General features: G+C 40.1%; 7 protein-coding genes and 2 long non-coding RNA genes across 13 annotated transcripts; 5 read left to right on the plus strand and 4 right to left on the minus strand.

The window, feature by feature from the left end:
* Nucleotides 1-2209: 2209 nt before the first annotated feature.
* LOC145426002 (uncharacterized) lies at nt 2210-2753 on the plus strand. The gene is made up of 2 exons (XR_013906768.1): nt 2210-2332; nt 2650-2753. It is a non-coding gene; the product is annotated as an uncharacterized LOC145426002 (long non-coding RNA).
* A 2182-nt stretch (nt 2754-4935) lies between these two features.
* Nucleotides 4936-40823, minus strand: itsn2b (intersectin 2b). Of its 2 annotated transcripts, none has more exons than XM_026171056.2 (40): nt 40599-40823; nt 32472-32530; nt 30935-31027; nt 30257-30320; nt 29976-30151; nt 29437-29667; nt 28274-28376; nt 27695-27831; nt 26950-27013; nt 26232-26369; nt 26000-26076; nt 25069-25331; nt 24838-24987; nt 24582-24722; nt 24235-24322; nt 23846-23985; nt 22568-22752; nt 17930-18705; nt 17710-17831; nt 17320-17577; nt 17030-17133; nt 15794-15846; nt 15176-15342; nt 14971-15001; nt 14763-14884; nt 13708-13804; nt 13374-13568; nt 9938-10059; nt 9667-9773; nt 9350-9533; nt 9108-9206; nt 8544-8627; nt 8343-8426; nt 8197-8259; nt 7805-7954; nt 7595-7713; nt 7425-7507; nt 7250-7333; nt 6849-7022; nt 4936-5556 (listed from the first exon to the last, which is right to left on the minus strand). In XM_026171056.2, exons 2-40 carry the CDS (start codon nt 32476-32478, stop codon nt 5408-5410), a joined length of 5484 nt encoding a protein of 1827 aa, XP_026026841.2. In that variant the 5' UTR covers nt 32479-32530; nt 40599-40823; the 3' UTR covers nt 4936-5407. The 2 variants fall into 2 exon arrangements, with proteins under 2 accessions (XP_026026841.2, XP_026026833.2); XM_026171048.2 differs by having other exon boundaries at nt 17030-17226.
* A 1582-nt stretch (nt 40824-42405) lies between these two features.
* gcfc2 (GC-rich sequence DNA-binding factor 2) lies at nt 42406-50487 on the plus strand. The gene is made up of 18 exons (XM_026171070.2): nt 42406-42801; nt 43366-43467; nt 43936-44145; nt 44272-44520; nt 44743-44843; nt 45024-45175; nt 45424-45607; nt 45809-45932; nt 46039-46090; nt 46260-46357; nt 46629-46828; nt 47053-47197; nt 47714-47835; nt 47968-48044; nt 48281-48347; nt 48436-48582; nt 48670-48806; nt 49047-50487. Exons 1-18 carry the CDS (start codon nt 42474-42476, stop codon nt 49183-49185), a joined length of 2634 nt encoding a protein of 877 aa, XP_026026855.2. The 5' UTR covers nt 42406-42473; the 3' UTR covers nt 49186-50487.
* Nucleotides 50217-59160, minus strand: LOC113024225 (saccharopine dehydrogenase-like oxidoreductase). The gene is made up of 12 exons (XM_026171108.2): nt 58708-59160; nt 56752-56864; nt 55825-55905; nt 54564-54693; nt 54376-54425; nt 54099-54229; nt 53226-53343; nt 52882-53001; nt 52698-52754; nt 52477-52588; nt 52192-52273; nt 50217-51517 (listed from the first exon to the last, which is right to left on the minus strand). Exons 1-12 carry the CDS (start codon nt 58904-58906, stop codon nt 51427-51429), a joined length of 1284 nt encoding a protein of 427 aa, XP_026026893.2. The 5' UTR covers nt 58907-59160; the 3' UTR covers nt 50217-51426.
* A 124-nt stretch (nt 59161-59284) lies between these two features.
* On the plus strand, nt 59285-66456 carry tfb2m (transcription factor B2, mitochondrial). Its single transcript, XM_026171096.2, has 10 exons — nt 59285-59460; nt 60513-60822; nt 61269-61458; nt 61629-61720; nt 61870-62023; nt 62288-62436; nt 62733-62822; nt 62926-62985; nt 64602-64750; nt 65392-66456. Exons 2-10 carry the CDS (start codon nt 60535-60537, stop codon nt 65579-65581), a joined length of 1362 nt encoding a protein of 453 aa, XP_026026881.1. The 5' UTR covers nt 59285-59460; nt 60513-60534; the 3' UTR covers nt 65582-66456.
* A 142-nt stretch (nt 66457-66598) lies between these two features.
* cnsta (consortin, connexin sorting protein a) lies at nt 66599-88171 on the plus strand. 2 transcript variants are annotated; one of them, XM_026171082.2, is made up of 13 exons: nt 66599-66922; nt 71213-71308; nt 71444-71845; nt 73904-74610; nt 77222-77252; nt 79083-79169; nt 79945-80026; nt 81137-81158; nt 81396-81462; nt 82273-82829; nt 83342-83527; nt 84743-84896; nt 85130-88171. In XM_026171082.2, exons 2-13 carry the CDS (start codon nt 71290-71292, stop codon nt 85336-85338), a joined length of 2523 nt encoding a protein of 840 aa, XP_026026867.2. In that variant the 5' UTR covers nt 66599-66922; nt 71213-71289; the 3' UTR covers nt 85339-88171. The 2 variants fall into 2 exon arrangements, with proteins under 2 accessions (XP_026026867.2, XP_026026873.2); XM_026171088.2 differs by having other exon boundaries at nt 81396-81453.
* LOC145429615 (uncharacterized) lies at nt 72056-74605 on the minus strand. The gene is made up of 2 exons (XR_013909877.1): nt 74475-74605; nt 72056-74093 (listed from the first exon to the last, which is right to left on the minus strand). It is a non-coding gene; the product is annotated as an uncharacterized LOC145429615 (long non-coding RNA).
* A 306-nt stretch (nt 88172-88477) lies between the features above and the next one.
* LOC113024268 (sentrin-specific protease 2-like) lies at nt 88478-97153 on the minus strand. 3 transcript variants are annotated; one of them, XR_013909875.1, is made up of 9 exons: nt 96648-97153; nt 93954-96304; nt 93743-93865; nt 93016-93081; nt 92806-92894; nt 92030-92135; nt 91727-91832; nt 91517-91578; nt 88478-91423 (listed from the first exon to the last, which is right to left on the minus strand). XR_013909875.1 is itself a non-coding variant. In XM_080303281.1 (9 exons), exons 2-9 carry the CDS (start codon nt 94065-94067, stop codon nt 91331-91333), a joined length of 759 nt encoding a protein of 252 aa, XP_080159407.1. In that variant the 5' UTR covers nt 94068-96304; nt 96648-96780; the 3' UTR covers nt 88478-91330. The 3 variants fall into 3 exon arrangements, 1 of the variants encoding a protein (XP_080159407.1); XM_080303281.1 differs by having other exon boundaries at nt 96648-96780; XR_013909873.1 differs by having other exon boundaries at nt 92030-92894.
* A 14418-nt stretch (nt 97154-111571) lies between these two features.
* Nucleotides 111572-228772, plus strand: smyd3 (SET and MYND domain containing 3). Its single transcript, XM_026171213.2, has 12 exons — nt 111572-111800; nt 144371-144434; nt 144608-144715; nt 144987-145044; nt 147351-147505; nt 199111-199178; nt 208787-208889; nt 209416-209526; nt 211597-211684; nt 212234-212408; nt 228012-228120; nt 228557-228772. Exons 1-12 carry the CDS (start codon nt 111637-111639, stop codon nt 228671-228673), a joined length of 1320 nt encoding a protein of 439 aa, XP_026026998.2. The 5' UTR covers nt 111572-111636; the 3' UTR covers nt 228674-228772.
* The last annotated feature ends 4092 nt before the right edge of the window (nt 228773-232864 follow it).

A 232864-nucleotide genomic window follows, 5' to 3' on the forward strand; every position in this document is an offset into this window, starting at 1 on the left:
AATAACCTGCCGTGAAGTAAAGTTTGCTTATCGTTTTTTATGCGTTTCTGTGGGTGTGCCACTGATTTTGGGCCCACTGTGATGGAAAAATGACAACTTTTGCGAGGCTTGTTGTTCAAATTTGGTAATGATTGAAAAAAATAATAATAACAATCACGACCTTAATTCAGTTCAACATCAGTTCATCGACAGCGTTTAGGTGAGTCCTCAATTTATTTATTTATTTTATTTTTAGCTAGGCGTCATGTTCTGATGAACATGATCAGAAATCAACACAATAGCAAAAAGCTGATTTGTGCTTGTTTTGGTGGAGAGTTTCAGTGTTTTAATGTCTAGGAAAAGACCTGTATGACGTGGACGTGGTCTTTCTCTTTCACCCTCTTGTCTGTCTGCTGCTTCAGGGCACCTTTACTCAGTGTAGGTTTTTGGTCAGGACACAAATCCCTCATTATTTCTGTGTTTTCTTTGTGAGGGTATTTGCGTGTATGTGTGTGTTACATAAGACAACTGTTCATGTGGTGATAATCAAATCATTCCCATGACTAACTCAAGTGGAACTGAGGGCCTCTCAGACTCATCCTGTATGCAGATGTCACTCTCTCCCTCCACGCTCTCTTTCTGTCTCCATGTGTGTTTATTCTCCTCTGTCTCTGTTTTTCTCCTCCCACCTCTAAACTGTTCTTTTCTTCTGCTTTGCTGCACTTTTCCTTTTCACTTTGTCTCATGCACACTCTCTCCCTCTGGCTCTTCATTTGCCATTTCTATTTCTGTCTGCCTCTGAACCTTTACTATACCTTTTTCTATAAGGAAAAAATCCTTTAAGAGTATCTTGAAGTCAAACCAGCCTCATGACTGACCTTTTTCTCATAGCTGACATACACTCACTACTCACTTGTGCCCCATTTTTCCTTTTAAATTGCCTTCCTTCTTCATGCAGTAGTTTCAGCACGGTTCTGAAAACATTCCTCTGAGATTTTGGTCCATATTGACATGGCTGCATCTCACAGTTGTTGCACATTTGTCAGCTGCACACCCATAATGACAAACTCCTGTTCCACCATGTCCCTGTGGTCATAGAGATGGAAATGGGAAGCATAAAAAGCAGCCTGAACGTTTAATACAAGGCAGGAGCCATGCTTGTGTGTTTTTTCGCCAAATTCTGACCTGACCATGCAAATGTCACAGCAGAAATTGAGACTCCTCAGATCAGGAAGCGGCCTCCTAATTTTCCATTGTTCAGTTTTGGTGTTCCTGCATGAACTTACAGGTGTGGTTGTCTGCTGCTGTAGCCGATCTGCTTCAAGGTTTAAAGTGTTGTGTGTTCAGAGGTGCGATATTTGAGTTACTGTTGCCTTTCTATCAGCTTCATGCAGGCTGTGACCTCTGGCACCAAAACAAAATGCTGCTCACTGGATATTTTCTTGTTTCTAGAGATGGTTTTGTGGAAAAATTCCAGTAGATCATCTGAAGTACTCAGAACAGCCTGTTTGGCACCAACAAACATCCAATATTCAAATTCACTTAACTTGCTGCCATGTGATTTATATGTTAACAAGCAGCTGATGAGGTGTAACTAATGAGGTGACCTGTGAGTGCATATATTTAGAAATTTAAGTAAACATTAAAAAAAAAAATTGTTTATTGTAAACGTCTTCTTTTGGCCAACCTGCAGTACCTACACAGGCTGTGGCAGGACTTTTTTCTCTGGCATGTTTCTTGTCTTCAAATCCATACAAAGTTGTTTTGAATGATTGTATACATTATTATGGGGAGCACCGAATGGTTTGATTAGTGTGACTCATCGATGACCTTCAGAAGAATGCCAGCGGGAGATTTTGGACTGATTGACAGCATTCATTCCCATCACAATGAAAACACAGAATAAGACTTGTGGAATCAATACCAAGGCCCACTGCAACTGTTCTGGCACCATGTTGTAGCCCAAAGCCTCCTTTAAGAGACTTAAGGGAAGAGAAAAAAACAACATAACATGTTTTTTCAGTGAATCTGTTTGGACAGAAACTATTTTATCCACTATTGTTTTCACTCTTAGTCTGTGCCATCATGGCAAGAATGAGGACCTGGAGATACCCACGACAGCAAGAACCACCACAAACGTCAGTGTATGCATTTTGGCAAGCTATTACAGCTTCTTTTATTTTACTGAATATGTGAATTTTAAATTGGGTCACCTTCACTAAACACATTCCGTCTATTGTCTTCTGCTTATCTGAGGTTGGACCGTGCTGGAAGCATGCTAAGGCAAGGAATTCCAGACATCCTTAACCCCAGCCACACTCTCCAGTTGGGAGAAGTACACAGGGCAGTCAATGTACGTGTCCATTGAGTTCTGGGTCTCCTCTGGGATTTCCACCGTTAGGTGTTCCAAGGTTTTTAAGATGTGGAACGCCACTGTCACAAAATGCAAACATTTGACTGATTTTTCAAGTGAATCGTATTTGTATTTAAAAATAAATAAATAAAAATCTTCAGGCAATGCTATGACACTCAAATAAGTATAAATTACATTTAATCCCTTTAGTTATATCATCACATATCCCGCTGCATTAAATGCATTAGTAGGTAGAGTTCAGCTGACTTTCTCGACCCAGTCACGCAGCCGTGTGTGTTGCTGTCATCTCTTCACAGACCCACTCAGTGTGGTTACATAATGGCTGCTGCTCCTGTGGCCCCAGAGCCAGTGGAGGGTGAAGAAGGACTTAATGAGAGCTATTGGTGCGCACTGACAACTCTGCACTGAACTCTACGGACTCTGTGGCCGGACACTACGAGAAACCAGGCAAACCAAGAGTTAACTACCACCCAAAAATATATATTTCACTTGTTCAAACATGAGAATTTATCTTCAAATCACGTCCGGCTTTATGAAAACTGTAAAATCTGTTGTAGTTTAGTAAAAAATGCTGCACATAACACTGTAGTTGGAAAAAGCACAACAGCAGGATGGTGTGCTCAACTGCATAGTCTGCAGGAGGATGTTCGCTCACAGTTTAGTTATTTTAATTGGTCCTTTTTGTTTGACCGGACAATTAAATTGACAGTTTGATCACTTTTAATATCTTTAATTTGCTTTAAGAAACCCTGATACAGCGAGTGCCATATAAAGGCCAAGGTGAGTACAAACAGCAGGTTACAGAATCCGGTCAGCTGTGAACAGGCAAGTCAGGGTTAGAGAGGTCATAAACTCAGCAGTCAGTGCAGGAGGCTGAAAATGAAAGAGGAAAACAAGCTTTCACAGCCCTACGCAGACGAGGAAGTCTCACACCTTCCACAAATTAAAAAAGAAAAAGAAAAAAAAGAACAGGAGTTAACAACAAGACTTAAAAACAACCTCGTTGATTAAAAAAAAAAAAAGGGCAACTCAGTGGAGTACAAGAGCACAAAATATCAGACCTAAGAAAACAATGAACAACTTCGTCTCCTTACAGTAAAACTCAATCAAGGGGGAAAAAAAATGTATATGAATCCATTTCCACACATGCACTTCAGCGCTGGACGTCTAGACATCACCCAGCAGAGGTGAATGAACAACACAAATATCTGATGCAGTCGGATCAGACGTTAGCTCGTCTTTACTTTTCTTGTGTGCTCCCAAGTAAAAAGTCTATGTGACGCTGGACTGAAGTTTGCACCTCTGACCCAAAAGGAACATTTCCACATTTCCAGTAGTGCGAATGAATCTGAAGCAGACCATTTCCTGCTGTGTGCTACATGTGAGAAAGGAAGTCTGTGGAAAATATTCTACTGGACTCAGAAGTTCATGTGTGGAAAGTCTTAAGATACTGAGCCGGCTTTCTCACAAAACAAACTCAGCGATTACCGACCGATTCTCCACGATGAAACAGAAAGGCGCTCTAAACTTTGGATAGTCACACGCATAAATTAAGAAATAAATACAACACATTTCGTTTAAATGCAGAGTTAGAAAATAATCTGAGCACACTGAGTAAGAGTAAAAACAACAACAACACAAATACGCAGCTTTTACACCCTTTATCTTTGTAGCGTCTTCATGGCTGACGTTCGTACGCGCCAACTTTAACTTTTTGAGGTCACAATATTACTGTAAGCAGGCAGGGACGAGAGGGGTGAGCCTTAAAATGTGTCGGCAGTTTGAAAAAGCATAAAAAAATACAAGTGGGAAAATACTGTTTGTTATTGCTCTCGATCTGAGTTACTTCAAAAAGTTAACGCCATCAAAACTGTTTGCATAAAAACACAAAACTCTCACCTTAATCATCTTAAACTCACTTGAAATTACTCGGCCGTAGCTGATTTCACACGTTAAAGAAAAAGCAAAAATAGTCTACAGTCAAGCCCAGCATCATCCCAATGAAGAGTAAATTATTTTAATCATATATTTAAAAAAAAAAAAAAAGGTCAAAAATGACTTTTATTAAGGCAAGAAGTTGTATCCTCCCAAAGTTGCAGGATCTGTTCGCTTCTCTATCGTTATACTTCTATTCTCCAAAGATATGTACTCACGAATCCCAACATACACACAAAACAACAAAACGAGTGTTCAGTGTTGCTACAGTGACACAGACTCAACCCAGAACAACGTATCCTGAGATCTACAGTAGTAAACTGACTTCAGACCAGCTCTACAGACTTATTCTCCAAGCTGTCACTGTCCATCATTTGCCATCTACTGTCTCTGATGTCACTGTGAGAAGTGAGCCCAGACAGTTTATGATTGGCGACAGCCACAAAGCAGGCCAGCAAAGTCTCTAAAAAGCAGTCAGTCATGATCTCCTCAGAAAAAAAGAAGAAGAAAATAATATAAAGAGTCAACTTGTATCTCTTGACAGTTAAGATAAAACACTAGTTAGTTCAGTGTCTCGTTTAATGGCCTCGGCTGAGCAGACTTGGCAAAGTGAATACTTAATAAAAACCGACTGAGATACAGAGCTCTGAGAGTCTAAAGGAGAGCACATGTAGTTTTATTGCTTTGAATTATCTGCTTCTCAGCAGCTTTTGTCTGGTCCTAACTCCATCTGAAGGTTGTAAATTTTACATAGGACTCGCATTCAACTGTGGGACACACCAAGTCTCCATACTGAGCAGGTGAACAAGTTTCCCTTTCCATCTAAAGTCATCCCGAGGAACAAAAGATGAGCTCCAATTCCTATTTCGTGGCTTGAATTGTCGAAAGGCCATCTCTACTGCAGGACTTGGATGACATCAGAAGAGGTATTATTACTGCTGGTTAATATTAAATTAATTAAGGCTTGATGAATGAGACCGTCTCTCCTTACAGCTTAGAGGAGAAACCATCTTAGTTTGTTAATGTGAAAACAAGCAGCCTTTTAAAATTTGGTTAACTGTTCTTATTTGAAAGTCTCTACAGAGGATGTAGTTTCTTGTTTCAGTTCTTCCTTTGCGGCTACTTGTGTCCATAGAGCTGTAGGTCGAGCAGGACCCACACTTCCCCTGTTGGGACCTCGTGCAGCAGAAGCCGACGCGTCGCTGGTCCCTTGTTCTCGAACTCTTTCTTTATGGTCGCCACTGGAACCTCGGTCCGGCCCAGGAACTCTGACACGAGAAAACAGAACAGCACATGAGTTCGGAGGAAGTTATATTTATTTATTTTTCTGTTTTTAAAGAAGAAAACCATGTTTAACTTTTTATACTTTTTGTAATTATCCTGTGTACAGTTTAACTAAAATATTCACCAACAACAGCCAACGTTTAACCAGTGGGGGTGTTGAGACAGTTTCAGTGACACATGGGATGCTCTTTTAATACTTCTTTTAAACCCCACAGCAGTGTGTTCAACTAATTTCACACAGTCCCCCCGATTGATCCATGTGCTGGTGTGGACCTCTGACCTCGTGTTTGACACTCCCACCCTACACCCATGTCTTAAGAGGATTTGTCATTCTGCCACTGAATAAAATAACCATTTATCTATTTTCTACAGCTTATTCGTGTCATGGGGGCAGGAGGCACACCTAGCCCCCCCTGTCTCTAGCTACCTCCTCAAGCTTATGTGAGGCATTCCCAAGCCAGAGCAGAGAAATAATCTGTCAGCTGTGTCCTTGGTTTGTCCTGGGGCTACGTCCTGGTAGTTCACTGTGGCGGGGTGTGGTTTGTGGCTTAGCTGCAGGGAGGGGTGGAGCAGTGGGCTCAGAGAGTGTCAGGGGAGGCTGGGAACAGCCAGTAATCGTCATCTAATCATGCCTCCTCTATTTCAGGAGGATGCCGTGACCCGGAGAAGAGGGCAGTCCAGACAGGAAGCTAATGCTAACAAGCGTGCCGACCCAGCTCAGAGGGGAGAGTTGCTGGAAAGTGACTCAGTTGTAGATGAATTTATAGAGAAAATTGCCGTAAATAAATACTTAGCTTGCTCCATGACATGTGTTGGGTTCTCAATTTCATAGTTTGTGTTCGGGAGGCAACTTAATCAGACGACTTAACCAGCTCCAGCTATCCACAACCTTAAACTTTCAGTCGTGACTCCGAGATAGTGACCGTAGGTGAAGGTGGGAATGTAGACTGAAGTGTAAAACAGCAGCATTACTTTCACAGCCAGTTCTCTCTTCACCACAACAGACCGGTACAGCATCCACACTAATCTCCCACTCCACCCTCTCCTCACTCAAAGACAAGACCCCCAAGATACTTTTCTGCACTTTTCTGCAGCAGCTCATTCCCAACCTGGAGTGGGAACTCCACTGTTTTCTTACAAACAAGTGTTAATAATAATTTAATTTGTATACATTTACACCATAATCTAACTATTTTATGGGCTTTTAAGGAAAGAGTTCTGAACAAACTTTAGCAATATTAATAAAATGAAATAATGTAATTAGCCGGTAGCTAACCGTCTGGTGAAAACTGGTCTTTTTCGTTGATGGCAATGCAGAGGACGTCCTGGTAGATGTCTTTGATGTGAAACTGACAGTTGAAGTTCCATTTGGGGTTCAGGGTGTCGTTGATTACTCTGGATGTGAAGATCTGAGCTCCCATGGTCACTTCACAGTAAGGGTTACTTTTACCTGCAGGAGGGAAAGACAGCAGACAGGCATGAGGAGGATGTAAGAGCAGGTAAAGAGAAAGCAAGTTGAGGATTGATTCAGATAATCAAAAAAAAAAAAAAAAAGGAAAAAGGAGAGTCAAGGAAAAAAAGGAAGAAGTAAAAATAAAAGTGTAAAAGTATAAAACAAAGAAACAAAAAGAAAAGAAAAAAAAGCTGATGATTTGTTTTTAGTGCATTCATGCTCACCGTTGGGTTTTGCTGCCTTGAGTTCAGTGGCTTCTAGGATGGTGACGAGCAGTCTGCCGATTCCACTGCCTTTCATAGAGCGTGCTGTAAACACGTGCACAGAAAGCTTAAATGATTGTTTGAGATTATCGCGTTTAGGTGACATGAATGTGGCTCTTGGAGTGTAGACACAAACCTTGATAAACCTTGTCCCTTTTTTTCTTTTCAGTCTCAATAAATTCCTCAGACGCCACCTTAATCTTCTGAACCCACGCCGTCCTGAAAAAACACAAACACGCAGGAATTCGTACAAGCCACTGATTCACTGGCACATTTCTCTGTGCGTACGCCGACGTGTGCACATACCGTTCATTAATGTTGTCTGTTCTGAGCATGTAGACTTTGTCAATGTGTGAGATGTGGAAGATGGGCTCATCGCTGGAAGGATCTGGAAGCTTGACCAGAGCTTCGTTCAGGAGGACGGGCTACAGGAAACACAAGATGAAACACGGTCGGGCACAAACACAAAGTCTAACGTTGCCTCAAAGGAGATTTCCACTCGTGTGCATCTCTTACTGGTTTGTAGATCTTTAGCTGTACGTTATTCTTGTTGCTGAACAGTTTATCAGGTCCAGATGAGGTGAACTGTTTAGCCGCGTACGTTAAAAGCAGGAAGTCGTTGAAGAGGAAAGCCCAGAGTTCCTTGCTGCTCTTTGCCTTGTACAACTGTGACGATAGAGTGATACAACCGCACATGTATGATTAAACACTTAAAAAACTAACAACATTAACTGATTTACTTTCGCAAATCTTCAGCAAAACACGACTTTAAATTATTTAAAGCTTACTGGTGTCTGAAGATTTTACTTTGTGGTATGAGGCTAGTGTTACTGGTTACAAGTTCCAAATTTCATCATCCGTTATGCCCCATCCTGCCAGCCAATATGAGAACCTGCAGTGAAACTCACCTTGCCGCTGTGGAGCAGTTTTCTGGGGCCCAAACAGTTGGTAAGGGAATTAAAGACCAAATGCTGTAAAAAGCGAGAAAGTTTAAAACAACGTTTCAATGTTTTCACACAAAGATCCATGAAGGAAAAACCGTAAATCTCAATACCTCGACAGGACCGTCACAATTAACGTGGCTCTGAATCCACTCCAGTCTGTCGGAGTTCTCCTTCTCTCTTACACCCTCGTTCACCTGCACAAGGTAATCGCCCAGAAACACCACATCAGATTCTTTCAACCACAACACAGAGACTTTCTAATTAAGCGACTCACTGGGTTCATTAATAAAGGAAATGATGATCATAAAAACCTGTTTACAGAGCTCCTCCGCCCTCTCCAGCGCCTCTTTCAAAGGACCTCGGTCAGCATGACCCTCTGCAGTGCACTCCAGGATCTGCACAAGTAAATACACTAATAAGCTAATCGTGCTCACATTTGACGTTAATTTTATTAACAACTATTTTCCGTCACTGAAGAGTGTCTTTCATTGGATACTCTGTCGATGAACATGCACTGCAAAGATATTGGAGCGTAATTTTGACTACTTCTGGCAGTGGAAGCTGATACCTGGTGCAGAATGAGAGCTTACCGTGATAACTTCTGATCACGTCCCTGAATGTAAAGCTCTGGCTGAAAATACTCTCCAGGGAGAACATTCATACTTAAAGTAAAAGTATCGTAGAACTGGAAAAAAGCGCTTGCATAGTCCGTCACTCTCCACACCCTTATAAATTCTGTTTTTGTATATTAATGTGAGTCTAAATATTTAAAACAGCTAACAATAAAATAATAGATACAATTATGACAGAATTTATAAAACAACCAGAAAGTCAAATGCAGCCAGTTAAGGCCACACTTGAAAACGATGGCCTACGTTTTTGATGTGCAGTGGGTAGCGAGTGATCCTCTGCATTGGTTTCAGCAGGAAGCTGGACAGCGGCATTCCTTTACACCTGTAGTCTGTGGCGATTTTCTAAGAGAAAAAAGACAACATTAAAAGATTAACAGATACATTCTTGTCTTTCAACAAAACCGGAACCCCTAAAATTCCCAAACTCTAAATGGAAAACATGAAGCTCTCATTGGAAGCGGACAGGATGTGGGAATCCCTCCTACCCTCATGAAGTCCTTAAAGTCTGAATCATTGTCAGTGCGAGTCTGCAGCAGTGTGGCGCCGTTGAACTGGGATGAGCAGAAACGGATGTAGGGCTGCATGTGGGACAGCTCGGCAGCCAGGATATCTCCAATCATCCCCACTGGATTGTTCTCTCCACCCGTCTTCTTACGAACGCGGAGCGCCCTGCACACATACACAAGACAAACCCCCAACATGCTTTTTTACACTGAAAAGAAATCTGCACAAACACTCTTCACAGCATTTCCTCACGCTATCAGAAACACTGTCGCCTCTTCTCTGCCCACAAGGTATTTACTTGACAAATTTTGAGTTGCAGGCCAGCAGTTCCTTCCAGTTGACAAAAATCATGCTCATCTCTGACTCATTCAGCCGGCCCGACGCAGACATGGGCTTGCAGAAAACCTACACAAGCAGAGGAAAAAGCCACAAATATTACAAAACACACCAAGTCCCAACTCACACACAACACCGTAAGAACTGCAGCGTGTAACTTTTCTTGGTGTGATTTTTGAGAACGCTACTTTTTGCTTTTACATGTATTATTCAGCAGATTTGTGTGAAATTACCTCCAGCACTATCTGCAAATCTTCCACATATTTTTCCTCAGTTTCTATCAGCTCATGGATGTAACCTTGCCTCTTCTTCTCTTGAGGGCTCAGTGAATCCAGGCTGTTCAAGTCCGCACACCCTGCAAAACAGGAGCAACACCCAGAGGAGAGGTTTGCATGAAAAAGAAAACCAACCAACCAGTCCATCCACTTCAACAAAACCCACAAATGACTGCTTGTACCGATAGCCCAGGTTTGCGTTTACTGCCTCCTGCTGGAAGTGTCTGCACAGGAAAACAAAAATGATTCCTCCTCTGTACCCTCTCATACATTACTTTCAGAAAGGTTTAAAAAAAAAGCAGGTGGCAGACGACAACCGTCTAACACACACTTACCTGATACAGGGCGCCCATTCATCCACTGTGAGGATCCCATGCAAACTGACTGCTCATCCCCTATAAACTCCTTTCTTTCCTCTCCCTCTCTTGTTTCACTCTCATCTGCTGTGTCATCCCAAAGGTTTAGAAAGTGAAATCTGTTCTGTGAATCCATTGCTACGACTGATTGTAGCTGTCTGGCTGTTCGCTCAGTGTGATTGTACTCTGTCTCTCCTGTCAAGTTTGGCTCTTTCTGTGCCGTTATCTTCTTGCTGGGATAAATCCGTTTGTACCAAAACAGGAAAGGGAGTCCTTTTTTTTTTTCTTTCCCAACCTTGAATTGAAGGGGGGGGGGAGAAGGTGGATAAACCTGACCTTCTCCTATTTTTCTGCACCTTCATCCATTAATAAGTCTATAAAACTGTGGATATTCACATGTTTTTAGATAAGGTAGCCCAGTACAGGTTGGCCAAAGTCACATAGATAACATTAAACAAAAGCAGAGAAACAAATCCCAACTATTCAAGAAGCAATTCTTTGGGACTAAATTACAAATCAGATCCATGCATGTAAACAGAGAAAAAAAAAAAAAAAAAAAAAAAATCACAAAAACAAGGTGAGATGGTTTTCATCTATTCGGTCATCTTAATCGTGTGGATTTTATTGAACATGTAAACACTGAGCACAACTCACACAATCTTTATTTTATTTATTTTATTTCAGATTCAGAAAATATACCACACAGATCTTCCATCACCTTTGTAGCACAAATGTTTGGTATATCTTTAAAGTCAGTTGTGCAAACACTGTTAGTGTTGTTCTCTATGGCAGCCTTTCACCTGAAATCCCAACAAATAAACTGTGATAAAACAAATACAGGCTCTCCCCACTCCCAAAAACGTAAAAAACCCTTTAACAATGATTAGCTCTTCTTGCATTACAGGTCATCAAACTCTTTTGTACCATTTCTAATTTCTCCCTGGAGTCAGTGCACCAAGAGAGCATCCACAGGATATAAAGTCTTTCACCCATTGATCTGAATTTATCCCCAATCCCAACATTAACCAGTACCTCTTTATTTATTTTAATATGTAACCTGTGGTTAACACTATCAGCAGACATGCATTCACTCCCTTCCACAATAAAATCACCCTGAGCAGCAGCAGAAAAGCAGCATTCATTAATTATAAAGTGCAGCACTCATCTTTAAATATCACCTCTAAAAACAAGGCTTACTGTAACACCCTTTTTACACATGCACCGCAGTCCTGAACCTTTCTAGACCTTAACTATGTGAAAATGCAAAATCCAAATGCAGCTGGATTGAACATAAACTGGTCTTTAACCAGATGGTTGTACCATCAACTGAAACAAAACACCTGTAACACCTTAAATGCAAATGAATCATCAGGTTGTTATGACACTGAAACTTTGAATCAATAAAGTGGAAAAAGTATTGACAAAAAACATCTAAAGATGAAGTTGTGGCCATTGAAAGGATTAAACTGACACTAGTTAACTCTGAGAAAACAAAAGAAAACATGAAATTATTGCTTTTAGATATATGGACTTATTAGTTTCACACTTTGGTTAAGTTTAGGATAAACAAACCGGTTTAGCATTGTAAAACCAAAAACAAACAAACAAATGAAACCCATAAAAAACAAACAAACAAAAAAACTTTTTCCCCAGTTACAAGACCGAGACATCACAAAAATGTGATTGGACACTTGATGTTTGTAGGAATAACACCAGCAGAGAGATAACAGACAGTGCAAACACATCTGAAGGAAACATTTTCTGTTGTGTGCTACAAGAAAGAAAGAAAACTTCAAGGGACAACATTTCAATCTGGAGTTCATGCGTGACAACAGGCCATGTCTTTAATGGTTTACTCACTCTAAAGCTGTTTTCCCACATGAACTTTGGGAAATTTAGCAAGAATTAAGTCAGAATATTTTCCTTTCTCACATATGGCACACTCCAGGAAATATTTTTCTTCAGATGAGTCCATATTTGGTGTGATTTAAGTGAGTGAACTGCCTGTAAAAAGCATGCAGGAGGTAGAAACATGACACCCACCATCAGCTTTGCAGTTTGCACCATCTAATGCACCTCGGTGAGGCAAGTCCTAGAAACGTTTGCTGCTGTAGTCTAAGTTTGATGCAGATATGCTCATACTGGATTCTTTGTTCCCTTTTTGAATCACTTTCATTAAGACAGCAGGTCAGACTTTATAACATTTCACTGGAAGGACAGCAGTCGGACCTTTTCAATCCTCCTCAAAATTATTCACATTTTTGAGGTTTATCATGATCTCAATCTTTAGTATGAAACAAGAGTTAAGGCAGCTGCAGTAACACTTTACCATCATGTCTGATTAAAGACACATCTCTGAGGAACAGTTAGGTTTGTGTGAGCAGAACTCCAGAAACTGGAGAGCCAATAACGGAAAAGAGAAACATATGACAGAGACAGGTTTGGGCTGAATGAGGGAGGAAATGTGTCTACCGAAGGAAGAAGAAGCCACAGAGAAACCCACTATCACTCAGCGTCAACTTTTACAATAAAAAAACAAAAAACAAAAACCGAAGGAATCAAAAAGTCACAGAATCACCACAAAGAGTCATGAAAAACTAGCTTCACTCCCAAGTTAATTTACTCAAGCCCCCCTCATTTTTAATTTTTCACCTGCTGCTTGAGGTTGTCTTAAATATAGTGAACAAAATGAAATTTGCTTAATGGGAGAAGTTAGAAGATAAGTGTCCAATCACTTCAGCCCGTCAGAGCAGAGTGTGATAGTGGGTCTCTCTGAAGTCGGGAGGTGAAGAGGGAGAAGAGGTGGAGGAGGAAGAGTCTTTCTACCACCCTAAAAAGAGAAACAAACGAAGAACAAGAGAGAGGGAGAAATACAGATTGGGAGGGGGGGAAGACGGTCAGTGTGAAGAAAAGTGTGACAGACGAGCTGATAATAAACTATCAAGGATCGCAGATAGGCAGGTACGGGTAAATGAACAAACACTTAAGAATAGTTAGTCATACAGGTTTGAAGCAACATGGAAGAGAGATTTACATACACTGCTGACTGGGGTCAACGTCCGCCGTGGTCATCTGAACATAATTGGTGGGGAACAATCCAGTAACCCCGTTGGATTCTCCTTTCCACCAGTCAGGGTTACTCTTGTCTAAAACGTTGATCAGTTGCCCTTTAGAGAAGCTCATCTCTTCCCCATTGGCGGCTGTGTAATCATATATGGCGATCACCTGGCAGACTGAATATGAAGAGGACAGTGAGGTTATTATTTTTGCCTAGTCCACGCTGGTATTTTATTAATGCTGTAAAATGCATGCTGCTTTGACTTTTGCCCTCCCCCAGTGACTTAAAGTGGTGTCTGTGTGTGTCTGCGTTACCTGGTTGAGGTGCTGGTGTGGACTTGCCACTGCTGGATTCCAGTACTTTAACATGAGTAGCAGGGAACCAGCCCTTCTGACGCTTTTTACCACGAGCCTGGAGTCAGAAAATACAAACAGTCACTGGCTTTCAGTGAGGTTTTAATCAGACTCACAATTTTTTTTCCAAAGTTCATGATTGCTTGAGTGTTATGCCAAAACAAAAGGAATGTTTATGTCCGAGCAAATAATCATTTCATTTTTCTCCCAAAGAAAAAAACACCTCTGCTAGTCAGAGTCAATAAAACAGACCTCTCAGTCTGCTTTTCACTGCTGGTACCTTTTAGAAGCTTTTGGTTAAATTATCTGACAAATAATGTGATTTGCTGCACAGTTCATTTTACTAACACAACATCCAGCGACTAGTTGTGTACAATACTGCAAAACTTGGTACTGATTTGAACCAAGTAAATAGGCCCAGTATCACAGATACCAAGTATCTTTGAACAAGGCAGATGGGCATGCTGGGAATTCTAATGTGCAGGAATGTGGAAAATGTGCAGGAACCTGTTGAAGTCAACAGTGCAACAGCTTGTGTGATCATTGTGTGTTTGTTGTCCAGCAGTATAATAAATTATGTTTAGCAAAGAAAAAGATAAAAGTGGTTCTCTAAGGAGGAAGGAGAAACGTAGCCAGAATGAGTACAGCCACAACTTTGGAGATGAGTGCTGTCAATGACTTTGTTGAGTGCAAGGCCTGAAAGAGGAAGATGAGTGACTGAAACACTTCTTATATGTTGGAAATATGTACTCATAGTGGAATATGTGTGTGTGAAATATCTATAAGCTAAATAATGAGGAATTTTATAAATGAGTGTGCTTGTTATACGGTGACCAATCCACTCAGTCTGTGAGGACCTGTGGTTAATGGGCTTCTCACCGTTGTTCGTGCTTATAGACATTCGAGTTGTCTTTGTGCCTTTGTGTCAGCAAGGATGAATCTGTTTTGGGCTTGTGGTAGCCTAGTTAAAAAAAAGAAAAAAAAGACTATAACTTTAAAAACCCCTAAACGCTGACCTGCAGTTCACCAAGCCACCAGCCTGAGACATCCTTGCTGAGGATGAGGATGAGCTGGCCATTTTCCAGATTCAGCTGCTCAGGACCAGTAGAAGCGTGAGGTCTAGTAACCTGAGCGACCTCTGTGGACATAAAACACAAACAACTTATTTCAGAAAAATGTACAATCAGGACTTCAACAAAACATGTTTGAAATTTAGAACGTTACCTTGCTTTTTCTTTCCAGATGTGCTCGATGTCTGAAAATAAAAGATGGGTTTATATTTTAGTATGTGTTCTTTTATAACCCTTTATGTTATAATGCAATCTATTATGAAATTGTCACAAACTGAAGTCTTAAATAAGACCTTCCCAAATTATTTATTGCAGCAGACCAGTTCATGCCCCGTGTGTGTTATGTTGAGTGTTCTTACATCTGTCTCTTTAGGTTTGACGTAGTTGCTGGGGAAGACGCCCGTGCGGTTTCCTATCGAGCCGTTCCACCACTCTCCATCTCTCTTGCTCACCAGGATCACATCTCCCTCTTTGAATGTCAGATCACCGGACTGTGGAGACTCGTAGGTGTACAAGGCCACAAATTCTGGAAAAGAAAAAGAATCAAAAAGACTAAAACACAACAATACAGCTATAGGCCCACGTGTTGTTTACATCGATAAACTAACCTCCATCATAGTCCAATTAAAAGAGTCAACAAATCCTGAATGATAGCAGATGAACAGTAATGTTGAATTTTGAATGAAGCATATATTATCTAAATAAATGTGAAAAGCTAAACAAATCGACATCAAGGAGGGAAAATTTGTGTAGTTTAGGCTGTTCAATCATTTAATCTTTATAAAATGTTAAAATATGATCCCAAAAAGTTGATTCTGTTCATCTGGACGTTGAGTTTTCAGTGGGAGAAACGTTTCTTTGCTTATCCAAGTGACTTCCTCAAACAGACTGTCAAACAGACTGCATACAGTTTGGACTCTTAGTTGTATTCAATATCAGGAAGCGCAGTTTACATTTCACAAGACTTTTTACTTTACCTTCAAGCTGCAGGCTATCCCCATCAGGAGCATCAGCAGAGGAGCTCTTCACACTGTAAAGACAGAGACAATATTACAGTACATACATGCATAGTAGTCTGGCAATCCACCCATGCATCTCCCAAAACTTATGACGCCACACGCAAAGTTTAACTAAAGAAATGCAAACCTTTCTAGTCATTGGGGAATCTGCTCAGGCCTTCGTAAACCTGCTGTCTCATTGTTTTGGTCACCAGCCAAATGTCACAAACACAGATGAACCTGCACTTGACTGACTAGTAAATCAAGAGCTTAAACTTCAGGCTCAGTTTCCTACAATACCAGCTGGAATCAAAGTGCATATCCTGCTGCACCTGTGAATGTAGGTGACTGGTCATGTTATCATGCGGCTTGACTTGACTGATTTAGTTTGAGATAATGGCACCAAAGTTTACATATGGAAGGCACACAGGATTACAGAGTTTATGCAAATTAATGGAGATTAATTAATTAAACAAAAGACAATGAAGTATGTTTTTCTGTTTTACTGATTTTACATAAGTACACAAAGCCAACGTTCCCACCATACAACAGACTGTCTAAATCAGGCTGGCCAACCCTTGAAAACATATCTCCTTATGTTTACATTTGATTGAACGTGAAAGGTGAAAAACTGTATTTTTCACATGATCACTAAGACTTGAATTCAGCCGTGTGTCAGTAGTGAATAATGTTCATCCACACAGGAATTTTCTGCTTATTAGTGGTCTAAAAGAGGTCTAAATTATACAAAGTGTACAACCTCAGATTGTCATGAAGGCTGAAGTTCAGATTAAATCTGCTTCAAAACTAAAAGTTAAAATGCTAAAATGATTAATGTTAAACAAGAAGAGATGTGTTTTCCCCTTTTATACATATATATAGTGATGGTAATAAGAGTGATATAGTAATAAGAGTCATTTTTAAAGAGTAAACCATAATAAACCAAATATTAACATTTTTGCAGCCTGAATTACTCTTTAAGCTGCGTATTTCATTACAGTAAAGTTTCAGGAAGAAAGTGTCTCCTAAAAGGAAAGGGAAAAAAAAAATCATTCTCAATGAGGCTTGTTAGTATTATCAGAAACTAAAATAACAGTAAGCGTTTCCATTTCCAAGGCTATAAAAGACTGTTGAGATTTTGAATCCAAATCCAAGAAGGAAAAAGCTGCTGATGTCTTAGAAAAAGTAAAGATCCACACATAAGCAAGTACTTACTTTGAACCCTCATCTTCTCCAATAGGTTTCACATATGTTTTGGGGAACCAGCCCTGTTCGTCGTTCAGTTTTCCCAGCCACCAGTTCTCCTGCTGCTCCAATACCTGAATCACATCGTCCTTATTAAAGTTCAGATGACTATCTGTCTTTGCTGTCCAGGAACAGAGCGCCTGGGCTAACAGGGTACCCACCACCCGCTGATGAAAAGATAACAGCACAGAGAGGTTGAACCTATCCACATAATAATTATACAGTTGTAAGGAGCAGTAAGTGCTGTGTGAAGCCCTCACCTGTTCCTGACTCTCAGAAGTTGCAGGGTTTGGAGAATGTGTTGGTGTGAAGGCGGATTTTGTCCCGGACACTTTGGCAGCCTTAAGAGCATTACTAAGCTGTGACTGCAGCGGTAGTTTAGCAGGAGGAGCAGGAGCAGTGCTATCAGCTGTATTCGATGGGCCCACTCTCTCGACGTAGCTCTCTGGGAACCAGCCCATCGTCCCCTGCTTGCTGCCATACAGCCAGCCTTCCTCTCGCTCTGTCGTCTCATCAACCTGAGCAGAGGAGAGAAGGTTTGAGACAGGAAAGTTAAAAGCTGAGGGTCAAAAAAACAACAACAACAAGAAAAAAAAAAAGAAAGAAAAAAAAAAGAAAAGAAAAGAGTGAACCCCTGATTTTATTCCTACCTCGATGATGTCATCTGTTTCCAGGCTGAGCTCTTCGTTGTTTCGTGCAGTAAATGGGTAGACTGCTTTGAAGGATGTGAGCGATGCTGACTTCCTGTGCTGCTTGGCCCTCGGCTGCCCGCCTGTAGCACCAAATCAGACATCATAAAGTGAAGTGATCTATAAAACAAAGACAACAGAAGCTGATAAAGGTTTCAAAACATGCAACTGTCCCTCACACCTTTCCGCTCCTCCAGCCCTCTCAGCAGAGCTTGAATATCAATCTTCCCTCCTGTTTTAGGTGGTTGCTGCTGCTGCTTCTGCTGACGAGACGCCTCCTCCTTCCGCTTTCTCTCCTCTTCAGCTTTCCTCCTCTTTTCTTCCTCCTCCTTTCTCTTCCTCTCCTCTTCTGCCCTTTTTCTCTCCTCCTCACGCCTCTTCCTCTCCTCCTCGTGCTGCTGATGAAGCCTTCTCCTCTCTTCTTCCCGCTTCCTCTTCTCCTCCTCCTCCTGCTTTCGCCTTTCCTCTGCGTCTCGGAAAGCTGCTTCAGCAGCCCTCTGTCTTCTCCTCTCCTCCTCCTCTCTCTCCCTTCGGCGCTCCTCTTCCCTTTGCACCTCTTCTAACCTTTTCCGCTCCTCCTCTAACCTCTTCCTCTCCTCCTCCTCCCTTCTGCGTCGTTCCTCCTCTTCTCTCCTTCTCTTCTCCTCTTGCCTCCTCTCCTCCTCCAGTTTTCTCCTCTCTTCTTCTAGCTTCCTCTTCTCCTCCTCCAGCTTTCGCCTCTCCTCCTCCTGCCTCCGCCTCTCTGCTTGGCGCTGGCGCTCTTCTTCTTCTCTTTTCCTTCTCTCCTCTTCCTCTCGTTTTCTCCGCTCTGCCTCCTCCCTTGCTCTGAGCTCTCGTTCTGCCTGCTCCTTGGCAGCCTGGATGAGAGCCTGTCTCTGTCTCTCCTCCTCTTCCCTCTGTTTGGCCTCCCTCTCTTCCTGAAGCTTTCTCTGACGCTCCCTTTCCATCCTAATACGCCTGTAAGTGAGAAAAAAAAAACAAGCTTTAAAAGTCTGAACATTAAAATGAAAAAGTTATTTGTGATGATGTGAGAAAATATTCAAAACAACCAATATATCAGGGTGCACCACACCTTCCACCCCAGCCCAGAAGAATTTGATCAGAGGACTGGAAAGTTGAGTTTATAAGGCATACACACCTCAAATTAATGCACTATTAACTGGTCATTATTTGTTTATTTGTTTATTTGTTTATTTATAAGGAACCCCATTAGCTTCCACAACAGTGGTTGCTAGTCTTCCTGGGGCCCAAGCCATCAAATATCTCCAAATAAAATGTTACAACAATTAGATCTACAGTAAAGTTTTACAATACTGAAATGTAAACATGTGAATATTAAAAATTATATAAAAGCAGAAAACCAAAACAAAACACTCAAACAAAATACACAATTTCCATTACAAGTGATATTACCCTCTACAATTTTTACAAATACATTAAAAACTGCCTAAATAGGCTTTTAGGTGATTTTTAAAATTATGAATTGAAGCCAATTCTCTTATTGCCTCAGGCAACTTATTCCACTGAAACGATGCTCTGAATATAACAGAGTTTTTCAAAAAGTTACTTTTAACACGAGGAATTACTAAATTGTGGTTGGTTGAGAATCGTGTGGCATGATTATGAATTTCATCTGGATACTGCAACTGAGCACAAAAAAAGTGTGGTGTGTTTAACAGTATTGTTTTCTTTAAAAATACAAGTAAGCCATAGTATAATTTAGCTTGTACAGAAAGCCAAGAAAGTTTATCATGCATTTTGTCAATACTTGTATAGTATGAACACCTTAACACTAATCTGGTCGCCCTATTTTGGACTAACTGAAGTCTATTCAGATCTGTCTTATTAGCTGCAGACCAGATGATTGAGCAGTACTCTAGATGAGATAATACTAATGCGTTAATGACATCTTTCATAACTGAAGTAGTAATATAAAAGGAGCATTTCCTAGCTATAGCTATGCCCTGTCCCATTTTCTTAATAACAGAATTGATGTGCTGAGACCATGAAAGGTGGTGGTTTATGGTAACACCAAGTAATTTAATCTGGGTGACCTGTTCTAATACCGATCCAGCTATGGAAAGATTTAGTTGTGGACTGTTGATTAAACGTGCTCTACTTCCTATTAACATGGATTTGGATTTAGTCACATTTATAATCATGTTGTTTTTACTTATCCAATCAAACACATTCAGCAAATCTAGTTGTAATACGCTTGTCAATTCAGAGTGGCTACTGGCTGAATAAAACATGGTGGAATCATCAGCGTACATTACAAGATGAGATTTATCCAGGACATACGGCAAATCATTTGTAAAAACTGAGTAGAGAAGTGGACCGAGGCAGCTGCCTTGGGGTAGACCACAGTTCATTTCGCGGCCCTCCGAGAAATAACCATTATAATAAACCTTTTGCCTTCTTCCAGACAAATAACTTTCCATCCAGCACAAAGCAGCTGGTGAAAATCCATAACATTTTAGTTTATCTATCAGTAGATCATGATTTATTAAATCAAATGCAGCACTAAAATCCAGAAATACCACCCCGGCCAAATTCCCTTTATCTAGGTATTTGTACCAGTTATCTGTCATGTGAATGAGAGCTGAACTGGTGGAATAACCAGGTTTGTAGGCATGTTGAAACTGAGTGAGTAACTGATTTTCTATTAGATAATGTTGAATTTGTTCGTAGACAATCCTTTCCATAATTTTACTTAAAATGGGTAGCAGACTGATAGGTCTGCTGTTGACACCATTAAAAATGTCATTCTTGTTTTTAGGAATCGGAATTATTTTCGATTCTTTCCACTGCGATGGAAATAAGCTGCATGCCAGAGATTTATTAAATATGTGACATATAGGAAGGGACACAAACTTGGCTGCAACTTTGAGCAGTTTACTGTCTATGTTATCAGAACCGGAGGATGTATCATCAGGAAGTGATGTCAATAAGCGCTCTACCATCTGCACGTTCACTGCCTCAAACTTAAATTGGCATGGTTTATTATTCATGATAACATCCTGTATAAGACGACAGGATAAGGTGGGATCGCCTTTGCTCATATTAGATTTTAAATTTGTTATTTTATTGCTGTAATAATTCACAAAATAATTGGCAATATCCTTGGCTTTACTTATAAACGTACCACCCGTGTGGATGTGAGGCATCACCGGAGCAAGATCTCTACCCATTATATTATTTAAAACTTTCCACACCTTTTTGCTGTCCTTATTGGCCTCTTTCAGCTTAAGTTGATAATATTCTTTCTTTTTACGCCTATTCAATTTAGTTACTTGATTTCTTAACTCGCGATATCTTGCCCACTCTTGTGGACTGATAGACTTATGTGCTTTTGCTTTTGCTATATCCCTCTCTGACATTGCAACCTTAAGTTCGTTATCTAACCAAGGTGCATAGTTCTTTTTAACAGTAAATCTTTTTAAGGGGGCATGTTTATCAGCCAGGTAGCAAAAGTTTTCAATAAACATAGATAATGCCCTATCAGGGTCATTCTCGAGGCAGATGTCAGTCCAGTGAATTTCTTTTACGTCATTAATATACTTATCTGCATTGAAATTTTTGTAAGATCTATGAAAAATAATCTTTTGTGCAGTTTTCAGTGGTTTCATTTTCTTAGTCAAACCTACAAGATTATGGTCACTATAGCCAACTGGAATAGAAACAATATTAGAGCAATGCTCAGGAACATTTGTATATATATGATCAATACATGATGATGACCTATGACCTCCTGCGTTGACCGTGACCCGGGTGGGAATAGTGATCATCTGAGACAGGCAACAAGCCGACGCTGATGAACTTATCTTTTTCTTTAAAAGACAAGAAGGAGCCGACCAATTAATATTAAAGTCTCCTAATAAAAACATGTCTTTGTTTTCCTCAGTTACTCTTTCTAGCATTTCACAGATTCGTTTTACATACAACATATGTATTTAACTATTACTAAGTTAAACTGATATAAAGATAACTGAAGAAAAGGCAGAAAGATTTAAATGTTTTGAGAAGAGGCCATGTAGGAAAAATATCTCAAAAATTAATCCAAAGCTATTTCAACTGGTTTGAAGAACATAATTGCAAAAAACGTCTGAGGACAAACAGAAGACGCTGGCCATGGCACGGGAACCTTTTCTAGGCTAAAAGTTTTGGATCTACTAAAGCAGCGGTCCCCAACTCCCGGGCCTCGGACCGGTACCGGGCCGCGAGAGTTGGGGCTCGGGTGTGAAATGTATGGTTTTCAGGGTTTTTATCGGTTTTCAGCATTATTTTGTTATCGTTTTTATCATTAACTCGGTTTTCCTGGGTCTTTTCATGTGTGTTATGAATAAATCTTCTTTTTTTGGTACCGGTACTAGTTTTATTTTGTTGTATTTATCCGCGACACCTTAAAGGCCGGTCCGTGAAAATATTGTCAGGCATAAACCGGTCCGTGGCGCAAAAAAGGTTGGGGACCGCTGTACTAAAGTGTCAATCTCAGCGTAAATTGTTCGATATGGATCCTGCCTATTTTGGGGTTTTGTTTTTTGAACTGATGACATTATTTTCATCTCGGAATTGTGTGAATTATCAGTATATGGAGTTGTTACATTTTTTTCTATTGGTCTCTTTATCTTTTTGATCATGACAAAAAAGGTTATTTTTTAAGTAAACAACATCATCAAACTTGACTGAATAACAAATTATATCCAGTATTCAATAACATCTTAATACGTTTTGTGTTGGTTGGAAAAAGAGCATATGGCATCTGCTGTATAACTGATGACTAATATTTATAACACACAAATGTAAATTCAAAGTGTACCTCTGAGCTTCTTCCTCTTCCTCCCTGCGCCTCCTTTCCTCCTCTTGTCGTTTCCTCTCTTCTTCCTTCCTCCTCATCTCCTCTTCTTGCTCCTTCTTTCGCATGAGTTCACGCTGTTTGTCTTCTTTTATGCTGCGCAGTTTCTCCAGTGCAGCCTGCTGATTTCTTTGGCTCTCTCTCAGTTCCTGGTGTAAACAAAGATAGTTCACATAATTACTAGCAGTCTGAAAGATAAATGGCTGAATTAAAGGATGCAAGACGGACATGGGCACAGTCTAAGGCCTATAAACAAACAGCATCCAACACCTGACTAAATATTATGAAAAAGTAGAAAAGAAAGAGATAAATTAGGGGACCAAAACACAAGATACAACAAGGCAAGAACAATAATGAGACCTAAAGCAAAAACCTTTAGTAGGTAGAAGAGGTTACGGAGGCAGGCCAGCAGAGAGAGGAGAGCCTGGAGTATTGACTCCTCAGCACCCACACACTGAAAAGGGGAATGAAATGGGCGAATGGGAAGAGAGGAAAGGATCCAGTGTAGGGAAGAGCAGAAATGTCCAGAAGACGAGGAAAAAGAGGAATCAAAGTTTAAGATGTCGTATCAGATGCCAAAGTAGGAAGTATGGCAGGGAAGGAGAAAGACAAAAAAGGCCTCAAGGGCCAGGAAGCAATATTAGTGATCAGCTGTAAAGGACACAGTCTAATATTCAATTTGATAAATCACTGCTTTTAAATTTATATTAGGAAAACAGTCTCCTTAAAAATTAAAATAAATATGTTTCAAGGAAGTCGATCCAAACTAGCAGCCCCTTTTTATCAAAGCTTTACAGTTCTACGATTTTGCACTGCTGAGAATAAGTGCAAAAAAATAATATAATCCACAGAGCTTGAGATTCTGGCCCTTAACTGATCAAGGATGGAAACCATCCTACACATTCCAGAAGAACTGCAAGAAGACATTAACTATTGTTCCCTGACACGGCTGCCATGAACCTCAACGACTGCAAAAACAAGCATTCAACATTTTCTCATGAGAGTATTCTAAGGCTGTTTTCACACCTGCAGTGTTTAGTCCGTTTAAATCCAACATAACTCGGTACCACACACATGCAAAGAACACAAACTGTACCTACTAGCTGTAAAATAAACTAAGGGCTTGCTTAGTTTATTAGCCACAAGACGAGAACACAGCACCTTCTACCTGTATTTACTGTGTTGCTGCTGCTCCACACGCATCTGGCCAAAAAGCAGACTGAAGTAGTGACAGATTCCTACCTGCATGTCTTTGTTATACTGGTCCATTTCTGCTAGTTTGGCAGCCGTCTCTTTCTCCAGAACTTCAAGCTGTTCTCGCAGTTTCATACACGTCCCTTTTTTCTCCGTCATGCTCACTTTTAGGGTGGACACTGTCGATGCTACAAGCAGATAAAATACAGTCACTGCGGTAACTGGTGGTACATCTATCAGACAACAATCCATAAATTGTTTGCATTTACTTCTTCTGGTTGCATGTATTAAGTAATTATAATTACAACAGGTATAATGAAAACCGTGATAATTAAAATGAGTCAATTTGCCATATAAGAGGTATTCTTTTCATTTTATTTTCCATTTTTTTATGATTGATGGTCCAAAGCTTGGCATGTTAATTTTTCACTACTAACCAGGCAGGTTATTCAGAGACATATTTTTCAGCTTTTCAGTCAGTCTTTTCTGCTCCGGAGTCAAGTGGGACAACTTTCTCTGGAACTCCTAATGGATAAAAAAAAAAGAAAAGAAAAGAAAAAAAAATGCATCACTGGAGGGGGGCGGAGTTTCAAAAAAAGATTAACAGACACACACCCTCTCAATAAAGCAATACTCATATACATAGGTAAACTACTAAACAACTATCCTTGCTACTTTCAGCACTAAATGTCATAATATTAGGATATTATAGAAATACACAAGGAACTGAATGAAACTCAGAAATGATCTCAGAAAAAAAATGGGGAAGAAAAAAAGCACAGACCTCAATTTGTTTCTGCAGATTGTTAATATCCTGCTGACGTGCCTCCTTCCTTTGATTGTTAAGATCAAGCTCAGTCTTCTGAAGTTTTTTCTTGTTCTGAAAGTCACGCAGGCGGTCCGAGATCTGACGGTGCTTGTCACCCTAAAAGAGGTAGAGACAGAAGAACAGAGATGAGATAGCTTAAAAAACCTCCACAACATGTAGACAGAAAGTATTTTTGCTCTATGTTGGACTGAAATGTCTCTTCAGCACTCACCACTGCCTCCAACTCCAACTCCAGGCTCCTCTTCTTAGCTTTCAGTTTGGTGATTTCATCCTGCTCTTGTTCCTTCTTTAACTGGAGCTCTCCTTTCCTCCTCCTCTCCCACTCCTCTTTTCTCTGACGCTCGAGCTCCCGCTGTGCAGCCTAGAATAAACGGACACACAGAAGTAAGTACACCACGCATCACTGCGAACAAACCAACTCATTCAGAGACGTTCACCTCACCTCTTTTCTCTCTATCTCCCTCTGCCGTTCTTCCTCTTTCTGTCTCTCCAGCTCTCTTTGGAGCTCGAGCCTCCTCTCCTCCTCTTTCCTCCTTCTCTCCTCAGCCTCCCAAGCCTCTTTCTCTCTCTTCTCTCGCTCTTCTTTCTCTTTCTGAGCACGCCGCTCCTGCTCCCTCCTCTCAGCGTCCAGTAGGGCCTGTCGTCTTTTCTCCAACTCTGCATTCCCTCGTTCCAAGTTTGCTTTGAATTTATCTTCAAATGATACTAAAAATAAAGTAGGAAGACATGACAGATCACTGTACTTTTCATGTAACATTAAGAAAAGAATTGTGAACATGTATGTGACTAAATACTGATTATTTATTTGAGATCATGTCTTAAAAAAAAAAAAATTGTGAATGATTTTTATAAGATTTGGAGGATTAGCATTTAACAACGTCCAAACATTCCAGCTGCTACTTGTAGCCTAAGTCACCAATACGTGCACCACATTCCAGATGCTGTTCTTTAAAGACTCAGACTTATTACTAGAGTTTGACCGACTGTTTCCATTTTACTATGCGCAGCTTCTCTCATATTTATGATAAAATCATTTTAATCTGTGCATCATTTTCTTTTGTATTTTTGGTAGTCAAATCTATGCACTACATGGGAAACACACAGATGAGCTGCAAGTTTTGTAACTCATCTTATTTGAAGTCCATAGTAGTGAACCAAGGAAACAGAGAGAAAAAAAGAGGGTTAAAGCTGAGATGTGAAATGCAGTTACAAGAAGAGGGGAAACTCAAACTACACCCATTATATTAGTATTTCTCAGTGTTCAAAAAAATAAAATAAATATTTATGATCCATAGCTGCTGGCTGCACATGAACCCTCAGTTTAAAAAGGCTGCTGCCTGTGTGAGTTGGTTGTGTTTATTGGTAGTACTGACTGTTCATTTTTGGTTTCTGTGGCGGTTCAATTTCCAAGTTATCAATCAGGGAAGAGCTGAGGCCATTCGTGGCACTCCTGCAATACAGATTTCAATCAGTTTCTTTGAAAATACAGCATGCAACATCACTCACATAATAACAAGGTTTTGTGCAAAAAACGTTACGTCACGCATTTATATATAGAGAATGTTGGAGAGGTTTTGGTCAAGCAGAACATGTGTGTCCACATACCTCTGTGAGGGTGGTACCAGCTCAGTTGGCAGTGTTAATGGCAGTGGTTGACCACTCTTTGCCAAATCCACGAGGTGCATTGCCAGAATAAACTCCTCCGCTTGTAGCTTGCCATCTTTATCCACATCTGCTAAATTCCTGCAGGAAATTTGCAAGTTGGACTTTTATAGAACATAATGTACACTTATCATACTTAAATTCAGCAGAATAATATTCATGGGAAATAAATATTGTCACTCAGGAATATTTGGACCTCATATTTACAATTACAACATCAATATTACAGCTATTGGACTTGCTGCTCTGACATAACCAGACTAGGTGTTGAAGCACAAGATGCATGATCATATAAAACTAACTCAACCAAATTCAATAAAAACAATTAACAGTTATAGCATTAAGTAGCTAACTGTAGAAAACATGTCCATTTGATTTGATAAATCCTGCTGTATTCAGTTGCGTAAAAAATATTGTAGAACAAAAGAAAAACAAAGAAAAAAAACCAGCAAATCTATTGTCAGATTTTTTAACCCATTTTAACAAGTAATAGATACTGGGAACAGCATTCTTAAAACAAAAAACAATTACTTCCTTAATAATGAAAGCGGTATTGTGATAATGATACAACTGCATGACCTTTCATACTTCTGGCTGCCAAACCTGACTGTAGTAATCAAAAGACATGTTCAGACACACCAAAATACACACATAATCCTACCAGATGGAGGCCAGTTGTATTTTTGTCAGCATCGTACTTTCCATCACACCCTTCACCTGCAGACCTGGTAAGAAGAGGAACAAATGTCAGAGCTGTGGAGCACAGAGGTGTGGGGGTGTGGAAGAAGAAAGGAGTGGTGTGTGTGAAATAGTACAGTGGCTGATGATATATGAATTAATCTACATATAACGTGTGGTGAAGACAGGAAGCAGTTGCAACACCATAACCAATTTTTCCTAGAGTGACATTGTACAAAGTTTCAAAATTCTAAAAAGCAGATGATGGTAAACAGTCTGTGACAGCATGAAAACACTCAGCTTTTTACAAAGGTCTACAAGGACACAAAATTTGAAGGAATAAAAGAAGCCCTTTGTGTAATTTTGTTACCATACAGACTGCGTAATAACAGTCAAGTTGCATTACTAAGAAAATTGGGGGGAAAAAATCTGACCTTCATTGTCATTTCAATAAATCTTTGTTTTTTCATAAGAACAGGTTTTACAAGGTTTGCAGAACAAAAGGACAAACAAATACTTGACTGTGTGCATGTGTGTGTTGAGAAACACTGTGACTGAACACACCCGCTACTATAGCCTCCACTACTTAAAGCTAACTAAAGGTTGATACAGGGGAAAAAAAGAGGGAGGAAAATGAAGTCATCAGTGACTGTCTCCACACCTAAATTCCATAAATAGTTTGGTTTTATATAACCTATACAGTGAGCATACACATAAATGCATTATACCAGTGAGGTATCCAATCATCTGTTTATCCAAGCTGTTGAACTGCTGTCTGTATTTAAGTCTGGAAGCATGTGGCACAGCCCAGTCACTGGGAACAGCATTCATGGGGGACATCACAGATGGGGTTGAAGAACCGGAGCTGAAAAACAATACACCAAATGTTTATGTTTGTACAGATAATAGCCCTTTCCCATTAATACCTACTCAGCTTGACTCAACTCAATTTCTGAAATTTTATTTTTCTGACATATAGCAATGCAGCCAGAAGTCCTGTAATGTCATTTGTATGCATCACGGAGTGGATTTTTGTGAGTAGTCGCTTTTGACACCATTGAATCGGCAGTCAGTGGCAGGCAGTCTGTTGCTGTTGTTGTCACATTTTTCGTGTCGACTCAGATCACTTGGGACCCTGGTTGAGTAGTTACTAAAAAAGTACCTAGAACCGAGTTCTAACACTTAATGGAAACCCTACAGACCCAGTCGAGATGAGCAGGTACTAGTTGAAAAGGGCTAAAAGAAACTGACAAGGTAAACAAGTCAGAGGTTGCCCAGACATGCTTACGTATATGTGCAGGTCTTACCTGCCAGATCCCAGGTCTAGCAGTGTTGGGGCCATGTTTATACCAGCAGGCGAAGAGGCGCGTCCAAGCGGAGAGGCGTAAGAGGTCGCAGATAGAGGTAGGCCTGAAGCAGAGACACACATGCGCGTTAATCATATTTCAACAATAGGGCACAAAATGTTATTCACACACTTAACCACAATTACAAAATGTGATGTTCTTTTTTTCACTTGGTGGAAAAGTTGAGGGTTCTGTCTTTACAGTTTTCTTAAATGGCAGATGCCTGTACTGTGATCACTGTTGTAACCTTGTCAAGGACAGGGAGGCCATTTGTATGGAGATGAGACAGAAACCTGACTCTGCAAAACAGGACAGGAGCCATTCCATTTTCCTGGTTTTCCCTTAAAATACCCAGAACTGCTTCATTGTCAGCAAATATACAGTATTTAATATGAGAGAACAGCCAGCATTTCTCCTCAGCAGTTTTCATACTACAACAAACAGCAGATAAGCATCAAGAAAGCAATAACCAAAAAGACAAACAAGAGCTGTCTAACAGATCACACACAAAGATGAACATTCCCTCCATAACATGCATTATTCGAGTCCCCCAACCAATATCTAGTTTCTGATTAGTTTGAGGTATTTTCTTAAGAGCATCGACGTGATGCAAAATTTGTGGATCTAGATCTAGTTTTAAGTGGACTCCAAAACTTAAGCACTACCAAGCTGCTTGGGCCAAACTCCAATCCAGGTCAAGTTTGCATACAAATCCTGCTCACTATTAGCTAATGCAAGTTTATCATGTTCAAAAGCTGACAGAATATTTAATACACTTTTTTCCAAATGTACTAATCTTTTAAAAAAAATAAACAAAACCAAAGTTGTTCAAGTTGTTGGACAAAACCTTCTCTTAAAACAGAAAAACTTTGAAAATCTTCAGAACAAAGTTCTGCTGCTTCATGGACTTGCTTCTTTAGTTAGTTTTCAGCCGTGACAACCTGATCAACTAGCATGATAAACATTGATCAGATAACACAAAGCGCTATGATAACCTGGAATATTTAAAGTGTAGCATATTTAATAATATCCTAATAGATTTCCTGTTAGAAGTCTCTCAGATACAAGATGAAAAAGACAAAAATGACAGCTAACTGATTAATGGATAAGAGAATTACACATACCAGTATTCAAACCTCCAGAAGAAATTGGCTGGAGGAGACCCATGGTGCCATTTGGTACTGTGGTATTTCCCATAATTGGAACCAGGGGCGTGGGGGCAGTGGACATCATTAGTGGGTTCATTCCTGATGATGAAGGAACCATTGGGCTGAGGCCCGTCATTGGTGTCATAGGTGACACGGCCATAGGAGTCAACATGGCAAGGTTTGTTCCATGCACCATAGAGCCAATTCCTATGACACAATTAGATACACCATTTTTGATCACAGTGACTAAATGCATGCATGGAAACAATCAGTCAGACACAGTTTAGATTAGTCTAAGTGCTCCGAAATCTTTGAATGGAGGATCTTCATTTAAACATTTTTTTTTTTTTAAAAATCATATTTTCGCTTCTACCTAGGAGCCATAGCAGCTCGTTCTTTCCCGTTTTTGTGGGCCATGTCCATTAAAGGAAAACTCCACATATTTGCCAATAGTAAAATGTTAATTTTCTAACAAATTCACTGCTATAGTGTACGATATAATAATAATATCGTACCATAGGCAGGGTTGGTGGGGTTGTTCATGGTGGGAGCACGCACTGGAGGCTGCTTCATGATGATTGGAAGCGATGAGGGAAGTGGTGTACCCGTAAGTTTTAGCTTTATAAGCTTCATAGCAACAGAAAACTCCAGCCGGTCCATCTTTCCATCTTTATTCATATCGGCCAGGCTCCTGGGAGACAGAACACAAAACATAAGCAAGGAAACGGTGATGGGTTCTCAGGAAGATCTTCTCAAGCACAGCATCTTATCCACTGTGAGTCTGTGTTTCTCTCACCATATATCAGCCAACACTGATGCAGGCAGCCCTGACTGAAGGAAAAACCTCTTTGCCTGGTCTCCTATAAAAAGACAGAGAGGGAAGAAAACAAAAAAGTGTCAGTTTACAAGTATGAGGTTGTACATCACTATCTGGACTTTAATACATATGTTATATTGGTTATATTTACATGTGCCTCGTCGCGTCTGTATTTGTACGTGTCTGTTTATTACTGTAAATCACAGGTGGGTAACATTTTCTCCAGCAGGCCACCCTCGTTTAGACACTCACTAAAATTCCATCCAAATATTTCATCAAAATTTATATGCATCTTGCCACCTGTTTTTTTCCTTTTAGGATGTTGCAGGGCAAACTGAGATGGCTCACAGGCCGGTTCTGGTCCTCGGACCACATGTTTTCATTAATAAAGCACTTTTCAACTTTATTGGTGCTACAAAGCGCTTTACAATGTTTTCTACTTCCATACACAGGCACTGGCATGCCATCTGAAGGAACCTAGTATTCAATGTCTTGCACCAGGACACTTCAGCATGGGGAGGGGCTGGGGATTAGGGATACCAACTGAGTCACAGCCATTTGCAATTTCCAGTTTCATCATGATAAAATAGCACTCTGAAAACCAGCATCCAGTCACTGTGTGAATCATGGACAAACAGCATGTTTAAATGTCTGTACCTGTGACGTAGCCCATCGTTGGGGAGAGGGAGTCAAACATCTGATCATGTTTGTCCCTCTCCTCTGGGGAGATTGCCCACACACTTGGACCACCTGAGGGGGGCAAGGAAATGTAAAGTTTCAGTCATAGCCAGTGAGATTAAATAATACCAGGCAAATAGACCCCAAGAAGTAGCAGGCTTAATTTTTCTAATTAATGTCAGCTAATTTATCAGATATTCAGTTCACTTCACAAGATTACACAGGCGTAAAAAAAAAGGAAACAGGAAGACAGGTGCACACACACAGACCAACTGACACAGATAAAGAGTACCCTGACGTCAGCCTCAGCAGCAGTCAGACACTGGGAATCCACCAGTATTGACAAAGTGATAATGAAGCTCAAATTTCACTTTGTTAAGTGCAAAACAAGACACTTTTACTGCTCTTCACCAAGGCTGTTTACTCCACGATATATCAACAACACCAACATATTAGGGCTGTTCGATATAACGATATATATCGGATGACGATATAAAAACGTCTATCGTTTCATTTGACGCTATCGTTTGTTTCGTGATGTTGCAAAATAAACTGTTTACCGCAATATTTTTTCATCGTTTTGATGGTCACTGTAGTGGCTATATTAATTTCTTAAAGTTCTCTCTTTCTCTTATATTTAATATAACCACACTACAGACGGACAAGCGCCTGTTTTTATGCCTTGTGGTTAGCAACAAGGACGGTAACACCATCGCGTGTCCGCTTGTTTATGTTCCACATAAACCTTTCACAATAAAGCTCAAGATCCTGTTGAGACTTTTCAAAATAAACTGAATCACGTGAAAGAGCAGATTATTTACGGAAGAGAAGTAAAAAAGAGCCGCCAGGTGTTAAAAAATAAACCTTAGACTCAAACGTTAGAACAGGCTTTTCCCCGCAGCACGCTGTGTAATAAATACTCACAAAGAAAACAGCGGCCGTTACAACTTATATCTAAAAATGTATAGTTTCATGCATCTATTAAAACACTCGACTCCAGCTACATGACGCGCAGCTGGAAACACTTCCCGCAAGTCGAGCTGCCCGAGATTCACAGAATTTACAGAAAATGTTACATTTTTGTGATTTATATCGTTATCGGGACGATAGAATTCTTATATCGGGATATGAGATTTTGGTCATATCGCACAGCCCTACAACATATATAACCTGCACCAACACCAAAAATATACTAATCTGGGTACTTTAATCCTGTCACTGAAGCTATCAGTAAACCTGGTGGGTTTAAAAAAAAAAAAAAAAAAAAGAAAGAAAGAAAGAAAAGAAAATATATGGACCAGACTTCAAAATTAGCACAACTGTGTCAAACTATAAAGAAGCTGGTCAAGAATATGTACACAAACGTAGGCCAAACACAACCCAGCAATTATCACTAAAACTAGCCTTATGTTGGCCTCAGCAGCTCTGCAGAGCCACATTCACACACCCCTCTTTCTTTCATTCTCCACACAGATTTAACACTGTCCTTTATACACACAAAACGCAGTGATCTTACCATTCATTTTCGCAGGTGGAGAACTCCCAGTGACGTCCTCAGCTACTGTTCACAGCCATCTGCAAAACACACATAAGCACGGTCCAGTAATCAGTCAATACTGTAGCTAAGAGAGGACAGTACTGTCATAGAGAGCAGGAAGATAAAAAGGCAGAGAGAGGTACAGAGACAGACCAGGCAGAGAGAGAGAGAGCGATTCTGGTCGGTCAGCAGAGTCAAACAGGGCTTCTCCTGTTCACTTTGGCCGCATCCCAAATCTTTTCAACCACATGGACTTTTTTCACTACTATCAACACTGACGTCGTAGCGGCCAGAGTGCAATCCATGCTACTACTAAAGCTAAACCGACACGCACTTATTAACATTTACTGTGTCCAGGAATACAAACCCTTGTTCAGTTCTGTTTGATCAGCTAATGTAGACTGAACAAAGGATCTACAGCCCTTTGGTGTTAAACAGACACCACTTCTTCAAAAAACTGCCCACGTTTGATGTACCGATGTTATACTTTGTTCATGTTTATTCCCCAGTGTGATGCAAACACCATCAAGTTATTATTATAGACACAAAGTTTTTGTTCAACTGCAGTCCATGATAGGACTACTTAATTATAGCAAATGTTAAACTTACAACCATTTACATTTTTTTCCTAAGAGCAATAGAAGAAAGGTTTTTGTAGACTCTTGAAAAATCTATAAGTTTCACAATACAAGAATCAATCCTGTTAGGATATTTCCAGCTCTCTATTTTCTAAAGCTTATGTGGGTCCAGGTCATGAAGGCAACAGTCTAATCAAAGAATAGCATTAGTTGAAATACGACAGTGAAAGACACCTTAGCACAGGGGTGGGTAATTAATTTTTAAAGTTAATATCCACCAGGAATGAGTTTATCCTCTACAATGGTGCAAGCTTCTTGTGTGACCCCTGGGGAAAATGACCCAGTCCTGCCTTCGAGCTTTACCTAGACAACCACAAAACGAACTCCACTGGTTACCAATATTCAGCAACAAACCAACGCTCAACAAGCACACTGTTTCCTGTGTGAACGCCCTTTAAGACTAAGCCCAGATGTTGTTTTGCTGCTTATACACTTTCAGTCTTTGTCCACAATTTGTAGCTATAGATACGATTACAATATGTCCATCTAGAGTAAAGTTGTAGCTCAACATTCAACTGTTGAAAATGAGTAAAGACAAGCTACTACACTAAAGCGACAAACCAATACTCTCAATGACTTTAAACCTGCCTTCCTGTTAGCAGTGACTATGACTCTTTCTCTATCTCATCAGGCTTTGAAACCGCTCTTGTTGAGTCATGCACTTGCAAACAAAGTGTGGGAATTGGCCTATTGTTGCATAAACCTGTTTTATGTAGTAGGAGGCTCAGCTTCTTCTTGAAGGTTGGGGTTTATAAGTTTCAAGTAATTGCATGTGATTGTGTGATCAGGCAGGTCTGTCCCAGTACTTTGGTCCAGACTAAAATATTATTATATAGGGACAGTCCACAGGGGTTGATTGTAATGTAAATAACAGGGTAAATGTAGCAGACTCTGTCTCATGTATCACATATGAACTCCTTGTTGACAGAAGGCGGTAAGTAGCTTTATGCTGGGTTGGAGAAATAGTTATAGGTCTTATCTGTGGCTGCTGTAGCACTCTTCCTGTTAAATGATCATTACAACATGCACAACAGAACAGAATTGTTTAGATCTGAGACAGTTATGAATGTCGTGTGAACTTATTTATAGAACCATTAATAACAGTAGTAATGCAACACTGAATACAGATGTAATCTTTAACTGTCCGACTGGTACGTCAACTATTTTCTTCACATTTTCTCTTTTCATTTCATATTCGCATCTTTAGAATGACAACTTTCCCTGTTATCATCACACTGCCATCGGCCGCTCAGATTCACATGATGAAGGTGGAGGAGGAAAAGCAGGAGAGAAATTCTAATCATTCCGCTCAGCACTTCCTGCCTAACCTACGAACAGAAGCATTTCCTTAATCAACATCAGTTGACAGGAAGTGATCACAGATCTTGGCGAGAGAGAGGCAGCTTTTAATGTCCTAAAAAATAAGCGTGAGAGCTGTGGTTGAAACTGACACAGTATTCCAGATTAAAGAGTCATTTATAGGTGATTACTGACATATCTGGTGACAAGAAGCCTGTGCATGAGAATATGAATGAGGGAGAGAAAAAAAACAGAAAGAAAGTGCCTGGCTGACACTCTTACAAGGGCAGAGAATAACAAGAGAGGGCTAATCTACTGCCTGCCATCTGTCACTCTCCCTCTCTCCTTCCTTTCCCGAGTCAGACCATACTCTTATTCGATATCTCTGATCATCCATTCTTTCCTCTGCTTCTCCCATCTATTTTCCTAGCTGTTTAGATGGAGAGCATCAAATACAATCGTACTAGTTTTAAATGAATTTAGAGCATATCATTGTACTCTCTATATTGCCATCAGCAGTGACAATGGATGGTTTGGTTGTTCCTTTCAAGAAATGTACTTACTTATGGAGGTATTTGAAAGCCACTGACACTGAAGTCATGGAATCTAATGTCTGGTAACCCAACACTACAGGAATCTGAATGAATAAGTGAAAGAAAGCAGCAGACTGTTGGCTTTAAGGTTTACTGTTTCCACAGTAAGCAAGCAGTCTAACTTTCCTCACAGGGCGGCTGCCTGACCAACTGACCGACTGAACGTCGGACTTGGCTAGCACAAAGGAGTGACCTCAGTGGCAGAGTCAGCTTTGCAAACTTCATGCAAATACCTTCTGGAGTCGCCCTCCACATAAATACACACTGCCTCAGTAGAAGCCTTGTGCTGCTAAATGAATACCTCTGCTCCACCATTTGCATAGACTCCCCGAAGGTAAAATCAGAGTGAAGATCAACAACCAGAGCTCCACCTAACTTAAAAACTAACCTCATCTATACTTAACCAGTGATACAGAACCTTTTAAAAACATCTAAAAACAAGTAGGAAAAGGAAAAGCAAAAACAGATTCTAAGCTAGATGCACTGTTTTGACACAACTGAATCGCTCTATCAAGGAGACAGCTGCCTTGTAGATGGAATGTGCCATTACTGCAAGCAGGCGAAATAACTCACCTAGAAGCCATGTGCTGATAGTTATCAAATACGAAAGCAGAAAAATGCACCTCTAACTACATTTAGGAGACAGGCAGGCAGATACAATTTGTGAAAGGTGGTGAGCTTAGTACCAGACAAACAAGAGAAACTCGCAAAGCTGAAAAAAAGTCTTGTGAAACCAAAAGAAAAAAAGATCCAATGGAAACCGTGACAAGTTAAGTGAGCTATATATTATTCTACTTATGTTTGTTGAATTTAACTCAGAGAGCATAAAGAGGATGGACATAGCTTCCTTGTTACAAAAATAAGAAGCCCCTAAAAAAAAATGTGGATTTTACCTAGTGGCCACCAGATGGCGATAGCTGTAGTTGCAAAAAACTTCTAATCCTATAAAAGTCTATTACATAGGTGTCAAACTCTGGCCCGCAGCCTAATTACATTTGGCCCGCGAAGCCATACCAAATTACTATTAGAGCTGGCCTACTGGTATTATACAGCTAATATATACATTGTTTAGTATTAAGCTTTGCTTGTTCCACATTCAGTTTTTCAGCAAAACTTGTTTGAGTCCATAAGAAGAGATTCATTCTTAAATCTGGAGGAAGATATTTTTCAATAAATATTAATGTTAGCCCGCGACCTTGTTCTAGTTTTGAATTTTGGCCCACTGTGTATTTGAGTTTGACACCCCTGGTCTATTAGGAAAACAGCTACCTTTATTGACGTTCATCTCAAGGCTTCAAAACAAAACTTCAAAAGGTGACATCCTGGTAGGTCTTTTATACTGTCTATGGTTTGAAATATGAACTTTTGAATAAAGCCACAGTTCCCAACAGCATTTGCAGGAGACACCAGGCAGAGACTGGGCGCTCAGGATCTGTGGTTTTCAACAAGACAACAACCTTAAGGATCCTGCCAAGAAAACACAGGGTGGCTCCCCACTGACAATCTTGAACTGACCCTGCCACAATCTGGGCACAAACCCAACAAAGCTCTCAGACTGTGAATTTACTGTGGACCAACACTCCTTATGAGTTGTGTTGAGTTTGAAAAACGATAGAAAACGTAGAAACGTCCAAAAGAAAGGTGTGTCAAACATATGTGATAATTCCCACAAAGGACTGAGGCTGTTACTGCTGCTATAATCAACATATAAATGAAAAAGAAAATTTGATATTTTCATTGATTTACCAAAGTTTACAATAAGTGTGGCGTAATGTACATAGTTCTGTAAAAAAACTGAAATAAAAACTTGAATGTCTAAAAACCTCTGAATGCACTACAGTAGTAGTGAACAGAAGCTCTCTGTAATGACAATAGAGCAGCAACCGCAATGCATGTCTTCAAATCTGAATAACAGCAAGAATCCAAGCTACTGATGTTCCTATGCCCAACACTTTGACTTCCTCCTAATTCTAGCTCTATTTGTGTGTGATGCTGTTTTTGAGTTACAGTGTGTGCATGAACAATATTTTTTAAAAACCTTGTGTAGTTCTGGATTTAAAAATAAAACAACCCAAAAAAGAACAGCTGTTATACAGCTTGTCTGTATAACTAGAATTCTGAGAAGTGGAAAATATGATAAACCCCTGGGTAGCAAAACACATAAGTCTGCCTAATGTGTCCACTCATCTTGGTGTGAACACACATGCAATAGCCATTGCTTTTGTCATAGTTCGGTACATAAATAGACATGTGACTCAGTGTCCCAACCTGCAGTTCATGAAACAGCTCTTTCACAATGGTGGAGAGGTGTTGAAACACTGTAGTATACTTGCTAACAGCCAGCAAAACAGTAACACTGATGTCCATAACACCACATAACCACTGTATACTGAAAGAAATAATCAAAATGAACAGTGGGACATTAGATCTTATTTTTCTTCGACCATAACAGTCTAAATTCCATTGCGGAAAGAGCTTTTCTTTACAAACTACAATCAAGAGGTTTTGTGTTTATATGCATATCAATTTGCTCTTTGGAGTTCTGCTGTGGACCTGCTTGTCTATCAGTTAGCATACACAACAGTGAAACCTGTTGGATAAATGGCATGACTGTTTCTGACCTTAGCTTCTTCAGTAGACACTTTGAACCATATGTGCCTTTCTTTCTGTCTGTTTATACCTTTTGCTTTGTGCTACTGTGTACCTCACTGCCATTCCACCCTTGCTTAGAGTGAATCAAGAAATAACAAACATGACGTAACACTGTCAGGGATAGGGATGAGACTGAGAACAGAAACATATTCTCCTTGCTCAAGTTCCTCATTCGTGACCATCTTTTGAGCAACCCCCCCCCCCCCCCCCCCCCCAACTTTCTCACCAACTCTCATAACTTTGCATGTAAAACTGCACCCTGCCAGTCCTGTCATCATCACTGCTCTTTTCAGGGTCAAACACTGCGTGAATGCCGTTCTAAGGAATGATTGATTTTCTGCCGCCTCGCTCACTGACCTCACACCAATGACATCAACTCCATCCACAGTTCTGTTTCTGCCCGATGACACCCTTTCTTCCCCTCTGTGTCCTCCTTTGTGTACAGTAAAATTACCCAAGCTTTCTCTTCAGCTGTTTTTAATGTGTATTTTCAATTCCTTCCCACAATACAGAGACAACTAACGGGTAGTTTTATTAAAGTGATACTTCAGCATCCACCCGCTCTGCAGTAAACACCCATCTACCACGCTCAGGGCTGCAAAGCAAACCAGCAGCGTTTCAGATTGGGTTTGATTAACTATGTTTGCAATGCCAGATTTTGTTTTCTTAAGAGGCATGGCACACCTCTCCCTCTTTTAGCCTGGGTTTGACTCACCTTGATTTGTCCATCTATCTGAATATGACAGGGCTGGAGAACGTACACTTCTAAATTTGTTGTTTGGCTTGTGCATGTGGCTCAGTGGGAACATGGCAATGCTTCACCACTGCCAACTTAAAAAAGACTGCGAGTCTGGTTTGACTGACAAGTTAATGTCGGACCAATATTTATATAATAAATGGAAGTTGGATGAGGAAAACGGTAGGCTGCTGCTTAGTGTCCAGTATTAAAATGACAAGCATCAAGTTAGGATTGGACACAAAGAGCTGCAGCTTGGTAAGACTCCTCCCTGTACTAACTCAGCATGTTAACCACTTTAATATTTTGCTGATTTCAGGGTTTTAATAGCCTACAACAGAACTCTGGTAGGTGATGATGTACGCAAACATGATGTGCCCACATATATTAAAGGCCATAAGTCTTTGTTACCTTATTAGAGAGACATTTGTGCATTTTCCTGTCAATTTAGGGGAACAAAATGACTACCCAGTGCTGGTAGGATAAACGCTACACTGGTGGAATATTGCTTTTCTCAAAAGAAAAGAACAGCAGATACACTCAGCATGCACTTCATTCCAGACCTTTCAAGCATTTTCTCTAAATCTCTGTCACTTATTTTTTTTCCAAGCAACTCTCTAATAAGGTTGGCCTTCGGGTAAAAGACTCTTTAAAAAAAAAAAAAAAAAAAAGCTAAAAGAACTATCTCTCAACTTATCAGTGTTATGCAATAACAAAATATTTGCACTGAAATAGACAGCACCGGAGCAAATGATGATAATTTTTTGTGCTGATGTGGTTTTTAAACAACATCCTGCCAAGTTAGAAAGATAAATGCTGCAATATGTTATCCTGCATTTCCCCCCCCAAGTTTTTTAATTAAACTTATTTGCAATCATCACTCACAGTAGTTCATATTATTTGTAGATTGTATCATGTTTCCAGATTAATTTTTATTTCAGTTCAGTTACTTTCCACATTGTGTTCCCTTATTTCAATTAAGTTTTTATTACCTTCACTTTAGTTATAGTTGATCATATGCACAAATACTTCCTGGTTTAAGTTTTGTTGACCCAGTTTGACCAGACTTATAAAAACTAAAAGAATTTTCCCTCATTATATTTTAATTTTTAATAATTTTTATTATTAGTGAGCGGCATAGTAGTGCAGTGATTAGCACTTCCCAGCAAGAAGGAATGGGATTACCCTCCAGGCTTGGGACCCTTCTGCGTGAGTTTTCTCTCACAGCCCAAGGACTTGTATGTTAGGTTAATTGTTGATTGTAAACTGGCTGTAGGTGTTAATGTTAGCCCTGTGGTAGACTGGCGACCTGTCCAGGGTGCACCCCACCGCTGATCTTATTACAGCTGGGACATGCTCCAGGACCCCCACGATCCTGAATTGGATAAGCAATTCAGAAAATGCATAGATGTGTGGATAATAGTTTTCTACAATCCCAATACTATTTCAGTTAGCTCCCCCCAAGCTCACTGTTCATGGTCTTAATTAATTGTAAAAACAGAGATTTCGCAGGGAAGAACGATTGGGTGCAGCAGCACCAATCTACAGTAGCCTATAATAAATATGGTGAAGTAACCCTGTCAGCTCATTAAATATATTTGTGTGGGCCTCGGCTTTCACCAATTAGGTCACTTTGCACAATTGAGACCGAGCAGGCCAATAATTCATACAAACATTTCCACTTGGGGACGGTAACGTCATTTACAACCTTCATCTCTGTTTATGTGTCTCTAGATAAACCGAAAGAGTCGCATTCCCTGATCACTTGTCACCAGTCATTGAGACCTGCCTGCAACCTGCTCAACTAGTTTGAACCAAAAGGAATTTAGGAGACTTTCCTGCAAATCTGCTCTCACAAACCTCCCAGATACACTTTCGCCATAAAATAAGCGCCAACAAACACTCCTCATCTGATTGTCCACAAAAAACATTTAATGAAAACACACAACTTAGCAAGCTAACCCAACTCTGACGGTCCCAGGTTGTTTGGCACCCACGGTGAAGCATCACCTCTGAACACTTTTTCCTTTCATATTTTCAAATTTTCAAATTAAACAAGGTACACAAGGAAACACGAACACGGAAAAGTCATTAAAAATATCGAAAAGTCAACAGGGAGTCTATAAAGGATTATTATGAGAACATCAAACTTACGGCCATGCTTAGATAAGCAGTTTCGCTTGCCTACCTCTCTCACCGCTACGGTTCAAAAACATCAACTTCTGAGCTTTCGAGAGGCCGCAAATGACGAGCCACCACTTCTGGACGGTTTCCCACACACGCTCTCAAAGTTTAGTATCCGCGGAGAGCTGCCGTTTTCAGGAGATATGTTAAGTTTGTTAACGTTTCTGCTCAAGAGAACCTGTTGCTGACAGCTCGGTGTGTCACACCAACAACATGGCTGACGACGAGTGATTGGAGCCTGTGAGGCGCTGCTAACGTCCGGCAAGTGGGAGGAGAGAGAAAGGGAGGAATAAAAGTGGAACAGATGGAGAAGGAGAACAATCGATGGGATGGGAGGCAGATAAGAGACAAGTGAGGGTAATATTATACAATATGGAGCCAGACTAGGAGAATAATGGAGAAGAGATTAAAATCCTTGTATGACTTGGAGATTATTCATGACAAATTATGAGATAAGGATATTCTGACAGTATACAGTCATATATATTGAAATTATATAGGTACACGTTCTGTGATTATACAGTCATGTGTTCTGAGATTATACAGCCATACACTCTGAGATTATATAGTCATATATTCTGAGATTACACAATTGCACATTTGCAAGAAACAATTCAGAAATCCTCTGCGATTAAAGTCACAAAGAGTAGCTCACTTTGGAAATTTGGATCAGCCTATATAGCCAACTAATAATGTACTGTATTAGATCGGTAAATCAAATCATTGCCTGTTTTTAACCGGGTTTAGCTGTGTAAATTTCCAAAGCTCAGAATTGGGATAACACCCAAATAATCCAGACTTTGAAGGGACACTGTTGCCTTAAATTAGACATCTTGTTTAATGTGGGTGGCAGTTGGGTGTCCAGCAATCAGTCATTTCCAAAACTGGTTGGAAATTTCTTAGTAACTTACCTGGACTGTAATTTGGCCAGATTTGGCTGCTTCAGTGGGACGAGATCACAAGCTCTGAGGGAATGCATGATGGCTGCAAAGAGATTTTTTTTAAATTATAGAAAATTCAGTGGATGATAATTTTAATGTTAACAGATCTCCTGCCTCCATGAACACTCATTACGTACCATACATGCCCACTACTGATATAGCAGTTGCATTTAAAAACACGATTTAATCCCAGTAACTAAGTAACTAAGACAATGAATTATAGTCTGGTCTTTTGTATATCGTTTGCAAAATATGGGGAATAATAGGCAGTGGACCACTGTGAAGGACATAAGGAGTCTATCTTCTAAAACCTACAAACATATATTTTTCCACCTACAGTTAAACCAATAGTTTTTACTTCATGTGATGTTCTTTAACATTAATTCATGTAATGTTATTTAAAACTGCTTCAGTGGATATACGCAAGAACATGACTGGTTACTGTGGTCATGGAAAACTCAGCTAAGAAGTACAACGAATTTTTATTTAACTGATATCTAAAAAAAACTTAATAAATAATACAAAACTATAATAGCGATGCTGTGTATATCATTCACTGCTACACATTGTCAATAGTTTGTGTTTTTCTGTTTGTGTCCGTGTGGTTCCTCTAACCTAGTAAAGTTTTAAAAAAGTGCTATTTTCATCCCAGGTTCTGTTTTGACTCCAGTTTATTCCCACAGAGCGCTGCTTTATGTAGTAATTTTAATGAGATGACTAACTATTGTTAATTATTATTATTTATTTCTGTGGAATATCATCGTTTGTGTTTAGTTTACTATAATGTGCAAGCGTTTTTCTTCTGAAAAACTAAACATGTACTCTATTACCCATATTCCCTTGAGGCGTACTTGCGGCAGCTTTGCGACATTTCCAAACGATTTTCGCGGTTTACGGCTAGTTTACAACTTCGCTACCTCCATGGTGAGTGGAGCAAAATGTTCAACAAGAAACCCCGGAGAAACTTTCGGCAAAGAAAAGACTGCTCCAGCGACGATGAGGACCAGCCAAAGAAGAGCGAAGAAGGAGAGGAAAACCCGGAGAAAACCGCTCCAGCTGTGGTAAATAAGCCCCTTAAAGCCGCGCAGAGCCGCGGCATCACTTGCAGCTCCAAGCGGGAAGCGACGCCTCCGAAGCCGGATTCCAGTGACGGAGAAGACGGGGAGAGCGTGGAAATGACAGAAGAAAGAGAAGAGAGAAAGAAAGACCAGGAGGGGACCAAAAAGAAAGAAACCTCTGTTTTGAGTTTCTCCGATGATAAGGAAGGTAAGTAAATGTAAACGAGGCGCTTTAAGGTAAATATCTTTGACTCCTCAGCTCACTGACAACTTTAGAGCAACGTTAGGAATTTGGAAATATTAATCTCCTGTTATCTGTTGGTAAAAGAGGTGAAGAACCTAAACCTCAAAGATACAGTGACAGTTCATAGAGTTCCTAAATGATTTTATCCACTGTCAGTGCTTTCCCTGTCATCTGTCCACATCATCTGCCCAGATGCCTCTTGAACCCCATGTGTTTTACTTTATTGGACCCGAAGGTGACAATAGACACCATTTCCCACATATTGAGACAATGTCACACATTTTGTGTGGCTCTACTTTGCAAAAGTAAAAACATACGATTCCCCCCTAAAAACGTGTGACTTATGAAGAAAAGCTGATCTATGGGGGAATCCATATTGAAACCCAGTGAGGATTATCTAACAGAGCTGCAGCTGGAATACCCAACATTTAGTTTGTAGTGGTCTGATCATCCTAACAGAGGATGGCGGTTGGCGGTGATTGCCCAATGTAACGGCATATAATTCTGGTTTGTTTCACCTTCTCATAGCTGAGGAGTCTACGTTTAAATTGAAGAAGTCATCTGAGAAAACAGTTCTGTTCCAAATTAGGAAGAAGGAGGCTCCGCCTGCCAAGACCATCGTCAGCACAGGTAGGTCCATGATGGGAACAAGAACTCTTAGAAACAGATCTTGAATACAGTATATGTGCATTAAATACACTCACTGGACAGGTGTGATATGTGTATCCAAAAGAATGCATCCATTCCATAGGAGGTGATGAGTAGGGAAGTGACAGCAACAGATCCATGTGTTCACAGGTTTTTTCCTGGTTTAGTCTCTGCAGTTTAGAGATGATTTTGGTAGAGGCAATGAGGCTGTGGTAACTTATTTGACAGAAATTGATGTGTTTTCAAATCCCTTTTGGTCATAAATAAACCAAAATGACTATTTTTCTAATCCTTTCTAATCTTAAGATTATACTGTTAAGGGTTTACATATATAGATTCTTTGCAATATCTAATGTATACCAGAACACATTTTTGGTGAGTAGACGGAATAAACATTTTTATGCCTTTTAGCTAAAATCAATGGCTTCCTGTTCTCTCTTCCACCTTCAGGGGCTGGTGGTGCTGTCTCATCATCTGCTTCACCCAGGCAAGATTATAGCAGTCAGGCGTCACCACATTCTGTGGATGATGACGACGAAGATGATGATGATGATGACAAGGATAATGGGAGCAATGATGACAGTGATAGCGATGAACGTGGAGTGGGATCTCCTTCAGCCAGCTCAGCCTCAGACTCTAGCAGTTCTTCTTATACGCCTGGTATGTTTTGTCAAAGAGAAGGACTCTCAGATTGTTAGGACTACATGATATGATTAAAATCATCAGTTGTTAATCTGGATTCATGGCTGTGTTTTTAAATTTCTTCTGCTTTGTTTGTGCCTGCAGTAAATATCCCCAATGCTAGAGAGATCGAGGCAGCCAAGAGACGGCGTCGTGCCAATCGAACCCAGAAAGAATTCATTCCCCTCAGTAGAGATGGCCAGAGTTCAGCTGGCAGCACACCAGATCACTACAGCAGGGAGGATGAAGATGACAGAGTCAATGATGATGATAATGAGCTGGATGATCATGAGAGGAGAATCGAGTTTGCCCCACGGATGAGGAGCATCAGGGAAAGAATTGCTGAGAAACTTGGTATGAGAGGGCGGGATACAGAAAAAATAGTATGAGGAGGTGAGAAAGAGAGAGAGAAATGGCAGGTGTAGAGAGAAGAAGAACGGTGGGGAAGCATGAAAATGTGAAAGCTGTTTAAGTTAAAAAAGAAAGGTGAAATTTGTCATAATAGGCCTGTCTGAATAGTTCGTATGGATTTTAACCAAACCGTGAATTTTAATTGTCCTATTCTGTGTGTTTTAGGAGAAAGTGATGGCAGTCGGTCAGGGACTGATGGGGAGGAGCAGGAACTCTGGGAAGAGACACAAATTGGGAAGGGAGTCAAAAGACGACCAGGGGAGCAGGTATGAGGGCCAATTAACATCTTGTTTTTGATTCTCATTATTCTGTTAGCACATATCTATAAATGCTGTTACTGTAAGTTATGCACCTGTTTTATACCTTTATGCGTGTCTTTTTGCATTGTTCTGCTGTCATTGCTTTTTGTCTTTTTATCCTCCTTTTATCCTGATATTTTTCATTAGAGCCCATCTGGCAGTGAGTCCAGCAGCTACAGCAGCAGTAGCATAAGCAGGCGAGATAGAGGAAGACAGAAGAAGAAATCTGCAGGAGTCAAAGTTCCAAAGATGCTTCCCCCTGTCACTGTCTCAACGGTCAAGAGAAGGATCGCTGGAAAGTTAGTTTGCTCTTTATTCCACACACTATAACGATTTAAAATATTAATGACAGAACAGATTAGGATTAAATGTTTAAATGATACACTGTACAGCAGTAGTAATTCCTATTAGCATGATTCCAGAGGCCAATAAACATTACATTTATACACTGTGCTTTTATTACTGCATGCTGCCAAAACATGCAACACACATTTCCCCCCATTGTACACTTAACTCCTCCACTTTGTAATATTTTTTTTCTTCCTAGACTTGATTCGTTGAAGGAGGTGTACAGAGCACGCCAGGCAGAGCTCAGAAGGATGGAGGGCGATGTTGAGGGTGCTAAAACCTCGTTGGAGAATCTGGAGGAAAGCTCCTCAGAGAAGCAGCTTAAGTTTTACAGGACCATGACGACTTATGCCCACAACATGGTGGAGTGTTTGCAGGAGAAGGTCAGAAAAGAAAAGTTAACATTTAAAGCAACAACTGAAAAAAAGAGTAGTTTATCTTTAAGCTTTAAATTGTTCTACTGTGTATTCATATGATATAAACCAGTACAGCATTATCTGTTTTTTTTTCTCAATACTTGACTAAATTATCCCAGATAAATAATCCCACAATAATTTAGGTGACTCTCCTTTTATTTGCTGAAGGTTGTTGAGATAAACTCTCTGGAGCTGGAGTTGCACACTCTGCTGTCTGACCAGATGGAGGCGCTGTTGGCTCAGAGACGAGAGAAGATTAAGGAGCAGGCAGACCACCTGCAGCAGCTTAGCTGTGAGTGAAGTGTGTGTGTGTGTGTGTGTCTCTCCACGTATATTAAAACCTACTGTGCAGTGTGTCTCAGGATGTAATATTTAAATTAACTGGATGTAATTTGTAGATAACATAGCAGAGCAGAGTGCAAGTTCAGCCAATGGATCAGAAACTCAGTGGTGAGTGTAATGAAATACCTTTCAAGATTACATTTCCTGGTTTGCTTTGTTACTTTTCTAATTTATTCTGTTCATGTATTAGAAAAAGGAAGTATATGCATGCATTTGAGCAGGTACTCCATTCTAGTCTTGCACAGATATGGGTTTAATATTTGTCTCTGTGTTCCAGTGAGGTAAACGTCGGTGTTAAAACTGAGGAAGACTTTGATATGGCTGAAGACACACAACCTTCAGCAGAAGAGCAGGAGCAGCTGCAGAAGAACATAGGTGAGGCGTGGTTGTTCAGCTCTCTGTATGAGCATCAATTTGTAGGCGAAGGCTTTGCTAAAATGGTGTACCTTAAACACAGTGAAGTATAATACAATTAAATTCTGCAAGACTGCAATATAAATATTTTCTATTTATTACGGCAACTCTCTTCTCTCTTTGTGGCTTTCTCTTTTAGTTTCTAGGCTATAAACTTGAGAAAATCCTGATTTGCTTGATGCCTGTGTATTTATCTGTCTCTCTTTTCTTCCCCTTTCTGTGTCTGCTCCAGCTGACATACTGTTGAGGTCTAAGGCAGTATTTTCTGATGTCCAAGAAGACTTCTGCAGTGTTAAAAAGATTCTGTCTCGCTTTGAAGAATGGAGGGAATGCTACTCGGAGTCCTACCACAATGCTTATATCTCTCTGTGTCTGCCCAAGTTGCTGAACCCCATCATCAGGCATCAGCTGCTGGCGTGGAACCCTTTAAAAGTACTTGAACTTGTGTACGCATACAGAGGGTTTGAGGTTTTAGACATGGATTAACGCTACTCCCAGACTAAGACCTGCATTTAAAAAAAGAAAGAAAAAAAAAAAGTTTGTGGTCCAGGACTAGGCTTAATCCATGTCTGGGGAATTGAACTGTAAACACAGCTGCCATTAGTTATGATGTTATAATATGCAGCAATAACCATAGATTTATTGTTGTGTCTCAGGATACCAGTGGAGACTTTGAAAACCTCCCATGGTTCACAGCAGTGGAGACCTTTTGTCATGGACATGGCCACGAAGAGCTGGAGCACACAGACAGACAGACGCTGTCCAGCGTCATAGAGAGGACCGTCGTACCCAAAATGACTGGTACTGTGGACTCAATGATCTGTGCTCCCCATAATTTAAGAAGCAAAAACATCCAAGTACAGGACTGCATAGGGGTCGTTGCTTTTTCATTTTTAAACTAAAATCCATTTCATGATTTAATCTGAGGCAGTATTATCTGAGCATTTTTTTTCTTTTACTTTGCTTTTTGGTTCAGCTTTTCAGGTGCTGTGGATAATCAAATCTAAATCATTTTTTAGGTCCAGAATGTATGAATCGTCTTAGGGATTTAGAATAGCTTTATGCAGCAAAATTAACAGTCCATACCAAATGAATTACCAAGTCACTCTGCCTATAACTAATATTTTACAGTGGTCTCCCTTGCCTGGTATAGTTATATTGGAACGAAGGTTTGCCTTGAATTCCTCTTAGCCTTTTATATTGATTGCTCTCTGCTGGTCTTTGAAAAATCCATATGCACATTATAATGACCTCAACTACAGACACGAGATGTGTCAAATACTGACCCTGCCTGTCTTTGTGTGTCTTTGTTTCCAGCTTATGTGGAGCTGGTGTGGGATCCCATGTCCCACCAACAGTCTGTCTGTCTGACTGATGTGTGCCACAGTCTGAAGGAGGACTATTCTGTCTTTGAAGGAGAGCATAGCAAGCCAGTCAAGGTAAAGCCAACACTTACACATTTTTCAAAACAAAACTCACCTTTGCTGTTGTCTTTTACCATTTAAAACGTGCCTATTATTTACTGGGTCGTACTTTCAGATACATATTTTGTGTATTTGTCTCCCACTCAGGCATTCACAGAGGCTCTGGTTCGCAGGCTGAGAAGCTGTGTAGATGACGATGTCTTTATTCCCCTGTACCCCAAAAAGTGAGTTTCTGTTTGATGTGTTTAAAAATGAATATCAGGTGTTGAGTACAACACCTGCATTTTGTATCCTTTTGTTCCTTATTTGATACAAAGTATAGTACTTCCTTGTATTAAATAAGGAAATGTATCTAAAACTCTCTTCAGTCATTAGATAAAATTGTCAGATAATAGTCAGATATGGTCATTTAAACCTGTTGTATTTGCACTTTATTTATACTGTCTGATCTTCTATTCAGGTTTCTTGAAGAGGCGTCTTCACCTCAGCGTCACTTCAGAGATCAGCGGTTCTGGACAGCTGTAAAAGTACTGCTCAGACATTTGTGTTGTGTCAGATTTTGACTGTATTTTGAAACTTCTCAAGCTAATATCAATTGCATTGCTTTTCATTTAGCTCTTAGGCAATATGGGGAAGTGGGATTTACTGCTCCCCGAGTCTGTATTGAAGGAACTGATGCTGGACAAGCTGTTGAACCGATACCTCATGACCACACTGTGCAGTCACACGTTGTCCAACAATGCTGTTTATGCATGCAAAAAGGTATTTGAATGCATCACAGTTGTTGGTGTTCTACATATTAGTTTGACGTTGATAATGATGCTTTATCACTCCTCGCTCCCTCCTCAGATAGCAGATGGTTTACCCCCGTCTTGGTTTAAAGGGGAGAGCACCTGTTTGCCTCAGCTCCACAATTTCAGAAACCACATAGTTCAGAAAGTTCATGCCATCTGTAAACAGCAGCCTCCCACAGATCCCAACACCAGGTAATAAAGCATGTTTTTGTAGAAAACAGTAAGATAAGTCAACATCAAATAGATGCCCTTTTTAAATTAATTTTATATTGCTAGATTTTTTTTGTTTCACTTGATACACAAGCTATTGGAGACTTTCCTGCAGTGTGACAGCAATATTTCTATAAAGTCATTATCTTCATACGTTTGTGCAGATGTTCCCCACCCCCACCCAACAAATGTTGTAATCAGAATCATGTGTTTCTGCTATAGGGCTGCTGTGGTTGACCTACTAAAGGTTTTGAGTACAATCAGATGCCACGACTCCATCATGGCCATAGCAGAAAAATACCACTATGAAGATGCCATCTACTCTCATCAGCTGCTGAACCCAGAGACTGCATGGGTCTGAAAAAGATCAAGGGAAGACGGCTCAAACTGAAATACCAACCGCCTAATGTGAGGTGGCGTGTACAAAACTGTATGCTCCACCTTGACTGAAGCAATAGTTGAGATGAACACATGTTTGTAAAATAATTCACATTCCTACAATTTGGAATTGTGAATATGTCGCTGTTTAAACAGGATAATTGGATTTTTTTTATGAATAAATGCCTTTTGTGATTGTTTGTTTAAACCTTTTGCCGTTTAAGGTGTTTGAAATCGCACAAACTTCTTTTCTCTTTAATCCCACTCCACATTAGATTTTTATCACTGACATCACTACACAAGCTACAGTCCTGTTGAGGTTTTCTTATTAAATTGTCCGGTTTCTTATGAACAGATGCTGACAAGACAGACATCTGAAGCAAGGACAGAAAGAAAGGAGATGAGCTTTGTCATCTCCTTTCCCCTGTCAGGGGTGTTTTTCTTTAGTTAATACCAATATCATCTGTCAGATCACATTAAATACAGTACGCAGCACTGAGCTCAGGTCTTGCTTAAATTAAAAAAAAAAAAAAGTTAACCACATGAGGTTTACTGCATGAAAACTTTGCTTTTCTAACAATCATAATACATCAGAATCACCTGCATTATTTCAGGTTTTTGAGGGATGTTTGTGTACTAGAAGACCGCTGTAATAAAACTGATCACTTTGTATGTAACTAAACCTCCAGATACACAAGAGAGACAGTGAACTTGTGTGGCAAAGATAGTCTATGAGAGAACTCTCCAAAGTGTGGTGGTATCAGTTCAGTTTTTTTAAAATCAGGATTCACTTGTGATTCCAGTCTCTGAAGTTAAATGTAATTTAGAAAATACTTAACTGCCCAAATAGGCATCTCAAGACATTTCACGATAGTTGCCAAGTGGCAGGACTTGCTCGTAGAAGAGCTCTTAAACTTTCTTGTACTACTAGTGCATACTCTACAATGTAAACTGACTTCACAGGAAATGCAGATGATGTTTCTGTGACGCATGAAAAAGATACAAGACTTGTAATTATTTGCGGAGTTGGCTTTATTTCTGAGCAAAGCACACCAAAACAACCCCAAAACAGCTTGCCACGTGCACATAACGCCCAAACATGAAAAACAAGTCTACGCTGACAAAAATCATCACTGCAGGTGAAACTAATCCAGTCAAAGGAGCAAGGAAAAGATGTTTACAAGCCCTGTTTGGTTTCATGGAGTAACTCATGCTGTTTGATGCACAGGCAGCTGGATTCATTATTCTGACAATGCTCAAAGGTAACCGTTTTGAAGGTGAACCCCTGGAAATTCAGGCTAAAAGGAACTAGCCTTTTAAAAAAATAAAACAAGCAATTAGTCCAACAAGCAAGGAAGATTTTATCTACAGTGACAGGCCAGGAAAGGCAGGCGTGTACATAAACACACAGCAGGTCTCTGTCCTCTACTATTGGCTTTACTTCACACAACCAGAGCAAAATATGTACAGCTATCATGTTAATGCTACTTAGTATTACTGCTGTACATATAAAGCTACTGTATGCTACAACGCTTAGAGTGCAGAAGTTGACTTTCCAAGAAAGAGGTGTTTCATGAAGTTCACAACAGCTGCAGTCCTTGAAAATCATTACAAATCTACTGCAAATAGTAATACTTTGTTTTAAACTGAAGGGAGCATGCAGTTTTCCCCCTTTCCTCGTGTCCAATTAGTCCCATTCTGTTTAAAGTGAATCCCAGTTGTGTGGCAACTTAAACAAGACTCTTTTTATTCCATTTGTTGCACATAGAAAATGTGTCTAACCAATTTCTCTTAGTCTGATTATAATTTAACATGCTTTCTTTACCATTTGTGTTTAAAGATGTGAAGTAAATCCGGTTCTTCCCAGAATTCCTTTTTCAAGTCGCCAGAAATTGTGTTAGTGGAGGACCATGCGAAACCCATTTGTTTTACTGCCCTTGGCTAGAAAACACTGCCACAGTTGTGCTTTTTTGTTTTGCAAGCAGAACTTTAATACATTCAAGCTGAAAAGAGACAGGCAAGTTTCTGACTAAGTGAAAAGAATAAATGTCAAAAATAACACTAGAAAAAACCCCCAAAAAACAATACCAGGACTTCATCTGAAACTCATCTGTCTTGTGATTAAACAGCTCTCTTCCAATGTTGGAAACTTTTTACTTCCTGTTATGCATATTAGTAAGTGCTCACAAAAACCTGGAGAACGGCAGCAGGGAGAGAACAAACTTTAGATGACAGAGAACTGGATGCCGTGCTTGTTGAGGCGGTCGACTAGTGTGGTCTTCGCAAACGCAGCTCCTGGAGTATATACTCCTCCCCTGGAGAATGTACAAAATTAACTGTATTAGACCAAGTCCCAGAAATGTCACCAAGTGAGATTCACTTATACATAAAACCACTACGCTTGTGCATTGACTAATATTGAATCATGACAGTGACTCAAATGGTGAAGCAATATATGACGTTTTTCACATTCTCACGCACACATTTTGAACTTTGAAGCCGTTTTACACTAATACACACTCACATTTCACAGCATCATTTAACAGCATGCAGACTTCCATCTGGTTTATGAGTAAATTCAGTCATCCATTTTATTTGGGAGTGAGTTTAAATTATTATTTACATAGACTGGTAAGATATACTTGATGTTTTGTCATGTGATAAAGGCAGAGTACATCCTGGAGAGATCGCCAGTCTATTGCAGGGCTATCACAGAGAGTGAGCAGCACAGTGATGCTGCACTGCTTCCTGTGCGAAGTTTGCATGTTCCCCATGTGCTCTAAATTGACCTTACATGTGAATATGACTATTAATGGTTGTCTGTCTCTCTTAGTTATCCTATGCCAGGTGGTATAGGCTTAAGCCCCTCCCTGTGACCCTGAATTTTATAAGCTGGAGAGGGAGGTTGGGTGGATGAATGTTGTGCTTTGTAATTGAGTGTGAAGTCACATCCAGGTCAGGCGGTAGATGTGGGGGAGTGTTGACTCACTTTTTAGGCAAGGCTGCAGCTTCGTTGAGAAGGGTTAGAGCAGCCTGAACCATGGCGATGGGCGTGGCCACGTATCCAGCCTCTGAATAACAGAAAGAAAAATTACTTGGATTAGACTTGGATTGCAAAGAAAGGCCAGGCTGGCTACCTGGGCTAATTTGTATTCCTTTCACTCCAGAGAAACGGTGCCATGTTTCCTGTTTTCAAGGACTTTTAAGAGTCTGCTGCATGGTGATTGCATCAAAGACAAAATCTTGTCTTTGATGACCCTTAATTTCAGATTACCTGGTCCTTGAACCCGTGTGCGGATTTTGGCGCTAGGTTTTTCTTGGGAGGTGTCCTGTTCCTCAGTGTAGCCCTCTCCATAGAAGGTGAACTGGAAGGATGAAGCCTCCATCTAAAACATGCCAGAAAACAGAACACTTTCTTTAGCAGACATAACCTTTTTTGTTCTGTTTTTATTTTCACATGGATTTAAGATTAACTGTAGACTGTTTGTGCTTTACCTGCTTCCTAGTTGGTCCAGCCTTCGAAAACATTCCAAAGGAGAAGAACTCCGGGTACTAAAGGCAAAGATTAAAAACAGATGAGTGTCACAGCATTTCCAAACACCCATGATGTATTTTATACTGTACAGTTACAGTCGACTGATATTATAAATGCAGTAAACCACATTTTGTGTTAGCTTACTTTGATGAGCAGATTCCGTCCAAAACTGAACTTGACCAAGAACAAGAACATCATGCCAGCAAACAACATTTTGATGATGTTTCCGATACCTCCTATTCCTGCATACGCGCCATACTGGACCTGCAGTTTATGATGAGAGGCAGTGAAATACAAGCGGCACAAATGTGAAAAAACAAAGTTGTTGTGTCCTGGACACCACGTCGTCACATGAGATTTTACAAGTGAATCAGCAGACATTTAACACAAGTACAATGTGTGTAAAGCGGTCCCCGGATGTTAAATTTAATAAAAAAAAAAAAAAGATATTAAAGAGAAACTAGCTAGTAAATAAATAAAAGACTGACCGGAGTGGCTTGACATTCCTCTGTCAGGAAGCGCTGAGTTCTCTTCACAACAGAGGGATCTGAGCCCATGAAGGGCACAGAGTACTGCTGGAGCTCATTACAGTAGAACAGCGCTCCCCTACAAATACAAGCATTTCAGGGATTACACAAAATTATGTGTGGGGCAAGGTGTAATACATGCATTTGTGCACTATGGGACTGTAGAATCTAACAGAAATGATCTTTCTGTTATATCAAACACACGCTCATATATGCATCTACACATCAGTTTACATCCTATCAGTGGGATCATTACATCTGTGTTATTAGCTGCTTGCATGCACACAGTGGCTCATAACTGCTGCCAGCTATGCTCTTGAAATGGGACAGGTAACAAATTAATACTGGTATATACTAATCAGTACCAAAGTATTGCTAATCCCTTATCCAAATGGTGTTGCTAAAGATTTATATGTAATGTTAATTCATTTAACATGGTTATGATATGGTTGAGCGATAACATTTAAAGATGCTGTGCGGCAGACAGAAGTATTTAGTATCCTCTGTGAAAAAATGTAGTTGCACACAATAAATGTAGAAACACCACAAGTACTGCATTTTTTTAATATCTGAACATGGATGCTGTACCGGCATCTTCCATGCAGCCTCATACCTCCACATGAAGCCATCTCAGCCTCAAGTCAAGGTAACACATACTGCTGAATAGTATCAGCTTCGGAGTACTGGTATTGACATAAGAATGAATAAAATTCTAACAACCATCCTTCATACTGTCTCCAGACTGTTTTTTTTATGTTCATCCACTGCAATATTTACTCTGAGGCAGGCAATTTGATGCAAATCAAAAAAATACTTTAAATTAGCTTTGTGTACCTGCGTTTAAGCTTTGTGCCAACCGTGGGGAGAGGTTTGTGATTAAACTTTCTCCTAAGATTCTGAAGCTTCTGGCTGTCAGCAAATCCATAGATGGCTGACTGCCATGTGCCATCATGGATACACCCACCCTGTCAGAAGAAAACAGAAACACGCGCACACACACACACACGTGAAATAAGAAAATATGGAGACCATACGTAAGAATTACTGAGCACAAGTACAGAAGAACGTGTGTAATGAAGCTTAAACAACAAGCTGGTTCACAGATTCATACCTCAGCTCCTGCACTGACAGTCAGGAAGCTCTCCACGGCAGTCAGTGTGCCTGTGGATAAACAAATACACAAGTTTATATCATTAAATCATTAACTCCATAGCCCTGTCAAAGAGAGCTTAAATTTGAATAATATTGTGTATATGAACATGTATACTGAATGTGTAGACTATGTCACTATTTGCATACCCTTGAACTGGTCTCTGGTGTAGAGGACCCCCATGTCTGCAGGAATGGAGTCAAATCCACAGCTCCCAATGATGTACACACCTTTTTCAGCTGCCTGGCTGCTGTAGTTCAATTGCATGCCCTCCAGAAACTAGATAACAGCAGAAAGAAACTCAAGTTAAGGCGCACGCAGACACGCGCACGCATGCACATGCACGCACGCACAAAAAGTCTTACATTTCTACGATTTTTTTTAAAAACCTTTTTGCATTTTCTTAATTAAAGCATGAACAAGACAATTTGCCAAAAACACCTAAATATACTGTCACTGGAGGAAAGATTTTTTTATTTTTACAAATGCAAAAAACACCATGTTCTCAATTCTTAAGGAGGGTTATATTTCATGTAGCTTTCATGCAACCTTTTGGAAATGATAAATAGTCAGGGAATACACATAAACCTAATAAAAACTAAATTCGGATCACCAAAGCGTCTGCATCTGTGTTGCAGTAGGACTTATTGCGTCACACATGAGCACCTGACAGTAAGGCAGCTGTTGCTGTCATGGGACCCAGTGAGAAATAATTTTGTCTAACTAGCTGCAGCATCAAACTCAGCACATCTCCCATTTATTTCTAAACAAGAGCTGAATGTTAGCTTTGTGCACAGTAGAGGTGGGAATCACCATACATCCCACGATACGATATTATCACAATACTTAACGCACGATACAATATTATTGCAATTTTATTTTTTTATTATTATTATTATTATTATTATTATTATTATTATTATTATTATTTAATATATTATATTATTATTATTTATTTATGAAAACTGCAGCCCATTCAGCAACTGAAGAATTTGAAAGTAAATTAAAACAAAATATAATTTTACATTAAATAAAAAAGTTTTAAACTTAATTAAAATAAAACATGTCTTAATTTAAAATAAGTAAACTGTCATGTTTATTGCTGCCAAAAAAAAGTTAAACACATTTGGACAGTGAAGGAATGTCAGGATTCTTGCTCAGAAAAAGGATCAACATGCTCTGAAGTCAGAGCACAAAAACCTTTTTTGTAACAAAATATCGATTTCTGCTGTCCCTGTATCGATACATTATTAGCAAACAAAATATCACGATACTACACAGTATCGATTTTTTCCCCCACCCCTAGTGCACAGTTCTAAATCATGTTTACCAGTGTGTGTGTGTGTGTGTCTGTGTTTTCCTCAAGCCAACATCAAACCCGAGGAAACCTTCATACATTACAGTACAAACCTGAGGCTCCCCACTGATGTCAATATGGTGTGCTCCATTTTCCACGCAGGCTTTGACCACTGGCTCCCCATAGAATCTGTACTATAAACACAGACAGAAACTAATTGAATTACTTAATTTTCACAATTTTAAAAATTGGCCATTTTCCCCACTGCGAAATCCTTGTGCTACACAGGTGAAAATCCATCTTCTCCAACACACATCACGTAGCATTTGCTCTCAGGTACCAGTGTCTTTGCTCCCCTTAATTGTTCAACATGAAACGATCCCTCCCTGGCTTTCCACACAAAAACAATTTGCAGCAAATCCTGTTGAACGTGTTCACTTCATTGCCAGGTGTTAACACACTGGTTTATTTTAGATACGCAAGCAAAACCTAATATAAAAACAACAGGCTTCTGTGTCTGAGTTTGAAGAAAGCTGGCAGGGTGCTGCTGTGCATTACAATTGTGGTTACTGTAGTCAAAGAATTTGATTAAATAATACAAACAAACCTGAATGATGCACAGGATGCAATTCAGTGGTGCTGGAAACCCACTCTTCATTCCAACTTTAACATAATGCTAGCTATTGTGTGCTACACGTCAGTAGCCTTCATTGTGTGAATGTAAGCTGAAGTGAACGCTGCTCTGAGTGAGTGAGTGAGTGAGTGAGTGAGTGAGTGAGTGTGTGTGTGTGTGTGTGTGTGTGTGTGTGTGTGTGTGTGTGTGTGTGTGTGTGTGTGAGAGAGAGAGAGAAAGAGAAAGAAAGACAGAGATTCAAAGAAGGAGAAAGAGAAAGAGATGGGGGTGATAACTTATTCTTATGCCAAAGCAGGATGCCATCACACTAATCTTGGCAGTTTGTGTGAGAGAAAACTAGTTTATGTCATGACATGGAGCAAGTAATAATACACAAACACAAGCTTCTGTGGAACTGTCAACTTACAGGCCCGACGCAGTTGAGAACAATCACAGCCTGTTTGCACATGGCTGAAAGGGAGTCTGGTTCCCCGACATCTGCGACGATGATGTCCACCTCCGCCCTCAGCTCAGGCTTACCTACACACACACAAAGTCACATAAGTAACAGCATTTTCATTCGTTTCATATAAACCAATGAAAGTCCAGTTCACTGGAAGTCCAATGAATATGTCTGGCAGCATATTCACAGGCAGTGCTATTACACCCCAGCTATCACACTACTATCCGAGCAAATATGCAAAGTCGGTCACTTATTTTTGTCTGTGTAAACATTTTCTGTCATACTGTTAAAATTACAAGGAGCTATGATGATTGTTTCAAACTGGATGAAATGAGGGACTGCATAAAGGTCCAGAACATGAACTGTGTTAACTGGGAATCAGGAAAAAGCTACTAAAGTCTATGAATAAAAACATGAACTTGTAAATGATTATAACAGGTAAAAAAAATGAAGCCAGCCTCCTAAAGGAATATTAAAAGTTTTGCCCTGATGAGATTAGCCTAGTTTAGTCAAATGAATATAAAAAGCCCCAAGTCATTTTACAGTCTGACAGAAGAGCAAGTGGTCACAGACACACATCTGTGGAGAATGAAGATGAAAAATATTACTTCTGTGTAAAATATACTGTTTTGTTATTCCTGAGTTTGAGTTTTAACCAATAGACGTGCAAATGTGTGAGAACTCTGTACAGCATTCGAGTGAAAACGAGGACAACATAGTGTAAAAGAATGCAGATGCTGCACAGGCTGGAAGAAATATCTTGAATAACTAAGACATTAAACAGCATGAGTAATTATAAAATGTGCCACTGTAACTATAGAAAGCCTCTAGAAGACAAACAAACACATAAGCCATCTTCAGTGCTCACTGAGAGGCTGGACTAGAGTGCTGTCATGGACGGGGATAGTACAGCGAACTGGTATGTTCCATCAGCTGTTGCACACTCCCTGAAGAGAAAGCCGAAGAGGATTGGACAATAGAATAACAATCTAATCCTTTGGAAACTTGAATCACTATAACAACAACAGAATAGCTCCCTGATCTTCAGCTAGTGATGGACTCAATTATCCATGTTTAGCGTGTTGCATAGATACAAATCATCAACCTGGAAACTTACTGCCATTCTAAATATGTTTAGTATATATCTGTTATTCCACACCACATTTTTGAATATATTCCTGTGAATAGTATTTCTATTTCTGCTCTGTGACTGCAGCAGCAATGGCAGAATTCCACGTGCTAATGATTATTTGACATATAAACTGATGATATTTTACTTGGATTTTCTGTTTGGGAAAATAAGACATTCTGTTAGATAAGAAAATGATCATGCGATGCATTCCTAGTTTCTTCCTCTGAAGGAATTAAACTGCACTATTTTGTTTGAAATGTTAATTAAAATAATGTTTATTTAGTTGATCAAACAATAAGAGGCTGAGATAAGAACAATTTACAGCTTATCTTATCTATAGTAGAAGAAGAATTATTAAGGATTAACCTTTGGTTGCAACATCAGCTTTACTGTACTTTGAGTTGAGGGTCAAAGTCACAGCAAATTCAATGTAACCCTGGCAATGTAACCATGTTTTAAGAAAACAATAACTGTAGCCCTGCATTTTTTATTATTATTTTTAAATTGCAAACAACACAAACAACCCTTTGTGAAGACATTCCAGCGTCAATAAGCATATGCGCTCATTTCTCCTCCTCAGGCTTCTTGCGGTAACAAATTGAAGTAGTGCATGCATTTCATCTATATCTTTATTTTATTATGTAAACAGTCTGTAAGTACGGATTTGTGTTTTTCCAGTTTTAATTTTCATTTCATTTAATTAAAATGTTTAAGTCAACAAGAATACCCTTATTTTAGTGACTATTTGCTTGTATATGCACAGCTTATGGGATCAATCGGATACATACTGAGTGCTCCGGCGGCCTGCTCCAGAACTTTTTCCAGCTTCTGTTTGCTCCTACCGGCCACGGCCCACTTCAAGCTCCCCTTTGGACCCTCGGACGCCGTCCGGGCTACCTCTTCCACCACAAACTGGCCCGTGAACCCGGAGGCTCCGAAGATAACCAGATGGTACGGCCTGCTTGAAGATGTTTCTACACGCGCCATAGTGACAGCAGACAAGCTCGCACAGACACCTGCAGCCCTTGCACCAGGATCCTGGATCCAGTCTGACAGCCTGGCAGACTGCGTGCGTTTTTACGGCGCTCCTTGGTCTACTTCCGTAGCAGGATAATATGCTAATATGCTAGTAGATATTGACAGCAGTGGGAGTTTTTAGCTGTTTAAACAATTTCTTCCAAAGGAACTGGAGTTATTATATTATATTTAGGACAAAATTCTATGTATTGTTTAGTTTTCTGCGAAATATGTGTAACTTCTATTGATTTATTCCTGTTTTTGAAAGTGTTTCTACGCTAGCCATATTAGGCCGACTACTTCCGCGAGTGTTCTGATTGGCCTACGCAGTAGTCGCCTGTCAGTGACGAAAGCAGCTGCGTCTTTAACACCACGAGTGTTGCAAAAACAAGGCACGCAGGGTTAGGTCAGGATGCGGTGGGCTCAATGTCACAGAGTTTTTCCAGCGAGCAGATAGACGAGAGTAAACGTTAAAGTCTGGATGTCTTCAGATTTGAAGCAACTGCTGGATAATCTGCAGTGAGGTATGCTCGCGTTTTTCACTATTACATAACCGTTTGATATGATAGCTTTAAGAGAGGTAGCTAGCGCACTGCTAGCCTCTCGGCTAACAACTTTAGGTTTTAAAAATGTCTCTCGGGTTCAGGTTGTTTTGCGCCCTTTTGACAATTAAACAATATGTGTGAGCTCCACTGTAAACTCTACTGTGATGTTGATAAGGTTAAGTAATAGTCAGCACATGTGCTTGCTTATGAAAACCCACCCACGTGCTATCAGATGGGATTGTTCTGACTAGGGTGCACCGGTGTTTGCCAGTGCAATCGTGAAATTGTCTATGCTAGCGGTCGATTATTTTATTATACACTCTTGAAATTGGGTATTTGACCACCAAGCTGAGCAAGAGTAGGTAAAAGAAGAATGTGTGAGAAATGACATTTAGTCTTACAACGTATTCGTGTTTGTACGTATGTTTTTTGTTTTCTTCTCCCCTTATTGTCTCATCTTCCCTAAACTTAATATCAATTTCCATAGTTATGTTTCTGACAAAGCTCTAACGGTCTACCAAACCTCCCACCGGTCTCTCACCCACGCCCCAGTGTATTTGCCTTCAGGAAATCTAATCCTTGTTCTCCAGCGTCTTTGAGAGGTTCCCCTCATAGGCACCAAATCCGACTTTTTTCCAAATGTTACACTTTTTCCCTCCCCTTTGAAAACTTCTCAGTTCCTTCATCCCTGTGGGGTTAAGAGCCTGAGTGTTCACACCTTGGAAACGTCTGGCATCGATTACTGCAACTCATTACTTTGGTTTTCCTCTGAAGTCCATCCATGCCATTCCCTTTCCTGTCTGAAAATGCACCTGTTTAAACGAGCATATTTACTCTTAATGTCTTCCACCTTTTTATATGTTAACTTGTTTTATTGATTTGATATTTTCTTTTTTTTTATACTTATGTGTTTAACTCTTCTGCATAAGGTGACCTTGAGTGTGCCCTAAAATCAAATGTGTTATTGCCTTTAATAATATTTCATGTCATTATAGTTATTGTGATTCTTCTTTTCTCCTTCTGTGCTGTAGCCTCTCATAAAGGTCATCCACCATGTCCACCCAGATTTGCAGAGTGGTGGAGCTACTGCTCCGCTCTGCTTGCTGCCATACTGTCAGAGGTCAATCTTGTTTGAGCAAGGCAGTGTGGACCCCTGTGGGTCCCTCTAGCCTCTGTGCCTCTGGTGTGTCTGTGCTTCAAAGGAGGGCCTACAGTCTGGACTCCCTGTCTTTGGGTCCTGGTCGGCCCTCACTTGGTCCAAACTCTCAACAGCCCCGTTCAGAAAGGACGTCCCCTTCTTCTGCACTCGCACACAGGAACCTGTCTGCTGTAGCTGTACAGGTAGATAATTTATTTCGGCTCTGATTGAAGACGATAGCCGTATACTGCATTTATATTGGTTGTAATTGTATGTTTCACTTTCATACTTGTATCTATTATACTTATATGTAGCATTGTAGTCTATGATCAACTTTATTTTTTTACTGCTATTATCTGACAGTATCTGCATTCCTGTAGGTACAATACAATCTGCACAAAATCAGCATATTTTGCTGGATTTGAGGTTGTTGTAGCTTTTTAAGGCTATTTGATCCACTCAATGTGTACAAAAAAGTATGCGTTCCTGGAAAATGCATGCATACATCAGTTGCTTTTTGTTTTGTTTTTTTCATAAAATAATGAAAAACAACTCAGCCCTGAAAACAACTCAAGTTTTTTAGTATAACTTGAGCTCTTTATACTGACAGTGCTGTTCACCCACTGTGTGCATTTGTGTGTTCTTACAGGGCCAGTGTCGTCCTCTGTGCCAGTATGATTTCCTGGACCTTGGGGAGGTAGAGGAGAATGTACGACGGGCTCAGGGCTGCAAAAAAATCAGACATTTCATAGTGGACCCGGACCTGGCTAATCTGGTAGCACAGCATCTAGGACCTGATCTACAAGATGCTAAAACTGTTATCTTTGAATGTAATCCAGGTATGGGTTTATCTCTACAGTGTTGTGCAGCATTCTTCCATCTCTGCACAGATGATGACGACAAACTTAGTGTTTTTTGTTTGTTTGTTTTTGTAATTTTTTTAAACGCATTGATATATTCAAATGTTATACTTTCTTATTATTGATGCATTTGTGCTTGTCTTTTTCAGGTCCTGGGGTATTGACTAGGACTCTGTTAAATGCTGGAGCTCAGAGAGTTGTTGCTCTTGAAGGTGATAGGTCTTTTCTACATGACCTGCAGGTAACTTTAACATCTCCATCTCATAATACTGGTTTTTGTATCTTTACAAAGTCCCTTGTATTAACCTAAAAATTGTAAAGTGTCATATGTCAACAGTTAATATTTCTCGTTGATGTATAATCCACACAAATAAATGTTCCCCTTTCTAGGAGCTAGAAGGCCGGCTTGATGGTCAGCTGGAAGTAGTTCACTGTGACTACTTTAAACTAGACCCCATTGGTCTTGGCAATGTGAAACCCCCAGCTATGTTCACCGATAAACTCTTCACTGACCTGGGAATCTCAGAATCTGCTTGGACTGATGGTGAGGAAAAACATAAAGGATTTTTATCCCTCCCCCTCTCACTGCAAACTACTTACTTTTGTGCTCAATAGTGCCTTGAATCCTAATTGGAGCAGACAAAATTTAAAAATTTCATAACAGGAACTTTTTCAGTCTTGAAATATATATTTTTAAAAAAGGAATAAGCTCATACTTTGTTTACAGCTTTTAACACATTTTACAGCATTGCATGAGTTTTGTACCAGCCCATTAAAGTGTGTCTTTTGGTAAAATGCCTTTGTCTAGACATCCCAGTGAAGGTGGTGGGTATCCTGCCGCAGCGTAATGAGCGTGGCATGCTGCTGAAGATGGTTTATGCTTTGTTTGAGCGGCTGTCTGTCTACAGATATGGAAGAATAGAGCTCAACCTCTTCGTAAGCGAGAAGGAATACCTGGTAATTGAACAACAGTATTTTAAGCTGTGTAGAAATGACTGTTAGAGTACAAATTAGCCTGTATTTTTGTGTTAATTGGATGGATGATGTAGATTAAACATATTCTTGTACTTCCTGATGTTTTTCAGGGGCAGCTTTAAGCTAAGTTGCATCTGTACTAGTCTTCCCTGCATTATCATATTTATGCTGATAACACAACCTGTAGTTGCGACGAGTGTCTGCTCACTCATTAATCATTAATCTGACTTTCTTTAATCCTTGTGTAAAATATCCAACAACGGTTATCTCTCCATCAGAAACTGGTGGCACGCCCTGGTGAAATGATGTACTACAGAGCCTTTGGCGTCCTCTGGCAGATGGCCTGTGAGATTGAGCTACTGCATAAGGTACAGTATGAGGCAGAGCACTTTCTGTTAATGCAGTTGGGCAAAAACCAGTGATTTAAACAGATGTTTTATAGAAATGTTTGTTATTTTTGTCTCTGTGTAGGTGCCGTGGGAGTCATTTGTGGTGTCATCAAAGCAAGGCGTACCTAGCTCTAAAGGCAAGGTAAGGAAGGGAATAGGCTCAATAACTGTAATTGGGTAACCTTGATTGTATTTTATATTTATGGTAAATGGCCTGTATTTGTATAGCCCTTTAATTAATTCCTATGGACCCCAAAGCGCTTTACACTACATTCAGTCATCCATCCATTCACACACTGGTGATGGCAAGCGACATTGTAGCCACAGCTGCCCTGGGGCTAGGGCTGAACGATTATGGAAAATAATCTAATTGCGATTTTTTTGGCCCCAATATTGCGATGCGATATGCGATTATTTTTTAAGGTCTTTGTCTTCTGTATTATTAAACAAAGACAAGCAATACATCATATAGTATGGCCAATACTATATTACATTAATTTTAAACTGTTCTTTCCTGGAAGACAGACCTCTGTTATGATGACATGAGGTGATGCATGAATTGATGACTGACATTTTTATTTAACTTCTTCAATCACAACAGTATATTTGAACATACACAATAGTTTATTTTTAGCTTACAAACATCTGAGCATAAAGTGCTGACAAGGAACCCTGGTGTAAACATTAAAATGAAAGTCAGTACAATGTGCAGATTGCAGAAATATACATAAACAAAATCAGTGGCTTTACCACACTCAGTTTTTCGACATCTGTGAACTACTAGACAGTCATTCAATTAAAAAATAATATTAAATAAATAAAACTAATAAATAAAAAATACACACATCTTACTGATCTCTGCAGTCAGTAACATTACACATAAAGTGCAAACATAATAGCAATTGTATAAAAACCCACACAAACACGCCTTTAAAATTTAAAGGCGTGAAATTGGACGGTCTAGTTCTGATTAGCGTCACCGCTGTCTCGGTGGAGTTTAATAAACTCGGCCGTCTGCTTCTTGCTATCTAAAATATAACCAGACACTGGTGTAAATTCTCGACTGTCTCATACTTCTGTTTAATAAGTTTTCTGTTTGACGTTTAGTCAGCTGTGTGAAAACCAAGGAGGAACCCACCCGGGGGATTAATAAAGTTTTATTTTATCTAATCTAATAACTTTAATCTCAGCCAAACCGATTTACTCACGAACAAACAAAACACTGAAAAAAGCCCAACAATAACATTTTTAGGTTGTCTAAGTGACTTATATATTACGTTTAACCCGAGCAGTGAAACTCCGCGGTGATCTGAAAATGATGTGCCGGGAGTTGTGCCGTTCTCGGCCGCATCAGTAATCCTCGAGCTCCCGGCTAGCTGTCGAGCTGGTGGGTAGCAGACGCCTCTGAAAACGCCGAAGCACTTTTGCAAATATGGGATATCTTGATAAACTGAGCAGATATTTGATGTTTACACAACTACTTTCTCGCCTGAAAATATGTTAAAAGGTTATTTTGTGACCCAGAAAGATTAGTATGAGTAATTTTAAAACTTAGTAGCGGCCGCCATTGCTGGAAACTGGAGTTTGGCTGGGCCGCGCTATGAATTCTGGGATATGGTAGTAATTTGGACAGCCTTATAATCGCAGCCTTTGCGGTTAGAAAATTGCACTTGATCATGTCGCGATATTATCGCAAATGCGATATATCGTTCAGCCCTACCTGGGGCGCACTGACATTTCCCCTCGTCCTCTCCTCAGCTTCCAAATGATCACCTGTGCCTGGTGCGCCTGCGCCCACGGGCAGATCTGTTCTCTGCAGGACTGACTCCCTCCAACGCATCAACTCTACTGATGATGATCAAACAGTGTCTGGCAAAGAGGAAGGTCAAGCTCATTGACAGGCTCAAGTAAGCAGTGCACACACTGAATTGTCTAGATTAAATAGCCAAAATATTGCACATGTATTAGAGATGTGCTCTTACTGTAACAACTGTACACACACCAGTTTAACACCGGTCTAGTTACTTTGAAAAAAAACCCTACATTTCCACATATTTGAGAGCTTTTGTTTTTTTGTTTGTTTTTTTTGTTGTTGCCAACGTTCTTTCCAATTCAACAAAACAAGCCTTTGTGCTATTAATAACATAAACCAAAGTGTACTGATTATTTGATTATTCCAGGGTGGATGCTCTTACCTTAGAAAAGTACCATAATTTAATCCAGAGATATCCGTTTCTGCAGAATCTTTGTCAAAGTCTTAAATGTCTTTGAACGTTTCAAATATTTGGGCAGTTCCAGGATTTATAAGCTACACAGGATGGTTTTTGTCTTGAGAGGGGAAACATTTAGGACAGTTTGAGCAAGTATTATCTGTGCAGTCTCTTCAACTGTAATACACCATGCCTTTAGTGCTTCTTACAGAAGTTAGGACCATTTCCATTTAAAGAAAACAACAGTGGACAGAATCTGTTAGTTGCCAATCATTGGTGAGTGGTTTTAAGCTTCTTTTGCTATTCCTTACTGTGTCTCTTATTTTTTTGTTTTCTAGTCTCTGGTCACCAGACAGTGGCAGTAAACTGTTATCAGAGATGGGCATGTCGGAGGACATACTGACAGGCCACGTTTTTCCAGAGGAGTATCTTAGACTGTTCCAGCTGATGGACAAGAGCCAGGAATTCACACAGAGCTGGCTTTACGAAGAAATCTTGGAGAACACACAGAGGGAGGGTTGGGGCTAAAACCTAGACAAACAGACCATATATGTATAGATTTACAGTGTGCATACAAACACGTGTGCTATACTGATTATGTAATATAGATGATGATAATAATATAATATGTGGCAGAACTTGGAGATGCAGTTGTGATGTTATCACAGTTGTATTTGTTACTGAAATGATTTAAACGTGACTGTGACAAACTCCACAAACTTCAGGGCCGCAGAGGAAGGACGTCAAATGTTTCGATAAAGTGAGATTCTCAAGAGGGGCGATTTCAGAGAAACGCACTTAAATATGACACTTGGTCTTTAGCAATGAGAGAAGGGGAAAAATGCTACTGTAATTAAAGTTAAAAAAAAAAACGGTCTTAACAGTTACGTTTCTGCGTTATCACCAGAATCTCTGTTAACACCCAAATGGGTTCGTTCAAAAGAGGATACAAAATTTCTTAATTTTGCATGTGCTGTAATCGACGACTAGTACCGCTGCAGTTTTACTGAACAAAACCCCCAAGGTTTTGATACATAATCAAGGAGTGCTGAGTGGCGTCTGTCTTGTATATTTTTGTGTAATCAGTTGCAAGTCCATAAGCTAAAATGTGTGTAATGCCATGTTTTCAGGACTGTGTGAGCTGTGAATGTGATGATTTCTAAACTGATCATTAAATCAGAATTTTCACATGTGGAGGAAAAAAAAATAGCTTAAGTGTTGTTTTATTTTTGGACCAGTGTAGATGCTTTGGACTGACTAAATTAATTACTTTGCTATCCTGATCATTGAAAACCTGTTGATTTTAGTTTTGTTTATACAATAATGTGCTAATACCTCATACAAGTGTCTGGTTTTATGTAATACATCTGTAGCAAAAAAATGAAATAAATAATTTTACAGTATTTTTTTTTTCCCAACTGATGAGCATGAATTGAAGCTAAAATTGTTTTGTTTTTTGTTTTTTATGGCAAAAAGCGTCAGTCTTTGTGCACATACTTTTTCATCTATCACAATAACATAAAAATGTTAGGTGCTATTTCAGATGACATTTTCAGCTTTTTGAGACAGAAAAGGGAGGGGGGGATTTTTCTCATTGTGTAGGACGAGGTACAAGAGATTTTATTTTATTACCGAGTCTACAGTTCGATGCAGTCAGGTAGCTGTGGATGAAAACAAGAGCAGAAGATAGTGGACAGAACTGTGCTAACAGTGAAAAGACACGAGATGGCGACAATGCAGCACAGGCCCGACGATGACAGCGTTAGCAACGACCCCTGGCTGCTGCTGCCTGTGGGTGACACAGTCTTCACAACATCTCCGGCAAGGTGTCAGATGTTAGTTTTTATCGTTCGGCCACCCTTTTCAGCCGTAAGTGTCATGTCTCTCTTCTGTGCCGTCGCTGTTTCTAATGTCAGCTGATTTACAAGCTAGCTCCTTTATGTAACGTCAACGTATGTGTGCGTTTCAAAGGTGATCTAATGTACTCTGCTTGCGCTAGCTGACGTTAGCTTAATAGCAACATGTACGAAAACCAATCTGTCACATCAGCATCAAGTATCGATAGCAAACGGGTCTAACTAGTTACTGCATATTAACAGTCTGTGGGTCTAACACAAACAGTTGGTTATAAGCTGTTCTCATTTTCGAGCAGTTTGGCGAAGCGGCACTAGTCCGCAATGAAGCGTAACGTTAACATCAAATCAAGTGTAACCATTGCCACCGAGCTAATTTACATTTAACGTGTGCTAGCCTGTCATCTAACCCATCTAATATTCGGTTAAATAACCAACTTACAATTGCTAATCAGCTAATTTTTACGAAGTCCGTGTCAAAACGGGAAGTGACTGTTCCTGTCTGCTGGCAGTTCATGTGCTCCACGTTATTTTATGTCTTGCCTGGATAACATTAGCTTAAATATCTGGGGGTATAATATTAACCAACTTGTCGAGCTAGGTTTAATTAGGTTAGCTGCTAACAACACATTGGTTAAAGCAGGCTCGTCCAACTCATTTTCACCTATAGGGCCACATATATACATATACACATCGCTAAGGCGACCCAGACCTGCTTTCCCCCCATGTAATCCGATGAAAAACATATATTAAAAAACAAACAAACGAATAATTGATCAATAGGATGCGATACCTTTAAAAAGTAAATGCATTGCAGACCAAAGTTTATCTAAAAAATAAAAAAGGAACAAAACACTCACATGTAAAGTTTTGTATTTAGAACTATTTTATTGTGCTGTTTATATTTCAAACAATTCATAAAAAAAAACTCTGGAAATACTTTTAACTTTCTATTTAGAAATAATACTAAGTAATAATTGCATCTTGATAAGCATATTGTCTTTATTTAGCACCTTCAAAAATAAAAAGGTTTACAGGACAAGCTAGGAAACAAACGACAAATAAAACACTTAAGAAAAGATAAAAGGGAAACGTGCAGCACAAACCTAAAGGGGAAATAGATGCAATTACAAATGAATAATAGGTAAAAAGCAAGTAGGTTTAAAAGCAAATAAATAAATAAATTAAAAATGATAACTCATAGTGGGAAAAGCTTGTTTATAAAAAGATGTCATTTAGAGGAATTTAAAAGATGACAGTGAGCTCGACAAACAGTGAGGTTCTTCTAAAGAATAGTTGTTCAAACAGAAAAATCTCTATTACCCTTGTTGATCTCAGCCGAAATTGTGGGATGGCCAGAATGGAGGTTATGATGAGGGGTGTGTAGTGTCAGAAGATCTGAAATATACTTCTGTACAAGCTCGGACCGGGCCTTCTTAAAAAAAAACTTAAAGTCCATTCTAAAATTATTAACCAACAGGTAACCAATGAACGAAACGAAATTATTACAATTCCATTGCAAATCTATCCAGTGGCCTGGGCTGGTCCCTAAAGTGTTTCAGTCGCAGGTCAAAGAGACTGCTCTGAACTGGAAAAGTGGCCAGCACTAATCCCCAACTTTTGGTGACTAGATGCATTTAGCTACATTGTATACAAAACCTATAGGTCAACATAATTGGCCATCTGCCTCCCCTGTCTCTATCACTGCTGCAGGTCTCATGTCTTTGCAGTGGTCCTTTCACAGGACAGGGTCTGTGTCTTCTTACACCTTTGTGTTTGTCCTTTTGGCTGAATTCCCTTTTCCGTTTGTCTTTCATAATTCATGGTCCCCCTGTGGAGTAAGGCCCAAACAAAGGAGGAGAGGATGGATGGTTTTATGGCTAAATGACTCAGTGGGAGAGGTGCATTAACAGATAGTGATTAAAAAAAAAGGCAACTCTTGTTTTTTTAAACATCATCAGCTATCCATGTTTCTCTCTAGGCTGGTGATTGTTTTATCTTTTAATGCCTCAGATGTTTGTTTGAAGCATGAAAACATTAAGACCGTACATGGGCATTAACGCTGTATACCAAAGGGACATTCAGAGCTTTCAACAATTATGTAACAGCGCTGTTTGTGTCTCAGTGTGATTTTAAGGAGTTTTATTATTTTTAGAGATATTAAAGCACACTTTGTTTCCCATACAGAAGGTTTCTTTTCTTGATTAAATATACAGAGCGGATGCAACATAAAGACAGGGTGGTGCAGCATCCCATAGGATTTCACCTCTATCTGTAGAAAGCACATCGCGGTGCTGATTGGTTCACTCATGCTTCTTCTTTGTTACCATATTTTACACACACGTCCATGAGGAATTTCATGGAAGAAGGGAATCAGAGTTATGTTTGGTGTGTCTATCCACGCATTCCCTTTTAACTCTCTAAATGTTTGGTCTTTGCCAGAGTAATGCAGAATTACAGGAAGAATAATTAGTGCTGCAGGAAACCAGGACAGCCTTATTCCACTGAGATAGGCTTTTATTAGCCATTTTGTTGAGGTTTGAGATTTTATCTTTCTGCTGAGTCAAAAAATGGTGAAAAATGTTGGTTGGTGACCAGAGGCAAAGTTGCTGCCCATCCAGTAATGCCTTAAGGGGCGCCATTTTTTTTTTCAATTTATATGAAAATAATAAGAAATATGTGCTGAAAATTTCTTTTTGCTAGTCAGACTTTTTCTCTCGTAGTCAGTTTTTGCTCCTTATTCACACTTCCTGACTCTAGATCATCTAATAATGTCAATTTATCAGTACTTTTGCTCTGTGTGAGCTGTTTTCTCACAGTATTTGAATGCTGACCTCTTATGTTGACATTAGAGAGTATAGATAATATCCAGAGATTGGTTGCATTGAGCTTGTAGTTGAAACGCGTACCAAACAGGAAGGGTACGAAACAAGTATTAGTGGCTGTTTTGTTTGCAGACAATACTGTTATTTGTGGTCAAAACATGGCAAAGTAACAACAAATATACGAGTCACACATGCCTGTTTGTCTTGTTCCCGTCTAAACATGCATAAGCTAGTAAAACTAAGTCGCCTGCCACTGTACATCGATTCAGAAGTGCATACAACAATAAACCAGAAATCTGTAAAACGCTGTCAGAAAGGGGTCATTCTTTTGGGCCATTTGTAGTGTTACTATTCTTTGGATTTCTCTGCAGCTTGATTTGCCTCATATAGACCTTATATATGTTATGGGATTGGGATATTTATCCTTTATTCCATTTGTTCCGGCTCTTGTGTAAATGTTATTGTGTCTTTTCTATTCTCTTTTTCTAGTCTGCACTTGGTGTCTCAGTTGTTGTCCAATTTTAATTGGTATTTGAAGAACTGTCAGATTGTGAGATTTTTACACCTTAATCCTAATAATTTAGCATTTAAATCCCTAGTTGGGCATTTTTTTCTTTCTAGAGTTTTCTCATAGCTGAAACCCAGATGTCGTGTTGTGGATCAAAACTGGTCACAGCACAAGGGCAATAAATGAACCATAGACAAACAAATTTGTAGTTTCCACATAGAGACCTAGAGGCTGTGTCTTACGAAGTGTGCGGTGTAGATCAGATTATTGTAATGAAGGAATTAAATGCAGCTGTATTTGTTTGGATGTCTTAATAACCAAATTATGTCATATTGTGAATGGACAGCAATGCGTCTTCTCTACGAACACACATTAGTGTTACCAGCTTTTTCATTAATTCATTTGAAAAATATATATATAAACAACAACTTTAAGCTGCATTTATCCAGGTCTTCGTTCATCTGTTGCATGGCAAAAATAATTTGTCAGGCTGTTAACAGGCACCCTAAGTCTGCTCCTCATGTCAGCATTATAAACCCAGTGATACATGAAGTCTGTTACCTCAGCAGGACGAGAAGCAGGCCCTGGAAGAGATCTTGAGTTCAAGCCACCCAGTGGCAGGACACATTTTTGTTTCTCTATTTAAGTTTTCAGCTTTTTCTGTCAGGTTTTTGTCTCTTAAAGGGAAAAGGGAGCAGTCTTCCAACTCATATCGTGTAATCGCTATGTAAATGAATGTATTTGTTTGTACGCATCTAATCTACCACCGTACACGTAGGTGTACACAGGAGTGTTGCATCTGACGCATTCCTGTTTAAGCCGTATGGCTTGTTTGAATCTTTGGGAATGATGACAAACTTGTTTGTGTCTATCCCTTTGCCGTTCCTCGCTTTCACTGTCAGTGGAGTTTAACATGGTCTCTGCTTCTTTAACTTTATGCCTATTCTCTGTCTTATCTCCTTTATCTCTGCAGGCTTGAAGAAGGGCTTGTTCCAAAAGGTGGCACTGGCCCTCAAACTCAAAGGTCAAGCATTGTTTGGGTGGAGCTCAATGGATCATGGTGATGAAGGTTAAAATTCTTTTCTTGTCCAACAAGTTCAACAAATTGGATGTGATGAACCAGTGTAGAGGTTCATACTGTGCAGAATTCAGTTGTTTTGTGTAAGAATTTCAGCTGATTTTTGATTTATCTTTATCCTCTTAGATCAGTTTGAGAGGGAGGGTGGAGCAATGTCACAGATTCAGGGGGGCGGGGTGGACCTCTGTGATAACCTACCCAACTCTGAAGCCCTCACTGCTCAAACCCGAAACCTCAATGAGACAAACACACTCACGCCAACTCAAAGTGTCTCTCTTTCACAAAATGGGGATGAGGGAAGATGTGGTTCCATCCAAAAAATCGGTCTTAACAACAATGAGAAGGAAGAGGAAATGGGACTGGGAAAGGAGGGATGCATAGGAAGAAACCAAGAGAAGGAAGAGGAAGATGATATTGATGAAGCGATGAAGGAAGACGATGACGAGGAGGAATCGGCGGAGTCGAGCTGTTTAAATCGCTGCCAGTCTCCAGACACTCCCATGACAGACTCTTCATATTCAGAAACTGGTAGGAGACTCAATGAGCTGCACACATAATCACAGAATCTTATTTCTGTTCCTGAGAACAGTGTCCTCAGCCTTCACCAGGAAGGCACTTCAGGTCTAAACAGGATTCATCACCGTGGAGGCATCACTCAAGTAAAATTGGTAACGCAGCTGCTGGAAGCAAGACTGTAGGCAGAGGGAGTGACTAAATGAAAAATCAGAACAAAGAGGATACATTTTATTTATATTTTTATTTATGATTTTGCTGACATTAGTCTATTTTTACAGAATTTTTTTCTATTTACTGTTAAAAATTATTATTAAACTTTAAAACCTGGCCACACTAATGTAAGTCAATGTCTACTCCCAAAAGGTCAACTCACAGCCACTAGTATATCCTTCAGTTTGTTTAAAGAAGCTACTTAACAAATAATGAAAAAAATACAGAAATTCCAACATGTTAACAATCCAGGAATATCTTTTTTTTAAAGTTATGCACGTAATTGATTAAAAAAAAATTCCAGTTTACAGTGTGACACACAAATTAAGTATTATAAAAAGTAGTTATTTAATTAGAAGTGTAATCTAGTTTGTTAAATGTTTTCCTGCCTACAATCTCAGCATGTAAATGCTAGGTGTGCAACACTTCTTCACAAATGCTAACTAAACACTCAGTAATATTAGTGTGTAGAGGCTGTGTTTGAAGTATTACTGCGTAACAATTCAAGAAGAATCCAGCGTTCTGCTCAGGATCAGGCTTACTGTTTAAATGCCTTTGGTGTAATGCATTAAGTGGTCAGCATATTGGATTGAGGTCAGTCTGTCTGGGGGTGATGATGTCATCGATCATGTAACTAGAAAAAGTGACTCAAGAAAGTGAACCTGAACAAATCTAATTGAGGGCGGCTGCATGTAGAGCGAGGAGGGTATCTGAGTAGAGGAATAAGTTAAGAGAAAGACAAAAGAAGTAGAAGACAAAATATTGAATCCCAAAATTGCTTAAATACAATAGAATAGATCAAATAAATAATGTTAAAAAATAGTATAATATATAAAATAAAACATGGCAATAAGGGTAACGCTACACAACAAGAGTTCAATTAAATAGAAAAATTAAAGGCAAGTAAAAGTAAAATATTAAATAAAATACAAAACTTGTGTGAAAAGTGTAGTCGAATACAGTAAAGTGAAATAAATCAAATGGCTCACATTAAACAAAAGGAAATAAGAACTCTGACATGTAAAAAACAAGCAAACAAAAAAACAAGCATATCAAATGGAAGATGACCTTAAAGTGGCTCAGAAAAACAAACTGAAGTGTAGTAGACAGTGCCTTGGCCTTAACATTAGAGAATAGATGATCCTCTTCCAAATAGAGAGTAAGGCATAAGCACACTTAAAGTTTCTGCCACTGTCTGTGTCAAAACAGAGTAACACCACTTGATAGCTCACAAGTTCACTCCTGTTCACTCCTGCATTGGCGTACACACACATGCTGCAAACACACAAACAGCTGTGTCGGCAAGCCACTGCAAAACTGTGAGCTTAGCACAGCTCCCATATTTACATTTGTGTGTTTATTGGTTGTAAGCCTTAAGGCCTGCTAGCAGCCAGCATTGACTTATCTACAACTGTGTGTGTGTGCGTGCGTGTGTGTGTGTGTGTTCATGCACTGATGGAATAATAACAGGGATAATATATTGCCATAATGTATTTGTATTATGTAAATTGTGGGGAAACAGTCTGTTTATATAGTTGCTTTGTAAGGATATAACAGTTCCTATAATGTCAATCATTAAATTTTAAGATGAAGACTCAGTAAATAAGATAATATGGTTGTCTTTAGAGTTAGAATTAAGATTAGGGAAGAAGTCATTAGGGTAAGTCTCAAGGAACTTAATGTCTTCTGAAGTGATTAAAATATGACTGTGGTTATATACTCATAATCAGTTTGCTTCTCTGGAAGAACGTGTTGATTTTAAAATTTTTTACACACTGGCATATTTGCAGTTCCTCAGTAATTGTCTGTTTTCCTCTTATCTTTCTTCCTGTTTGCTAATTTCTTTATTTACATCCACAGGGAGCCTGTTGGAGAATCCTTATCCTTTTAGTCCTGGAACCAGTCCAGAGCCTACATCCCCAGTCATTCCAGCGGGCAGTCCAGAAACCGTATATCCCATCGGTTCAGTGGAATCGATCCAGAATGATGCTGAAATGGACACTCGTATGTCAAAAACTGGATCAGGTGCCTACTCCACGGCGTCTATCACCTGCACACATGGATCTGCTTTCAGTACGGGGCCGATGGATTGTACATCGCAAATATTAACCTCAGGCACTGAGCCTACATGTGTCACAGCAACTACTAAAATAATAGCAAAAAATACAAACTTCACTACAGAACAACTTACCTCATCCACGGAGCCTGCCTTAAACTGTGGGCCAAAAGGTGCTAGAGGGTCTACCGGTTCACATGCAGGATATAACACCTCAGCTACAGAGACATTTACGTTAACTGAGTTAGCAAAGTTTAACACTTCCGCTGTGAGTGCATCCCAAGAGCCCCTCAACTTCACCATGGGGATTACAACTACTGGAACAGACTCCACCTCCATCACAGGACCTTCATTATCAAATCAGGAATACATTACCTCCACTCCAGTGGCCACTTGTTTCTCAGTTCCCGCTTGTGCCTCAGGATCTATTCCAGGCTGTGCTCTGTTGGAGTCCCTTGAGCAGTTGGCACAAAGAGGAGATGACAGCCACCTTCCACAGTCCCTTCACCAGGTACTGCAAACACTACTGCCACTTACCATCACTGATTGCGTCTCATTTGAACTCACTGCTCTTAAATACTTTGTTGCTTTCTCTCATTCGAGTCTCTCTAAACTTTTGCTCTCACAGTTGTTAATAAATCACTCAACCTCATAATTGCAGTGGCACTTTGTACCCTAAAGCAGGGGTGTGTTCAGTGACACACAAACTAAAATTCAGGTATGCATTTAAGTACACTAAAAAGCTTCATGCACACTAGATAAACACACAAATCCTGAGTGTTTCTATCTTCATAGATGCTCCCTCACAGACCTGCATGATTGAACATGCGGCTCCTGAGGGTGTGTGAATGTTTGAATATTTCTGTCAGTTTGATTATTAAATATCTCTAAAAGGCACACCCAGCCTATTTTTACTTCCAGGCAAACAGGTGTCTACATCTGCGTTCACACATTCACTGGAGCCTCAAACTTTTTTAGACATCACTTCTTGGCAGTTGCAGTGAAGAAGCAGGTGGATCAAACATTAAGTGGCCTTTACCCTGCTAGTTACATAGTCCAAAGTTTGAGACTGATCACGCCCGTGTACGAATGGATCAGGTAAAGGTCAAAACCATTCACAGTGAGTAAGTGGGGACCATTTGTTTTGCTTCCTATGAACAAAACAAACAAAAGCAGGTGCAGCAGATTTATATAGCAAAACAAATATCAGCTACTTACATCACCCGTATGTTTCTTACTTCTCCAGATATCGGGGCATCTGGTGAAGTGATAAACTCGGTTTTTGTCATTTTCATCACTACTGCTTTGATCTGTTGCTCGTGCTGAGGCTGCTGGCTTGTGGCTGTTTCTGAGCTTTGGATAGCTTTCCTTTGATAGCCTCTTTAGTCTGATTAGGTTTGTTGGTACGAACGTTATTGTGGTGGTTGCCCTACACCTTAGTTTCGTGAACTTTGTGTCTTCGCTTACAGTGAAGAGCTTCCACAACATGTTAGTAGATGAGTGTGAGTGTGTACACGACAATCACACATAAATGAAAGGGACTAGCATGCCATTGGACACGTGAGGCTGACTGGCCGATCAGCAGTCAGGTCTGAGAATGCTCAGAATCTGCAAATTCAGGTCATTTGTTGGTCAATCAGGGCATCGCTACCCCTTTGGACTTGCTATGGAAAAGTTCTTAGGCTTTTCATGGGCGAGCTCACACTTAATGTCACTTCATTCATGAGCACACACCTTTTGTCTACATTACAAAAATAACACCCACTGGGAAAATGATTATAGAAGTTACTATTTTAAACATCTTAAATTTGTCTTTGTTCAATTTATAAACTATAAAGCCGCTCAAAGTTTTAGCTGCTGATTAAGATAAAACTGGATTGGCAAACTGAAAGGGCGCTTGAAGAGTGCAGTACTCCATTAAGTCATTTACCCTATCCCATAATTCTAAAGAGCAATATCTAGTGTTGCCACAATGGTCATGCGCCACTTTATTGGTTTTTGTGTTGCCCTGCTGACAGATCAACAGAATTACTAAAGGGGAACATACTCTGGCTTTGTTGGGGAGGGACAAATGGAGGAATGGCATAGCAAACATGCCTCTGTAGTGGGAGATTTACATCATTGGTGGTGTAAAAATGAGGGAGGGAGAGAAAGGCTGGGGTCATGAATGACTGCCAGCTTTGAAACCAGTGTCATTAGCATAAATATGAATTGTAGGACAACAAACAGAAAAGGAAAGCAGCGAGCAATGAGGAGAAACAAATGAGGCTCAAAGTCTAAAGATGACTGTGTGTGTGTTAACCACAGAGAAACATCCTTGGAGTAATTTCTAGACAGTCCAGTATATGTATAATCTTTAAACGCTCTTTGTTTGCTCACGAAGTAGAACAATGAAAACTTAAGGAGAAGTATATTTTAATTATTTATGTCAGTGAATATGTTATATATTAGTCATAATTGATGCGGGGACAAATAAATCCATTTTAAATTGATCCGTATTTTTGGTGCAACGGATGGTTATTTGCAGAAGAGACTGGAAACAGCTTTAAGCTCCTCTTGTATCTAAACCATCCCGGCACAGTTACCTAGAAAAGGTCACTGAGTCGTCACCACCCCGCACTTCATTAGAAATGCGAGAGCTTTTTGTGCCCTCCTTTCCTCCTCCTCCTCTCGCGCTCTCTCTTTCTCTTACACACTTCTCCTGTTCTGTTATCAGCTGAACAAGAGACACTGAAAAGAGGTAGAGTGTCGACCATGGTCTCTCGTTTTTTCTCCCTTGCTGTTTTTCTTTTCTCTCTCATTTTCACTCACTTGTGTGACTGACCTAACAGCTTACTTTGTTGTGTGTCACAAAGAGCAGATTATATGTTTTTCTTCAATGGCATGGTTAATGATTATAGAATTTATTGCTGCAGTAGAAGGACAGCTCTGTACTGTATTGTGTTTCTAAATTACATATTTGTATAATTTTTTTCTAGTTTTCTATATGGAAATTTTTGACACTTGTGTCATGTTGAGGAATCCCTCTACGTGAGGATTAGTTTCAGTCTGGTTTTAAACCTTAATTTAACCTGTTTCCTCAACATGCACTTTATTAAAAGCTCTAATCTCTCTCTCTACAGATTGCTGAGGCCTTTGTCCTTCATGGAGATTGTATCCTTGTGGTCCTGTTGGTGTGTTGATGGGGTGGCCAGGTTTTATTTTGACTTGTGCAAAATGTTTCTCACACTTTTCTCCTGTGTGCTTCTTGCCTGCTTGTCCGGGCAGATGTGACTCAACAGTAAGAAGGAAGGAAGAGACAGATTAAATGAGGCAAAAATGAAAAGAGGAAGTGTGGAGGAATCAGAGTGAAATCGTGCTTAAATCTGAGCTGGCTTTCAAAGAAAGCCTCAAGGTTTACGAGGTAGATAAACACAAAGAAAGATTAGCTCTAAATTTTAAACTTCAGTCGCCTTTCATGACATGACAAGAAAAATGTAATGCTGGAAGAATATTCTTTTCAGAGAAGGACAGGTGAGTTTTTACTAGTTTCCATTTTTGCATTGTTTTTTATTTATGAATAAATGGGAAGTCTTTCACCATCTTTCAGTCTTTCATTTAGTAATTATTTTTTATTGACCTCAGTCTGCTGCACATGCAGCTCACACATTTGAAGTGGGAAATCCCAAATTCTGAGTCATAATTTTCAATGGGAACACCCACTCGGGTCAAATTTCCCACTCATGAAGTTATAGCATCTCTACCAGCCTCCCAACTTCACAATTTAAGAACAGCATGGACAGTAGTAAAACTTGTCATCTGGGCTACCATTGCTGTGTATTTGTGCCTCTTCAAAGAAACCGTATACAGAGCACTGACCAGGCTCTACCTGTCAATGTGCTGCATCCAAGTTTCTAAGCACAAACATACGATAGAGTTAGAAAAACTATAGCATTGTAAGTTTTCTAATTGGCTGATCATTTTTACGCTAGTGCATGACGCCATAAGATTTTTGAGGGATAAGTTTTAGTTTAAAAAAAAAAAAGAAGAAGAAGAAGAAGAAAGAAGCAAGTTTCGCCACGTGTCAGCCATTTTTATGCTTTTTTCTAGTTATTGAAGCATTTGTGAAATGACTTTAATTTCAATGGTCGCTGTGATATAAAACAGCATATTCAGAATTCAGAATCATTCAAACCTGATTAAAAACCACTTAAATTTTTTTTTGCTAATTTTGCAGCAGTGGAACTTCTACTATTACTACAGTTTAATTTCAGGATTGTTTGAGTGTCAAGTCTGTATTTTATAATTATGTTTTCTTCATTTTCTTGTCTTTTTTTTTTTTTTGCTTACTCATTGAAAATACTCGTTATGGTTGCTTATTATTGTAGTGGTTCATTGTGCAGACAGTTGGCCTGTTTTTCAAGACGTGGACTGAATAAGTTCCATATAGCACATATACACAGGGAATACTTCACCGACAGAAAACTCAAAAATGCACTTGGAGTCAATGACGATTGAGTGTCAAACAGTAAGAGGAAGATGAAAGGCAGAAGAGCATGACTGAGAAAGAACTGGAGGTTTAATCTGATGAAAGATACACAGTGGGAGGGAAAACCAGAAAGTGTCAAAGAGTAGGGAAGCCAGCTTAGCTATGTCATGGATGTATAGAGGGTTAGTTAGAAAGAGAGAGAGAGAAAGCATTGAGCCACGTCAAAGAAGGATTGTGTTTTCGCTGCTCATATCCATAAACATGAGACAGAATCGTGCACTGCGTTCCCCCTCTGTCTCTCGTGGCCTTCCTCTCCGTCCTCGTCTCTCTGTCTCTCTGTCGTCCTTTTTTTCCCCCAGAAATACCCTTTTGTCAACTCTAATGGTTTTCAAACAGATAGCCACAAGAGTTTAAAAGTTACTGCAATTTTCAGCGTTCCCAGTGTGGTGTGATGATGTGCATGTGCGGAATTTTGATTTACTTATTTTTTACATTTCTTAACCTGTGGTGTTCAGACCAGCGGGCGTTATGGTGCATCCAGCTAGAGAGAGACTATCACCAGAGAGTATTGGATAACCTGAATGCACTTCAGCAGCAGTGGGGTAACACACAACGCACACACCTGTTGACCTGTAGGGTCATGCTAGTAATAAACACTTTCTTCAATCCTAAGCATCAGGGAAGAAGCTGTAATAAAGTAGTGCTCATAATGTTTAAAAATGAACACGGAGACATGCAAGGTTGCTGTATTACTGAATATTGTGTTTGTCACTGCATGCATCAACACGCATGCTTAAAACAGCCTCACAGTATGATTTAAAGTCCTCATAAGAACAGGTCTTGCCACTCAGGAGCCATGTTGGTAATGCCTCTGAGCAGTGCTTTAGGCAGACTCATCTAAAAAAAAATGGGAAGAGAGCTGTAATTTAAATTGCCGTCTTTTTAAATTTAAATCTGTCTCATTTCACTAAAGTATTTAACCTTTTCGAAAGACTTAGCTTCTCTAACGTGTAAGTACACTTATCTGCATATTTAATACAATATGGTGGATTGTACAGAAGTGAAGAAGGTTCTTGAAAGGGAAGCAAAACATCTTCATGAACATTTTAAAAAAAAGTCCAGTTGCCCTCAACCTAAGCACTGAAGAGTAGGCACACATGTGTCCTGGTTGAGCTGAGCAGGAGCATTGTCTGTACTGTCATGAAATCCAGGAAACTTCAGTCATATACAGTAATACATATTTAATATAGATTCAGTCACCATAATATCAAGTCACATGTAGAGTTATAAGCCGGTTTTTATTTGTTTTCTTACATAGCATATATTGCTAGTAACACGCTGGTACTAACTCTATCTCTGTGTGTTCTTCCATCTTAGAGAGTCAGTTTAAAACGACGCCCTCTGACCTGGCAGCTCAACATCTGGACAGTCTTAAACACATTTGCCAGACACACAATCGGTCAGTATGCACTTCTTTTCATGATATTTGTATTTTTAGCTTCGTCTTTGATGTCATCTAAACTAGGTGTTCTGTTTAGAACTACATCAGCCCTGATTGATCTAGTCAGCTAAGTCTAGACGATGCAATGATGTCACAAAAACTCAATAACAACACAGCCAGTACACGCAGTACAATTCACAATACAATTATCAGTTGATTCCAAATCAAATTCCAAATCAGAGGCGCAGACATTATTATCGTCTGCGCCTCTGTGATAATGAGTGTGTGTTTTGTTTGAGTTCTTTTTTTATTAGCGGAGGACTGTGTAAAATATGTCCTGCAGTGCTATTGGCTCATGTAAGTGTCCCTCACCAGAGAAATGAAACCCCTTCTTGCTGTTTAGTTTTTTACTCAGAGTAGAATGCTTGCAGGACACACAGCCTTTTACATTATATGACTGTGTATATACGTGTCTGCTTGAATCACTATGAGCATGAATATGTTAGTGTGTGATGTGCACTGCAGTGATAGATAAAACATATGGCCCCTGTCCGCTGCTGCTGCTGCACTTTCAGACATTTGAGCCATCACACTGCTAGGGTTTCACTCTGCTTAACACACACACACACACACACACACACACACACACACACACACACACACACACACATGCACACACACACACACACACACACACACACACATGCACACACACATGCACACACACACGCACACATGCACACACACACACACACACACACACACACACACACACATGCACACACACACACACACACACACACACACACACACACACACACATGCACACACACATGCACACACACACACACACACACGCACACACACATGCACACACACATGCACACACACACACACACATGCACACACACACACACACACACACACACACACACACACACACACATACACACACACACACAGAAGAACATGCAGTATTACTAACACACGTTGTAATAGCAAGGGAAATGTGTCCAGGCTAATATTAGACTGAGAGTAGAGAAGGGTCATCCGTATTTTGCGTTTTCATTTACTAAAAACAAGAACTAATCGTCAGTGCTCCTTTGTTTCTCTCCTTTTTTTTAATAGACCAAGGAGTAGAGATGCTGAGGTAAGACGTGTAATTTTTGGTATGTGTGTCAGTGACAGGTAGTGAATGTGCAAGTTATGTATATTTTGCACAGACTGAGCGATATCAGTGAAATATCCATTTTATGTATTTAGGGCGCACATTGTCGTGTTCTGTGTTTAATTTGTAAAATTGATAAAGAATACAATGTTAAATAAAGTTACAAATTACACGTGTATTATTTTTTTAATAAGAATTTGTGTATGCGGTTTCAAATAGTGTGCTTCTCTGAACTTCGTGAGAGCTGAATTTGAGGAAGTTGGTGCTCTGCATTCATGTACGTCAGGTCAGTGACTATTAGCTGCATGGTTATAATTTAACTTGAATGCTGTTTGGTATTAAGCTATGATATGAATAACCACTGTTATGTTGCTAGTGGCTCTCTTTAAATTCTCTTTAAAGTATTATTCTCAACTTACTGTTGTGTTACTAATAAGACATTAGGGTAAAGTTTGGCCTAGTTTTAATTTTTTACTGTGTGAATTTCAAAAAGTGTGTGTGTGTGTGTGTGTGTGTGTGTGTGTGTGTGTGTGTGTGTGTGTGTGTGTGTGTGTGTGTGTGTGTGTGTGTGTGTGTGTGTGTGTGTGTGTGTGACATACAAGTGTTTCTATCATACAAGTGTTCCCATTGTTAGGATTTCCTTTCTTCCTCAAACATTATGAAAGCAGATTAAATTGTAGAAGCAGAAATCTCTATTCTGCTTCTACTGTGTTTCAAAAGGTCCTAGGAATTAATTTAAATTTAAAAACCGTCATTTCCAAAGTATTGACATCATCCTATTGAAAAGAGAGAAACTGGACATAGTTGCGATTGTGACACACTCAAACAGGAGATACAATGCAAGGATGAAAATGTTGTTATCAGATCAAGAAAACCTGTTTAGCTGTTGTTGAATTCTTATTGAAGAAACAATTACTCTAAGGTAAAAAGTCAGATACAAGGAGCTTCCACTTCAGTATACACTTAAAGTCTATTCTTATTTATGAGTATTTATATTAGTTTATTAGAGGCTTTGGGTTGGTCTTAAGTTGGTTTTAAGTGTGTTACTGATGCCTGGTTTTATTCATTTCTGTTAAAACTGTGTTCTCTGATGCAGACCATCAGGTTGAAGGAGGGATGGAGCAAAGAGCTGAAGACACCTCTTGTTCAGTCATGCCCTCCGTTAATTTGACTGATGGTCTCAGTTCCCCTGAGATCTCCGGCAAGGACAGGGAACACCCACCAATGGAGTCAGAGGGGAGAAATGGTTTCCATGGATCTCAGCTCACTGATGAGCAAGGCAATGACAGAGAGGGAAGAGAGGCAGAAGGAGGGGCAGGATGCACCATTTCAGGAAACGGGCTGCACCCCTCTACAGCTGAAGAGTTGGATCAGTCCAAACCTGCAGAGCAGCAGGGACAAGATTTAGGTCCAGCACAGGAAACAGAGGCAGAAGAGCAAGAAGAGGGGGGTGACGTGGAAGAGGCAACGGAGGCTTTGGAAATGGAAGATGAGGGAGAGGAGGAAGAAGGGGAAGAGAAGAAAAGGGAAGGGGTGTCCTCCGTGAGTCAGAAAACTCTCCCAGTAGAGACTGTGTGCAGCGGGGCAGAGGTGGAGATACAACAGCTGTATCAGGATGCCCGAGCTCAGGAGAGGCTACATGTGGAGACGCAGGTATATATGATTTTGGCTACTTAAGACTCACTTCATTTAGCTTTAACATATTTTTATTACATATATTTAAAGAAACAGTTAAAGGAACTACACAGTTCAGTCAGTATCTGTTATTAATATTATCTAGGAGTTCCTTCTTTGGTTGCTAAAATGTATCACTGTTAAAAGGCCCAGTCAGTACCTGTTTTCTTCCGTTGATGAAGTTTGCATTGCTTTTGGTACTTTGTGTTGGCCAATTCAGTTTCAATAAGATCAAACATAAAAAAAAACATAAACAAACAAAAAAACCCCATAAAAACCTGTTTTAAAGCAAATGCAGCCTCCTTTGTCTTTGTTTATGGGGACAATAGTATTCAAAAACGAAAGCAAATGGAACAGTTTTCACTGCTTTCATAGGACTCAGTCAGTGTTACAGCAGAGTGTGTTACACCAGAGAGCAGAGCAACAAAATGGATTACAGCTTCATAACTGTATATTGACATTTAAGTTATATCTGTATCCTATTACTGCAGGAGAGCACTAAAGCCTCCCTGCACCACGAGGTAACCCTTCCTCACGAGGCTCACATGAAGCAGCCGGAACCACATGCAGAGATGAAGGAAGTGGAAGAGGAGGAGGACTATGATCTAGACCAAGCTGACATCATTAGAGAAGCTCCCTCTTTGGATGCAATGGCAAAACTCATCACTGTAGAGGAGGTGAGTACATGTTGTTAGTAGATTCACTATTTCCTTATGTCTTCAGTGACTGTGCATGGACTGTATATTAAAGATGGACATGGCGAACATCAAATCACCCCCTGCTTTTTGAAATCTTGATTTGATGAAACCAGCGCTGAGCAAATTTGGATAACAGTGTGGTGTATTATAAGCATCAGTTAATGCGCGCAAGTTTAGTTTGATAGAATGTACAGATGCATTGCACACATACAGATGCCTTTGTACATTAGGTTATGTAGTATACAAATGTAATGTTGGCATTTAACTTAAATTGGATAATTCTTGGACACTCTGTTAGTCCAATAGGATGAAAAGAAAGGCATGTTATTGTCATGTAATTCCTATCATTCAAATCAGCAACTTAACTTCTCCCTAAAGGCTGAATTTAAAAAATGCATCTGTGTTCAGTCTTATTAAAGGTTAAATTAGGTGGAAACACCAGGCTGTAAACAGATTTTGTCTGCTGGACATTTTACATTCTCGTCTGTGTGGATTGACTCAGTTTGTGTTTGCCCTTCTAGGCCCTCCATTGTCAGAGGCATGTTGCTATGTTGAAACAAAGCTAATGCCATTGCCTAACCATTACTGATACCCGTGATGGATTTATTTTGTTGATGTGAAACCCAGTTTGACATTTAACTACTCTCCACCAAGAAAAAAACAGAGGCAGTAGTGAGGGCAACACCTTGTTATGTTTTTTTAGTTTGATTTAATACAATGTCTTTTTGTTCCAGCGCCAAAAATAATGCATATAAAAATAAAAACTGCTTATCTGTGGGGGTGATATGAAATGAGACATTTATCATTCATGGCAGAATTGTAACATTTGACCTACATGAACCACACCCTTTTGGATGATATAATTATTACCTCGTCGATAAGCACAACTGCTGGATGAAAATTAATTTGCCACTGTAATCTGTATTTGAACAGCTTTTGCACTGTACTTGGCAACATCTAAGCTCTAATGTGCTTAACTTCTGTCACAAGGAAGCACTGACAAAAAGGTTCAAAACTCAGCACTGCTGATTGTGTGGTGTGCTGCCACCTGGTGGACATGGCTGGTGTGGTGCACGCTCTGTAAGACTCAGTCTGAGAGTATGAAAAGATTTAATGATGTAAATATAAGTTGTGCTTATACTGATTGATGTGTCTACCCAGGCTAACATTTCTGGTTGTTCTTATGTTTCTCAGGTATCACCCGCCTCTGGCCTTGTCTCCATATTAAAGAAGCGAAAGGTCTGCGTAGACGACGTGAGTGCTTCTTCTAGCTCAGACCCTCGACCTGAGAAGCCCACTGCCAAACGACGTGTCCGCTTTAAAGTTCCTGATGACCACTATGAGCCTGGTATGTTTTTTGTCTTTTATTGTTGACGGTTAAAGTTTCGTATCGCTCTATAAACACAGAAATAGTGTAAGAGAGCAGTGGCTGCATTTCTAATACTGGACAGGTTAAATTACACCAGCTGTGGCAGTCCATTGTGAGAGTGTTTAAAATAGTTGACGAATTCCAGCAAATTTCCAGCACACATTAATCCTGTGTATTTATCTCTATAACTCTCTGTATCTCTTTCTCTGTAGATGTCGGCAGTGGCGACTCCTGCCTGCTCCTCTTCCTGCTTTGCCTGGTTACTGTTTTTATCAGTGTGGGGGGCACCGCCCTTTACTGTGCTTTGGGCGATGCCCAGTCTTCGGTCTGTCAGGACTTCTCCAGAAATGCAGACTTCTACATTAACCAGATACAGCGTGGGATAGCTCAGATCCAACACTGGTTTGCTCCTGGGTCATAGCAGAAAATGTGGAGCCACTGACCTTAGTGTTTGTCACTGTAGGTTCAATGTAGTCTCTGCTACTTCCTAAAACAATGTTTTTGTGGTCATGGTGCCAGGCAGTCACTATTTATCTGTTATTTATCTGCGGAAAGTGACTGTTATTGTCTGAACATCTATATCAGATACAGCTGGCGTTTCTAAGCCTGCTCCACTGCATTTTTAATGCTCTGTGACTACAGATCCAGAGTTCACTCAGTCATAGGTCGAATGTCTCTTTAAAACACTAGATTGAAAAGGTGATCAGACAGAGTGAGACTGCAAAATAAAGTTGTCAGTTTTATTTCTGAACAGAAAAATAACTGAACTGCAGCCCTTCACAATCTTTTCCAAATTAAATATGAACTAATTTATCAAGCTAAAAATAAAATTGCAGAGAGCTAGAATACTTCCATTTAAAAATTACTGACAGATAATCAACCATGACTGGATACAAACTTGCTCACACTGCTCTCCCAAAATCAGTTCCCTGAGACACGTAACACATGTAAATGTAAATATTGCATAGACACACATGCAGTTTGTTAACTAGGGAGCACATAGATGCCCTCGACACACTGCACAAATGGGAAGAGGCCCAGTGGGTATTTTTAATAACATTGCAACCACTGCTGTTGCTTTTATTCTTTTATTCTTTCTTTCTTTCTTTTTTAAAATTTTATCAAGAACAAATTTTTCTGTGGTCTCCTACTTGGAATGAAATCTTTACGTCTTAATTATGTCTTAAAGTTTTGAATGAATGTATAGATATTTGAATATTGTCAGAAAATATGCTGAGAGGAAGGGGTATTTTGGTATTTGTCATAACTGAGCTGCTAATGGGAAACAGTCACATCAACTATGTTCTATTAGGAAAATGGCATAAATCAGTCAAAAAAATGACCCTCCTGACTCCCTCCGACCCCCCTCACATGTCCTTTTTATTGCATTGACTTTAGTGTATTTAAATGAAGGGTAAGCAAAATGTTTGCCTTCATGCTATGAATGAAAAATGTAGATATATATTTTCATGGGTTGAGTCCTGCATCTTTGTTAGCTGTGCAGCTTTCTATTTCTCCCTGTACATATTTGATGTGGTTGTCCTGTTGCCACCCTCTTCTGTGTAAAATACCAACAGCGGGTTAACAGTGAGCAGACATCAGTTTGCGGACTTAATTGAGGCAGATCTGTCACTGTGTAGCACATGTACAGAAACACAGTGCGCCTCTGTACATATTGTTGAATGGATGTCTAACTTGTTGCACATAAGATCGGTACAATTTTTTTTTTAAGATATTGCAATATTTCTACAGGCATTATTCTCTCAGTTCTAAATGCAGACTTGATTTAATAAAACAAAATATCCACTAAATATTTGCACAGACCACTTGAACAGAAAACACTCGACTGCTAAGTGGGTGTGGAAATATTTAAGTAAACAAGGAGACCTTTTTATAATTATGTGGAAAACAATAATTGCTCAGTGTATGTAATTTGTTCAGGCCTTGGTTTTGATGGGATCATATGAAGCACTGTCTGCCTGTGTGTTTTTAGGGATTCTGGGCATCACGCTCTGTTATTTTTTCAGGGTTTTTTTCCCCTTATCTTCCAAAATAACTTAACTACTCTCAGTCTTCCGTAATAGTCCACTAGATAACATTTTTGCCATTTCATTTGATGACTTTGAGTCCTGGTTTGACATGGAGAGAAATTTGTGAATGAAACCAACCCTTTATTCTCACACCAGTGCTTTAACTCTTATGTTCTGCTCATTGTAAAGCACATTTTAGTCTTACTGAAATCAGTTTTACAGCTTAATTTCAATTTTGCCTTGTTATTTCAATGTGTACATGCAATGTTTGGTGTTTTGTTTATTGGCTGTTTTTCTTTTTGGTTATTGTAGTAGTGGATGCCATAAAAGTCCTGGAAAAACCACATATCCTAAAATCTTTTCAGGAAGTGAAGAAAGCAAATCTCTGTTTAAGGCGGACAATTCGATTCCTACCTTACCTATGCATCCCTAATAGACAAAACAATATTCTCTGTCCTTTATGTCACTCACAAAACCCTGATGATTGATTTTTAAGGATATGGGGATATTTTTCCAGGACACAGGGGGTAGCAGACTCACTCTTGTTTTTATTTGCACATGTCATCTGGCTGGTTCAGATGATGATCACTCAGAAATCATCTTATTTAATCTTTCAGATGAGTTTAATTATTTATAATTAAAATAAAATTAGGGATTTCATGTGTAAGTGGCTAAGAGAAACAAATGCATCTTTTTCCCCTCCATGTTGTCAGCTTGCATCAGATTACCTGATTCCACAGAAAAATGTATTCCCAAATGCTTCTGAACACCATCATCTAGGCCGAAGATTGTTTCTGTTTTTATTATTTTGCCCCGCAGTTTGTCCTACTGCTGTCAGTATCACCTTTTTGATGCAACGATTGGTACAGATGTTTCATCTGTAAGCATGATATGAATAATCATGTCTTTTTTTCCCTGTTGGTTTTGCAGAAAAATCTTATAAAACAGATGAATGAAATTCCACAGTTCTGTGCATGAATTTTGTCCCACTAAAAACATTTTTATGGATCATTTGAGTCTCTTATTTTATTCTCACAGATTTTTGTTTTTGTTTAAAAACAAAGAACATCTCTTCCTTGTTAGCCCACATGTTATATTCATTTAAAAGAGTTTTTATGAGAGCTTCCATTTTTGGCTTCTTTTTTAAGGAGAACAACAAAATGCTAGTGTGCCAGATGTGGTGAAAGTTTCTCCATTTCAGTAAAATAACTAAACAAATAATAACAATAAGTGTTTATCTCTGTGTTGTAACAATAGTTAATTTTTTATTTTATTTTAAAGCATTATTATAAATTCATTAAAGTTTTTATGGTCCCAAATTGCACATAGAAGCAATATGTATAGAGACACCAGTCAAACCAAAAGGTGTTTTTCTTTTTAAAAATATGCACACACACACACACCGGTTGCTTATTTTCATGCAACTTACTGCTTATTTAAAACTACATTAACATAAAGCTAAAGGCATCACGCTCTTTGGCCGTTAAAGGACAAATTAGATCAACCGTTTTCATAGTTTGCTAATCCTTCTTTTAGGTTCAAGGTTCTTTATTTGTCACATGCATAGTTATACAGGTATAACACAGTGAAATGTAGCCTGACACACTCCTCGACATGTGCAAAAATTGGGGGGGGGGGGGGGGGGGGCTGTAGAGGAGGAACATTATATATATATATATATATAACATCCAGCACGCCCCTGCGGGCGGTTTATCCTTCAAGCTCGGGTCCTCTACCAGAGGCCTGGGAGCTTGAGGGTCCTGCGCAGTATCTTAGCTGTTCCCAGGACTGCGCTCTTCTGGACAGAGATCTCCGATGTTGTTCCCGGGATCTGCTGGAGCCACTCGCCTAGCTTGGGAGTCACCGCACCTAGTGCTCCGATTACCACGGGGACCACCGTTACCTTCACCCTCCACATCCTCTCGAGCTCTTCTCTGAGCCCTTGGTATTTCTCCAGCTTCTCGTGTTCCTTCTTCCTGATATTGCTGTCATTCGGAACCGCTACATCGATCACTACGGCCGTCTTCTTCTGTTTGTCTACCACCACTATGTCCGGTTGGTTAGCCACCACCATTTTGTCCGTCTGTATCTGGAAGTCCCACAGGATCTTAGCTCGGTCATTCTCCACCACCCTTGGGGGCATCTCCCATTTTGACCTCGGGACTTCCAGGTTATACTCGGCACAGATGTTCCTGTACACTATGCCGGCCACTTGGTTATGGCGTTCCATGTATGCCTTGCCTGCTAGCGTCTTGCACCCTGCTGTTATGTGCTGGATTGTCTCTGGGGCATCTTTACACAGCCTGCACCTGGGGTCTTGCCTGGTGTGATAGACCCCAGCCTCTATGGATGTTGTGCTCAGAGCTTGTTCTTGTGCTGCCATGATTAGTGCCTCTGTGCTGTCTTTCAGTCCAGCTTTGTCCAGCCACTGGTAGGATTTCTGGATATCAGCCACCTCCTCTATCTGCCGGTGGTACATACCGTGCAGGGGCCTGTCCTTCCATATATATATATATATGTATATACACACACACACACACACACACACACACACACACACACACACACACACACACACACACACACACACACACACACACATTGGGTGAATGTGCAGTAGTAGCAGCAAGCAGGTGAATTCTGTACATTAATATGAATAGACATCTGACTATTTTACTGGATAGACAATATAAACATGTTTAAAATTAAAGGAATTTGAAATGTACATTGTTCCTTGGTTTAGTGTCTGGAAGAGAGTCCTGTCTCAGTCAATTATAGATGATGTGAGATGATGTGAGCGGGCGGGTGTGTGTGTTTAGGGCACGGATGGCTTGGGGATAGAAGCTCCTCTTGAGTCTCTCTGTCCTTGCCCGGAAGATGCGGAACCTTCTACCAGAATGCAGAAGTTGGAACTGTTTGTTGCCAGGATGGGACGGGTCCTTCAGTATCTGCGCTGCTCTAGTCCGGTGTTGTGCCAAAGTAGTTACCCCCGTCAAAAATTGTTTCCCCATTCACGGGAGCGCGCAAAGTAGGAGGAGCCACTTGCCCAGCTCCGTTCTGTACGCTACTTGTCACTGATCTGCAGTCGACGCGATAAAGAGTAAAAGCTGGAAAACAGCAGACTCGATGAATTTAATATTAGTTTCGTGATATTGTAATGTGCCGTGTGGAAGACAGTTTACCTTATAATGTACACTGAAATAACCTGCTGGGAATACTTTGTCTAGAAAACGACTTTGATACTATAATACTGTAAAACCAGATGCGATCATGGAAACACGTCGCTCTCCAGTGAATTTACACTCGGTTTACACTTTGTAGCGAAGCTATCACGAATGAGTTTATTTGCAAAATCAATCTCAGTATAACCAATAAGTACAGTAACTTTGGAGAAGATGTCTCATTCACAGCAAAAGTTATGGAGGGATACAGATTTTATCAGGCTGTGTGGCATCGGCTGCCAAAATGTGTGCCCCCCCCATCTGTAATCCATATTGCCTTTGCCATCACAAAGGGTATATTTGCCAAATAAGTCACAGTATAACCAATAAGTACAGTAACTTTGGAGAAGATGTCTCATTCACAGCAAAAGTTATGGAGGGATACAGATTTTATCAGGCTGTATGGCATCGGCTGCCAAAATGTGTGCCCCCCCCATCTGTAATCCATATTGCCTTTGCCATCACAGAGGGTATATTTGCCAAATAGGTCACAGTATAACCAATAAGTACAGTAACTTTGGAGAAGATGTCTCATTCACAGCAAAAGTTATGGAGGGATACAGATTTTATCAGGCTGTGTGGCATCGGCTGCCAAAATGTGTGCCCCCCCCATCTGTAATCCATATTGCCTTTGCCATCACAGAGGGTATATTTGCCAAATAGGTCACAGTATAACCAATAAGTACAGTAACTTTGGAGAAGATGTCTCATTCACAGCAAAAGTTATGGAGGGATACAGATTTTATCAGGCTGTGTGGCATCGGCTGCCAAAATGTGTGCCCCCCCCATCTGTAATCCATATTGCCTTTGCCATCACAAAGGGTATATTTGCCAAATAAGTCACAGTATAACCAATAAGTACAGTAACTTTGGAGACCATGTCTCATTCACAGCAAAAGTTATGGAGGGATACAGATTTTATCAGGCTGTTTGGCATCGGCTGCCAAAATGTGTGCCCCCCCCATCAATAATGCACCTTGGCGTTGCTATCACGAAAGAGTTTATTTGGAAAATAAATAACAGTATAACTAATAACTACAGTAACTTTGGAGACCATTTGGTTTTTTAGACTTTTTAATTTAACATCTACATCTATATATGTAGATATGTGTTCTCGACAATGTGTGCCATAAGAACACTAGCTGTGGACCTTTAGTGTCAACTATGTACAAGCGAGACAAATAAACACATCTTCTGGTGGTGGGCTTTTCACGCAGAGCTGGTGGAACCACCGCAAACACATCTCACACTGAATCTGTAAAAAAATAAATAATTACAAATCCCAATGTTAAAATTTCATTTATGGGAATTGATCATAACATTTAGCAGTCTTTCTTGATGTCATTACCCATTTGTTGTCAGTTTCATGCTCTTCTTCCCCGCAGAAATGACAGATGTTTGTCAAGTCATCTGTTTTAAAAAGTGAAAAAATAGCACATAGAGTATACTACCTACTGCACTTATTACTTCATTCAAACAACTATATGGTTTGTTTCTACAGCCATCATGATGAAAATATTCATGATGTGAGAACACTGAATGGTGGAAAATGAGTTACCTGTCTCTAGGAGAAGAGTGGTGGCAATTTGCAGCCTGTGTGTGTTTATGGCCTTTTTTGTAGACAGAAAGTCTATTGACTCTTTTCGCAAGATCTTTTCAGCAAACTGAACAAGAGATTCGAAGATGACTAAATAGGCTAATATCGTAAATGTTATTTTATAGTAATTTGTTTCCTGTGAATCAATTTCTTTCTTTTATTGTGTAATTATCTTATATTCCTTTTCCTGTCATTAACATTTATTACAACACAACATTTCCAATATTCTCGTATATATGTATGTATTACGGTTAAGACTCGTACTTTCAATGCAAAGACTCCACATGAGGTAGCGTCCACTTGTTTTGGGTGTTTGACTGTGTCACAAGTCCATCTTGAGACGTTGCATCCTTTTTTTCGCATGAATGCCCTGAAAGACAAGTACAATAAAAACAAATAACATGTTTTAAAATTTTGGTGACACAAGAAGGTGAACAGTATGGAGAGCTTAAGTGTCTGTTGAACATCAAGTTAAGAACTGACCACATGTTTTGTTAAAATCATTACTTTTTAAAAGTCTACAACGCATTTCCGTGGACAATTACTTCTGCTTTTTTTCCCGTTTCCGCCCATGATATAGAAATCAATCACTTACACAGTACACTTTGAAGAGATGTGGAGGAGGAGCAAAGATGAAATTCACACATGTATAACCTATGTGAAATTATTTTAGACATTTGTCTGATGTTTTAGTGCTAAACCTCCGCAACACTTTATGCAACTACTAAACATTATTCTCCCCATGCTATATTTTCTAATGTAAAAACATCATCTCATACAGACATCAGGTCCTCAAATAAACATTGAAACATGGGGAGACTTCTCTTTAAAGGCAAAATTAACCCATAACACCACAATATCAGAAGGCTAACACAAAAATTCAAACCTGTTGCTGCTATTTTTTTAATTTTGAGTGCCAATTTTTTTTTAATTTTTTTTGATTGACATCATACTTATAATTGTCATAATAAACACATAAATAACAACAGCAACAAAGCGTTTAATAAAGGGTCAAAATAAATTTCAACATTTATCCTTACCTTGTTGATTCCAAACAATTTTGGATACCTTGTTTAGTTTCTCCGAGTGGATCAAGATACAGTGACTTCTTTTCTTGTGGGTAAATGACCTACAGTAAAATTATGTGGAGAATTACATGTAATAATTCAAGAGTTAAGATTATCTGCATGCCATGCATTTGTCTTATAAAACTGATTTGATGAATATTGTAAAAGCAATTATTTTTTTACCACTAATGTCCAGTGATGATGTTCATTTACAATTCCCAGAATGACTTCATGCTCCATGGGTTTGATCTTAAATTGAAACAAAACAATAAAAATATTCACTTCAGAAAGAAATGCAATAACATGTTGTTTAGAGTCCTTTCTTATTAAAGCAATTTATGATATATTATATATCATCCACTTATAAAGTACTGTGCGAAAGCCATGATTCACCCCTCATTTCTTTAACCTGTGCAAGAAGCTGGACTATCTTATATTTTTTATAAGTGGTTTTGCACATTACTTCCTCCAAGACTAATAAAGGTCTTTCTAAGGATTTTTTTTGGACATGGAGTTCATTTTCAATCATTTTCAATGCGATCCTTTTACCATCTGCAGAATAATGTTTAATGCTTTCTTAAGCCTCTTTAACAGTGACGTAAGAATCACTTGATAATAAAAAGGTACCTATTAAAGAGATGAAGCAGTGTTGATGATTTCAAAAGAGATATTAGCCCAAATGTTTGAAAATTTCAAATCAAGCATTGATTGGAGTGTGTACAAAAAGAGGAGGAAACCAGACAAGCAGAGAACAAAAGAGAACTGTCAAGTCTGATAAACTATCCACATCTACTAACCCCAGTCTCAATTTATTCTTTCAGCATAAGCTGTTATCCAATCTAAATCTGGATGTGGATATGATCAGAGGTACTTAAACAATACACACAAGATTCTTTCTAGAGATACCTACCTTGAGTCTTGGAGCTTTTCTCTTCCAAATGGCAGTCATTGAAAATGAATCAATGAATGCTGCTTTTGCTGAATTATGACGATTGCATTGTCTCACCATGATCTCAAGATATGCATTAATAGACTGCGAATACAAAATGTAAACATTTGTTAACTGTTGTCAATGAATAAAACACTGATAGTTGCATTGTTGTCAGTAAAGATCAATGTACCTCACTTTCCAACTCCATGTCTGGACCAATTTGTTGGATATCCCAGTAGAATAATTTGTAAGCACCAATTCTGGAGAGTAGAATGTGAGGACTCTTTCCAGCCCAGGCATCCATTATATCTACAAAAAGTAATGAGAAAAAGAGATAAGTCAGCAGGACTAAATGTAAATCAAAATTTCAAATGCATAATTTCTTATGTAGTTGTCTGACAAAAGACGTGTTTCAGGGTAAATACTTACTGTTTCAGGGTAAAGACGCTGATAAAATGGGCACATGGTTTAACATTGTATTTTGTTAAAAAAAAAAAGGAGAACTTAAATTTGCTTTTATTTGGGGGTAAAGTTACACTTACAATGTTCTACAAAGAAATTTAAATAAATTCATATTAATAAAAGAAAAGAAATTTAAATACATAGCAATAGAAATGCTCTTGCCCCCTATCATATCTTTTTCCAGCAAAAACACCTATTACAACAATTTTTTAAAATTATGTTTAGTTGCAGCTACATGACTATATTTTAAAATACTCAGGCTCAAGGCTTGCACCTGTGGCCTTTACTATTACATAACCTTTTCTGGAAAAATGTTATTTTTCTCCTCCAAAACTAGTTTTATTATCTGTAAAATAGAGTGTCAATTTTTGGGCTGTTAAAAGCAGCGTCTTAAAGAGTATTTGATCTTTCGAACTGTTGCTGGCAGGCAGTCATCATCACAACATTAATATACTTCTTGTAGTGGGCATTCTATGTCACTAGCAGCATATATGACAGCAATTTTGGAAAAGAAGAAAATGAAGAACATACACTACTAGTCAAAATTTGGGACACACCTTCCCATTCAGTGTTTTTCTGTGTGTTCATGCTTTTCATGCAGTGACAATCATCTTAGGTGACTACCCCATGAAGCTCACTGACAGAAGGCCTAGAGTGTGCAAAGCAGTGATCAAAGCAAAGGGTGGCTAATTTGAAGAATCTAATATATAAAATATATTTTTGGTTCTTTCATACTTTTTGGTTTACTACATCATTTGTGTTAGGGTTAGTGCTCCATATGTGTCCATTCATAGTTTTGATGCCTCGAGTTCTAATCAACAATGAATCTACAAAATAGACAAGGAAATTAAGAAGCAACATTAAAATGAAGGTGTGTCCAAACTTTTCACTCTTAGTGTACATCAGATGTACAATATCAATCATGAACATTCTGGGTTACACAACAACAAAAGAAAGATTCACAGTTTTGAAGGACTCACTTTTTCATTTGTGTAATTTTACACATGTGGCTTACATCCTTTTACAAGTTTTCTATAATGTTTTGCCCCATGAATGTTTTTTTAAAGCATTAACATATTGTTAAATTTAAATATTCTGTTAGGAAATATACCTAACAAAATCTTTTTAAAGGTGTAAAATTTCCTATGCCATGATCTACAGAGTAATGAAACAAACACTGTCATAGGAACAAAAGTCCTTTTTTAAAAAAATAAAAAAATATTATATTTATTTACATTTCTCTGCAACTGTTGGTTCTATGGTTTGTGCTGTAGATTGCTGGGCTGTAATCTGTGGAGCTGAGGCTTGTGTGGTTGTAGCATTTGGAGCTGTGGTCTGTGAGGCCTGGTCTGCTGTTATGGTCTTTGAGGCTGGGTCGGCTGCTGTTTTGGATTCGGTTTGTAGAGCTGTAGCGTGTTCTGGTGCTGTAGCACTTGTGGCTGGTTCTGGTGGTTCGTTGTCTTTCTGTGCTGTTGCTCCTGACTCTGGTTCTGATACCGTTATTGGTATACCTTGTGGAACTGGAAATGGATGTTTAGTTTGAACTGGTAGTGATGTAAGTGATGCCATTGGTGCTGTAGCCTGTGTAGCTCTAGGAGGAGGTGCTGGTGCTACCGCCACTGGTGCTGCTGTAGCCTGTGAAGCTAGAGCAGATGCTGGTGCTGCTTGACCTGGTTGTGCTGTTAGTAATGTGGCTGCTGTTTTCTTTAAACCCCGGTGTGGCACTCTTGGCATGCGGTCTTTGCTTAACTTTAGTTGGTCAATATTTACTTTTGGAATGATTGTCCCATTGGAATCCTGAAGATCTGCACTTTTACCTTGGATTGCTGTAATAATGTAAGGGCCTAAAAAGTTTGCTTCAAGTTTCCCCCCTTTCCTCTGCTGGCTTCTTATGTTAGCTCTTAAAACTTTGTCACCAACTTTGAAGACGACATCTCTCTTCATCATTTTTATTTTGCCCTTTGTTTTTTCCTGAGCTTTGACCACGTTGTCCTTCACCAGTTCCAACAGTTTTTGATGCTTTTGAATGTCTTCCGACACCTCCTCCTGCCCCACAATGTCTTCCACAGTCTCATCAACCTTTGAATCAAAAGACATGTCTATCATTACTATAATTTGTGTAAGATACACAGATAATACATAAAAGAACTGAGAAATACAGTGAAAATTTACATTAAGTGTCTTTGGTAAGGTTTTAAGACACAATGTATTTCTGGCAAAGCTTCAGTGTATCCTGGGATTGATTGGACATGAAGAAAACTGTTATTGAGGGGTGGAACAATCCATAGAAATATTCAGTGTTGTTGTCCTTTTATGGCAGTGACATAGCATCCATTGAAACTGATCTGCCTGCGCCTCAAAAACTAAAAAAGTTTCATTGTGTGGGATTTCCGTGTAGTTTGTCACAGACAAAAAGACATACCATGAACTCTTCTGGGATTTCGGAAGGATAGCGAGCCTCTCTGCCGAACATTAGGTAGTAAGGCGAGTATTTGGTGGTCACTTGTTTTTTAGTTCTGAGTCCAAACATTACAGCATCCAGGTACTCATCCCACATTTGTGGTTGGTTGCCAATGACTTTACACAGGGCTCTGACAATGAAAGCACATAGAAGACATTCATATGAAAGATCATTTACAGTTTTTAATAGTTTAATGTCATGCATTAATGTTTTGTTTGAAGGGAACCCCCATAAATGTATAACATGTACTCCAAGAATTTACCTCTGGATGGTGCCATTCATTTTCTCCACCAGCCCATTCGTTTGAGGGTGATAGGGGGAGCAGAGGCTTCTTTTAATTTTTAACAGTCCACAAACCCTTTTGTTGAGCTGCAAAATAAAGTTATATACACTGGCTATAAGCACATTACAATAAGAATTTAAATAAACAGCTGTCATACTAATATCTCAACAACAGATTTATAAAGACCAGAAAATTAACCATTTTCAAAAAATTATTCAAATATGAGTTCACATATTTTTGCCAAAGACTAAAGTACTTACAGAATTGACAAATTCTTTGCCTTGGTCAGTAAGAATCCTTTTCGGGGCTTCGAACTGGTGGACGAATTTTATGAGACAGTTTGTCACTTCCACGGCTGATTTTGACTTTAAAGGGTATGCTTGTGGCCATTTTGTAAAATAATCAATAAAAACACATATGTATTGATGTCCATTGTTGGTTTCAGTAAGTTTTCCAATGAGGTCCATCCCAACCAGTTCAAATGGCTGAGAGACCTTAAAAAGAAAATCATAGTTAAGTTAATAATACTGAAATTACACAGAATGCTAGTCTACTGTTATAATTTTTTCAAGTATATAATCAGTAGGTTTCTAAGCAATGAAAACATTGTGTGATTAAATGTGATTATTTGCTATGGTCGATGACTAACCTTTATCGGAATGTATTCTGCTGGTTTTTTAATTGTTGCAGCACTTGCCTGGCAAAGTGCGCACTGTGAAACCTAATCAAAAATAAAAGCAATTCAATAACAAACACAATAGTTGATGATCAAGGTTTACATAACTTATTTTGAGAGATACAGAAACATTGCTGTGTTCCTCTTAAAATAATTTAGCTGTAGTTGAATTACATAGAGTTTGTTTTGGAGTACCCACCCAATTATTGATGTCGACTGACATCCCTGGCCAGTAGAACCGCTTTGAAATGGCTTCTCTTGTTTTTGTTTGCCCGCAATGGGCCCCAGTAGGACTGGCATGAAAATCTGAAAAAATTGTGTTTGCCTCATCAGCCCCACAGACTACCGTTGTCTTTATGGTTTTGTCTGTGCCTTTGTAGCGCCAGTAAAACAGCTGCTCCCCTAAACATAAACAAGAAAATAGAAAAGTTTATTATAGCTGTTTAAACCACGACAGGTCTATATGTGGTAAAAGTCATGACAATACATCTTGAATGTAATGAATCAATTATTTATGTGATATAATTTGGGGGTGACTATTGGACTGGTTCTCTATATTTATGACAGTATGACTACTTCAGAAACCAAAAAGATTATGCCACACACAAGACTGTATTACTGATACTAAAAAAAGTGATGGGTGTGTAAAGTAATTATGACTAATGGCCTTCAGATATCATGGATTTATTTTTAATACAAATATCAATTCGAAGTAGTTTAATTCCAAATTTCCTGCTGTCAGTAATTTTCCACATATGTAATTTAAAGACATAAAGACATAACAGTGGGTACACCTGCGTAAATGGGTGTGGCACATACCACTCCAAAAGTAATTACGACGTAATATATTGTAGTTAAGCTATAAAAGGACAAAAACAGTTCTTAGTTAACGCTGTCTACTTAATAGCAAACCTTAAAACTTTTACTTTAATAAACGCACATGTGCCTATTAACCGGGGTTAACTAGGTCAAAGAAAGGTCAAGCTAATTAAATCGGTTAGTGCAAATTAAGACTACACATTATGCCATTGTATATGTATTAATATATATGTATTGATGACATTTATAAACGCTACAAAGTTGCAGTTATTACCTTCAATGTCGTAAATAGCAGCTTTTCTTCGGAGAAGAAATTTCTCTTTCTTCGTGAAAAGCGCTGGATACTCGCCTTTCAGTTTATATGCAACCAAAATCTTGTACTCGTCTGGTTCCATCCTCTTGTGGTGTTTGTTATTTTCGAAAACAAATTGTAATGTAATCTTTTAGTTAGCTCAGAGGCACTCTGGTTTTCGGTTCGTGCGCACAATGTGAGCTAATTTGCATAATTGATTAGGAAAACCCACGTGACCGGAGATTTTGGAAAAATTTGACAATGTCGGAGTCGAGTAGGCCTACGAAAGGTTGGCCAAAACTAACTTGCCAACTTTTGAAAAGCCCTGTTACTTACAAAGACGATAAATATATATATTTAAATGTTGTTTTAAATTTTATTTATTTACAAAGAAAAACTCTGCCAATGTGCATCATCATAGAAAGGGGGGGGGGCACACATTTTGGCAGCCGATGCCAAACAGCCTGATAAAATCTGTATCCCTCCATAACTTTTGCTGTGAATGAGACATGGTCTCCAAAGTTACTGTACTTATTGGTTATACTGTGACTTATTTGGCAAATATACCCTTTGTGATGGCAAAGGCAATATGGATTACAGATGGGGGGGGCACACATTTTGGCAGCCGATGCCACACAGCCTGATAAAATCTGTATCCCTCCATAACTTTTGCTGTGAATGAGACATGGTCTCCAAAGTTACTGTACTTATTGGTTATACTGTGACCTATTTGGCAAATATACCCTCTGTGATGGCAAAGGCAATATGGATTACAGATGGGGGGGGCACACATTTTGGCAGCCGATGCCATACAGCCTGATAAAATCTGTATCCCTCCATAACTTTTGCTGTGAATGAGACATCTTCTCCAAAGTTACTGTACTTATTGGTTATACTGTGACTTATTTGGCAAATATACCCTTTGTGATGGCAAAGGCAATATGGATTACAGATGGGGGGGGGCACACATTTTGGCAGCCGATGCCACACAGCCTGATAAAATCTGTATCCCTCCATAACTTTTGCTGTGAATGAGACATGGTCTCCAAAGTTACTGTACTTATTGGTTATACTGTGACTTATTTGGCAAATATACCCTTTGTGATGGCAAAGGCAATATGGATTACAAATGGGGGGGGCACACATTTTGGCAGCCGATGCCATACAGCCTGATAAAATCTGTATCCCTCCATAACTTTTGCTGTGAATGAGACATCTTCTCCAAAGTTACTGTACTTATTGGTTATACTGTGACCTATTTGGCAAATATACCCTCTGTGATGGCAAAGGCAATATGGATTACAGATGGGGGGGGCACACATTTTGGCAGCCGATGCCACACAGCCTGATAAAATCTGTATCCCTCCATAACTTTTGCTGTGAATGAGACATCTTCTCCAAAGTTACTGTACTTATTGGTTATACTGTGACCTGTTTGGCAAATATACCCTCTGTGATGGCAAAGGCAATATGGATTACAGATGGGGGGGGGCACACATTTTGGCAGCCGATGCCACACAGCCTGATAAAATCTGTATCCCTCCATAACTTTTGCTGTGAATGAGACATCTTCTCCAAAGTTACTGTACTTATTGGTTATACTGAGATTGATTTTGCAAATAAACTCATTCGTGATAGCTTCGCTACAAAGTGTAAACCGAGTGTAAATTCACTGGAGAGCGACGTGTTTCCATGATCGCATCTGGTTTTACAGTATTATAGTATCAAAGTCGTTTTCTAGACAAAGTATTCCCAGCAGGTTATTTCAGTGTACATTATAAGGTAAACTGTCTTCCACACGGCACATTACAATATCACGAAACTAATATTAAATTCATCGAGTCTGCTGTTTTCCAGCTTTTACTCTTTATCGCGTCGACTGCAGATCAGTGACAAGTAGCGTACAGAACGGAGCTGGGCAAGTGGCTCCTCCTACTTTGCGCGCTCCCGTGAATGGGGAAACAATTTTTGACGGGGGTAACTACTTTGGCACAACACCGGCATCTCCTGGTGTAGGTGTCCTGAAGCGGGGGGAGAGCAATCCTGCAGCAGCGTTCTGCTGTACGGATCACCAGAGGTGTGGACTCGAGTCACATGACTTGGACTCGAGTCAGACTCGAGTCATTAATTTTATGACTTTAGACTTGACTTGAAAAAATGTTCTAAGACTTGTGACTTGACTTGGACTTTTACACCAATGACTTGGGACTTGAATTGGACTTGAACCGGTTTACTTGAAAAGACTTGATATTTCACCCCAAATATAAAATTTAACATGCATATTATATAGAGATTGAAAATGTGAGGTCATTCACGGGTAGAACCGCAAAGGATTCTGGGAACTCGTGGCAAGCGGTACTAGCGCACGCAGGCTTTCAATTAAAATCAGTTATACAGCGATAAAAAGAAACACAAAAATGTCAAGAAGCCGTTGTATTATTAACTGCAAATAGCCGGTCGCATGACAGCCACGGGAAGCCGACGGGTAAAGAGATCGGTTGTTATCGGATTACGTCGTTGAAGAGAAATTGTTCGAACCATGTTTCCGAAGTAACAAAGACGAGACTGGATTGCAGCCATTCAAAGATCAAATATAACGTCCCAGAACCCTCCAGCTCACAGGTTAGTCTGCTCCAAGCATTTACACGAAGGTCAGTGTTTTTTAGTAGTTAATACTCATTTTCATAACATAATTAGTGATATAGGTCAGTGGCGGAGCGGGGGGGGGGGGGTGGCTTACTGGGCTTAAGCCCGGGTTGTTTTTTCAGAAGCCCGGGGTCTTTTGGAGTGTAATTTTTTCATAGTTAGATGCCTGGCTGACAACTGTATAAAACAAAAACTACACACAATATTCGAAGCACATAGTGCACACTGTGGGAATTTATGACTGTGCGTAAATCCCCCCTAATATTGGTATGATCCGAGCTCAGACACTAAGCGACTGAGCGAGGGGGCGGGGCAGCTGCTGCCTGCGCGTGCGCTGTTGGAGAAGCGCAGCCAGGCAGACAGAGGAGAGCTGAAGTTTGAGCAGGTACCAAAGCAAATCATTCGTACTGTACCAATAATGTAAATATGACGGTGTATCACAAAAGATTGATATCAAACTGATCATTTGACCCATGTTAAGTTACTTGCTCTTCAAGTGAATCAACAAATGGCGACATGAAAAGCTGAACAACAACACTGCTGTTTTTTTAGAGAGTCTTAGCTTACATGTGTGTTTATTTCATATTTTCAGTTGTTACCCTCCACGGCTAAATAAATCGGTTTCAGTAATGCACTGATATACAAGAATGGACATAAGGAGCTTCTTTCAAAGAAAAAACTCAGGTAGATGTTATTTTATATATTGTACTTTGTATGTTGTTCAGTATATTCCTATGCAAAACAAAAATTTCAACACACAGCAGTATATTGACAGTTGAAACCAGATATTTACATACACTTTATGGAAAACACAAGAACATCTTTTTACTGCACAACATCAGTTTAGAGTAAACTTGTTTTGTTTTGGATAAATAAATATTGAAATATCTTTTGAATTAGTTAAATGTCAGAATAAAGAGAGACAGAGCTTTCTATTTTTTTATCTCTTTCATCAAATTTAGGAGTACATATACACTAAGTTTATTGTTAATTAATAAGAAAACTCCAGACGATTCCATTCTGAGCTGAAGAAGCTTCTGATAGGTTAGTAGAGTCCATGTGAGTAAATTGGTGGCACAGCTGTGGATGTGGATATAAGGCAAAACACAGAGCCTGTTTCTTTGACATGGGAAAATCCAGAGATATCAACCAAAACACCTGGAAAAGAATTGTGGAGCTCCATAAGTGTGGCTCAGTTTGAATACAATTTGGTGCCATTTGCAATTAAGAAATACAGAAAGTTTCTCTCTTTACTCTTAAAGTTAACAAATATGTTTTTATATTTATCAATCTAAAAAAATAAACATTTAGTCTGATTTGATGTTACAATTAAAAAAGTGTTTTTATCTGAAGAGTCTGTAAATATCTGGTTTCAACTGTATATTTGATGATGTTGGTGTTTGGCTTGATTGTCAGCACAAAGAGGGAGAGAGAGGAGCAGAGAGAGAGAGAGGAGAATGAGGACAGAACAGAGATGAACATAAGCAGGTGAGACACACATGTTAGTCAAATGGTTGTTTACCAAAAGTATCACCGTATCATAGGTCCTCATGTATCTCGTACCTAATGTTTCTTTTTAGGTTTGTTATTTTTCAAATTCTACATTTATTAAGTTATGCAGGCTTGTTTTCACAGCAAGGCTAAATAATTATATGAACCTTTCTGAATCTAAATAGTGGACTTCGGTAGAATTAAAAAATAAGTGTAGTGCAGGTTTTAGTGCTACTATCATCTAGTTCTGATTCTGGTTCTGTCTTGGTTAAGTCCTCAGTAGTCCTGATTTTGAACTGTTGTAGTCCTGTTTTAATTCCGAATCAGTTCTGGGTCTGGTTGAATTGGGGTTTAGCCCCGACTTTGTTCTTGCTGCTTAATTTAAAACCTATATGAAGTCCTGCTTTTTTGAACAAAACTCAAAACAGAGCCTATAACCCCCCGCCCCCATCCCACATGCATACTACCCTTTAGGGCTAAGCCCTGGGTGTATCAAATGTCTGCCTCCGCCTCTGATATAGGTTACAAGCAAGTCTGGCGCTGAACAGAAATTGTCGCGCTATGCTCCTTTATTTATTGTGCATAAATAGTGAATTGTCCTGACACAATATTGCGTTTCGCTTCTGTTATTATGGTACATTGACAAAAACATATACTTTTATTCACAGGATAAAACAGGTTTTTTGTATCACTAATTGCCCAGTGCGATTACAGACTGCGGTAAAGTGAGCCGTCATTTGTGAGCCGCGGTCAAGCCAGCCGCCTCCTATCCGCGCGGTGATTACAGCATACAATATTGTTGTCACTGCTACATTTCTGTAACGCTACCAGAAATTATTTCCACTACTAATTAATTACCGTTGAGCTCAAAGGTCCTATTAATAAACGGTTAAGGAATATGTATTTATGACGACAATTTGTGAGACTGGTAAACTTATGATACGTACGATGGTCTTTCGTTCTACACGGTGCATTTCAAGGTCCTGCACCCATCCGGCGGTAAACTGTACCTGGGCTTGTTGCAGTGACCTGAAGTTACTAAACTTCATGAGTGTATGCACTCACTCCAAGAACCGTATAATTATAAATATGCATATAAATATGCTACGATGAGATAGCTGACTTCATCTAACTAGCAAATGTTGTCCAGGCTACGTTGGTGATACAGTTTTTTTTAATGTGTATGATATTTTTGTCATGCGATTTTAAAGCTGGTCCTACAACCGCATCCAAGAATAACATGCAGCTTATCTCAGAACTGTCGGTGAAAATTATTCTTGGAGCTAAGTTTAATTGAGCTGCATTTTAAAGAGGTGCAATTTCACAATTTGTGTATATTTTCTAAGTTCACTATTTTGTCATGTGTTGAGAAAAACACAGATTTTAAAATTACATGGTCTAATATTTACATTTAGCATAACTGCAACATTATTTTTTCGTTTTTTTTTTTAAAGACTCGAAATTCAAAGTTTCAGACTTGTGACTTTACTCGGACTTTTACACCAGTGACTTGAGACTCGACTCTGACTTGCCTGACATTACTTGAGACTTGACTTGAGACTTGAGGATAAAGACTTGAGACTTACTTGAGACTTGCAAAACAATGACTTGGTCCCACCTCTGCGGATCACTCTCTGGAGAGCTTTTTGGTCCTTCACACAGCTGTTCCCAAACCACGATGTCATGTTCTGTGTGAGGATGCTCTCCACAGCGCCTGTATAGAAAATCCTGAGGATCTTTGGAGAGACCCTGAACTTCCTCAGTTGTCGTAGGTGATACAGGCGCTGCCTAGCCTTTTTGGTCTGGACCTGAATGTGGGCAGCCCATGTCAGGTCTGAGGAGATGTGGACACCAAGATACTTGAAGGACTGCACCCTCTCCACTGGAGCTCCATTGATGATAATGGGCTTGTAGTCTCTGTGCTGACCCCTTCTGAAGTCCACCACCAGCTCCTTGGTCTTGCTGACGTTCAGCTGGAGGTGGTTGTCCTGGAGGGGGTTGTTTTAGCTAGTTGAGCTCAACAAAAATGGAGGAAACTCGGGAAGAGGTTAACGTCAGAAACTTTTGCAGAAACTGGAGGAACTGCTGCAACTATGTTTTCCAGAACAAATTTATGTTTGCGAGCTTGGCGGCTGTTGTCCTCGGTGAGTTACACTTGATTTGAGACTGTTAACATGCTCTAGCTAACTTTCTTTAAAACAATATGGTAGTTAATTAGGACTTGTGGAACACAGTTAACAAAACAACCACAAAGTCATTTTTAATATTTGTGCTTTAACAACATTAATTTATTAAACCGATTTTCTAATACAAAATGAAGATTGTTTATACAGGTAACCTCAACAACTAAACAGGCCTTTTTGCTGCCTACACCTTTGGTTGCTGGGCTAATCAAGCCTCCCTGTGTTAGCTGGGCCTCCTAGCACTGCTATTTCTGATATATTATTATTATTATTATTATTATTATTATTATTATTTGCACCCCCAGAGTTTAAAGGGTGCCTTGAGATTTTTTTCCAGTTTTGTAACATGCTTATAACAAACTATGGTAACTGCTAGCAGTGCTGAGAGTTAGCCATAAAATAACTGTGGGTGTAACAGCACCATCCACTGGACCTGATCTATGTGACCCCAGATCTTATCAACAGGCATGGACACTGAACAGATCCTCCACACACATGAGATGGTTTTTTTTTTTTTGTCATCAACAATTTTTATTTATTTCATTTTAAACTTCAATAACAGAATTTAAGAATAACTACATAAATAAATAGTTTAAAAAAAACATGGGATGTTTTTTATCTCTTTATTTATGAAGTATACACAGAAGTACAACAACAATATAACAATCCAAAACAGATCTACACTACAGACATATCTAAAGTTTACTAGGCATAATCATCTTTACCTTAAATAAAATATTGGAGGTTGAAGAAATGGGTTAAAAAAAATACAAATGAGAAAATAAGAGTAAAATTTGGTAAATAAAGCTTGAACACTAACAAGATGTAGAAAACAAAGGCTGGTTCATTCTTTTAAAAAAGTTTTATAGTAGTGGAATGGACAGTGTCATATAATCTGCTCCTCCTGTTGAGCACAGTGTATCAGCAGCAGGTTAATTCAGTGGAGAATATTCATCTTCAACTAGTATGTAGGAAACAGATAAATGACAACACACATCCCCTACAAGGTGTCTTTTTAACCAACAATTATGAATTGTATTATGTAAGTCATGTATAAGTATGTATAAGTCATTAGTACATTTTTCAGTAAAGAAGTAAATGTTTGTAATCAAAAAAACCCCAACAAATGTTGGCAATGTGTTTGATTTATATTCCATATTCTATGGTATTGTTATGTTTTTGGCTCTTGTTTTGGCTTCACTATTCAACTTTCTCCAGTTTTTCTCAGATTTTTCCTCTTTCTCTGATTTCTGCCTCCTCTCTCATGGTCCTCCTGCCCCCATCTGTCCACTTATCCATCTGTTTTCTGTTGCTCATTGAGGTCTGGGTTCCTCTCCAAAGCCAGCTCCTCCAGCTCTTTTGGATGGACACCAATCCATTTCCTATCCAGCTGGGAGACTTAATCCCTCCAGTGGGGGGGCATCTGACTTCAACCACTGCTCAATCCACAAAGCAACAAAACCCTATGGCTCCTCCTGTAGGTGGTGGGCCCCCACGAGAACGTATGTGGCTAATTCAGGCTGAACCTGACTGGGTCCCATTGGTTCCCCGGCACCATGTCCTCCAATGGAGAGCCTGATTACCGCCACAGAAGAGGCAACAATCTGGCAGAAAAGACTGGAAAACCTGCCAATGGGTGGGCAAACCAAAAGGCTGCCCCACTTCTCTACCTGAGAGACAACAGAGAGCGAGAAAGAGAAGAAAAGGGGAAAACAAGCCCAAGCACGAATTATATTTAGAAGAAATGGTACAATAGCTTATTAAACACTAATCCAAAAGCAAAATAATATTTGTTAATGATTAATCTTTAACTTGGCATCTGTACATGTTTGAGAAATTAGGTTGTTTATTTTGTTATTGAGAATAAATAAAATTGTCATATTTTGTTTTAACTGGTCAGTGTTTTGTTGTGTTTAAATTCACATTTTCTTTTTAAATCAAAGTAAAAAAGAAGAATTTCAAATAAGAAATTTTTAAAAAGATGTCCTTGATCATTTTTCACTATACGATTTTTTTATAAGATGAAATTATACTCTTTTTTTCTCTTTCATAAAAAAATATTAAAGTTGTGTTTTTGCATGGCTTTTGTATTATTCCTGCACTCATTCATTTTCAAAACATTCATGAGCTGTTTATGTATTACTTTTATGCAGGACTTGCTGTTGGCTTGGTCATCAGGAGTGTCAACACTCTTGCAGAGGTAGAAAAAACTACCTCGGCTTTCCAGGAGAAATACTCATGCAGATGCTTCAGTTCATTACTGGTCCTCTTATTGTGACCTCTGTGATAATAAGTAAGATAGTGGATCATTTCTCACCAAATTAACTGATATATTCTGGATATCTAAAGTGCTGTGCAGACGTCTTGAGCCACATCTCATTTTTCAGATATAGTTTCCAAGGAGCCAGACTTGCTTGTAATTTTAAAGTGGTCTTGAGCAGTAGTTCTCTCTGCTTTCGGAGGATTTCTTTGGACATTGGTGGCTTTTTCACTCATTTTCAGTCCAGTGATCAGTACTATTTTCAGAGGAATGGTTTTTTGTTTGCTCAGCCACGTAAACACTGTATAACACACACACACACACACACACACACACACACACACACACACACACACACACACACACACACATACACATATATGAGAAACAGTCCTGGCCCTTCAGCTGAGCTATCTAGTTTCTAAAGTCTCAGTGGAAAGGTGGATGTCAAGAAGCTGCCTTTCTTAAGCAAGAGAAATGAATGAATTCAAATTTGATATTTTGTGCAGCATGGTGGAGGCTCTGTCACAGTTTTCAGCTGCTTTTTAGCCAGTGATGTCAAAATTGATGGAAGATTTAATGATGTGATCTCAAGCACACTGCCAGTACAGTAAAACCATACCTGGATAGGACAACGCATAATGGAAAACTGTCTGTCATGGCTTGGCCTCCCCAGAGTCTAGAGCTCAACATTATTGAGGCAGTGTGAGATCATCTGAACAGAGAACAGAATAAACGGGCGCCGACATCCACAGAAGGCCTGTGTGATGTCCAGCAAGAAGCCTGGAGAACTACTCCTGAAAACTACTTTGAGTTAAAGAAATTACAAGAAAGCTTCCTATGAGAGTTCAGGTTGTGCTGAAGAATAAAAAAATAAATCTTGACTTTCAAGCTCATTAAAATTTCCCCCTTATTTACTTTCAACACATTTGCATAGTACTGTACTGTCCTATACACAAAGTCCTAATAAAACATAAAATTATAATTACAAAGGCAGTTTCTTGAAAATAGTCGCAGTGGTGACTGCTGATTATTTAGAGTATCTTGAATACTGTGTCTGCATAAGCCTCACTAGCACATAACTCAATATCGCTAAATGCACTGATATATATCTAAAAATAAATGTTAAAAATTATTTTTTTTGCAATTTAAAAGAACTGACACTTTCAATGGATGTAATATATACAAAAGTAGTGATTACAAAATAGTTGCGAAGCATTTATAACTCACATTTATTTGTCTAAAGCTATATTTACAAAAGACGTCACTTCATCAATATCACTTTCAATAAACAGCATTATCATTTTTAGTCACATTACAAACTTAATTTAGTCACATTTGAATTACATACAAATAAAAAAAATAAAAAGGTATTTGGACAGCATTATAAATATTACTCATGTACGTTGTAAAACCTGTTTTATGCCATTTTAACATTCAAACTAAATTACCATCAGGTATTGAATATCTGGATTTTAATTATGGCTGCTTAAATGTAGTATCTCTAATCTGGGTATGGTTTGTTTGAAAGTCTGCTGTGTCTATCTGCTGATTACTGTATTGTCTTGTGTTTTATACTTTTACAGGAGTTGCTGGTTTGACTGCTTCTGCCTCCAGAAAAAGAAGTATACGTGCAGCAGTATACTATAGCTTGACATCAATTGTGGCTGTGATTACGGGTAAAAGACAAAACTATAAAACAAGAAGCCAGTTACTTTCAGATTTTTTGTGGACATAATTGAAAATAGGAATGTCTGTATATCTGTGACTGTTGTAGTAAGTAGATATAATCTAATCTGAAGCTTGAAGCATCTTTCCAGCACCTTACTGAATTTATGCCACCAAGAATTAATGCAATTCTGGAAGCAAAAGAAAGTCAGATTTAAATATATGTAGTTTTATTACTGTGTAAATTAATGTTAATTCACAAAATGCTTCAAAATGACCAATAAGGACGTGCCCAGAAGTTGGGTGTGTTTAGCAAGACTTACTTTCGCGTCTTATTTGTGGTTCTGTATCTCTGTGTATGTCTTGCAGGATTAGCTCTGGTGCTGATAATCAAGCAAGGAGCTACTTACAACACTCAAGATATCAAAGAAGGAGATGAAGAAAATTTCTCCACTATTGATGCTTTGTTGGATTTAATAAGGTGACTGTATATACAAGCAACAACAAATTGCAGTAAAGACTGCCATGAGTTTTGTAGATGGTCAGCATGAGGAAATGAAAATATTTATGAAGGTTAATTCGTTTCTTAACAGAAACATGGTGCCACAGAATTTGTTTCGGGCCTGTGTCCAGCAGGTATTTTACCTTTCCTCATGCTATGCACACACCACTCCCTTGTTTGTTTTCAATAAAGGGTGAAATGTAATATTTATGCGATCTATGCGATTTTGTGAGCTTACTTTTTCAAATAATAATACATCAAATAACTGTCAGGCCACTTCTCTTACTGTGCTCCCCCTCTTGCTTCAGAATACCGCTGAAATTCATTTGGTGGCTCACTACGTTGATGATGTCAACACGCTTGGCCTGATTTTCTGCTCCTTTTTTCTTGGACTGACACTCAAGCTGATGGGGGAAAGAGGGGAGATCGCAGTTGAAGTTGTTACCATACTCCATGGGACCATAAAATATGTTATTAACTTAATGTTAAGGTACAGTGGAACCGTATAATCTGTGGTGAAATAGAAGTAAAAATATATGCTGCCTGGAGGTTTTCTCTCACTGTCACTGTCTAATGATCCATTTTTTGTTTCTTCCAAGTTTGAGAAAATTCAGGAGTCAAATGAGCTTATTTCACCAGAGTTGAATGAAGTTTTGTGTTCTGTAACTAAGACTGGAGTTTCTGGATGTAACTCTGAAAAAACTGGAGTTTCTGTTTTCACTTCTCAGCCAAGTTATGTTGATCCCGAGCCACCTGTTTTTGGATCAGTTAATAGTACAGGGAAGGCTTCGGTAGTACTAATTAATAGTGAGCTTTCAGATGTAGATTACATGTGTGAATCTGTTATGAAATTTTCTGACTTGGACAATCATAATCTCACTCAAGACATTAAAAATGCTGTTCAAAAGACTATTTGCTGCTCTGCTCAAAAGACAATTTCTCCTACTGCTGAACTAAACAGGGACAGTTCAATTTCCCAGCCAGATACTGTTCAGGCTACACCTCATGAGACTGTTGTTGGTGTTGCTTCACCCATGTGTTACGCGGCTCACCAGCCAGTTCATTCTGAGGCTGCCTGTGATAAACCTCATGTTTCCATTATCTCCTGAGTTAAATTTCACAAGCCCAGAGTATGCTCATTCAAAGACTGTTTGCGTTGCTCATTGTGAACTCTTCAAGACTGTGCGTTCTGTGATTGTCCAGGTTAAGAGCAGCAAGGTGTCATCTGCTGTTAACAAGCTGGCAAAAATACTTGGTTTGAACACTGCAGAGTTGGTTGCTCAAGTTAAAGTTTTAGTTCCACGATCATGTCTGTATAAATCTGTGCTCCATGCTTTTCAGCCAGTAGTCCTGGGAACTGTGTGTGCAACTTCCCAGGCTGCATTTTGTAAGACTGTGTTTAATGTTGCTTCACACCCAGTTTATTCAGACACCGCTTGTATGAATTCTCCAGCACCTGTGACTGCACCTGAACTCACCTTTCCTAAGACTGCTAATGTCAGCCTGGACAACTTAAGAGTAGCAGTTTTACCAAGGTCAGCCAGCCGGCTCGGTCACTCAGGCACAGCTGGCTGCCGGCGGAGCTCACGGGCGCGTCACTGAAACCCCCCCTGGCTTCTGCTCCGCGGCTGCTGAGTGACCCTTCATCTGGGACTCTCCAAAGTTTTGCTAAAAGTGCGCAAATATTACACAATAGAGAATTCAGAAATCACATTTGATAGTGCATACTTCATTAGTTCATATTAATAAATCTAATAACAACCATACACAGCATTACCTAAAACCAAACTAAAATTAAAAGGGAAGGCATTGGTTTATTATATTAGTGATATTAACATATTATTATTAATAATGTTTATTGACATTTCTATGCCATTTACAAATACCGTCTGTGTTATATCTAAAGAAAAGCAAAAACACTAAATAAAAACCAAGTGTTCAAAATAATAAACTGTGAGGTGCACATACAGTTTGGAAAGAAATAGTAATAAAAAAAGAAATACAAAAAATACGAAACAATCGTTTTGCATTTATATGTAGTAAAAGCGTGTGTACGTTCATGTGACGTCATGACGCAGCGTTTATCGCGGATGTAAACACGGAAGTTTGTTTCACGTGGAGGGAAAATCAATGATGGCACCGATTCTCGAGCGTTTCGTCAGCCCCGGGAAAGGTAACGGTCTCCGGGCAACGGGCAGGATACGCAAAGGAGAGCTGGTGATCTCTGCCGAGCCGCTGGCCTGCTGCGTGTCCAACAGACTGGCCAAAGAGGTCTGCCACCACTGCTTCACTCGGTAAGAAGACCGGGTGTGCTCGCTCTGTCAGTGTGCGAACAGCCTTTTGTGGAAAGGAAACGCTGCTGGGTGGTTAGTAGTGTGTTTAGTTAAAGTGGAGGCAGTGTGATGGTTGAGGACTCGCTCTGTGCTTGTGAGAAGATTAAATAGGTAAATGATTCCCATCTATGTTAGTTTGAGTTTACCGAAGGTGGTCTATACGGTCTACTGTATATCATAGACTGTATAGTCTTTATATATAAGTGGGTGCATGGGTACTATGGATATTTCTTGTTCATAATAGCTGCTAAATGATAACATTAGTAGATGTAGTTCTTCAACCGGCCACGAGATGGTAGCAAGGCTCCTTCATGGAGGAGGCAGACTTCAGTTATGATAATCTGACAGTGAAATTTATAACAGGAAAAAATCTTTATAAGTGCTGTAAAAACAATAATATCAACAATATCAACAACCATGAACCCCTTCTTTGTTAATGGGGGAACGAATATCAAACCAAGCACTTCATGGTTTAGACGGACTTTCTGATCCAAAGTTCAGCTTCACTTTCAATATATGTAAATTTTTCTAGTGAAATGTTTAACATCATTTGTCCCATCCACGACACAACATTTGGTCTATAAGATCTTTATGATAGATCAATATTGATTTGTTTTGACTGTGACTTTCTTCTTACGAATACAGTCCAAGTAAATGGAGTTCTGGAATTACTTTTGAGATAATTTTCTCATGTCACTCTGACCTCAGCCCATAGTGTTATTAATCTTTTAGTGTCTGCATATTTGGAGCATATTTCTGATTTAACTTGGCATAATGTATAAAGGGTTGCACTAAAAAAAAATTACAGTGAATTTGTCTAAGGCGTGCAATAACTGACTTAGTATAGAGTTACAAGTTTTCACAGGACTATATGCAATCCTGGGGAAAATTAAGTGCACCCCTACTGCTACGATAGGAATTAAATATAGGTGCACAGGTGTGCTTATCAAAAAAATGTATATGATTGAGGTCAGCCTCTGTTTTAAGCACTTTTATAAAAGCAGACATTTAGACAGTTTCCTAGTCTGGAGCATTCAAGTCTGTGTTGACACAATGCCGCAGTTTCCCAAGAGTGGACTTCCCAGCAAATTCACAGTAAGTGCACAGAGTAAGTGCAAAAAAACCAAAGAGCCATGCCTCAGACTCTACAGGCCTCACTTAGCATGTTAAATGTTGAAGTTCAGTTAGAGAAAGGCTGAATATGTGTGACTTTTTTGGAAGGGGTTATGGTAGAAAGTCTCCTCTCTCTATATAAAAGTACACGGCAGTATGGCTTAGGATTGCAACGCTGCATCTGACTAAATGACAAGACTTCTGGAATAATGACCTTTGGAGAGAGGATGAACCATATTGTGTTAGAAAACTTGGAAATGTTATTATCTTTGCGTTCATGACCAAGGACTCAAAGCCAGTAATACCTGTTGTGGCTTTTGTTGGTTGTATGATCTAAACATGTACTCTTGTTTAGATATAGAATATGCATTAAGAGTTAGTATGCACTATCAGTTGATATGGGGCCTCATGTTGGGTCCTTTATTACTGCCTGATTCTGAAGCTCTGTCCTTTATGCTGCTAAATTAATTTGTCATTGGGATACCAAGCAGCAAACTTACTGCGGTGTGATGTTTGTCCACATGTATACAGCACTAAATTAGCCTCAGATTGTTTTTTGTACTGACCAAGTTATTCTCTTGAAATTATAAATAGTTTCTCATATCAAATTCATAATTTTTTTTCCATTTTTCCTGATTATATGTGGGAAGGTACACATTATCCTTTATTTGCATCAATCTGATGACTTGTCCTTGGTTTCATCTCATTTGCTGCTGTTATTTTTTTTTTTTTCAGTTTGATGCTTAATGATAGCACTGTGGTTTTCTCTACTGTTGCCAAACCTACTTAATCAGGCTAAATGGACGTATGTGAATTTAATGAGGCTGCTAAGGAGAGAAACAAGTGTGCTAATTTCTGGTGCAAAGTGATAGGTTAATTACTGTGGGCTATAAACAGTACATATATGAGCCTAGGAAACAAATGAATAGAGACAGTCTAGCAACGGGATCACATCAGCCGTGATGCCAGTGACTCTCATCAGTGGACAGCACTCGCGTTCAGCCTGGGCCTCTGTTTTTGTGTTGTATTGTGTTGACAGACTTGTCCAAAACTAGCCTTCCTGTCATGGCTGGTTGCAATGATCAACACAAGAAGTTATTGCAGACATCTTTTGAGAGAATATTAAAATACACATGTTTAAACAAGAAAGTAATGCTTTTTAGAGAGTGTACTCACTCTTTAATACTGCAGTCAAAATTACTATCTCTTCTCACACTGTAATATGTATCTGATGAAATAATAAATAGTATTCAGTTTCATGGTCAATGAAAATGAAATCTCCTGATCTGTACCCCACCATCAACACATACATGTAGATGTGTGGGTAAAAGTCTCTGCAGTGCTGTGAAAAACGGTCTGGGCTCACCCTTTCTGATTTTGTATTAATTTTGCATATTTGTCACATAGTTTCATATTTGTTATTACAGCTCAAATAAATTTAAATATGAGACAAAGATAACCCAAGTAAACACCAAATGCAGGTTTTAAATTTTGATTTCATTTGTTAAGGAAAAAATCGTTTGTGATAACTGGCAGTGAGTCTTTCACATCGCTATGGAGAATTTTGGCCTGGTCTTGTGTGCAGAATTGTTTTATTTCAGCTGCATTTAATGATTTTTGAGGATGAACCACATGTTTCATGCCAAAGCATTTCAATCTGATTTAAGTCTGCATTTCGATTCATTTTGTTTTCAGCAGCAAGGCAGCCCTAGACCATAATACTACCACCACCATGTTTGACTGTTGCTGTGATGTTCTGTTTATGAGATGCTGTGTTCATTTTACAGCAGATGTAACAGGAGTTAATCTTTCTAAAACGTTCAACTTTTGTCTCGTCAGTCCACAGAATATATAGAATATGTGTATATTAGGGGTGCAACGATACTCGTATCGATATTGAACCGTTCGATACAGTGCTTTCGGTTCGGTACGCATATGTATCGAACAATACAACATTTGTAATATATTTTATCAACTTTCCTTCTGACGATGCTGTCTGTGTTGAGCGCTCAGTGGATCAGCGTTCGACTACTCCGCCTAGGCTGCACTGTCGAGCGCAGATCCACTGAACGTTCAACACAGACAGCATTGTCAGAAGGAAGAGCGCAGGGCAAGCTAGCAGACAGAAGTTAAGCTCTCCTTGCAACATGGCAAATTGAACCTCCCCCACCCTCATTCAGATCTGGCGTTTGGAATTATTTTGGTTTTCATGTGACGTATGACCCTGAAGGTAAGCGCGTCATGGACTAAAGTAAAACAGTATGTTGGATGTGCCACGCAATGCTCAATTACATGGGTGGGAAGTAGTGTGTTAGTGCAGTTAGCTCATTAACGTGTTAGCCGTCTAGCCCCACGCACGGGGCGATCAGGGGTAGCTCGTTAACGGAGATTTGCCGTGTTGTGGCGTTAACGTCATTTCAACGAGATTAACGCTGACAGCACTAGTGGGAACACAACGAATATGACTGCACATTTACGCCGACATCATCCTAGTGCAAAGACAAGTGGAAGCAGACAAAAACAACAAGCATGCATGCTACAAACTTTACCCGAGTCATTTAGACAGCCGTTAGCACATGATTCTCCTCATGGGGACCTGATATGTTTAATATTGTGGTGAGCTCAGACAAGGAGGAGACGGAGGTGTCGTTTGGTCTTGCTTCCCGTGAGCTAGCCAGGGAGCACAGCCGTTTATTGACATCTGCAGAAGAACACTGCCGCTAGCTAACTGCTCAGCGCGGCAACCGCATAGCAACAACAACAACAACACACAGGACGCCCTCTGACCCCGGAAGGACACACCGTCGCAGCGAGAGGGCGTCACCTGTCACTATGGCAACATAAACAAAACATAACTGTACAAACAGAACCCCGAACAGCCCTGACCCGCTACAATATGCTGCTGAGAATATAGCCCAGAAGAAGCGTATAGTATTGCTTTTATTTTGGAAAGAGCCATTTCTCTGTAATAAACTCTCTTTTCCAAAGATGAGTGATTCCTCAATCAGATTTCTTTTTTTAATTACTTTTGTTTCAGCAACATTCAATTTAAAAACTGTACTTTTGAGTTAAAATATATATTTATAATTTTAATAAATGACAAATTAAAAACGCATGAAAATTTTTTTTGTATCGAAAAAATATCGAACCGTGACACCAAAGTATCGAACCGAACCGAACCGTGAATTTTGTGTATCGTTGCACCCCTAGTGTATATATAAATATAAATATACATATATATATGTATGGAATACCTGTTTTTTGGAGGAAAATGGCCAAAAACACACTGAGGACCATGTTGTATGTGCCAAATGTGGAGCAATCCATTTGAACTTAAGTAGGACAGTTATCTTTCTTGGATTTCTGTCTCATCGCTGCCTTGTTAAGGAAAGAGTGGGTCATCACTGTGCAGGCTCCAGTTGTGACACAGCAGTGACAGTCAATGATCAGTACATTTGGCACCGCAGCACATCCACTTTATCCACGGTTAATGACGTTAATGTGGGGGATGGAACAATTCTATTCACTTAACTGTCCAAGTGCCCCAGAGATACACGCTGCACCTCACACTGCTTTGTTAGAGCAGCAGAAGACTGTCGCCGTGTGCCAATAGCTGCAGTGTATGCCTCCTCCGTTAGTTACTCAAATAAAAGCTTAGATAATAGAATAATAGTAAAGAGATAATAAACACTCTGCTGGAATGTAAATATGCTACATGAACTAACTTCAGGACAGGGCTGTTTATTTTCTCTATTGTTTCTTTTTTCCGAGCTGCTTCCTATGCATAGTGACAAGATGAAGATGAATCAGCCAGCAGATAAGAGGGAATGCAAAGGTTATATAAAATAAAAACTAGTGTTTATATGTAAACATAACATATAACAAGTAAAAGTACAATAAAGGGAAAATAGAGAACCATAGAAATGAGGCAAGAGGAAAGTAAGAGAAAGATAAACAGCCAGAGAGCAAGAAGTGGGAGGGGTGACTCATAATACAGTACAGATTTAAGTTCCTCCACAGCCCAACGTATCATTGTGTCTTCCTTAGATCCCTGCATTCAAATTGTGGACAGATAAAACAAGTGACATCATAGAAAGTAGGCAGCCATCGCTGCTGAGTAAGCAACTGATGCTGTTTCTACCTTGTGGCGGCCAACTTTGCAGCACTCGTCAAACCAGCTAAGAACACGTTTCTGCACCTTATGCAGTTGCAATTGGTGCAAATCGTTTAAAACCATAACCGATGGGACAGAAATATTTAATTTTGTTGACAGATTGTCAGCAAATTGACTTTAATTTAATTGATTTAACCATCCTCCAAAAAAAATGGACTAGTGTGCCCTCTATATAAGTTATAAAGCTGTTATGGAGTCATATACATCCTAATTCCATCCTACTATGTTGATGGTCAGGAATCCCAGAGGACTGTTTAATCATGTCCCAACACCATGTAATCAAAAGCATGGCTGAGGTCGAAAATATCTGTCATCCACAGTGGAACGACTGGCAGTGGGAGGTACGTTTCTTTCAAAATCTAACTTGGAGACTGCTCCTTTGAGTCTCACACAAAACCTTGAGTAATGGGTGTTTGTTAAGAGGAATCTACCATGGGACATCATAAGTCTTCATGGCAGTATCCAGCAGCAAACTTTATAATATAAAATTGGACATTTTAGCACAGAAATCTATGGCTGTTGTCTTGGTTATGGAACAAGCTCCAAGTGGTCACTGGAGGAACTGCAGTTTTTTTCACTTGACTTAATTCCACCATTTTTGTTCAATTTAACAACTCGTACATTTAAATTGTATTGAGACAAAAGATGATGTATCGTTAGGAGGACATGACCTCTTTGAGTGAAGGGTTCACTATATACACTACCAGTCAAAAGTCTGGACACACTTTCTCATTTCATGTTTTTTCTTTATTTTCTTGACTATTTTCATTGTAGATTCTCACTGGAGGCATCAAAACTAAGAATGAACACACATACATGTTTATGTAGTAAACAAAAAAATGTGAAATAATTAAAAACAGGAATTTATATTGTAGATTCTTCAAAATAGCATATTGTTCTCTCAACGCACTGCAAAAAAATGTCAATATTTGCCAATTTTCTATAATAATTCTTGAACTTTGCAAGTCTCTTCTGACAGTTTTTCAAATGCTGTAGCTCTAGCCATCTCACAAGCCCTGTCTTGCTATTGAAATGCTGGATTGAACCCAGCTTCTAATTTGTTTATCACCGCCGATCCAGACTGACCCGTCCCCTAAAACAAACAATCTTGAGCTAAGCTTTACTGGAATCTCTGAAATCTCGCGTATAATTCCACGAACCCTTTCCTAAAATTCCTCCAGCTTATCACATGACCATAGAACGAGTAAAAACACCTTCTTTGGACTTCAGTATGTGAAAGTTTGTACTTTGTAGCCCTCGGTCCAAGTCTAAAGAGTCTGAAGAACAGGCATAGTTTTTAACTCAAGGCTACAAAACAAGTGGTGCTGTTTCAGTAGGAACATGTGTTTTTGATGTGCAATCTGTCTTTTTCACACAGCCGGTAGCAGTTGCTTATTAATCAAAAGTGTCTATTGGTTGTGATAAAAAGTTGGACAAAAAAAATATGGGATTGTTTATTTTCTGGCATGACGGTCTCTTTGTTTTACACGCTGTTTCAGGACTTCTGGCTACAAGCTTTAACATTGTAACTTGACATGTATTCAGTTCAGTTGTGTCAAAAGACACAAGAACACAGAGTTATAACAAGATAAAATCAATAAAGAATTAGAGTTCATGTCTCTGCAGAGTTCAGCTATTTTTCTCTGTGCTGTGGGCAAACACAGGTTTGTGTGGGCGCGTGTGGGATGATTTAGAATAGGACACAGGCCATAGGTCATGTTGATCATGTTTTTGAGGTATCGAATAAGTGCTTTTTGCTACATCAGCTTGTCGTGAGGTGGACATTCATCAACCCGAGTGTGTGAATCTTATTATTGATTTTTAGCATTAGTGAGAGATCTGCAAATTGTGTTATCACCAAAAAACATTAGGGACGCCTCGTGCGCACGCACAGGCAGAGTTTGGCCTCAGAGATGTGAGGTGTGTTTTCCCTGTTTTCACTAAAAACACAATTAGTCTTCACAGCATGACTGAGTGTTGAAGAATGTGTGCAAGTATGCAATTATTTGTGCAACTGTATGCAAGAACAGAGAGACGTACTTTATGTTTGTGCGTGCGTGCGTGCGTGCAGGAAATGAGCAGGTGGTGGGGTAGGGGGCTTCAAAGCTGAAGTTAATTACAGGCCTTGAAGGCTGTATGTAAGTAATGACTGATAAATGCCGAGGGAGTACATACGCACACACAAACACACACAAAGAAGCACACACATCTCAGTAGGATCAAATCGCCAGAGGTCAACAAACAAACAACTAGAGGTTCTCAGACTGACAGAGAGTGAGGAGGGGGTGAGGAGGGATGGTGGGGAGAACAAAGGCAGGAAATAAAGAGAAGTGTTTTTTTATAGTTAGAAGAATTTCTTACCATTCACACGGCACAAATGCAAATTCAAACCACATTTGAAATGCAGCCACATTGCTCGCCAATTAACTAGAAAACAAGGTGTAACAATCTCTTTGTCTCCAGGTTTTTCCTTTTTGGAAAGCTGAAGAGACTTTGAAATTCATCAGAGGTGGAAAGTTTTTATTGGAAATCTCAATAGTTTAACTCTTTATAATAATGTTATACATTATATTTGGACCCCTTTGTCTTCTGAAGTGTCAGGGTTTTTTGTGGCAGAGATTGAACAGTGTGCTGGAAACACTCCTCAGAGATTGTGGTTCATATTTACACGATAGCGTCACACAGTTGCTGCGGATTTGTTGACCACTGATGTGAATTTCATTTTAAACCACCTGTGTCGCCTTTCTGTCCTCGTTATCTGTTTAAAGCAGGAAAAAATAGACCTGGTGTGAATTTTAGTGCTGCAGAAAGGAGAGCTGTTTATTAAACATGCTGCGGCATGCCTGGTGGGATCACAACAATTGTCTTGAGTGGGTTCGATCTACTCCGGTAACCCAATGCTGAGCTAAATGTGTGGGATAGAGTGATACAGTTTAGGCGTACCTCTGTAATTTATAGTTCCCAAGCATGGTGTTTTTTACAGTTCCAGTTGAGTTGCCATTTACAGGAATGGTCACTGATCTGATCTGAACGGTAAATGATCACACTCGTGCAGGCTGTTTGTTTTGATGGGTGAAAAAATAAAAGAGGAAGTTCCAGAAAAAGATGGAAATATGAAAGACACGACTCGATCTCTCATGGACAGATAACACATCAAACATACACCCACTTTAAAGGATTTTTCTCTTTGCTTGACAGACCAAAGAAGAGCTCAAATATGTTCTTTCTGCAGTGAGGCTGGCACATGTGTGTGTGTGTGTGTGTGTGTGTGTGTGTGTGTGTGTGTGTGTGTGTTAGGTGAGGGGGGCAGGGCAGCATTATCTCTGTCAGATGAAGTCTTTATATGTGACACCAATCTCTCACTCATTGTCTCTTTGGACCACACACGCACACTGTAGAAGAGTGAAAACAACAATAACAAAACTGCTAAAGCTTTTGTCTTATTTATAGAGGGAAACTTTTGATTGAAAGATAGATGAACCAGTTTTCTTGGGGTCTTACGCATTTCAAGGCACATAAGGAATATTGACAGTTGACGTTAGAGTTTTGTTCTGCTTTCAGCGTTACAGGGAAGCCAGTACAAAGAAAACAAAAACCTTTTTCACACATGCACCGCAGAACATTTGTAGATGTTACCCAACAGAGGTGCATGTGTGTGCAAATGGATGTAGCTTGATTAGACGTTTAGTGTTCTTCATTTTGCCAGCTTTCTATTATGAAATCCGTATTTTGTACTAAATAGTCTTGTTATGGTCCTTTTTTTTTTTTTTTGTGTCCCGTTTGGATCTTTAGCCATCAGAATTGTTGTCTTAAGGCCAAGAAAGATGCCAAGCAGATTTATTTTACCAAGTGGATCATCATGGCCTTGCCATATTGGTCCATTTGATTGACCTTTATTATAATTATGTATTTATTTTATTTTCGATTGCTACAAACGGGACAGACATGACTGGGGGATAGGACAGGGAGAAAGAATGAAAGAAAGAGAGGGAGAGAAAGAAAACCAGAGGGGAGAAGAGACGGTGAGAAAGGGGGGAAGAAAGAAAGAAAAACAAACAAAACACCTGGATCACCTGTATTTAGAAAAAAAAACAGAAGAGAAAGCTTGTTATGGTCTTAAAAACATTTCTTAAATGCTCTTGAGATGAATCCTCATTAAATACAAAGATAATGAGGTAAGCTTATGTGCAGGTAATCTCTGTTTGGGGAAAAAGGTCAGGCTTCAGACTGATCTAAATGCTCTGTTTCAGTTTTCTGCTTTTGGCCCCACCTTGTGTTTGCGAGGGACAGCCAATAAGAAGAAAGGTGGCTTAACCTTCCATCTAATAGCCACATGGTTCCAAACCTCAGCCTTAACTTGCTTCACTAATCTGGACCGCCCCACTGTGTTTGTGCTGTTCAGGACCGTGGAAGCTTTTTACATTGTAGAAGAAGAAGAAGAAGCTACATTTGGCTGCTCACTTATTCACAAGGGGTCTGCACAGCAGGTAGCTCTGCGTGATTTGGTGGATTATTATGCTTTATGCTTCTCCTAAGGGATCTGACAAATGGTGTGGCCTGGTATGTGGTACAGACCATCCAAGAGGTTTGTGCTTCAGTTTTGTTAAATGAAACTTTATTATGCTTTGCCTGTGTCGCACTCCTTTATTTTGTAGGTGCAGCTTGCTAACCAAGCTTGCTAGTGCCAGCCTGTTGAAGACGTGTATAGTTGTGTTGGTCTTTACTGGCACTTCAGTGTTATATAAGCACAGAGATTCTTACATCATAGAGAGGAAGATGCTGCAACAGAAAAGATGAAATGATTGCTTCTATTTCTATACCACCACCAAATGACGACGCCTGTTGTTTAGCAGAGGACTGCAGCGATTCCAACACATCCCAACCGCCAGTATAAATTGTTAGGCTTAGTTTATGGTCGCCACATTGGTTGTTGCACACGCCAGCTGTGAAATTACCACGCCCCGTAATGGTTTACAGCTGATTTCGACTTCTGTGCTGAATCTTTGTAGAACCTCTGATGTAAGTGACTGACTCAGTTACCAGCATTCATGCTGTTGGTGGGTTAATTACCTTGTTGTTGTGTCCTGGTGTTTCACAAGCAGTACCAGCCACAATAGAAACAAATAAAATGCTGGGACATTTTTCTCCTCTTTGTCCCTGCTCTGTGTTTGTTTGTTTTTTTAAAATATATTCAAATATGATATTGTTGTACTTTTAGTAATCTCACTCCAGGAATTTGGGGCCGTTTTTTCATTTAGGGTTTGGACTTGCTTGTACTATTATAAACATCTGCATTATAAGTACAAAAACAGTGGTTGGCCTTCATCTTCTGCCTGTTTCAGACACAGGATGAGGTAAAGAGCTGTACTTAGGTCCAGTGCAAAATGAATAAGGTTTATTTTGAACAGCATATTAAGCTGCTCCAAGGAAAAATATGGAGTTGGAAATGAGCATAAGTTCTCTTTAAATACATTTTAAGAGCAGTTTATACACACACACACACACACACACACACACACACACACACACACACACACGCACACACACACACAGACACACACACACACACACAGACACACACACACACACACGGATAAGAGTATGTGAATGCAGTGGTATATGAAGCATACAGATTACCTCTTTAGATGCATTTTGACAGGGCTACAGAGAGAGGAGCACATGAGAGGAGGGAAATGGTTCAAAAGGCAAGTCACCGCTCTTCTTCCTCCTCCTCCTCTCTTAACCTGCTTCCTCATTTTTATTCATTCTTCCATATGCTCATTCCGACATATGTCTCCCTACCTCTCTTCCCTCCTTACACATTTTTTTTCTTCCCATCTGCTCCCCCCTTTCTTCTCTCTCAGTTTTTCCTCACCCGTATCCTCCATCTTCTCATTCCTTATCGTTCAGAAGCATTTATTTTGTCCCACCTGCCTCTGCTCCCTGCTTCACTCCCGGGGTAGATTATTTTGCTTGCATCTGCTTCTCACTCCTCTCCTCCTCCTCCCCTCTGTTCTTCATCTCCTGCAGTTGGATACCCAGGTGTCTCAAAACATGCACACGCACACACACAGCTGTATCATTTGCAAACCAAGTGATTTGCTGTAAACTGGGAACACACCTTCCCATGTGTGTAATGCTTGGTATTATTCATCTAGCAAGCACATCTGTTTATCATTTTTTGCTGTACTTGTGGGGACCACATGCACACACAGAAATTTTATTCGATCCTCTGGGGGATGATTACTTAGTTTTTTCTGGCATAGTTTGTATTTTGCAAGACAATTAATGAAACCCTGTGTTTTTCCAGCATGTGCGTAGTTCACAGTGTTTGTGTGAGTGTGTTTGTATTCTGAAGAAATCTGGATAAATCCACAAAGCTCCCTGTTGATTCACATTATTGTGATCATAGATGGTGCATCTGTTACTTGTGGATTCTGATGTCTCTCTTTGGCATAAAGGGACAAAAACTAGAAAAAGACCAATGTGGGTAAAATTAGTTTTCTGAGAACCATCTGAGATAAAATTGCAAGCATTCATGTACTTAACTCATTCATTTACTCAACCAGAAAATATTTGAGTTGCTGTCTCTGACCAGTTTGGATGAGTTTTTTCTTTCCGATAATTACTGGTTGTGAAATCCAGTCCTGCAGTTTTTCTGACGTTGAATTGGGTTTTTATGGAGCCATGTGAGCATCTGTAGTGCAGACGTACTACACGGCTACGTTTCACAGTCGAAAATTTATTTTAGTCGATATCAGCACACTTCTTTTGTCAAATGTAAATTCAGGTTGTTCAAGATTTGGCCGTCAGACATTACTGTGAGATCAAACCACAACTATGCATGTTTCTAATGGCTTTATTCCCTTTACAACCATTGGTTTTATGATTTATATTTGCTTTTAAAATTCTTATCACCTTCAAATTTACTACACCTATTTAGCTCCAATGCTTATGTATGATCGTATATGTTTTATCATTGTGGAAATGCAAATATACTCCTACACTTTGAAATTATTGTTAATATAATGCCACCTGTAATCTTTCCAGATGGGGTTTTTATCCTAACCGATTCTATCCTTGTTTTCTTTTCTTGTTTTGTTTTTTTAAAATTAATAGATCTCTACATTTTCAACTTTTGCTTTTGTCTTGACATTATTTAATTATTGTGATTATTTTATCCATTCTTAATTTAAACATGATTCTGAGTAACTCTGAAGGAAGTAATAATGACCAAACCTGGACTAGGAGCACAAAGGCCGTATTTTAGGTTTGTATCTGTGTTTTTCCTTTGTACAGAATATCTGTTAACTATGGTAATGAGGCAACAAGAAAGTGATGCCTCATCATCCTGTGTGAGACCCCTCAGGTGTCAGTGAATCATCTTCTAAACAACCATTAAGAATTCAGCAAGGGTACTCAGACATCTCAAGATGCAGCTGTTCCCTCCAACTCTCTCTGTGAAACACACACACACAAAACACACACTTAAATCCGTGTAGCTGCAGATGCCTGCAGGGTAATGATTGGATGAACTGTGCAGACTGTGCTGTTATTGCATAGGTGAACACAGTAGATGGCAGTCAGATACCTTCAGAAAGTGTTTAACACTCATGGATGCTTTGTCTAACATTACATTAGTGTACAAAAGTCTTGAGCCACCTCTCATTTCTTTAAAGTGGTCTTGATCAGTAGTTCTCCAGACTTTCTGGAGGTTTCTCAAAGCTTTTCTTTTTAATCCAGTCCTTGTACCTGACCAGTTACAGAGGAATGTTTTTATTTAAGCCAATTAACACTGACCTATGACTCATTCAAGCATGAAATGTCCTTCAAGGGATGAACCATTGTTGTGGAAACACATGACAGACTTAGCAAAGAGCCAATTTAAATTGTGTCTTTAGGCACTTTATTATTATCAGCCTGACACAAAAACACATCATTTGTTCCTATTTCTTTAGTTGAATCAATGAAAAATGATTACAAAAAATAAAGGTATTTTTGCACTATTAGATCTTTGACAAATCATGACATGATATGGAAACTCGACAGGTAGAGGACATAAAAAGAGGCAGGCCTAAAACACTATCTATAGCAGATAACCAGAATCCGAAAGTCATATCCGTGAGAAATTGGGAAAAATTAAGCAAAGACCTGACACATTACGTGGGAGTTGTGTCTGGACCTTCAATTGATTCATGTACTATTTGCCAACCTTGGGGAGAAAAGGCTGAGGTTTGCGTAATTATACAAGAACTCGACTGAAAGCGATGCGCAGTAGGTCTGTTGAGTGATGAGTCCAAATATGAAGTTTTTGCTTCCAGTCATTGTCAATATGGTCAGGAGAGAGGTGCAACAATGTCCACAGCCATCTTTAAAATACAGTGGAGACTCTGCCATTGTTCGGGGTGCCTTTCAGCCTTGGTGTTGGAGATTTCTTCAAAATTGGTGGAACTCACAACACAGGAAACTACTGAGAGGTTTTAGTCCATCATGCAGTACCATTGGCAACAGTTTCGTTTTTCAGTATGACAATGATCCCAAACACACTGGCAATGCTGTAAAAGCATACCTGGATAGAAGGCACACAATGGATCACTATCAGTTGAAAACTGGCCTCCCCAGAGCCCAGACCTCAAGATTATTGAAGCAGTGTGAGATCATCTTGACAGAGAACGGAAAGAAAGGCAGCCATCTAGGGCTGCTCAATTAATCGAATTTTAATCACGATTACGATCTGGGCTTTCAACGATCATTAAAAATGACTGAGCCGATTATTAGCCCCTCCCTCGTGCTTTACTCTTGCGCTGCTCCGTGTGGCAAATCGAGCGCACCTCTCTGCATTTCGAACACGCGTCACAACAATTAAGAGGACCCGAGGGAAGCTCAGAAAGCTAAGCAGAAGTTATTTGGAGAGGAGAGTGACTGCCGTTGGTTGAAAAGAGAGGTAAAAAAAACTTCAGTGGTGTGGAAACATTATGGGTTCGTGGAGTCAGACGTGGATCAAGTAGAAATATTGTGTAAACTTTGCTACAGTGTCGTAGCTGCACCACAGAGCAACACTGCAAAGTTCACTAAACATAGATGTTTGCATTTTTCATTTATTTTTTATATTGCAAACATTTGCACTGTTATCAGTATTTGCACACTATTTTATATTATTTTTTGACAATCTTTAAAGTCATTATTCAATACATTGTTATTGTTAAATAAATATCGTCAAATAATCGAGATCTCAATTTCAGTGAAAATAATCGTGATTATCATTTTTGCCATAATCGAGCAGCCCTACCAACATCCAAAGAAAAGCTCTAAATGTCTTTCAACAAGCCTGGAGAATTATTCTAGACTACTTAAAGAAATTACAAAAAAGCTTGCCAAAGAGAGTTCAGGCTGTGTTCACCTTCAACCTTAATAGAATCCTACACTTTGGAAACACTTTTTTTAAAAAAATAAATTTTTTTTTTTACCTTTTATACTGTATTCCCATGCATGTTTGCACCTTTTTATAGGTTGCACCTGCTTCCCTCTTTTCTAGTAAAATATAAAGAAATGAGAAAAAGCTCAAGACTTGCACAGTCTTTGCATTCTAATACACAGCAGTAACAGTGCTGGCAGTGAGTTTCTGCTGGAATTGGCTCTGTTGCCTTTGCTGGAAGAGCTCATTTGTCAAGCACTTTCGAGAGGGATGTGTTTCACGTTGTCTTCACACTTCCAAGCACTGCAGACAAGAAAAAAGTTTCTTAAGAAGATCATGAAAATGTTTGCTTTATTACTCCAACGTGTGGAGCAGTAGGGACCTTTCACAGGAGCTGTCTTTCCTGGATAGTAATGGTGAACAGGGTATAATAATTCCAGATGACAACATATTGACATATATTTACATTTTTTTAAGTAAATTAAGAAAAAAGAAATATTTAAGCCAAAAAAGCAGCAGCCAAAAACTTACAAATAATTATTCAATGAATCAAAATCTAAACATTAAACATTAAGGAGCTTAAAATGAATGGTTTCCTTTTCTGTCCATTTGGGAGCAGAGCCAGAACAAATGTTACACAAACTGTTCAGCTGCGTGTTTTGTAAATGGTGCAGAGGATGGTCAGCATGCAAAAATGATACACTCACTGATCACTTTATTAGATACAGCTGGTTAGTACCAGGTTGGACCCCCTTTATGCCTTCAGAACTGCCTTAATTCTTTGCAGGATAGATTCAGCAACATGCTGGAAACATTCTTCAGATTTTAGTTCATTTGAAATTAACCTGATGTGATATCTCCCTTTCCATCAAATCCCTAAGATGCTTTTGGGATAGGGATCTGGGAATGGTGGAGGCCATTTGAGTAGAATGAACTCAAGAAACCAGTTTGAGGTAATGTGAGCTTGGTGTTGAGACATGGGGGTTTTATCCTGCTGGAAGCAGCCAGCAGAAGATGGGTACACCGTGGCCATAAAGGGATGGACATGGTCAGCAACTACACTCAGGTTGGCTGTTGTGTTTAAATGATGCTCAGTTGATACTAAAGGGAGAAAATATTCCCCATATCATTACATCACCACTAGCCTGAACCGTTGACACAAGGCATCAGGGATCCGTGCTTTCATGTTGTTTATGCTCTTCTGACTCTGTTCTGACTCTGTCATCCAAATGTTGCAGCAGAAATTAACACTCATTAGAGCGGGCAACGTTTTTCCAATCTTCTATAGTCCAATTTCATCACCCTGTCTAAATTTTGGCCACAGTTTCCAGTTTTAGCTGGCAAGAGCAGCATGTGGTATGGTCTTCTATTGCTATAGCCAGTCTGCTTCAAGATTCAACATTGTGAACCTTCAGGGAGGCTCTTCTGCATACCTTAGCCATAACAAGTGGTCAACAAGGAATTCAATTCTCCCTCAGAAAACTGCCACTTACTGGATGTCTCATTTTTGGACTATTCACTTAGAATGCAGGAAAATCCCAAAAGAGCAGCAGTTTACTAAAACCAGCCTGTTTTGCTGCAACAATCCAGTTTAAAGTCAGTGCGCCCCAGGGTGGCTGTGGCTACAATGTAGCTTGCCATCACCAGTGTGTGAATGTGTGTGTGAATGGGTGGATGACTGGATGTGTAAAGCGCTTTGGGGTCCTTAGGGACTAGTAAAGTGCTATACAAATACAGGCCATTTACCATTTACCCATTCTGATGCCTGCCTTGAACTTGCAGGTTATCTTGATCATGCCTACATCCCTAAATTAATCGAGTTGCTACCATTTGATTGGCTGATTATATGTTTGTGTTAACAAGTAATTCGACAGGTGTACCTAATGAAGTGGATAGTGATTGTACAGAACCATTTCAGATTAACTCTGGATTCCTCCATCAGGAGACACAAACAGTGTGTTAAATCAGCAACAATGACAAATTACCTCAGCAAATAATCTGTTTGCATTGATATCATTTCAATTTTAAGGCTACAGAAACATCTCCTAGCAACAACATGTCCGGGGATTACGTTTCAGTTGATTCTGACAAAGTTGTACTTTTGTATTTTCTTACTCAGTTGTATATAGTATTTTATTTTATTTCATTCCAGTGTTTTCTAATTTCTGCTACATAACTTTGCACTTTTGCTGTAACGAACGAAATTTCCCACCTGTGGGACTAATAAAGGTGATCTTATCTTATCTTATACTTGTGGAGTCGCTCCACATTTCTTTTTGCTGTTTAGATTAATGTCTCGGTCTGTCCAACAAGTCCCGAAGCCAGATAGAGTCACAGTGTGGTCCTGGAAGTGAGTGTGACATATGTCGCTGCAACACTGCAGTGCTCAATGAAACACATCAAACTTCCCCCACTGTCTTCCCTCTAAACCTAAATCAGCTCACGAAGCTCATCCATATTATCATACAAACAGCTCATATTCACCATGGTGATCGCATGAACAGCTCCAGCTCTGAAACTCCATCGTCTCCTTCACAGCTCCTTCAGGAATCGCAGGCTTTGCTCCAGGCAATAGAAATGGCAGTAAATATACTGCCCAGAGCATAATGTGAAGACAAAAACACAAGCAGACTTATAAAACCAGACTTTAACATATTTCCAAAAGAAAATATGGCCATATTATTAGGGGTGCAACGATACACAAAATTCACGGTTCGGTTCGATACTTTGGTGTCACGGTTCGATATTTTTTCGATACAAAAAAATGTTCATGCTTTTTTAATTTGTCATTTATTAAAATTATAAATATATATTTTAACTCAAACGTACAGTTTTTAAATTTAATGTTGCTTTGTTGTTGCTTTTGTCTGCTTCCACTTGTCTTTGCACTAGGATGATGTCGGAGTAAATGTGCAGTCATATTCATTGTGTTCCCACTAGTGCTGTCAGCGTTAATCTCGTTAAAATGACGTTAACGCCACAACACGGCAAATCTCCGTTAACGAGCTACCGCAGATCGCCCCGTGCGTGGGGTTGGACGGCGTCAACACGTTAACGAGCTAACTGCGCTAACGCACTAGTTCCCACCCATGTAATTGAGCATTGCATGGCACATCCAACATACTGTTTTACTTTTGTCCATGACACGCTTACCTTCAGGGTCATACCTCACATGAAGACCAAAATAGTTCCAAACGCCAGATCTGAATGAGGGTGGGGGAGGTTCAATTTGCCATGTTGCAATGAGAGCTTAACTTCTGTCTCGCTAGCTTGCCCTGCGCTCAGTGAATCTGTGTTCGACTACTCCGCCTAGGCTGCACTGTCGAGCGCAGATCCACTGAGCGCTTAACACAGACAGCATCTTCAGAAGGAAAGTTGATAAAAAAAAAAAAAAAAAATTGTATTGTTCGATACATATGCGTACCGAACCGAAAGCACTGTATCAAACGGTTCAATATCGATACGAGTATCGTTGCACCCCTACCATTTAATGTTTGTAGCCATTACAGACTACCCTAGGAAAATAAAATAAAAGTGGCTCAGACTAAAAAAATTACAGTCATGCTCATAAATTGGACGATAAGTTAATAACGGAGGTATCATGACAGTCCATGGCAGTGGATTTATGTTAATATTTTTATTTTACATATATACTCACACACCATTACTTGTCATGTTGGAGTGAGACGTACCACGCTGTGTTGACCGCTCAGCCTGAAAATGAGAAAACTCACTCAGGCACGACTGGACAGCCCAGAGACGAGAATACCACTAATTATTAACATACACAAACGCACACGCACACACAAACGAAATCTCATGGATGCCATGTAGCAGCCAATACTCGCGGGAAATTAATTATCATGCTACACACACCAACAGAGGAATGCTGAGGTAGGCCTAATTAGGTGTCTGATAGCGTAGACTTAACAAAATTGACCACATATACACCCATGTGAGCGCAGCGATCTATCCTCCTGCATATCAATGGAGAAATCCAGCATTTTTCAGTCACTTCACCTAATTTTGAGTGACATCGTTTTATTATTTCTTTTTTTCTAATGTTGATGTTTCTCCCTGTTGTATTTCTTTCACTTCTGGATTTTTTAATTCTTCGCTAATTTCTATTTTATCCACATCTGTGTCATAGACGAGGCGTTTGTGTTAAAAACAAAACATGCTTGTGTTTGTGCTTTCCTGATCTACAAAGTCATAAAAGCATATCGCTGTTGTTTGGAGGAAAAAAATTAAAGTAGGCACCACATTCTATACGTTATACTTCACTGACTCTGCTCATTTCTTTTTAAATGGCGTTCATTGTAAACTATGTAGAAAAAAAAGGATTTTTTTTTTCTTGTAAAAATACTTATTGTTACACATTCAGTTTAATTTGATCTAGAATTTGATGACTATTAAAATTACTGAACATATTCTACTGTGAAGGGGGGAAAAATTCTCTGCAAGATGAAAGGGAACCGTATGACGAAGCATTGTCTTGATTAACCGTCTCTTTTGATGTCTTTCGAGTCTGTGTGTGCCCCCTTTGAGTAAAAAAAGTTATTTTGACTGTTTTGTGATTGATTGTTGATTCATGTCAGGAAAATCCCAATTGCATTTTTTCCAAAAACGGGTAATTTTGCATTTTGTTTCTTAAAACTCTGGCCAGTTCCCAGTTGTCACAATACTATTATTATTATTATTTCTGCACAAGTGAGCTTTTCAATCATAATAAACAAATAAACCTTAAAATAAAATCACAAAACAATGCTGACTAAAGTTACAGATTTCCCAGAGGATTATAGGGTCCACCCTTAAAAGGCTGCTTGTTGTTGTGTTCGGTACGATGGGATGCGTTCGTTGTTTCCACAGCGAAGATGTGAGGTGCAGCTTTGAAACAAAGTCCTTTTGAACTTGTTCTTCCAAACTTTGTGGCGCAAATGAAGTGAAAAACCTTCAAACGGCAGACACAGCTCCACTGTTGGTAAAGGTGTTTTCTGTGGTTGCTTCTATTTATTCGTCATCTGTCTTTGCTGTCGCTGTAACCCTCCCAGTTCTTAAGAGTGTTCTTGCTAATTACCATTAGCCATTGAGCCATTCAGCAGTGCAATTTTACAAATGTGCTGGCAGTAATGTTAGAGTGTTAGTAGTGTTAAGTGATTGTGTACCTTTGCCCTGTTAAACAGATTTAGTGATGGATTATTATTGTTGTTGTTGTATATTAATGAACTGTGTGAGTTAAATTTATACAGACCCCTCGTTCGTCAGTAGGAAGTATTACAATCTATTCAGTCCACTTGAAAAGCCACAGTTGACATTTTATCTGTTCAGAATTATAGTGATGCCCAGCACTAATATACTGTATATAAAAGATGGACAAAGTAAAATATCAAGTCCTTTAAAGCTGCATTCTTTTTATTGGCAAACGGGGGCTACTGTTTGTTTCTAAAAGAAGTCTGTTGAGTATAAATCTATGGGAAACGAGTGTTAGGTGGAATCTACACAGGAAGCGGTTTACAGTGACATGGCAGCAAGAATACACTGAAAGTCAACAACATTCAGGGAAGAACATCAGTGATTGCCATATGTGGTAAATGCATTATAGGGTTACCCTGGTAACCATGCCTGAAAGTGCGACAGCAGCAGGAGATGAGCGTTTCACTTCCCAGGGGACGCCCCTTTATTGAATACATCATGAATGATCCCTATTATGTTCATAAAGAATGATAAACAGGATGTAAGTTAGGGCACTCATCACATCTCAGCAGCTTAGTCATGTAGACATGGTCAAGACAACCTTCTGAAGTTAAAAACTGAATATCAGAATGAATAAGAAATGTGATTTAAGTGACTTTGAACATGGCATCAGATGGGCTGGTCTGAGCATTTCAGAAACTGCTGATGTTCTGGGATTTTTCTGCACATAAATTTCTGGGGTTTACAGCAGGTCACTGGGCAAAAATGCTTTGATGTCAGAGGTCAGAGGAGAACAGCCAGACATCTTCCAGCTGATCGGAAAGCAGCTATAACTCAACTAACTATTTATACAACGGAGGTATGCAGAAGATCATCTCTGGAAGCACAATATATCAAAGCATACAGGGTTATAGCAGCAGAAAGCCAAGAACAGGTAGCTAAGGCTACAAGACTGGAAAATCATCGTGTGGTCTGATGAATCCTAATTTCTGTTGTGACATTCAGATGGTAGGGTCAGAATTTTGCATAAACAACATGAAAGCAAGGATCCATCCTGGCTTGGTTTCAATGGCTCAGGCTGGTGTAATGGTGTGGAGGATATTTTCTGGGCACACTTTGGCCCCCATTAGTACCACATAAGCACTGTTTGAATGCCACAGTCTACCTGAGCATTGCTGCTGACCATGTCCACATCCGGTACTAGCAGCATGTACCTAATAAAGTGGCCCCTGAATGTATACATTATTAGATATGACACTGACAGGTGGCTTTAAAAAGAGAAAATATGCGAACGAAGGAGTCAAATGATGATGTTAGGGGAGAAAAAATGACATTGAGAGCAGGAAGTGAGTCATGCAGAGAGAGAGAGAGTCTGCTTTTTTTCCTACGTGCTACTAATGAAAACCATCTAATATTATTCATGAGTTTTCCTACTGTGCCTGCAGTCCAGCCATGGAGCTGCCATCCAGAAGACTATCACTTCACACAACATCTGACAGAGACACAGAGGGAGACGAAGAGCAGAAAAAAGGCAGCTGGAAGAAAGAGTTAGGAAAGGGATAAAGGGAAGAAGCGGTTGACAGAGGAAAAGAGGAAGCATAATAATAACAGAGCATGGCTGGAGATGAGATGGATGTGCTTCCTAGGGGGAATCATAATCTCTGTATGAAAATGAGTCACTTCTATTAAACAATGGAATAGGGTTATTTTGCTGACTAACTAGCTGATGAAGACTAAGGAATGTCGTATCCTTGTCATTTATTATCAGTTTCTATGCTTTTTGTTTTTTTGACCTTCTCGGTCTGTTCTTGTTGTGCACATCTATATTTAGACCATGTTAAATCAGTTGATGTCACACATTGTACTGCGTCAAGGAGCATATGTTCTTGAACTTGTATTGCTTGTTGCCTGGAGGCTAGAGCAGCGCCATCTTTGTATTTGAATCATGAAATACTGTGTAGAAAATGTAAAGTATGCGTGTGGGTGGGTGTATGAACCGAATGATCCCGAATACAACACTTGCTGAAACTGATAAACTTCAAAGTTTTTGATGGCGTGGTGGTAGAAATTTCAGAAGGTTCACGTCTTTTACGCGATCTTTGTTCTATGATTGGATTTTCGTTGCCCAGTTCTCTGATGTGAAACGAGTAAAGGGCGAAAGTATTCGTCTTCATGAGTGTCATACAACTCCTTAAAGAGAGGAAATATTCAGTTACCTTTAGCCAAGATAAAGCGTCTTCAGTCCTGCTGGAATACCTGGATCATGTGACCGTATCTGTTCTTGGTGCTCATGTCTGAGTCAGTGCTAAGTGTTTATCAGCCTTTAGGCGATCACCATAACAGCAGTTTCTGTGCTGCAGCTGTACATTTATACTGCTACTGATAAGCTGCCTGGATTTCTATCTGTTGTCCCATCTCTGCATGCGGTTCTCTTTTCTCAGTGACCTTTTGTCTCGTTTTGTTTGACAGATTTTTATGTTGATATTGGTCATTTGAAATGGTATTCCTTTTCATCTTACAGTACAGTATCAAACTACCAACCTTTGTGCCCAAATGTACTCTCTAAATTTTAGGATTGTGTATTGATGTATTCAGAGAGGCCCATATGGATCTTTTTGTAATTCTGCCTTTCTACATCACTACACATTAAAATCAATCAAAACGTGATCGCAATGCAGACAGCTTTAATTGAAGAGGTCTAATCAAATATTTAATTAGATGTTTCGAGATTACAGCCATTTTTATAAATACTCCCCCAATTTCTGAGGTACAAAAGTAATTGAACAAACTAGCAGCATTTTAATTATAAGAAATATTTTTAATAGTCATGGACATCACCAATTGCTGTGTTTTCCTCCCTTAAGATTTCTGCGAGGCCTTTACTGCAGACGCCTGCAGCTGCTGCTTGTTTACGATTCTCTGCCTTCAGCTTTGTCTTAAGTATCTGAAAAGCATGTTTTATTGGGCTGAGATCAGATGACTGACCTGGCTGTTGAAGAATAGCCCATTTTTTTGCTGTAAGAAATTCTGGTGTCATTTTGCTTTTTGGAGTATGCTTTCGAACAGTTTCAGTCAGCAGTCAAATTACTTTTGAGATGCTAAAAATTGGTGGTTATGCATAAAAATGTCTGTAATTCCTAAACCGTTAATTCAGTGCTTTTGTTGCTTCAAACACATCTTAATCATTTGACTTTGTGTGTTGGTGTAAAAATGTAAAGTAGCAAAAATCACATCATTGTTTTAGATTTAAGCATGTCAGTGGCCAGTGTTTTATCTGTTGTCACTATAAATTTTGTTCTGACTTAAGATTCAAACATAGTACGATGAAGTGTTAAAAGACTTAAAGGGGCCTTTTGGTTTTCTGTGTTTTCCTTTGTTTGTTTGTGGTAGCCAATCAGAAGAAGTCTGGCTTTAAAGAAGGGTGAAGGGGGCAGAAAAAAAAATTAAAAAATGAGAGGATGAACTGAGGGGCTGCCCCAAGGCCAAGTATAAGATGTATAAGACTTATTTTGAGCTGTGAGTAATGCAAACCTGCTCTGATCCAAGTCTAAGAATAAAAATATAGAGCTGAAAATCACAACAGGTCCTCCTTAAAACAGTTTTCTCTTCTTTTTTTAATCAAGATGTTATTGTTTCCCAGCACAAAGCAGGTGAAATGAAATTTTAAAAGACAAAAAAAATCATCTAATATAATAATTCAGAAACCAATCCTTCCCAGAGATTGTTTAGCATATTCAATGGTTTTCTAGCCTGCAAAAATATGAACAAATCACATAATAAATAATTTGGTTACATGATTATAATGGAATTCAATTTGAAACAGATATTGAACACATGATGTCATTGTTTACCTTCTAATGGAAAATTGCCTAATATATGCTGTACATGAACATGCAGTGTAGCTTCTACAATGTGCAGCGTCCGAGGGGTCACAGTGAAAGGAAACAAGTAACGAAGTTTAAAAAAATGGGATTGTCACCAGGATTGCTCTCTGGCCTGTGGAAGATGGATGGATTTCCTGTGCCTTGCAGCTTTTAGTTATGATCTGTCTGTGTTTAGGTTTGCCCTTATCCTATCTGTTGTTACTCTGTGTCTCAGACTCCAGGCATGTGTTTCATGAACTGTGGGTGGCTTCCGTGTTTCTGGTTGGTCTCAACATGACAAGAATAACTCTGCTTTCACGAAACTCTGTCCCAGGGTGAAACTATAAATTTAGGGTTGAGTTCCAAGCTGGAAAGGCAAATAGGACACAGCAGCATAACAAAAAACGGGTGGGGGGGGGAAGACAGATGGGAAGGACAGCTGTAAAATGCAGAATCTAGAGAGCAGGGAGGGAAGAACAGGAAAGAAAAGAGTGTTTTGGAAACTTGTACAAGACTGAAGGCGCCTTGAGCCAAATACAACAATCGAGTCTGGTCACACGCTGATAGATGAAACGCTCACAGGAAACACTTAACTTCTGTCACTAATGTTGACGCTCTACAGCCTTTGGTCAGACCTGCGCTGCATTTGTTTATATTACATTTCAGATTTTGCCTTTAAGCTCTTTCTAATGTCATCTACTGCATTCATAGGTCCAGCATGTCCAATCTAATCAAATGTGCCGTTTTCAGTAAGATAAGCCCCGGCTTAATGTATTTAAATCCATCATAACATTTTTTTTCCATTATCTCATATTTCGTGTGTGAGCTCATAATACCATCCGCTGTCAGATTTAATTAGTAGGATTTTTATTATTTTCTCTATTTTCTTTCCTTATTATATGATAAATCCATAAAGACTTGCAACTTATTATTGTATATTAGCTCACGCTAAACCAGCCTTGGGGTGTTCGGCTGTCAGTGCTTATGTATGGAACGCCAGGACTGCCATAATGAATTAATTAAATACACCATTAAATAATTAATTAAATGTGGCAATAATTAATTAAAATTGGAATTAATTAATTAAATAAATAGTTATGATATATGTAATTAATTAATTATTGACACATTTAATTAATTATTTATGTATTTCACATTTTAATTAATTATTGACACATTTAATTAATTAATTATTGACATATTTAATTAATTATTTATGTATTTCACATTTTAATTAATTATTGACACATTTAATTAATTATTGACACATTTAATTAATTATTGACACATTTAATTAATTATTTAATGATATATTTATTTATTTCATTTTGGCAGTCCTGACGCCTGGCTCTCATCATGAAATAATTTTATCTGTCAGCCTCACCCATCAAACTCAGGGGGCGGGGTTAACGCTGATCGAGTCAAAACCATTGCTTTGGCCTGGTGGCCATTGTTTCTAGCACACAACAACCGGCATGTGGAAGCTAACAGAACTGAGCTTTGAAAAACCCTGTTTGTGTGTTACCAAATACCGTTTTAATATTTTTTTAGCCGAGAATGTAGTGGTTTAATCTTCATGTGTCTGGTCGGTTTGTCAAGATACAGCCTCTTTGCAAAAGTGTTTCGATGATTTCGGAGATGTCGTCCCAGTCTCACGGCAAAGCGTGGGATAGACCCGCTCGCCTCGCAAGCAATCCCACCGACAAAGCGCAGGCCCCGGTACACAGCTGTAGTAACCCCCGCTGACTTCTTTTACTGAGGTTATATTTATCGGTGTTTTATTTCCTGATGTTCTTATGTGTCCTACGTGTTTCAGTCGCCAATTCTGAATTATAACTAACATTAAAAACATGTTGTGGTGGGGCGTGGTCTGCGGGGCCGTGCGGACGCACCTGCACGGCATCCGCAATCACGCCCGCCGTGTTAAAACACGGGGACTCAGGGGTTGGTGGTGGTGTGGTGTGATGTGAATCAAATAAAGTTGGCTCTGAACGTCGCTCTGTGGTCCCGCCGTGCCTTATTCATGCCACATTGGTGCCGAAACCCAGGAGGCGGCATGGCGGGTACCTACCAGAGCCAGGAAAGGAAAGAGCTGGCCGAGATGGTGGCCGAAATAGCGGCCACCCAGCGGAAGCAGGCGGCGGAGGTGCGTCGCCAACAGGAGGAGCTGCGGCAGGAGAGCGAACGCCACCTGGGGAAGATGGCAGAGCTGGCAGCGCTGCTCTGGGCCTGGGCGCCACCCCCACAAGTGTGTCTCGAGGACAGTGGAGGAGCCGTGTGGGTCACCTCGGCAGCCGGAGGTGGTGGACGAGCCACGCGGGGGTCCGAGCCTGCCGGAGGAGGAGGAGCAGCAGCCGGGTGAAGGGCTGCTCCTGCCGGGAGCGGTGGAGGAGCCGCTCCAATCGGAGGCCGAGGACGAGGCGGGCGAGGGTCTACACCTGCCGGAGGCAGAGGAGTCGCTCCACCCGGAGGGGGGCGAGGGGCGGTGCCTGCTGGGGGCGGAGGCGCAGTGCGGGGAGCCGCTCCAAACGGGAGTGGCGGAGGCGGTGGCGGAGCAGCTGTGCGGGGAGACGGAGGTCCCTGCTCCAGGGCAGCCTGTGCAGCCGGAGTTGGAGGCAGAGGAGCGGGACAGCCCCGCTAGGCCGGGGATCGGCGGGCTGGCTAGTCCAGCCTCGCTGCCACCAGTCGATTCTGCGCGCCTGGCGTCTGCCCAGCCGCCTGTGTGCAGGAGCACACGGCCATGCCGGTGGGGCCGTGTCCGCTTGCTACGCGGCCGACCTCCGGACCAGCTTCGCCGTTGCCGCTGGATGCGCGGGCGGCCACCAGAACGGACGCTTCCCCGTCGCTTGGTCGGGGGCTGGGGCGCCGATGTGTAGGGGCCGAGTCTCGCCCCAGTTCGCGGGGGGGAGTAGGTTTGGCCGGATCACTCCCCGGCCTCAATCGGGCGATGGGGGTATGTGGTGGGGCGTGGTCTGCGGGGCCGTGCGGACGCACCTGCACGGCATCCGCAATCACGCCCGCCGTGTTAAAACACGGGGACTCAGGGGTTGGTGGTGGTGTGGTGTGATGTGAATCAAATAAAGTTGGCTCTGAACGTCGCTCTGTGGTCCCGCCGTGCCTTATTCATGCCACAATGTTTAAGGAGGAGAGAGAGCAAATCTGTTTAACATCTGATCTTTGGGTTTTTGTTCAGTAATCAGCGTGACCTGTGTATAAACACATAAAAGAGATAACGTTGGTGTTTCCGTCATGTAGTAACTGCTGGCTTTAACTGTACAAAGGTTGTTCGACACTATGAAACACATACAGACTTCATGATGTTCGGCTAATATTTTTATTGTGAATATTAATCATGCTGACCTCGCTCTGTACACCACGCAGCGAGGTCAGCATATCCACGATATCCTCAGCTCCATGAGTTTCCCAGCTGACTATCTAACTGCCAACTATTCCAGAGACGTGAAAATATACAGCATAAAGAAAAGTGTAAGAGACTCAGCAGCAGATTAGAATTACAGTTATACATTTAATAAATCACCAAATGAATCCAAGAAACGAGCAAACCTGTTCCGACAATTTGAATTTGTATTCCCTCAGCTGCAGACTCGCTGCTGTTTAAATGTTTGAAAAGGAAGATTAGATATAAACAAACGTCAAACATAGACTCAGTCTGCCTTCACATTTGATATGAGGCCAGCACGTATAGTGGCCTCAGCAGGCTATTACTGAAATACACGCGCTATATCATAAACTATGATATAAATAGGGAGGTCCTATTAACATGTTTAGTTTTAAAGGACACCTTCCTGCCTTTAGTCTCATTCATGAGCAGTATTCGTTTTCTTCTAACATCCAGAAGTCTGCACGATGTGTTTCATAGTTTGTAACAAGCCTTTGACAGGTAAACATAACATGACCGAAAAAGCAAAAAAAAAAAAAAAAAAAAGAGAGAGAGAGAGAGTGTTGACATAAGAAGATAAAATGCTCTCAATTATGGAGACAGACAAATGGTTCATTTATGTTTGATGTGTGTTTATTCCTCCTTAAATATCGTCGGTGAAGTTCGCCATGCACGTCAGATTTTCCTGCGCATTTTTATACCTCTGCCAACAGAGAGAGAAAAAAAATCACATTCTAACAGACAGCTGGTGCTTAGAATACAGTTGAATAACTATTAAAAAACAGATGATATTTAGATGATAGTTCAGTCTAACACATGTGCCAGTGAACCATTAAACGTCTGTGAAACTATGCAGTTATGAAACGTAACTTTAACCTCAGCCAAACCGATTTGCTCAGTTGTAAATAAAACAGCGAAGTAAACGTGACCCGACAGACAGAACCTGAGTGAATGAAGTCCAGCGTTTAACCACTGAGAGCTAAAACTCAGCTGAGGTTTGAAAGCTGTGTGCTGGTGATTGGACATCAGCCGCTGATGAAGCTGTTCGCCTATAAAGTGCTCTGTAAGGAAACGAGCTCCAGCAGCTCTGCGCTCGGGGAAAACACTATATTTACTTATCTTGTGCAGAAAAATGCGCTGACATTGCGTTATATCGAGCACCGGCTGCCCAGTTAAACTGTGACTATCACCAGGTAACGTAGGCGTGTTTCTTGAATTAGCAGCAGGTGTTAAACAGCTGACAGATGAGGAGGAGGATGCATGCAGGTAAACTGAGGGTCTGCTGAGCTGATCGCTGGTTTCGTGAGAAAAATGTCAGCTTGTTCTTTATGTTACAGAAGCACAGAGACACAAGACCAGGCGGAAAGAGACGATCGTTCGGTGAAAATGAGAATCTGCGAATGCAACATGTGGAACACGGAGAGTGGAATATGTAAACAAACCGGTTAATGTACCCCCTCGGTGCGCTCTGCATGCTAACTGTTAGCAGAGCTAGTGAAATCTCTGAAAACATCTGAGCACTTTTGCAAACATGTTCTATGTTGACAACCTGACCAGACATACGGCGCGACATTCGCGGCTAAAACACTGTTAAAAGTGTAGCTGGTGACAGAAAAACGGGGTATTTTAAAACTACACCACCACCATTGCTGCCTGTGATTTGATCTGCATTCTGGGATAACTGGCTGCCCCAAGTCTACACAAGCAATCGATTATCTAGGATCGACCTGTTTTGACTTACTTTGCACGGCAACCAATCAAATGTTAGAGAAGCTGCATGGGCAGCGTTAACCCCGCCCCCTGAGTTTGATGGGTGAGGCTGACAGATAAAATTATTTCATGACGAGAGCCAGGCGTCAGGACTGCCAAAATGAAATAAATAAATATATCATTAAATAATTAATTAAATGTGTCAATAATTAATTAAATGTGTCAATAATTAATTAAAATGTGAAATACATAAATAATTAATTAAATGTGTCAATAATTAATTAATTACATGTGTCATAACTATTTATTTAATTAATTAATTCCAATTTTAATTAATTATTGACACATTTAATTAATTATTTAATGGTGTATTTAATTAATTCATTATGGCAGTCCTGGCGTTCCATACTTATGCTCCATTGTTGGTAATGTGAAGAAATTCTTTAGCGAATGAAATGAATGCTAGGTTCTAAGCACTCTGCTTTGTCATTTGTTTCATGATTTCATGAAGCATGTGTCTGTCATACAGTGGTCTACCATGGAGTTAGAGGGTTTTTTTGTGGGTTTTTTTTTTTTTTTTTTACTGTCTCTGTCTTTTTTTAAAATTTTCTTTTCTTTTGTAGAAAATAAGCGATGAGCTCCTTGGCTGTAAAATTAATCCTGCGTAGAAGTCTGAAAACTACAGTGTGAATAAACCTGCGCCTTTAAGTATAAGATGTGAAACAAAGACTTTCTTTCAGTGGGATTAAAAATCTGTAGCACCGTGTAGAAACCTTCTCTGGTGCTGATGGCTGTTTTCTGAGACTCACTTCAATCTGTTTCCCTCCCATGTGACAGGTCAGGCAGGTATTTTACTTTTTGATCCATTTTCCCCGACATGAAATACTTAGCACTTATTAACAGGTATCTGTGTCTGTGCATTGCAGCCATACAGTTTATCAATACATCTTGCTAACCAAGCTTGCTGACCTTGGAAACTGGTCAAGTGGAGGACAAAAGAGGCAGGTCTAAAAAGCTACGTACAGCAGATGAACACTATCTGAAGGTCATGTCCTTAAGAAATACTAAAGAAATCCATTAAAAACCTGACAGAGGACCTGAGAGATGCATCTGGCCCTTCAGTTTGCTGTTTACTGAAGCGTCATCAAAAATGTCTCAGTGGAACGGTGACTGTCAAGAAACCACCTTTTGTTAAGGAAGGGAAATGGTTAGAAAAGGGGGCAGTATGCACACAAGAACTCATGAAGTGATACATTTAGAAATGTTTGGTTCAAATCATCCATATCTACAGAGGAGGTCAGGAGAGAGCTACAACTGTGAGTGTCTGCAAAACTGAGGGTCTGTGATGGTTTGGGCTGAATTTCAGCCACTGATGCTGGAATTTTGAATGCAGAATAGTTCTGTCAGGTTTTGATCCACCATGCAAAACCATCTGGGAAGGATCTGATTGGCAACAGCTTAAATTTTCCATCCATCCTTATTTATAAAGCACCTTAAAACACAAAGTGGTGTGCACTGGAATTAAATAATAAAATTACACAAGATATTTATAAAAAAGATTTTTCAGTATGACAATGATCCCAAACACACTGTGCTAATTCAATAAAACCATACTTGGATAGAAAAAACATAAGGGGACACTGTAAGTCATGGATTGGCCTCTCCAGAGCCCAGACCGCAATATTGCTCAAGCATTGCAATCATCTTGACAGAGAACAGAACAAAAGGCAACAACATTCAAAGAAGAGCTTTGAATGTCCTCCAAGAAACCTGGAGAACTTTTCCTGAAAACTACGTAACCCTTTAAAGCCGGTCGGAGCGGGCACGCTCCGTTTTGCGCAACTATTTTTAAATCCCAGTAGCACTGCAACCACATAAGCTAGCGCAATAATTTTTTTTGCATATGAAACCGGAGGAGTTGTACTTACATCTTATGCCATCAGCTTGTCCTAGATCACAGTTTCCTTCCACATATAGCTTTGCAAAAACTGCATAAAAAGCACTTGCAGCAACAAAAACATAATATTCCAGAAACACGCTTTGCCAATCCGATCAGCTGTTCGTAACACTTCCTACATTGAAATAGACGTCAGTGCGAACGATCGCATGTACGACATGACCTGCCCGAAACCGGAAGTGACGTTATTTTGCGGAAATGTAGTTTTTTTTACCATCAGGGCCTTATGAGCCTATACTTGTGTTTTTAAAAGTTATGTTTGACTTTATGACTTTCTGTGTCGTTTCTGGGATGCTTAGGACTCACATTGCACTGCTGGAAATAGTTTATTTTGATGCATATGCTGTTTTTTTGCAAATTTGCATTATAATATGCAGTATATAAAAATTGGTGTATTTCAAAAATAAAACTATGAAGACACTTAAATTAAATTTCCTGTGGTGGGAAACTATTTTGTGCAACTTTTTTGTATTTACAGTTTAGAGGGATAAGCCTCTTAACTTTCTCTAACTAGAAATATATGTTAAAAAACAAAAACGATTTTCAATTTTTTTGTAGTTTATTGCATTTTTTGCAATTTATGTAATTACTATGCACTTAATGCAGACATATTATTAAAATGTGGGCTATAATACTTGTATTGATGTATATCAACTTGAAATGCTCCCAAAAATGGCACTACAACATGAAAAAATATAATATAAGCTCTGGCGGACTTGGTTCTATGCTAGATCTTAAAGGGTTAAAAAGTAAATCACTGCACCTATTTCTCATTTTCCTAGTAAAACATAAAGAAATGAGGGATGGCTCAAGACATTTGCAAGTATAATAAATAATTGATTTGAATAGCCTACATTGACTTATGTGTATGCACTCATACACACACACACTGAAAAGATTCCTGTGAGTCACAACTTGTGTGTTTTAGTGATGCCCCCACTACTGGCTGTAATTGGCCTCATGAAGCAGGCTGACACTGCGGTGCTCCGGCTTGTTATCAGGCTGACAGACAAAGTGGAAAGGACAGCAGTATCACTCAGAGAAACACAGCAGACCTCGGAGGCATATGCATACTCACAAAAATACACACAAACACCACCACAAGTGGACGCACAGCTGTCACATGTCGCCATTCCGACACAGGCAAGTTATGTGATGTGGTGAGACTAACCGATGGTGACGGTGAGGAGAGTGCACCTAAAGTATTGCCCTTAAACGACAATCGAATTGGAGCTGGGTAGACAGATAAAATGAGATAATGGACGCACACAGTCAGTTTAATGCGATGAATAGAAAAGGATAAGACGACATCCTTTCACGGTGAAAGGTCAGTACAATGACAGAAGTATGCTTGAGCTGATTTAGGGATTTGTTTGGTGATGCTGAATTTTAACCGTCTCAAAAAGTGTTTAACATATATGGAACAGCTGAATGTTTTTGTTCAAACACTACAACTATCTGTCAGTACAGGAAGACTGGCATCGCAAGTTTTGAAATCTAAAATCCTGGTCCCATTCCAGGCCACCAAGACCTTTTAAGTCATCTCTAGCATTTTCTTCTCTCAGCTGGAGCGTTTTTGTTTGTTTGTTTTTAAAGACAGTGATTCAGCCTTTGAATATTTTATGTCTTTAATGCCACACTTTCTTCTTTTTAGTTAGGAATGTGCGCAGAATTAACACAACTTTTCAAAAATTCCTTCTGTCCAGACGTGAGAGCTTGTTGAGGTGTTCCCAGTGCAAGACGGCTCACTACTGCAATACCGCGTGCCAGGTACAGTGTGTGTGTTTGTGTGTTTTAATCTTTTGGGGACAAAAATCAAGTTCTCATAATGTAAATCATTACATTTTAAAGTGTACACTTTGTTTATGGCTTGTAGCTGGGGTAATAATGGCTATGATGGATGTGTCTGTATACATCAGTGTATTTATATCCTCCTTCTACAGAAACAAGCATGGTCAGGCCATAAGAGAGAGTGTAAATGTCTGCAGAGCCTCCTACCCAGACTTCCCACTGACTCAGTCCGTCTAGCTGCAAGACTCATCTTTGCCTTGGTATGTTGCTGGACTTTCCTACTGTTCAACTCAGTTAAACTAAATGTGCTCAAAGAAAGCTGCTTAATACCTTTCCTTTTATGCACCATAACAGGCGGGCATTCCTGCTCTCAGAAAAACCAGACTTTAAAGAAATCCATGTCATGTTTCTCAGTGTATGAAAGTTTCAAGGACTTTATCTGGGAGCAACAATAAATACAGCACATAATGCGCATCGATAGGAGAACGATATTTCAGTAACACCAGAGTGAACTGCTCTTTTTCTATGCAGTTAAGTCCGTCTAAGAGCAGCAGTGAGGAGCTCTACACTCTAGAGGAGCATGAATCGCGTAAGTTTGTCTTGCAAGTGTCTGTGTGCGTTTTACCTCACTGTAATAAAGGTTATTAGAAAATGTTTGCTCTTTCACCTGTGTGTTTATTTATATATATATAGAGAGCGAGCGCATGTGTATATATAATCCAGTCGTAGCCAAATGCAAACTTTTTATTTTCAGCTGGGCTCATTCCTGTTTTAGATGCTATAAGGTTTTCTTTAAAAAACCAAAATCACTGATTTGAACCTTTACAGAACAGGCAAAATGATGTTGACATGTCTTGTTACACTTATTGTAAGTGTATCATAAGAGCTCTAAATTTGCAAATTAGATTATTTTAAATACTGAAAAGCAGAGAAGTCCAGAGCTCCCTCTCTCCACCCACCTTTTTCAGCTTATCAGGTGTTTCTAGGTGAGCTAAGACATGTAGTCTTGGGTCTACCCCAGGTAAGACATGCCCAGGACATTTCACTTGCCACCTGGTGGCATCCTTGCTAGATCCCTGAACCACCTCAACTGACTCTTTTCAGTGTGGAAGAGTAGAAGCTCTACTCTTAGTCCCTCCTAAAAGGCTGAACTCCTTACTCTCTCTCTAAGGGAGAGGGGCCCGGCCGCCTTTTTGAGGAAACTCGTTTCCGCTGCTTCTATCCGTGACATCATTCTTTCAGTCACCACCCAGAGCTTGCATCCGTAATTGAGTGTAGGGACATTGCTTGACCAGTAAATTGCCACTCATGCTCAGCTCTCTCTTCACCACAACGAACCACTACTGTACTAATCCGACATTCTCAAATTCCTCCAGCAGGAGCACCTTGCAACATGCCACCCAGTGACTCCAAGAAGGCTGCGTACTCTGAACTTTTGTTCGGCAACTACAGATAGTCGAGACAAAACGGTGCAGGGCAACAACCCTCTCGGCTACCGGAGAAATCTCCAACATTCAGGCAGTGACCTGCTTAGTGCACTTATGTTTTCTGGAATTTGACAGTGATTATAATTAAATGGCTTTTAATGGCTTTTTAACAATAAGTTAGTCCACTGAATACCTGCACAGTGTTTTGCTGGAGGTTTCTTCTTGTTAAAAGGGAGTTTTTCTTTCCCACTGTTGCCAAAGTGCTTGCTCTTAGTGGGTCGCATGATTGTTGAGGTTTCTCTGTTGTGTTACTACAATATAAATGTCCTTGAGGGAACTGTGGTTGTGATTTGTTGCTGTATAAATAAAATTGAATTGAATCGGATGCAAAGCAATTCTCATTATGCACCCAAAAGACCTTCAGTATCAACATAATAGAAAAAGTAATAATTCATCTCAGAGAATGGATTTTTATAAAAAGACAATGTGGTTCCTGGAGCCAGTAGGTTTTTCTCACTGAGCCTAGCCCCAAGCAACTGGGCCGCTTCCTGTGGCAAAGACAAGTTTTAACTGTGGCTGAGGGAAGAACTGGGGGACAGATGAGCTACTAGAAGATGGATCACTAAAAAGTTGTGCATCTAGAAACAAAACATCAGACTTTTCTCTCTCATCAACTAAGCCAGTAAAACAACAGGCAGTATTTCATCTGAATGCGGTGCAGGTCTCGTTGCTGATGGCAGATTTGGGTAACTGGCAGGTGATTTAGTGTTGGAACTGTATCCAGAAATACTGACTAAACAGACGGAGCAGCCATCAAAGTGATCCTGTGGTTCCCTCTGTACCACTAGAAAGCTCTTTTTCTTTCCATTATTCTGAGATTTTCAACACACACCTGACAAACTGAATGAGATGCCCATGGCTTGTCTTGATTACCCAGTTTCATACCAAAATAAGCAGAGGATGCCTTTTCCCACAAACTCTGTTATGTTTTGTTGCTGTTTGGATATAGTGAAGGATCCACATGTTTAGCATCTGGATCATGTTTACAGTTGCCACTCGTCAAAAAACATGATGCGATAGAGCAAAATGGATTTTTTTAAAACAAATGTTAGATTTTATACAGCGAATATGATGCAGGAGACAGTGTGACGGGTTTAACGATATTCTGCATTTATCTGGCAAAAGTCTCATTGAGATTGAAAGTCCCTTTACAAATGTGATTTAGCAGATGGCGTCAAACATTCTACCTACTTTACACATTAACAAATACGACTGTTAGATACTAGAAATAAGTGAAAACCTGCATCATATGTTATAAAATATCAATTTAGGTCCATTTACAGGCAAATTTTAGGAGTCCTCACATCATCACCTTTAAAGAACATTACATTTTTACACCAGAATACCTGGATTTTATGAAGTGTTTCAACTACATTTGTATGATTTTTAAAAAAAAATGTTTTTACAGATCTAACTTCTATGCCTGAGAAGAAGAAACAAGGTCTTTCTCAGCTGGCGTCCATGTTAGAGCTGTACCTGCAACAGGAAGTACCTGACCTGTTACAGGAAATGGGATCAGCACTGCCACCTTCCTGCCAAGAACCCCTCAGCCTCATTGCCAAGGTCAGCTAAATGCACATTTGCTTTTCTGCATAGTAAGAACACCTCATCATGCACATGAATACGCAATCAAATCCCGTGTACCTCCATAAAAAGACACATCACCTCCTCCTTGACTTATCCCACCGCACGTCTGAGATCTTCCGAGCATTCGTAATCAGATCCCCTGTGTTTATGTATTCCCAGAACAACTTCAGGTCTCACTCTCTTAAAACGTACCAGCTGTCTTCGGTGGAACTGAAACCACAAACTCCTGTGTGTTTATCTGCAATTTGCTCTTCCTCTGTTTTCTGTTAGCTTGTGTGACTCCTCGTCATTTCATTGTGTTTGAATTCCATCTTGTGCGCGTGTTCATTGTGTTTTTCCCACCACAGTGATTGCATGCGTGTTTCTCGAATGATTATGAGCCTTTTGATAACACAAAGGTGCAAATAAGCACTTCTTACAAAAAACTGTCATGATCGAAACAAAATACACCAACTTTCTTCATCCAACTTTTCTACATATAAAGCGTCATTTACATTCGACTCAAAGGAAGTCAGATTTAATCAGTGGTTGTTTTCTTTCAACAGATAGCTGTGGATGTATTTCAAATACTGTACTCGTAAGGCGAGAAAGGGCAAAAGTGTTTTGGGGTTTTTTTGTTGCTCTTTTACGTTTCACTGAAGATCGTATAAACAAATCAGACTGCTGTTAGTAGACTGTTCTGTGGACACGTGTGGCTAAGATGGAGGTTTTGGTGTAAATCAGAAGCTTCATGTTTGGAGAAGGGAAAGGTTCACATACCAGTATAAGAGTCTTCCCCATTTATGAAAAGCGGTGGGAAAAACACTGCTTGTTCCTGTTTTGTTGTCAGTGGGCGAAAAAGTCTCGGCATCATTGAAAGAGCAATACATTTAGAATCATGCACGAAGAACAAGATGTCAGCACCTCCAGAAACAGAAACTCAAGCTGGGTGGTACAACGCACACAAGAGTGGTGAGAGATGTATGGAAAAATCTCACTTATGACGTTAATTCAAGAGAAATTAGCTGTTTACTTGAGAAAACCCACAAAAACCCAGAGTTGCACATGTTCTAAACTTCAGAATGATTTAATTTCCTCTAAGCTGATATAAAAGAGTGATCAGCTGTGACTGGTGATATTTAGTTGCAGAAATTGCTGCTGTGAATGTTGTTTAAGGTGATCTCATCACCGGTATATGTGACACGTATTATTACTGGTAATCCTTCTTAGTGGAAAGTTTTCCTTTGGTTAGGGTCGCTCACAGGTCACTCACCAGGTTCACCCACCGGGGGGTGTTTACAATTAGAGCATTTGTGCCACAGTGCAGTGACTCAGCGTCTGACTGGAGACACCAGCAACCTACAGACAGACAACAGGCTTTTTTCTCCTTTGTAAGCCCAGCCACAAAGGCCTGTATTCAAAAGATTGGCTAATGGAGAGGAATGTAAAGTACAGGAGTGCCTTGTTTTTGTAGAAGCACTTTGTGTTAAAATGGCTGTCAGATCAGACGTCGCCTTTATGTCCATCAATTTGTTTTGCTCTCTTTTCCTTGGTTGAGCCTCTGCATGCGACATGTTTGTCTAGAAAACACAAGATTTCGACAGCCAGTGCTCACTGACCTTTAAAAGCTTAAATTATAAAGTAAAATAAAGAAGTCGGAAGTGTCTAATTCAATTCAATTTTATTTATATAGCACCAATTCACAACATCAGTCGCCTCAAGGCCAAGTACCATCTTCAAAACAATCACTTGAAGCCTGCAAATCTGGATATTTGGCATGCAGACCTGTGCCTCGTATAACAGCTGAGTTTTGTTGGATATGACTTATTCGTAAAGAGTTTATAATGTCAATGAAATTCACTATGTAGTCATTAAATTTTAAGAGTAAAGCCACTCATGCTCACACCTTTTACCTTGGTAATATACACGTGATCAGATCTTACGAGGCTGTGAAATGACGGTTGAGTAATCGCTAACGCCGCTTATTTACACTCTCTGCATCTCTTATGTACTAAATCATACACTGCCATCATATACTGATGTGGTCATATGTGATCCATTGGACTAAATCTTTGGGTCTGGTACAGTTGGGTTATCAATCATTCATAATCATGAATCAAGCATTATGCATCTGTGACTGCGCTGTTCCTGACATATTATTCAGTTGGATTTTAAAACACTGCGCCAAGCTTAAAATGAAACCATGATAGAAACACATAAGTGTGGCGTCCTTCCTAATGCCACATGAGCTGTCTATGAAACCAGACGAGGTGGCACAGAAAGCAGTGGTTTAGTGTGTCTGAGAAATATCAGGGAGAAATGGCTGTCCTGCAGCGTGCATTATCTGTAATGTGCTGCATACTGATGGTAAACCTTTTTAACTACCTTTGATTGATTGATTGATTGATTGATAGATTGACTGATTAATTTAAAATATCACCTTCAATAAGATGGGCTAATAAATAAATGTGCCACTATCCAAAATGGTGACTTATCGTCTGCCAATAGGGGGCACTGTGATTGCATGGCCAACAGTCTGTATTTGTAGTGCAAAGGAGTCCTTCATTTCACTTTTGCTCTCTTATGTTTCATATTTGCTTTACCTCCCCTGCCTCTGTTGTTTCTACCTACTGTATGTTTACAACAATGTAAGGACAGTCAGACCTACTCTGTGTACTTCTGTCTGTCCTTATATTTTTGTCTCTCTCTTTGCTCATTATTCTTTTTAATGCAGCCCTTTCTTCTTCCCGTCTCCTCCTCTTGTGGTCGCTCTCTTTAATGGTCCTAGTACATAACAAATGAGGAGTTTATTATTGTGTACTTGGAGCATTCACTGTGCTTAACAAAACAGGTCATTACTGTGAGTGTGCTGTGTGTGCGTGTATGGGCATTTGTGTATGTATACGTGTGTGTTGGAGTTCCTCTCGTGTGGGGGTTTGTTTTCTTTTGTGCCATAAAAGCATTCTTTAGGCTAATAGCTGCTCTATCCCGTGTGCTAATAGTGTCGTACAGAAACATATATGCACGCACGCTGACGCACACAAGGAAGCAGTCCCACATCATCATTACTGCTCTTAATACCCCCAAGAGGAGCAAGGAGGGAAGTAGGGAGAGTTGTATTTGTGTGTGCTACTACTGTGTACTGTGTACGGTCTGCGTATTCACAGTGCTGGGGAAAGGTTTTAGACACCTAACGTGTTCTCGTAACACTATCACGGAGCAGCTTATCAGATTCTTTCTGCAGCACGATGGTGACGACAAACATGGAAACAGAAGAGCAACATCTTCAGGAACGCCTCCTCAGTAGAAGGTCTGCGTGCAGGAAGACTGCAGTGGGCATGCATCGTGTCTGTCCATGTGCTGTTTTTTTATCAGACTGCAGCAGTATAATAAGCGCAAACATGGAGCTCTAACTGTGCTGCTTTCATTGTTTCTTTAAAGCAACTTCCCCACTCTGCAGTGTGTGTGTGTGTGTCTTTAGATCTCACTGTGTGCGTCTCATCTTAGATACTTGCACATATTTGGATTTATGTGTGAATTTCTTTTTGTGCTTATGTGGTTAGTTCGTCTTTGCCTATACTTGTGTGTATTGCTTAGGTAAATGTGTGTGTGTTCTCTAACCAGCCTGCGAGCCTGCGTGTGAACTTATTGTTATGCTGCATCAGCCCTCGCTGCACTGAGACCCATTTCTCACACAAACTCCTTACATGACCGACATGTTACCCCATAAAAAACACACTCCCTCACCCCTCTCTGTCTTCCTGAACCTGGCTCTGTGCGTCTTGTTTTTTCCCTCTCTCGGCCTCACCCGTTTGCTCCGCGCCACCTATCATTTCTCTTCTTCATTGACATTCGCCCTTCTCGTTCCCTCTCTGCCCAAGTTTAGCTTTTGATATGAGGGTTATAAATAGCTCTTTAAAGACACCTCACAGGGCTGTTCTAACAGTCCAGTGCCACCTTTTGAATTTTAAAATCTTGACTTAAAGTAACTCAGAAACATCATAGAAAAGTCTCACGCTTTAAAGCATAAAAATACAGTTTGTACTTTAAGATGATGTTAATGATTTTGAGCAGTGTGCATACAGTAATGCTTACTGTAGCATTATGCACAGAGATGAGTGGGTGGTTTAATGTGTAATCTGAAGATAATTATTAGTGAATATGCAGTTCCTGCTTGATGAAAATATAATATTTTAGTATTAATAATGGGGGAAGTGCTGAAACATGAGCTAAAAATGCCTCATCTATAGTAGCTACCTGGAGACATTGTTACACAGTGGAGGGGGGAGAAGTTGCCCTTAAATACATAGATGCAGTTTACTTCAAATGTGTTCGAACTACTGGAAGCACTCTGTTTGGTTTAGGGAAATGGTGGAAGCTTCAGAGGCTGTTTTGCTGCTGCCGAACAGAAAAGAATGTCTTTTGCAGTGAAGTGAAATGGAGTGTTGAAAACAATCGTCTGTGGATCCTTTTTTGATTGCTGGAAATCTCCACTCCCATTTCCTTACTTGTTCAAGCTACCCGCTTCAAGTATTCTGTAATCAAACTGTGCATAGCATCCCTGTGTTGAGGTGACACACTGTACGCTTTGCACACAAGCGCGTTACTGTAGTCCCTGCATTGGGTGAATTCCCATAATCTTTTCTGCATAGCCAAAAAGCTACAAGAAACATCACTGTGGGACCATGAATCCAGCTTCACACATGTCTCCGGGACACAGCAGGTGTTTGTGTTTGTCTGCAGTACTTTGGGCTGTGTCCCTAATATGGTGCATACAACTGTTTATCAGAGGAACCTTTAAGACCTCCTTACTGTTGGAGCTCCATTCTGGCTGTTCTGTCTTTTATTTAACGTGAGCTTAAAGAAAAAACTGGCTCATCTATTGAGAGAGTGTTAAAAAACAAGAATAAAAGCTGTAGATGGAATATTGGGGGGGGGGGGGGGGGGGGGGGGGGGGGGGTAAGAAGAATGTGAAAAGAAAACGTCAGAAACGAGCAGAAGAGGGATAGGAACATGTACCTACTCGCACCTACTCTGCTTGATAAAAGGTTTGAAGTAGCTGTATTTATGGCTCTGTGTGCATGAGGCCGTAACTGAGACTCCTGGGAAACACACGCACACACACACTTCTACCTACCTCTCTGACCAAGGTGGAAGCAGGGCAGCTCTCTATGGAAAAGTATGTTGTATTGTTTATTTCCCATATATAGTTACAATTTATCATGGAGGCACACACACACACACATCACCACCACCTGATGTCATGTGTGGACTGTGGTGCCAATAAATTTACACCCCTGCTGAAACTGCTTCACCTTCAATTATAGCAGCAGGAATGAGGAGCGTGTGTGTGTGTGCTGGCGTAATCCTCAGTGTGTGTGTGTGTGTGTGTGTGTGTTTGTGTTGATTCTTATTTTTTGGTCGTTATAATTTTTGGTCTGTTTGCTTGCTGTAATGTAACTTGTGTATATCTGTGTGTAGGAGTAAATCTGCGTGTAGACAGATGTGCGCTGTAGGTGTGTGAGTGTAACTTGTTGTTTCTGTGTAGGAGTAATTTACTCGCACGGCTTTTCCTTATATTTATTGGCCATCTGTTGAGCAGCTAAGTGGGATGCAGACGCCATCAAACTACGGTACTGTAACAAATGGAAAGGTTGTCACTTACCAAACTTTTTGCATGGGAGAATGAAGTAAAACTTCACATTTTTTCTAAATGGATCGACTAAGGAATGCAGATGCATGTATGCAGGAAGGAGAGGGGATGTATATAAATGAGAATATTGCATTTTAATGTTTTTGCCTGTACCATAATGTTTCCTTTTGCTCTTATGGATGCATGTTTGCCTGTATCCGGCGTGTGAAATCATTAAAATAATCCTCTTGTGTATGTCTTAGTATGCTCGGCCTTATCTCTTCAGCATTTCCCTGATCTGCTATTGTAGCTGCCAGTGCCATGGGTTCTACCTAATTAGCTTAGGCTTTGCAAAATCTCACACACACGTACAGCTTTGTGTAATGACTTGGAGTCCATCATCATGGATGAAGTCACAGACAGTATAATGTGAAAAGAGAGCAAAAAACCATTTGTTTAATTGACTTAGATTGGCTGCATGTGTGTGGGCTCTCGTGGGGAAGAGGTGAGGAGAAGAAGATGAAGAAGGGGGGAAGGAAAGAAAACAAGGCGCTGAAATGACTGGCGGGCCATGGGAAAGGGAAGGAAACAGGAGAAGATGCAGAAAAAAGAGAGCTTGTGAGGAAAAAGATTTCAACAATCAAGATCAGAAACAGGGTTGAGGAGATTTGGAGAAGAAGAGTGGAGGACACAGAAAAAAGGGACAATCTGAAAGGACCGACTATAAATTGTTTTGAGTTTTTGATAAATCTGCATGCCAGATTTAAAATTCTGCAAACTGATTTGACCTGCAGTGTGCTGTAGAAGACGGGGATGTATGCTACATGTTTGAGCTGGGGGTAGGGTTAGCTTAATGAGAAGCTTTTGGCTGCAGCAGCCGCTATCTCTCTCTCTCGTCTCCTTTATCATCCCTCATACTGGCACTGCTCTCTCCTCTGTCGCTCCGGCATCTACAGTAATTACTGTTCTTTGGTGGTTAAGAGGAATGTAGACGGGGATAGAGCGCGATAACGTGCCAAAGTGTGAGTATTTGTGTATTTTGTTTAATTTCCTCCAGACTTTCCTCTAGAGGGATGTTCCAGGAAGTGTGTTTCCTAAGCTGTCTCTCGCAGATTAGCCTTTCACACCAGCACAGTGACCTGGCAAAGACCTGTTGAAGTAAAACGTTCTGTGCATGTGTTCCAACATGAGGTCATGGATCGCATCCTGACCTTCCACCAAGCATTTCAGCCTGCTCAGTCTGCTCAGCTCTGTAATAAAAGGGTTTTTTAATGGGATATTTCAATAGTGAATTGTAGTTTAGCATGTTGTTGTCATGTTACACAATCCTCTCTCAAATGAAAATATATTTCACATGTTTAATCAGAGTAAAGATTTTCTATTTACACAAAAATGTCTGTGAAAGAAGGGAGGGAAATCCTTAAATCTTTGGCTGTTACACCTTTTTAATCCCTTGTGAAAAATTAAATTATTTGTGATGTATTTGTTTTGCATTAAGGTTGAAAACAGAGGGCAGCATAATTATATGCGTACATGTTGACATTTTTCTTGCACTGATTGGTCACTTGCCTTCCATTAACCTGTGGGTTTATCATCGCTAATCATCATCACTCCTGTACTCATGATGCTTTTATTAGTTATCTCACACAGGACATATAAAGACTGTGTGTTAAATGAAGGATCAGCCTACTATTAAACGGTGAACCATGTTGCCTGTTCAATTTTAAAATACTCTGTGTCATAAAAAATGTGCTTTTATAGGGTAATTGCATTATTTTATTCACACCGTTATCTGATCTCATTTCAAATACCTGGGCCAAAACCACACTATCTGCAACACATTAATATCACTGATATTATAATACGAATACTATAATACTAACGTTTTCTGCCTACATGGATATAGTTTTCTTAAAATGTTTCAAATTAACTCTAAATATTTTAAAGACATACAGTCTGATTCCTTATTTACTGCTTTTTAAAAATAATAATAAAGACTGCTAACACACACACACACACACACACACACACACACACACACACACACACACACACACACACACACACACACACACACACACACAGGCACACATTTGTTTGTAACTGATTGGACAGACAAATATGAGACCAAACAGCTTTGGGAAATTGTTTAATCTGGTTATAACAGTTCTCCTGCCCCCTTGGGAAGCAGACTGTAGGTATGCCAGATGGCCAGTCTGCCACTGAAAGTAGCTTCTTTTTTTTTTGTTATAATTTGGAGCTTATGTTTGGGTGTTGGCTAAATAATTGTGAGTATTTTAAGCCATTTTCCCAAACCGTGTATTTGGGTAAATTTCTCTGGTCATCTGCCTTGTAGGTTACATGATGTTTCCTGGGTGAGGCTGTGCCCTGTTTAGAAGCCTTAACACTTAGAGCACATTGTGCAGGTTACTTTTGCATACATTCAGTCATATACACAGTAATTTGGAATTAGCTTTTTTGTGCTGTTCCCCACTGTGTGGATTATTTGTCACATAATTAAAAACACTGAGAAATGTATAATTTGGATTTTCCTCTATTTAAGATCCCAGCACTGTTATCTTAATAAGTGCAAAAAATAGTATAAGGGCATCATATTAAAAGAAAAATACATGGAGAAAATTGTTGTTTACACTGTTGTTAGCATGTATCGACTAACAGTTTGACCATTTTCTTGCAAAAAGTCCCATATGGAAAAGATATATATAAATCTTATAAAGTTTGTATCTGTCTTGTGTGAAACTTGTATGAAAAGCATACAAGAGTGAAAACAGATATAAGATCCCTTGAAAAATTATATAATGAAACTTGTATGTTTTGGATACTTACTAAAACAATATATGAAAGTAATGAGAAAGTGGCCACTTTTTTTTTTTACTATTTCTTTTCCATATGGGGTAGTAGCAAAGCTATGACTAAATTCTTTGAACAGTCCCAGGTTTCCATATACTGCAATATGCAGGTGAAACCTTTAATCAGTGATGTCATGGGGTAAACGGTATATTTTCGCTTTGGTTAATTGTCAATTTCCCATGTCCCCTGCTGTTTGCAGGGATTTAATGGCACCGTGTACATGAAAGTTATTTTCAGCTTTTACAGTTAATTTGGATGATAAGGAGTGATAATATTAACATCACTGTGCTTAAAGGCCACACATTTTCTGTCCCTTAGCTAAATGGCCTGTATATCTGAGTCTAAGAAATCCTTTTACAGGACGAAAAAGCTAAGAGCAAAGTGTTAGCCTCAGAAATGGTGATCAGGTTTGCAATCGGTGCTTTGGTTCATGAAATACGGCTGTAAATATAGAATTTCTAATGGTACAGCTACAATACAGGGTTCAAGTACGCACTCGTCCACCCACCCATCCTCTCTTCCTGTTCACCTGTCTGCAGGTCATTAGCGGGTTAGGTAAAACTTCCTTGTCTTGTGGAGGCTGGGGGAGGGCAACTGCAGCCTGTAAAGTATCCAGAATGCTTAACCATCAGTCCTTTTATTTCCATCCTGAATATAAATGAGTTTCTGCAGGCTTCGTTCCCTCAGTCTCCCTCTCATCTGTCTCTCATCTCTTTCTTTCTCAGTCTCCTCTTAAACCACAGCCAAGCATGAAACAGCGAGTGCTGTTCAGGGACAGTGAGTCACACCTTCCCTGACTATCAACTTCTCACTCTTCTGTGTGTGTGTTTGTATGGGTAACATTTGTGTTCCTGCAATCTTTTTAAGTGGAAATGAGCATGAATTTTCTCAGAAACCCAAAAAGCCTATTTGCTGTAACTTATTATGAAGAGGATTATTTTTAGAGTCAGGGACAGGAAATAATCGCGTGTTTGTGTTTTTTATGTGCACTTATTTGTTGTCCCATAGTGGATGAGAGCTCGGTATCATTTTGTTTCTGGTTTCTGTTATTTTCCCTTTAATGGGCATTCATGCTGTGCTTCCTCTTGTTAAACATCAGCAACTCGTCAGGAACACAAATAAGACTTTGTGTGTGTGGATGCAGATAAACAGGCACACGTTTTATTCTCTCCATTGTGTCATCTCTGCTTCCCGTGCATAGACAAAGGAGCACAAATTAGACATGCTGTTATAAAAAAACAAAACAAAAACAACTTATATTGTAGGCTATAATTTCTTCCTAAACACTAAGTTGCAGTAGTTTTTTTTTAATGATAACATTAAAACTTTGTGAACTTTCTTGCACAAGACAAAGATAATCATTTGTGTAGCCCACTTCCACACTATCCGGTTGTTCAGTGATGACGCGACGAATCCTACTTCTGGGTCTAAAGTAGTCTGCGTTTAATATGGCTTTTGTGTTGTTAACATGTTTAATGTTATGTATTTTCTTCTATTTGATCTCAAAAAGCTCCTAAAACAGTCAGCGATCACTGTTGACCTCCCTCGGCTTTTATTACCACTAATCATTTATTTAAGCTCAGTTTTTACCTTAGGATGTAACTACAGCCCAGCCCATGCAGCAGTATATGAATGACTAACCTCGTATTGTGGATGGATTATCTCAGTTGTTCTCCTGGCTGAAGTTTGGTCCTTTTACAGCATCCTGCCGTGCGATTACATTTGTTTCTGACCACCGAGAACACTCACGGTAACTTTTATCGAGTGGAAAAAAAGTTAGCTTGTTTATATTATGCTAACATAGCTGTGTCGCTAGGGATCACGTAGCACATCATTATATACCAGCTAGCCCAACTTCAGTAACCCTACAAACATCACTGCTTTTTAGTTTTCTTTCTTCATTTATGCTGGAAGTGATAGCAGAGCTGTACGTTTTAATTTGTTTCCAAAACCCCGCAGTCAGGACATGCTATATTGTATTTAGATAGAAGCTAGCGAGCTAACTCCCTGCTAACTTCTAACTCTGTTAAATGTCATAAATTCCGTTTTCATGGATGCCTGGATGTTAAACTCAATTGTTACACCTGGTAGAGCAGAACGCTGATCATTTTATTAAAGATGAAAAACTTTAGATAGTTTTTCAACTCTCAGTAATGCCACAGTGATCGTTTGATATATGGACCTGCAGCGGAGTTTAGACCCAGACACGGCTAGTGACGTCAGACTGAACAACCGGATAGGCCAGGTACTGTGGTAAATGTAAATTCAGTTTTGAACTGAAACCTGGTTTTTAATTGTAAATAATTAAAAGTCCCAGCATTTTGGAAATGGGGTTATATATTTGCACTTAGAGTTATTCAACTTGGTGCTGATAAGAAAGTTTGTGGTGGTATCATGTCTGCAGACTAAATATGCATTTACATCCAACTGCCTTACTTAGTCAGACTTGAGTAATGATTGTAATTATTGGAACTCATATTTATATTAACATTTTCTTTCCCCCCCCAAAATTGGGTGTTATATAAATAAATAAATCTCAGGAATCAAGAATTCAATGGGAAGAGCACAGATTATTGACCGAAAAGTTGTAGGCTAATGCTTAAGCTTGTTACATGCACACTTTTCATTCTAAATGGTAACACTTTTCTATGTAGATTTTACAAAAGCCAATAGTAAATTGATCCAGTTTTAAGAATAAACAGACTAAAATAGGATGACAACCTCACTACCGCTAGGAAAAATTGATGGTAGCACATTGCAACCAACCGGTCTACAGCAACTTACCAGGCCTTTTCTAAGCTTGATGGCATCCTGAAGAGGTATTTCAACCATTTGATTCAGCTGTGTTGGAGTAGGAATGCATCTAAAAGCTGCAGAACAGCTCTCAAGGACTGGAGTTGGAGACCCCTGGTCTACAGTGTGTCTTTTTGCAGTAGGGGACCCCGCTCAACTGGTTTTATTCTGATTATATTCCTGTTTAAAAACAAGGTTGCCAAGTGCCTATGTGATTTTGTGGTTAAACCACTGTCCTGCGGCAGCTATGTCAGTAGTTATTGAGGAGGAATTTTTGAATTTCTGTTACCAAACTATGAGGTATTGGCTAGATTTCAGATGAAAGTAGCAATGTGAATTTCAGTGTATGTAGAGAGCAACAGATTTGTGATTTTCTCCAGTTTATCACAGTTAAATGTCGTATTATCACAAACAGATTGTACGTAATGGCCAAGTTGACGCCATTTCATGGGAAAGTGATAGAAAACGGATCGCATACTGACTCCGTGTGTTTGGGTCCCTGTCTTTGAAACAACCTCAAAGGCAACAGGACTCCATGCTTGTGGTTGCAGAAATTTTGGTCATGTTTTCTCAAAGTTGCAAACACCTCATTCCCAAAGATTTTGCACATTTTCAGAGCCAGCAAGCCTGACTGATTGAGTAGAGGTATGTGCTCTCTTATGTCTCTGTCATGAAAATATAGTTTATGACTCTATAACTTCACCTAAAACAGTGACCATTGTAACAGACCAAATATTTTTATTCTAAATAAGAAAAGCAGTCCAAGTTTTCCAACAGGTGTTCAGTTGGGTTAAGATCTAGTGCCTGCAGAGGCCATAGCACATGATTTTCATATTCATCAAACCATCCAGTTTTCACTCATCCCATACAGATGTGACACAGATGATGTTTTGAAGAGGAGAATGAGTTATTCGTTAATCATAAGATTAATGCAAAAAATGCTTGAAAGGCTCAGTAAGAATACAAAAGGATACAAATGTTTCATCTCAGCATAATGGGGATCAGTCGCTACAACTTTGTATTGATTTATTGAGTTTTGACCCCTCACTCTAAGGGGACAAGAATAACGGGTCACCAGCAAAATGCCTCCCACACTGAACAGAGCTTTGTGGTCACCTCACTGTAGGAGTCAGACATCCAGAACTGTATGACATCTAAGCATTCGCTCACTTCGGTTAAGAAATACTTGTAAGATCATATCACTTTTCTCTGCTTCTCTGTAGACTGCTGCTGTTGGTTTTGCGCCTTTAAGCACACATATGTAATGTGTACTTTATGAATACATACTTGACGTTCCTCTATAATAACTATCAGACTGCTGTTACTGAGGCATTCTCACCAGGTCTTACATTAACAGTCTTGTAGAGGTTTTTGCATATTATCCTAATGCACAAGCACCAGGGCATTAAACGTGCACCACTGACCACCAGTTGTGACTCTGTGTGCTGTTGTCTTTCCAATACATCTCAATTCGTAATTTGCTTTGAAGCAATACTTCTGGCCGGACTTCTCCAAGCCGTGCCCTAAACATGAACTTAGTTTCAGTATCACTTTGAGTGTTCTTGGTGCCACCATGAGAAATATAGAAATAAATTAGTCATTTTTATGGACAGAGCCCGATAGGTTGCTAATTACTTTATTGTATCAGACGCCTCAGCTGTGTGAAGGTATCTGTGTTTGTTGTTTGCCCAGGCTTTTTCTTCTGTATATGTCGGCAAGTGTTCCTGTGTGTGTGTGTGTGTGTGTGTGTGTGTGTGTGTGTGTGTGTGTGTGTGTGTGTGTGTGTGTGTGTGTGTGTGTTTGTTATAGAGAGAGAGAGTGAGAGAGAGCGAGATGGTGTCTTTCTATTGATTGAATCTGGCAGAGCAGGTTTCCTATGTGTCAGCAGTTTTGTTCACCCGAAGCCAGCCAGATACAAAAAGAGACAAAACCACAGAGGAATGATGGCAAGTAGACAAATCGGAGACAGTATTTTTAATTTTTTTGTATTATCTTCTTTTCATTTCAGTTTTTCATTTCTTTTTTTTTTGCAGATTATGATAAAATGATTTTCTAAAATGGACTTACTTGCTAAGTTGGCATACAAAATATCTATCAAGCAATTGTCTTTCTTTAATTTACATTCAACCTCACATATCATCGCAGTTAAGTGATTTGTGTATTTCACCTCTTAGAGAGACCAAAGGGGGATTTCGAATTTAATGAACCCCTCCCTGAAAACACCCCCAGGTGGAGATGAAAAGAGTGTAAAGGAGTGGGAGGGGAAGATGACAAGGGGAGGAAGGACAAACACACAAACACTTGTGTCCCTGTGGCCTAGTATATCTAACATTGTGTAATTACAATGGGGAGTGTCTTTAATTGACTCCTACTGCAAACCCCTGGAGTCTGCAATGAGAGTATATATGAGAGAGTCCATCAATACGAACAAATATTGTAATGCAGCTCTCCGTCGCTCATAGTATTGTGTTTTTATGGATATATTTTATTTAAATAAGAATGTATTTGTGTATGTACAGTACAATATACAGCGGCAGTGAGACAACTGCTATGCTGTAACAATACCAGATGAGTCAAAATAATACCAGCTGGGTGTTTGCTATTATGCAAAATTAAAAATAAGCATTTTAATTTAGTATAAAAAAAGAAACACAGTTTAAGTCACCAAACACATTTTCAATCTTTGCTTTAAATCTGCGTGTCATTATTCTCACGTCATATTGCCATTCAACTTTCGCAAACTCACCACATCACAGATTTAGCTCTAAATTTATATTGGAGGAATTTCATTATATGGCAGGTTTCTGCAGCCCAAAGATATTAAATTTTTTTTCTAACTAATACGTGTTTTTCAATTATTTTTGTGGTAAAATGAGCATTTTCTAGCCTAAAAAATTAAAAACGATATAAATTAATTATATTAAACAGATATTAAATCAAACTACAATTGATGTGTCGTTTGAAGGTGTACAAATTGAATTGTTACCACCAAACACCGAATCATTGATCCAGCCTATGGCTCAAGGCTCTATTCACGCACTTTATATGCAAAACGCCCTGCACCACCTGGTCGAGATATATATAAAAATAATCAAACACTATGCGGATTTTCACCTATCATGGGGGGTCCAGAAACGTAGCCCCTGCGATAATCAAGGGTATACTGCACATCTTTTTGAAGTCTTATAAAACCCAAATATATTCTGTCAGTAGTTTTTGGTTCCACTTGATTCACTTGATTGGTTTTAGTCAGACGTGGGTTTGGGAATTTGTTTACTAAACAAATTCAGAAATGAACTAAGTTGTAAACCTCAGAATTGCTTCAAGTTACTGCTTCTAACCAGCAGTCTCAGAAACAAATCCTGTGCTCGTGCTATTCTTGTGGTAGGACCCCACCCTGCAGCTCTTTCAGTAGAACAATGCCTGCAAAGACACTGCCACAGTAGTGCTACCACACAAACATGCACTAAATTAAAGTCTAAGTGTGCATGTGCATGGAGCTAATATAGATTAGATTAGATAGAACTTTATTAATCCCTCGGGTGGGTTCCTCTGGGAAATTCGATTTCCAAAAAAGCACAGCACCGACAGAAGTTACAGAGTTACAGAATATTATATATATATATATATATATATATAATACACACACACACACACACACACACACACACACACACACACACACACACACACACACACACATATATATATATATATATATATATATATATATATATATATATATATATATATATATATATATATAAATACAGAGACAATATAAATAAAATATACGAATGGGATAAATAGAATAAATAGGAATAAAAATAAAAATACAAGTGAATTGCACATTTCAAGTATTGAGTCTATTGCACCGTTGACTATTTACAAAAGTATTGCACAAAAGGTATTGCGCAGTGAGGTGAAGAGGCACTACAGCTTAGTTGTAGCCATTATAGCCATTAAGAGTTTTTAGTGCAGAACCATCTGACCTTGAGGGTTAGATGTGGCTCAGAACGCAGAGCAGGGCGTCGACTAAACGGAAGGTTGGTGGCTTGATCTCTGGCAACTCCAGCCTTGTATCAATGGGCGTGTAAATGGGTGGATGTTGATGTATAAAGTGCTTTCAGCGCTCAAGTAGAGCAGAAAAGCGCTGTATAAGAACCATTCCATTTAACTTATTTAATAGTTTTAGTTATTGTCGTGCTGACCTAGTAGGTGTGGCTGTTATTCCTCTCTTCCTCCTCCTGCCCACTACCTGTTCGGTGCTGCTGCTTGCGCATGGCCGCTGTTTAGACCTTGGGTGCAATCAACAACTAAGCGCGGCCTGGTGTGCGGCGCCCTGCCAGGTGAGCCACATTAGAGCAATCAAGGGTGGGCGTGCCTAGTAGACCTTAAAATGCATGCAGCAGTCATTTGACCCGTGAGCAACATACTGAGAGGACAGCAAACAAAGTACGATCCACTTTTCCACTGTGAGGAAGACTTTGAACAAGACGGGCTATCGGTTTTTACCTGCTGCTACCTACCTATCTACCTGGTCAAAATAAAGTTGAGTGAAATTCAAAGTCTGGTCTTTTTCAAGTGTGGGCACCTCACAGTCAGAAAACACTTGACAGTAAAAAACCAGCCTGGCCAGTAGAGAAACCGGCCTTGACCAGTGAAGACTCCACAAAAGCTCACCACAAAGACGGAGAAGACTCCACCTGGGGGCCTGGAGGAAATCGCACGCCGTTTGCCAGTCCAATCAACAACCGAGAAAACAGCATGGCTGAGTCCAAGTCACTCGAAGAGCTGAAAATAGAGCGAACCACTGCAAAGAGACTGTTTTCCAGACTCACCAACCAGGAAGCACACAGCCCCACTCCCCCCCATCATCCTGACTGACACCCCCATCACCTCTGTGGACTCATTCCGCTTCCTGGGTACCACCATCACCCAGGACCTGAAGTGGGAGCCCACCATCACCTCCGTCATCAAGAAAGCCCAGCAGAGGATGTACTTCCTGAGGCAGCTGAAGAAATTCAACCTGCCAACACGGACGATGATGCAATTCTACACTGCAATCATCGAGTCCATCCTCACCTCCTCCATCACCGTGTGGTACGCTGGAGCCACTATCAGGGACAAACAGAGACTGCAGCGTGTTGTGCGCTCTGCTGAGAAGGTGATTGGCTGCAGACTCCCATCTCTGCAGGACCTGTACACCTCCAGGACACTGCGGCGTGCAGCCCGGATCTCAGCTGACCCTTCTCACCCTGGACACAGTCTGTTTGACCTGCTCCCCTCAGGCAGGAGGCTCCGGTCCATTCGCACCAGAACCTCTCGCCATAAGAACAGTTTCTTCCCCTCTGCTGTTGGACACATGAACAATAACCACATGATTGTCCCCGCCACTAACACATGACCCTACGCTGTGTCACTGCATCATTTCATGTTTGGCACTGATCACCACCTGCACTCATGTATATATCTTTCTACGTAGCACTCATAATTCTTATTCTCATGTATATATCTCATGTATATCTCATGCACATATCTTTCTTTCTACATAGCACTTTAATTCTTATTGTCTGCACTGAAGCACCGCAGCAATTTCCTAATGTTGTAAACCTCAACATCTGGCAATAAACCCATTCTGATTCTGATTCTGATTCTGAATAAGGACCCACATGGATATGTCTGTAGAGGAGCTGCAGGATTCCTTCAAGAGACTCACAGCAGAACTGGTGAAGAAAGCTAAGCAGGCACACCAGACATGGAACCGCTGGGCTCCACCTGCTGAGAGGCGAGATTGTGATCGTCGACTGATGGAGCTCGAAACCTGCCTTCCAAAGCTGGTGTCAGGGAAGGCAGTCCTGATCAAAGCAGAGAGGATTAAAAGAGATGCCGACAAAGCAGTTGTCACAGTCCGCAACGCAGCCTCGGTCGCAGCCATAAAACTGAAAGCCACAGCTTTACCAAAGTTCACCGGCAGCCAGCGTGAGTTCTACAGATGGCGGAAGGAATGGGAGGCTCTGCAAAAGCAAGGTGAACCAACCGGGTCCGTGGAAGTAAAGAAATTTCAACTTCTTGATAGCCTCGATGATAAAGTGGCCAAAGATCTGCGCCTGTCCACATACACCTCGGCCGATGAGATCTTCAGAGTCCTCGAGAACCGCTATGGAAATCAAGCCACCATCGCCATTGAAATCATTGAGGAGCTTCAAACTATCCCTCCTGTCCGTAGCAACCAGCCTAGAAGAATTATAGAGCTTATCCACACAGTTGAAAAGGCCCTCTATGATTTGAGTGAGCTGGATGAAGCAAATGCCATAAAGAACCTCTTAGTAATAAAGTCTATTGAAAGCAAGCTGCCTGAGTCCCTAAAGAAAGACTGGCTTACCCACGCTGCTGATCCAAAGAATGCTGTGACTCATCAGAACCGGTTTGACAAGCTGCTCGCATACCTCCAATCTCAAGAGTCCATCTACGAGCAGTTAGACCAGCTGAGAGACATCGACCCTGCCAAGGAGAGAATAAAGTTCCCAGTAAAGTATGCCCGTACCAAGTCAGTTAAATCCAGTACTGATCCAGCAGGCTGCATCATCTGTAGGGACCCAAAGCACAAGAGAAAGCTCTACATCTGCAGACGGTTTAGAACCAACACAAAGTTACAGGAGAAAGAGGATGCAGTGCAGCAACTTGGAGCCTGCAAGAGATGCCTCGAGATCCACGATGAACCCTGCAGAAAGACTACTTACCTGTGTGGAAAACCAGAGTGCAAAGACCAGCATCATTACCTTCTTTGTCCCTTGCCACGACCCTTATCCCAAAGGCCCAAGTCTGGTCCGGCGAGAGCTGAGGGGAGGAGGTATACAGAGGTTCAAGAAGAGTTCATCTCTAAACTATCGCCAGAGCTAGCGCAGGAGTGTCGAAAAGCTTTCTGCAACGTCTCATCACGAGCCTTCAACTCCATGGCAGCAGAGAGAGGTCTACTGGAGGAGACTGGTCTAAAAGAGTACCCTGTGATCCTGATGCTCCTTGACGTCATCGCCAATGATGGGCAGAGAATTGGGACACTAATTGATCTAGCATCTGACACAAACTACATAACCCATAAAGCTGCAAGTAAGCTCAACCTTCGCAGTGAAGATGTCATGCTTGTCATCCAGGGTATCGGAGGTATGAAGGTGTCTGTGGCAACCAAGCGCTACCTTCTCAAGATCCGTGTCAACACCTCAAGAGGAACTTTAAAGCCTCACCAGTTAGTTTGCTATGGTCTTGACAAGATTGCTGAAGTGACAAGACATGTTCCACCTCAAAAGCTACAGAAGATCTTCCCTGACATCCCTCTCCAAGACCTCATCAGACCCAGAGAGATCCAGCTTCTAATTAGCCATAAAGAAGGCCAGCTGGTGCCCCAAAAGATCCGTTCCATCGGTGACCTGGTTCCAGCAACCTTGCCAAATAACAGGAGAGCAGTAGAATCAACATTCATCAGAACCGAGATGAAGCTATCTAAAGAACCTGAATGGAAGAAGGCCTATGCTGCACAAGTTCATGAGATGGTAAACCGCAGAGCTGCAGTGAAGCTGTCCAAAGAAGTCCTGCAGAGTTGGACTGGGCCAGTATGGTATATAAGCCACCTCATCGCGCCAAATCCACACTCTGTCTCTACCCCAGTGAGGTTGGTGTGGAACAGCAGCCAGAAGTACAGAGGCCTCAGCCTGAATGACATCCTCATCAATGGTCCTGATGTCCTGAACCCGATAAGAGCTGTCCTGCTGAGGTTCCGAGCTGGTGTCTACGCCGCCCTTGGTGACATCCGCAAGATGTACAACTCCGTCTGGCTGGAAGATCGAGAAGTCCACTTGCACAGATTCTTGTGGCGTGACACAGAAGATGCAGACATAGAAGACTATGCCATAACAAGAGTCAACATTGGAGACAAACCTGCTGGTTGCATAGCCCAAGTCGCCATGAGAGAAACTGCAAACCTACCTTCATTCAGTCACTTCACAGAGGAGAAACGTGTGCTGGAAGAAGATGCTTATGTCGATGACATCCTGACATCACACAATGACCTGACAACCCTGTTTTAATTCTTTTATTGTCCTATCATTGTTTTATATCGTTATTATTGTTTTATATTGTTTATATTGTTTCTTTTTAATGGCATTTTTATATTGTTAAACACTTTGTGCAGCATTGTCTGCCTGGAAATGTGCTATATAAATAAATTTGGCCTTGATCTTGACCTTGACCTTAACGTGTACCAAATACTGTTTACGTATCCTACAACAGCCTAGTTTAGCTTCTTTGTCTGTGACCCTTGTCGCACTGGGTTTGTTTGAGCTGAGCCCGACTTTTTTTTGTCTCCCTTACCATAAAGGTCAATTTTGGTATCTTACATCACATGATGCTTCCCTGTGGTTCATATCTACCTTTACTCTAATCAAAGGAAATTAAATTGTTCCTAATTTCGGGCGAACTGAGCACAATGTATTCACAGCGGCGTGTTAGTGAACTGAATGCTATAGCTGATGAATGGTCAGCCCTACAGGCAAAGTGTGTGTGCTCATCAGTTGTATTGAATCGGTTGTTGCTAGTTTTCAGTTGCATTCATCAGTCTTGCGAATGTCATTAGCTTCAGGCTACATGTAATCCAATTTTACCGCATGGCAATGATGTCTCATAATGACAGTCGCTCTGATATCGACTGTTCTTCTAGTGTAAGTGTCACGACAGATGGAGAGAGGTGTGTTATGTACTTTTTTCAGCTCCCTTGTACAGAATACACACACACATATGCACACACAGAGTGCACTACTGTCCTTGTAAGTCAAGGACATCTCCTAGTTTCACAGGTGAGGAAACACAGACTGATTCTGACACTGAGCGAAGAACAAAATAGAGAGGAAGAGGACAAGGAGAGAGAAGAAAATGAGGATTAGTGTAGTAGGTGAACAGATGAAGTTGGAGGTTTAAAAAAAATTACCTACAAATAATGAATAAGAGATCTTTCCAGGAATATGCCACCTCGTTGACCTGAAATTCTCGTGTCCTACTTTCAGCTGGAAAAGAGAGGTTCGCGAGCTGTTCGCAAGCTCCTGCTTAGACTTAGTCGTGAGTCACACCAAATCAGATTATTGTCTAAAATTTGCAGACAAACAGAGTCACCGTTGCGTGCTTAATTTCTGATTAACCAGTGGAACGTCTGCAACCCTGGAAAGCATTAAACCCTTAAGCTAAACTTGAAGTGGGAATGTAAGACTAGCGCTCGCTCCCTCTGTCTCTCTCTGTGTGTCTGCGGGTGGGTGTTTTCTCCCCAGTTAGCTGACATTTCAGAGATTAGAGGGTTTTGATCTTTCATTTCACATCACAATCTCTGCTCACCACACCCTTTTTGCTGCCTCCCCCCTCTCTCTACCCTACCATCCTTTTACTCCCTCATGCTTTCATCATCCTATGGTTGTACTGCTGGAAAGGCCGACACCTCTCTGAAGGAATGGGCAATGAGCTGGTGAAGAGCAGAGTGGGGGGGGGGGAACAAGACGAAGAAGATGAAGAAGGGGATGCATGGGGAAAGATGAGAGAAACGTAAGATGAGTTGATTATGGAAGGGGTAATGGAGGGGAAAGGTTGGGGGAAGGTGGAATCAGATGGAGGTTCGGATGTTGAGCTGGAGATACTTCTTTTTTTCTTTTTTTTTAACCATAATGGTGAAATTTAGCTTTCTTTCACTTTAAAAACTATCCATCCATCCATTCGCTTCCGCTTATCCTTTTCAGGGTCGCGGGGGGCGCTGGAGCCTATCCCAGCTGTCATAGGGCGAAAGGCACGGTACTTTAAAAACTAATTAATCCTTTTTTTTCTTAAAGACACACCTAATATTTAATATTTTACATGCTACAGGAGCTGAAAATGCCATTAAACCTGTTATTCTGAGATGGTTTGGGTTGCGATGGGCTTCATATTTGCTTGATGGCCCTGTACTGTATAAGCTCTTGTTAAAATGAAGCCCCCCCCAGTTTGTCCTGTCTTTTTGCCTGTTAGATGAAAACTTGATGAAACGTGGACAACTGTCGCGTGCGCTGCCGCGGTTAGGGATAACAAGAACCCCGATCTGTAATTGTGTGCAGCATTGCTCTGCCACATCCACATAGCCTGTAATCCAACAGGGGTCTGAGAAATGAAAGCCTTCTTTGTTTGAATGCATGTGTTTTGATATCTGACAGCAGAAATGATGATTTATGTCACTTGTGAGTAGGGTTTTAAAAGTATTACCTATGTGTGTGTGTTAACCTTTCATCTGCCGTCATGCACTGCCTGTTTGTTGTCGTTTCTCCACACATATCCCTGCTGTCCTCACGCTTTCTGACTTTTCTCTGTTGAGGTCACCATTAATATCCTCTTCCTTTAGGGAGATCTGTGAGTCAATAACTCACACAAACAGACACACACTAAAAAGCAGGGGCTGACAGTCTCGCTCCATGATACTTTTCCTTTCCTTTCCTTCTCGCTCACCTGTGTCCCGTTATGCTTTGTGTATACTGTCGTCGTCACTGCCCACAGTTTTTAAATGCCGTCACAGTGGATCGCTAAGCCATCAGGCACACACAGGCGCACACACTTTCCCACCATTCATGGTGATGACATGGTTAGCCACGGCAGCCACCTCAGTGCCAGGTACAGCTGGTGTGTGTCAGCTCCACTGAGCAGAAAAAATGCTCTTCCAGTACACTGCACAACAGATGCACTGGTTGCTCTGATGCTGGCAGGCAGTGTCTTCTATTTCTAGTGTCACTACACTATGACGCGAAAAGTAACCAGCAAAACTGGATGTTTAGCTTAAAACACCTCCTGCCACCTACTGTAAAATCTCATGAGGGTTTTTTTTTACTGAGGAAAAGGCTTCCAACAACTGACAGGCGATTTCATTATGTTGAGAAAGGAAGCAAATAGAGATAGAGATGTATAGCCTTATTTTCTGGAAGAGGATGGAAGCTGTGATTCTGTGGTGCTGGGACTGAAGGGTTATTTATCTGACCACTGCGAGCAAAAGCTATAGGCAGAGCCTCCCTGCAGGAATGACTGTGTCATATTTCCATCCGTGCTGTTTGAAGCTGCTGGTAAAAACTAGCCTCCAGACATCACCTGCTGTTGTTGACTTCAACCCCACAACACCCTCAGTGTATGTGAGTGATTGTATATGTGTGTTCATTCTTTGTTTTTTCCCCCTTTCGCCTTTCATTGCTCGCCTCATTGTTTCTCCCCTTAGCTCTCCCTCCTTCTTCTTTTATTGTATTTCCATCATCTTTCACTCTAACGATGCCCAGATTTCCTTAAGCTGCCTCAGATGACTCATAAAGATTCATAAAATTAAAAAAGACAAACAAACAAAAAAACATGGACTTTTTTTTTTAAACTTGCTGGCTTGATAGCTTTCCCCCCCCCCCCCCAGGTCTTTATAGCAGATGCTGGTTAGCGTATCAAAGCAACATAATCTTATGGAGAAATCTGCTTGATTTGATCCAGTCAAGATTAAATGACTGACTTTAGCAGCAAAACCATGTCATGCTGCTTCGTTGTTGTGGTAGGAGCACGGATGGCAGCACAACTTGGAGTTCTCTGACTCGTTTCTGTTAGAGAGGTACTGCTTCTAAAAGTAGGAAGTAGAAGAACACAATACAGTATGTAGATTATTAACTCTGGAGACAAATAAGGTGATACGTGTGACGACATTTACTGCCACTGGCCTGGATATCCAGCTTTAATGAGTAATGTATTGGAAGCACAAAGGTTTTGATAGATACAAATAAAAATGGCCTTTTTTCTCTCATATTATCCTTTATTTTGATTTTTGTGGCACATCTTTATACTTTGTTTTAAAATATTGCTTTTATTTAGTATCGTCTCGGTAAATCACTTCTAGCTCTAAAAGCAAAGGTCTCACTCTGCTGCCCGCTCATTTATCATTCAACCAGTAACAGAGGTGCTGGCGATGATAGTTTCCAGTATTGATATGTATCAGTTGGATGACCACGAGAGCAGATAATCATTTTCGGACCATCGAATCCATCTTTTCTAATCGAACTCTCTCGTGCCTTTGAGCAACCAAACAAATCAGATTAGAGTGAAGAGGATCAGCAGATCCCAGATGACCCGTTCGATCTTGAATCTTATTTTCAGAGGGTAGATGGTGACTTAAATGATGTAGTTAATCATTTTTGATTGTAATTGACAACCGATTAAGAAACGTCCAACCACCTTTTATCTGCCTGACCCATGTGACACTACAGTTTCCTTTTTCTTCAGCTCTTTAGATCAAAATTACAGGCTTACAGAGGTGGTTTGCAAAACTGGTTTTGATAAGGTACGTGTTACTACAGCACTCCACTAATGTAAATCAGCAGGTGGTTTGCAGCATATCCCGGTGTGCTTGGGACTGTGTTTGTGTGGTGGATCCTCCGTGGATGGAACTGTGTACCAGTGTTTCCTGGTCTCTCAGGTTTGAATCTTGGAGTTTCAACACAATGTAAACAAATGGGGCTCCTCATGTCTTTCTTTAGCATTCAAATCCAGTAGGATTTATTGTATGGCTGGTTGTAATGTCCTCCAGGGGTGGAGCACTACGGTCGGGAAGCGCAATTTCCATAAGAGGGTCTTTTGATCTGCAGCAGGATTTAGTTGTGTAGTATATTTCAACATAAGAGCCACACACCAGTATAAGGGCTTTGTCATATCATATCTTCCGTAATAATACCAGTATACATTTTCCGTGATATAAAAATGCCACAGTGTGATATAATTGCTATAGCAACGCCATGCAATTACGTTCCGTCCTATGCGCAACAAGAAATGCCCGGATATGTCTGCGAGCTGTGAGACTACTGTGTCCGATTTAAACAGGAGCTACATAAACAACATCCAGCAAAGAGCAATACTTTGCAAAATGTTCAAGAAAACTGGAAATGGCAGCAGTGTCATCAGTGACAGTAGCTCATTGGGAAAGATGGCTGGAAAATGCCCATCGTTTACTTACTTAAATGCTGTTGTCTGGATTTTCTCTATTGTTAGAAATATTATTGCAAGTTTTCTTGAAATATTCTGTTAGTAGCCTAATAATTTTGAGTCTATGTCGCCCGCCCCGAACCAGGATGCGTTTTAACAAGACGATCAGTGTATTTATCACTGCATTTACGATTAATGTTATTTACGTTTTTTTTGTTGTCATGCGTGACTTGTGGAAATTGAGATGGTGATGGTTTTTGAAAGAGCTGAGAGTGTGGTTCATTTGTAGGGAATTTTATCTTTCAAAAGCAAATATAAACCATACCTAATTTACGTTGCTTGGGTCAAGTGGGTGAGAAGGATGGGTGAGTATCCTGCAGTGGGAGTTTAAATTCAGTATTTTCTGCAGTCACTGAACCATTCGAATAAATGGATCCTGAGCTCAAAAACTATGATAAGACATTTGTCTATAATTTCTGTGATTTTATATGGAAATTTTATCTTCAGTGTGTGGCTTATTTACTAATTTTAAACAGACTGCTTTTACAGGCAAGGCATTGATGAAAAGTACAAATTTTCCAAGCGAAGTGTTACAGCCCAATAAATTACTGGCTGAAGATGTTCAGGACATCGCTCCAGTTCCATTTCCAGCAAACTGAGTAACACTGCTGCTCTTTCATGGCCTATATCTGTAATCTTCCTCCTTTTCTCTGCTTGATTATCATGTTTTTCTCATTTCCCACTCCTTCCTCAACCCTTGTTTTTGTTCCCTTTCTGTTTGTCTTGGTCTATGTCTATTTTCTCTCTGCTCTCTCTCATCATCAGTTCTCACTTTCCCCTTCTCTTTCCTCATCTTTCTTTTTGTAATATTCTCTGTCTCCCCCAACTCTTTTTTTTTTTCCTGCCCCTGAGGCTCGTGGTTTGTTCCTGAGACAAAAATATCAGCCATGGAGATTCACTAATGAACTACTTCAAGTTCAGTGTGTGTGTGTGTGTGTGTGTGTGTGTGTGTGTGTGTGTGTGTGTGTGTGTGTGTGTGTGTGTTGTCCCGATGTGACTCTCTCTCTTTCTCTTCCCAGGGTAGCAATCAGTGAGAGGTTAGTTCTGTTTGTTGTATTTGTTCTGTGGAATTTAATAAATAAGTGGGAATAAATAAATGAATTATTGAACGATATGAATTATAACTGGGCTGGCGTTTCTATACACACAACATCACGCACAGTGGAATGAATAATGAACTTTTGCTTAGCTCTTTAGTTACACAATAATGATAAACGCTTGTTTTTGTAACACTGGAAACAAACAGGCCTGTTGTCCATTTACGAAGGAATGAATGTTGTGGTGCTGATTTGAGGCGAGTTTGTGAGGCTGGTGAGTGCATGTGACCCAGACCAGCAGTGGAGAGAAGCATGTGACCCAGACCAGCAGTGGAGAGAAACATTGTCTTTATTAGAGCTGTGATGATCAGGCTATTCTGATATATTAGATTAACTGATTTGGCAAGTTTAAGAACTGACAGACAAAAATTAATAAATCAAAAAGATAACAATAATAATATTCATCACAGACGGAGGTAAACAGAAATGAGTTCAAAAGTATATTCAGAGGTCGATTTAATTAAAGCCTTAATGAGGTTTTTGCGCTCACTTCTTGCTTTTTAATTATAGAAATAGTCATGTATTATTTAAATTTTGTTAAACAACTCTGCTGTCAGCAGAGTCTGAAATAAAAAAACTACATACAAGACTTCCCGTCTTATTTGTCAGATCAGTCTTAAATGTATTTATCAGTTCCATATGTTTGTCTTTATATTGATTGTTTAATGATCCCTTTACATTTAATTATTAATTAATTAATTTAATTATTGATTTTTGGTAGTTAACATACATTTTCAGTAAATTACCCGACTGTAATTTACTTTGCAGATTTGCTTTAATTAGCATTAATGTGTCAGCAGTTCATTTCAGTAATTCAGTCATTTACACAGGCATGTACTTTTATCTGCTTCCTTATTTTCCATGATATGGCTCAGATGTTTTTAGACTGGATGCCATTCCTGAACTGACTTGGGACCAAGGCTAGGAGGACACTATCTTGTGACCACTGAGGCTAGGTTCCTAGTCTCAGATCAGGGATCTTTTTCATGTCAGGCAGTTGTGTTAACCACTACACCACCGAGCCACCAAATTCACAGTTAATCACATGTTCGGACGCTTCTGTACTTCCCAAGAACATGCAGACTTTATTTTGTTATTTGTAGACTAACATGTCAGTTCCTATTACTTCAGTAAATTGTTTAAAGAGAAAGAAGTGTAATAGATGTCACCCACTGGTTTTGAATTCCACATCTTCCATTTACTCTTTTGAGATAATTTTTCTAAGCCAAAAGTTTCTGAAGTGCCAGATTGTTAGTTAGCTACAGATGCAATGCACAGGCACACATGCTAATTAAAGGGCATTTGCATCTCTGGTTAGACTCAAACTAGCAACCTAGCACCCAGGTGAATGTGTTAACCACTAACACTTTACCCACAGACTAATAATGTTCTCGCGTTTCACTCATTAAACAGATTTCCTCGATGGTCGGTTGCTAAAATGCTCCAAAAGAACCAACATGACAAACATGTTTAGTGACTCCAGTTAGTGGAGGTGAGCTCTAGCATGCATAGTTGGCTGCAGCCACCTGGACACCTGGCAAAGTGGCCACACTCTTAGCTCCCCTGTGTTAACAAGGGTGGAACCATTCATAGAGCCAAATGTTTGTGGATTTTAAAAATGAGAACCTTTCACTTTTTTTTAATGCTCCCTCCAGTGGCCGTTCTACAAGCTGCAGTTTTCAGCACTTCTCTGATTCAGAACTGCAAATCCTATAGTATTAGTCAGAATTTAAGTAAACATACGCAATGCGCTCACGGTCAGGCTCGCATTTGTTGTTTTATGGGCAATAACATCCCCGTAACATGAGCTACTAAATCGGTTTAGCCCTGGAACTAGGTATTAGAAGTAGTGACGTTAAACATGAGAAAGAAACTATTCACCAACATGAGTATGCTTAAACCTTGAACTTGCATAATTAGTTGTTTATGTGCTGTTTTCCATCTTAATTAGCACTCGCATTGACATTTACAGGAGTTTTCTCCCTTAGTTTAAGATCTGAGCATGACGTTTTAAATGTTTTTTTCATCGAGTTTTATTAGTTTTTCTGGTAATATTTTTAACTTCACAGTGTTGTGGAGGCATTTACTCCACTGGGCCTCAGTGGCTGTCGTTATTTTAGCAGCGCCTCATCTTCTTGTTCTGTCTTTTCCAACGTGTGTGTGTGTGTGTGTGGTGTGTGCACGTGCCTGTGCACTGTAGGAGATGGATGAGCGTAATTTCCATTGGCCTAGGCACTGCTTTATCACTATAGTGTGTGCACACATATTGTTTATACATACACACATGGCCCAAGGCACTACTTTATCACTATAGGAAACAAACAGGGTTTTAAATCAAAAGCAGATTACATTACACCCCTATACATGTCACAGCCAGGCAGGCACACATACACATGGACACACAAATGTTGAAATGGGACTTCACACTCTTTCGTGTTCAGGGCGCATGGACACTTAAGGTGCATGGATTGGAGCCACAGTCACAAACATGCGCTCCAGTGGTGGATGCACCTACGTGTGGACGTTTGGGGTTTTTTTTTTCATTCTTATTGAAATTTTCAGTCAACTCTATACAGGATGTGATTTTACTGTGTTTATAAGCACTGACGCATTTAATGGAAACAGTGAAACATGCACAAAAATAATGAATACGTCCTGCATCCATCTTCCTCGACAGCTGTCCTGTGTCTTTGGTACGTGCTTGGTTATTTCTCTGAACATGTATCCTTTCATCTATTCAGTGAAGTAGTCCCTGTTTTTTTTTTTTCTTAAAACCTCTAACCTTGAAGCATTTCAAATAAAAATAAACTCAGCAGATGACCGGTTGAGAAGCAGAAACTTGTATCTCCACACACATACGGGCAAAACTGAGGGCATGTTCATGAAGAGCACAGCCAGATAGCAATCAGAATAACTGGTACAGTTTTTCCTTTGATTATGAAGTTTAATCAGTCTGGAAAGAATTCTTTTTTTTTAACATTTGTTCTTTTATTGCTAAATCTTCTCTGAAGTTGCCATTATCTGCTTCACCTCTGAAACATTACATATAAATTTGGTCTTTGCATTACCGGTCTTAAAGAGTTATTTAAAATGTGCTTTTAGAATCCAAGGCAACCTCGCCACAGCAGATCATCTGCCTCCATCTAACCCTCTCCCTAGCATCATCTTCTGTCACAGCAACCCTCTGGATCCCCTTTTCCTCCTGCCTGGCAGCTCCATATTCAAAATTCTTTGTCCAATATATCCAGTAACCAAATAACACATTTTCAGACAAATCTGGGGGGTTTGGGCAGGTGACAAAAGCCTGGATAAATGAAGAGTTGCCTCAGGAGGGTCGTCAGACAAGTCTTTGCCAAGTTTAGCATGCTATTTTTGGCAAAATAGTCAAATAAATAAATAACTAAAATCCATGAACTCCATGAACATGAATCCATGAACATAAAATCCTTATTTATTCTGAGAAAATATTCTGACATGGAGCATTTGCTTGCTGTTAAACTGGGTACCTAACCAATTGAGTGAGAATAACAAAAAGAGTTTCATTTAATTCTTTTCATCAAGCATCTATTCTTACTTTCCTCACTGCCTGATTTGCCTGTTCCCATTAACAAAAACGTGCTATTATTTTATTTGATTTATTTAAAGGTCACAGATTCGTGCTCTTGGCTCACTGAAATCAAAATAAAGGTTAAGTTAATCACTTAAGTTACAATAATGAAAGATATTACCATTTAAATACTGAACAGATCTTAACCCACATCACTTGAGTAGAAACAAAAATCTGAAAATACATCTGAAAATCTGTGTTTGGAAAGTCAGTGTTTCAGTCGATTATCTGTGTTACCAAGCAGCTTGTGGTAGTAGTGAACTTTCTGCCTCACTGACTGTTAAAACTATCCTCTAAATCAGCGGTTTTTGCACCACGGGCCGGTTTGTGCCCGACAATATTTTCACAGACCGGCCTTTAAGGTGTTGCAGATAAATACAACAAAATAAAACTAGTACCGCTACAGAAAAAAAGAAGATTTATTCATAACACACGTGAAACGACCCAGAAAAACAGAGTAAACGACAAAAACGATAACAAACTAACGCTAAAAACCCTGAAAACCATACATTTCACACCCGGACCTCAACTCTCGCGGCCCGGTACCAAACGACTCACGGACCGGTACTGGTCCGTGGTCCGTGGCCCGGGGGTTGGGGACCGCTGCTCTAAATCACATTTACACGAGGAGGAGGCACACTTAACTGTGCGGGATAAATCTCCAATCCCTTATGTGTCTACAGTAAAGCTCTCTGTGCTGCACTATATTCTGTTTCTAATATGAAGTCACTTCTTTGCTTTGCACTGCATGCTTTGCAAAAAATAAATAAAAATATGGCAGGTTTTCATGTAAGATGAAAAGTGGCAGACAGACTTTAGGTTGGATAGAGTCCCATAAACAAGTCTGCATTGAATTCTGCTGGAAAGAAAAAGATTATGAAGGCTGGTTGTAAATACTAAGGCACCTGTTTAACACGGGTAACATGAAAGACATGAAAAAGTAATCGGTTAAAGGGAAGAAAAGAGCTTGTGCAATTATTCCATTCAACATGTTATTATTTGTCATTATGATGCTACAAGTAAAAAAAAAAACCCCACAGATACTGTTTATTTATCCTCTGAACCATTGTGTGGCATCCAAAAAAACTACACACGTGCTTGTGTGATAATGCACACGCACAGCTGAAACCGCGTTGCGTCGGTAGGTAACTATTGATTAAATACTATCTGTGCCATAAAATCACCATTATCATTACATTCGATTGTCCTCAAATGTGAAGAAACGCACATGCGGTGTATAAATGGACGAGCTGCTTTTGTTGCAGTGATTGTTATGTGTAAGCATTTAATCACGCCTGAACGCTCAAGCACACACAAAACAACTCAGAGAGGTATGCGCACGGATAATTGGAGGAAGCATTTGGCCTATAACCTGATGGCCGTCCTGGAGTGGGAGATAATTGAACTTTTACAACCTCAGGGAACACGTGTGTGGGTGTTTGTGTGTGAGAGAGAGAGCATGTGAAATCCAGAAGTAGAAAAGCTGTTATTTATGTGGATCATTAGACTGAGGGCCTCTCCTGAATTTGAATATTCGTACTAACCTTTATTATTTACCACAGAATTATTATTTGCTTCTTACATGACAACGCGCCATAAATTTCCCAAATTACACTTTAAAAATTGCTTTTGTAACCGTCTATTTGTGCAGCCATGGTAACGGTCACGCTAGGAAAAGTTTAACAGCTGTCGCATTAATGTAAAGCAGAGTTTTACTGTGTCATGTCGTCTTTTTACAAACAGCTTTCATCAAAAAAATTAAAGCAAAGTGCATACAGTTACATATTATAGCTGAAAAATGGGAAGTTGTTCGAAAAGGCTTAGAAAGTCATGTTGCTTTACAGGTTAAAAATAAACTGGCATTTCAGCTGTGGTGACTCTGGATATGATTATTGGAATGGCTGAGTGTCCAGTTACCTGCCTCTCAGCTTCCACTACATTGCTAAAAACCTGTTACTTATTTGTCCCCCAAAATGTCCAAACTCAAAACTTTCATGCCTCGGGCCTTCCCCAAGGGCATATATTCAGTGGTTACAAACGTGACACTGACACTAACCAGGGCTCTCAAAATTTCAAAATCCCTGGTAGCCCTTCGGGCAGGGACTCTTCAGTTTTTGGTAGCCCAAAATAAATCTAAGTAGCCCGAATAAAAAAGAGAGCAATTTTTTGATTGACGTTTTGTTTCCTGTTTTGTTTCCTTTACAATATTATACATTAAAGTATAATATTTTAAAGGAAACAAAACATTAATCAAAAAATTGTTGAAAAACAAATTACAACATTGTATAAAAATTACAATCATCAACTCAAATACTTGGTTCTAATTGAACATAAATTTCTATGAACTTGTAAGAACTGTGTAGGACATGAATCAGTCTGTGTCAGATCCTGAATTTGAAATTTCCGCTGAAGTCACGGATAAGAGACAAGTGGAACCAAGATCTAGGCCATTTGCTTTTTGAAGTTTGCAAAGACTGCTAAATTGTGCCAGTGGTAGTTCACTCTTTGCAACATAGTACGCTGTTCTAAACAGATTTTTCAGGTTTATTTTTAGTATGTTATTTGCAATTGGTGTTTGTTCTGGGAAAGATATTGCAGACTGAGCAATAATGCATTTTTCATGGGTTCTAATGGGGGCCTTTCTTAAAATGACTGGTCCCAGTAACAAAGGCGCTTGTCGACTCAGAAATCGAGAGAAAACCAACAACACACCCGGCAGAACATTATGTTATTTACAGGGGTGCACATAAGTGGTCCGCATGTGCGCATTCGCTGTCAAAATAAAAGACGCGCACCAGATAAGAAGTTGCAACGCGCGTTTGCGTCCATATAAAAAGCACTGTTTTAGTCCGCTAGAGTGGGATTTTCTTTTTTTTTTTTTTTTTTTTCTCTTTTCTCGTCTTTTTTTCTCTTTTGCTTTACTGAGGCCACTGCACCTTAAAAAGCTGCTGTCACAGTCGGTGAAACCATTTTGAGCTCCATCATGCAGTGATGAGTCAGAGTCTGCAGACAAACATGGAAGAGCTGTTTTTGTGTTTCACAGGATTTCATCTCTCCTGCTACAGTAATGTCCACAAGCAACGCCTAGATTTGTTTTTTCTTTGTGTGTTTACTATGTGCAGTTTATTGACATACAACAATAACACAGCATCATCAGTGCTTCATTCATGATGCATCCATAAAAATGCTTGTCCGTAAATCAAATCACAAAGCTATGGATTGTATGAAATGCCCTCATGCTCTTGCTTTTAAATGTTTGGGGTGTATCAGATCATTTCAGTAATTTTCCCAAACTAACAGTGCAACAAGAGTGCCAGCTTTGTGCAGCAACTTAGTGTGTGGACATAAGAAGGTAGGCAAAAGCTCACTTTCGCACTTTCCAGAGACAGTTATTGCTTGAGTAAACAATATGAATGCCTTTGAGACAAAGGTGCAAAAGTCTGAAAGTTTTTCCATTCACAGATTAGAGAAGCTTGGAGGAGTTAATAAGCTATTTGCATCAAGCTGGTATATCAGAACGCTTGTGTCCTGTACATTTTAGTTCGTTTTCACATCTCAACTATCTAATACAAGCAAATTTTGACACTTTTTTTTTTTAAATTCACGATTACACTGACAGTGTCAAAGTAGAAAATGAATTAGAACTAGGGGTGCACTAATTGACCAGGCAGGGATTGGAATTGACTGGTCATCCTCACACATGTCCAGTTGCGAGCTGGTCTGTTTCATGCATGTGGAACAAATGCACAACAGTGTAGATAGGCAAATAGTCATGTGCACAGTCACACACAACATGATAGAATTAAAGTAAACTGTAGGGGAAACACCATGAAAGCAATTGTGACAACAAATCACATCAGACTCTTTATTCACCTTCACCCAGCTGAACATGGACATTTAAGGAGGCTAACAAATTTTTTTTTTTTTTTTTTTTTGGCCTGTCCCGTTTGGCTCTTTTGCCATCAGAATTGTTGTCTAAAGGCAAAGAAAGATGCCCAACGGATTTACTTTACCAAACTGACCATCCCAGCCTTGCCGTAATGGTCCATTTGATTCACCTTTTATTGTTTATTTTATTTTCACTTACTGAATACGGGACAGACTTGACTGGGGGAAAGAAGGGGAGAAAGAAAGAGGGAAAGAGAAACAGCTGAGAAGAGGGACGGGGGAGAAGGGCAAAAGACAAAAACCAACCGAACGGGCAGAGAAAAAAAAATGCATATATCAATCACCTGGATCACCTGCTGAGAAAGAAAAAAGAAAGCAAGCAGAAGAGAACAAGAGTAATAGAATAAACAACATCACAATGATATATGGGAATATGACAGTAAATACTAAATGTTAAACATTATTGTGCAGCACATAAGATCAACAGAACACAGTGTGCTTTGAGGTAGGAGCCAAAAAGGGTGTAGTTTGTGGGTGTGATCACCCGTGTGGGATTTTCACGGCACATTCCGCACCACATCTCTGTGCGTTCATCATTTGTTTGAAGCCAGCTCACCTCCTGCAACCACTTTTCCGAGAATACGTGCTTCTTTTGTGGTTCGGACTCCTTCTGACATTTGTTTGGAGGTGGAGGAACACCAAAGTAATTGCTTAAAGGAGCTTCTTCGACATCTTTAAGAGTTCTAAACAAATGTCTGTCCTCCTCCAGAAAATCTTATGTATGCAAACACGCGTTGCAACTTCATATCTTGTGCGCGTTTTTTTTTTTTTTTTATGACAGCGAATGCGCACCTGCGGACCACTTATGTGCAGCCCCGGTTATATAGCTCGTCATATTGCAGCCACAGAAATTCTTTTGTCCATGAAACCATAAAGCTGCACTTTCTTTTTGCCTTATAGTCTGATTTGTCATAACTTTTCCGTTTTGTGGTAAGCTTTTCTTTGGCTGTCACTTCTTCACCCTGACCTGTCTTATTTGGCTCAGCAGAACTAAAATATATATACTGCTGCTTTTACACACGGACTCACATAAGCTCAGCGATTCTCTGCGCGATCAACCTCTCATATGTTTAAGCTTGCTGCGGGAGATTTCACTTGTCATGTTTGCATAGTAAGCTAACGATTGATAAGACGATGTCAGAGGAATTGGTGCGCAAATTATCATCACTCACAGATCAGTGCTGTCGCTCTCTATACACAGTTCGCGCGATTGCAAAGTGAAATCAAAAAACAAGCGCAAATTCAAACGCAATTTCAATATGTCACATATTGACAGTGGCTCACCGATGCCAATGACATAATTACCCAGCTACATTTCCGAAAGAATGCAAAAGCATTGACATATATTTTTCCTTCCTACAATAGCCCGACGGGCAGGACGATAGATTTTGGTAGCCCGACTGGAAAAATCGCCAGCCCCGGGACGTCGGGCTAGCGATTTTGCGAGCCCTGCTAACCTATAAGTGCAGTTTGGTGGATTTGCCTGTTCTGCTGTGCAGAACCCAGTGCCAGAGTGGCCCACGGGAGGACGGGGACATTTCCCTGTGGCATGAGGGAAATTTATGGCTTTCTATTAATCTGAGCAGCAATATGAGTTAACAAATAACATTTGCATGTCCTATGATGGTTGCGTTCCTAGTGACTTAATGTACATCCTTCTTCCAATGGGATAAAATACCATGTCACAAAGGTCAAATCATTTCAGACTGGTTTCTTAAACACAACAATGAGTTCAGTGTACTCAAATGGCATTCACAGTGACCATACTGTATCTCAGTACAATAGAGCACCTTTGGGATGTGGTGAAATGGGATTTTCTCGTCATGTATGTGTGGCTGAGAACTGTGCAGTGCTGTCATTTAAATATGGTCCAAAATCCCTGAGGAATATTTCCCAAACCTTGTTGCATCCATGCCATGAAGTTCCAGCTGCTACTGGCACAGGAGGGTTTGTTAGCCTGTCAACTGTAGAAAATAAGACCCGAGCATTATGGCTGTTTTTAGTGATGATGTCAGAGAAGTAGGACCTTCTTGCACTCCTCAGTTGTAAATTATAATTGTGAAGTTTCTCTTTATAGATGTCATAGTGAACCTGGAGGTTTGTTTTTCTCCATCTGCGCTCAGCTTTCCTACACTCTCTTTTTTCATTTTTCACTAGTGTGGAGTTTCTCCATGGAGACTTTTTCCTTCCAGAGATAACCTTCACCTTAATGGGGGCAATAGTATCCATTACATTTAACAGTTTTGCATTAAAGCTATTGACGAGCTCATTGACTGAACCTTTGGACAGGTCAGGTGTTAATGGGAAGACCTGGTTAAAGATCTCACTACTGTCTTCAGTTATACACCGTTTTGTGATCACTGCTGTTGACTGCTTGTAACCCAAGCAGTCAACAGCAGTGTAACCCATTGGCCACAAACAAAGCCCAAAATAAAAAATGTCCAAAAGAGGAGCAAATCAAAAGTCCAAAATGACATTAGAAGCAAGGGAATAACAAGGAGAAAAAAGCTGGAGCAAAAACAGATGTCTTGACAAAGGGCAAGAAAATTTGACCAATCATGATTGAGATACAAATGAGATGTATGATGAAGGTGAAAGCAGTCAACACAGGTGATAACTACCAGACGGGAACTGAGACTCAAAAGGCTTGAGTCACACAGGCTTAAAAACATGCCTGCAGCCATCTGGCAGCTGATTGTGAGAAGAAACATTTGTATTGGTTTAGTATTGGTAAATTAGTATGGTTGCAAGTGGTTGGAGGTTGCTGGGAGTTGCTTTGTAATCAATTGATTAAGCCCCATTCATGCAGACCTGTACACCAGTCAAAGACCCCTGGTGCACATCTGTCATCTAGCAAATCCAAGTTAGTTGTTACATGAATTTGGTTGCATAAAGGGTGCTGCACCAAAACCTCCTTGCGATTGCTTTAGTTGCTAGCAGGTTGCTTGAAAGATGCTGAATGATTTGTACTCACTCGACTGAGCTGTAATAAAACCTGAAAGAAAGAAAAATGCAAACTGAAAACTGTTTGCATCTCTTTCAAATAAAACTTGCACCTTGTGGAATTAGGTTGTTGCAGCAATTTCTCAACTTTTACTTTGAAGTAGAAAGTTGTCTGTGTCCGGTTTGCACAACTCTGAGAGTAAACGGCAAATGGAAATGCGGCAGTCTGCTGGTGAACAAAGCAATCACAAAGAGGTTTTTGGTTCAGCACCCTCTTTTTAACCGATTTCACCTGGCAACCTCCAGTATCCACTCGGCAACTGATCAGCAAATACACATTTTTCCCTTGAAACTGGAGGTCTTCAGGAGGTTGCTGACGTGTCTCTAGGCATTAGTGCTGACGTTTAGCAAAGAGAATAGACAGAAGGAGGCAAAAACACAGAAAAGTCAGGAACTATCACAAAACGATCAAATTCCCAACCTGAAGTAATTTTAATTTCCTTCAGTCCTGTTATTATTCAGTACTTTGATAGTATAAGAAAAGTGATCTTTGCTTTCAAAATGAAATGCTTGCTTTCACACACCAGTACCCTTAGGATACACATTTCAAATACTTGCACGTACTTTTATTGTGTTTATTGCTGTAAACAAACAGTAAACACCAAGTCACTGCTTCTCAACATGTGAGATGCGTAGCTAAGGTAACAGGCAGCATTATACGGCCAGACCTATTCAGGAATATTCAGACGCTTTTTGCAAAATCATTTTAATTGATTTAAATGTAATAAGCTTCACACTAAAGATTCAAATCTTAGCTTGTGAATGCCTTTGCGTTCCCCGAGGGCTGAGAATAAAAAAGGTGTTTTAGATAAAAGTTATATGGGTGCGGTAAATGTACGGAGGAAAAGCCATTCAGAGCTGACTAACTGCTGCCTTCAGAGTGGAGGAGGAATTGCTATTCCCTCGTGAACCACCCTTTGATTCAGTCCACGGCAGAGCAGTCAAGCAGTAAAAACTGATTTTTCTACAAAGAACACTGCTCTGAAAACAATAACCTGCTCTTTTTATCATTACCCACCTCTAGAACCAGCCAGCAGACTGTCTGCCAGGCTAAACTTTTTTTTCTTTTTTAGTTTTCTTAGTTCCTTGTTTACATGATTAATATCTTGCTTCCTTTTTTCTTACTTTTCTTTCATCACTGCTCTGCCAAAAAAAAAAAAACCCCAGTACTTTTATAAAGGGAGTAGCAAGAGATGGAGCAGAAAGAAACAGAAACTGGAATGACCTCACAGGTCACGTCGAAAGCAACAGTAATACCGTACGTTTTGCAGCTGTAGGCCACACTAAGCTATGATTTTGGGATAAAGACGACTGAATCGGCATGTGCAGCATGTAATCGTTTAAAAATCAGTGTCATGTAACCTTTACCAGTTTAAAAAAAAAGAAGGAAATGTTTCACCTTGGAGAGATTTTTTATTATATTTTCTGGTGTTGTACTGGTGCCCAACGGCTTTCCTGACACAATTGACTCCTTATTTAGTTTGTCTTATATTACATAGCTAATGATAGAAGGTAAGATTAGAGAGCTTTGGCAGCAGCCTAAATAACGTTTTGGTCTCTCCTCTAATTTGGTTCGTCTCTACCACCAGAACACACTGGGCCGCCTAAATCATTTTAGGTTTTTAATAAGGTGACAGTTTACCGTCACCAGGCAGCTGAGTCAGGGATGTAATTTATAAAATGTTAGAGGAAAGTGTGTGAAAACAATCATAATCTTCTCTGTCAGAGAAGATTTAGTGTTGCTTTGACTGCTCTTGAAGCACATATAATTTTTTTTAAATAATTATATTTTCAGTCACAGCAGCATGTTAATAGCAAAACCTTGAACATACAGTAATTTGCTGTTCAATATTTACAATACCCCAAAAGATAACGGAAAGAGAGAAGAAAAACAAACAAACAAACAAAAAAAACACCAACAACAAACACAAATATAAAAATAAAATGTATAAGGGAGATTCAGTGTACAGCTAACTACGCTAGTGATATAGAGATTTGGTATCTGGTCATGATAAGGTGGTCATTTTAAATGTTTCCATGTACATTAGTAATGGCTGCCATGCCTTAAGAAATTATTGATTGAACCTGTCAGTGTATATCTCATCTTTTTCAAATGCAAAAACCTCATGAGCTCTGCAAGCCACTGTTCATGTGTGGGAGGAGCTTCCTGCTTCCAGGCACCTTGCAACGAGTGAAGCAAAGGAATAGAATTCGAATAGTATTTTGGCAGAATGACGGTTTAAGGTATCACCGCAAAGATAGCCATTAGAGCAGAAGGATCATATTTAACGTTATATATCTCTGAAAAGGTGTTGAATATAGACACCCAGTAGTTATGAGGATTGGGGCATCCCAAAAAAAAGTCCGAAGGAGTGACCCTGTTTCTGCTTTACATCTGTTACACAGGGGGTCAGCTCCCGGATAGAACTTGGCTAACTTTTCCTTGGAGATATGTAATCGGTGTAGGACCTTGAATTGGAGGAGCCCATGCCTGGCGCATGTAGAAGAGGAGAATACCCTATGGAGAAAAAGAAGCACATATAATTATAACACATGCACACACAAGCGCACGATACTTTTACCAACTCACTAGCTCTAGTATTTTGCCGTAAAATACAAAGTAACACAACCAGAAACAAGCTAGTGTGTTTGCATGTGTGAGTTATAAATGGTATGCTCCATAAATGTGCTTCCATTTAAATGTACACTTGTGATCTGAATGTGTGGGTGGGTGTGGAAATGGTTGTTTCAGCTTAGTAGCTCATCGGCTGAAAATGTGCCAACTTGACAAAAACACATGCAGACTTTCTCTACTATTTTATTTCAGATATGATTGGGTATCGTAATGGAAATAAGTCATTATAGAGCAGGAGGCAATCTCGTGTTCGATTGCACACAGATTGAAGCTAATGGTGTCTGTGTGCGTGTGTGCGGATGAGAAATTTTGTGTGCACACACCACATGAATACTGTGTATTTCATTGCGATTATGTGCACACACACAGATGTGCATGTGTCTGTGTGTGTCTGTACAGTACAGTGCACTTTCCAAAGCTGTTGCTTAGAGCGCTTTTCCTTCCACTGCAGCGTTCAGTAAATGTTTTCCCAGAGTGCACCACTCTAGCTCAGCCCGCCTGTTTTTGGTCACACTCAGCAACTTTACTAATGAGTTGACTAACATGTTTAGGCAAATTTCTTCTCCTCCCTCCTTCTTGTTTCACACGTCTCTTGACTTGTTTTTATTCTCTCTATTAATGTATTTCTTATGAGATCTGTTGGTGACAGTATCAAGTATCAACAGTGACTCACCTCAGTTGGAGTTTTATCCTAATTTTTATGTTTTTATGCCCCGTTTACATGACGATTTCAAGCACCATTATATTTGTGAGTTCCTTCTGCTTTTGCTCATCACCGGTGTGGGAATCATGGATTCCTCTGCATCTCAGCCAGTCGCTTCTGTGGGGAATTGCTGCCGGGCATCCAAGATATTTGGTGTGCAGGAGATGTGTCGGTGTGTGGGAGAGGTTTGTGAAACAGGGCCGCTGTTGGATGCCTCTTCCACAGTTATGCTCACCGGTGTTCAGTTACTCTGCAAGTTGATGAGCTCTGGGCAAGTGGCAAGTTTCTAATCCAGTGTAACAGCCCCTGTGTCCTTGCTTTAACAAAAACTTTACTTCGGAACAAGACTGATTCCGAGTTGGAAGTTGATGGCTTTGGGAAACGCTTTCTCTTGGTCAGAGACTCTTCAGAAACTAGTAAATCACTCAGTGGAGGCTTGTGTCTCTATGGCAATAAAAACTGGTGCAACACTGATTATCAGGGAGACTATGCACAGCTGAAATTGAACTCATGTTTGTATCCCTGCGACCCTTTTGTATATATTCAGCTGAAAGCCAGGGTTGACACCAATTATTCAACTTTTTTTTTTTTTGCATGATTTTAATTGCATCAAACCATTAAAATCTTAAGTAACTTTAACAGTACTTTTCTTGTCCAACACAACTATCAATCTGTCTGAATCTTTGCTACTGATTTGTAAAGGGGAATTAAAATCCTATCATAAAGCTCCACTCTGCACGTCCTGCAAATCGCCCCTAAACGAACTTGTTTGAAAGTGCCTGTGTTGGCCTGGAATAACAGAGAACTGTCTGCATACATTATATCTTGTGAAGATTTATCATTTATCCAAATAATAAATCATGGATCTTCTAATCTGTTAAAGCCTCAATTATTCAGTGAAATGTAAGTTTGAACCAAGGGCATGTGGATAAATACAGGGAGGCACAGAAGAAGGTTGAAGAAGAACTCAAGCTTGGTAAATACAGTTATAAAGATATAATCATTGATGAGGATAGAGTCTAAGAACATCTTTAATATTCATTTTAACATCATCATTTTAGTAGAAAGCAGTCGGTTTTTCAAAATGTAGCTCTCGGAAAAGATGTTTGCAGGTTACCATGTGAATTCTTTTCCAGGGGGATCAAGGACAGGAAAGCCTGAATGCTTATGAACTGTGCTGCACAACTAGACGGTATAGTTTGTTTTCTTTTTTACACTCCAAATTCATGTAATGATCACAGGCCTGTGGCACTTATATCTCCTCCAATAAAGAAATTGTTTAAAGAGATTACTAAGTATGACTCTGGCACACTTAGAAGATGCATAGACTTGTTTTGAATATTTTCTTCCTCCACTTTTAATTGCATTCAACTCCACATCTTATCAGGGAGACTTGAGAGGATTCATTACATTGATCCTTGATCTCTCTCCCTCACTCTCGATTTTCGAATTGTTTCTCCTACCCTCAAACTTTCAAGCTGCCACTTTAATCTGTCTTCATCTGTTATAGCTTCCGCTCCTCTCTTTCCTTTCTCTCATTCTCCATCTGCAGTTGGCTGTTTTATGCTTGTTTAAACAGAGATGGACTCCTGGGGTGTGTGTTTATGTGTGCACTTGCATTACTCATGTTGTGGTGGCGTAAGTCTGGAACATTGTGGTAACTCGTTTTCCTCTTAGAGAACAAAACAAATCCCTCATGTAAATCTGTCATTAATCTCTAGGGCGAAGACTTGGTATAAAGCTTAGCAAGTAGTGGTTGCGGTAAAGGGTTAGTAACTCTCTTAAATAAGACTAGTATTATACTGGCTTGCAAATGAGCACATAGTTTGTTTCAACCCAGAAATCACTTTAGACAGTCACATTGTTGGGACATGTGCTCCTCATGCATACAAATAAAAGAATAAAAAATTGAGAAAAATATGCAAAAGTGTGAATTTAAAAATGAGTATCATGGCTGTTATCATATCATCACTATATATTATTATATTTTACATTTGTTTTTTTCCTTTTCTTTGCAAAGAAGACCATGAAATATAGCCGTACACCCACATACTATCTAAACATTAACCTGCCCTGCTCTCTTATATTAGCTAGACCTTCCTAATAGCAGGTTGGCCCACTTTTTTCTTTCCGAACTGCTGTAATTCTCTGTGGCACAGATACAACAAGGTGCTAGAAACATTCCTCCGAGATTTTGGCTCATTGAAACGATAGCATCGCACAGTTATTGCAGATTTGTTAGCAGCACATCCATGATGTGAATTTCCAGCTCCAGTACATCCCAACGGTGCTCAACTGGATTGAGATCTGTGAATGTGGAGGCTATTTGAGTTCAGGGAACTCATTGTCATGTACAAGAAACCAGTTTGAGATAATGTGAGCCTTAAGACATGGTGTGTTATGTTCCTGGAAACATCCAGAAGATGATCAAGATGGGTACACTGTGGTCATAAAGGGATGGTTGTGCTCAGGAAAATGACAGGTACTAAGGGGCACAAAGTGTGCCAGGAAAGTATCCCCCACACTAAAATCTTCTATTGTTCAGTTTTGATGAGCCTGTGTGAATTCTAGTGTTAGTTTCATGTTCTTAGTTGATCCTCTGCTGCTGTAGCCCACCTCCCTTGAGTTTTGACATTTTGCTGGCTCAGAGAAGCTCTTGCATAACTTGGTAGTATTAAGTGGTTATTTGATTTACTGCTGTCTACCTATCAGCTTGAAGGAGTTTGGCCGTTCTGCTCTGTCGTCTGACATAAACAATGCGTTTTCACTCAGAGAACTGCCGCTCACGGGATGTTTTAGATGTATACTCAGACCAGCATGTCTGGCACCAACAGCCACACCAGGTTAGAGACATTATACACAGTATACCTTTGTTAGTGCAACTACAAAATAAAGAAGAAAGAAAACCAAGGGAGAGAAACTATCACTTATTTTTCAACACGCAAATCCAGCAAAACTGTCTAACTTTGTTTGAACACAGAACAAGTTAAGCAGTCAGATTTAGTGACAGCAGTCAGGCAGAAATAATCACTGCATGTAACCTAAAATAAAGCTAATGAAGCTGAATACACGCATGGAGCTGCAGATGTAACGCTGTGCACTCTGATCATAACTGATTAAACTGCACTGTCAGTTTTGCAGTCACCACTGGAGCCGGACATCAACTAGTACTGTGGCTCAAACTCGGACTTTAAGCTATAACATAATGTTGCTCCTCCATGGTGATTTCTGCCTGCAGTGTCAGAACACAGCTGACAGACTTTTGGCATACAGTGTACTCTGTAGTTGTAGCTGCTGGTGCACACAGTTGACTACTTCTGAGGTAACCTCACACTGACACCAGCTACACTGTACTGCAGTCCTGTGTATTTTTGATAAAATCTGAATTGATTTTATCTGAACAATAAAAAAAATAAAATCTAAAAAACAACACAATGCAAAAGCCTGCCTAAGATGAAATTTTATTGATTTTTATAAAAAGCACTTTAGGGGATACTTGTGTATACTTGAGGAGATGGAAGTCAGTCCTGTTTAAGAGCTGTTAAAAATTCTTGTCTGACAGAATCTGGTCTGAAAAAACTATTCAAGTGGATGAGAATCATTTCACAAAAGGAAGATCCAAGACTTTCCTTTTCTGCAGAGGATAAGCTCATTAGAGTCACCAGAGATCCCCAATTAATGACACCTCAGATTAGAGCTCACATCAATGCATCCCAGAGTTCAAGTAGCAGACGCTTCTCAGCATCAACTAATCAGGCTTTCATGGCTAAATTGCTGCAAAGAAGTCACTTCTGAAGGTTATTAGTTGAAAAACCGAACTGCTTTGGTTCAGAAAATTTGGATTGGTTAGGCAATACAATGAGTTTGTGCAAACGCTGGCTACTTTAAAGAATTTTTTAACTTCATTTAAAAAAAGTTAAAGTTTATTATTTCATAATTTCAATTTTCAGTGTGGTAAAACCACTAAACGAGCGGAGGTGCCCAGACATTTGACTGTTTCTCTATGTGCATGCAACAGTGTCACAATGAGGAAAAAGATGTGTAGCGCTGTTTCTCCCCCGTCATATTTCCACCGAGTTTGTCTGCCTGTCTATTGAGAGATGAAAGAACCATGATTAGGTCATAAATACTTTATCAAAGCATCGATAGTCCGTACACACACACACACACGCACGCATACACACAAATGCACAGAAGGCACTCAGATACGGCCTTTGATTGGGTCTGATGGCCTTTGTAGTAGTCCCCAGAGTGACAGTAATTGAACCGATTCCAATGACATTAGAGACATAAACCACCCAGTCACAAGTTTTTTGAGGCAACATGACAGGAGAAAGCAAACCAATGCAATGCCTCGATGTGAAATGACAGGACCTCCCACTCTCCACCATCCCAGCCTCCCCCACCCATCCACTTAGAGATGTGCTATCCGTATACGTTTCCAAAATGTCACTGGAATCATTTTGATCTGCCCCTCCTGCCTGAATACTTAATGTTGCACAGAAATTCACAGTGGAGTCCTGCAGCTGACTGTAATTTAAAGTAGTTGTACAGGTTAGTCTTTATATCTCAAAAGGTTGCATGTGCTGGACTAGTGATGCCATTCTTGGGTTTTACCTTTGAAAGGTTTTTAATATTTTGAGGTTTAGTTATAGAACCAGATTCACCTGGAAGTTAAGCCATTGACTGAAAAAATGGTTTTATATCTTAAAAGAGTTGAATGGATTTGTGAATTGCATGTGTGATCTGACTAAAAGAATAGTCACTTGGAAATAGATGCAAATTAACTTTACTTCAGTGGCGTAATTACTTATCTCTGAATATGTGTGTCTTTGCGAGCGCTATTCATTACCTTACTGGTAGGCTCCTAAAATATGGAATCTAGAATTTGTGCACACACACAGACTGTGACATCTTTGATCTTATTTTCTATTTTCCACATCACTAACCACACCCTTCTTCCACACTCATCTGTCTACGCTTCTGTTTCTTTCTCACATTTATAATTTCTCCAGGTTTCATGATCCAAAACGAATCAACAGAAATGTTTCGACAGTAAGAGAAATAAATGGTCAAACAAATAAATGGATGCAGATTGAGATTTTCTGCACCCTTTTGCCACAGACACAGAGACAATTCCCTAAAAGATATTAAACAAAAGTAACCAACTTTAATTTGGAAGAAAACGCCTCGGGGCAAAATCTATGCTTTGGTAATTGTGTAATTCTCCACAGTGGGTATGCCAATATCTGAATCCTACCAGGCCTCTAATCCCCATTAAGAGCTCCTTTCAATTCATTTTCTGAAATACAATTCATTTGCTTCAGATAGAAAGTAGCCCTGTAGACACTGTAACATCTCTCAGTGTTTCATCTCCCCCAAACTGGGTCCTCCTCACACACACTCGACCACAATGTCAACTCATATCAACCCGCACTCACTCACAGCTGTAAATGGGTCTCATTATTATCAGTAAGGACATAAATAAGCAGGTAAATTGTGGGAGTCCCTCACCATCTCTCAGAGTGATACAATCATCACCATGGTTACTGATAGACAGTGTGTATGCATAGCCGTGTAGTCACAGTACCTGCTGTTCCTTTGCATATGAATAACATCTCTAAAGCTAATAATATTTCCTCTAGGCAGTTAGAAAAGCTAGAAATAATTATTAAAATAGAATTTAATTTGTGTTATTATTACTGGTTAGTCCTTATGTTACACAGTGATGGATTACTGTGTTGAAGTGAAGACCTAAATGCAGGATGCAGGGGGCAGGGAGCTGAAGCTGAGCTGAAGTGAGCTTTATTGTTGATACAAAGTCCAAGGAATGAGGGGAAAAACACAGTATCCGGAATCCTGAGGGACTAGGACTAATGCAGGGCTGCACACAGAAAACATTCATGGGAAAGTAACGGGTATGTTCACTGATGACACAAAAAGACAAAAAGCATTAGTTTATATAAATGAAGACAGTCAGGATATTCATAACACATGAAGTAACTAAAATGCATACCATGTATCCTTCAAAGTAAAACTAAAAGTATTACAGACATGAATATTAAGGCTTTACAAGATGTCAGACTACAGAACATAGGGCACACAGGACATTAATCCTGAAATGAGAGAGATGGAGGATAGAAGAGAGAAACACTGAGGGAAGTAAAGGCTACAGCTAACAGAAATCTAAATAATAACCTAAACATGGAATTGCAAACCTGAAAATCATCACTAAAATAGTAATAAAGGGAAAACTAAAATAAAGGAGTCAGTGAACTAAACATAAACAGATTTTTCTGCTAGGGAAAAAGTAACCAAAACAGAAATGCAACAAAACAAAACTCAAACTTCAAACTCAAATATAGCAATAAAAACAAGCTCACATATATAAACCTGGTAATTGAAACTCAAATACACAGAAAGTCCTGTGACCATGACACTTTAAGGTGTCATATAAGAGAGCAAAGATGTTCCATCGATCCTCATGTACCACTGAACCAGGTCCAGGCAGTCTAAACAGAGCTGCATCCTCCCTCTCCTCGTCCACCGCCTCCTTCCAGGGTGGTACTGATGTGTCCGACCAGTCAGGAGAGACAGTCCACTGTGTCCTGCTCTGCTTTGAGTTCTTGTACTGTTAGAATATGTCTGAAGCATCGTGCTTGAAAGACATCTTAGAGAGATTCTAGACAGGTTCTTGAACCACCTGAATTGGCTCCTTTCCACACTAAGGAGCTGTGGTTTTACTGTGAGCACCTCCCAAATGACTGAGCTCCCCATCCCATCTGAAAGGCTGAGCCTAAACACTCTTTAAAAGAAGCTCATTTCCACAGCTTACCTGCAGGATCTCATTCTTTCAGCCACACAGCTCTGCTCGCGGCAATAGGCGATTGTAGGAATGCAGATCGACCGGTAAATCAGCAGCTTTGTCTTCTCACTCAGTGCTCTCTCCACTGCAACAGACTTCCACAGTGTCACTGCCGACACCAGATCGATGCTTATGTCAGTCTCCAGCTCTGTGCCTCACCCACTCTCTCACGGCTCAAGATGATATATTTAATTTGCCCAATGAACTTCAAAGCAGATATTCAGAAAAGTCTGTAAATGCTGACAATTGAAAAGATGCTACGAGTTTTGGGATGATCTTCCGCTAGTGGTGTATCAATTAAATGATTAATTTCAACGCTATATAATTAAAACCAGCAAATACATTTTGCAAGATCTAAATCTTTATATTTGAGAGGTAGCAGAGTACCAGCAGCGTTTCACATTTCAGACTGAAGAACTGTTTGTTGAGACTAAAGAACATGTTATAGTGACAGTTACACTGAATGTTTCAGTTTCCTGACTCAGATCTCTTTCTTTCTGATAATAGCTTCTGCATCTGTAGAAGAGTAAGAGAACAAGGAAAGAGGCAGAGAGTCTGAGAATCAGAGGAGGTCGATTTTTGGAAAAGGCAGGACTTGATTCTTAAGCTTGTGTGTACGTGTTGCTGTTTGGGATGCAAAAGATGTCCAATAGCCGCTGCTGCAGATGTGGCTTTTCTCCAAGATTGATTGTTTCCCTCAGGGAGGGAGATGGTGAGTGTAAGACAGAGAAAGATTTATGCCCAGCTCAGTGCCCTACTACTGTTTGTTTAAATGTTCTTCCCTCTATCTCTGCTGTCAGTAACCGGTGTTGCCTTTTCCTAATAAGGTGAAAACGGCAAGGTACTCAAATACCCTCTTTCTGTTAGAAGACAGGATGACACTTACATTTGCTTTTACCCTCTCTTACTCATAGGTTTACGTATGTGATCTGTTTAATGCTACTGTCACACTCAAGAAAACTGTGGTTGTAGACCACAGCACAACCAAAATTATGATGTTGCCTTTGACATGGTTGCTTTGAAAACAGGGACCAAGGTCTGTTAACACTCACAGTCGGTTTCCACTTTCAGAGTGCCTTTGGTGCATCAAGATAAAACCGCACTAAGATAGTCTGCTATCAGGTTTTGACTTAATGTGGTGAAGCTGGCAATTGCATGCAATCTGTTTATGATAATACTGCAACTATAAATGTGATAACTCTGTGAAAATCGCAAATCTGTAGCAGTCTACATACAAAAATTCCCATGAAGTTTTTACATTCAGAATTCAGAAAGTTCAGAAAGTCAAACACAAATTCAGAAAGTGCTCCTCAAGTAGTTACATAGTTGCTGCACAATGACAGTTTAACTTCAAAATTAGGTTTGCAAACCTTCCCCAATCTGTCACTGATTCCAGTCAATCTGACAGCGATCGTTTGAGGACAGGTCACCTACCACCAGGTGACCCGTGCAGTCAACTTGTGATTGAAAGTGCTAAACCAGAGGTTGAGGGTGTTGTACACTCAACCTTTGGACAACCTGGTCTCACAACTGCTTGCAGATGGTTGCCAAATAAGAAAAAAGTTTCACCAAGCAACCACCAATTTTTCCTAGTCACAAAGAGGTTGCTGTCCTTTTGCATTGACATTAAATGAATAGTCAAACCCAGATAAAGCTCTGAGCCTCGTGTGAACGGATATGAAATTGTTAGTTTCTGAATGAGTTTTAAGGGAATGGTGTTTGGAAGTTTTTCTAGCAAAAATGACAAACACTTTCTGGTTCCAGCTCCACAAACAGCAAACTTTGTTGCTCTGTTTACATCACTGTAAACTGAATATCCTTGGATTTTGGACAAAGTGCGCTGTGTTTATGTGATTTTGGGGTTTGGGTGTTTTTTTTTTACTGGACAGCATGATATGATATGTCATAGAGTAGAGGAATAATGAGAAAAATAACTTCATCAATAACCAGAGTCTTAGTTGCTGTCCTGGTGGTTTATTTTATGAATGGGGTATGTGTGTGTGTTTGGAATAATGGGCTTTTTTGGTTACACACATAAACACCATTGTTTAGCAAAAAGCATTACATATTGCACTATTTTCTACACATGCATTTGCCAACTATTGTGAATAAGAACAAAGAAACCAAAGCCAAGAGGACTATTATTTTCTTATATGCACTGTTTAATTCATTAAATGAAAATCTAATGAAAGTATGTAACTGTTGTTCTCTCTTGATGTATTGGAATTCATACAGAACATGTGGCTCTGCTGTAAGATGCATCTGTACTCTGTGCTTTACAGTGCAGATGATAAATGTGTGCGAATAACAATACTGTGTGTGAGATGATGAAAGAACAATTTGTGTGTTGTGTGTGTGTGAAAGAGAGGAGTGAGGGAGGAAGATTTAGAGCAGGATTTTTCATTTTGTGGTGAATCCATTGAGTAAAAACCATCATTTCCCATGAGGCCTGACTCTAATGGTGTTTATTACAACTGCAGATTCAAATCGAATCAATTTGACGTGTTGACTGGTTTGAATATCAGTAGGATGGGAACCATCTGTCTGGGGCTCACTTTAAATTTCACCCTCCCTCCCTGCACATCTCTACTTCCCTTTAATTTTCCCTAGTCCTAATATTACCAATGTTAGACTTATTTATCTGCTTTGTGCACAGAGTAGAGAAACAAACCTAACTCACACAAATGCACCACGACCACCAACACATGCACAAACACACTTGTTTACCAGCACCGGCTCAGTAATTGACACATCAAAGACAGCTGTGCTGATTTTCTGTTTTTTAGCTTTCAGTTCGTTGCTAACTTCTTTTGTTTTAGAGTGTTTATTAGTGTTTTCTCCCTCATCAACTGTGTCTTTCTCTTTTAAACAACTTCTTCAGGCATGTTATTATTCAAACCATGTCTGCGCCAACTCTGCTAGCTGAAAGAAACAAACCATCCCTCTCCCTAGTTTGAAATTTCTCCTCTGTCGCCTGAAAGCCATGGCCTGTTAATTCATTTGTTCTGACATACGTCCTTTATATCATGCAGACCACCCCAGTGCATTGTGAGAGGTTTATATACACAAGTGCTAAAGCATATCCTGAGCTGTCCAAAATTTCATACTAAAGTAATATTTAGTGTGCAGAGATTTTTTTTTTTTGTGCGTCTGAAACTTGTATATATACCCAATAGTATGCGAGGTGGGGAATAATATGGTATACCAGCAGTGGACACCACACCAGCATAAACATCACCCCACAGAAGATATCAGAGGCTGAATCAGACATTATGATTTCCTGGAAGAAAACAAAGCCCAGAATAATAACAGGACTACAGGGTTTCTTATGCCTTTCAAAATGGGCCTTGGGGGGGGGGGGGGGGGGGGGGGATTCTGCATATAAACACACACATATATAACCTCCTAGGACCTGGCGTCGACATATGTGGACATCACATTTTGGGTTGTCTAGACCAAAATACTAAATTTGGCTCTACAAGGGCCTGATATCCACTTACGAGGAAATTATACTGCCACTGTTCTACCAAAATTTAAAACGTATGTCCTTATGTGTGGATCCTATTTTTCCCAGAAACAAAAATCAGGTAGAAAAAAAATCTGGTAATTCTTTGTTTTTACATTCATCAGGTTCCAATCAGTCCCAACTGGCAAAGAGAAATTAAAAATGCATGCCATGAAAGAGTTTGGGTCTTAGGAGGTTAAGTCAGTGTTACCTTAGTTGTCAAAAGTGGGGGGTTTCTGTAAAGGCCATTTAACAAACCCAAAAGATTATAATTGATTAATTAAATCCAACTTTAACTGGTCAAAAAGTGTTTTTTATGGAGAAAAAAAATTCCTCCACTTACATGCTACCATCCACATATTACCAAGCTCAAAATGACCATCGTAATGTAATTATATGTTTCTTATGCTAAGTTTTGCATTTCAGATACAAAGTATAACTGGGGCTGAAAACATGAGATTTGCTGATGCAGATGCAAAATCTCATGTTGCCTTCCATGCATACATTTACTTAACCTTTTATCCAGTTGGGGTAACAGGGGGCTTGAGCCTGTCTCAGTCATCATAGGGGAAGTGGGCAAGTACATCCTGGATAGGTCTGTCACAGGGCTAACACAAAGAGACAAACCATTCACCCTCACGTTCACATCTGTGGTCGATTTAGAATCACCGGTTAGCCTAACATCCGTATCATTGGGCTGGATTACCCAGAGAGAGCCTCACTGCCTCCTTCAAAGTTGTCTCTTTGTGAGACACTGTACCACTTCTAGTCCTTCTGCTAAGGTTTTATCACAGTTTGCAACGATCATTCTGACCTCCTGCAAATATGTATCTGTTTACTATGTCAATATGATGACCTTTTATGTTGAATGTTGAATTTGGAAAGAGGACGAAGTCACGGGTAGCCAAATACAGTGAGTAGCGCTGGTGCTAAGTGAGGATTTTGTTGGTGTGGCCAGAAACTCCTGTGCAATGTGTTGTGAGAGTGTATGATGGAGCAATGAAATATGGCATAGCTCAGGTCATCACGGCAGAATCTGCTGACAGTCCAACCCTGGAGTCGACTTCACCGTGCACAATCCCATAAATGTCAAAAAAATAGAGCGCCAGCTATTGACTTGATGGATCATCTTGGAGGTTGCACACTCAGGTTCTTCCACTGAAAAATAAGAGTTTTAATAATCTGAGTTGTAGCTGAAGATCTATGTCTCATCACCAGTGATGATACTCGACATTGAATTTGGGTCAGTTTGACATAGCTGTGATTCTGAAGTTTAACGTACACAAGAAAGTGGTCGTGACCAGGGAGTGAGCTCAGCTGTAGAACTTTATGATCACTTTTTTGATCATATCTTTCTCAGAATTTCTAAAATTGTTAATAATCAACAATTTAACACCGTAGAGTCGTGCTGCTTTCGTGGGAAAAAAGTGTATCACTACTATTGTTGGTAGAAAAGTTCCTCTGATTTCCTAGTAGCACTGGGGTTTAATTGTATTTACTGACAGAGGTAACTGTTATTATTTTTATTATAATTGCATTTTTTTGTCACAGACATGTGGGGAAACAAAATTATTTCATTCGCTACACGAAATATTATGTACAGATCAACATTTGAAACAAAGTGTTTCTCTCTAAGCATGTCTTATTATTTCAAAACTATTTTGTTTTTCATTAAAAAAAAAGACTTTTACTGGCTCAGAAATAACCAGGCGGTAATTTTACACAATCGCATAGCATGTCATGTTTCAGTGCCGCTGGAGTTTTGCAGGTGTCAAAGCTATGTAGAGGTGTTCAGAACATAGGATGAAAGGTATTGTTCATTTCCTGAAGCAATTTAACAAATAATCACTCACTCTTTTGTCTCCACATCTTCACCCTCTCCTTTAGGTGACGTGTAATTGCTTCACCATCAGTGATGGGGAGCTGCAGGAGATTGGAGTTGGCCTGTATCCAAGGTAACAAAGGGCAGCGTGGAGAGCATGCACATCTAAAAAGCATCATTAATTTCAATCTTGCTCGTAATCTTTGTTAGATGCCACTCTTACTTATAAAAAAGCCACAAAATTTAAAAGCTGCGTAGACTTACCTGCCCGATCACTGCGCCCTAACCAACCCCACCTGTCCTTGCACCTGCTCGCTTTTAAAGCCCTGCCTGCGCTTCTCGATGTTTTCCTGACAGTTCTTTGAAGTAGCAGGAAAAAGGGGGGACTCAAGGGAGTCAATTTTTGCTGTAAGGCAAAAACCTGAAAATGAATGTTGACTGTATATATTATAATGCTGTTAGGGGAAGACAGACGGAAAAGGAAAGCTGGAATTCATAGAGAAATGCTAGGTTTGGCTCCCAACTGATGTGGGATTGATAATGTGTTTGTTGTGTAGAATAGGGGGCACATTATTCGTGCAATGTAAGTAATTAGTGTTAATTTCTGTAGTTTGAGTAGATTTCGTTGTGTGACTGTAACATTAACCAGTCATAAAGTGTGTAAGTACTAGGGGTGCAACGATACACAAAATTCACGGTTCGGTTCGGTTCGATACTTTGGTGTCACGGTTCGATATTTTTTTGATACAAAAAAATGTTCATGCCTTTTTAATTTGTCATTTATTAAAATTATAAATATATATTTTAACTCAAAAGTACAGTTTTTAAATTTAATGTTGCTGAAACAAAAGTAATTAAAAAAATAAATATCTCTCAGGGCTCTCAAAATTTCAAAATCCCTGGTAGCCCTTCGGGCAGGGACTCTTCAGTTTTTGGTAGCCCAAAATAAATGTAAGTAGCCCGAATAAAAAAGAGAGCAATTTTTTGATTGATGTTTTGTTTCCTGTTTTGTTTCCTTTACAGTATTATACATTAAAGTATAATATTGTAAAGGAAACAAAACATTAATCAAAAAATTGTTGAAAAACAAATTACAACATTGTATAAAAATTACAATCATCAACTCAAATACTTGGTTCTAATTGAACAGAAATTTCTATGAACTTGTAAGAACTGTGTAGGACATGAATCAGTCTGTGTCAGATCCTGAATTTGAAATTTCCACTGAAGTCACGGGTAAGAGGCAAGTGGAACCAAGATCGAGGGCATTTGCTTTTTGAAGTTTGCAAAGACTGCTAAATTTTGCCAGTGGTAGTTCACTCTTTGCAACATAGTAGCTGTTCTAAACAGATTTTTCAGGTTTATTTTTAGTATGTTATTTGCAATTGGTGTTTGTTCTGGGAAAGATATTGCAGACTGAGCAATAATGCATTTCTTGCATTTCTCATGGGTTCTAATGGGGGCCTTTCTTAAAATGACTGGTCCCAGTAACAAAGGCGCTTATCGACTCAGAAATCGAGAGAAAACCAACAACACACCCGGCAGAACATTATGTTATTTACAGGGGTGCACATAAGTGGTCCGCATGTGCGCATTCGCTGTCAAAATAAAAGACGCGCACCAGATAAGAAGTTGCAACGCGCGTTTGCGTCCATATAAAAGGCACTGCTTTTGTCCGCTAGAGTGGAATTTTCACGGCACATTCCGCACCACATCTCTGTGCGTTCATCATTTGTTTGAAGCCAGCTCACCTCCTGCAACCACTTTTCAAATTCAAATTCAAATTCAAATTTTATTTGTCACGTACACAGTCATACACAGTACGATATGTAGTGAAATGCTTGGACAACTGCTCGTGACCTAAAGAGAACAAAAAAAGGAAAAGGCTATGAATAAGATAGGAAATAAATATGAAAAATTAAAAAGGGTAAATTTAACTAGGAAGGAATAAAATATAAATTAAGGTTAAAAATGAAATAACTGTACAACACAAATTAGAATGAAGGGTAAATTTAACTGGGAAGAATAAGATAAAGATAAATATATAAATTAAAGTTGAAAATAAAATAACTGTACAACAAAATACACAATACACAATATAGAACTATATAAGAATGTATGAAGAAATCTAAATATAAATAAATATATACACAATAACAGCAGCTGTACAAGTATTAACCGGAAATGAAGAATATAGTGACCAGTGTTGTGCAAAACCAAAGTCCAGAAAGTCCAGTGTGTGTGTAAGAACCATATGTGTGGGTCAGTACTGTGTGGTGGTGTGATTGAGAGACCGTATCGCCTGCGGGAAGAAGCTCCTCCTCAGTCTCTCTGTGTTGGTCTTCAGGGAGCGGAATCGCTTTCCTGACCTCAACAGAGAGAACAGTCTGTTGTTGGGATGGCTGAGGTCCTTCACGATCTTCCTGGCCTTAGTCCAGCACCGCCTGCTGTAGATTGAGTGCAGGTCAGGGAGCTCGGAGCGGATGGTGCGCTCAGCTGACCGCACAACCCTCTGTAGAGCTCGTCTGTCCTGCATGGTGCTGTTCCCGAACCAGGTTAAGATGTTTCCCGCCAGGATGCTCTCTATGGTGCACGAGTAAAAGTTCCTGAGCACCTTGGAGGGCAGTTGGAAGTCTCTCAAGCGTCTGAGGTGGTAGAGACGCTGTCGGGCCTTTTTCACCACGGTGTTGATGTGACAGGACCATGACAGGTCCTGCGTGATGTGAACTCCGAGGTATTTGAAGCTGTCCACTCTCTCCACTGGGCACTCGTTGATGACGGGGGTCTGGTAGTTCCTCTCCTGCTTAGTGCTGAAGTCCACTATCAGCTCCTTTGTCTTACTGACGTTTAGAAGGAGGTTGTTCCTCTGGCACCAGTTCTCCAGATTCCTAATCTCCTTCAGGTAGGCCGTCTCGTTGTTATCAGAGATCAGGCCCACCACGACGGTGGTGGGCCTGTATTTTCCGAGAATACGTGCTTCTTTTGTGGTTCGGACTCCTTCTGACATTTGTTTGGAGGTGGAGGAACACCAAAGTAATTGCTTAAAGGAGCTTCTTCGACATCTTTAAGAGTTCTAAACAAATGTCTGTCCTCCTCCAGAAAATCTTATGTATGCAAACACGCGTTGCAACTTCATATCTTGTGCGCGTTTTTTTTTTTTTTTATTTTGACTGCGAATGCGCACCTGCGGACCACTTATGTGCAGCCCCGGTTATATAGTTCGTCATATTGCAGCCACAGAAATTCTTTTGTCCATGAAACCATAAAGCTGCACTTTCTTTTTGCCTTATAGTCTGATTTGTCATAACTTTTCCGTTTTGTGGTAAGCTTTTCTTTGGCTGTCACTTCTTCACCCTGACCTGTCTTATTTGGCTCAGCAGAACTAAAATATAGATCCTGCTGCTTTTACACACACACACACACACACACACACACACACACACACACACACACACACACACACACATAACGGTCAGCGATTCTCTGCGCGATCAACCTCTCATATGTTTAAGCTTGCTGCGGGAGATTTCACTTGTCATGTTTGCATAGTAAGCTAACGATTGATAAGACGATGTCAGAGGAATTGGTGCGCAAATTATCATCACTCACCAATCAGTACTGTCGCTCTCTATACACAGTTCGCGCGATTGCAAAGTGAAAGCAAAAAACAAGCGCAAATTCAAACGCGATTTCAATATGTCACATATTGACAGTGGCTCACCGATGCCAATGACATAATTACCCAGCTACATTTCCGAAAGAACGCAAAAGCATTGACATATATTTTTCCTTCCTACAATAGCCCGACGGGCAGGGCAGAGATAGATTTTGGTAGCCCGACTGGAAAAATCGCTAGCCCCGGGATGTCGGGCTAGCGATTTTGCGAGCCCTGTATCTGATTGAGGAATCACTCATCTTTGGAAAAGAGAGTTTATTACAGAGAAATGGCTCTTTCCAAAATAAAAGCTATACTATACGCTTCTTCTGGTCTATATTCTCAGCAGCATATTGTAGCGGGTCAGGGCTGTTCGGGGTTCTGTTTGTACAGTTATGTTTTGTTTATGTTGCCATAGTGACGGGTGACGCCCTCTCGCTGCGACGGTGTGTCCTTCCGGGGTCAGAGGGCGCCCTGTGTGTTGTTGTTGTTGTTGTTGTTGTTGCTGCTATGCGGTTGCCGCGCTGAGCAGTTAGCTAGCGGCAGTGTTCTTCTGCAGATGTCAATAAACGGCTGTGCTCCTTGGCTAGCTCACGGAAAGCAAGACCAAACCACACCTCCATCTCCTCCTTGTCTGAGCTCGCCACATTGGTGTCAGAAGTGGGATGATGGTGGCACCCCATGTTCTGACCCGAGTGACTTTTCCCCCGGTCGTGACCGGCCGGTGCGCCAAAAGAAGGCACCTGGACATTTGCAGGACTTTGTGTGGGGTAATGGGGTCGTCGGGGACGACTGACCCCTTAGGTGGGGGCTATGTAGCGGGTAAGGGCTGTTCGGGGTTCTGTTTGTACAGTTATGTTTTGTTTATGTTGCCATAGTGACGGGTGATGCCCTCTCGCTGCGACGGTGTGTCCTTCCGGGGTCAGAGGGCGCCCTGTGTGTTGTTGTTGTTGTTGCTGTGCGGTTGCCGCGCTGAGCAGTTAGCTAGCGGCAGTGTTCTTCTGCATATGTCAATAAACGGCTGTGCTCCCTGGCTAGCTCACGGGAAGCAAGACCAAACAACACCTCCGTCTCCTCCTTGTCTGAGCTCGCCACAATATTAAACATATCAGGTCCCCATAAGGAGAATCATGTGCTAACGGCTGTCTAAATGACTCAGGTAAAGTTTGTAGCATGCATGCTTGTTGTTTTTGTCTGCTTCCACTTGTCTTTGCACTAGGATGATGTCGGTGTAAATGTGCAGTCATATTCGTTGTGTTCCCACTAGTGCTGTCAGCGTTAATCTCGTTGAAATGACGTTAACGCCACAACACGGCAAATCTCCGTTAACGAGCTACCCCTGATCGCCCCGTGCGTGGGGCTAGACGGCTAACACGTTAATGAGCTAACTGCACTAACACACTACTTCCCACCCATGTAATTGAGCATTGCGTGGCACATCCAACATACTGTTTTACTTTAGTCTATGACGCGCTTACCTTCAGGGTCATACGTCACATGAAAACCAAAATAATTCCAAACGCCAGATCTGAATGAGGGTGGGGGAGGTTCAATTTGCCATGTTGCAAGGAGAGCTTAACTTCTGTCTGCTAGCTTGCCCTGCACTCTTCCTTCTGACAATGCTGTCTGTGTTGAACGCTCAGTGGATCTGCGCTCGGCAGTGCAGCCTAGGCGGAGTAGTCGAACGCAGATTCACTGAGCGCTCAACACAGACAGCATCGTCAGAAGGAAAGTTGATAAAATAAATTACAAATTTTGTATTGTTCGATACATATGCGTACCGAACCGAAAGCACTGTATCGAACGGTTCAATATCGATACGAGTATCGTTGCACCCCTAGTAAGTACGTCCATTTTTAGTAGAGCAGTTAACAAAATATTATTCACTCTCTCTGCTGTCCTAGAAAGTGGAATGAAGGCCGTATACAGCCTTGCACTGGCATATTTTTGCCTTTTCGTATCACTGCAGAGACTCACCGAAAGACTAAAAATCTTCCTGTCACAGTTACTCTATAGCTCAGGAAAGGCAACCTCTGGTGTTGTGTAGATTTTGAATATCTGCCTCAGTTTTATTCACATTCATTCTGATATGTCTACCTATCGTAGTGGAAATACTGTAACTGTGTACACAGACCTCACAGGTTACACACATGTGCATAAGTGTTGATAAACCCCTTGACCTGATTTAGGGATGTGAGCATGGCCCTCACTCACATGGTCCAAAACTTGAAATGGTCCTCATAAAATACACACGAATACACACTGAGACACACACAGCAGTGCAGTACTGTATGCACTGTAATCCATGTATTGAATCCCGGGTGAATGGGGTGGGATTTGGCCTGGTGTTGTACATGTCGTTAGTGTTGTCACACACACAGACACACACACACACACACCACAGGTATCCCTGCCAGTTTATCTGGTTCGTGTTGAGATGTCAGATGGTCGCAGTGGCATTACCAAAGCTCAGCCAAACCACGTGGGTCTATGTGCGATTTGTGTTGTAACTCATCCATAAATAATGGGCCCGTTCTCAGAATGGTCCCCCTGCCTATTCATATTTTGGGTTGCCTAGCAACCATGGGTTTGCCGAAGAGAGGGGGATTACTGTGGTGAGACTACACCTCCGTTCATCTCACCGCTTTCTGCTCATTTTCTGTCTCTGTTATATTTCAAAAACTCTTTTTCTCATTAGCTGACTTTCTCGTTCTCCTCTCAGCTGCACTCATCCGTACCATAACCCTCTTTCACTGCTAATTGGCCTATTGACAACATGATGTGAAATCCTCAGAGCGCTCTATCAAAAGCAAAATGATTCAGAGTTGAATTGATAGCACAGATTACGTGTTGTAATCCTCCTCAACCATACATTTTATATTACCTCGTTTTAACCCCCATGTGGATGCAAGGAAATCCTCCCAGGGGTGCAGTGCAGCAAAAGCAGGGAAAAGAAATTACTTAACAGTATAACATGCAGACCTGAGAGATGTTTATGAGGAGCACACTTTTTAGAAAATGGAATCACTTGACTGTGTTGGAAATCAAAAATTAGATCAAATTTTCTCAGCCTCTATGGGATGACATCAGTTTCCGCTTGGTTACATGGATTGATAGTGGCCCTGTGTCAGATTGGTGACCTCTCCAGGTTTCTACCCTGCCTCTCGCCCAATGGTAGCCAGGTAGGCTTCAGCCAATACAACTTCTCTATTGCTAGATCGCTTTAATCCTCACCACAGTCAATGTTCTCAAATGAATCATAGCAAAAAACAACTTCTTTATAAAGCAAGTGTATTTAAAGCAGGTGATTAGGGGTTTAGCAATTCCTGATTCCATTATTGATGATTGATTATTTCCCCCTTTTGTTGTGATCAGTGTTTGGGTCATTACTCAAAAAAAGTAATTATTACCTGTAATACACAGAACACTTTTCTTTAAAGTAATGCAGTATGTTACTCAATTACTCCAAAGAGAAGTAATTTGTTACATTATTCGTTACATTATATTCTAGTTTCTCCGTAAAATGACTTGTAACACACTCTCTCATAATTGCCAGTTAACAATATAAACTGAGGCTACAGTCCCACACACTAACACAAATCTGTATCATAAAGAGACACACATGCAATCTTTCTCTTCGTATTTGGGTATGAACACAATGCAGAAATAACCGGCACAAAAGAGATTTCAAAGCGATGAAAGCCGCAGTGATGCTACTTTAGAGAGATGAGCAGGTAAACTGCGGAAGCTGTTTGCAGTCATGGAAACAACAGCCTGACTGCTCATCTGTTTGTTACCTGTTTACATTCAATGTCTGGTTGCTGGACTCGTGGTCGGCATTCATTCACACTCAGCTTTAACATCACTCTGGGTTCTTGGCTGGCAGTCGGTGTAGATGTTTGCAAAAAGCCAAAGTTCATTTAGCAGCATAATCTAGTTGTTTCTTTCCATTTTACCATTGCATTCCTCCTCCAGTACACAGACTGAAATAAGCTGATTCTAGCACAAGCGCAAATGGAACCGAAAAGCAGAATCAGTAGGCAAGCAGACTAACATTTCCAAGTAACTGAACTACTGGGAACCGATTCTCGATTCCCAACCCCACAGATTCTGGTTCAAGTCTAACTAAAAAGGTATATACATTTTGGGTTTAGCGTTTAATGCTCCTGTGTTAGTACAGCAGTGAACCACCTCGAAGCTGAGAAAAGAATCAATTGTGAAAGAAAGATGCTCACAATAGAAACAAAGAGATGACATATCTAAGCCTTTTCCATAATTTAATACCAGTTATAATTAAGGATAATAGACCTTTACTATCTGCAATCTCACACAATATTTCGCTCTCCGCCCTGCTACTGCAACACTTAGTCTCAGTTAGTGTGAGCCGATACTGTTAATGTGAGATGTGGTTTAGTTAATTAATCTAATTAGTATGCTAATGAGCCTCCTCCTATCAGATAAAAGCATCGTTTGGAGCGCTTGATTCCTAGTTGATATTCAACCTGCAACTTCTTCACTGTAGAACAAAGCCAGGGGGTTACTTTTACAAAGACTGAACACACGCGCACACACACACGCACTTTATCTGTTGGACCTATTGTTTTGCTGAATATGATAAACGAGTGCAGCGGTAATGGAAGGGGTCATAAAAACAGACAAGCCTCTTCAGTATTTTTCACGGCCATGTGTGCAGTGACATTAAATGTCTTTTTATGGGTCACAGAGGTCGTCAAGTACTTCTTTAAAAAGCACAATATCAACACGCACAGTTACATGCTCAGCATGAGAACGATGCACATCAGGTCTTTCAGTTAATTAATTCAGCTTGCAAAGCAGTTGGATTCTCTTGAGATGTGCAAGATTACAATCATGAGAGAATCCATCTTTCCATGCTTCAAGTTCTTTAACCTTTAGAAAACCACAGTTGGACAGGAACAGTCAGCGTGCTACCAGGATCTACTAGCTAATAAAGTTTTGCTACAGGGAATTTTCACTACAACAATCTTATGTGACACTTTGTAGGCAATTCAGCCAATAACCTGCCAAGAATATTTTTACTTTTATCTAGTACATCCATAATTTAAACATCTCACCTCTCATGGTTGTCTCCATTCGATTGTACCTACATGTCAGTGGGAAATGCATCACATGTGGAAAACGTTCGTACAGTTCCTAAAGTAGCTTGTTTGTGGATACTGGTTAATTTTAAAGGGAAAAAAAAACACTTGTGTATTGTAAATAAAAACTGTAAGTAAAACCACTTATATGTGGTATCAGTGTCTCCATCAAGATGCTGTCAAAATAAATTTGGGAGTGAATGAGCAGGAAGCTGATTTGTGTCGGTAATAAAATTGGGAAATGAGATAAAAGCCTTTGTTGTGACAGAAGTGGAGTACCCATCGTTTCCTGATTTATTGTGCGCCTGTCTGAGAGGCAGATAGACCAACAGAAAGAAATAAAGAGTGACATTTGTTATGACAGAAGCAGACTACTCATTTTGTCACACTGTGCAGGGAATTTTGTGTGTACATATGTGTGTGTGCATGTAACTTTTTGCTTGCGTGAGTGTTTTGTTTGAGAGCTCCGTCTTAAATGTGCAGAATTAAAGGTAACATTGCCAGATGATTTTTAAGCCCCTAACAGCACCTTGGAGTCGGGATCTTTTTATCTTTAGGGAGAAATGTCACCCAGCGTGTGTTTTTTCTCTCATCATTATGCTGCCACAAAGTAGCATTACAGTCAGCACCGGACTGACTGAAACCCCAAAACAGTTGGACATGTAGCAGCTGGCGGCTCAGCAGGAATGAGTCACTTCTTATATTTTCCAAACACCACAAGTAAACAGTTTCTCATCCTTTATCTCATGCTGTTTCCTCTCGGTGTACGAGTATTTAGGAGAAAGGGCTGCCAGTCATCGTTTAAGGAGGGCGACACAAACACATACAAACTTTGTTAGAGTTTATTTGCAAGTTAAACATTTTATCACACATCTCTCAGGCTTCCTCCAACTTTTTGTCCATCTCTTTTCTCTCTTTCACTTTTCCCTCAATTCATTCTCCTCCCGCTCTCTGTTTGCCATCTTTCAGTTTATCTCTGTTAAACCACGACTGCCGGCCAAACTGCGTGATGGTGTTTGAGGGGACGAAACTGGAGCTCAGAGCTGTTCGGGATATCGACCCTGAAGATGAGGTATGATGAAGAAAATAACCTCACAGTATGGCTTTTGAACGATATAGAATCTGAAACCAAGAACTATATCTGCCATGAAGTGAATTTTATTATGCAAGTAACAAATACTGTATACTTATCCAGTATTTGATAGATGTACACTGAATTAAATGTTATTAAAGAATTATTACAAGATGTAGCCAAGTGAAATTTCATAGCAACACAAGCCGGATCACAGCTCCTAACTTGGCAGTGTTTTCTCCAATTTTCCGTACTTCATCATCCCTTGTGACTATATATAATGAGATTAATCCAAGCCATCTGTCCTACAAGACACACAAACACACACACGCGCGCATTACTTCTACAGTATCACATTTCTTCTTTTTAGTCTGTTTTCCAAATGTCTAATATAGATATGTGCTTAACACTGATCCTCAAAATATGGCCTCAAATTTATTTAAGTGCTGTAGGTAAAAGTGAAAATTAAATTTGAGCAAACTGTTTGTTTCTCAAACTAAGCCGCTCTCTCTCTCTCTCTGTCCAGCTAACTATAAGTTACATCGAGACGTTGTCACTGACTGAAGATCGGCAGAGGCAGCTGGAGGAGCAGTACCATTTTACCTGTCACTGCCAGCGATGTGACTCGCGAGACAAGGTCAGAGGCAAACAAATTAAATTGCGGCCTTCATTCACTTCTAATCAGGATTACAGCTACTTATTTGGGTGTTTTTCCCCCCTCATATGTCCAACAATCAGAGCAAAGCAGCTATCATCACCAAAGGTGGTAGCCCTCTAGATTTCCAGACTCTTCCAAATCATACCTGATCTTTTTTGGTGAGGGGTCACATTTGAGACTTGCACATATCGCTGTCGCCATAGCTCGAATATTATATTTTTACTCTACGATGAGTGTAGAACGACACGGGCGAAAATATATTTGTTGAGTGAGTGAGTGCCTGCGATGGATGTAGTGGTGGAAATGTCACTGTTTCATTCATGACAGATCATTTTGAAACGTCTATATCAATTTCCAATAAGAACAGCTCCAATAAACTGGTTAAAAGTCTGTATTGATCCTTTTGTCCTCTTATCATTATAACTGAGTCCATAGTGTGCACATGGTTAGCCACTTTCAAAGTGCAGAAACACACTCTTTCACACACTTCTGTGTGTGGATGATGATTTTGCACCTTATCGTGATCGTTTTTAACTTTGTAAAAGATATTTGTGGAATTTCAACCGTACATCCTTACTGCCTGTCTCTCTCTCTGTTTCACAGACACACACACACACACACACACACACACACACACACACACACACACACACACACACACACACACACACACACTTTCTGTTAGAGTGTATCGGTGCGTAACGTGTTTCGGTGTACCCTTTCCTGTCCTCCTCTCCCTTTCCCTCCGTCACTCTCTCACACATCCTGTGTTATCTCCTGCTCTCCTCCTCGTCTTCCCCTCTGTCACTCGGTCACGCTCCACCTCGTCACATCCACTCTCACTCTCTGACCACCTACTGAAAAATGAGAAAAATTATCTTGTCTTGCGGCTGCAGTTTTCTTTTCCATCTATCTTAATCTGCTCCATCTTCCTCCTGCGCTTTCTTTCGATGTGTCTGTTTTCTTTTCTCTCACTCATATCATCTTTTTGTCACTGCTGCGACTTCAGCCTCTAGCTTTGTTCTCTCTGTGCTTTATATGGCACTTCACTCTTACTCTAGCACTGCGCTTTTTATGCTTCTGTGTTTGTTTGAGACGAGTTAAGACGGAGCACTCAGTTGACTCTCTGGAACAATGGCATTGATTCATTTTTTGCCACCGACCTTTGTTCTGCACACAGTAGTGACAGAAACACACACTTTCTCTTTCATTCTACTTGTCTTTAATCTCGACATCAAACCAGCGCATGGCTGTTTTCTCTCTGTGCATGTGTTAGGATTTACACAAATTGCACGCTTATTTTACAAAATTTTACTCATAATTTTAAAGAAAAAAGCTACGTTTTAGGATAGATTTCTCTTTCTCATTCCCTTTAATCTTGTAACCTTTTCCTTCCTGGCCTGAAACGGGTCACAGGTCACTAGGTCACTGTGAATCACACAATGGGTTTTTAATAAACTTAATCTAGTGTTTATTTATTCCATCACACCACAGCGGTTATGCATAGATGGATCTCTGGAGGCCCCATTCTGTCCCCTTAACTTCTGCACTGTGTGCTGAAATCAGCTGTACTCCCACGGGGAGACAGTTCTGGCGAGCAGGGCTGGTGGTGAGTGATAATTGTGTTGTTCATAATGTGACCTTCAGGGAGTGATCTACACAAGAAGTTATTTTAAAGGTTATGAAACTTAAAGCTCCTTTCAGCTCCTCCCTTGTTCACTACGGATTGCTACAGCGAGTAGCTCCACATATTGGAAATGGCAGATTTTTATACCGGATGCCCTTCCTGTCACAAACCCAAAGATTTTTTTGTCTCCTCCCAAAATTGAACTGGGGATTTTGTTTTTCGTTTTTTAGGTGAATGTGTAAACCACTACTCTATGGAGAATCTAAGTTGTTAAACTTAAACTTAAAAGTTTTTGATTGATTCCCAGAATTTGTTGATCAGACCTTGTATGTTCACGAGATCGTTTGGTTGTTTTAGACATAGATTTCTGCTCATCAGTGTGGATGTTAAAGTAGTCCCTCCTTACTAATGTCTTTGCTCAGGATGGACTCATGCTCTCGGGTGAAGAAGGAAAATGGCGCCTGCTGAAGGAGGCTCTACCAAGACTGGAAGGGCTGAAAGCCGAGTCCAGTATCCTTTGTCTCTGTCAAGTTCCTCTAAAGCCAGTGGACACCGAATCTCTATGAGAACTTCTTGTAATTGTCTGCTGTTCATATTTCATGTAACTGATAAGACAAGCATCAAGTAATGAGAGTTTAGTTGCTTAATGAAACATGATACTGTAACTCGACTGTCTTAAGTTAGGTCGTAAGTAAGATCGAATTACTTTGGTGCTGATCAGATTAGATCAGAACTTCATGTACTGATGTACAAATGATGATGGTGGTGGCTTCACTGGTTGGTTGGCAGCTCCGAGTAATTAAGAGTCTAATTAAAAGTGGATTGAGATTCTGTGCTTTCATCACCATAAAGCTGGCGTAACCATTTTCATCATAAAACAACACAAAGGAGGGAGAGAGACAAACATCAGATAGTTTATATCATTCAGCGCAGAGAAGTAAACTAATTTATGCAATGTTGTTTTCATAAATCCTTAAGATTTCCCTGAGGAGTCTGCAGCTTTAATCATATTTTCGGGGATGCAGGATAAATGTTACTTTTCCTTAATTCACCTTCCAGATTGGGAAATGCTGTTGGAGAGCAGTAGGCATCTGTTATCAAGCGTTGGTGGTGAAATTCCTGAGGAAAATCTATACAAGCTCAGAATTACAGACATGGCTTTAGATGCTTCAGTTCACCTGGGACGCTGGGAGGAAGCTATGAGTTACGGGGTGACGACACTTCCAGCATACAGGTGAGTCACTGTGTGCCTGTTTCTGTTTGGCTCAGGCAGTACACTGTCAAGGAAACTAAACAATCTGCGTTTCACCCATGAATGACTAATATGTCATCAGATGTAAAGAAAGAAAGAAAGAAATCAGTTCCCTATATTTGTGTATGTGTGCCTGGATTCAGGGCGTTTATCAGACCTGGTTTTAGGATAAGCATAAAGTCTGAGTGCATTCAAAGTGCTGTTCACTGAGATGAGGGAGGATTGCATAACCTTACCAGTATAAATTAGTACAGAGATATGGGTTTATTTAACCGTCCTGATGCCTTTTATAGTCATCTCAAAACTTCTGGATTGTGTTTAATTTTAGTATAGATCAATCTTTACTGTTTTTAATACTAAGAAAGCGAGTCGGAGAGTGTTCAATTGCTACCATGGGGATTAGGGAAGATTAAGTTACTTGATGTAGTCCTAGACTTTAGTAGATATTATCATCCATCCATCCATTTTCTGCAGCCTATCTGAGTCTGGGTCATGGCAGCAGCAGTCTGAAAGTAGAAAGGCCCAGATCTCTCTCTTTAGTCACCTCCGTCAACTCTTCTGGGGGGGACACTGAAGCGTTCCCAAGCCAACTGAGAGACATAATCTCTCCAGCGTGTCTTGAATTTGCCCCGGGGCCCCTTCCCAGTTGGACATGTCAGAAACACCTCACTTGGGAGGCGTCATGAAGGCATCGCAGTCGGATGTCTGAATCACCTCAAGTGGTTCCTTTCAGTATGAGGAGTAGTGGCTCTACTCTGACCCTCTCACAAATGACTCTCACAGAGCTCCTCATCCTGTCCTTATGAGTGAACCTAGACACCTTTCAGAGAAAACTTACTTTTGCAGCTTGGCTTAGCCATCTTATTCTTTTGGTCACTACCCACAGCTCATAGCCATAGATGAGGGTAGAAATGTACACAGACCAGTAAATCTTCAGCTTTGCTTTCAAACTCAGTTTTCCTTTTCTCTTTTTATCATAACACTTCCTGTTGTATTTGTTGGTTTTTAATATCAGGCTAGTCTGTCTTGTAAAGAGAATTTTGATGTCATGGTAAAATAAATGTTAACTAAAAATGAATAAATATAATACTCAAAGAGGTGGATGAGAGAACCCAAATGTCCAAAGAAACCTATCTTTAACCTGCCAGCTCTTCTTCAAACTCTGCATGATCTCTGTGCCCGTGCAGCCATGTGAGAATAGGGCAGGTAATTGGCATCTTCCTGCAGGAGTCTGTGTGTGATGCAGACTCCTGCTGTGTGCTGCATGTGAGATTTCAGACAAGGTCCTGAGCTGAGTCTCACAACATTGTGCTGATCATATATGAACAGGTATGATAGTGTGTTAGGTTAACATAAAATTGATGTTTTTTTGGTTTTATTTCTTAGTTTTTCTGCACTGAATTTCCTTTTGTTATTTTCTTGAAGCAGAGATTAAAGATTATTAGATTTAGTTAGCAATTTAGCAAGCTCGCATAATAAAACACATCACAGTGAAAATGTCCGAGTTTATCACTGCAGCAGGAAGATCAATGCATATTTTTTTACCATCATAATTAAATATTCAAAACATGGGAAAATAACCACAATGGCAACCCTTGAGTTACTGGTTTTCTGATCTTCGCATTTTATTCCATTGTGTTGCTAATTCAAAAATGAAAGACCACAGTCTCGATCAAAAGTTTAAGACCACTTAAAAAATGGCAAAAAATCATATTTTGTATGGTTAACAAGGTTCCAAGTAGAGCTTCAACATGCAACAAGAAGAAATGGGAGTGAGACAAAAAAAAATTTGAGCATGCAATTTATTGAAAACAACGCTTAAACTGAAACACCTGATCAAAAGTGTAGGACCTCATGCTTTTAAAAGGCCAAATCTGTGCAAAAATGAGGATTCATTGTCATTTTCTGTCAGGCAGTCACACTGTCATGACGTTCTGATGGCAAAAGCAAAAAAAACGTTCCCTTTTTGAACGTGGTCAGGTTGTTGAACTGCATAAGCAGGGTCTCTCGCAAAGTGCCATCGCTGCCGAGCTGGACGCAGTAAGACAGTCATTTGGAATTTGTTAAATGATCCAGAGGGTTATGGAACAAAAAAGTCAAGTGGAAGACCCCAAAAAACTTTCACCAGCACTGAGCCAGAGGATCCAATTGGCTGTCCATCAAGACACTGGACAATCCTCAACCCAAATTAAGGCCATTACTGGTGCTGACTGCAGCGCCATAAACATCAGACGGCATCTGAGACTGAAGTGATGTTTTCAATGCACCACGGTGGAGGGGGCGCCATAATGGTCTGAGGTGCTTTTTCCTTGGAACAATGGAGCTTCAGGAGGTGCAGGGGCGTCAAACGGTGGCTGGCTATGTCCAGATGTTGCAGAGAGCATCCTTCATGACTGAGGGCCCTCGTCTATGTGGTAACGACTGCAGGTTTTTCAACAGGACAACAGGACAATGGTACAGTACACAATACCTGCAGGACAGGGGACTTCTTCCAGGAGAATAACATCACTCTTTTGGGTCATCCTGCATGTTCCCCTGATCTAAATCCAATTGAGAACTTTTGGGGATGGATGGCAAGGGAAGTTTACAGGTTACAGGTTTCTTTGGAGGTGTGGTCCTAAACTTTTGATCAGCTGTAAAACAGCCTGTTTCAGTTGAAGCGTTGATTTCAATAACTTGCATGCTCAAAAAATGTTTTTTCTCTCTCCCATTTCTTCTTGTTGCATGTTGAAACCATGCAAAATATGATTTTTTTTGCCATTTTTCAAGTGAGCTTAAACTTTTGTTGTGAAAATGAATCTTATTTTCAGCTTTGCATGCAGGCAAATGTGCTTAAAACAAATAATTTGTAAGATCAGAGCAAAATGTTTATGCCATTCATAGAAAAATTTAAATCTAAACTGAGATTTCTGTATATGCAGGTAATCACCCTCAAATCTGGGAATGCAATGTGATGTCTAAACCAACAGGGCAACTGTTAAGTCCTCAAATATTTTTATCTAATAAGTACAGCATTTTTAATTAATAAAAGAGTAAAAACCCTAAGTGAATCAAGTAAACGCAATGAACAAGGGAAAAAATAGTGAAATGATGGTGAGAGAGTTGGATTCCAAATCCAAAAATCTTTAAATCTACGTCTGAATTTACAGTAAATTGCATCAACAGTTCCCAGCTTCGATTGTCCAACCATCACTCTGTCTCAACATTATACCTACGCACTTCAGCAAGTGTGTGTGTGTGTGTTTGTGTCAGTATGTGTGAGAGAGATGCAGAGAAAGAAAGACTAATTGATCTTGTGTGAAGGGCAGCGCTCTACTAGGATAGCTGTGCTCACACACACACACGCTCCCGCAACAGCATATCCACAGGAGAGAAACGGCAACGGCCTATAAATAAATAAGCAGACACAGGGCAGCAGAAAGAAAGAGATGGTGATGTGTACAAGGGGATGGAGAGAACTGCTGTAAAACGTGTGTCAAAGAATCAAAGACAAAGCCAGTGAGAGGGGTGGGTGCGGGGGCTTTAGGCTCTGTATAAAAGATATAAGCAGGAAATTAATGAAAAATGAGAGGTGGGGTGGGGGGGCTGCAGGGTGATCAACAGCTTGACAGAAGAGAGAGGAGGGAAAAAAGATCTGCAGAAATGATGGAAATAAAACATGAGTGATGGGATCACAAGGAAAAGAAGAGTAAAGGTAACGTACAGGAAGGGAAGGGTTAAAAACAGGTCTAATGAATGAAATGGACACGGACGAGTGAAAATGTTGAAAGAAAAAAAGAGTGGAAGGAATTCAGGAGAAAAAAGTGAGAAGTGAGTGGGAGGAGGATCCTCCATATTCATCTCCTATCTTCCTCTGGGCTCTTCAGATGCAAGAAAGATAGCTGCAGGAGTTCTCGATCACTCCATTTCTCCTGTCCTTCCCCTCATTCTGTATTCCTTTTTTCTTTCACACTCTCCCACTGCAGGTCTTTTCAGAGTTACTCTATTCAGTTTGTGATATATGGAGAAGGTTTTCCCTGCGAATAATGCTCACCTGCTGCAGGCTGTGCACACCAGGCCTATTGAACCCCTTCTGTACTGCACATATTTTACTGCTATAGATATGCACACACACACATACCCAGATTATTCTGTTCACGAATGCATCCAGATATCTTTCTTTCAGTAGATGCTCTGATGACTTTTTATGCATAAAGTAAAGCAAAAAGCATCTCTGGACACATTTTGTAGCTTAGTGTTGTTTCTCCATTTCTTAAACACAAGTACTGACAATCTTCTCAGACCTACAGGTCAGCACGAATGTGGAATAATAGCATCAGCTTGATACTTCCTTTTTTACATCATTCAGTTTTTGATTTTCAAATGCCCAGACCTTTTTTCTCTGTCTGTATTTGCATTAACATTCAGCAGTATCACAGGGACAAATCTCTTGCATAAGATTTCTGCATCAGCAGTGGCCTTGATGGACCAGCCAAGTGCACCCGCGGTGTCAGTCTTTATGAGTCCTGCTGTCAGCGTATGAAATTGAAGTTTGTTTAAAATGTTGCAGACAAATGAGACTAGCAGACAGCGTAGATTTGTCTAAAAACCACAAACTGGTTTAATATAATATTTAATGAAAGGCTACTTTTATAAATACCTAATCCAATGAGAAGATGTTGGTCGTTCTAACCTATAGGCAAAGTTACAAGGTGAATAAAGTAACTGAAGAAATGTGTTTCTGTGGATAATTTAGACTTTTCTCAGATTGTTTACTCTTTTCGATAAGGCTGCTTGTAGCCATGCAGCTTGGATCGAAGATCCTGTGCAGGCATCACTTAGCTTTAAGCAAACCAGAAAGGTTAGAAGTCAGTGTTATCGATCGCTGTGGTCCTGTTGTCTGCTAGCTTACGAGACTCGGGCAAAGACCTTCTTGGTGGAGATGAAGCCAGCCGCGGAGGTGTGCAGGTGGATAGCGAATGAGCAACAGCTTCTGGCTTTCCAAAAAGTACTCATTTATTTACAATATCAAAAATAAGTGCTACCTCTACCACACATTACTGAAGAGCACACTAGTCCGCGTACACACGGGAGCATCCATTACAGGAGGAGTGCGAAGAAGAACAAAAAGGGGGTGACACCAGTCGTGAGACAGGAGGCGCCGCCATGTGGTGATACACTGCATTACGATAGCAACTGTTACATAGTCCCCCCTGGTGAGAAAAAGGCTGTCCTCAGCCGTACACAGCTGAAAAAACACACACCACACCTAACAGTACCCTATACATAGAGGTTACAGCTAAGATTGGTGCACACACACAGGGCAAAAGACCATTTAAAAATGAAATTGGTGAAAATAAGACGAATATGTACAGTGGAAAATCAGTCTTCTTAGTTTTTTCACTTTTTCCTTTTTTTTGTTTTTAAAGTAAATGCCAAGAATGAACCTTAATGCACTAAAGAGCCATAAAACTGGATTAAGTAGAGCAAACAGAAACATCTACATATCATGACTCAAAGTAGCAATGCAACAAGACAGCATCAAACAGGTTTAACCAGAACATTTCACTTCAGATCAAGCCTGGTTGTGTGAAAATCATTAGTCCATCTTTTGTTGCTCCAGCCAGACGTAACTCTGGGGCAACGTCTGGGCCTGAGATTGTAATGTCCACCAGCAGCTGGGCGCTGGACAGATCTGGGTGAAACACTCTCTGGAACAGCGCCCACACCAGAAGAAGAGTCAATGTCCGGTAAATCAAAGGGGAATGGCTCAGAGCCAATGTCAGTGTCTGCAGGGGGGCCAGGGTGGGCCTGAGAGTCAGAGTTCAGACCCTCTGCGGTCTCTCTCTCGGCAGGCGATGAAACAGAATGTTCTTTGGAAGTGAGAGAGTCCCAGGTATGGAACGGTTGCATGTTCACAACATGATAAACACCTGCATCCACACCGGAGTCCACCCAAGTGAGCCTGTAATTAACATCACTGAGTCTCTGAGATACACACAATGGTCCCTGAAACAGTGGTGCAAGTTTAGCAGTAAAGTTAGACTGAGCATCTGACCTGGGGTGCGTCTTAACTCTCACAAGGTCACCAACACGAAACGTGGCATATCGATGTCTCAAGTCATAGTAATGTTTTTGTCTGTCATGGCTATAGTCCAAAGCTGCTTTGGCGTGGTCGTGAGCTTCCTGCAGGGAGGATCTCAGAGTCTCAGGGTAAGGCACACCCGGTTCATCAACACCTGCTGTAGAAGGCTGAGTGATAAGGTCAAGCGGGGTGTCTAACTCACGACCATAAAGCATCATGGCAGGAGTCAAACCTGTACTGTCATGAGGGGCGGTGCGCAGAGCAAAGCAAATCTGAGGGAGAAACTTGTCCCATGATGTGTGCTTATCACCTACATAAGCGCGGATTGCAGTTTTCAGAGTCCGGTTGACGCGTTCAGTAGCATTTGTCTGAGGGTGATATGCCGTAGTGAGTCTGTGCACCGAGCCTAATGCAGAAACAACATGTTCAAAAAGCTCACTCACAAAAGGAGACCCTCTGTCAGAAATCAGGTAAGTGGGTGTACCATGTCTAGCAAAAATGTCAGTGACGAATTTACCAGCTGCTACCTGAGATGTAGCTTCTTTGACAGCACTGGCTTCAACCCATTTAGTCAAATAGTCAACAAACACGATCAAATAAGCATTACCAGTGGGGGTGCGGGGAAGTGGCCCAACAAAATCCACACCCACATACTCCCAGGGTTTCTGGGGGACAATGGGAACCATAAGACCGGCTGCTTTTTTCTGACTTGGCTTGGTGAGTTGGCACACTGAGCATGAAATCACATAGCGTTTCACATCAGCTGCCATTTTGGGCCAGAAAAACCTAAAACGCAGTCTAGCCAATGTCTTAGAAACACCCAAGTGACCTGCTGTGGGGTGGTCATGGTAATAGTCCAGCAAGGTGCCTCTCATGGAAGTAGGGGCAAACAGTTTCAGCTCTTTCAAAGGGTGCAAAGCACATGTGGACTTGGGTTCCCTGTGATACAAAAGAGAGTCATACACAACATACTGTAACAAGGTGGCATTGTCCGAGCTGTTCAGAGAGTCTGCTTCAATGTCTCTGAGGAGTGGACCTGTGACGTGATCGTCTAACTGCAGCTGTCTCAATTGTGAACGGTCAGCCAGAATGACGGGGGGCAGAGTACGAATGTCCAGGCTGCCCATAACAGCATGATCTGGTAAAAGATCAGTCGGCCTGTCACAGGTCAGAGGCAAAAGGTTGCGTGACAGTGCGTCGGGAACTTTGTTTTGTGCACCAGGTTTGTGCACTATTGTGAAATCAAAGTCCTGCAAACGAAGTGACCAGCGGGCGAGTCGGCCCGTTGGGTTTTGACGAGACATGAGCCACCTGAGACTGTTGTGGTCAGTGAAGATAGTAACATGAACACCTTCAACATACGGGCGGAAGTGTTCCAGAGCCCATATCACAGCGAGGCACTCCTTCTCTGAAGTGCAGTAGGTTAGTTCAGCTTTGTGAAGGGAGCGACTAGCAAAAGCCACAACGTACTCACGACCCTTGTCATCCTTTTGCATCAACACTGCCCCAAGACCAATGTCACATGCATCGGCGTGAATGGAAAAGGGACGGTTGAAGTCTGGAAATGACAGGATCGGGGCTGATGTGACATGATCCTTCAAAGTGTCCATGGCCCTTCGACAGCTGTCGTCCCAGTGGAAAGCATTGTCCTTTCTGGTGATGGCGTGAAGAGGTTCGGCATGGCGGGCATAATTCTGAATGAAGCGTCGATAATTGCCAGTCAAGCCAAGGAACTGACGGACGTGTTTCACTGAGGTTGGGGTATCAAACTCCTTAACCGCCTTTACTTTGTCTGGATCGGGCTTAACACCTGATGATGTGATGCGGTACCCGAGAAAGGTGAATTCATCGAGGCAGAATTGGCACTTTTTGAGCTTCAATGACAAGCCAGCAGCCTGGAGTCTGCCCAGCACCTCCTCAAGATCCACTAAGTGCTGTTCAAAGGTAGGTGAGGCGATAACAATGTCATCCAGGTAGACTGCGCACGTTTTGTAAATGAGGCCAGCAAGCACAGAGTTCATGAGTCTCTGAAAAGTTGCAGGTGCGTTGCAGAGCCCAAAGGGCAGCACCCGAAACTGGAAGAGACCACAGTGAGAGATGAAGGCAGTTTTAGGCTTCGAGTCCTCTGCTACAGCAACCTGCCAATAGCCTCGCGCTAAGTCCAATGTCGAGACAAACTTTCCTCTTGCCAGAAAGTCCAAAGACTCATCTACACGAGGCAGGGGATAAGAGTCTTTTCGGGCAACTTGGTTGAGCCCTCGAAAGTCCACACAAAACCTTGGTTCCGTGGCCGCTCTATTTACAATGACTACAGGAGCTGCCCAAGGGCTTGTGGAAGGTTCAATGATGTTGTCCTTCAACATTTGTTGTACTTGTTCTTCAATCACACGTTTCTTAGCAGGTGACGTGCGATAGGGTGGGAGATTGACAGGTGTTGCATTGCCAGTCTCTATGGCGTGCTCAGTGAGAGCCGTTCGACCAAGTTGACCATCAAACAAGGAGCTAAACTTGCTGAGCAGATTGAGTAAAGCATCCTTGTTGTTCTCTGAGCGACTTGCTTCAGACAGTTTGGCTGTTAAGTCTGAGCGAACCAAGTCCAAAGACATCAGTGTTCCAGGTGAATGTGAGTAATCATTTTGAAGGTCCTCTTCATCGTCTGCGAGTGGGCAGGGGATGTCCTCAATGTAGACGGTTCTAGTGGGAATGTGAATAGAAACAGAAGCTCTTGCCATAAAATCCATTCCCAGAATGAAAGGAGAGGACAAATCTGGTATTATTGCAAAACGCTGGTAAAAGTTCTTGTTCATGAATCCAATATTGAGCCAAATAACACCGTCAGGGATACAGGGAGCATTATTGGCGAGGTTAACTGCAGGACCATTCCACTCACTTGTGTTTCTAGGGTGAGAGTCATTTACTTGAATGAGATCTGTTCGTACAGCCGAGAGGGAAGCACCCGTGTCGAGGGTAGCATCCACAGATGAAGCATTGAAGTTCACTTTCGTTCTTAGTGGGGTATTCCAGTGGACTTGTGAAAAATTGTCTTCCAAGTGTCCAAGACTGTGTCCACCCTGTAGTGAATCGGGCGTGTGAGGCTCCGTTAGTAACTGGGGGAAGGTTGGCCTCTGTGAAATGTCCTCCCCCCCCTGTAGTTTCCCGACTGCCTGTATTGTGGCTGGGATGTGGTGCTGCTTAATTCCACCTTTTCATGGCCAGGGTCAGAGGGGCCAGGTGCCGGCAATGGCTGGACTGGGCCATGCCTAGCGGTGTTCGAGGCTCGTTGTGGCAAATGAGGTTGGGTGTTACAGTTTGGGCAGGTGCGTGTGGTGAACCCTGGCTGAGAGCATTTGAAGCAGTAAGGTTCAGGCTTATAGTTGTCTTTGCTACATAAAGCAGGCTGTGGTCTTTGTGGTCCAAGCACTGAGTGAAGCTCATGAGCACGTAGCAGCAGGTCCATTACAGAAGTGACATTAGCGCCATACAGGGCAACTCTGTATTTTTCAAGAGCATGTTTACTAATTAGGTCGATTCTGTCTTTTTCAGGTGGAGGACTCTTCAGTTTGTCAAACTCACTCAACATGTGGGGAACAAAGGTTGGGAGTGGTTCGTCCTGAGCCTGAACACGATCTAAAATTCCTCTCAGGATGCGTTCTTGGTTGTCGGAGGGCAGAAAAACTGTCTTAAACAGTTGACAGAATTGAGCCCATGATGTGATGTGGGAGCTCAATGCCTTGAACCATTTCCCGGGCTCTTTTGCAAGAAAGTGTGGCAGTTCGTTTAGCAATTGCCCATCGGTTAGGTTCAATGAGGCTTTGTATGTGCCAACTGCATTTAACCAGTCCTGCCGCAATCACTCTGGAAGTGCTGCTGAGCTCAAGTGAGTGAGATGGGAGAAAAGGATTTGTAGGTTGAAATGGGTTGCTGGGCAGGAACGGATTGGTACTGTTGGTGGGTTCAGTTTTGTCTCTCGCAGGAACATGAGGTGTCGATGTGGCCATTGGGAAAACAGGAGACTGTGGGACTGCAGGAGGGGGAGAGCTCCCCATTGTGAGTTGGTCCCACTGCCTTAGTAAACTCTGCTGTATGTTCAGTGAGTCACGTAAACAATCACTAAGCTTATTCACCTCAGTTCTTAACTCCACCACTTGTTGGCTAAGGCTAGGAGTCACATTTTCAACTATCTGGCACATAGGTAACGAGGTAAGTTCCATGTCTGAGTCAGAGTCGTCTGGGCAGTGTGCCATTGTGATTTCAAAAAAATTAAGCCGCTCCAGGGCACAGTGTAGTTATTGATATAGTAGTAAAAGAGTCAGATCAGACTAGAAAGACAAAAATGCAAAGATTAATTTTAAATCGTTTCGTTATACTGAGCCGAAGACCAGCACCAACGGTTGTAGTCGGCCAAGTTCTCACTTACATGTGCTACAGTCAGTCTCAGCAGAGGGAAAGGGGAATGGAAAGCCAGCAGAAATGTTCATGTCCAGGCTCTCCACAGAAGAATTAATCCTTAGAAGACGAAACCAACAGCACGTCCAAATAACAAATCCACGGAGTCCATTCGCGTCGCGGAGTCAGCTTCTCTCTTTTTCTTTCTCCCAAGCAGAGCAGCGGCACACCGCGGTATCCAGAAATTAGTCGGGTCCCACCTGAGCTGAGGCTGCGGCCATGGCTGGAGAAAACGTCCGAGCGTCCGCAAAACTTGGGGGATTTCCGAGACAGTTCACGTGCTAGAAGAGAAGAATCCTCGGCGGGATGCAAAAATCGTCTGAAGTCCAAGGGGAAAAAGTTCGGGCGCCAGTTGTAACGTGCGGTGGAGATGAAGCCAGCCGCGGAGGTGTCCAGGTGGATAGCGAATGAGCAACAGCTTCTGACTTTCCAAAAAGTACTCATTTATTTACAATATCAAAAATAAGTGCTACCTCTACCACACATTACTGAAGAGCACACTAGTCCGCGTACACACGGGAGCATCCATTACAGGAGGAGTGCGAAGAAGAACAAAAAGGGGGTGACACCAGTCGTGAGACAGGAGGCGCCGCCATGTGGTGATACACTGCATTACGATAGCAACTGTTACAAAAGACGGCTGACTAACTGTGATTTAAATGTTCTTTGTCTTGCATAGTTGTTGCAATTTCCCTTAAATGTACAACTGAAATTACTGTTGCATTTGACAAACAACAAAAACGCAATTAAGCTAAATACTTGCAGCAAATCTGACCTTCTCCTTCAGTTACTTCTACTTAGTAAGATAATCTTTGTTTCCCTCTCACAAACAGCAGGCCGTGGATCTTTTTGTTCCAAACAAGTGCCTCATTAGTTCCACTGCATTTGCCTGGAAATGCTACACTTTTCCACAACTATTAATTTCTTCTTCTCACTGCCTCTCGTATGCATAGCCGAGAGCTATAGCTTTGTAACTAGCTCCGTATGACGATGAGACCGTATTTCTCTTCAATTTACTCTTCCGAGGAGAAAAAAAAAATAGGGGATAAATCAGGAGACAGCAAATTAATTAAATTACTCTAATTGCTTTGCGGTTCTATATGAGAGGAATTATAATTGGATTGTGGGCTTGATGTGTGTGTTTGTATGTCGTGGAAGTCAGAATCACTGGCTTGGTGATTAAGCCAATATTGTAACTTATTATTCATGGGCTACTAATTTTGTTGGTTTATTCTTTGAACTTTCTGTTTAATAATTCAATTTTAACCAGAGGATAAGGGGCCACCTCTTTAATTGGTTGGCTTGTCAGTTGATAGTTTAGTTTGGCTTTGAGGTTCAAACAAATGGGCTGTTAGCATTGTGGGTAAAAAGTGGTGAAAAATTAGGAAACTATAGAGTTTGAAATGACTCCAGCTGTGGCCACTACATGGAAATTCATTTTGGATTTCTCTTTATTACCAGAACAGATTTTATTGTTAAACAAGAGTGGAAAACTTAGCTGGGGGAAGCTGCTGCCCATAAAGAAATAATTAAGAGTAATGCCCGGTTAACATCAGGTGCTGTTTCTATTATAGCGCGTATTGAATCCCCTTCTGGTGTCTTTACTCTGGAGAGAAGTGAAAACTGGCAAATATGCCGGGTCGAACAGGGTGAAGTGGATTTGTATCGACCTTATCTTTGTGTGCGCACGCTCATACATTAATGCCGATGCGCGTGTGCATTCATGTATATGTGTTTACTCACAGCTCTTTTTGTTTGTTTGTCAGAGACGGAGAAGTGGAGGAAATGGAGAAGGGCTCGAGCTTTATCGGTGCACAGTTCTTTAAAATATGTAATCAAGAGAAAGGAGGACAGAACAAATAAATAGAAGGAAGATTAAAGAGGGCTGCAGAGGTAGAGTGCAGAAGAGAAATGAATGGAGAGCAGCCGAAGAGGGCGGGAAACAGCTGAACAACATTGGCAACTTTAATCCCTGCAGCTAGTGGGGTAAAAAGCACAAATATAAACGGGGAGAAGCAGAGGAAGGAGATGTGAAGCGGGAAAAAGGAATGAGAGATTAGAGGAGGGGGATGGAAAAGAAAGGAGAATAAAGGGAAAGAAGAGCCGGGTAAATGAGTGTTTGAGAACTCCAGTGTTTGCCAACAACAAAGCTGTTTCCTAACAGTCCCTAGTGTGTATTTATCTTTATAGGATGAGCAATGTCCCAGTTCAGCATGTGTGTGTGTGTGAACTTTCACTGTAACACATGTATTTGTAAACATTTACAGTCAGTGTCATGCACACATATCAATAAGCAGTCAAGCTCATCCATTTTTATGCATATGTGCATCTAAATCCATTTGCTCCACAGATACGAATTATAATTAAATGCATTTAGAGGAAAAAGAAGAAATCCCTCTAATTAATTTGACAGCACATTTTCTTATTTGCAGATCTTGCATTAAATATGTCCATGTAGAACGCAAAACAAGAGTGTGTTTTTTAATATGTTTAATAGGCCTTGTGTTTATTTTAAAACAGCTGCTGCTGTTAGATGGATTTTATTAGTTTTGCATTGAAGTACACCAGAGTTGCTGAGCTGTGTGTGTCTGTGTGTGTGTCTCTGTGAGAGATGTGAGAGTCTCTTGATGTCAAAATCATTGATTGGCTTGATGACAGCTCTGAATCTGTCACTGCTGATACACAAACTGCGTCGTTTTCTGTCACTGGAACGTTCCCTTCTAGAGACAGGACTGAAAGGTGGTAATTTGTCTCCTTGGCTGTGTGTATTTTTATGCAGGCAGCAACATTGGGTTTTGAATGGCACATTACTTGTTATTACCCATCTACTCTCTTTAATTTCTTACCTTTTTTGTTGAATTATCTTTGCATTACACTGCATGACCTCAGATGTGATGTGCCGTCATTTCTAGTTAACAGTATAATAAACTGTGCATTTCCCGTATAACAGCACACATATGTGCTGGTAAAGATCTACAGAGAAGGTAACAAGGAGTTGCACTGTGTCTTTGTAGGGTGCCAAGAGAGAAACTGTGGGACTACCTGGGGAAGTTAGGAGGGGTAGAGAACTATGTGAGGGTGAGGACATGAAATCAGTGATAGAGAGTCTGGAGAGGTGGGCAGAAAAGGAATGAAAGTCAATAGAAGGAAGACAATAAATATATGGGGTCAGTCATCCAAACAAGTGAACAGTGGATAGCAAAGAGGAAGAAGAGAGTGCAGGTAGGGAGTGATCAGAATGGAGAGACAGAGGACACTGACGATGGAGCTAACAAGCAGGAGGAAGAGGAAGACTTAAGAGGTTCATGGATGTAGTGAAGGAGGACATGGAGACGGTTGGTGTGACAGAAGAAGATGATAGGGTGAGATGGAGGACGATGATCCACTGTGGCGAACCGTAAGGGAAGGAGCTGAAACAAGAAGGAGAAGAGGACTGCCAGTAGACTCTATACTGCCTCAGATTTAAAGACAGGGGCTGTGATGTAATTACTGTGTACGGATTAGTAAGCTAATATTTCACATCACTCCCTCATCACAAGTTCCCATCCTAGCTCATGAGTTATGCTTGTGTTCTTTCTCTTCTTTTTTTCTTTTGTACTTGTCCTCCTGTGTTTCCTCTTCCTTCCTTCTGTTTTTGCCTTATTGTCCTCCAACTGTGTGTCTCTCTCTCTTTCAGTGGCTAATCACCTTCATACCTCACGCTGAGTGTTCCAGTGTCCTCTCTCTTGTCTGGCAGCTCCCTCTTGTTTTGTTTGTCCTGTCTGACTGATCAGCTGTGATCAGACCTTCCTTACGAACATCTGCATTTGCGTCGGCATGATGCATTTGAGTCCTCACTTAGGGTGTACCCCTCTCTGATAAATGGAATGAGATTATAGTAACGTGCAACTTTAATGCATTACCTTGCAGCGGATTGAAATTTGGACATATATATGCATTAGTATCAGTGTTTTTTATGCTTTTATCGTTAATGCCAAATAGAGTAAATAAGTATAAGCTTTGACATACAAGCGTGCAAAAAAACATATTTAGTCACACTTGTGTATTCAAGGAAGTATAGTCAAACAAACATGGAGGCAAGCTTTTTGCACACTTGTAGAAACTCTAAATATTCTACTTTTCCCCCCTTGCTGTTCTTTTTCTCACTCATGCATACTTGTTTATGCATTACACATGCACTGAGACACTAACAGGAAAAGCAGATTTTCTTAGTCTTGTTTGTGGCTCTTGCTGTTTGGTTCCATGCTGTGAATGTCAGTGGATTGCCTCAGACTTTAGAAATCAAACTGATGAATTAAAGGAAACCCTTAATGTTATATCATGTATGTCCCTGCTGATAAATGAAGTTGATTTAACCTCATTATGTAGTGACTGATTTCTTTTAAGTGACTTGTGAAACAATTAAGTAGCTGGTCTTGCATAAGTTTGTCTACATGGGATATTATAGCATACAAATGTGTGTGCTATTGTTTCCCGACTTCCATTTCAGTTTCAATGTGTATATTTAAAAAGTATGACCAAGGAGTGGGCACCACACTGGTTAACGTCCCTGGAAATGCTTAGATGCTAGACAGGAAATTGGGGATGATTGATGAACCTAGGATGTAGCAGGCGTAATGTGAGCTTTATCATGATTGGGCAGCGATGAACTAATTATTTACTCTTTGTACCGATATTGGAAGAGCCATGTGAGTTTGTGCATCCAGTGTACATGTTTTCTATAAACTGGCAGAGGGCTTGTGAACATGTCCCTCAGGGTTTCCTGCGCAGGACTCTGCTGTTGATTTAACCCAGCCAGCCATCCACATCCAGGGGCAGAGCGGTTTTATGAATACTAATTCTCTGTTTAGTATTGCAGCCATTTTTTGCATAAGAAGAAGCATTAACTGCTCCCGTAAGAGCAGTGTGGAGCATTTTCAAGCAAAAATAGAATAGATAGAATAAATGTAAAGGAAAATTACAGTGCAAATGATACCAGAAGAACAACACCCTGAAAGAAATGAAAACAATAATGGAACTTTTCACTTGTTGTGGTGAAATCTAATTACATGTACATGTTGTCTTTCTTCCTAAAGACAGTACTACCCCGATCCCCATCCAGTCCATGGGATACAGCTGATGAGAGTTGGAAAGCTGCAGCATTACCTGGAAAACATCGAAGATGCTTTGGACACATTCAAACAGGTTTGAAGGACTAAATATCAACAAGGACAATTTTTTACATTTTAAACTTTATTATTAGCTAATAGAACAAGTCTGGAGACATGTCTTTGTACCAGGTCATGTTAGTCTTAAGCCCTCGAAATGAAGGCAACGGGACTTCTTTTACGAACCAAAAACGAAGACCAGTTGCCTTCATGTCAGGCACCTAAGATCGTGTGGAGACATGTAACAGCAGAGATGATCAGGCAGGATTAAAAACATCTTTGGTTAGTTTTACAATAATCTCTAAAGTACTTAATCTTTAAGTAAAATGTCATGAAAACAGTTACTTTCAGTTTCCTTTATAGAATAGATTGTGTAGCATTATGTGATGATCCCGTTTCATTACATCACCATACAAGATTGTTCTGGTACTAACAGGGAAGAAAGCTAGTTATGCTTATGTCTCCTATTCCAGGCTTATGGAATCGTAAAGTTCACCCATGGTGAAGATCACCCATTGACGACCGAACTAACGATGAAGATGAAGGAATGTCACAGTGAGATGGATCATCATTCCTCCAGCAGACGCTAAGACGAAGGCGAAAGAAACGTCTTCATGTAACTGATTTCACTGCCTTACGTTCTTTTTATTCATCAACCTGAATAAACGGATTTGTTATTTTGCCATCCATACCTGACCTTTATTGTCTCAACAGTCTTAAAGTAAGGAACTGTTGTTAAAACAGCTCCAGCAACACTTCAGGCTCCTCTTTATACTTTCTCGTGGCAAATAAAACCTTTTTAGCTTTGGTTTGGTGCAGTTTTACGTTAATCGCTTTCATAAATTCTAGCCATAAAACATCTCATTAATGATATCCAAGAACCTGCTTTTCCCAGAATTCCATGAAACGCCAGTGATATTTCTGCAGTTTTGTAGCCAGCCTGTTATCCTGTTTAAATTAGGTTTATGGAAACATTTAAGCACAATTAATCCCATTAATCCTAAAGTTTCTGCATCCTGTCCTTGTTTGAGAACTGGAGAGGAAGAAGCAGAGGGAGGGAGGAAAGCCCCTGTTGGCCCCGGTCTCCTCTGTAATCTGTAGATTCCATTGTGATGAGTGATCCTAGGGTGTGTGTGTGTGTGTTGGTTTAGTAAAGTACATACATCACCCTCTGTGCATTTCCATCACACATACTTCCCATGTTAATCCCTGTTTTTGTTTCTCTGCACACACACACAGTTTTCCCATGTTAATCCCAAAATTCTGCCATATGCAAACTGATGACACTATGTCCTAGGGGCGTGTGTGCACGAATGGGTGTTTTTCTGCCATCTTTCTCAGTCTTCTCAAAAAACTGAGCTGATTTTTTTCCTTTTGGCTCAAAATATTTTTTGTAATTATAGAAAAAAAAACTGTAGAAACGAGGTATCAACAGATTATTTTTCAACTTTGAAGAGAGAAACGATGCAAGCTTACTGTGTTTCAAAGACTGAGTGGACCCTAGTGGAGTGAATGGCCTGTGGGAGCCGTCTGTGCTGCTGCACCGCTCCTACCTACATTACTCACTTCATTGGTTTTGTTGCTTTCAGTCCTTCACTCGCTCACTTTTCCCATATAACATCCATCAAATGAGATTTAGTGTTTCTTAGCTATAACCTCCTGTCTCTCCCTCTCTGTCACTCACTGTCTCTCTTCCCCATTTATATCTCTCTCTCTCTCCAAAGGCTTTCAAATGAAATTCTCTATTTGCCGGAGTCTCTCTTTCTCTTTCACTGCACGTCTCTGCAGGCAACCTGACCACACAGAAATAAAGAACACCAAATGTTTTTTTCTTTCTTTCACCACCTCAATTCATTCCCCCCTCTACCATTTACTCAGCCCCATTTTTTAATTTTCACATTTTCATTCTCATTTTCAGAGACACTCTATGTCACTGTTCCTCCCCCTGCACTACCTCACCTTTACTGTCACCTTACTCGCTATCTGCTAATATTATTCATTTCCTCTCGCTCCATCTTAATAACTCTCCTCTCCATAATTTACCTTTTCTTAAAGATACAAAAGTCAGAAGTTTTCCTACCAGAACTGTGGGATTTGTGTCTTATTTGGTTTTGGCTCACTGATGTTTGCTTTTACTCACTTTTGCTTCAGTACTTGATTATATTTAGGTAATTAAAAGCAAAAAAACCAAGCATTAACCTTGCAGCAAAATGATGCTTACCCAGTGTGTTTAAATGAAAGACCAAGAGGTCCTTTAAGTGTCCACATGTGACAAGTTAGTAGTCACATGTAATTTGGCGATGCTAGCAGCTTTGCCAAAATACAGTATTTGAGGCTGTGAGGATGAGAACGCTGTGGCTTTTTCAGTCCTTTGATTTAAGAGCAGACTTAAATCAAAGGACTGTGAAGCTTAATAGTAACTACCATTACTGCAGTCACCTGAAAACACTTAAACCTGTTCTCTGCATGTTGACTAAAAGTTGCACACTTGCTTTTTGAGGATTTTTAGCTATGCTAGAGTCACTATTCTTGCATTCATTGGTTCCCAATTTCTTAGGCTGTGTGTACACTCCACAAAAACCTAAGAGCTACAGCTCAGAGTCGACAGGCCTCAGTTAGCATGTTAAGTTCACGATAGTAAAATTAAAGACTGAACAGGTGTCACTTGTTTGGAAGGTTTGCCACAAGAAAGGTTCTTCTCTCTAAAAACAACAAAAAAAACATGGCCAGTTTTTGTAAGATTATAATTAATTAACAAACCACTTCTACAACAATGTGCTTAGATGAGACCAAAGTGGACATGCTGATGGACATAATTCAACGCACTCTTATCAGCTGTCAAGCACGGTGGGCTTATGTTGCAGCTACAAGAGTTGTAGTATTGAGTTGAGCTCTTCTGCAGTTATCTCATAGTATTAGTTACAAATCACCTAAAGGATCCTTCTTTTGCTACACTTTTAAAATGCAGTACAGTTTAATCTTATATTGAATAATTTCACCTACTTTATTTCTCTTGTACAGTTTTGGTGCTTCTTCTTGTCACTCCTCTCTTCTTGGATAAAAAGCAGTCCTGTACTCGTCTTCTTTCTCACTTGTCTTCCTTTCTTCTTGCATTTCCCCCTTTGCTACCTTTATTCTTCTCTCGTCTCTAATCTATTATTTCTCCTCGCTCCCATTCCTGCCTTCTCCTCCTTCCTGTTCCCTGCCGTGCACTGATGATCAAAGCAGGCTCAACAGGGCATTACTGTATGTCACAGAAAAGCTGCCTACAGGGTACTCAAGGTCCACATTTACACATGCTCTGGAAACTAAGTGATATTTTTGAGTTGTCCCAGTCCCTTGTTTATGTAAATCTAACAGCCCAATGCAATAACGTACAATGTTACGTGTTCCATGTTACATCATTTAAATTTCTGATGAGTTTGAGTCGTAATGCAAAAGATTTTTAGTTCATCAGAAGTGAAACAGCACGCCTTCTGGACATCTGCACACTACTTCGTCTATTCTGTGTGCAAAGAATGAAGCATCAGGTGTGAAACTCTTTTAATACATTCCTTTATTTACATCCCTCCATCTTTTTCTTCCGTCTTTACCATATGTCAGACCAGATTTCACAAAAACGGTAAATCTGCAGTGGACAATATGAGCACAGCGAGACTCCTGTGCACCATTTGTTCCACATTTACACTGATAATGTGTTGTTTTAAATAGAATTACTGAGGGTATTTAGCATGAATATGTCTCACAACTGGCATTTTTATCAAGAGACTGGAACAGAAAAGTGATTTTTTTATTTTTAGTTATCCAGAGATCTTCAAACAACTGACCCTGTGTCTTACAACTGAGCAAAGCAGAAGTTGACTCCTAATGCTAATGATAACATCTGTTTTTGGTAAATGTGGTCTGACCCGGACTTTAACACACAATGCTCCCTAAGATGCCTTGTATGAGATTTACAGATAGCACATTATAATTCTTAAATGTGTCTACAAAATATGCACCAGCACAGCATATTTGTCAGTTTATTCCATAGATCATGTGATGCTTATGTTGTGCAGAGTGACTTTGCAGATGGAAATCTGTGAATAACTTGATTTAAAACACCCCGCTATTCTTTTAGCTGTAATAGTTTCTAGCAATTTTTGATTATTACTACAATAATAAAGGGATATCCCATTAGATTTGGCAGTAACATATCAAGGAAGAAACCTCCCACATAGCATCTTAAAAAGGATAGTTCAATACAAGCCATTAGCTCATTTAGAGGTTAGATTTCCCAAAACACTCGCTGCTAATTACACAGGGCTGCAGTTCATAAGACACAGACGTTTCTCTTAAAGCAACACAGCTGCCTTCATACTGGAAGGCTTCTGATTTGCATGTAATCAACTAGCATCCCTGTTCTGCATGTGAATGTTTGGGGAACCAAACCCATTGAAATCCTCAAGAGGAACAACAGGAGCAAATGAAACCAACAACAAAAAAAATATCTAAAATAAAAATGATGGCATATATGCTATGTGCACAGTATATATATTTATATATGACATGGGCTCAGCAAAGTATGTACAGTTATTTTTCTTTTTCATCAATGCATAGTAACTTTGTAAGATCATGAGGTGTACGTAAATAAGAACATTAAGTAGCAACTCAAATAAATAAACTTTCATTCATGACTTGCACAATGAACACGGGGATAAAAACAGGAAATGATCAGAGATGCTCTTAAAAAACAAAAAAAGCCTCTCAAGTTTGTCAAAAGCGTCTTGCTCTCAGGGGTA

The sequence above is a fragment of the Astatotilapia calliptera genome, chromosome 1 (assembly GCF_964374335.1).
Source record: "Astatotilapia calliptera chromosome 1, fAstCal68.1, whole genome shotgun sequence".
Taxonomy (NCBI): domain Eukaryota; kingdom Metazoa; phylum Chordata; class Actinopteri; order Cichliformes; family Cichlidae; genus Astatotilapia; species Astatotilapia calliptera.

Coding starts and splice junctions, on each gene's coding strand:
- LOC113024268 (XM_080303281.1), bottom strand. CDS start 94,067: ATGGATGCCTGGGCTGGAAAGAGTCCTCACATTCTACTCTCCAGAATT. Junction 93,082..93,742: donor GAAAAGCTCCAAGACTCAAG/GTAGGTATCTCT, acceptor TTTCAATTTAAG/ATCAAACCCATGGAGCATGA. Junction 91,833..92,029: donor GTGGAGTCTTTGCATTGAAA/GTACGAGTCTTA, acceptor TCTCTTGTTCAG/TTTGCTGAAAAGATCTTGCG.
- gcfc2 (XM_026171070.2), top strand. CDS start 42,474: ATGTTCAACAAGAAACCCCGGAGAAACTTTCGGCAAAGAAAAGACTGC. Junction 45,176..45,423: donor AAGAGAAGGATCGCTGGAAA/GTTAGTTTGCTC, acceptor TTTTCTTCCTAG/ACTTGATTCGTTGAAGGAGG. Junction 48,807..49,046: donor CCCACAGATCCCAACACCAG/GTAATAAAGCAT, acceptor TTTCTGCTATAG/GGCTGCTGTGGTTGACCTAC.
- smyd3 (XM_026171213.2), top strand. CDS start 111,637: ATGATGGCACCGATTCTCGAGCGTTTCGTCAGCCCCGGGAAAGGTAAC. Junction 199,179..208,786: donor GGAGTTGGCCTGTATCCAAG/GTAACAAAGGGC, acceptor GCCATCTTTCAG/TTTATCTCTGTTAAACCACG. Junction 208,890..209,415: donor ATATCGACCCTGAAGATGAG/GTATGATGAAGA, acceptor CTCTCTGTCCAG/CTAACTATAAGTTACATCGA.
- tfb2m (XM_026171096.2), top strand. CDS start 60,535: ATGTCCACCCAGATTTGCAGAGTGGTGGAGCTACTGCTCCGCTCTGCT. Junction 60,823..61,268: donor TGTCTGCTGTAGCTGTACAG/GTAGATAATTTA, acceptor GTGTTCTTACAG/GGCCAGTGTCGTCCTCTGTG. Junction 64,751..65,391: donor AAGCTCATTGACAGGCTCAA/GTAAGCAGTGCA, acceptor TTTGTTTTCTAG/TCTCTGGTCACCAGACAGTG.
- LOC113024225 (XM_026171108.2), bottom strand. CDS start 58,906: ATGGCGCGTGTAGAAACATCTTCAAGCAGGCCGTACCATCTGGTTATC. Junction 54,426..54,563: donor CACCAGAGACCAGTTCAAGG/GTATGCAAATAG, acceptor GTTTATCCACAG/GCACACTGACTGCCGTGGAG. Junction 52,589..52,697: donor CTGGACCAACTAGGAAGCAG/GTAAAGCACAAA, acceptor GGCATGTTTTAG/ATGGAGGCTTCATCCTTCCA.
- itsn2b (XM_026171048.2), bottom strand. Junction 30,152..30,256: donor TCAGTGTTGGCTGATATATG/GTGAGAGAAACA, acceptor TCTGTCTCCCAG/GAGCCTGGCCGATATGAATA. Junction 8,427..8,543: donor CGGAGGAGCTCTGTAAACAG/GTTTTTATGATC, acceptor TACCTTGTGCAG/GTGAACGAGGGTGTAAGAGA.
- cnsta (XM_026171082.2), top strand. Junction 74,611..77,221: donor TTCCACAGTCCCTTCACCAG/GTACTGCAAACA, acceptor CTCTCTCTACAG/ATTGCTGAGGCCTTTGTCCT. Junction 77,253..79,082: donor CTTTGTCCTTCATGGAGATT/GTATCCTTGTGG, acceptor TGTGGTGTTCAG/ACCAGCGGGCGTTATGGTGC.